General features: G+C 40.4%; 1 protein-coding gene and 1 long non-coding RNA gene across 14 annotated transcripts; one reads left to right on the top strand and one right to left on the bottom strand.

Moving 5' to 3' along the window:
• Window positions 1–103,105: 103,105 nt before the first annotated feature.
• LOC131273662 (uncharacterized) lies at window positions 103,106–118,174 on the bottom strand. The gene is made up of 3 exons (XR_009180930.2): window positions 117,864–118,174; window positions 117,491–117,592; window positions 103,106–105,778 (listed from the first exon to the last, which is right to left on the bottom strand). It is a non-coding gene; the product is annotated as an uncharacterized lncRNA (long non-coding RNA).
• Window positions 118,175–161,643: 43,469 nt separating this feature from the next.
• On the top strand, window positions 161,644–287,165 carry SEMA6A (semaphorin 6A). Of its 13 annotated transcripts, XM_058277391.2 has the most exons (22): window positions 161,862–162,574; window positions 202,554–202,604; window positions 225,848–225,923; window positions 226,300–226,437; window positions 228,528–228,645; window positions 232,775–232,835; window positions 233,796–233,858; window positions 235,206–235,307; window positions 240,880–240,970; window positions 244,358–244,477; window positions 245,161–245,249; window positions 246,157–246,374; window positions 248,156–248,287; window positions 250,401–250,556; window positions 251,965–252,141; window positions 252,598–252,738; window positions 252,826–252,906; window positions 255,153–255,211; window positions 258,466–258,486; window positions 258,626–258,676; window positions 263,796–263,960; window positions 282,939–287,165. In XM_058277391.2, exons 4-22 carry the CDS (start codon window positions 226,338–226,340, stop codon window positions 284,135–284,137), a joined length of 3,144 nt encoding a protein of 1,047 aa, XP_058133374.1. In that variant the 5' UTR covers window positions 161,862–162,574; window positions 202,554–202,604; window positions 225,848–225,923; window positions 226,300–226,337; the 3' UTR covers window positions 284,138–287,165. The 13 variants fall into 13 exon arrangements, with proteins under 13 accessions (XP_004467325.2, XP_004467320.2, XP_004467322.2 ...); XM_058277432.2 differs by lacking the exon at window positions 258,626–258,676 and having other exon boundaries at window positions 161,696–162,574; XM_004467264.5 differs by lacking the exon at window positions 202,554–202,604 and having other exon boundaries at window positions 161,906–162,574.
• The last annotated feature ends 1,193 nt before the right edge of the window (window positions 287,166–288,358 follow it).

The following is a 288,358-nucleotide window of genomic DNA, read 5'->3' as shown; positions in this document are numbered from 1 at the left end:
TGGAAGGACGGATGGAAGGACAGACGGAAGGAAGGAGCTGTTGCCCATTTATTTAAAATGATTACATAACAGACTCTATATCCTTCATTGTGAAAAAGTCTTAAGTCTAATTTTTAATAGCTAATTTAAATCCCACCAGATGTATGGAAATCATCATTGCCTTTCCTCATTAAAAGAGAAAAGAGCTATTCTCCCCAGTTGATGTAATGTTTCCTTAAGGTCATGAACTTCTCTGTTTCCCCAAAATTCTCTATTTTCTCCCAACAGTTTAATTACTGCCATTTTCCCAAATGCTGGAGTATGGGTCCAGAGCAGGGCCTCTTGCAAATATTTAATACGTCATCAATAGCCATGATAATTGGAGTGGGAAGAGGGAGTAGATTTTCCAGTGTGTTAATTACATAAGCCCTTTGTTTTTGCTTCTGCTCCTCTTGCTTTGCACTAGCTCCAAATAAATACCCCAACAACATATTGTGTCTTGGTGAATTTAATACTCATTAATCTTCACCATATACGCATATCCTTGCACCACTTTAAAGAATCTCCCCCACCGTCACTGGGTAATGAAAATGAAATGGCTATACCACCACAGGTTCATCTCAGGTCTTATTCACTTTATTTCCCTAGGATGTACTTGCTGGGAAGTTATGTATTTTTATCTGTTAATAAAATTAGGAAAACCTAACGATGTCATATAGGTCATTTATATCACAATCCTATGACAGTATCAGTGTGTTATGTATAAGCAGATCTTCCATCTTTCATCTCTAGCCATCAGAACCTCTAATGATGTTGGTAGACTGCCTAAGCATTTTTAATGGTGTGCATCTGATACATCACTGGTTGCCAACATCCATATGCTTTTGCAAAATGTCCTGCTGATGGGTACTGAAAAGCTAATGGAAAAATCACTCTTTGATAAGAAAACATCAATGCTTGACTTTCTGGCTTAGTAAAGGTTTATGCCATTAGGGATGGCAAATGTGGACCTGTCATGATGTCATTCAAAGAGATACACATGCTTGAAATTGTCCTTCAACAGTTTCTGATGACGGTAACTTAAATTTGGAAAACTATGCAGATACTTAGCATGGCAATGCTTTGAGTAGGTGTTGCGTGTTTTTTTTGTATTCACATTTTTTTCTATAATCTGTGGCAAAGAAAGCCTTTTCATTCTCTGAATAATAGGAAAGCATTGTGACATTCATTCCTTCAACTTATCTAACCCCTACTATGTGTCAGCACTAGTAGCTGGAGAGTAAAAAGATGAATAAGGCTCATCTGTAGTCTTCAAGCTTTACACTCCAGTGAGAGGTGAGGGATGGCTTATAAACACTTACAATATAATCATAAATAATAAAATACCTTACTGTAATGGGGTTTGCAAAAAGTGCAATGTGACCAGCTGTTTGGGAAGTTGAGGGAAGTCTGCCTAGAAAAGGTGACATTTGTGCTGAATATCAAAGTAAAGGTAAAAGAATCAACAGAGAAGATGAGGAGAGAAGTCATTCAATAGAGAGAATGGCACATGTAAATCAAAAAGAGAATTAAAGAACATGGCATGCTTGGGCTTCAGAATTACTTCAGGGAAGCCGAAACCCCAATGCATGTGCAGGAATGTCAGGAAAGGGTGATATAAATATAGCCAGAGGTAGATTCTGATGGGCCTTATAACATTCAAACCTTATATTCTAAGGGGTTTAAATGTTACCTTGCAGACAAGAGGGAGGTATTTATTAAAGGATTTAGGCTCAAATGGATGATATTATGTCAGCGTTACCTCATCTCCACTGAGGTAAAAACAAAAAGAACATTGGTTACTCTGTGGCATGAGATGTTGTGTTGAAATACAAAGAAGTATTTATTGATGGTACCATTTGCTAAATATTGGAATGTGTTCCTGAGAGAGGATGGAAAAATTCACCTCTGGAGGCCTTTTAAGAATAGACCAAATTATAATTTTTCTTAGTAGCTTCAGAGGTGATTACCCATTAGGATGAAGGGATAGACTCCAAGGCTCTTCCAGATTTACAGATCTATTGTTCACGGCGTATTTTAATGAGCAGTGTCCTGAATTTGGTTAACAGTTTGTACTTGATCCTGGGGGTTGCACACTGATTACAAGATAACTGAAGCAGAATGTTCATTTTAGAAGTATGCATAGAATGAACACCATATGAAGTACAGCAACCTGGCTTACAAGAGATGAGATTTCCCCTTGCTTTGGGATAGACCTATGATATGACCTTGATTTAACTCCATTTACTACAGGCTATCTGAGCACAAAAGCAGGTAGCATAAGGGATGAAAAGACACTATAAGGAGCTATAGTAAAAATAAAGGAACTCATCGTAGATAAACTGACTTGTGGGGGGGTGCCTTGCATCACTGGTCAGGAAATTAGCTAAAACTAGCTATTATTCAAGGTGCTCTCTTGCGGTCACCCCTCGGGCTGAAGTGGGGTTTGCTGCCCTGGCGGGGGAGTGGCCGCGGTAGGCCTAATTCCAAGCCGCTGCCCCCATAATAGGGTGGCTGGTCGGACTCACCGCCACCCCTGAAGGGAGCTCGGCATGGGCGCAGAGTGCCCTCGGGTCTCCCCTTCTCGGCAGCCATGCTTCCGCGGCCGCCCCTCCTCCCGGATAGCGCCGCACGATGCCTTATGAGGCAATACCCTTCTTCTTCTTTCTCCCTGCGCAGGCGCAGGGCGGAAAATTCCAGCCTGCCTTCCCCCCCCCCAACAGCAACAGCCAGGCACAAGGCGGGAAACTCAAGTCTGCCCTCTACCCCAGCAACAGCAGCCACCAATCACTAAACCCTGCCACTTCCCCCAGCAACAGCAATGGCCAATCCCTAATCACCACCCCTCCCCCGTCCAGTACCTCCCACTGACCTTTCTCCAGCAACCAATCAGAACAGGGCATGGCTTTGACCAATCAGCCTTCCCCAGCCCCTATAAAACTGTTGCCTCTCCCTCAATAAAGTTGGACCTGCGTGTTTACTTTGTCTCTGCGGTAGTTCTTCTGCCGTGCACCCTCCAGTCCTGAGAGCCCCTGACAAGGGCTTGGCCTCCCTTGTCCCCAGTTCGTCGCCTGCTTCTCCGGGCGACCCCCTCGTCGCCGGCTTCACCGGGCGACCCCGTCAGCCAAACCGTGCAACCCCTGTGAGACTGACCCCTCGTCTGCTGTCGGACCGACCCCTCGTCCCAAGTGGGACCGACCCCTCGTCCCAAGCGGGACCGACCCCTCGTCCGCAGCCAGACCCCACCTCTACTGACCGAGCAAACCGTCGCACTCTCTGAGACTATTAATAATTCCCAGAAATTTTATAGCTTTAGAGTTTAGAATGTACATCCATATACATTACCTTAGCTGCTCTTCCTCCAAACGCTGAGGTAAACAAGGCTTTTACAAATGAGGACATCAAGGCTGAGAGAGTGGCAATAGCCTGCCTAAGTTTATAGTGGCGTAGCTGCTCTCAGGAACACTCCCTCAGAAACACTTTATCTGATTCTAAGTACCTGTAACCTTTCCAAGCAAGGAAACAACAGTGTGGAGGGGTAGAGAAAAGAGGGAAAAGGAAGCAACTATCTAAAGAAAATGATACCAAAGAAAATGATACCTAGAAATCAGAATTTAGTTTCATTTCAAGGTCATGAATAATAGCAAAGCAGACTATCGATTTGCAAATATCTACTCTTGGTAATAATTAATAGTAGCCTTCAAACTAAGAAAAAATTTCCTAAAACACTGAGGAGATAACATTAAGGAGAGGTTAAAAAAATAAACCCTAGAATAACTTAAGAGCAAGAGCTCTGATGTAGTTCCTAGTAATACACACTTCATTAGCAATATAAAATAAAACTAGATTGGTATTGCCAACATGTTAACATGTCAAAACATACATGTTCAACTGTATGTTAAAACATACATACATTAAACTGTATATATGTATAAATTTTATTGAAACTAAGTTGCCATTGATTATAAGATGCACCATTACCTATGATCCAACTAAGAAAGAAAAAATTCTGTCAATTAAACTGCAACATGCCATCAATTTTGAGTCTCAAGATGGTCTGTTTTGGGCTGGCTTTGATGCAATAGAGAAGCTCTGATACAATAATGGAGGCCACAGTCCAGGGGCTTAGTTTTATGTTAGAAACTTCATCCTTAGAGGTAGAAGGCAAAGGATTTTGTTCCAAGAAATTATATACAAGGGAGTAATAGGGAGTAACAGTGGGAGTGAGGGAACATTTTTGCTAATGGAAAATGTTTAAGAAATATGAACTGGTGTCTAGGGAGGTATGGGGGCTAATTTCATCCAAAGGGAAGTCTGGCAGAGATCTGACCTGTGGAAGCCAGAAAAAAGAAAGTGATCCACCCAATAGATTGTTTCTGGGGTATACAGAATTAAAGGACTAGAAGAAGCAGGTAACCAAAACATCCATGTGGTTTATGTACTCAACCAGCTCATTTATTAGTAGAGAAGCTTCAATATAAAAATAGGATTTTTCTATCAAAGGGTAGATGCATTTTAAAGTGTGATGGATACCATCATATTGCCTTTCAAAATGCTGTAATACTTTATAAGCACTAAAGTGCATGGACATTTCTATTTTCTCATAATCCTACCAACTGTAGGTACTGTCAGTTATTAAATGATTACAGATACAATGGAACATGAAACATTATAAATCTTTTTGATTCAAATTTTAACATTATTAATCTGCATTTCCTCTTCCAGATTACCTATTCATGCATTTGTGCAGTTTCCTGTTAGATTTTTGTGACTTGTAAAATATTCTTTATATATCATTGATATGGTACTTCTGTTTTTTATATCTATTGTTCAGGTTTGTTCCCACTCTGTCATTTATTCCTTAATGTTATTTGCAGTGTTTATCATCATGCCAAAAATTTTTAAATTTTATGTATTAACATATGTTCCTCTTTTCCTTTATGGTTTCTGAGGTTTGTATCATACCTAAAAGACCTTAGATACCTGAATGGGCTAAAGTATTGTCCTTAGTATTTTAATTGTTAGATTTTTTCTGTTCAGGTCTTTAATTCAATGTAACTCACTTTGATATTTAATGCAAAGTATATATTTAACACTTTATTTCCAAAGAGAAATCGAATTATCCTAACAACATTTATCATAAAATGCATTCCTGCGTCATAGGTTACAAATACAATTCTTTTCCATTTCTTAATAGACTCTCTTTACTGTTTTGTTGATTTACCTATTCTGTGCCAATGCCACAGTGCATTATCATATTACTATAGAACTTAATGTCTGGTAAATTAAATCTCCCTACAATAAAATTCTTTCAAAAATTTTGAATCATCTTGCACATATAGTCTTCCTGATAATCTTTTAAAATAACTTGGCAAGTCCCCTTCCACAAGCCTCCTCCCAAAACAGCAGTGAGGTGATGAAAGGACTTTCAGAAAACTGATAAATTAATTTAAGTAAGATAATATCTTAAATACTACATTTATTCAGGTCTGTTTCTCTCTGGGCAAAATGTCATCACTGTCTCACTAAGACTTATACATTTCTTGTGACATTTAGTCTGAAATTTTTCATGGTTGTTACTGTGATTGTTAATGAGATTTTAAGACTTAATGCTAACTATTTGTTGCTAATATAAATACAATCTGTTGTCTGTAGCTCACTTTGCTTTTAGACACCTTTTTTAGTTTGAATACTATTTCATTGATATCTTCTAGGTTTCCTAGGCATGTGGTCATGCTTTCTGAACTTAACAATAACTGTGTCTTCTTTAATACAGTTGCCATTTATTGTCTTATTGCATTAACTAGAAAGAATCTTCAAAACAATGTGAAATAAAACTGACAATAGCAACTTATCTGTTTTTTTCCCCCTAAATTTAATAGGAATACATTTAGTATCTAATGTGATGGTTATTATTTATGTCTAATAATACTATTTTTCAAATTTAAGAATTTTCCATATCTATTTTTTTAAGTCCCACCAAACATAGCAGCTAAATTATAGCGATAATTTATTTTGTTCTTTAATGTATAATAATGTTCACACTTTTACTCCATTAACTTATTAATAATATTGACAGATTTGCTAATGTTGTACTAGCCTTGCATTCCTTGAATCAATCCCATTTGATTATACTCTGTTAAAATACAGTATGTCATCCTTGTACTCATAGAAGACATCCTTTCGAGTATTAGGAGTTTCTTTATATAATTTAAAATGTGCCATTTAAGATTTTAGCACCTATAGGCATAAGTAAGACTAATTGCAGTTTGGTTGTTACTTTTGTTGCTGAGCACAAATGTCTCTGGGAATTGTCCAGTTTATAACTCTTCAATCATTCTTTGTTTGACTTTGTGGAGTTTCACTGTATGCCTGCTCAGCAAAGCCTCAAGGAAAGAAGCTTTTTTTTCCATGTAGGTTCCCATTTCTGGAATTCTGCCTTGCAGCTTCCAGCAGTTCCTACTGCCCCAAACTCCAATCTCCTTCCCCCAATTCAGCATATTGCCTCTAAGCATTAAGCCAAGGATATCCTAGTGTTCACTTCACTCATTTTCTTCTCTCAGGAATGATGGTGTGGGCAACCTGTTGTGCAGTATCTAAAAATAGTTGTTTCATATATTTTGTCCAGTTTTCTGGTTATTTACTAGGTGTATTCTGGTCCTCGTTATACCACCCAGGACAAGAGTGTAATCCATAGTGCCTTTTTAGAGCTAGAGATTTAACACCTTTTAAAAATCTTTAATTCTTAGTTCTTTTTGCAGTTTTATTTTTGACTTCTCATGAAGCAATTTGTATAATTTTTATTTTCTTAAAAAAATAAATTTATGGAAAGTGCATGTGGCTCAACAGATAGAGCATCTGCCCACCATACAGGAGGTCCAAGGGTTCAATATCCAGGGTCTCCTGGCTCGTGTGGTGAGCTGGCGCACGTGCAGTGCTCCTGCGCGCAAGGAATGCCAGCCCATGCAGGGATGCCCTGGCGTAAGGGAGCCCCCTGTGCAAGGAGTGGCCCCTGTGCAAGGAGAGCCACCCCACACAAAACCACAGCCCGCCCAGGAGTGGTGCCACACACATGGAGAGCTGATGCAGCAAGATGACGCAACAAAAAGAGACACAGATCCCCAGTGCTGCCTGATGAGAATACGAGCGGACACAGAGGAACACATAGCAAACAGACAGAGAGCGCAGACAACGCGGGGGAGGGGGGGGCCCATGGGGTGGGGGGGAGAGAAATGAATAAATCTTAAAAAAAAACAAAAAATAACTTCAAAACAAAAATCAATTTATCTTCATTTTCCAACTTTTGAATAATATTCTCCTCCATTAATAGAATTGCAAGATTTAGCAAATAAAAATACAGGAACCCAGGTAAATTCATATTTCATATTAAAAATGAATAAGTTTTAGTATAAATATGTTGCAAATATGGGATCTACAAGACATATACTAAAAATTTTTTAATCTGAAATTCAAATGAACTAGGTATATGGTATTTTATCTGACAAGCCTGCTCACTGAGTGTCTTCATAAAGAAGTCAGTTTGGGTTTTTTCATTAAAGCTAGTGCTTTTGTTGGGTTTTTGGTAATTTTTAAAAAAATATAGTAATTTCTGTCTTATCTTTATTATTTTCTTGCTATTGCTTATGGTTTATTTTGTTCTTAATTTTATAGTTTCCTAAGTTGAGTATTTGGCTCATTTGTTTTAAAATAAATAAAAGAGTTTGAAGTCATGAATTTTGTTCTGTGTACAACACTATTCACATCATGGGGATTGCTATATGGAGAGAGCTCGTTTGTATTAATTGCTATAGTATTTGTAATTTAAGGTCATTTAGAAGAGATATTTTTAAAATTCTAAGTGGATTTTTATTAACTTTTGCCATTAAAATCTAATATTTGGAGGTTGGTCAGAGAACATATCCTAAAAGAGTTCTAAGTTGGAGGAAAAATTGTTAAAGCTTTTTTGTGGGCCAAATATTTTATTAAATTTTGTACATGCTCTATAAGGAAAAAATATTTACTTGGTACCAATAGAGACATAGCAAAATTGGTTGATTGTATTATTCAAACCCTGTAAATTTGTGTTTGTTTTTGATCCAGTTCACTTTGAACACCATCATGACAAAAAAACTCTGCATTAAATTTTTGCCCAATCACTGCAAATGTAACAAGTTTTTTTGCTATCTATGATTTATGAAGCATTTTTAAACATGGTTGACTTTCTATGATAATGTGTCCTTTTTATAGGGATTTATTAGATAATTTATCATTGAAGACAAATTACGCCCTTGTTCAGAAGAAAGTAAAGGCCAAAAACACGAATGCAATTATGAGGACAAAGTGCCTCATGCAATTCACCAAAGCCCAATTTGCCCATTCTTCCACATAAAAAACATGGAATCACTGTTTTCATCAATGGATTGCTGGAAGAGATATAGAAGAGGTATAGAGAGATTTTGTAAAATGTTGCTAGCCTCCAAAGTTCCAAAAACTTTGAAAAGGCAAAACCAGAATATTTTTCCTCCCTTAACAAGTTGTGATTATATATAACATTTAAAGAGGATTAAGTGAAACATGCAACCTGAGATTGCATTTGCTTACTGCAAACTAGTTAATCACAATGAAAGCAAGTGTTAGAGCCACATCCATGTGTAAACTTGCAGATGGAGTTGTTTTCAGTTTTCAGATGTATCAATCACAGATTTCTGTGCAATAAATAAATTGAAATTTCAAAATATGAAGATTTTTTTCCAGTTTTTGACACCCATCTTTTGTGCTATGGAGTGATATTACAAATGTAAAAATACAAAGAGACAGGAACTCCCAGCTATGCATTGATGTAGCTTGTTGTCTGTTAACTTTTCCAAATTTCTTAAGGGAACCAAAGCCACAAAGAATTGCTAACATTCCTCTAGTTGAGATTCAAGTATCTTTCACTGTGAGGAAGGACAGCGTAGTAGTTAAAGGAAAAGGAATTAGACATCTTAGATTTAAGATGTCTTCTAGCTCTGAAACATCCTGGAAATATTATTTAATCTTTCTAAGGTTAATTTCGTCAATTGCAAATGGGAGAATATGTTGATAATGCCTACCTCCAAGAATTATCTGAGATAGTTCTTAGAAAGCATCTACCACAAGCCTGACATGCAAAAAAGATTACTTATGGTTATGTGATATTGATGCATCATACCTCGATTTAGCAGAAACTCTAAAAAGAAATGGTTTTCACACAGTTTAAGGTCCTTTAATATCAAGGTCCTCACTTTTTTCAAAAACAATGCCATGCTTTTTACAATGGGCAACCGTAATAAATTATGAGGACAACCAGTGGTGCCATAGTGCAATGATTGCAATTACATATCCTTTTAGAAAAATTAATGAAAGGGCTTCACATGATCCACTGATAAGGCAACTCATGGACCTCAGTATGTAGTACAAATGACATTCTCCAGTGAGACTGCTCACCAAAAGTCACCCTCCAAGTGACCCAAGAAGTATGACATCTAGTAATCTACCCTACACTGAAAAGTTCTGTAACTAGATTTCAGATAGTATGAGAGTCAAGATGCTGTCTTTTTTTTTTCCATGTTATATTCAGAACCCAGAACACCTGGTTCATATTTAATATACATGCATACTTTTGAACAAATCTTTGGAAAAGATACTGATAGAGAAATTAAAGAAAGTACATTTTTAATTCTTTAAAATTTGTAAAGAAATAACTCTTTCAAATAATCTTACCAAAGCCAGTTTAGCAGTCACAAAGAGGGAACATCAGGTCTGATTTTCAGAAACAGGAACAGGCTAAAAATGGAAGCAAATATACCTAGAAAGGCAGTGGGGCATGATGGAATGTTTAAATGGTTGGGAATCAGAACACTTCGGCTTCAGAACCAACTTAAGCACTGAGCAAGTCACTTAAACTCTTCATGCCTCAGTTTTCTGGTTTGTAGGGTCGCAATTGCCAAGCCCATGTGAGAGAAAGGTTCAAAGGAAACAAAGGATTAAAAAGGCTTTGGAAACTAGAGAGTACTACCCAGAGCAATTATTTCTTAAAAATCTGAAGTACAGGGAAGCAGCTGTGGCTCAATCAGTTGGGTTCCCATCAACCATATGGGAGGTCCTGGGTTCAAATCCCAGGGCTGCCTTGTGAAGGCAGGCTTGCCCACTCGCTGCAGAGAGCCACCCAGCCCACAGGTGCCACAGAGCACTGACTCAGCAAGGTGACACAACAACAAAAAAAAGGAAGACAAGCAAAAACAAAGAAGAGCGGGTAGTGAATGGACATGGAGAGCAGAGAGCAAGCAAAGCCACAAGGGGGGAGGGAAAATAAAATAAAGTAAATGCAGACACAGAAGAACATACAGTGGATGGACACAGAGAGCAAACAGCATGCAAAAAGCCACAAGGGGGGGAATGTTAAAAAAAAAATCTGAAGTACAATAACTAGATTCATTTTACCAAGAACATAAAGCATAAGATTAATCATAAATGGAAAATTGAAAGAAATATAAACATTTAACAACTTTTTTTTTAAGGAAAATAAAATTCCAAAAGTGTGAAGATAGCAGATGTTCATTGTGTGATTTTTGAAATGAGCATCTAATCATATATGCTTTACTCACTGCTGGAAAAAGGCATTTTGCTTTTGTATACTTTTCTCTCTCCATTTTTATACAAAATTAGCTTATTAATTGTCTTTTTTTATAGAACAAGAAATAGCCCTGCTGCTTAAATTGTTCCTTTCCTATCTTGTCAACAGAGTCCAGAAAATATATGAAAACTGCTGATAGAAGAATTTAAGAACCTCAAAAACACATCTCTCATTCTATGCACAAACACAAAATATTGCAGAAGTACAGAGAAAGAAAAAGAATACATTCACACACAAACACACAACTTCCTTTTAGTATGCCTCTGAAAAAAACAAACAGCTAGAAAAGAATTTTAGTAGACGCTCACAGTTGTTTAAACTGCTGTGATAATTAGCCAGTGATAAAATTCCTTTGTGAAGAAATTGGGATAACAATTGAAATGCTAGTTGAAACTGCTTTCTTTCATTGGTTTGTTTGATGGAATATTCTTTTTAGTTACTCTGCTACTTGCAAAATTGTTGGTTTCATAGGTGACTATTGAGAAAATAAACCACAGTATAAGTAAATGTTTATACCAGGGATAGAATCTATTGACCATGTATTCTTAAATGTGGGATACTTCTACACGTACAAACATGGCCATTAAGAAAACACAAGATCCATAGTTTATGCTTTGGGAAATGATATTTCTGAGGACAGGAAAAATGCATTTTCTTAATGTCAAACAGCAAAGTTTCGTGTGGCATTTCCTTTTGGCTAATGTCCATTGTAGATGAATAAAATTTCTTAGTTCAATTTCCTTTAAAAGCTGTGTTTTGTTTCCTTTCATTATCTTTCCTGGAGTTATCATCTTCTCCCTCACTATAACATTTCCATCAGCAGACAGACATTGTTATTTCCCCTTTTTAAAAAGTGCATAGACCCCACGAGCCCATCTAGCTATTACCTCGTATCTCAGCCTCTTCATACGTAAACTTCATGAAAGAATGACCTATGCTTAGAGTCACCACTTCCTCATCTCACATTATCTTCTCAGCCTTCTCCAATAAAGATTTGATCTCGCCACACCACTGAAACTTCTGTGAATGTCATCAAAGGCCTCCATCATGTTCAATATTCAGACCTCATTTTGCTTGACCTTTTATTAACATTTGAGGAGTTCGTGTGCTTCCTTCTTTTTTAAGAATAATACTTCACTTGGCTCCAGAAATAATTCCTGTGTTCTTCCAGTTTGATGGGCTGCTATATTTTAGTCTCTCTTGCTGGCATTTCCTCCACATCCAAACCTCTAATTATTGGAGTGCTCCAAAGTTCAGTCCTTGGTTTGCTCACCTCTCTTCTCCTCTCCTCTTTTCCCTCCACACTGACGCATGGGTGCTTTTACCCAACTCCATGACTTTGATTTAATTAGAAATGATTTCCACATTTACTCCTTAGCTCTGACTTCCCTCCTGCCCTCCAGAATCATAGAGATAGATAAATAGATATAGATATAGATATGTCGATATAGATATCAGGCCACACAGCATTTCTACTTTGGTGTCTAATAGGCACCTCAAAGCTAGTATGTTCAAAAGAAAACTCTTAAGTCTACCCTCCCAGCCAGCCCTTCACCTTCCCTGGTTTCCCCATGTCTGTCAATGACAGTCCCAGTCGCCCGCTTGCCCAGGCTAAAAACACACAAATCACCTCTCAGTTCCTCTCTGTTTCCTTCAAACCTGTCATCCCACCCCTCAGCAAGTATCTTGATGATATATTCAAAATGTGGCTGCTTTCACCACGTGCGTAGCTGCCGCCCAAGGCCAAGCCACCATCACCACTCTACTTTCATTCCTCCTGAGTGGACACCTTGCTTTTCCTCTTATTCCCTATTCTTTGCTCCGCAGCCAGAAGCACCTTTAAAACTATGTCTTCCCACATTACTTACCTAATCATCACTCTCTAATCTCATCCTATCACACACAGAATAAAATCCAAGCTAATTCATTTTCACTTGGTCAATTCTTTCACTATATTCAAATCTCTGTTCAAATAATCTCCTCATGGGGACTTTTGGAGAAAATGTATCTAAAATATCCCACATTGCACTCTGTTTTCTCAATCAGCCAGTTTATTTTTCATTATAACACCATAAGAAAAGAAAAAAAAAAAAAACGACCTTCTTTGGACAAGTAGGAGCTTTGAAAATGAGGCATGTGGAGTAGCCACTTAATGTTATCAACACTATGTCATCTTTTCTTAAACTATGTCTTCTGCTATCTGTTAATCATCTACTTATAAGATGGCTATAGAAGAGTAAGTTTAGCAAAATTTTCACATGTCTATGTTTGCACGGACAAAAGCATGGTGGAAAGTTAACTGATTCATGAAGTAAAATTGACTCCAACCACCAAAAAAGTTCTGAATAAAAATATTTTCAATATCCATATGAACCACAAATCTATGAAAGGGCACAACCTTGGTCATAATTGGGGAAATGCAAATGAAAATTATGACTAGATAATACTATTCAGCCAGAATGATTTAAATTAAAAAGCCTAACAATACCAAGTGTTTGTCAGCATGGAAAATAATAGGACCTTTCATACTCTCCTGGTACAATTAATAGGAGAAACTGCTTAGCAGTATCTGCTAAAATTAAAATTACAACTATCCTAAGACCAACAATTCTACTCCAAGTTGAATAACCAAGAGAAATGCAGGCATGTGTATACCAAAGGAAAGCTCATGAAATGTCATAATAGCGATATTCACAATAACCAAAAGCCAGAAATAACCTAACCAGCCATCAACAGTAGAAGAGGTAAATGAACCGTGGTATATTCATATAATACTATTTAATATATATATACTATTATATACAAACCTGGAAGTTGACTCAAAATAAGAGAGTACATGATTCATTTTTTATATTAACAAAATTTTAAAAACAGTCAAAATTAATGTAGCATGTTGGTGATCAGGAGAGGAGGGGGAAGGATCATGTGAGGGGCTTCTGTGGTGACAGTAATATTCCATTTCTTATCTCACTGGTAGTTACACAGATGTGTTTACATCATGACACTCTATTGAGCTGTACACTGAAGATTTATGTGCTTTTCTATATGTGTTTATTCACATTAGAAATTTTGTTCCAAAAACCCTATACACCTGAGCCATCTTCTCATTTTATTAGCCTGTGTAAAGCTCAGCATACCCATTTTCTGGAATCAATGAGCAACAGCTGACTCCAAACCAATATTCAGAAAACCATGACCATAGAGTTAGAATTTACAAATGGCAGCAGGTGAGCAATATGAGGCGGGGGTGGGGAGAAAGCATCTTTAAACTACACCCACAGAAAATCTCATTCAATGTGAGAAATATGTTTCTAAATAAAAGCATACCTTGACTAGTCATCAAGATATAATTTGTAAATTTTATCTGTGAATGACATTTCTCAATCAAATAATGTTACTTGTTAGTAGGTCATTTCAGTGTTGTTTGAAGCATACCTGTGATAAATTAGTATCTTTACAGCTTTCTCCCCAAGGCAAATAGTTGTTTGGGGTGTTATTTTGCTATTTATATGTTTTGCTATTTTCAACATATATTAGACATTCCACATACCTTCTATATAAAGGTAACATTCATAGGAAAAATGAGGGACTTAGAAATGGAACACAGCTTATGTGAAGTAGCCACCAAGAAGCAGACTCACAATGGGACTTTTATATAATGGCAGCCTAAGTCCTCTATATCTTTTCTTCAATACTATCAAGTCAAACATGAAAGAAAAACGCTTTTTGAAAGAATTCCCTGCCCAATCTAAGATATTCTGCCACAGTATACAACATACAATGTATAGGTTCTCAGCTGCTAAAATAAATACCATACAATGGGGGGTAGAATTTATTGGCTCTGGTTTCAGACTTCTTAGAAGGCTTGCTTCTCCCCAGGGTCAGCATCTTCTGGTGGCTAGCAATCTTTAGGATTCTTTGGCTTTTCCATCACCTGGCAATGCATGTGGTGGCGTCCCTTTTTCTTCTAGGTTCTATTGACTTCCAGCTTCTGATTGCTCCCCATGGCTTCTTCTCCACAAGATTTCCATTTTGCTTAAAAGGCCTCCAGTAATTCAGATTAAAGTCCAACCTGATTCATCCACACTTTAATTAAAATAACTTCATCAAAAGGTCCTATTTGCAATGGGTTCATACCCACAGGCATGGATTAAGAATACCTTTTTCTGGGGTACAGACATCCAACCCATTACAATCCATTTTAAAATTTGACATAAAATCGACCTTACCATATTTTGATTGATATGGAAATTATTTTAAGTATTTAAGTTAAATGTCATTATAATCTACACACATGCTTAGATAAACAAGGAAAAGGTATGGATATGTGTATGTGTGCATGTGTAAAGCAAATTGTGGTGAATTCATACAGTAGAATACTATTCAGCAGTGTTAATGAATGAACTACAGCTACATCTGAAACCTGGCTGAATTTCAGACAAATGTTAAGCAAAAGAAGATGGTACAAAGTAATACACAGTACATGATTCCATTTTACAAAATCTTAAAATCAGGCAAAAATATTTTATGGTGTTAGAAATCAAGAGAGGAGGAGGAAAACAGAATATGATTCCTTCATCAAAGTGGTGAAAACCACACAGGAATGTGTATTTTTCTATTCAAAGCGGCAAAAGCCACTAAATCCAATGATTTTTCTTCACCCAAATTTTTATTCCTCTTTATAACTAAAACTGCCTCCTGGCTTCGGTTGCAAAAGAAGCTCGATGAATGTGGAACAAAAGAGAGTGGGAGTAAAGCATGAACTATGGTCCAGAGCAGAATGGTTCACATCCGGAGTACTTATTTGCATTCAGCTTGAAGACCAGGCAGCTGGCATTTCCAATGTAAAACAGTTCTGGGGTCCTTCCAGTCTTGTCTCATCTCAGAGCTCTTTGAATTCCTCCCTTTTCTTTCTGCTTCCCATGCTCTACTCCAGAGAGAGCTGCACGATTGAGATTGGACAACTGATTTCAAAACTATATTTAGATTGTAAATAATTACACTATATTTGAGGATTAAAAGCACTTTGCAAGTATATGTGATTATTGTTGCATTAGAAGTAAACCCAGGATAAGGAAAAATCCATTAACAAGTATTTCTGTTAAATGCTTTCTCAGGTAGCTATTCAGAGATACATTTGAAGACACAAAACATAGGAGATCCAATTATATCTTCCTGATAAGAAATACTTTAAATGTCCAACAAGTGCTAATCACAGAGAGCCATCAGAGAACTGCAATTGCTAGTACAAGCAAAAAGCAAATCCCTCTCTCAGGAGCAGCAGCCTGAAGACTGGCTTAAATAATGCTATTTTAGACACTTATAAAATAAGTTGCCTATATTTACACAAGATCATAATAACAACTTGATCTCACAATTGGTCCCCAGCCTAAGGAATGTGAAAAGACTGGAGTTTCCTATTACTCTCTTCAAAACCTGTGCTTTAGGAAGCAGACATGGCTCAAACGGTTGAGTTCCCACCTCCCACATGCAAGGTCCTAGGTATGGTTCCCGGTGCCTCCTGAAAAAACAAAAACAAACAATAAGCAAAACAAATGAAAAAACCAACTCAGGGAAGCCGATGTGGCTCAGCCGTTGAATCTTTCAGTTTGTGTCTGGTATGTGTGGTCATTATGGAAGTCTCCACACACTAAACGCTCTCTGTTTTGTGCAACTCTTCTATGGGGTAGACTGTATTATTACCCTCATTTTATATATAAAGTTAAGAAAAATGACCACAATTTAGATAGTAAGTTATAAAAGGAGGATCACCTCCTCTCCTAGCTAATGAAAAGGGAATATCCAGAGATTCCTTCTGACACACTGTAATGGATCTGCAAGACTGAAGATTGCTGGCTTTAAATTGCAAACTCTTTATATGCTTTACACAAGACATGAAAAAATCAACTTGTTAAAGGAGAGCAGTTAGCTCTTTTCCTGTTCACAAAATTAATCTTTCAGGAGTCTGTGCTTGTGGCAGATAACCAGACACATAGAGTTCGGGTCTGGAAGTTTTCTTGTTGATTTCAGAGCAAATTGCTTATTTTACTTTCTTAAGGGCAAACGTGTAGGCTCAATTTCTGTAAGCCCTTGTATGGAGTCCTATAAATAAGCGCCATATGCCTTGGGTAGCAGAATACTCAGGCTGTTGTTGAGGCCAAGTGGAATCTTATCAAGAAGTCCTTCAGAGTTCAGCTCTTCTCGTCTTTGAAAATGAGTTTAAATTGCCTTCTTAGTGAATACTGCTATGATTCCTGATCATACTGCCATGTAGTGATTACGTGGTATATCATTAATTACTTCTAGCTATCTATTAAATTTTCAAGACGATTTTCTTCGTAGGATCATTTTTCATAATGAAAGAATATGTCAGTCTCCAAAATAAGTCACATTCCCTATAGATTGTGACCTGATTGACAACGCCACACCTCAAGCTATTTCAAGTCTAATCATTACTCAAGGTCTGATCAGATTTTGCATCCGCAGCTTTAAGTGACCTCTGTCTCTCTATTGCTTTCTTTTTTTTAAAAAAAAGATTTATTTATTTATTTATTTATTTCTCTCCCCTTCCCCCCACCCCCCGTCCCGGTTGTCTGTTTCTGTGTCTATTTGCTGCATCTTCTTCTTTGTCCACTTCTATTGTTGTCAGTGGCACCAGAATCTGTGTTTCTTTTTGTTGCATCATCTTGTTGTGTCAGCTCTCCATGTGGGGAGCACCTTTCTTAGGCAGGCTGGGCAGCTCTCTTTATGGGGCGCACTCCTTGCGCGTGGGGCTCCCCTGCACAGGGCACACCCCTGCGTGGCACAGCACTCCTTGCGCGCACCAGCACTGCACATGGGCCAGCTGCACGTGGGTCAAGGAGGCCTGGGGTTTGAACCGCAGACCTCCCATGTGGTAGATGGACGCCCTAACCACTGGGCCAAGTCCGCTTCCCTCTATTGCTTTCTTTATTATATAACCTTTCCTTCCCTCTCTTGGATCCCCTCAAGGCCTTAACGGCACTCAAAACATATTGTTGATGACAGGTCATTTGTGGTCTTTACTACACCGTTTAGCACTTAGTCATTTGTTGGTTTACACTGTTCGCCTTTGAGCTGTAAGTTTGTCTGGCATAGCTAACTGAATTATATGTTCCTTAAGGGCAGAAACCAAGTGTTTCTACCTCTTTATTATCCAGCGCTACAACTAGCACAGAACTAAGAATATACTCAGTCTGGGTGATTAGAGCCTTACAGTTGCTCAATGTGCCTCACATGTTGGACATGGTGAGAAAGGACTAGAGTTGCATACGTATGTGATTCTGGGAAAGGCACTGGTCCTAAGTCTCCTTGTCTCTCAGATGCAAATGCCCATCCCAGCCAGCACACACACTTGCAAAATGTTGTAAGACCACAATAAGGCCCTTCATGTGAAAGTTTGTTCCATAAAAAGATCTTAGCAGAAAAGCTAACCAAAGACTGCCATCTTCATTTGAAACACACATCAAGGTGGCAAAAATGCATAGTGCTAATCAGATTCAATGTTTGAGAGAATACAGGGAAACGGCACTTTCAAAAACTACTCATAAAAAACAAATACAATCTTTTTGGTGGGAAATTTGCCAGTCAAAAGGAAACTATAATCTTTTCTTAGGTCTTTCCATTTTTTAAATCTTTTCCCCATAATAAATAGACCCATAGTGTTTTTTAACTACTTTTCGCATTTATTGAGAATGATGAAGTTAATGATTAGTGATAAACAATCTAAAAAATAAGCACAGAACAAACTGTTATTCTTTGTTCTTATTCATTCTTTTTAAGTTATTCATTACTATTATACTAATGAAAAAAACCTATGGACAAGATAAAAATGGCAGTTACCATACTTTTGTTCTAGGGTGCCTATTGGTGTATATTAAAGTTCTTGTATTAAAAATAGTAACATTGCTGCAGTGATTAAGAGCACAGATGCTAGAGTCAGACTTCTCATGTTCAAATCCAAGTTCTGCCACTTCCTAGCTGTATGACCTTGGTCAGATGACTCAACCATCTCCATGCCTCAGTTTCTTTATCTACAACATGAGGATAATAGTAATACCTACATATGGAACTGTAGAGAAGATTAAAAGTGTTAATAGATAGAGTACTAGGCCAGTATTATGGAGGGCTCTATAAGGGTTTGTCTTATTATTATCATCACTATTTATTGAGTACCTTTTATGCACTAGAGGCCAAGTGTGAAATAATGGCAAAAAGTTCATGAAGCTTACATTCTAATGGAAGGGATTATAAAAATTGTTGATTAAATAAAATGCATATATTCTTAAAATTATGATAAATATTTTCATAGGAAAACAGTGGTTAATATGAGAACTAATAAAGGAGGTACCAAATGTACTTTAAGGATGGGGGGGGGTGTTGAAGGATGATCCAGGGATTAGTGGGGAGAAGAATATTCCAGTCAAAGCAAGAAGCATATGCAAAGGCACACCTGATAAATGGAAGGCCAGACCATTTATTTTTGTGATGAACAAAAGGTCACAAGATGAAGTAGGAGGGGTAGTCAGGGGAAAGCCATTTGGGTCAGACATTTAGAATATTATCTAAGTTAAACTGAAAGTCAATGGACAGATTTAGGAAGGAAAGTGATGTGATCAAATTTAGACCTTCATAAAATCATCTACCTGGAAAATCATGTGACTACCTTGAGTCCTTGCACAAGTGCAAAAAGACATATGGGAATCGGATTGGCTCAATGAATAGAGCATCTCCCTACCACATGGGAGGTTCAGGGTTCAAACCCAGGGCCTCCTGACCCATGTGATGAGCTGGTCCATGCACAGTGCTGATGTGTGCAAGGAATGCCCTGTCACGCAGGGGTGTCCCCTGCATAGTGAAGCCCCACGCACAAGGAGTGCACGTCATAAGGAGAGTTGCCCAGCACAAAAAATGTTAGCCTGCCCAGGAGTGGCGCCGCACACATGGAGAGCTGACACAGCAAGATAATGCAACAAAAAGAGACACAGTTTCCTGGTGCTGCTTACAAGAATACAAGCAGACACAGAAGAACACACAGCAAGTGGACACAGAGCAGACAAGTGGGGCAGGGGGGCAGTGGGCAGGGAAGGGGAGAGAAATAAAATTTTTAAATATGATAAAGAAGTCTGTTAAAAAAAGACATGTACAATAAAAACTTCACATTGAGGGAATTCAATCACACATTTTCTATCTTACATAATTAAAACACTGTAAATTATATTTTCTATATGAATTTATTATGGACTATACCTTACTGTAGGCATTATACTTTCACACAAACATATGAATGTGTAACTTTGTACTATGTATGCTATACCAAATACTGTTTTATGAATTTACAAATTAATTTTGTTCTAAAGATTATTGCTTTGCATGTTGAATTAAGTGCAACTGCGCTGTTATATGATTTTCACTGTAGCCTTGTTTGTAAAATTATATACATATATAACAATATATATGGGATTGGTAAAATAAATTTTGTTATCTACATATATTGGACTACTAAGCAGCCATAAAATGATGTAGATGTGTATGTATTGAACTATATATAAAGTGTTAAATAAATATTGTTGAAGGTAAAAAAGCAAGTTCTAAGAACATGGATCAGTATAAGAGTTTTGTGAAAATAAAAAAGTACATATGCAAAAGAGATAAAATGTAAATGTTTGTTTATCCAGATCTAAAAGTATACACATCAAATTGTTAACATTGATTATTCCCTGGGTTGTGGGGTTAGGAGAGGAGTGAACATCTACTTTTTACTTTAGATGTTTATGGTTGCTTGATTTCTTTATAATGAGTGTGTCAATTTGTAACCAAAAGCAAGCAATAAAGATCTGAGAACTAATAAAATAAAATACAAGCTTCACTTTGAATCTTTTTAACAGAAACAATTTTCAGCATAGTAAAGAATTTATATGAAGACGTAAGTAGTGGGTGAAATAAAAAGAAGATTGATCTATGCTTTTTATAATTTTTAAAATAGTGCCATGTAATTAAGGTAGTCCCAGGTAATTACTGGCAGACAGACTTAAGAGAACTCCATCAGTCATTATTGACCAGGAAATACAACCTGATGTCAGACTAATAGATTACCTGTGCGGGGAGTGTGCAGGAGGGAACTGTTTTTGCTTTATTCTAGAATGGCTTCCTCTTCCTTCTCTCAGCAATCTCCTATCTGCTCTGATTGATCTTTTTGAGAATAAATGGATATTGACAGACTTTGATCAGAGTGGATGTAGAAATGTCAGGTCTACAATACAATGTTACCAAGTCATGTGTCCTATACTTGCCCACAGATTCCTGAAGAAAATCATGGAACATCTTCAACATCATTCATAATTAAAGGGACTAGCTGATCAAATTATAGTAGTGTGATGTAGCCAAAATAGACTTGAGAAGTTAAAGCCTAATTCAGCATGATTCATTTCTAAGACTCAGCTGAATGATAGGTTCCAAAATACCAGTCTTGTTATTCAATAGTATTAAGATGGCTGCTAGGAAATTGTACCAACAAAAGATTTCGGTATTATCTTGAAGAATCCACCATATAATAGTCTATTATTTAAGATGTGCTGTCCAGAACACTAATTCTGAGGGTGTTTGATAAGTGTTACATGTTTCTAAAGGGGGTGGGGTGGATTACTGGTTAAATAAATTTCAAAAAGACTGAGCAAAATGAAATAAGCAGGTTTTATATTGGACTTCTCAGAGTCATTACTATGCTAATGTAATTAGGAAACGTCAAATTATTGATAATCTTGTTTGCTTTTTCCAGATTCCAATTTTATTTTCCTCTGTTGTCCTTTTGTTGATAATGCATAAAGGGACTCTTGCTATTTAGGAGCCATTGACACAGATCCATCATCAATCCTAAGTGTAATGTTTTATGCCGTGAAACCAATTGTAGTTGCCTCCTTGCTTCACTCATTTTTAAACCTTGTACAACTCTCTCCCAAACAAAAGTTTGTCATTTTATTGCTCCCTCTAAAGAATATTTCTCTCTCTTCATCCTATTAGAAAGTTATAGAGTATATTCAAGGCTAAACTTCAGAGAAAGCTAAGGTATTCTGAGTTCTTCATTTGTCTCCCTTCAGCCTTCCACCCTCAAATTTAGCCATTCTCTGGTATGAAACATACATGAATAAAACTTGGTTTTGGCTGAAGCATATTTGAATTGATAGATTCGAATACATAAAAATGAACTTGGAATTGATGGGTTATGAGGTGAATAGAGAGAGTCAAAGAAGAGAGTAATATTTTAAGTTGGGAGAATAAGAAGAAAATGGGTACCTTTAATTAAAATAGTTACTGCAAAAAAGAGAAGCAAGCTTAAAATGGAAATAATAGGCACCCATGGGAAATTTTTTAGAAAGCAATTAGAAATGAGACTGGTGGAATCAAGACATGTTAGGGGGAAGTAGATATGGTTTAAGAGTTTGGGCTTCTGTCTACCATATGGGAGGTCCTGGTTCAGTTCCCAGTGCTTCCTAAAGAAACAAGAAAGATGATCAGACATGGCAAATGCAAACAACAAGGAGGTGGGGAGAAATAAATAAATTAAATAAATCCTTAAAAAATAAAAGACAAGTTAGGGCTGGATTTATAAATTTGAAGAGTCATCAACATAAAAATGATTGGTACAGCTATTAGATTCCATTTTTCTAGAAGACAAGAAAAAAAAAGTGGGAAACACTGCAACTAGGGAGCAAGTGAAGCCAAAGAAAAGAAAGAGGAAAGTAACAAAGATGTGGAATCAGTAGGGCAGAGAGACAGGTTATAGATATTCATAGAAATGGTAGTTAACAGCATGCAATGATACAGAAAGATCAAGGAGATAGGGACTAAGAAAAGGACACTGGGTTGGCACTCAAGATTACATGATTCCCTGGTGAAGAAATTGAAGAGACTGCTGGGGACAGAAGCCAGGTGATGAAGGACAAAGGAATGTATAGATAGAAAGAAAACGTAGGCAATGAATATAGGGTGTTCTTTCCAAAAGCTTGACATAAATGGAAAGGAAAAGGAAAGAAGGCAGTGGCATGAATGTGCAAAGTACACCATGATCAGAGAGAGTTGTGATACAATTGGGAAAAATAAAGGCACTAAATATTTTTAAGTAATCAGATGTGCTTCAATGGTAACTCTCACAAAACCAATATAAAATACACATTTGGGAAAATAAAAGACAGGCCTGATCTTCCAGTTGAAAGTGGTTTAGTGTTCCTCAACATTCGCTTCATCACTAGCAACTTTCTTAGCTAAGATTTTCTCCACTAGCAAAATATAAATTTACACTAGTGTCTGGGTACCTATATTCACTTCCTAGGTCTGCTATAACAAATGACCACCAACTGGGTGGCTGAAAACTATAGAAACGTATTCTCTCTTAGCTCTGGAGGCTGGAAGAATGAAATCCAGGTGGTATCAGGACCACACCACCTCTGAAAGCCTTGAAGAGGAATCTCCCTTTCTTCTTCCTAACTTTTGGCAGCTACCAGCAATCCTTCAGACTCCTTGGCTTGTGGGAGCATAATTCCAGTCTCTGCCTCCATCTTCAGCGGCCATCTTCCCTTATGTGTCTCTGTCTTCACAAGGTGTTCTCCTACTTGAGTCTGTTCTCTTCTTATAAAGTCACCAGGTATTTTGGTTAAAGGACCACCTACTCAAGTTCAACCTCATCTTAACTAATTACATCTGCAACAGCTCTTTCCAAGTAAGGTCACATCCATAGGCACTGCAGTTAGGACTTCAACATATCTTTTGGAGGACACAGTACTTTATGTCAAATTCATGATATAAAATGCAAGAAAAAACATTCTGTAAAACAATTTTGCAATACATATTTAAAGACAATAAAATATTTTCCTTTTCATTAATGCACATTTGGATTTCACTTTTAGGGACTGATTTTATATATCTATATGTATATATGTATAAAAATGTATATATATGAATGGTTATAGACCATAGTCACTACAAAAAATATACACGCATACAATAGAGCCTTATTTAGACCTTCAAAATGATGCTGTGAAAATACATTTATTAACATGGGGAAATACGTATGTCCATATACATGCATTAAAAACACACATATATATGTAGATATATACATACTGGTATAAACTTTTATTTGCATAGATTATCTAGAATATTAGGTAAGAAACCAAAAATGGTAGTTACATTGGGAATGGGGAACTGGGAAACTGAGGGACTGGGAGCAAGTGAGGCTTTTCCCTCTATACTGCTTTGTACCGTTTGAATCATTTACATAAATAAAATCATGATGACGATGATGATAGATGATAGAAAGAAATAAAGAAGAGGGAAGGAAGGAAGGGAGGGAGGAAAAACGGAAGGAAGAAAGGAAGAAATGGAGGGAGGGAGGGACTTGGTGATGGTATAAAGAAATTATCAAACAAAATATGGCTTTCCCCCATATGTAACACAAGAAACCAGTTCATGATCTTGATGGTTCTCAAGCACATCAAGTTGATAATTTTTATTCAAATTCTCTATAGTTTTATTTAAAATTTTGTTTACTTAAACTGTCAGTTTATAAAACAAGTATGTAAATTCACCTTTTGTAATCCAAAGGTACAGTTTTCTTATATATTTTTAATGATTTCTGCCTTTGGTAATTTGAAACCATCGTACTCTCAAAGGACCCTGCACTTCTTGTTGCTTTAAACTTTTCAATAATATGAAATATATTGTTTTTTCTCTTTAAACACTTTTAGCCTGGAATTCTGTTTTGCCTAGCACTAATATTAGAGTAGCTTTTATTATCACTATTATTGTTATAAGTATTTGCTTAGAGTATCTTTACCTACTCATATATTTTCATCTTTCTTGCATCTTATTGTTCTGTTATCTCATAAAAAATATATAGCTGGATATTCATTTTACCTACTCATTCATGTTTTGTAACAATCATTTAACCCATACGCATTTATTTCTTATACTTTGTACTTATAAAATATTTTTTGTGTGTATTATACTTACTATGCTTTATTGTTGATTATTTTATTCTTTTTATAAATTTATTGGATTGATTCTATTTGTTTTACATATTGTTTCACTCCATATTTTTCCTTTAATTGGTTGATAGGTATGTATTTTAGTTTGCTAAGCTGCCAAAAGCAGATACCATGAAATGGGTTGGCTTTTAACAGTGGGAATTAACAAACTTATAGTTTTGAAGCTCAGAAAATGTCCAAATCAAGGCATAATCAGGATGATGCTTTCTCCCTGAAGACTGGCTGCTGGAGATCCTGAGCTCCTTGGTCACATGGCAAGGCACATGGCAGTATCGGTTGGTCTCTCTCTTCTCTGCTTCCATGGCATTCTCTCTTTCTCTCAGTATTCAGCCTGTTTATAAAGAATTACGGTAAGAGGATTAAGACCTACTGTGGGCCGTGCCTTAACTGAAACAACCTTATTGAATGTCCCTACTTACAATAAGTTCACAATAAGTAAAGGAATGAATTAGCTTTAAGAACATGATTTTCTGGGTCCATACAGTTCCAAACCACCACACTATGCATCCTGTTTCTGCTAATCTAGTAGTTATACTCAAAATTCCAACACATATGTTTAAACTTGTGTTAAATTTATGTAAACTCCATTAAAGCCTAGATTTACTTATATCCTCCTATTCTTTCCTCTTTCCCCAGAGCACCCAAGTTATGAATATATATGGGATTTTAGTTCTAAATTTCATTATATTTTTAATAAGTAATATTTAGTTACAAAGTTTGCTTAGTTCTTTGCTCAGTACCACTTCTCATTTCTCATATCTTCCTCTTGAGTTCATTTTTTACATTGCTAAATTATAGTCTATTAATTATTACACTTAAGGTTTAAAGTGGTATGTTTTAACTGTTTTGTTATTTTAAAATGTTCTATTTGCCTTCATTCTTTTTTCTATAATTTAATTTACTTGCATAAATACAATATAATCACATATATAAACATATAATTTAATTATGAGGATCCAGTCTAATAAAACTTGTAATTGCACCATACAGCCATCACACAGCTCTTTAAAGTGCAATCTTCTATTGCTAATTTAATGAAATACCATTGTATTTGCAAGGAATTGAGTTCAATTCAGTGCTACCCAACAGGTTTTATAACCTATCACCAATCCATCTGATAAATCCATAATTTATTCATACTGACCTTAAAAGTCCTATCAATGCTTGAAATGTGATTTTGGTCATTCTCTAGGTTGTTGCTAATTGAATAGTTCTTTTCTTTTCGTCATTTGAGAAGTTGTGATTTTACAGAACAGTCATGGATACCATACAGGACTCCCACACATGGCTCTACCACCAACGTTTGTTACAATTGTTACAATTGGTGAAAGAACATCATCATAATGTTACTGCTATCTATAGTCCATAGCTTATATTTGGTGCATTTTCCCCATAAACCATCCAATTATTAACAGCATGTACTAGTATTGTATATTTGTTATAGTTCATGAGAGACCGTTCTCATATTTGTACTGTTAACCATAGTTTGTCATTCACCACGAAAGAGACAGAAAGAGAAGGAGGGAGAACGTGAGTCTGCTCAGCTCAACCCTGTTGCTGAATCTCCAGGCTTCCAGGGGTTACTTAAACACACACAAGCAGACATGCAAATCTTAATGCTAAATCTAAATAATTAGATCTGCATTGTTTACTATCACAAATAGTAAACCACAACTATTTCAGTGACTTGCTTGGATTTGACAGACTTTCCTAATATTCTTTCTACCCAAGAAATAGCTCCCTGAATTTATTTTTATCTGTCTTTTAGAAAGGAGATTTCGATTGCCTGATAAGGATTCTCTGCTTCTTGTTTGGTGGTCCTCTGTCACTTTTGCATACTGCATTGCCTGCTTCCTCTCTCCCTCCCTCCCGCTCCCTAGGCTTGCCTTATCGAGCCCTCGTGGTCTGCATAGACTATCGTGGGATTTTGAGTTCAGTATGTTTTAAGACGCCTTTCTTTTCTCAAAATCCAAACATTGGAATTTGCATTTAGATTAAGTTCTATAGAGCTTGTGTCAGAGGCCACGACTACACATCTAGGGCCAAATAGGCTGGACTTTAAAAATGTGGCCCACTTTATTTGCCCCCACACAAATCCTATCAGCCAGGAGAATGCACATCACATCAGTCATCCTTTCAGGGACAATGTCCAAGAAGCACTAGTAGATGGAGGAGTTCTGTGCAGAGATGGGCATGCTTATGCCAAGGGCTGAGCCCTTTTTTTTACTCTCTAATATAAACTTACTTGTAACTGCTAAATATCACAGCATATTTTCCCCACTGTAATATGAGCTAACATATAAAATGAAAGGCAATCTATTATAGTCATTAAGAGCCCTGACTGTAGCTGAATTCAGATCCTTCTATTTATCAAATATGTGAACTTTGACAAATTACCTAACCTCTCTGTGCCTCGGTTTCTACATCTATAAAATGGGGACAACAATAGTACCTACCTCCAAGAACTGTCAGAAAGACTAAATATTTTAGCTTGTGCACAGTAAGCCCCATAAAGTATTTGCTAAAAGATTACCAATATTGCTAACTATTGCTGGTTCTATTTTTAATAGAATAGAATTGATCTGTGACTCTATTTTGGGAAGGAGTGTGTCTTTCGGTATTTCTATGACTTCCCGTACAGAGATTATGGGAATGGGAATCTCCAAAGAGCAGGCCATGAAAAGGGTCTGGAGACGACAAGTCACTGTCAACCTATTGGGCTGTAAAACAGGAGAAGTGTGTAATAACTTGAGACCTCTTAGGAAAATCCAGAAAAACTCCCTACAGCTCCTTGACCTCATTAATCGGCATCTGCTTTGGGAACAAAGTGGCCAATGAATGCAGAAGGGCTGTGTCTCACATACTTTCCAGGCAGCACTCAAAGAATTCGGCCCCACAGCTCAGGCAGCTAGCGTCTGCCTAAGTCACATGCTCAGGTGCTGCAGTTTTAGGCTCTAAAATGGAAAATGGTCAAAGTGTCTGTTCAAGCCATTGTCGGTTTCTAAACAGTCAGCATCTCCTTCTCAGTCCTGGGGGTCCAGGCAGATGAGGATTGATCGTGAAGGCACCCTTAAGGCCAGGGCTCCCCCTCCTTTCAGGCCCTTGTCTTTACTTAGCCAGTGTCTACTGCTGCAGGATAACATGCGACAGGCTGGGGAGGACCTATTACAAAAGGATAATGTGATGATGTTGTTCTCAGGTTGTAGAAAAAATAGGACCTGCTCGTGGTTCCTGGGGCAGGGGTGGAGGTAAAAAGGAGGCAGGGACTGGTGAAAGGTCCTTTTACCTTCTTCTCCTTCTTTCCATATTCACCGGATGGATTATAGTTGGAGCAAATATTTCGCCAGCCTTCTTTGTACTCCTCCATCTTACTTTGATCTCACCTCATCTTTTGAGGATCCATTTGTTGGCATATCTCATTAATGCAACAGGTCTATTTACAAAATCCTAGAAATCAGTAGTCCAGGGTGAAGCGGCTCCTGCCTTGCTTTCCTGGAGATGGTCTCTTAAATCATGGAAATGTATGGTGCATATGTACAGCTCTGTCATTTCTTGGAAAGTCAACTAACAAAGACACAATCCTAACGAAACAAGATGAGACAGTGAAAGCAGCTATCAGGAAAGTTCTCATCAGAGCATTCCAGAGCCTGACAGTTGGGTGACCCAGAGGCTGATTCTCTGCTTTCTCAATGTTCATAAAAATATTGACAGGAGGACACAGGTTAGATGAATGAAGAGAAAAGTTGAGTTCCAGGGCAGCTTTCCGCTTCTCTGTTGCCTGAGCAGCTCACCACTTGCCTCAAAATTGCATAATCAACTCAACAGAACCAAAGCCCTGCAACTAACCAAATCCATGCTCTTTAGAAGGCAATTTAGTACCCACTAAAGAACTTCCATTGGCCCTTGGGGTCCTTACACCCCGCCACACATAGTGCTATTCCAACATTTTGACAAAAACAGTTCTTACCCAGAAAAGAATGTTAGTAAATATAGATTTCCATATCTCATCATATTTTCAGTGAGGCTTTTGTGCTTTTTATATATCAGTGCCCCAGACAGCATACAGCCTGGGCAGTATAAAAGGGGCAGAGGACAGTGTGCGCTCAGCCTCAGGGCAGGTCTTAAGTGAGATAGGCAGCCCAGGGGCAAGGAGGGTCTGCCCTGTGAGCATGGGGCCATTTTCTTAAAAACAAACAAAACAAAGCAAAATCTTCCAGAGTATGGGGTACAAAAGGCACAGAGGAGAGTAAGGAGTCACGGTTTTATTGCCAGCTTCGGTCATGTGGAATGTCATTCAGAGAATTTACAGGGATTTTCTTTCTCGTCTTCTCTCTGCAAAGCTCCTATTTAATAGAACACTTGAGTTATTCTTGGAGAAAAGGCATGGCCTCTGCCTTCTAGAGCAAACACTGTCCAATAGAAACTAATAAGAACCACATCATAGAATTATACATTTTCTAATAGCCACATTTTAAGAAGTAAAAAGAGCCAGTTGAAATTAATTTTAATATGTTTTTCAAGCTAATATATTTAAAATATTATCATTTCAATGGTAAACAATATTAAAAATTATTAATCAGCTATTTTACATCTTTTTACTTACTCTGTACTAGACAGTCCAGTTACGGAAGCTCTTAGTCTCATGGTGAGAGCAGTTCTTGTCCCTGCAGTTTTCAGTCTGAAATTGAGGACCATCTGCCTGTCAGTTTGAGTTGTTTGAAGGCCAATTCCAGAAAGAAGAGGTAGTACAGTTTAGTGATTCAAGACCAAGGCTCTGAAGTTAGAACCTCAAGTCTGCCTCTTACCAGCTGTGCCACCTGGGCAATTTATTCCATCTCTCTAAATTTCAGTTTCTTTATCTCATAGAGTTGTGTAGAGGATTAGCTGAAATTATATAAACATATAACTTAACTTCAAAGCCTGGTCATATGTTGGAAACTGAGGCACAGTAGCCTCACTAGGAGAGAGACGTGCTGTCTCCATGGCTATGCTTGCAATCTAAGGAATGCGATAATTAAGAGTTCCCGACAAATGGGATGAAGCTGTTAAAGGCTGAAAGAAAAGATGAGCACGAACCTTTTGTAGTGTATAGAACACTTAGACTTTGTACCTTGAGATAAGATTTTTTTAAATTCCTTAGACTATGGGTAATGCTGATAGTTAACCACATGTTGCTGCTTATTGTCACATAGGCTACGTGTTCCTGCTTGTTGTCACATAGACTCGGGTATATAGAGAGCCCCTTGTAAACAATAAAGTTGTCTGATGAGTCTCTACTCGCAGACCCTCTGATCCCAGCTCTCTCATTCTTCCTTTCTTTTTCTTTCTTTCTTTCTCTTTCTTTCATTCCCGATACCCTTCGGGTCCAAATTTCTAACAGTCATAATAACCAAGAGAGAAATATTAGCTTTCATTAAGTAAATTATAATAATATTTATTATCACTGATATAGTTATTAAGAATATGGCCTATTACCTCCAGATTCCTGAAAAGGAAGATTTGTAATTTCTCAATGACTGAATGCATGATTTTCTTTCCTCCCAGTATTGAGATTTCACAAAGTCTTATGATGAGAGAGAAAGAGAGAAAGCGATGGCCAGCCAGCTAGCAAGCTAGTTAGTTAGATGAGTCACAGAAAGGTGGAGATGAGAAATAGTATGCCAACACAAAGCCAGGGATTCCGGTAGACAGAGACCAAGACACCAGATTTATCCTGTTTTATGTCTGAAAACACTGCTGACATATAGGGAACAGAAAAGCCGTGCACCTTTTCCACATTAGCCCACAAGGTAATCACACAGTTTATGGAGAAGGAAGGAGATGAGCAAGGAGAGAAGAGGTCTGCAGTTACCCTAGAGGATCCTTAACCCAAACTCCTTCTCCCTGGGCAACCAAGTTGTCCTTATTATCCATTCTGTCTTCCCTTTCAAGATTTCTTGGTCTCAGTATCTCTTCTCAACACCATGTTTGTGATAAAAAGATGACACAAATGAGGGCATCAGTGGAGGGCACCAGAAAATCTCTGAGGTTGCAGAAACTTAGTCCAACCTCCCATCTAACGCCAGAAACCCCCTTCTATAAGTCCCAACAGGATCCTTCAATATCTACCTGGATGCTTATCCAGGTGAGTTCTCTGGTTGACAAGGCAGATGTTGCATTTTGGATAACTCTACATGTTGTTAAGATACCCCTGTACTGAGCCACAGTGTGCTTTGCTTTAATATCCAGCTCTTCTTGGCCTAACTTTTGCCCCATGGGCATGCATATCTCTTCTATACAACAATCTTCAACTATGTGAAGGAAGCCATCACATCTCTCCTTGTTTTGGGGTTGTTGTTTTTGTTTTTTGTTGTTTTTTTTTTGTGGTACCAAACTAAACAACCGTGGTTTCTTCAATCCACTTCTCACAGGTCAATGTTTCCAGGCCCATTCTTTGTCCTTCACAGAATCTGCAACATTTTTTGAATACTCCTTTTAAATTGCAATTCAGATTGTGGAACACACTACTCTTCGTTTATGCTGAGTAATGTCTAGTACAGTGCACTATTGTTTGGGACACTCAGCTTGGCAGCTCCAGCTCATGTCTGCCTTACCATTCTCCCAGGCTGATCGTCAATCCTGACAGGAAATGCTGTCTATTCTGTTTCCACAATGTCTCTCATATCTTCCCCAGCCACCCCCAAACCAACCCTCACCCACCCCCCATTCCTGCTTCAGCCCAGGGCCTTATCATCATTCACCTGGATTATTACCATGGTCTCCAACTGGCTTTACTCCCTCCAGTCTCTCACCTCTTCCATCAGTCTTTCATCCTGTTTGGTTCTTGATGATCCATAATCAGTTCACATCAAGCTTTCATTCAAAAGCAATCACTCCCTATGATCTCCAAAATCTTCAAGTCTTTCAGTGATCTTTCAGTGCTCATTTATTCCCCTTCAGCCATGAGGGACCCTTTGCCATTCCCTTCAGATATTTCACACAAAAGACTGGTGGTAGACAGTCTTTTTGCTCTCCTTGAAAGCCCAGATTAAATGCCACTTCTCCTGAATGCTTTCAATGATCTTCTCCTTGGAAATCCTACAGCAAATTAATCATATCTCCTTACTGGATCATTCATTTATAATTTATTTTTCTCTCTTTTCCCCTTTCAACCAGGCTACCAGGCACTGTGTTAGCTATTATAGATGCAAAGATGAGTAAGACTCTGTCCTTGTACTCAAGAAGGTTCCAATCTAATGAGAGAACTACACAAGCAAAGAGACATCAGCAGCATCCTAACTGCCCTGAAGGCAATGTCAGAAGGAACCTGAAGTGTGAAAGTTTTGTGCCTAACAAAACATACATGGGAGTCAGGAGAAATTTCACAGAGAACAAGTCATCAAAGCTGAATCCTGACGGGAGTGGGAGCTCTAGGCAGAGGGAGTCATGTGTGCAAAGCCAGATGACAAGTGAGATCCTGGCCAACTTAGAGAAATGTATATATATAGAGAGAGAGATTTGTGGCCAAATTGTGGCATGGAAGATGGGGCATGGTGGGACATAGTGGAGATGAAACCAGAGAGCCAGATCAGGCAGTTCCTTGCAGGCTGTGCTTCACATTGTGGTCCTTGTCTTGAGGGTGGTGGGGCTTCATTGAAGATTAAGCAGGGAAGTGACTTATTGAGATCTTGACCTTAGAAATACCTTTTTTTTAAAAAATATGAAGAATAGATGACAGCCAGTTGGGAATGAAGGCAGGGAGACCAGTTATAAGACTGGAGCAAAAAATGCAGGTGCAGCAATAGGTACAGATATTAGTGAACAGATTACAAATACTAAGGGAGTAGACGTGTAACTTGGTGAACATGAATGTGAACAGAGGGAAAGAAAGAGTTGAGGAAAAATGCTAGGTTCTGGGGTCTGTCTCTCTTTATTCTCTATTTCATTTTGTTGCTGTTTTTTTACAAACTGTCCCTAAGGAGGTCCCTAAAGTGTATACGTCAATGAAGTTTAACTCTTTATAATGGGCACAATCTCTCAGATAGCTGTCAAATCCTTATCATACCTTCAATGGTATTTTCCACAAGTAGGGTCTTGACGAATATTTGACAATTTTGTTAGAACTTCTAATTTTTAGCTGGCTATTTTAATTTATGATACTGTCAGGTTAGAGAGGACACACTTTTTTCAAAGGAATATTTCTGGAGGATGTTCATGTTGATAAAAGTCTTTCCACACTCATTCATCCATTCTTCCTTCAACAATTCTTCGCTGAGTGCCTCCCTCAAGCCATGCAATGTTTGAGATGTTGGTAAAGAAGACAACAATCTTCCTGCCTGAACAAAGCTTATTCTAAAGGGGAGATAGAAAAAATCAAGTAAACAAATAAAATAAAAGCATAAATTGACATAGGTATAATTGCAAAGGAAAGATGGGGTAAGAAGTGAAAACAACTGTCCAAGGAGGTATTAAACAAATAAAAAATGGGATGATAAGAAAGAAGCAAAGATATGGGGGGAAAGTATTACAGGCAGAGGAAGCAGCAAAGTATAGTTCCTTGTGTGGCTAGAACTAAAGAGCAGGAGAGAAAAGTGCTAAGGGATGAGATCGGAAAGGGGGCAGTTCGTTTTGGGCCTCATAGATCATGTAAACGATTCGGGTGTTTAGCAGGAAAGGGACATGATCTGACTGACCATGAGGATATTTTCCTTTGCTCAGAGGTTGTCATAAACCTGTACTTCATATCCTTGGTTTGCGTGGGATATGTTTCCATGACTTTGCCTTTCCTTGGAATGTTCCACAGGGAGCCAGCCAAACCACGTTTGTGACCTTCACTCAGTGAAATTTCACTTGGGCTTTGTTCCAGCATCTTTAGCATTATTTATTATATATCGAGGTACAGGAATTTACACAGCATTTGATGCAAAGGGGTGGGAGTTGGGGAGGTGGAGCTAAGCCATTCAAAGAACAAAGCCTCTCTTGTGTGTTTGATGTACATGGGGCCCCTACCTGTGCTCCCTATCTCTCCTTGGAGCATGAGCACTAGTGAAAGGCAGTGAACCAGGGCAGAGTCAGCAAGGCCTGTTGTGACGGGAGCGTTTGGCGGAGATGGCAGAGAAGGGAAAGAGGCTGGCTCGTTGTCAATGCCAGATGGTGGTACGAGTGCACAAGTAATTGGTAAGTGGTGAGTTTGAGGTTGAAGGAATGGCAAAATGAAGGCTGAGAAGAGAATTTGGCTTTGAGTCTCTAACAACGAGATTGTAGCTTAGCATCAAAATCACAGCTGTGGGACATTTGTCTCTTCTGGTTTCCCCAAGCATGAGCAGAGGTAATTATTTCTGAAGCTCCAGAGAGAAAAATGGAATAAATGAAGAAAGAGTTAAACTATAAAACGAAGCTAGCTCCAACTAACCCCTATTTTCTCCCACCCCATTTTCTCATAGGCTTTCTTTATGTCCTGAAGAGCCAAGACAATTTTTAGAATAGTGAAAAAGAGGCTCAGAACTGAGAGTCCTATAAAGAGGAAAAGTATCCATGGCAAATGGACCTCTGGTTAGCAAGTTCTGTTTAATCTTCTCTTATTAATATTAAAAAAATACAAGGGCTTGTTATGATGTTTCTGCCACTGCTGTTCTCCCTCTGTCCTAACCCTCTCCCTGCAAACAAAATATTCCCCACCTTGAGAAGAAGCCTGTTTCCAATTATCTCTAGATTCAGAGATGATTGTTCCTTTTACTTGTTATAAATGTGGTTGGGACCCTACCATAAAGTCTCTGGTCTTGGACTTGTTTGCCCAGTCACTAGAATTTCGTCAATGCCTTCACAGTCGAATGGTGCCCATGTGTCAGTGATCTCACAGATACACCATTGTAATACTTCATTATGGTTTTCCTTGGAGGGGGTGGGTAGAGGGGGCTCCTGCCTGCCTAGGTTCCAGCATGTACAAAACACTGCTGTTAGAATTTTACCCATAGTAGCCTGAGCATGTCATTCTAACCCCAAAGGGAACTATATTGGCTTCTTGTCAGATGTTGGATTGACTTTAAAATTGCTTTGATGAGTTATATATTCAGTGTGCAGTTTGGGGCCTCTGTTTATCTCTCCATATGAGCCTAGTCACAGCTTGAGAGCATTTGAGCTTGTTGTAGTGGCCATTTGAAAATACAGGTTTAAGTCACATGGCGCATGTGCTTGTAGTTGCTGCTGCAGAGTCCCACATTTGGAGTTCATTCCTGGCTGGCCTCCAAAGTCCTGAATGAATAGATCTATTTAAGATGGAATTTCAGTTTTATCTTTACACAGAATGCTTTTGAATTAAACATATACATAAGTTGTGTGTGATTTTATTTTGGGTTACATGGCACATGAGAGCTTGAAAGGAGTGAGGAGGAGAGAAAAAGAAAAACATCACCCAGCCTACTGGTTAAATTGGTCGCACGTCACCTATTTTACCTTCCAAGTTCAGCCAGGTGTTCCATACAGCAGGAGCTTTGACTTTTGCTCAAATCACCCACCAGGATAGATAAGAAAATCTTGCCAACATAGAGTGAAAATTCAGAATTAGGCTAGAAAGATTAGACTTTTGTTCACCCAGGAATTGATTAATGAAAGGAAGGGGGAGGGACCTGAAATAAAAAACCAGGAGGAAATCTGAACTGCCGATCTGGGGGAATGGCTAAGCTTTTGTGCCATGTGTTAGATTAGTAAGGATGATAATTAGCTGAAATTAGGAAAATGAAAAGCGAGACAGCAATGTGATAGCTTGAAAAGCCAGAGTCCCCAGAGCTCTACTTGTCCTGTCATGACTGGCTGTTGAGGCTCCTGATCCTCACACAATTTTCACACAAAGTAGGTGCAAAACAAAATTCCTTATGCTTATGGACACGTTTGATGGATTAAACTAAAATCTAACCTGGAACATCCATTACTTTGCAAGATGCATGCTTAATGCTTGTGGACCTGGTAGAAAATATTTATGATGTTAGGGTTGGAGCCTCGGGAAGGAAAGATGAGGCAAACCCACTTTTTAAAATTCATAGGGCCAACACTTATGTTACCCAAGGTCTGGAGAGCTAATGATTTCACTCTCTGATCATGCTTAGTTCCTGTCTACACTGGAAAGAAGCCAATTGTTTCAAAACATCCCCAAAGAATAAAAGTATTCTTAAGTCATCTCCATGGGTGCAAAACGATAACAAGCAAAGCTTGGAATTAGCATTCCTTGCCCCCTGTCAGGGTTGAATGTCCCTTGGAGAAGAAACAAAAAGAAAGAAAATGACAGGGAAACGGACTTCGGCCCAGTGGTTAGGGCACCCGTCTACCATATGGGAGGTCCGCGGTTCAAACCCCGGGCCTCCTTGACCCGTGTGGAGCTGGCCATGCGCAGTGCTGATGCGCGCAAGGAGTGCCGTGCCACGCAAGGGTGTCCCCCGCGTGGGGGAGCCCCACGCTCAAGGAGTGCGCCCAGTAAGGAGAGCCGCCCAGCGTGAAAAGAAAGAGCAGCCTGCCCAGGAATGGCGCCGCCCACACTTCCCGTGCTGCTGACGACAACAGAAGAGGACAAAGAAACAAGACGCAGCAAATAGACACCAAGAACAGACAACCAGGGGAGGGGGGAAATTAAATAAATAAATAAATCTTTAAAAAAAAAAAAAGAAAGAAAATGACATTACAGCCAATTTTGCCCATGCCCTATCAATACCCTAATTTCATTTTCCAGAGCACAGGGCCCGAACACTGAATTCAACCAAGAAAAGTATATTGGATCTGGGTCAGCTGACTGAGCATGTAAAGACAGCTGAACTTTTCACTGCAGTTGCCAGCGCAGGTCTTAAAGGGTTAAGGCCTAAGGTCAGTATAAAATGTGATCAGTCTGTCTGGGCCAGTTCACATGCTTCAGAATAATGGTTCTAAGTCCAGGAGCAGAGGTGGATTTCCAGTGAAACTCCTAAGCTTCAGGGTCCCTCACTTTGCACAGACCATGGAAGGGGTCCTAGGTATGTGCTGTCAGTGTCACGTATTTTTTGCAAATTTTGTAAAAGGAAGATATTTTAACCACAAGTGATAGAGAATGCTATCTCTTTCCACTTGGATTTGCCCTTCACTCACGTTGAGAGGTGCCAGAACCGTTGGAATTTTGAGTATCTTTCCAGGGCAATCTTGGGTTTAGTGAGATCCATCTATGTGGTTTGCAGGAATTTGTATGTAGAGTGAGTTATTGTTGGAGATTTGGACCGGAAGGGTATCAGGAATGAAAGAAAGAGAAAAGGGGAAAGGAACGAGCAAGAGAGCTGGGATCAGGGGGTCTGCAAATAATAACTCCTCAGACAACTTTATTGTTTACAAGGGACTCTCTATATACCCCAGTGTACTTGACAACGAGCAGGTACATGTAGCCTATGTAACATCAAGCACCATTACCCATAGTCTAAGGAATTTTAAAAAAATCTTATCTCAAGGTACAAAGTCTAAGTGTTCTATTCACTACAAAAGGTATGTGCTCTTCTTTTCTTTCAGCCTTGAACAGCTTCATCCCATTTGCCGGGAACTCTTAATTACCACATAGGTTGCAAGCATAGCCATGGAGGCAGCACTAGCATGGAGACAGTACATCTCTCCTTGTGAGGCCACTGTGCCTCAGTTTCCAACAAGTTATTGCTAGTCATCCCAGAGTAGCAGTGATTTCCAGGGACGTTTCTATTACCCATGGTGGCAATTCACCTGGTATTGAGTCATGAAGGGACAAGGCCTGAGGTTGTATTCTGACATGAATTTTTCCCTTGGTGCTGAGCACCAAAAGTTTGTGGGTAGTAAAATAGAAAAAAAATATGAAATGTATGGAGCTTGAAGTTATCCTGTTTTGGTTTTTTTTTTCGGTTTTGTCATGTTTGTGGTGTTTGCCAGCCTTTTCAAATTTATAATTTATAGTGAATTTCTCATTTTAAAGAAATATTCATTTTCATACCAAATTTTTATGTTTAATTATGTATTCTTTTACTAACAGGGGCCCCCAACCTGCATTGAACCCTTGTCAAGGGTTCAAAGTGGCATCTAATCAACCAGATAACATCAAAGACCAGAGAGAGGCAAAAGGTTGGTATAGTAAAACTTTCTGGAACCTGGCATTCTAAAAACTTGAGAGAGCCCACTGATCAACCTTGCCAGAGAGTCTGGAAATGCCTCCCTGATAGCCCTGCTCTGACGACATTTGCCTGATGAGTCCCTGTCTGGATTGGGAACAAGATCTTTCACTGCGAATGACCTTGTCTTCACAGGGAGAATGGCGTACTCTTGGAAGAAGAGCTATTTTGCTCTAGGGATGTAAATCATGCCCCAATCACCCTCTCCACCACTACTGTGATCCTGCTAGTGCTGGACAGAGTACCCTGTTGAAGATTCTGTAATAATCTGCCACATACCCTCCGTTAAACTCATTTTATCACTGAACCTCCAGCATGAGGTATCAAGTCGGGGAGTTCCTCTCTATCACGTCAGATACTCATTTGTGTTTCTCCAGGATGCCAAGCTCCTAATGCCTTCAAGGGTAGAATAAGGAAATGAGAATCAAGCTCAATATGATTTGCTTAATCACTATATCACGTTTCTTCTTCCATTTCTTAAAACTCATGAGTATTCTATTGCATAAATACAGGGCTTTGTTTAGTATCCTAACTTGATTTCATTATTTCTCAACCTCTCTACTTTTTTCACAGCCATACTCCGAAGGATGTTAATTAACAAAAGAAAGTAGCTAATGGAATGCAGTGTGGTGTCAGGACCTATTATCACATATACTTCCTTCTGCCATATGAAGTCTAATTGGGACACCAGGGTCTCATGCAGTTTAAGTCCATCAAATGAGTTAAAGTAAAGTATTTTCAGTAGTGGCAGGCTATTTGCATATTTAATCTTTCACAGAATTACGGCAAACCAGAGACAATTCAGGAGAACAAAAATTGAATAACTTTGAAGGTAAAGAATAGACAATTCTAAATCCTATATATTAAAAGGGACAAAACATTCTGAGTGTATTAAACTGATTTTAAGTATATACTTAACAGTTATACTGATACTTCACACTACTGATGTTATTACACTCATCAGCAACTTCTGAGATGCAGTATTTGTCCACTATTAGTTTCAGATGACTTAATCCTATGGTCAAAAGCATAATAAAACTAGTTCCATTATCTCAAATGTCCACAAGTAAGGACAACAGTATATGTGAACACCCCTGAATATCCTACTGTTACTCTATCCTTTACCAACCTAACATGAACAGGAAAGTTGCACCAAATAGTTGTCCAAACCATAAAAACAGTATCCTGTGGTAGCAGACCTTCCAGATGGCCAATGATCCTACCTTGTGTCAGTCACAACTTTGTGTAGTCTCTTCCTCCTACACTGCATCAGATTTGGTCAGTGAGGTCAGTAGAATGTGGCAGAAATGATGATAGGTCACTTCTGAGACTAGGTTATAAAAGAGTGCTTCTAGGGAGCTGATGTGCCTCAAGTAGTTGAGCTCCTTCCTCCCACGTGGAACATCCTGGGTTCAGTTCCCAGTGTCTCCTGAAAAAACAAAAATAATCAACAAGCAAAACAAACGATAAAACCAACTCAGGGAAGCCGATGTGGCTCAGTGGTGGAGTGCCGGCTTCCCACATACAAGGTCCCAGGTTCAATAGATAGTCCCCAGGACAAAAAAAAAAAAAAAAAAAAAAGATTCTAACTTCTGTCTTGGGCACTCTCTCACTCTTGGCTCAGTCTCGCTCTCTCTCTCTCTGATCATTTGCTCTGAGGGAATTAAAGCTGCCTTGTTGTGGGCTACCCAATGGAGAGGTCTTTGTGGTGAGAGAACTGAAGCCTCCAGTCAACAGCAAGAAGTAACAAGGCTGCCAACATCTGTGTTAGTGGAGATGGAGGTGAGTGGAGCTGAGTGGGGGTAGACAAAGGGGATTTGACTGGTTCATCCCTCACCACCAATCTGAACTTCAGCAACCTATCAGTAAAAGGTATATTTCCATGAAGTCATAGAAAAGAGGAAAGCCTGTGTGCATATTCAAAATTGGGAAGATAGTATGTGGATAATCACGTCCTTTGTTCAACCAAAACACAAACAGGTGCACTTAGAGGCCACAAAAGCAGGTAGAGTGCAAAAAGAAATATCAGAGGTTTTGTTCTCTATCAGCTGCAAGTACATCATGTCTTGACACATGGTGAAAATTCAGTAGAAAACCACAGGTTCGAGCTCCACATTTTAGAGGCACGTCTAAGTCACTGCACTAAATGTCTTGCAGCAGAATTCTTTGACTATGATTTTGCATTTGCTGTGCATTCAGAGAATGTTTCTGCTCAGTCAATTACTGCTTTTCAGAAACTGTTAACTTATGCAATATGTCAAGTAAGAAAAGCATTTTTTAAGTTACCAAGGGAATAAAATATGAAACATTCGATTCTGAAATTTTGCAAGGTAAAGGTCAATAGTGGCTAATTCACTGATATTTCTGGTGCTGATTCCATAGACAAGAAGTCAATATTTCAAACTCAAAACTTTGGAGAGAGGCAGAATAGATTTCCAAGTGACTATGCATATTTTAAGATGCCTTCTTTTTCTTTCTTTCTTCCTCCTTCCCATGAAGGACTGTCACTGGTGATGTTTCTGTGATCATATTCTGGGGGGAACCAACCATGTTTAGTTCATTCATCAGGCCCCCTTGCAGTGCCTATCACAGCGCAGGCATGCACCGGCTACCCCCAAAGGTTTGATTTTAATCAAGCTCTGTCTTCCTAGGCAAAACCTAATGAAAGCCTATGGAAGAGAACAATAGACAGTAAAAGAAAATGTGTATAACATTTTAGGAAAGCAAGAGAGGCAATGCATAGGCACATTGTAATATCCTCCTAATGAATTCTTGCCTGATTCAAAGATGAAATACATTCAGTATACTCAAGTAGAACAAGAGTTGATATGTAACCCAGCAATGTTTAGATGTACAACACATAAGTTGTTTTACTTACTAATCTCCCAGAACAAAGTAGGAATTTTTCTGATACCATATGATCTTTGTACATTTTAGACAAGTAAAACAAGAAAACTGCTATACTTTCGTGCGTAATAATGGGTAAAAATGAGTAATTCCTCCCATATTATGTTCCCACTGAAAATGCTTTTCCGTGAAGAAATATTTGCTACCCAAGATTCTTTGAATTTGTCTCATAAAAAAGCACACAGAAATCCCTTCAGTCTTCAAGGAGCTAGTATATGTCATGAATTTCTCCTCCTAGGAACCAGGAAATTGAACTTTATTTACAAAATTAAAATAAGAGCTCTAATAAATAATTACTGCCAGAAACCTAAAAATAATTTTACACCTAATTACTAACAAAAAATGCCGGGAAATGTTGGAGCTCTCTTTTTCACCACTTCTTGGCTATGCCAATGTCAGTGTCACTTGGCAGCACTTGGACAAACAACATAGTTTTGTGTCAACCAAAACAATGCAATTGGCAATCCTTTCAGTGGGGGTGGACAGTGGGATCTACAGCTCCTTTATGAACAGAATTGTTATCTATACCCCACCCCAACCCTTGTTTTTTTTTTTTCAGTCTCCCCAAAGGCCACTTGTTAATTTCCCATTAAGAGGAAACATTCTCAAGTATTCAATAAGCATCTGGCTATAATATAAAACAACTGTGTCAGTGAATCAGCACCTTTCTAAAATTGAATTTGACCAATGAAGCAAACAGTCTAAAAGAACTTTTGTGCTCAACAACATCTGTCACTAATGGAGATACTTCCAACTGCTCTAAATTTCCTATCTGCTAAATAGTTCCCACATCACTAATAAGTTCAATCTGACTTTGCTAAAATAATACTCTTCTGTGGAATTCAACACTAAGTGCTTATGCCTAGCAGAATGGACTGCCTGGATTTGAATCTCAGCCATACCAATGGCTAGCTGTGTGTCCTTGGACAAGTTACCTGGTCTAAGTGGGCCTAACTTCAGCACTGATAAATCAGTAATAATGATAGAACCAATCTCAAAGGTGGCTCCGAGTATTAGAAGAAGCAGCAGGCATTTAACACACTTGGCACAGTGCTCAGCATAATGTAAGTGCTCAATAAGCATTGGCCATCATTGTCCTTGACATTGTTTTTTAATAGACTTATTTCTATTGCTTATTACTACTGCAAAACTTTGAGGTCTGGGTTCCTAGAATGAATGCCTAGTGGCATATGCACATGAAAACGTTTATCATCCATGCATTATAAGGCTCGTGGTTACAAAGCATATTTATTAAACCAATATAAGCAAATAGACCTTTGATAAGAACATAAGGGATAGTGTATGGGCTTCATCCTCTCAAAAACAATCATATGTACTCTCTTGCCCCATTTGAGTAACCGAATTGTTTTCCTATATTCTTTGTAATGATTATTTTACATCTGCTAGCAAAACATACTCTCTTCTAAAGCCCAGACCCCTAAACAATGTACAGTAATTCTCAACTTTTTCAGTATAGCATTCACAGTATAAGTGATGAAAAGAATTTTGAGAAAATCATCTCCACTCCAAAGAACAAAATCATAGCCAAGAGGGATTCTATAATTTACTCATATCCTTATTCAAATTAAGATATGGAGATGTCAATAAGAAAAACCTTGGAAAGCTGTAGGCTAAATAATTGTTCCAGAAGAAAAAAAAAATGGAGTTTGAAATGAAGTCTTGTTCATAAAAGCAAAATTCCTACAGGGTAAGTCAGCTGATTGGTTTTTAATGGAGTGCAGAGTTTAATCCAGTTGCAAACTAAACACACCTAAATCAAATCAGGATCCCTCTAGCTGACTATAAAAAGAATCTGAGAGGATGGCATCCTAAAGATCTTACTCCTATAATCATCATTTAATAAAATACAGAAAATATTTACTGGTAACTCTTTGAGTCAGGGTTTGTATTTAGCCAATTGCCTTTTTGAAAAGACAAGGTCAAGAAATAATTCAAGTTTTAAAAAAAAATAATGTAAGAGACAGCATACTTAAAGAATATTGAGAGAATACAAAAGTCAATTTTCATCTGTTTTGAATTTAGCGAAAATAAACCAAATAATTAATTAATGTGTTTGAAGTTCTTACATAACAGAGTACTACTGTTTATGTCATTGGGTGGGACACATCTGGTCATGGTTTAAGAAAAAGCAGGCAGGAGGGGAAGGAAGGGAGAGTGGGAGAAAAGGAGGGAGGGAGGGAGGAAAGAAGGAAAGAAAGAGGGAAGGAAGGAGGAAGGCAGGGAAGGAGAGAGGGCAGGTGTGAATTACAATTCATTGAGGGTCTACTATTTTTCAAGTGTTGGTGATTTAAATAAATTTATTCTCTTAACAGTCCTATGATGAGAGTTATTGTCCTTATTTTAGAGATAATGAAAGAAACTGATGTTCAAAGACCTTATGTGACTTGCCCAGAGTCCCACAGCTGCTAAGTGATTCAGCCACCAGAGTTCAAAACCCATTCATGTTCTTTGCACTGCACCTGAAAACTACAAATGGACGGTTTTTTCCAAGCATTCACACATACACACACACTTATACCTACATACACACATGCACACAAGTGCATAAACAGATGAAATTTTAAGTAAGTTTTAAAAGTTAGCTTAGGTGTTGGGATATCAAATTGCATATTGGTATAAAAATAATGATATAAATAATGGTTAGATTTGCCAACCAGTTTGCAAACAAGCAAGGAAACCATAATTCACAAAATTAATTGTAATTACAATTTTGTGAATTGTTGTTTATTTTGTTTTTTATTTTCTTGGATTAGGTGTTTGGGTTTCTGGGGGAATGAAGGTGAAACATCCCAGTTCATGACTCCAGATATCAGTTGAGACTATCTGGTTGCAAGGAACAAAAATTCATTGAAATTTTTAAGTAAAAAAGGTGGAACACAGAGACTGAAGTCTGGACTGGAGACTTGGCAGGAGCTGATATTTTATCCTCCAGCTCTGAGGATTCACTTCTTGACTTTGCTCTGTTGTTTGAGGTCACATCTTTCTTCCTTCTCAGAGAATAATTTTCTCTGCCTCTCCACACTCAGGACAGAAAATACCTCACTTTATAACAGGTTCCAGTTAAAGCACAAACCAGAAAAAAAACAAAACAAAAGCAAAACAAAAAACCCTGAGCGAGTGGAGCACATATTCCTTAGACTAACTGATTCCCCAATATCTATATTTTCTCTCTGCTCCGGAGGGCCCTCCAAATGCCCAGAGTTTAGACCTGAATTGCAGTGGCCCTTGCTCTCAGGTGTCCCCAACCAGAGTCCCCAAAGGATCCCTGCTTCCACCTTTCCTACCCCATATCTTTCTTCTAATCCATTCCAATCTTTCTTCTGTTCCGGGCACCCTTTTTTTTTTTTTTTGCTTCACCTACTGTATTAGTCAGCCAAAGTGGTGCTGATGCAATATACCAGAAATTGGTTGGTTTTTATAATGGGCATTTATTTGGGGTAGGAGCTTACAGATACCAGGTCATAAAGCATATGTTACTTCCCTCACCACAGTCTACATTCATGGTTAGAGCAAGATGGCTGCCAAGGGCTGCGAGGGTTCAGGCTTCCTGGGTTCCTCCCTTCCAGGGTCTTGCTTCTCTCTGGGTTCAAGGTTCCTTGCTTCCCAGGGCTTGCGTCTTCCTGATCTTAGGGTTCCTTTTATCCTGGGGCTTGCTTCTGTTTCCTCTGTGAGCTTACTTCCTGGTGCTCCCACTTAAGGCTTCAGCATCAAACTCCAACATCAAAACTCCAACATCAAAAACCCTCGGCTCTGTCCTTTGCCATGCCTAATGATGTGACCCAATCAAAGCCCTAATCCTAATTTAATCACACCCAGGTACAGACCAGATTACAAGCATAATCCAATATCTATTTCTGGAATTCATAACCATATCAAACTGCTACAACTGTCAAAACCTCTGGAAGAGGAGTTGTTGGCAAAAAGACTCTGAAGCAAGGGTTGTTTGGCTTTCAAAGCCCTGAATCTGCAGATCTCCTCAAAGGATCCTATTGGATGTGTTTCCAAATGTAGTAGACCCAAGGTCAGATTTAGAGAAAGCCCATTCTGGATTTTATTCCAAGTTCTACCACCATGGAGCAGTCTGATATTACTGATGAATTTCAAAAAGAAATATTGGATTATGTTTGTAAACTGATGGATTCAGAGGTTTACTTGATTAAGTAATTAGGTAAACCTCTTGTGCCAGTACGGCCCTTGAAAGGTGGGGGTTCACAGATAAAAGACATGGCTAACGACAGAGTTGAAGGGTTTTTGATGTTGGAGTTTGATGCTGAAACCTCAAGCTGGAGCCCCGGGAAGTAAGCACACAGAGGAAAGAGAAGCCAGCCCCAGGAAAGGAGGAACCCAGGAATCGTGAACCCTCGCAGCCCTTGGCAGCCATCTTGCTCCAATACATGAAAATAGACTGTGGTGAGGGAAGTAACATATGCTTTATGGCCTGGTATCTGTAAGCTCTACCCCAAATAAATACCCATTATAAAAACCAACCAATTTCTGGTATATTGCATTAGCACCCCTTTGGCTGACTAATAGACACCAGGTATGTCATCTTGGACAAAACCACTTTTTTCCTGTAAACCTCAGATAAAAACTGAGAGACTTGGAGTAGATGATCCCTAAAGTCTACAGTTCTTTGACCAGAGAACTTATGCCAGATTTCACTTTCCTCCATTCACTGGAACCTGACATCTATAAAATAACTATGCTTGGTATTTAAACTAGATTTAACCTCATATTACAAATTACCTTATCTGCATACTTGTGAATACATTTATTTGTAGTTCTTCAAAAATCACAATCAATCAAAAATATTGTGCTATTTTTATGAGCTCTTCACTGCTATAACTGCTGTGGAAGACTCATTGATTCATTTGTTCAACCACTGTTGAGTGAACACCTCTGCCAGACAAAAAGAAAAGTACAAGACATGAAAAGTACAACTTCCTTCTCTCAAAGGAAGCTTGACTAGGTTGGGCAGAGAAAGTTTGATTATTGTGAATCAACAGCAGAGAACATTAAAGGCTTCTGAAAGGGTTATAGCAGGCTAAAAATACCTTTAAATTTCAGAGAAAGCAGAAGAAATGTCAGTGCCAATGTTGAGAAAGCTGAGAGTCCTTACCAGAGTCCTTACAGCTTCATGAAGCTGTCTTTTGGAGAGTTAGCAATTCCAGAATGGTACAGATACTGTAAAATCCCTGCATAACAGGAATTGGGTTTTTTTGTTTTTTTGTTTTTTTGATAATTTGCTCCACTCTCCATCTAGCCCCACTTATTTTCTTGGTGAGAATGGGAAGGGGTGTGACGGAGAGGGTAGCGATGTTAGATAACTTTTATTCATTATGCCAAACTGCACCTGTAACCAGGACAATCTGCTGTAATCTCAGGCCAGCAGGCCAACTGGCAGGGTCTTTCCAGCCATTTCATCAATACCCACCACCATCTTCATGACCACACAACTTTATTCAGAATCTTGTGTTCTGCATGGTTGAACTTGGACCCCATTCATCATGCTGTGTTATGGTTGTTGCTCTATGTGAATAGTTTATAAGGAGGGGTAAAATGAGATGGGGGCCAGGGTAATTAGAGAAATATGGAATTAAACAACTACAGGGCTCCCACAGGCAAGAAAGAAGAAAAGGTGCTGGAACTTTAACCTAGTAACAAAACGGATGGTCCTTAGACTCAGCTTTTTTTCCCCAAATATCTGCATGTCTATGTGTTCTGCTCCATTCCCACTTCTGCCATTTTGAGTGATTCTCAGTGGGCTTCCCAAGGCTAAACTCCCTTTCCTTCAATCCTATTTGTGAAACTTGATCAGACTGCTTTTCTCCTAACTGATTCCATCACATCATTCCTTTCACATGTTTCAGTCTGCACCAAATGCCTGGACATAGTGCTCAAATCTTCCGTACTCCATTCCAGTTAAACTGGTCTTGCCGTCCCACACATGGCATGTTCATTCCTGCCTCTCTGCCATATTCCTCTTCTTGAATACATGACTCCCTCCCCATCACTACTTAGAATCTTTCAGTCCCTCAAGGTCAGCCAGGTTCAACTCTCTTTAGCAAAATGCACTGTGACCATTCCAACCCTCCCCAGTGGTTGGTCCCTTCACTGAATGCCTACAATGTTGCATGATGTATTTTAATTTTTTAAAAATGTTGTCCCCAATTAGAGTGCAGCACTCAGCACAGTTCTTAGCATACTACCTGTCAGATGGGCTCTGTAGGTTTTTAATTAATAAATGAATGAATGACCATACTAGCCATACTGTCATAGTCCTTATCTTTCATATAACTAGTCATCCAAGTCAAATTCACTCTATGCCAGTATTTTACCCAGAAGCATTTATTAAATGGTTCCCAAATTTAGTACCTGGAAGAGTTTTGGAGTGCTAATAATGTAGGTAAGGCAATGATGTTGTAGAAGTCGAGAGAGGTTCAATTATTTGCATATAGAAAGGCCAGGACTCAGGAATGATTTTGAGAAGGAAAAATGATTTATTGACAGCCAGCCAGATTCAGGAGTTTCCTGTTTCAAACCTGAGACCCGAACAAGAATTTTGAGTTCCTTTTATACAGAGGGGAAGGGCCAAATCGTTCCTTGTTTCAGTGCTCAATAGGCTTGAATTAGCATATATTTTCCACATCCTAGGTAAGCTTTTAGCATGGACTTCATACATTCTAGATGAGCTTTTAGCACAATTGGTTTGCATTTTCCTTGAATATTTAAAGTTTATGGAGTCTGCATTGCTAAACTGTTTTTCCGGGACTGGAGTTGTTGCCATGATCACCAAGGGCAAGACTGCAGCCTTTTACCGTCCCACACTCACAAGTCAGGACACAGACAGCTTAGGTTATTTACGAAGGGACAAACAGCCTCCCACCCATAGCCCACATCAACATCACTGAGCAGGAAGAGTGAGTAAGAAAGATAGCACCAGAAGTATAAATGGTTGATTGAAAATTATGAGTATGTAAAAGATGATAAGACAATTGTGTCATGTACTGGCCAAGGACTCATCTAAGAGAATGCATTTTAAGGCAGTGAGGTGGTAGGCAGAGAGCAAGAAGTACAATTGAATCAATCCTGAAGATCATTCGAGCCTGGGTAAGAGAAGGGATATAGGCATGCAGGAGAGGAAACTGACACAGATTCTACAATCTCGTACCCATTTAGATCTGTCCTCAAAATATGAGTATGTGCCTATCAGAGATGAAGGAAGGGGCAGAGGGGCTTGTTTGTTGATTTGTTGATTACAGACCCAAGTGGCAGAATGTATAGTATCTATTCATTGATTCCAGGTGTCATGTGTGGGTTGGATTGGAGATTCATATGTTCAACTACTATTTAATTAGATATTTAATATTTGTCAGATTTCCTTCCAGCTGATATTAAAGAGCACAAGTTGTGGGAAGGACCTTCAAGCGAAAATAAGACTGAAAAAAGAAAGAAAAATGATAATGCAAGAAAAGTAAGCAAAGCTCCTGTGGTGTACAAAGAGCAACTCTTTTAACTATTCAAAGAAAGAAGATCCAATTCTGAAGGTAGCTAGTGTTGTGGACATTGTTCTAAGAGTTATTTGAGGCAGCTTTTAGAATACTGAGTCAGAACAGTTTATAGTGTGCGTTTTTCTTCTTTTTAACATTTTACTCTCTATGACAGCAGGGTAATAATAATAACAAACCGCACATTTATATAACACTTACTGTGTGCCAGGGTATATTCTAAATACTTTACAAATATCAATTCATTAATTTTTGCAACTTCACAAGTAGATACTATCATTGGCCCCATTTTCTAGATTAGGAATCTAAGGCACAGTGAAGTTAAGGTGTGTGCCCAAGGAAACAGAGCTTACAAGTAGTAGAACCAGACTTCAGACCAGGAAGCTGGGCTCCAGAATCTGTGCTGGTCACCACTAAAATTTAAGGTAATCCATACACACATATGTTGAATATATTTTGCCCTCCCCCTAACAGTTGTTAAATTAAAGATGCATCTTACAAATAAGGGCTCCTTAAAATTTAAGGGAGCTATAGTACTTCTGACTCTGACATATTGCATTGAATTAGGGGTGGAAAATCAATTGATTTAGTGAATATTTATGCAGCTGTAGAGGATTAAGAGATGAATAAGATTCAGTCACTCTCCTTAAGGAGGTCAATATGTAGTGGAAAACACAGAGAAGTAAATAGCTCCTTACAGGGCACTGTGGTGAGTGCTACAGTATTGCTTCTGTTTTGTCAACAAAACTTGTGGGCTGCTGGAGACATAGGGATTAATTCTCCCTGGGAGGTTTAGAGCAGCCTCACAAAGGTGGTAGCAGTTGAGTTGGTCCTTGACAAAAGATAAGTTTCACTTAGGCTATGCAAATGTTGTGGACTGGAGGAAAGGACTTTCCAGGGAATAGTTAAACAGAGGGTTTATAAGGGGTGACATTAAAATGGAGTTATAACAGTACCTAATTCTGCCTTGATGTCTCTAGTCATTTTCTTCAAAGGTCCCTGAGGGGGATATGGCTCAAAAAAAGACAAAGCAAGATCAACTAACATTTCTTTCAGATCATTGCCCCTACCCCACCCCAAAACCTAGTGTAAACTCTGAGAAGCTAGACTAGATCCTTGGAGAATTGCCTTTACCTTACCTAGTATAGTTTAAATGGCTTAGAACCCCAAGAACATAGAAGGCCTGCTCTATTTCACCCAAACTCCAAACCCAAACCACTCTCATATGAGGAAAAGCTAGTTCAAAGCATAACATATAGCACCAGAGTAAAAGGAACCAGTCAAGGCAGGCCTAACAAGGTGAGAAAGGTGGGAGAGACTCCACAGAGAGGAGAGATGGCCTGAGCTTCTCCTGAGGAAGAAGGTCACAGATCCTTGGGCAACTATGGGCATAAATGTGAAGAGAAAGCTGAGGGAAAGAGCAAGAGAGATAATCAGGCTGCTCTCAGGGAATGGTCTTAGCTTTCATTTCCACTCCACCTTGTGGGATCCTTTGAAACTTTTACTCTATTTTTTATAGAGAGTATAATGAAATCTTCAGCTACTGACAATCCTTATAAGTGAGTGATTCAGGACATCCACTCTACCTTTGGAATAGCATGAGAATGGTGGCCAGAGACTCACCAGAATGGTGAGGAGCAAAGGACTTTCTTCCCCCCAACATACAGGGAGGCATAAATTCCACAGCATATTCGGGGAAATGGGATCTAAGATAGCAATGCAGAGCAAATGGTTAACAGGGAAGAGATTTTTTGAGATGTTACAAGGCAGCATTTCTGAAATTTTTATTATTTTCTTTTTTTTTTTTTTAAAGATTTATTTTTATTTATTTAATTCCCCTCCCCTCCCCCGGTTGTCTGTTTTCTGTGTCTTTTTGCTGCGTCTTGTTTCTTTGTCCGCTTCTGTTGTCGTCAGCAGCACGGGAAGTGTGGGCGGCGCCATTCCTCAGCAGGCTGCTCCCTCCTTCGTGCTGGGCGGCTCTCCTTATGGGTGCATTCCTTGTGCGTGGGGCTCCCCTACACGGGGGACACCCCTGTGTGGCACGGCACTCCTTGCACGCATCAGCACTGTGCATGGGCCAGCTCCACACGGGTCAAAGAGGCCCGGGGCTTGAACCGCGGGCCTCCCATGTGGTAGACGGACGCCCTAACCACTGGGCCAAAGTCCGTTTCCCATTATTTTCTTATTCCTAGGGTGATAAAGAAGGCTTAAAGAAGAAACAAGATTTCACTTCTAAGTTCTGTGCCTTAGGAAAGCTACTGACCTCCCTATAAAGCCACACTTTATAGTTGAGGACCTCTATAAAATGGTTGTGATGCCTACCTCCTAGGGTAATTGGTATGATTCCGTGAAAAAAAAAAAAACATATATAAAGTGCCTCACGTCATGCGTGGCACATAAAATTCTTCATTCATTTTGAGTCCCTACTATATGCCAATTTTAACAGTGGGAAAGACAGCTCCTGCCCTCAAATTCCCTGGGCCCAAAAAGTTTGAATATCTTTTGCAATAGGGTCAGTGTAGGAACCAGAACTTACTTCACATATTTTAAGCAAGAATGGATTTAATACACGAATTGAAAGGCCTTACAAAATCATTGTAAAGGTTGAGGATGGGACTCTTAGAATGACTCCCAGAACAACCCAGAATCTGCCTATTAGGGAGTTGCCAACTCAGAGACATAACTAGAGCCATGGTCTGGTCTGAGTTCCCAGCTGCAGCCAGAAGCTTGAGAAATTGGGTTAAGAGATTTGAGAGCCAATCAAGACATGGCCACTACCATCACTGCTTCTTGACAACCAGGGAACCACTTAACATTGGAAGCTAATGCAGGAAATCCACAATCTTGCTGGTGAGCAAAGACAACCAGAATACAAAACAAGTCCCTGTCTTACTTTCTTCTTCTAAATCTCCTGTGAGAGCTTCTATTGGTGGAACCTAATTTATCTTCAGATTCTCAGCTGCAAGAGTGTCTAGGAGGTATTGGGGATTGAATCGTGCCCCCCACAAAAGGCATGTATAGGTCCCAACCCCTGGTCCTGTGAGTGTGAACCATTTGTAAATAAGACCTTGGAAGGTGTTCTTAGTTAAGGTGTGCCCAAACTGAGTGATGATGGGCCTTTAAATCCAATATGCTTGAAGTCCTTACAAGCTAATAAAAGTGGACACAGAAAAGAGGAGCCACAGGGAGCAGACAGGAACTGGAAGTCAATGGAACCCAGAAGAGAAAGGAGAAGTCTCTACTGTGTACACTGCCATATGACAGAAAAGCCAAGGAACCACAAAGAGCCAGAAGATACCAACCCTGAGAGGAAGCAAGCCTTCTAGCTTCTGAAACTATGAGCCAATAAATTCCTGTTTTCAGCCAACCCATTATAGAGCATTTCTTTTAGCAGCTGGGAAAATAAAACAGTGGGCAACCATGTGCCAAGCAGAGACTCTCTTCCTGTAGAAGAGGAGAAAATAATTCTGAAAACAACTAAATGTCTGTTTCTTTCAATAAACGATGGGAGAAGAAGGCGTTGGGGTGCAAGGAACAATACCACCAAAGACCCAGAGTATGGAAATAGGAGTCAGCATCAACAACTGGGTAACTGCAGTGGAGGAGCATGAAAAGGACCCTTTGAAGGAAGCTAGACACTAGATATTTATCATTGTCTAATTGTTAAAATATAGACCATTTCTGACTGTCCATCTTTTCTCCCATTAGAAGACTGAAAACTTATGATCCTGTCTTGAGTGTCTTCTTCCTTAGGAGCCCCCAGGTCTGAATTAACTTGTCACTATTACATAGAGTATCACTACCTGGGTTTGGAAAGAATCTGAGGTCTCTTCCTCAAAGGCATTAATGTGGCCCCATGAAGCTGTATACTATGTTCAATTCATGCATGAAGGGGCTGTTACTAGTTACTTGCCACTAGGTTGCCTAAATTTTTCTCTAAAATTCCATGCATTATAATCGTTGTTGTTCTTATTTATTAAACAAGGTATGCTCTTTGAACTAAGAAAAACTGGAAGAAAGGAAAGCAGACAGCAGATGAAACAATTAGATGTTTTCAAGGAAACTGCTATTTTACATCCCAAAGTGCAGGCCCTAATGACTAAAGTAATTTTTCTTTGTTCATGCCCATGGTGCAGGGAAGGGCTGTAGTTATTTACTGGTGAAAGTGGGGTTGCAGCAGAAAGAATAAGACAGCATTGTTTTCATTTTCACTCATGTCCCTAGATAGAAGCATGCGTTTCTCACATTCACTTTCTCAAGGCCTTTATTGTCCTAGCTTCCTGTTAAAAATCAAGCTAGTGATGGGAGACCCATGCAATCTCATTAGAATACTGAAAGCAGTGTATTACAGTACCAGGCAGGAGAGTTAGGGTTGAACAATAAGTATAATAGGAATGTATTATCCCCTGTTGGGGAGTGAATCATGTCCCCCATGAAAGGCATATTTAGGTTCCAACTCCTGATCCTGTGGGTGTGGAATCCTTTGTAAATAAGGACCTTAAGGTATGGCCAAGCTGAATTAGGGTGGTCCTTAATCCATTATGATCAAAGTCCTTAAAAGCTAAGGAAATTGGACACAGAAAGAGAAGCCACAGGGAGCAGCCAGAAGCTAGAGGTCAACAGAACTTGAAAGAAAAAGGAAAAGACATCGTGACAAGTGAAGGACCAAGGATCAAAAGCAAACAACCCTAGAACATCAGAGTCTTCCAGGATTTAACATTGCCCTGCTCACGCCTAAATTTTGGACTTCTTGCCCTCAAACAGTGAATCAATAAATTCTCATTGTTTAAGCTGACCCACGACATTGTATTTGTTTTTAATAGCTAAGAAACTAATAAAATCCCAAATGAAATACATAGTGAGCTGCAAAACATTACCATTGCAATGCCCAGGTTGTGGCTCAAAAATGACACCCCAAAAATCACTGATGAAGCTTTATATGCAAGCAAAAGTAGAAAGTTGGAGGCCAAATGGAGAGAAGATAAAGAGCTCAAGGAAATCAAGCTTTGTCCCTGCCAGCTCACCCAAGGAATGCACACTGGTGTCTCTAATTTGAATCAAGTCTTCACCACCAGACACAAGCTTACAAGCTTAGCTTGGATATTGAAAGCATGGTTTTGAATAAAGCTGTTTGAACAAAGACTCCTGGATCCATCAAACAGATAAATCTGTTTGGGAGTCTTTGATCTCTTTTTGGGCATACACTTGTGTGCTATTAACAGCCATAACATCTAATGATAACTCCCTACTTTGCCTGGGCAGGAGGGGAAAGAAGAATGGTGTTCAAAAGCAAAGAAGATGAACTTTGGGTTGGTCCTTAGGGACTTATGGCTACACTCCCCTGGCCCTTCAATGAATCTAAGACATAGTTGGCAAGAGAAAGATCAGCAAGCAGATAAACACGCAAGGATAAAGATGAGTGATTTTTCAGCTGGGCTTTGAATATGTACAAGTAAAGGAATTTGAAGATGTAGATATACAGCCATAGACACATATCCCCTGCCCACATTGAAACTTGGAGGAGTTTATGCTATGGAAGGCAGGCTATCACTGGAAAAGAGAGATTGATTTGAAATTCTCTAGAAAGGCATTTATTCCAAGAAAAGAAAAATTTGCCTTCCCCACATCCTCATGCCTGGAAAAAATGCCAAATCTTTTGAAGACAGAAGGCACATCTTAATTATTTGGAGCATACAAACTTCTCAAAATTATCAGCCTATATACTGTGAACAGAGCGCATGGATCTACATATAGAAGTCAAATGATGTCAAGAAGTAGGAAATTATATGATAATTCAAGTAAAACAAAATACCTTTGTCTTAAGACATATATGAATCAGATCATAAAACTTTACCGAAGGACAAGGAAGAATACTTGAATAAATGAAAAGACATACTGTGTCACTAGATATAAAGACTCAATGTTGTAAAAAGTGACAATTCTTCCCAAATTAATCTATAAACTCAGCACAATCTTGAGTAAAATCCCAACAGTTACTTTTATATGATTGGCAATCTGATTCTCTGGATTTCTTTGGAAGAGAAAATGTATGAGAATAAAAACTACTTTCAAATATATATTCTATAAAGCAATGCTAATTTTAAAAGTGCAAAGTTATCACATGAAAAGCCAAATAGAACAACGAACTAGAATAATGTCCCAAATAACAGCCGTGTGTGCTATATGTGTGTGTGGTGAGATTTATTTCAAATCAGAGGGGAAAAGATAATAAATGGCATGAGTAGAACTGTTTATCTATCTAGAAAATATAAGAACAATCTACTGTATACCCAAAATTAAATCCTAAATGAATTTTTAAAAAAAGTAACATTATTATCAAAGAATTAGAGTAGGAGATACAATATTCAAATGACAGAAAGGAATATATTGACAAATATAACTACATAAAATAAATTCTTGATTAAAAGACAAGGAATAGACCAAACGAAACTATTTGGAACACATAAAAGGAAAAGTGATAATATCCACAATATATAAATAAGTCCTGCAAGTCAATAAGGGAAGTACATAGCACTACAATAAAATGGGCAAAAGGTTTGAAAGGAAACCACGGAAGAAAGTAGGCAAGCAGAATCTCCCCTGAATGCGACACTCACCTTTCACATACAATTTATCACTGTGTTCTTGTCTCACCATCTCCCTAGTTCACACTCCGTCTCCTCTCCCTTCTATTTCAATGGACTCCCATTTAATCCCCCCCATATCTATTTCTGTTACTCTCAGTTGGTCCTCTGCCCTGAATTCAGAGTGAACTTGATGAAACACTGTCATCCCCATGCCTGAGACAGTGGGTTTCATTTCGTTTAGCAGTGAAACCTAAGTTCTCAGCAGGGTGCACAAGACCCTACAAGGTGGTTCTCTACCCACCACTCTCGGTCTGTCTCCCACTGTGACAAATTTATTCTCTGGACATTAGCTTTCCTTCATTTTCTCAAATGCACGTTCTCCCTCCTTTCACTAAGTCTTATTCAAGCAGCTCTGAAATCCTCCTTTTCCCTCATACTCATCTTTTTCTGGGTAATGTCTTCCCTCTGACTCCTTGAAATCTAAACTCAGTATCATCACTGCTTCAAAGAAGCCTTCCCTGACATTGCAGAATAGGTCAATTCCCCTTAATGTAAGATCTTATCTGTGCACCTCTCCTTCATAGCACTTGCCACATTTGTACTACTACGTTCAGTTAGTTTCATGATTATTTAATATATCTCTCTCTAGCTGCCATCTGTCGAGCTCCACAAGGGCAGGTCACCATTTCTATTTATCCCATTACCTAAAACATAGTAGATGCTCAGTAAATAATTGTTAAATAAGTGGGTTTTTATTAAAATGTATGTATAAACATTTTTATCTGCTATTTAAATTTATGTGTCATATGTATGCTGGAAATATGGACAATAAATTTGAGCAGACTTTTCATTGGGGATTTGGGGGAATTTTACTTTATTTGCATTTCTAATAACAAGCATCCATTACATTCATAGGCTGAAAGGAAACAACAAAGTTCATTCCATTTGGAAAAAAATATATACCAAAAGGCAAAAATTAAAGCTCTAAAATTCCTTAGTAGCTGGGAAATTTAAAAGTATACCCCACTTGGGAGAATCATGTTTCTGTGTGGCTTTACTTTTTATTTTATATTAGATGCCCAAAGAACCACTGCTCAGGCAACTTGCTTAACAGCAATTGTGGAATTTTCAGATCATCTCACAACATAGCCAACTTAGTTTAATTTCAAGGTCATGTCAAATTTTCAACCTTACTTTTTGTTCCTATTGTTTTATTATTGTTATTATTGGTCTTTTTAAAAATTCAGAAAAGCACATTTTAATTGCTTGTTGCAGATACCACCCACTTACCTGACAAAAGAGATTCTCCCCGCCCTGTTTGAAATAGCATGCTGCTTTAGATTCCTAATTAGCAACAATGCTACCAAGAAACTAGAAGAAAATGAGGGTGGAAGAGGCCTTGAAAGGTATAACAGGAAGGAATTATTTTAGACAGTTTAGGGCATTGGCTCTGAGAAGGAAAAGGCAGCCCTGAATTTTGAGTTTTGAGGGACTGTCAGGCTTCTCAAAGGTGATGCTTCTCCAGGAATTATTACAGTGAGCCAGAAAGAGTGTTAATGGACTTCCATGACTTAGCGTTATTTCACCTTTGCGTAATCACTCTTGGAAATACAAGAGTGATAGGCTCTCCTATTATGAGTCCATCTCTACTAACCCGGGAAGGAGATGGGGACTCTGAGAACCACAGTTAATAAAATGAGGCTTTTAGACTAAAAGTTTCAGGTTTTGTCAGTGTCTTATTTTTGCCATTACTCAACCATGTCTTCACCATTTGTAGAAATTCATTCCTGTAAAAACACTGAAAACTGTCAGTCAGGCAAACCATACCACATTTTAGCAAAATTAAATCCATGTACCAATTTTAATCCTTGGGGACCCTTAGAAATCCATACATTTGCTCTGATTTTTATAACTATTATGAATATTATGACCAATCTCACCTTAAAAATTAATGTGACACTCCATGAGCATAATTATATTGCTCAACTTTCCATAATCCATAATTCCTCTGCATATAATAACATGTGATCAGTGCTTCTTGTAACCCAGCTGCTTCAAATAATTGCTTGCTGCCCAATTGAGAAAAACTTTTAATAAATGATATATTAAGCAAAATAGTGCAACCCTGTCCTGATCCGTGATTTCTCCCCCTCTTTTTACAATAGCATTGAGTGGGTTGGAGAAGAGGGAGGATTAGACAATTTCAAGGAGAACACCCAACATTCTTTAAGAATACTACCAGGATTTTGCCACTAATTGAAGAAATAGATAACACGTATTTTTTTAGCAGCTCTTATTTCCTTAATAGACATTTTTTCAGCAACTTTAAGTAATGTTTCCCTTTGAAATACAACATCACATAATGGGTCCCATCTGGAATGGCAACTCTGCACACAAACTAAGAAATTGGAAAAAGAAAACTCAGTTTTCTATTTTGTCTTCGTCTAGGACAAATAATCATAATTAATTACCACAATATCCATATATGTTACCAAGATAGAAAATGAGCAAAGGTTTTCAGTGACAAGGCACTAAAAATCCCTTAAATACTGAATTGCAAAAAAGAATCTGGAATGCATTTTTTTTCTTATTCAGTTCCATGTTACCTTCATTTCTGATGGTTTGGTCTTTTTCTTTTCCCATCCATTTGGAATAACATCTGATCTTTCTAATCCCTTCTTCAAATGTGGACGAATTCTTTAACTTAAAGGTGAGAGTTTTTATTTAAGTCAGAAAACATGGGGAATGTCCAGAAAAAGGTGGCCACTGAAACCCTGTATTCTAGTAGTGGGGCAAATGAAGACTAGGGTAATGAGAAGAATCCAAGACCAATGGGCAAGAAAATGGTTAAATTAGAAAGCTGAATCTCTGCATTCAGTAACAATTTTCCAGATCTGCTCTGAAAGAAATATGGGAAGTACAGGTATAGTTTAAAACACTGAAGACTTTATAATGCATGAAAACTAAGACCTTCTAAGGTAAGGCTATAGATGGAAGATGGGGTTAGAAGGAAGCAACAGATCAATATATGATGAAGTGATCATTAAATTGAAAACCAAACCTGAAAGTGAGTTGTTCTTCTATGTAGAAGAGAGTCTTAAGTTTCAATTATGTCATGAGATAAAATATTAGGTGCATTAAAGAAATCCTACATCCCCACTTTGGCAGCTATTTACTGTTAGGAATGTATTCCTTGCCACCTTAACAATTCCAAGTTTGTTTTGCCTTTTTCTGCCATCAAGAGCACAATCTGGGATCAACCAAGGAGACCTGTTTCAGTCTGAAGCTGTCACTTCAAGCCTTGTGTCCCTTTTTTGTTTTGTTTGTTTTCATCCTGGAGTCAGTTTCACTTAACTATTTGGCTTTAATTCTAGTTTATAACATGTTTCCAAAACAACAGTTTTTAACCCAAATTTTGGCAAGATCACACCCCCCAACCCCGAAGTTAAGAAAAGGTATGTTATTTGGTGAATAAAAAAGTGAGAGGATGGGAAATGGATTTAGCCCAGTGGTTAGGACGTCCGTCTACCATATGGGAGGTCCGCGGTTCAAACCCCGGGCCTCCTTGACCCGTGTGGAGCTGGCCCATGCGCAGTATGATGCGAGCAAGGAGTGCCCTGCCATGCAGGGGTGTCCCCCGCATAGGGGAGCCCACGCGCAAGGAGTGCGCCCCGTAAGAAGCCGCCCAGCGTGAAAGAAAGTGTAGCCTGCCCAGGGATGGCACCGGGGTGGGGGTGGGTAGTTAAATAAATAAATAAATCTTTAAAAAAAAAAGGTGAGAAGAGTGTGGATTCTAATTAAAGGAATAACATGAAACTGACTGGAAAGCATTAGTCAGGAATTCTCCCTGTTATTTATCCAAAGTCCTTTATGAACCTAATCATCATCTATGACATATAAGAGCCAGAATCAGAAGTCTTCTCACTCTTCTCCAGCCTTTCTATCAAATAATCTCCAGGACTGCTGATGGCTGAAATGTAAATCCTATTACAATATGGTGCATGGAAATAGCAAGTGTCTCTGAAGATAAAACAATGAGTGCTAAGTGCAGGGAGCATTAAAAGAAAACTATCGGCATTTTCAGACCTCAAAGGACTATATATCTTTTGAAGATAATGACATTTTGGACACAAAAGTCACTACTTTACAATAGAAATATCTGATATTCAATCTGCCTCCATAAACATATGTTTAGAGCCTATGGATGCTGCTTATTTCATTAAATCACTATGAATCTGGGATTGAAATCATTATGCTATTACATTGCAAAGCCTTCTTCTGAAGCATAATGTTTCCCATAAGTGTTTACTGTCATTCTTTATTCTAGCCCTCTGTCCTATTTTCCTTCTCTATGCAATTATCCATGAAAATAAGAATTGCCTGGTAGTGTCATTTTGTAATCCAGGAATACAAGAGATCATACAAAAGTTTTACAATTAACTTTGGGAGATGAGATCAAAGACTCAACCATAGCACTCCACAATTGAACATCTATCACTACAGAAATAAGATAATAGGTACGTTGGTAAAGTGAAAGCCTTGACTAGTAGAAACTCCTATATTTTCTGTATACTTGGGACCCTCCTAAGCTGTTGTCCAGCAGACAGAATCCTCTGCCCAAAATAACTCTTCCCCCCAGACACCTCACAACTGGCAGCTCCCAGGGATCCCTCCAGAGGCAAAGACAGGATAACAGGGTGACCTTGATACTCAAGGCCCCAGGGCAAGAGAGGTGACCCAAAGAAAAAGAAATGTTCCAGAGCTCATTTGTTAGCAGAAGTAAAGTTAGAAGCTGTATACTTAATATTTTAAAAATATTCCCTAGGAGAAGGAAAACAGAGTTGATCAACATTCCATACATTTTCCATAACAAAAAAAAAATGGTAAACTTCAGATTTCTACCTACGCACTGCATAAACAACTGACAGACAGGGTCAAGTTAGGCCTGATTAAAGGTACTCTGCAATTTTTCTAAGAGCTCCATGTTTTATGCACTCGCTGGCAAACCCTGAGCCCTGTCATTACTCTCCTTCATTCAAAAGTAGTCAGAAACCTCAGGCTCTAGGGATGTTGTCATGTTGCGTAAAGCCCACATTGTGTCTCTAATTCCTACTCTGTTCTTGGTTCATTTTATATGCTCTGCACGTACATGTTTGATTTTCAGGACATGACTCATGCCTTTTAAGTTCCTCCACAAACCTATAAACGGGGAGAAGGAGTGATGGGTAGCCTTATTGGAAGTGAAAGAAGGTGTCCTTCTTTCATGGGGCAGTATGACTTCTTAAAGAATACCCTAAGTATTCTTTCCCTTACATTATTTTTGGACAGCTCATCACTTTTTTCCCGACAGATATAAAAGCCCCCTCCTTTTCTTCCTATTCTCAAGAGAATAGACAGAGCAAACTAGAATGTTAGATGTCAGTGTAATCATTTCTTAGGGCTGTGGTGACAAAGGACCACAAACTGAGTAGCTTAAAACAAAGGAGGTTTATCATCTCACAGTTTTGGAGGCTAGAAGTCTGAAATGAAGATGTTGGCAGGGCCATGCTCCCCCCTTGGTCTCTAGAGAAGAATCCTTATGTGCCAGTTTGATTCTGGATGTCCCAGAAAATCATGTCTTTAGAACAATCCATTCCTGTGCATGTGTATCTATTGTAGGCAGGACCTTTTGATTAGATCATTTCACTTATGTGCTTCTTGATTAGATTCAATGAGGGGTGGCTATGAGTAGGTCCTAATCTTCTTACTGGAGTCCTTTATAAATGGGATGAATATGCAGAGAGAGAAAGACACAGGAGCTCAGAGAGAAACCCACAGAAGATGAAAGAAGCAACCAAGGACACCAGAAAGCTGAAAGCAAGGAGACCCATAAGAGAAGAGAGATGTAGCCATGTGCCTTCCCATTTATCAGAGAAGTCCAGAATCACTGGCAGCCAGTTTTCAGAGAAAGCATCACCTGTTGATGCCTTGATTTGGACACTTTTCTCAGCCTCAGAACTCTAAGCATGCAATCCAATAAACCCTCATTGCAAAAGCTAACCCATTTCTGGTATATTGCTTTTGGCAGCTTTTAGCACACCAAAACACCTTTGTTGCCTCTTCTGGCTTTTAGTAGCCCATGTTGCTTGGCTTGTGGCAGCATAACTTTAATCTCTGTCTCCATCTTCACATGGTTGTCTTTCCCTTTGTGTTTGTGTCTCTGTGTCCAGATTCCCTCCTCTTAAAAGGACACCAGCCATATCAGATGTAGGGCCTACCTACTCAGTAAAACCTCATCTTAATTAATAATATTGCAAAAACCCTATTTCTAAATAAAGTCACATTCTGAGGTTCCAGGTGAACATGAATTTGAGGGACACTATTTAACCCAGTGCACTCAGCTAGCTCTTTAAGACAATTTGATCTAACCCAGGGGTTCTTAACCTTTTTTGTTCCACAGACCCCTTTGCCAGTCAGGTGAAAACCATGGACCCCTAACTAAGCCCACGCTATACTGTGTATTATTAATAAATATATCACACTGGTACCAACATGTCTCCACAAGGATAGATAATATTGATTGTTGAGATCAGAGAAGGACTGAGTTTTCCTGTGTGATCTAAGTTATACAAGGAAGAGTCAACCTGTAAGAGAGGAAAACCCAAGAACAGAAACTATGAGATTATAAATCCTGGGGAAACTGCAGAAATCTTGCAGGGGACTTGATGCTACTCCTGCCAGGGAATTGAGGACTCCAATCTACAAGACCAGAGAAGTTCCAGCTACATCAGGATTACATTTATCCCCCTCTCTAACATTTATAAACATTTACACATTTCTTAGGTCTTGGTCTGTGTGCACAGGAGGGGAGACGAGTGTGCATGTGAGTGAGAGAGAAAGAGGGATTTAGGGATCACCTGGCTCAGAATATGAGGACACTGCTCTTTTACATTCTTCTCACCCTCTGGCTAAGTGGGTGTTGCATTTTAAACAAATCTATGTAAAATTTGGGTAAAAACGCTGAGGGCTAGGAAGAGAGCTTGTCCTGTCTTTGAGAGCTCTGCCTGTCCTGGCTGGAACTCTCTGACACCATCATAATCATAGAGCTCTTTGTTCTTTTATTATTTTGACTTATGCTTTTATATTTTTCAAAGGACTTTTACATCCTTTATGTCATCTCATACTAATGACACTCCTGTAATGTGGACAGACAGGTATTATTATAACTCAGGCACGGTACTGAGCCAGAACTGAAGCCCTGGGGCCCACAGGCAGAAAGACAGCAGTAGCTTTATGAGCTTGGCTGAATGGTCCTCGAAGGTTGACAGTCTGACCAGGCTTTGCAGTGGATGAAGTAAAGCGTCCACAAGAGGGGCAGCCTTCCCAGAAGGACAGATGCCAACAGCTCTGTCCAGCTGGAATGGAGTGGGGGGGGGGGGGGCGGGGGGGAGAGCAGCTCTTCCATAGGATTGTAGAATTGCTTTTCTTCTTTTTGAGCCTATTAGGGTGTAGAGGGTTTGAGGCATTAGTGAGGCTGCAATGGGTCTTTACTCTCCTCATGCACCCTGGGAGATGATGATACAACACAGTTGGACAGGAAATAGCTATATTTCTTGTTTTGAGCTCTGTTAAAGTGGCAAGAAAGCAAAAATCTTACAATTTCATAGAAAGATGTATAATATTACACATTATCTTCTTTCTCAGGAAGTAGTGGCCAAATTTATATGTGCCAAATGACTGAATTATTTCCTCCCCAGATGATCTTCCTCAATAATCTCTCTGCTCATTGCACTGAGTTTGAAAAAACAAACAAACAAAACTGTATATATATTGACCACCACAGTACCTGGTACCCAGTACAAGTTCATTTAATGCCATCTATTACTATAAAATATGCATATGATCTGCAATAAAAAATATGTCAATTGGAATGTCTCAGGAAATGACTAGATCTGCCTTATAGTACTTCAGGTTCTTAAGGCTGTACAGATAAGGCTAATCATTTTAAATTAGCAAGATAACCATCCTGCCCAGGAAATTGAGTGAGCCAAGCTTGAATGGAGAGGCAACTGGGAGAGAGTGTAAACTACAATGTAAACTATAATCTATGCTATGTAGCAGTGCTCCAAAATGTATTCCTCAAATGCAATTAATGTGTCACACTGATGAAAGAGTTCAGTCATGTGAGAGGAGTATGGGGGCGGGGGGAAGTGGGGATATATGGGATCCTCTTATATTTTTTTAATGTAACTTTTTTTATGATCTATGTATCTTTAAAAAAAAATAAATTTAGACACTGAGGAAGAGATGAAGGAAATTGCCTTGCCACTGTAAATACAGGGTAACACCTATTATGGTGATGAAAGGCAAAATACTAAAAACAAAGTTTTATGATATTTTTCATTTTCAGTACCCCAATTTATTTTTTACTTTATTTTAGTTTTTCTGAATTAGTATGTATTCTATTTCTAATCTTTAAACCTATCATTACTATTAAATTTTCCTACTAATTGAATTTAGCACTATATTAGGCTCCATTTTTGAAGAAGTTTTGGACCACAGAAGGGTTCAACTATGGCAGGAGAGGAACACTGGTGTGGGATGTTATTGATGGGGGACACATGGTTGGGAAGGAGTTCTCCAGGGCATGTATATAGAGTATATAAAAATGTTCGGATATTCGTTGGGTATTCTCATAGTAGTTAGAGTTACAAATGACAACTGAGGGAGTGCTGAGTTCCAAGCCAGGGGAGCTCTGTCACATTCCTCAATGGAACAGCAGCAATCCCCCAAGTGCAAGAGCAAAGACCAGTGAAGAAGGATGGTCCAATGATGAGCACTTGATACTGTTGAATATGCTTATGAGCCTGGGTGCCTGAAATTTGAACTAGGCCTAGAGCTGCAGGGTGCCTAAGAATTATCTTCTGAGAACCTCCATGATGCTCAAATGTGGCCATTCTCTAACCAAACTCACATGTAAATGCATTACCTTCCCCCCAGCACGGGACATGACTCCTGAGGATAAGCCTCCCTGGCGCTGAGGGATTACTACCAATCTCTAACTGGCGATTCAATTGGAAAAAGACCTTGAATAAAAGAGGGAAATGGTATAGACAAATGAGTTTATATGGCTAAGAGTCTTCAAAAAAGATCAAGAGGTCTTCAGAGGGATCACGCTTATGCATGCCTCAGCAGGATCCCAGAGACAGCCAAAGTAGATGCAACCCCAGATACTGGTGCTCCTGAGGGCTGCAGAGACCCTCAGGTTCTACAGTCATGGCAGATGGCTCTGGAGTTCAGTGTCTTGCCAGTGGGCCCTACTTTGGAATTTGTTCTCCTAAGTGTGATGGAGTTGGATTCAGATGTGACCTTTCTACACATGCCTCTTCTGTCATTTTTACTGAACCTGTGGTTGGTGCTGGGGTTGGTGTCTACTTAAGAGACTTGAATCACTGGACTGTCCATTTGCCCAGCTGGGCCCTGAGCCTCAGCAGAGTTGCAACTCCCACTCCCCAGGTCAGCTAACAGGGAGGTAAAGATGGCCAACCCATCACAACAGGGAACTGAGAGTGCCTACAACTGAAAGCAGGAAATCTCATCCATTAACCATGTGGGATCTAAGGTCTGTCTTGATTTAGAGGTGGAGTGAACATCACCATCCCAGGGTCCACAGGATGGAGGAATAAAATATGGATTAGAGTGGACTTACTGGTATTCTGCTATAGAACTATTGTGGCTCTAGCAATCGAAGAAATTGTATCTTTGATGTGGAGCCAGAGGCCACGGTAGTTGCTGAAAGCCAGGAGAGGGAATAAGAGGTGTGTTGTGGGGGCATTTTCAGGACTTGGAGTTGTCCTAAATGATATTGCAGGGACAGATGTTGGACATTATATATCCTGCCAAAACCCACTGAATGGACTGGGGGAGAGTGTAAACTACAATGTAAACTATAATCCATGTGGTGCAGCATTGCTCCAAAATGTATTCACCAAATGCAATGAATGTGATACAATGATGACAGAGGTTGCTGATGTGGGAAGAGGGGGAGTGGGGGCTGGGGTACCTGGGAACTTCTTATATTTTTTATTGTAACATTTTTTGTGATCTATGTATCTTTTTATAAAAAGAAATTTTAAAATAATTTTAAAAATTAAAAAAATCTATTAAAATGAGAATAAAAGAATACTATCAGCCTTTCTTGACCAATCAGTAACTAAAAGTTTTTCTGCCAGCAGAAGTTCACCATTACCTGGCACTAACACAAGTGAAATAGCTCTTTAGACTGAGGAAAGCAGTGTTACCGAGTCCCACATGCCTGTTGACATTTGTTTGATGATCCCCTGAACACACACAATTCTGACGGCAAGAGCTTAAAATGATTTTATAATGTGTCCAATTCACAGCTACGTGAAAATATTTCTGTACCAAGAATAATCTTACATTAAACTTTTTTTCAGGCAGCCGTAATTTAACCAGCTGGAATTCTTTTTTTAGATGCTATTTTATTCAACCTTTAAAAACGAAGGATCTGATTTTAATGTGAAATCTGCATTTCATAAAAAATGGGACACAGTGTCCTTGGCTTAATTATTCTTGGTGGAAACTGAACACCTTTACTACTGCATGCTTAACAGATAGTAAGAACACAAGTATAAAAAATGAGATACAAGTCTGAAGGACTGAATCCACCAATTGTATCCATACAGATAGCAAAGAACAAGGAATCCACCTTGCACTGCTCACATGCTGAATTGGAACATGGTATAATAGTCAATGAAAATATAATAAGTGCCTACATCTACGAAGGAGAATTAGAGCATGAATACATAAAGTAATGGTTCACAATTGCATGACACTTTACTTTATGATCCCCCTGCGACATCTTTGATGTCACTTTATGTTCTTTTCAGCCCTGGAAGGGAAATAGAGCCAAGAGGACTCAGTAAGTGATGACTGTTCCATCAGCTTTTCTGAGGGAAAGTCAAGACTTGAAACTCACCTTTTCAGAGCCCTTTTCTTTATGCCATACAGCTTCCTAATAAATGTTGAGATTTTGTGGATGAGAGAAGGAGATGCAATAATTTTATGTAGGATACTGTTTTGTTAAAAGAGCTGACAGATAAAAGCCAAACTCCGTTTAAAAACTTAAATGCATTTAAGACTTTCAGGTGACCTGGGAGAGGCACTGTAAATGCCCAGTATCTTCTGTTCTCACCTCACAAAAGGGAATATTAATCACTCACTTCATCAAGTTTTTAAGTAAATAAGGAGCTAATGAATATGAAGCTGGTTTAAAAGATAACTACTTCAAAATGTAGGTAGGAATGATGATGATTTTTAAAGTAAGGTATATTGCTAGTTAACAGACACATTTGGATTGAATGAATGTATTAAAAACCTAAAAGTCCAATCTGCTAGATGAATCCAGGAGCCAGCAGCAGAGTCCTGGACATCTGTTGTTTACAAAGCCTAATTTCCATTCTCCTGATGGTAAAAAGAACAGACTTTACTTTGGAAAACTCCTCCCACTTCATACAAACCTGAAAGGAGCATCATCAAGGAATCAGCCCTCCCTGGGCTGAGTCACACTTCGGAGGAATCTGAGCTGGGTGCAGAATGCCAGGGAGACTGAGCTCTCATTCACCTCAAGGGAAGGGCTTGGAAGAGGCTTTCCCTACCTTCTGCTTTCCAGGAGCCACTCTGGTCCTCCACCTGCCTAAGCCTAGTTCTTCAGTCTTTCCTTTGGTTCTAAAGCCTCTTCCATATCTTTGCAGTAGATTCCATCAATGCCCTCTTTTTGTTGTTGTTGTGTCCTTGAGATAGCTAGTGTTGGTTCCAGCAACTTGCAAACAAAATATCCTAACCATATAAGCAGCACTGCAACACTGGCAGTTCTGTGTAGCCAGGGGAAGGCAGACAGAAGAGAGGAAATCAAGAAAGCCAATTGTTTGATTACCTATTAATCAACTGCACAAAAAAGTAAGGAGGTGGGGAAGTGGATGTGGCTCAACCAATTGGGCTCCCATCTACCATATGGGAGGCCCTGCATTCACTTCCCAGGGCTTCCTTGTGAAGGCAAGTTGGCCCACACCTGCAGAGAGTTGACAGCCCATGGCCGCAGAGAGCTGGTGCAGGAAGATGACACAACAAAGGGAGACAAGCAGACACAGAAGAATGCGCAACGAATGGATGCAGAGAGCAGATAGCAAGCAAGCGGCGGGGGAGGGGGGATAAACAAAATAAATCTTAAAAAAAAAAGTAAGGAGGCATAGAAAGGTAAATGAGGAGTAGTAAGTCTACAGCCACCTTACTTAAAGTTCTTTCTTTTTCTTCTTGTAGGTCAGCAAAGTTTAAAAGATTAAAAAGAAAAATAAAGGCATTAATTGACAAAATGGGGTTGTAAAATAAAAATTAGTTACAAAAAATTATATAAATTCTATATATCTATATATATACACATACCTATAAATATAATCTACATAGTTTTTTACATAACCATGTAAATAAGACATTAGTTTTAATAAGAAATGTATTAGTGACTATTAATGAAGTTGTCAACGTCTTGCCTAAAAGTTACTCTCTTCAAGATGTAGCTTCTGCAATATATTTGAGAGTGCTAAATGTCATCACAGAATCAAGTCACACGGAAGAACTATATTCCTAAATCTTTGCAAGTGTTCTGGAATCAAGTAGTTTTCCAGGGATATTTCTACAAAAAGAACACTCAACAGCAAGAACATCATATATGAAAGGACAATTCAAAAAGCTTCCTACATAATTAGGAATAAAATCATTCAGTGTCAGATAGTATCAGATTTTCTTCACATTCAAAACATTTGCTTAGCCCAAATATTACTTTTTTAAAAAACCTTCTGTTCTAGGGTTACGACAGTGGGAAGGAAGGATTACTGGTGCAGGTTGTCAGTGATGGGGGATACATGGAAAAGCGTGCACCTAGGCCATGACTCTAAGGCATATGAATATGTTAAAGAGTTCATGAGGGCACTGTCTCCATGTGTGGAGACCTATACAATAATCAAAAGAATACTGAATTCCCATCCTGGAGAGTTCTGCAACATTCTCTACTAGGACAGCAAGAATCCTATGAGTGCAAGACAGTGCCTAGTGAAGGAAGACAAACCATTACACCAGGCCCTTGATATTGATGATTGTACTTAGGAAATTTTTCTTGTGAAATTGAAACTTAGCCTGTTATTATATACTGCCCAAGAATTATCTCCTGAAAGCCTCCTTGTTGCTCAAATGTGGCCTCTCTCTAAGCCAAACTCAGCATTTAACATGCTACCTTCCCCTCAGCATGGGACATGACTCCCAGAGATGAGCCTCCCTGGCACTGAGGGATTATTACAAGGGCCAACTAGCAATGCATCTGGAAAAAGACCTTGATCAAAAGGGGGAAATGGTAAATACAAATGAGTTTTTATGGCTAAGAGATTTCAAAGTGAGTCAGGAGGTCATTCCAGAGGTTATGCTTATGCAAGTCTCAGCAGGATCTCACTGACTGCCTGAGTAAACAGTGCCTCAAATAGCAGGGCTCCTGAGGGCTCTAGAGACATCCAGAAACTATAAGCAGGACAGACAGCTCAGGAATTTGACACCATATCAGTGGACCTGACTTTGGAATTTATGCTCCCCAGAGTAACATAGTTAGCCTCATTATAGTTTCTCTACACATGACCCTTCTGCCCCTTTTATTTGAACCTATAATTAGCATTATACTTGATAAATATATGTACCAGAGATTTAAATCTTTGGTCCATCCATGTGCCAGTTGGGCCCTGAATTTAAGCAGAGTTGCAACACCTACTCTCTAGTTCACTGGACTCACCTAGAACAACTAACAAGGACATGATAATGGACAACATCCATCCCAAGGAACAAGCAAGCAAGATAGTTCCATCCATTTGCCCATGAGAGCTAAGCTCCCTCTCAATTAGAAGCAGAGTGGGCATTGCCATCCCCAAATCCTCAAGACTGAGGAATGAACAGTGGACTGAAGTAGACTTATTATTATTCTACTATAGACTTATTATTATTCTAGCAATGGAAGAACTCTTATCATTAAAATAAAGGCAGTGGCCGCCAGAAGTTCTGAAGGGCGGCGGACTTGGCCCAATGGTTAGGGCATCCGTCTACCACATGGGAGGTCCCCAGTTCAAACCCCAGGTCTCCTTGCCCCGTGTGCAGCTGGCCCATGCGCACGTGCTGATGAGCACAAGGAGTGCCCTGCCACACAGGGGTGTCCCCCGCATAGGGGAGCCCCACGTGCAAGGAGTGCGCCCTGTAATGAGAGCCACCCAGCGCGAAAGAAAGTGCAGCCTGCCCAGGAATGGCACTGCACACACGGAGAGCTGACACAACAAGATGACACAACAAAAAGAAACACAGAGTCCTGTGCTGCTGACAACAACAGAAGTGGACAAAGAAGACGCAGCTAAAAGACACAGAGAACAGAAAATTGGGGTGGGGGGTGGGGAGAAGGGGAGAGAAATAAATAAATAAATCTTAAAAAAAAAAAGTTCTGAGGGATGGGAGAGGGATGAATAAGTCTAATATGGGGACATTATCTGGGTATTGGAGTTTTCTTGCATGACATTGCAGTGACAGATACAGGCCACTGTCTGTTTTTTCATAACCTACAAAATTCCATGGGGCAGAGTGTAAACTACAATGTCAACTATAATCCATGTTTTAGCAGCAATATGTGTTCATCAATTGTAATAAATGTACCACACTAATGAGGGATGTTGTTGTTGTGAGAATGTGTGGGAGGGGGAGGGAGGGGCATATGAGAATCCCTTATTTTTTTAATGTAACATTTATGAAATCTAAAGCCTCTTTTAAAAAAAATAATTAAAAGAACACTTCTGTTCTGATTGCTATTGCTACCTGAAAAACCAACTCCAAAACTTAGTGGTATAAAATACATCATTTTATCTTTTTATTTTTTTAAAGATTTATTTATTTCTCTCCCCTTCCCTCCCCGCCCCCTGAGGGCGCACGGCGGACAGCGGGCGGTGTCAAGGGCGGATGCACAGCGGCGCGAAGAATGCTGCGGAGACGGAGAGTGGTGGCAACGCGTCTGCTTTATTGAGGAAGACAAGCGTTTATATAGGCTAGGGCGCTGGCGGTAGCAAGGCTAAGCCAAATAAGGCAATGTATGTGAGGGGAGGCCGCTAATTGGCTGGGGGACGGTTGGGGGTGAGGTACGAGGGTAAGGGGCGATGTGTGGGGTGCAGATTGGCTTAAGCTGAAGGCGACCTCCGATTGGTTGTTGGAGGCTGTTGCTAGGTAAAGGGGCAGAGGTGAGATTATCATTCTGGTGGGGGGTATATGGGGGCTGGGGCAGGAGATAAGGGGAAGTTGTGGGTTGGGTTCTGGTGAGGCGCGGGAGAGGCAGGCCGATTACCCTAGGGCGGCCCCTATGGAGACCGGATGCTGGGTGGAGATAGAGGAGGCAGCCGTTAAGGGCAAGAGTAGCAGGGGAGCGACAATCTACCCGCGCCAAGCACTCACCCAGCAGGAGACGAGGCCTCATCTCAACGTGCTGGGCCTGCCCAACGATGGTAGCATGCTTGTTACCTCAGCCCCCCGCCCCCCTTCCGCCGCCGGTTGTCTGTTCTCTGTGTCTATTTGCTGTGTCTTCTTTGTCAGCTTCTGTTATTGTCAGCGGCACAAGAATTTGTGCTTCTTTTTGTTGCATCATCTTGTTGTGTCAGCTCTCCGTGTGTGCAGCACCATTCCTGGGAAGGCTGCACTTTCTTTCACACTGGGCAGCTCTCCTTACAGGGTGCACTTCTTGCGTGTGGGGCTCCCCTATGCAGGGACACCCCTGCGTGGCATGGCACACCTTGCTCATCAGCACTGCGCATGGGCCAGCACCACATGGGTGAAGGAGGCCCAGGGTTTGAACCATGGACCTCCCATATGGTAGAGAGACACCCTAACCACTGGGCCCAGTCCGCTGCCCAAAAATAAATCATTTTATTGTGTGATTCAGTGTGTCAGGATTTCAGACAATGTGCAGCAGGATGGCTTGACTCTGATCCATGATGTCTGGGAAATAAGATGGGGTCTACACGTGGCAGTGCCTTTATTCACATTTCTGCTTGTTGATTCTGATCATCAGTTATGACCACAGCTGGGACTGTCACCCAGAGCACCTACAAGGAGCCTCTCCATGTGCACTGGGCTTCCTCACAACATGGCATCCTCAGGAGATCTGGACTTCTCACATGGAGGCTCAGGACTTTTTACATGGGCTTCCAACAAATAAAGTGGGAGCTGAGTCATCTTTTCTGACCTTGTCCTACAAGTTATGTAGTGTCACTTATGCTTTGTACTATTTGTTACGAATGAGTCACAAGACTACCCAGGTTCAAAGGAAGGAGACATTGACCCTACCTCTAATGGGAGGAATATCAACATCACATCACAGAAGAGCATATTGGGATGGGAGATATTGCTGTGACCATCCTTTAGAAATACAGTCCATTACATTTTCCCTGAGCTCTAATTCTAGCTAGAAATAAGGTTTTTCTTCTCTGAATACTTACAATGTTCTATCTCTAAACGGTTACTAATTTCTATCTTACATTGTAATTATTATTGACATGCTTCATCTTCACCACTCTTCTATGTACCCTACAGTTTTCTTTTCATTTTTCTATCTTCCATTGTACTTAACAGAGCTCCTGGCACTTAGTAAACACAGAATAAATATTTGTTGAAGAAGTATGGATTGATTTAAACTAGTTTTGGATATGATTGTTATATACGTAGGAGACAATCCCAAGAGTTTTTGGAAGGAGGAAAAGAGGGAGGAAGAGAAGGAAGGAAGGAAGGAAGGAAGGAAGGAAGGAAGGGAGGGAGGGAAGGAGGGAGGGAGGGAGGGAGGGAGGGAGGAAGAAAGGAGGGCATAATTGTTGGAGATTATTCTTTCATTCTCAAAACATTTAAACTGTTGTGTTTTAAAAGTTGCCAAAAGAGAATAGATCCAATTTTCCTCCGTCTTTCATGTCCAACGTTTGTGCAAAGATGTCTGGGAAAAAACACTCAATCATATTGATGGGTTTATTTTAAATCCATGACCATGAACCTCAAATAGACCCTTAATGCTGCCTGGCAATGGCACTCTAGTTTCCTAATCCATTCATGCTTTCACTTTTCCAGATATCTATCTCATTTCTTTTCCTCTTTCCTCAACCTTCATCATCTTCAGCTACGCCTTCATTTTCAGTTGATGATCTTGTTACTTCTCTGACAGACTAAAGCAACTCAAAGAGAATCCCCATAGATACCTAGCCATCCCATCTCCAAGTCACCAGTCTCTGCATTCAGGCCCTCACCTGCCCACTGCAGTCTTAGATGGACCATCCGTGCTGCATTCTAAAGCCAGTCCCTCTGCTGTAACATGGACTTCAGTCCCTCTCAGCAAAACACTCCAGCAGGCCACCCCTCTGTTCCCTACATCAATTCCATGAGCATATTAATATGCTGTTACTTCCCCCATCTTATAAAAGATTTATCTTGACTGTACTTTTTTAACCCACTCTTTTGTTTTTTCTCCTTTAAAATAAAAAACAAATTACTTGACAGAGTTGTTGATATTCCCTGATTCCTATCCTTCTCTTTAACACTCTCTCTTAAACTTATCCCAGAAAGGTTTTCACTGTTCCATGGAAACTGTTCTTGTCAAGATCACCTCCAGCTGTCTTGGGATATATCCAATTTCTAATTCTTGGTCCTCATCTTCCTTAACCTAGCAGAAGCAGTTAATGTGGTTGATACTCTTTCCTCCTTCATATGCTTTCTTCACTTGGTTTCCTAAGCATGATACTTTTTTCCCCACTTCCTCACTGAAACTCCTTTCATGTCTCCTTCCCTGGTTCCCCCTCCTATTCTCCCCTACCTCTCAACGTTGGGTACTCCAAGCTCAGCGTGTAACTTGAATTCTTTCTCTTTTCTATCGACTTCCACTACTTTTGTGAAGCTTTAAGTCTCATAGCTTAAATACCATCCATGTGCTGACAATTTCCACATTATATCTCTATCTAGAACTCTCTTCCAAACACCAGACTCAATGTCTCTACTTCCTATTTCTTATAGATACCTCATACTTAGCATGTCCAAAATTGAGCTTCAAGTCCATCTCATCCAATTTCTCCTACAGTCTTTCCCATCTCAGTCAATGGCAACTGTATTTTTCAACCAAACACCTTGAAGTCAATCATGACTTTTCTTTCTCTTTTATGTCATATCCATTACATCAAGAAATTCTGTATTCAGGCTAAGACCCCTTTTATCCACTGTTCCAAGATGCCACTATCTCCTGCCTTATTTATTGAAATTGCCTCCTTACTGATCTACCAGTTTCTACCACTGCCCTCCAACTGTCAGTTTGCAACAACACAAGAAAAATAATCAGTAAAATATAAGTCACGTTATGTCTCCTCTGTTTAAAGCCCTACGTTCACTCCTCATTTCAACCCAAGGGAAACTTAGAGTCCTAACAACAATCAATAAGCCATTACATGATTTGACTCCTGGTTACCTCTCTGACTTCATTTTTTATTGTTCTCGTCCTTCCTCTCTAATCTTGTGCTGTTTTTTTAAAACTTTTCAGGCTGCTCTTGCATTCAGGCCTTTGCTCTGGCTTGTCATTCTTCATGGTCTAATATTCCTCCAGATATCTAAATGGCTTATTGCCTTATTTCTCTCAATCCTTTATTCAAATGCTACCTTCCCCATGAGTCTACCCTGAGCACTCTACAAAACCTGCCATTACCATCCTTCCCCAGCATTGCTATACTTTTTAGCCTACTGTATAGTTTTCCATTTCATTTATCATTTTCTAACAGACAAATTGGCCATTTGTCATTTAAAATATCTACTGATTGTTCTCTATATCTCCTTGCTAGCATCTAGCATCACAAGCTCAGGGGCCTTTGTCTATTTTGTTCGCTGATGCATTCCAACCCCTAAAGAAATGCCTGGCACAATGAATAATTTCTGAATGACTAAATAGTGTGAAGACAAGATCGATGGAGGAATGTCATAGATCACACTTACTTGGAGTGACTTAAGAGACACCATGTGCCTCTCTTGTTCCCAAATACCTTTCCCACGAAGACCAAGGTACCATTGTTCCCTCTTACTTGGCCTACAGGTCCAGCCTGTAGACTTCGCCATTATTGTACCAGAATAATGGAGTGAAACAGCTAATACACACTTATTCTGAGATGTTAATAGGAGCTCTGGAAAGAGTTGGGTTGGCATCATTGAGGAGGTGGGAGAGGCAAGAGGCAAAATAGTGAAGCAGAAAGGGCATTGGGCTTTGGAAAAATCATGTAACTCTTCATTTTCTCATCTGAAAAGTTAAAGGGTGGGATTGTGATCATTCTGTTTCATCCATGCAGTGAAGCATGGTGAAAATGAGTGGGTTGGAAATGAGACAGTTGGATTCAAATTCTAACTTTTTAACTCAGTAGCTTGAGATAATTACCTAACTTCTCCTCCAACTCAAATTCTGGGCAGCAACAGAGCAAAAGAATACCCCAGACACTGAAAAAGAAAGTTCAGGTTGTGCCCTTGGAAAGAGGATTTAGAGGATTTAGAGGACTTGGGGAGGCACCGAAGGACAAACAGTGTTGCCTCCATAACTTAGCCTCTCAGATAGGGAACATGGCTATGACAAACATAGGCATTCCTCTTTACAATATCCTGGTGTTCTAAAAAGAACAGGTAATGAAAGAGCTAAGATAGTCTTACCTTCTCATTCATTATCATGACGATGATGAAAACCTAGCTGGGACTTGTTTTAGACTCTGGGAAGATGGCTGGGGTACAAGACCATAACTTTAAGGCAAAGGAGACTCAGAGGCAAGACAATAAAAGCTGGCCAGGCCTGTTCACTGCAGTCCTCTTAAGGGCCACAAGCAACAACAACCGCCAAAATGTTTCCATATTCCTACTGCACAGGCAAGACAGTTAGCAATGCTTCATCTCAAATCTAATTCACTTTCTGGTGAAAATAAGAACTCGGGTAGTCTGTGGCTGGATAATATGGCTGTTTATATTCTCCCCAATTTTTCATGAGCTGCATCATTTTCAGAGTAGCTACAGACAAATGACACCCACAAACCTTCTGCTGTCTCTTTCTCTCACCTTCTCTTCTTGTTCCTGAACCCTCTCCTTTCCTTTCCAAGGTGGGTTTAGAACCCATTACAGCATACCTTACAGAATCTAGAGACCACAGTGATGCTCATTAAAAGAACTCAGACACCAAAAAGTGATATTGTATGATTACATTTATATGAAGCACAAAAACCGGCGAAACTAACCTGTGGTATGACAGGTCAGAACAGCAGTTAATTTGGTGGGGATGGAGACCAGCTGGGGATATCAGGGAACCTCTGGAGTGCTGTTCCCACCTATAATGTACTTTTCTGTGTGTTTGTTATACTTCCATTTTTTTTAAAAACTGGCAACAACTGTGCAATAATTTTGATGAAACAGGCTCATTCACATCATCAGTAGGCCGGAAGTTCAATCACACTAAAATGAATATTGTGTTAATTCCATTTCAAAATTGAGTGTATAGCCTAAAGGAGAAAAAAAAAATCCAGTGACAAAAAACACAAATGAACTCTCTATTACACCATCGCATTTTCAAAAATCAGCATGAATGCTTACAATACTTTAAAAATCAAACTAAATATTTCAAATACCAAGTCTCAAACGTTCACATTAATACGGTAGCTATTATCTACTAAAGTACTGAATACATCTAACTTGTGTTTAGCATTTTACATCTTTGGCAATACCAAAACATGGTCAGAGAGCAAAGGGAAAATTGAATTCTAATAGATCTGAGATACAGCACTCAGAAAAAGCTCATTTTGTAACACTGCAATGTAATGTGTGACATAGAACCTGCTCTCCCCTTGGCCAGATTCTAACCAGAAAGTATTGACTGGGGGAGGGGCTTCCTCTGGGGCAGGAGAGAGACCCAGTACTCAATGCTGGTGACTCACCCAGAAGAGAAAGAAGAAAGACCAACTAGGTCACTCTATCCCCTCCAGCTCCACCCAGGGAAGGTATAAATGAGGAGGGAGAGAAGCCATGATGTCAAAACTAGTGGAGTTCCACCCTCTTAGAAAAGCCCATCAGGAGTGTGGTCTCCGTTTCCCCCACTCTCCACTGACACATACCAAAATTTAATTATTTAATTAAAAGGCGCCTTTTCATGAGGTTGTTATTGCTGAAAGGACATTTTCAAGGCAGAGAAAACTGAATTAGCTCCCACCATAGGCCCAGCCTGACACAGAAGTTGACATGGGCTGCAGTGCTGTTCTTTCATATCCTTTTCCAGGTGCCTTGTGTCCCCCTGGGCTTTGCGTGCAGGAGCTCGTGAAGCCACACAACCACCTCACAGTTAGTATTCTTTTTCCCATGCTAAAAAGGAAAATAGCTGAATTGCAGAAAAAGTAGGTAACCTGCTCATGAGCACTAATGGGTGCTGTCCATCTGTGTGACAGAGTAAACACTCTGCCTTAGCTCCCCCAGTGCTCCTATTTAGGGAGAGTGGAAATGAAGCCGAGGCACAGAGGGGAGTTCAGTGCAGGGGCAGGCTGGAGAGAGCAGGTGTGTGGAGATGGCGAAATTAGGACGCCTCCTGAGAAAGCCAGTGAATTCATCAAGGACAGTTGCCTTGCCAGGAGACGGACACTGGAAGTGAGTAAGACTCACGCTGCCTGCTGGAGGGCCTACCTTCTACAGCCTGACCCTAGTGGGAGAAACTTCTACAATGACTTTAGAATCATCCTAGAAAGATATAGGCGGACTCCCCAAAGATCAGCTTATATGCAGGGGGAGAGCCGGTTGGCCTAGCATGACAGTAACTCAGGGGCCAAACGAGTGGCAGCATGATGTGAGGGTTACCGCCAACAGCTTCGCCAACCCAGGCAAGTACTGAAACGCCACGTGTTTCAGGATCCTCATTCTCAAAATGGGATAAGCTTACCTATCCCATAGGGTTATCATAAAAAGTAAATTACTAAATAGATTAAAAAATCATTTAAAAACACCTGGCAAATACAAAATGTTAAATGCGTTTTAGCTTGTATTACCCTAGCAGATATCATAAATAATAGGTAATACAAAGTGATAGGTAAAGGAAACCTGAAAACAGAGATACTTCGTTTGTTTTGATTTGTTTTCCTAATTGTTCAAAGGAGGAAGTGAAGAGAGTATTAGTTGAGCCCTATGAAATTGCAATTTGGCTTTTATTTTTTTGACTACAAAAATAGCAATTTCTTGTGATTCAAGCTAATACTGGCAGGGGACTCAGAGGTCTGCTTTTCTGATTGTTGAATTGCCTTGAACTTAGGAAAAAGAATTGCAGGTGGGTACATGGACACTGGCCTCATCCTTCACATAATCTTTACCCTCATGTGGTCCACAGGCATTCACTGGGAAGTATGTGCAACTGGCCAAGGGTGCATTGGGAGAGATTTTCTTCTAACCTGAGTCTCCAAGAATGCAGGAGTGACCTTGAATGCCCTGAGGCATCAGTGGTGTTACCCAAACTAACTGATGGGGCTTTGTTTTTTAATGTTAAAATTTAAATGTATAGACTCTTTAAACTGAAAGGAACATGATATGTCTCCCTTCTAGCATAAATCTCCACCCATCACAGGGAGTGCCACTACAGTTTCTTGAAAGGTGTAAGTCCAGCCTTGGTTTAAATGTGCAGTTATTTCTTAAAAATCCATCCATAAAGGTATAAACAAAAACTAACACTTCCTCCCCTATCCTCAGTAAGTAACTCCCCTCCCCAAGGTAAACACTCTTCTGGGTTCCTTAGGTATGGAGCCAGAGAAAAAGTTATGCTTTCATGGATTGTAATGTTTTACTATATTTATGTCTATGCTTTTTTAAATGTACACAACTGGGATCTAATCATGCCCACTGCTTTTTTGCTTTTTTAAAGATCTACTTGTTAATCTTCCCATTATGTACACCCAGGGAACTCTCATGGAGTGCATAAGAAATGCCCATGAGGAGTCACAAAGACCATTCGTCTGCTGAGGAAATAATTGGGTTTATGAGAGAGTAGATACAAGCCTATCACAAAAGTAGCTCAAGGACTAGAAGGAAAGAAATCCACCTATGGAGATTCCATTGCACAGATGTGTCATCATTTTTTTTAAAACAGTCCCTTATATTCCTCCCAGTACTGCTATTACAAATGATGATATGGTAAATATCCTTGGTGTAGGAATGCACAATTTTTTAAATAAATCAATTTCATCAATGCATGTTAATAAAGCATAAATCCGGGAAGCGGGCATGGCTTAACTGATAGAGCGTCCGCCTACCATATGGAGGGTCCAGGGTTCGAACCCCAGGGCCTCCTGACCCGTGTGGTGCACGCAGTGCTGCTGTGCACAACAAGGCCCTGCCACATGGGGTGTCCCCGTGTAGGGGTGCCCCACATGCAAGGAGTGCACCCCGCAAGGAGAGCCGCCCTGTGTGAGAAATGCACAGCCCGCCCAGGAATGGCGCCGTACACACAGAGAGCTGACACAGCAAGATGGCACAATGAAAAAGAGATGCAGATTCCCAGTGCTGTCTAATAAGCAAGTGGACACAGAAGAACACACAGCAAATGGACAGAGGGAGCAGACAATGGGGGAAACAGGGAGAGAAATAAATAAAATAAATCTTAAAAAAATAAAAAATAAATGAAGCATGAATCCATCCAATGTGATTATTTGGTATAATCACATGGATGTGCATTATCAGTTCAATCATTATTAGAGCATTTTCATTATTTCAATAATAATGATAATAAACAGAAAGGAGACAAAAAACAAACAAAACTCATTACCTCTCTATCCGTCTGTGCTTCCCCTGCTATACATAGCTGCTAGTCTAGTTCCATCTCTCTAGTTTGTGTTTATATTTTATAAAACTAGTCATTTTTGCAATATTACCCATATTTGTATCTCACTATGTTATACAGTCCCACGTTACATTTTTTAGCTTTCCTTCTGGTAATATACATGTCCTTAGACTTTCCCTTTCAACCATACAATAGTTCTGCTAATCACAAACACCTTGATAAACTTTCACCATTTCTGTTCATTTCCAAAGATTTATAGCCTTGTTACCAATTCTGCCCAATTCACCCTCAGTTTCCATTCTCTACCCTCATTCTATTTTCCGGTGTCCTGTATTCTAATTATTAACTCCATGAGGTTATTCAATATAAATAGTTCATAATACATTAATTGTCCTTTTTGTCTGGCTTGCTTTATTCAACACAATGTCCTCCAGATTATATCCATGTTTTCATATGCTTCATGATGTAATTTCTTCTTACAGCTGCATCATATTGCACCATGTATATACACCACAGTTTGTTATCCATTCATCAGTTGCTGGACATCTGGTTTGATTTTATCTTTTGGCAATTGTGACTAACGCCACTAAGAACATCGATGTGCAGGTGCCTGTTCATGTCACCGCTCTCAGTTCTTCTGGGTATATAACTAGCAATGGTATTACCAGGTCACATGGCAAGTCTATATTCAACTTCTTTAGGAACTTCCAAATGGTCCTCCGCAGTGGCTGTACCATTCTACAATCCCACCAACAGTGAATAAACATTCCTATCTCTCCACATGTTCTCCAACACTTAGAGTTTTCTGACTTTTTAACAGGAGCAATTCTAATAGGCGTGAAGTATCTCATAGCTTTGATTTGTGTTTCCCTAAATCACTAGTGATATTGAATACTTTTTCATTTGTTTTTCCACCATTTGTATATATTCTTTGGACAATTGTCTATTCAAGTCTTTAGCCCATTTTATAGTTGGGTATTTGTCTTTTTATTGTTGAGTTAAAGTATCTCTTTATGTATCATGGATATTAAACCTTTATCAGATATGTGATTTCCAAATATTTTCTCCCTTTGAGTTGACTGCCTTTTCACCCTTTTGACAAAGTCTTTTGAAGAACAAAAGTGATTAATTTTGAGACAGTGGCATTTATCCTTTCTTTTGTTGCTCATGCTTTGGGCATAAGGTTTAAGAAACTACCGTCTTACCACAAGATCTTGAAGATGTTTTCCTGTGTTTTCTTCTTGGAGTTTTATGGTTAATGCTTTTATATGTAGGTCCTTGATTGATTTTGAGCTAATTGTTATATAAGGTGTGAGATAGCGGTCCTCTTTCTTTCTTTTGGATATGGCTATCCAGATCTCCCAATACCATTTGTTTAATAGTCTGTTCTGGCCCAGCTGGGAGGGCTTGACAGTTTTGTCAAAATTCACTTGACCATAGATGTGAGAGTCTATTTCTGTGTTCTTGATTTGGTTCCACTGGTCAATCTGTCTGTCTTTATGCCAGTACCATGCTGTTTTTACCTCTGTAGCTAAGCAATGTGTTTTAAAGTCAGGAAGTGAGAGGCCTCCAACTTTGTTCTTTTTAAAGACATTTTGGCTTAAAATAAATCTGATAATTGGATTTTCCATATATATACTTTACCATATTGAGAAAGTTTCCTTCTATTCTTATTTTTTTGGAGTGTTTTTGTCAAGAATGGATGCTGTATTTTGTTAAATGCCTTTTCTGCATCAATCGAGAGGATCGTGAGATTTTTCTTTTTCACTTATCAGTGTGGTTTATTACACTAATTGATTTTCTTGTGTTGAACCACACTTGCATATCTAGGATAAAACCCACTTAATCATGGTATATATTTCTTTAGAGTGCTTTGGACTCAGTTTGCAAATATTTGCTTGAGGATTTTTGTATCTATATTCATTACAGATATTAGCCTGTAATTTTCTTTTTCTCTTTTTTTTTTTTTTTTTTTTTTTTTGTAGTTTCTTTACCTTGTTTTGGTATTAGGGTGATGTTATTTCATATAATGAGTTTGGTACCATTCTTTCCTGTTCAATATTTTGGCAGAGCTTAAGCAAGACTGATATTAGGTCATCTTTGGAATGATTGGTAGAATTCACCTGTGAAGCCAACTGGTCCTTGACTTTTCATCTTTTGGCGATTTTTGATGACTCTTTCAATCTCTTTATTTGTGATTGGTTTGTTGAGATATTCTATTTCTTCTAGGGTCAGTGTAGGTTATTCATTTATTTCTAGGAATTTGCGCATCTCATCTACATTATCTGGTTTTTTGTCATACAGTTGTTCATAGTATCCTCTTATGATCTCTCTTATTTCTGCAGGATCTGAGGTAATATCCCCCCTCTTATTTCTGATTTTATTTATTTGCATCTTCCTTCTTTCATTCTTTGTCAGTCTAACTAAGGGTTCATCAATTTTGTTGATCTTCTCAAAGAACCAACTTTTGGTTTTGTCGAATCTCTTTATCAGTTCTTTGTTCTCAATTTCATTTATTTCTGCTCTGATCTTTACTATGTCTTTCCTTTGAGTTGGTTTGGGATTAGTTTGCTGTTCTTTTTCTAGTTCCTAGAGGTGTACAGTTAGATGTTCAATTTTAGCTCTTCCTTTTTATATAAGCATTGAGGCCTATAAATTTCCCTCTCAGCACTGCTTTGTGGTATCCCACAGGTTTTGATATATTGGGGTTTTTTTTAAGATTTTTTTTTTTATATTTCTCTCCCCTTCCTCCTCTTCCTCCTCAGCTGTCTGCTCCTGTGTCCATTCGCCGTGTGTTCTTCTGTGACCACTTCTATCCTTATCAGTGGCACTTGGAATCTGTGTTTCTTTTTGTTGCGTCATCTTGCTGTGTCAGCTCTCCGTGTGTGCAGTGCCACTCTTGGGCAGGCTGCACTTTCATTTGCACTGGGTGACTCTCCTTACAGGGAACACTCCTTGTGTGTGGGACTCCCCTACGCCGGGGACAACCCTGTGTAGCATGGCACTCCTTGTGTGCATCAGCACTGCTGGTGGGCCAGCACCACGCGGGTCGAGGAGGCCTGGGTTTGAACCGCGGACCTCCCATATGGTAGGTGGATGCCCTATCCATTGGGCCAAGGCCACTTCCCTATTGTTTTCTCATCTACTTTCATCTCAAGATATTTGCTGAATTCTCTTGCAATTTCTTCTTTGACCCATTGATTGTGTGAGTGTATTGTTTAATCGCCATATATTTATAAATTTTTACTTTTATTGATTTCCAGCTTCATTCCATTATGACCAGAGAAAGTGTTTTGTATAATTTCAATCTTTTAAAATTTATTGAGACTTGTTTTGTGACCCAAGATATGGTCTTTCCTGGAGAAGCATTCATGAGCACTTGAAAAGAATGTATATCCTGTCGTTGCAGGGTATAGTGCTCTATAATTGTTAGGTATAGTTCATTTATCATGTTATTCAAGCTTTCAGTTTCTTTATTTATCCTCTGCCCAGATGTTCTATCCACTACTAGAGTGGTGTCTTGAAATCTCCAAACTATTATTATAAGACATTTATTTCTACTTTCTACCTTTTGCCAGTGTATGCCATGTGTATATTGGGGCACCCAGGTTAGGTGCATCAATATTTATCATAGCTATTACTTTTAGTGAGTTGTCCATTTTATTACTATATAATGTTCTTCTTCATCCCTTATAACAGTTTTGCATTTAAAATCTATTTTGTCCAATATTGGTATCACTACTCCAGGTCTTTTTTGGTTATTATTTGCATGCAATATTTTTTTCCAAACTTTCATTTTCAACTTGGTTGTGTCCTTATGTCTGGGGTGAATCTCTTCAAGATAGCATATAGATGGCTTGTATTTTTTAATCCATTCCACCAATCTATGTCTTTGATTGGGGAGTTCAAGTCATTAACATTCAATGTTATTATTGTAAAGGCATTACTTACTTTATATATTTTGTCCTTTAGCTTTCCATGGTCATATCCTACTGCTGTCTGTCTTTTTACTCTTAAAAATTTACCCTTCCTAATAATCTGCATTTCTACTCTCCTTTCCAAGTCTCACCCCTGTGATATCTAGGCATCTGAATATGTTGGTGAATTTACTCTGATGGTCATTTTCTCTCTCTTGCCTAGTATTTTTTTCACAGCTCTTCTTTGATTTTTGGTTCAACTTATTCTAAGTCTTTAAAATTGCCCATCATAAGTTGTCAAAATCATGCCAGGGATTCACTAATGGGGCACATATTTTCTCCCAGGGTTGGAATAAAGAGAAACTTAAAAGCAATTTTTCTCCTTGCAATTTCCTGGCCAGGCAGCAGATGGTGCTTGTTGGCAATCTTTTACTTGAAAGTGTTTCTTTCAAACCCTGCTCTCCCAAGCTTCTTGTCTGGCCAGAGCTGCAATTCAAAGTCAGCTCTGCTGGTCAAATTCACTGAAGAGAAGCCATCCAGCTCATCCTCCCTCTTCCCTTTTAACATCTGACAGCAAGAAAGGCATCTGTTCCCTCTCAGATGGCTGCAGTGGTCCAGGGGTATTATCCTGGCTTAATGTCTTGAGGCTGGGGATGGAGGCCTTTCCCAGCCACCTCAGGGTTTTAGTAATTCACATTTGTTATTTCAGATGCTTCAATCTCTCTGCCCCTCACCCCCTGGGAGTTATGTAGTGCTGTCCTGGTCTGCTGACCCCCCAAATTGGGTCCCTTGGACAGCTTTTGGCCCTTTCTCCTTTTTTTTTTTTTTTTTGGTGAGAGAGTTGAGCCCTGCCTACCCTCTCTAAAGCCATCTTCCTGGAACTCTGTAAGATGCACTAAGTTTGAAGCAAACTGTTCCATTTTGGAGTACTCTAATGATTAGAAAAGTTGTCCTTGAATTGATCTCATATATACCACTCTTTGAGTTCCAATTATTGGTCATCGTTTATAATTCTGGAGTCATATTAACCACCAACCATAAACCAATAATTTGATGAGGTTACAAAAAATAATATAAAAGTGAATTCAAGTATAGGTTGAATAATAAAAGCATAGTTTTTATATCAAAGAAAGTAACAGTAGCATTACTTTAATGCTACCTAAAGCAAGTAAGTTATTTGCATTGAGGAATTTTAGTCTAATGACTTACAAAGAAATAATGACCAAAAGAAGTGAGATAGCAAAGCAAGATTCTCAAATTTATAAGACACTTCAAGTTAAGTATTTTTGCATGTCTCCTGGGTATGGTTGATAGATCTGGACAAATAAAAGTACAGGGAATCCTACTAAACTTGAAATTCAGGTAAATAATTAATTCCTTTTAGCATAAATTTGTCCCATGCTATATTGGGGGCATATTTGTGCTTAAAAAGTATTCACTGTTTATCAGAAGTTCACATTTAACTCGGTCTCCTATATTTGGTTATACTACTCCTGGCTTTTCTCTTCTAGCTAAAAATGCTCAGTTCCTGTGACCATTTCCCATATGATTCTATTCCTTGACTGTCTAGTTTTGGGATCATCCTTAACCAAGGTACAGGCCTTTAGAGAGGCCCACAGATGTCTTTCCTAACATTATGCCATCCACCTCCCACTGTCAGTCATTTCTATCCACCCCATCCTGATTGTGCCCCAAACACAGACCTGTGAGCAAAATAGCCCACATTCGGATCTTATTGTACCAGGGAGAGATTAGATCATTCCCAAAGCAAAGGAGAGTAAACATCTTTACTTTCTACCGAATGTGTTGCCAGAAAAGAATTGAATTGGACCCCTGTTTTTCTATCATCTTTGTATCATCTTGGATACAAATGGAAGTCATTACACTAAAATTCTCCCATTCAAATAACCTGCATGCTCACTGCAGCACTAAATGCAATGCTACCATTATTTTCTTTGATGCTAACACTAGACTTGTACTATTTAACTGAAGCTTTTTAGTTTTTATTATCTGTAACTTCCTCAAATTGTTGGTTTCTCTTTGAGTCTTTTACAGTAACACAATCAGGCAGGTTTCCACATAACAGATCATACTGCTGCTCTATCAATTATTCATCAACTTGGGGAAGCGGACTTGGCCCAATGGATAGGGCATCCATCTACCACATGGGAGGTCCGCGGTTCAAACCCCGGGCCTCCTAGACCCATGTGGAGATGGCCCATGCGCAGTGCTGATGCACGCAAGGAGTGCCCTGCCACGCAGGGGTGTCCCCCACAAAGGGGAGTCCCACGCACAAGGAGTGCACCCCGTGGGGAGAACTGCCCAGCGTAAAGGAAAGTGCAGCCTGCCCAAGAATGGTGCCACACACACGGAGATATGACACAACAAGATGACGCAACAAAAAGAAACACAGATTCCTGGTGCTGGTGATAAGGATAGAAGTGGTCACAGAAGGACATGCAGCGAATGGACACAGAGAGTAGACAACAGGGGAGGAGGGGCAGTAAGAGGAGAAAAATAAATAAATAAATCTTTTAAAAAAATTATTCATCAACTTGATCATGTGAGCCAGGTGCAGCCAATGGATCCATTTTATTTTGAAAAATTTAATTACCAGCTTGGATTGGCCATATTGTTAATCAACTGAGTTCAACTGGTTGCTAATGAGAGTAAATAAAGACAATTCATAGTATACAGATTTGGCTCCAGTTTTCACCCATGAAAAGCAGTGATTAAGAAAGGGAAGAGGGAAGCAGACTTGGCCCAGTGGTTAGGGTGTCCATCTACTACATGGGAGGTCTGCGGTTCAAACCCCGGGCCTCTTTGACCCGTGTGGAGCTGGCCCACACACAGTGCTGATGCGTGCAAGGAGTGCCCTGCCACGCAGGGGTGCCCCGTGTAGGGGAGCCCCACGCGCAAGGAGTGCACCCCATAAGGAGAACCACCTAGCACGTAAGAAAGTGCAGCCTGCCCAGGAATGGCGCCACACACACGGAGACCTGACACAGCAAGATGATGCAACAAAAAGAAACACAGATTCCCGTGCCGTTGACAACTACAGAAGCGGACAAAAAAGAACACGCAGCAAAATGGACACAGAGAACAGACAACTTGGGGTGGGGGGGAGAAAGTAAAAGAAAAAAAAAAGAGAAGAAAGTGGAGTGAATGTGGAGTGAAAGGAGAGAGAAAAATGATGGAGCAAAAAGGAAGAGATGCCTTTAGGAGGCATTGATCACTCTCCCTTCTCCTGCTCCTCTAGCCACACCTCAGGTCATTTCTATTAGGTCATCATTTTCCTAAATAGTGCAGATAAAATTAAGTGATCTTGCATTTATCATTATAAAATCTCCTTTTTCATTCAACAATATTTCCTAAAGACCTTTTCCTGTTAGCACATACTGATCAACCTCATTTGTCACTACTGCATACAAAGTCATTGTAAAAATACACCACAATTCATTTAGTCTCTATAAATTACTTTTATTGCTATTATAAACAATGCTGCATTAAATATCCTTGTTCATTCCTTCTTATGCACATTTAAGAGGTTTCTTAAGTGTACTTTTTGGAAAAACAAACACTAAAATTTCCAGCTCAAAAAAATGCAGAACTTATTTAAATAGAAACTTCTAATTTGGAAAAGGTTTGGAGGCAGTAGTTTTTCCTCTGGGGAAGGGACTGATACCGCAGCCTAAAGGAATTTTAGTCTTATCTGCAATGCTCTAATTTTTTTTATGAAGAGAATGAATTCACTTAATTATGTAATGAAAAATTTTTTTAATAAAAGAGATTTTATTTTTTTTTTAAGATTTATTTATTTCTCTCCCCTTCCCCGATTGTCTGTTCTCTGTATCTATTTGCTGTGTCTTCTTTGTCCGCTTCTGTTGTTGTCAGTGGCATGGGAATCTGTGTTTCTTTTTGTTGCGTCATCTTGTGTCAGCTCTCCGTGTGTGCAGCGCCATTCTTGGGCAGGCTGCAGTTTCTTTCGAGCTGGGCGGCTCTTCTTACCGGGCGCACTCCTTGTGCATGGGGCTCCCCTACACGGGGACATCCCTGCATGGCAGGGCACTTCTTGCCCGCATCAGCACTGCACATGGGCCAACTGCACACAGGTCAAGGAGGCCCGGGGTTTGAACCGCGGACCTCCCATGTGGTAGACGGATGCCCTAACCACTGGGCCAAGTCCGCCGCCCATAAAAGAGATTTTAGACACTGCATACATCACTAGCTAAACCCTGAGAATTAAAGGGATCCAGTCAATCTTCGCATCTCACCACGGGTAACAATAGCTATTCTAGTGAGAAGAGATTGAGCTTGCTAGATGCCCCTATGCATGCGCGCGTACACACACAGTTGTCTGTGCCCTTGAACAGGCCAAAACACTGGACTGTTCCATCCAAATCCAGTGCCAGAGTTGTCAATGGTGTTGGGGTTTCTAAAGGAGCCACCGAAGAATAGCTTCCTCATTTAGGTTCTGAATAATTTAATAAATAAAGCACAATTAAGATATAGGCCAAAATATCTTTATTGAGCTGATTTTGTCGAGGTGTTCTGAATAATTTAGATATCTTTATTAAGCTGGTTTTGTTGAGGTTTGAATACGCAGAGTCTATTCCTGAGCAGGGTGTCCTCCTAAGGCTGAACCTTAGAATGGGACAGATCTACCCCCCATATGAATCACTGGTCTGGAGCAGGCCTCTCTCATACCCCTGCCCCTCAGTCAGGGTGCTAGCATGGTTCAGACTACACACTCAGCTTGGGATAATTCAAGGAAAGTCTATCAAGGGGTTCAGTCAAAAAGTTGCCAGGAAACAAGAAACTTACATGGGAAGTAGCAAACTCTGAGGTGACTAACACCACATGCCTTAGGTCAGTTCACCAGGAAATAGGCTCTAACACAGATGTTTGCATTCAGGATACTTACTGAGGAAGATTCCTGAGGAGGACACTCAGGCCCCACACCTGTGGGGCAGTGAGAAGAGTATGATTGGGCAAAGGGAGGTATTGAGCAGTGAGGAAGTTATAACAAAGGCCTTGGGGGAGCCCACTTTCCTACTAGTCCTGTTGAGTAAGGGAATTAAACCTTTCTATCCTCACCCTGACCAATCATTGAGGTGGGCTGACCTTGGGAAGTGGAGTATAACCTGAGAGCTGTGGTCTCTTCAGCCAAAGGCAACTCTTGGAGAGGGACTTAGCTGAGTCCTAAGTCACTAACATCCCCAGCAATGGGAGAATGATCTCAGTCCTGAAATGGGGTCTGAGTGGCACCCCATAGCCTTCACCATGGATCACCCCTGGGCCACTTGGATCATTTTCTCCATATAGTAAAATCTGGGGACAGCAGCTCCAGGATTCTGGGGGATGTATTTTCCTAGGTTATTACCGTATCTAAGAGGAGAGTTAGTGACATGAATTATAGCTCCCATTTCTGCAGATGGGCTCAAGGTAACTGATATTCATCAGTTCCCACCTCTGCTACACATCGGAGATTCCCTTCACCTGTGGCTAGCATAGCACCTCTAGAGCCTCTGCTGATGCAAGTGGCTTACCTGGTGGGGCAGCACTGACCTTCATTAATAAGGGGATCTGAGGTCCTGGTTCCAGGCTCTTGTCAGGCCATGACTACTGCATATCTCCATTTATTGTTAAAATTGGGAAAGGTACTTCCAAGAGACATCCCAAGATGTAGCAGCAGCCTTACCTCATCCTGTTTGTCAGAGTCAATTACTCCTACTGAGATGGAGATTGTTTTCTTTGCCAGACTTTGGCTCAGGGAACCTAAAGTGACCAGTCAGCAGCATAACTTAAAGCTTAATGGACTCTTACCAAGTCTCCTGGCAGAAATGTTCTCCCACTGGAAACTGAGACCTCTGCATCCAAAAAACCTAGAACTGGAGAAACGGGTGGCACAAATTCCTTTAGTGGGCACTGACCATGATATAAGCAGGGCCACACCTACTTTCACTCCTTGGTTCTCAGATTTTTATTTGCTACCTTGGGGACATAGCCCCATATAGTGCTTGTTGATTTAGGGTATATACTGTGGACCAGAGGTTGGTGCCCATCCTCACAATTTTCCTTCTCTCAGCTGGAAAAGAAAAAGAAGAACCTCACTGGTTCTGCTGAAAAGTGGTTTCATCTCTCCATCAGGCCAGCAGCATCTACACTATACAGTATGTGACAAGGTCAGTGGACCCCATAGTTCTGTGTTCACTACCACACCTCCTTGTCTTGTTCCGTGGTCCAATAGGAGGTTATGTAGGATCCTGTGTCAGTTAATCAAGTGCTCTGGAAGCCCTTAGGAGTCATACTGGCAGATGTCTTTGGGCAGAAAAGGTCATTTCATATCTGGTGTACATGTTGATTCAGTCAATATGAATTGCTGCTTTTTCCAGGATTGAAAGGGTCCAATTTAATCAACTTGCCACCAAATGGCTGGTTGGTCTTCACAGAGGATGATGCCAGATCTGAGACTGAGAACTTTTCTCTGTTCCTAGAAGGTTGGACATTCTACACAGAAGTCACTAAATCTGGGTCATTAGTAGGATCCCTTGCTGTTGGCCCCATATTCAGCCACCATCTCAGCCATCATGGCACGAAGCACATTTTGATGATATTACAGTGTCCAGTGACTGAGGTCACCTGGCTGAGTCATTTTGCCTACTTGGTTGTTTAGTGCCTTTTCCATGGAGGATATTCTCTGGTGAGTATTCATATTTGATGCAAAGTCCTTCACACATCTCCTCTTGCCCATCTATTCTTCCACATGCCCCTTCCACAGACCTCCCTATCTCTAATTCTCCAGTCTTTCTTATTCCAGGCCACTGATCAACCAGACAGCCATTTAGTATTGGCCATGAACCCATATTTATCCTTACCATGAGCTGCTGTTCTTTCCATACAAAGTGAGTAACCATGAGAAACTTTCAAATCTCTGCTTATTGAGAGGATTTCTCTTCATTCTCTATGTCAGGGACACTTCTGGATGGGGCTGTTGTACAGCAGCCTATTTTTAGCTTATGTCCTCATAAAGAGCCAACCCATCTGTGAAACTAGTTCAGCCTATTACTCCTTCATCAGCTGGTCATAAGGGACCTCCACTGAACCCCTTTGCAGCCACAAGTGTGGATTAAGGTAGAGATACCAGCACAAGAATGACAAATGGAATGGGGTCTAGATCATCTGTTCATGTGGCTTTCTTGTATCCCCTGGCTCTGCTTCTGTCCAATCTCAGGTGTAGCTCTTTTATCTTACAATGACTTGCTATTGAGACTATGTGATCTCCTGATTTGATGGATATGTTCATGGTCAAAGGAGTTCACTGATGTAGGCCATTCAAGTCAGCCTCCAGAGCAGGGTGGAAAACAATGGAGAGCAGATTTAAAGGCAAACAGAAGATATCCAGCACCCCCATAAACCCTGCCCTTTCCAAGCAAAGTCCTGGAAGAACAGCAGAACTTCTGTCCCCAGCAGGCAGCTCATTCCCAATTATTCCCAAATTGATCAATCAAGTGTCTCACTTCCTGTATTAGCCTGCCAATGGGCTGCCATTGAAAAGTACCAGAAATCTGTTGGCTTTACAAAGGGTACTTATTTGGGTAAAAGCTTACACTTACATAAAAAGTCCAATCAAGGTTGTTTTCTCACAAAGTCCATTGCCACGTGGTGAAACAAGATGGTCGCTGATCTCTGGCTGGTCTCTGCTTTCCCCTCTGGGCTTCCTCTTCTTCTTGAAGCTCCATGGGTCCAGAATTGGTGCAAAGATTGTTTGTAAATCTTTGGAAATGAACAGAAATGGTGAAACCACCTAATTGGCATTTGTAACTGGTAGAGCTATTATATGGATATGACAGTAGTTGAAAGGATAATCTAAGGCCATGTATATTACTAGAAGGAAAGCTAAAAGATGTAACATGGGACCATGTAACAGTGAATGTAAAATATGAATATGGGTGATGTTTCATATTTAAGACTTTTTACAAAATATAACTACAAATAAACTACAGAGATGAAAACAGAATAGCAGCTACATATGGCAGGGGAAGCACAGAGATTGAGAGATGACGAGTTTTTGTTTATTATTATTATTATTATTATTGGAATAATGAAAATGCTCTAAAAAGGATTGAAGCAATGAATGCACAACCATGTGATTATACCAAATACCACTGATTGTACATTTTGGATGGATTTATGCTTTATAAGTATATATTAATAAAACTGATTTGTTAAAAAAAAAAAAAGGCCCTAATCTTAACAGGTAATCTAATCAAAGACATCTCAGCTGAATTTAATGCAATCAATGAATATCAGACTCAGAGGAATAGTTTACAAAAATAATCTTTCTCTTTTTGGGATTCATAAAATAATTTCAAACTGCCACATCCCAAGAGTGGAATGAATAAAGGAATAGAGATCAAAAATATGGTGAGGGAAAATTTCTCCCCAGAGAAACCTAGAATGGGACAAAGCATTTCCTCTCTAATAAGCAGAAGAGCTGGATTCTCCAGGCACAAAAGAACTAAGCACAGCCTAAAAGGGGGAGTGCCACTAACAACTAGAATGTTCCATCTCCAGTGCTGTCCAATGATGCTTTCCGTAAAGATGTAGTTGTTCTATAAATCTGTGTTGACCAAAAAGAGAGCCACTAGCCTCATTTGGTTACTGAACATTCAATAGGTCACTAGTAGAATGGAAGAACTGAGTTTTTTATTTCATTTTAATTCATTTAAATTTATATAGCCACATGTAACTGCAGCTACTGCATTGGACAGCACACAGCACACACACTAGAGAATATGTACGACTCCACTCTAGGGATAAACACTTAGAGATTTAGTCACACAAGCTCCCATGGAGCTAATCAAGGCACAGGATGCTTTCACCTAAATTCTCTTGAACTTGATGGAGCAGAGCCCTTGAACTGGCATATGGAACTGGCTTTGGAGTTATACAGGCCGCAGGGCCACTGCTAACCAGTTGTATGACTCCAGGAGAGTGGTTTTACCTTTCTAAGATCTATTTTCCTCACCTGTATAATTAGAAAAATACTTACCTTATGTGACTGTTGTAGATATGAGATGAAAGGACATATGTGAGGTGCCTGGGTCACAGAAGTCATTTCATCAATATTTCTGCTCTTTCTGTGATACCAGCCACCAGCCTCCCTAAACTCAACTCCCTAAACTCCACTCCCTCCTACTTCTCATGCTCTTTCTTAACTAAATCCCAGAACATCCACTTGGCTTTTCTTAGTCTGAGCTCCCTATTCCAGTGCAGAAGAAGAATAAAGTAAGTAGGACTTCCTGCTTTGTATATTCACATTTATTGACCTCAGAGAATTGGGGCATGGATTACTTAGTGTTTTAGTTTGCCAAAGGGCTGCTGATGCAAAGTATCAGATATGGTTGACTTTTATAGAGAATTTATTTGGGGTAAAAGCTTACAGTTCCAGGTCCATGAAAAGTCCAACTCAAGGCACCATAAGAGGTGCTTTCTCACCTAAGTCAGCTGCCACATGTTGAAGCAAGATGACCGCCAATCTCTGCAGAGGTTTGAGCTCAGCTGAGGACAACAAGGCAAGTAGCAGGGCTTGTCTCTTCTTGAGCTGCTTTGTGGGTCCAGCCTCTTGGGGCTTCATATGTAAATGATCCTCCAGTCCTCTCTCTTACTTGGCAAGATCGAACAGGGGAACTTCCTTTTCCTCTGTCATGCTGTTTATATCCCCAGCAAAAGGGCGGAAACTCACCGAGTCTTGCCTCACTGATGTAGTCCCATCCAAAAACCCTAAAGAGAGCTTATCAAGTAATCCATTCAAAGGACCCTCAACCAAATTTGATGCAATCGAAGAGTATTAGACCAAAGGAATAGATTAGTTTAAAAACATAATCTTTCTCTTTTTGGGATTCATAAAATGATCTCAAACTGCCATGCTTAGAGCATAAGACAGAGTAATTTAGTTACTTTTGTAGGGGCAGAGCAAAATCCATGAACATAGCATTTCCTTCCACACTAGCCCCAACTACACTAACAACAAAATTGCCTAATAAAAATCAGCAGTCCCATTGCATCAGTGGAAGTGAGATTCTCACCTATTTTTGCTGCCAGTACTTGGGAGTAAAAGTCTAAGATGAGAGGCTGAAATTCTCAGTCGAGAACCCTTGTTGAGGAATTACGTAATTCCCACAGGGCAAAGAGCCAGAAGCCAAATTTGGCAACTCACCAGGGCCTGCTCAGTGCTGATTTCGCCTCTGTTTGTCGATTTGGCTCGTTGCTTTGTTTTGGTTTGGGATGTTGTGAGTGATGGTTTGCGCTCTCCAAATATTCTCAGGTCTGCTTTCTTGCCTGTTGTTGGGGAAGAAGAGGGAGCTTCCTTTGTTAGTGCAGCTCAGTAATGATCTTGTTATTTCTGTGGCAGGAAGAGCCGGGGTTCAAATTTTAATTTAGCTCCACAACAGGTCCTTCTGATGAATTTACATTTTAATTTTTTATCCGTGTCTTGGCACCAGTCATCATATAAATAAATGAATACATAAATAAAACTCATGAACCAGCCAGGGGATTAGAAGCTGAGCAGACTTGCTGAGTTTCAGGGCTGAGTTTTAACAGCACAGCCTCCTCCTCATCTTGTCATTATTACCTATTCAAAACCCTGTAACGAAGGAACAAAGTAGGTCAGTCCCAGCTGTACCAAAACAGAATGCAGAGAAGGAATTATCAAAGAAATGAAAAAGCCTGTCATGTCCATCCGTAAAAGCACTTTCTTACAGGCCTCTTTCAGTGATAATCCTGCAAGTCAAACTCATGACAATGAAGTGACTTCCACTCATGTCAAAGCAGCAGTAATGAGTCAGCATTCCTAACAAGTTTCATGTGGAAAAGGGCAGTGAGTATTCATGATAATTAAAAGCAATGGGAAACTAGAGAAACTTTTATTCCCAGTCTGTTATTCTTTATGGCATTTTCTGCTCTTTCTTGGGGTTTGTTTTCCTGTGAAAAGTAATAACTTTAGTTAGTTTCCCATGAGCTTCTAAAAGTCACTTTGTACTCTTTTGGGGGGAAAAAAAAGCCCTGCTTGAATAGAACACACCAGCATTGCTTCAGGTTATCTACATTTAAACAGCTCTACTGGTGTGCAAGCCTCTGGAAAGATGAGAAAAAGCTTTGGCAATTTGCCATCTTAAAATAAGCTAAAGTCAAATCTCTAGATAAAAGGAAAAAGTGGGAATAATTACAGGACCGATGTCTTAAAAGACAAATGTAATGAATGAAGGCACAGAGCAGGCAAAAATGAAAGGAAGGAATTATGTTCTAACAAGATTAGGGGTTTTCCTCTTCAGAACTTCTCCTGTAAGAGAAGTTCCATGTTAGAAAACATTTATCTCACAAAACTATACACTTAGAAGACTAGTGTAGAGGGTCCAGCTCAGCACTTCTAGGTGGAGAGGAAGAAAGCATTGCATCCTCTTGCGCTAGCTGCACCTGGCGGTAGATGTGCTGCACCTGGCCAATAATTGTAAATTCCCTTCCGCTTAACTCCTTTCCCATCTACATTCAGAGAGTTCCCATTTCCATGCAGAGGACCACCCGTGGGGAAACCAGCTCTTTTTCTGGAAGCCCAGAAAATAATTGAATGAAAGTACTTCCCCAAGAACACTATCTTGTTTATTATTTGCCCAGCAGGCAGGGTGATCTGAGAGCTTCATCCCTGTAAATTTGCATTGTTCCTTCCTTTCTTTTCCTTCCTCCCCCAATAGCATCTCTGGAATCAGGCAGCCTATGTGGCATCATTACACTTAGTATCAGCGTTCTTAACACCTTTGCAAGATCTCCACAAGTGAAAAGAGAGAAGTAGGGCAGGTGGTTTATCAGCAAGTGGCCTGGCTGTACGCAGAATATCCCCTCTTGCCCTGAGACTGTCCTTCAGGGACTGCTCTACATATAGCCCCTCCCCTTGGTCAAGCATCAGGGGCAATGCACTTCCTCTGAGGGCATGGACCACCCTCACCCCCCACCCCCACCCCATGTGCAGCTTCCTATCTCCAGCGCAGTGCTCTGCACAGGGCCCCAGAGACATGATATAACAGAACCCTCATGGGCTAAGTCAGACAGATGTGGATTCTGATTCCAGCTCCTTCCAGGTGGGCAATCTTAAGGAAATTACTTAACCTCTTTGATCCTTTATGGCTCATCTGATACAGAAGATAATGCCTCTTTCACAGAGTTGATATGAGGCTCAAATGAGATCATATATAAAAAGCATCTAGCTTGGCACACATTAGGAGTTAAATAAATGTCAGTGCTTTCTCTTTCTCTCTCTTTACCTGCATAAAATATTCAATTAATTTCATAATGAATAAATGCTCTTTCTCTATCTCTTTCTTGCATAAACACACACACACTCAAACACACACATATATACTAAAGTCAAGACAAGACAAAAGGGTCCGAGGAAGTAAGCCTCAATGAGAACAGATCTAGTCATTCATACAAGTCACTCAAGCTCCCTAAGCTGCAGCATCCTCATGTGCGAAATAAGGAGGTTGGGTTGCATAATTTTGAAGGTCCTATGAAAAACTGAACTGATCCATTATTGAGGTAGAGATAAGAAGTAAATGAGTAAAGAAAATGACAGACTTCAAAGCAGAATGGCCAGTAGGATCTCAGTCTATAGAATTCCTAGAAGACAGAGAAGACTGCCTTGGAGGGGCTCACAGGGATTCCTTCTGATTCACTCAGAGCCCACAATCTACTTACCAAATGGTTATGTAGGTAACAAGTTCACCAACACATGCACAAAATGTTTCATTATGGTTGGAAATGCTTCTTTTCCTGTGGTTCCTTTTATACTTACTGTTGAGCCAAACTGAAGACGGATGGGCAAGCATCTGAGGGGCATGGAGAAGAGGTCCAAGCAGACCCCATTCACAAAGACACCTTCCTCCAGCCTTGCTCCCCAGCCAAGAATTCTTAAAGAGGCTACCTTATTAGGAATTTTAAAAATATAGCTAAATGTAGACTGTGAAGGCCCCAGGGAGCATCATTTTCAATATAATGATTCTCAAGAGATGCTGAGTACATCTTGAGTGATGAGCAGATTCTAGCCTCCCCTTCCATTTCTGCAAACATTTTCTCAACCTCATTCTCTCTTTATGAAGAATTTGCCCTTTCTTTGGTCGTTGACACTGGTAAAACAAAGAAATAAAGAGTTGAGCCAAAGTTTTCATTATGAGATATATGAGAGAGTGAAAAAATACTAGGCATTGACCAGAATGAACATACCTACCTTACTCCAACTGGGTTCCCATGAACCCAGTTTAATATGGAAGAGATAAGCCTTCCTCCACCCACCCACCCTCCAAGTGTTTAGGTGTCCTGTGGTCCAGAATTTATGTCACTTTCTTCCTTGGATTTTAATGAAGACCCTGAATATGACTCTAGCTACCCTTAAGACAGCTAACTCATCTGTGGTTACTGGTGGATGGAGAAAAGGACCCAGGAAAGAAAATAAAAGAAGAAAATATGCAAGATGCCTTTTAGAAGAGGTGTCTCTCTCTCTTATCTCAAGTTGGAGACCAAAAGATACCTGGGTGGTAATCAGAATCTGGGTGGTCCTGGAGAACTGCCAGAGACCCACCCATTCAGTGCCAAGCAGATGTTCTAAGCAAGCAATTTTTATTTTTTGGATAGGTTGTTTGCTTTCCATTCAAATTCCAATTAACTCAACATTCTTTCCCAGGTTTTGGATTGTCCTTGAGAGAGTTGAAGGTTGTCTGTCCCTGACAGAGTTGAAGGTTGTCTGTCTTTGAGGGAGTTAAAAGTTGTCCCTGGTGCCTTTAGTTGGAAACTCTGAAGTGGGGAAATTTGTATCTCTCCCTCCAGGCATTGTAGGTGTTTGTGCTTGGACATGGAAGAGCCAAGGCAACTGCTTTCTACTCATTTGAGCTGAAGACAGAAGCCCTGCAGATTCCCTGATGAACTCTTGGTCTTTATCCAGACAATATCAGATAGAAGGAAGCCAAACATTTTTCGCTTATACAAAACAACACAACACAACACATGCACACACACACAGAGAAGAGTTCAATTCATTCTAAAATGCGTTTCCTTCACTTTTCCTTTGTTTTTTTTTTTATTAGATGAAATAGCCACACTCTCATTACAAAATCAAAACCAGGGGAAAGTGGAAAAAATAAAGATTTCTGGTGAAATGGGTATTATGGAGGACTTTTCCTGTGTAGCTTGGATTTAAGAATCAAAAAACAATTTTCTCAAATTCTAAATCTGAGGAAGCTCACTCAGCCCACTCAGATCTGTACCCTATTTAGTGCACCCCACATTCAGACTTGAAACAAACCAGATTAGCTCACAGTGTCCCAGTTCTCGGACTTGAACGCTGTGACCTTGTGGAACGCTCAGTGGCGTGGTTTTGCTCTGTACTCTCTGCTTTTTATTGTGTAGCAAATGAGAAAACAGGTCCTTTTTACGAAGGAGGCTTGCAGAGATATGATAGGGCCTGAACGAAGAAGTGGGGTCAAGTACCAAAAACTCCCTGGCAATTTCCGCCATCTCAAGGTGTATAACAAACCTGCATTTTTACCATTCTTTGTTTTTGCCGGTGAGTTAACAGCAAACTCCCCAAGTAGATCAGGCCACTGTTACAGTGAACGTTGATTGGAACAGGAAAGCCCAGAATTTCACTTTTTGCTGAAGGAGAACAAACTTGCAGGCTTTGCAGGGTTGCAAGGCACAAGTCTCTGGAGCTAGATGAACTTGCTTGATTTAGTGGCAGCACCAATCTGATCCTTTAAATTGTTTCCAGGCACAATGTAACCAGCTCTTTTAAAAGTCAGTCTGACTGTAATTTGCTACTAATTGTAGTTTAAAGTGAGCTACTCAGGGCCTGGCTGATAGCAAAGCATAAATTCATGTGACTGTTTTTAGGATGTCCTTGGATTAAGGTGAGCATTACTGTTCTCACTATCTGGGCTGCTAGAAATTGAACCATTTCTCTAAGTACCACATATATCACCATACTCATCAAATTAAGGCAAGCCCCCAGATGATGGGAAAGATAAGAATTACTTTGGTAGTGTTATAAATTCCATTGAATATCAGAATCATGCTGGCTAATTGGGATTTGCTTCCATCATGTTTTTCTTTGGTTGTCTATCTTCTGAGTTTCTCATGCTCCTTTGGCCACTCTTTGGAGTATATTAGCAAACTGTGAGCCACAGACCCTCTCAGGCCCTTGCAAAATTGCAGATTCCCCAGGCCCCAAACCTATTCTACTGAATCAGAATTTAGTGAGAGTCGGAAGTGAGGGAGTTGAGAAGAGAGCCAAAGCAGGACCAGGTCCCAGGAATCAGCATTTTAAATGAAATCCCTGAAGAATTCTGATGCACACCCAAGTTTAAGGACCACTATCTTGTAGAGATTTAGGCTGGTTCATCAATAGGAGACCTTTGTATGTCAAAATCTGGGCACTTTGAGTAGAGGTGCATCCCTCTCTAATCTCCACTACTGCCCAAATTATTGTCTCTGCCACTGCAAGCACAAAAGTTTTAACTTGTTCTAGCAGTTTGATATTATTGATGAATTCCTAAAAGAAAGATTGGATTATGTTTGTAAACTGATCTGCACTTGGGCATGATTAAATAATGATTGGGATTTGATAGAGCCATGTCAATAGGACATTAAAACTACATGGCAAAGCAGAGGAATTAGTTGGAATTTTGATGTTGGAGTTTTGATGCTGGAGTTTTGAGCTAGAGCTTGGGAAGTAAGTATACAGAGGAGCAGAGCCACTGAGCCCTGAGAGAATCAAACCCCAGAGAGAGAGACAGGACCAATTGCCTGATAGTCTAAAGCTGCCTTGTGGAGAGAGGCAATGCCTAGAGAGACTCATAGTCTACAGCTGACCTTGTGGAGAAAACAGAGGAACTGATCCCAAAAAGAAATGAGCCCTGGGAAGAAAAGAACCCAAGAAGCCTGAATCCTGGCAGACTTTGGCAGCCATCTTTCTCCATCAAGTGGCACAGACTTTGGTAAGGGAAGTAACTTATGCTTTATGGACTGGTAACTGTAAGCTTCTACCCCAAATAAATACTCTGTATAGAAACAAACAGATTTCTGGTATTTTGTATCAGCACCCCTTTGACTGACTAATACACCTGTCTAGGCCGTATTGAGGGGTGACATCAAGACCACAAACCTCTTTTCAGCATTCTCCATAATTTGGCCTTGCTCTCATCCTCTCTCTCAAGTACAGGTAAGTCACCCTTCTTCTTACCATAAGCCATGCCTCTGTCAGCACCGAGTCTTTGTGCATGTGGCCCCCCATGTAGATGACTTTCCTAATGCTATCTCCTCTATATAAGAAGTCTTGCCTCTGTCCCTTGATGTAGCTCAATCTTACACATCTTTCCTGCTCAAGCCCTGTTCTGAGGATAATGAGGAGCTATATAAGATGTAAGCTTCCACCTGAACTGAGAGAGATGCATCAGGCCAGAGAACAATTTGGACAAGTCCAGTTTGACAAGTAAATGAGCATTTATTAGGAGGCTTATATAGGGTCCTGATCCTCTGTGGCAGGAAGAGAGATGACAGTTCCAACCTCAATTATCATGCTTACTGAGAAGTTGGTGGTCTTCTATTGTGGCATAAGTAAAAAAGATCGCAGCACTGTGCTCAAGATTAAAGGCACAAACATGTTTGAAGATATTTATGAGGGCATGCAGGGCTACACGTGACTTCTACAGAATGCTTCTTTGATTATAATAAAAAATCAGATGTTTGTATCTTATACCAGAAGGGAAAGGTCAGATACAGTTTTACTGACTTTAATATCTACTTATTCCCAGGTAATTGTTTCCTGAGGCATATCTTTTGACTTGCTGAATCTAGGTTACAGTTTAATTTAAGGAAAGGACAGTGTATTAGTCAGGGTTCTCTAGGAAAACAGAATCAACAAGAGTTATCTGTCAATAGTAAGTGATTTTATCAGAGTCTCTCACATGACCATGGGGATGCCCACAAGTCAAAGGTCCGCAGGCAGGCTGCAACCAGGGGCTCCAATGAAAGTCCAATGAAGGTTCTTGATGAGTTCTGGGAGATGTTGGCTGTCCAAAGATGAGCTGGGAAATTCTCACTCAATGCTGGAATCACTTCCCCTTTTAAGGCATTCAACTGATTGGGTTAAGTGTCACTCGTTGCTGATGGCAATCTCCCTGATTGATGTAATTGTAATCAACTACCTATGATTTACCACTGCAGTAAAGTCAATGATGACTAAAGTTCATAAATGCCCTTGTATTACAGTTAGCCCAGTGCTTGCTTGACCAAACAATTGGGCACAATTACCTGGCTGAGTTGACACAATAGCCTGACCATCACAGTCCACCCCTTGTCAACTCAGCAACCATACACATTACCTTAAACCATACTTAGTCTCTAAGTAAAAACAATAACAGACATGCATATATATATATATTTCTGCCTAACAATGTTCAACTCTACTGTGTACAACTGGAAACACATTAATTCCATACAGAATAGGGTGCAAGTACTTGGGTAATATTCACTCTCAAACTTGACATCCTCAAATATTATGACATGAAACTGATATAACTTGTTTTATGATAAGGGAAAAGTTTGGGGCAGAAGACAAAGAAATACATTTTATGTACATATACAATGATCATTATAATGGAATAAGGAAGAAAGATTCTTGACAATTACAGTCCTTGTTTCTGTAACTGGTCACATGGTCAAAACTCATATTTACCACTACCTTCTTCCACTATCCATTCCCTGTTTCCATTACCGTCAGCAAGCACTTCAGCTGGCCGTGGTTCATGGCCTGGTGGGGCGACCCAAACTTTCATTCCTGAAGATTCTGGTCCATTGTTAGTCCTGGTTGGATTGGGTTGTTGCAATTTTCCATTGACTTTAATCATAGGACATAGCAGTACTAAGAGATGCCCTAGAGGATCTCTTGTATTCCAGGCATACTCTTCTTTACCCCCATTGTGTAGATGCAGTCCTATTTCCCCTTGATAGTCAGGATCAATCACCTCAGCCTGTAGAGTAATTCCCTTCTTTGACTGTTGATTCAGAGGTAAGAGGAGCCCGAAGTGGCTAGGTGGCAGTTTTAACTTCTATTTCAATGGAACCATTCTCACGTTCCCTGGTGACAGCACTCCCCCTTTTGGGATTAAACCTGTAGACCAGCAGAGTTTGGGGTTGCAGGGACAGGAAGAAAAAATTTTCCTAGTGGGTCACAAGGGGTATTAGTGAGTGGTACTACTCCCATGTCCACCCCTTGATTCCTGAACCCATGGATCCTGGTTATGAGAGAAAGAGCATCATAGAGTGGATGCTGATTTAGAGCATATACAGCCTCCTGGAGAACATTGCCCCAGCCCTGCAAGGTATTGCCACCTAGTTGACACCATAACTGAGTCTTCAAAAGGTCATTCCACCGTTCTATTAATCTAGCTGCTTCAGGGTGATGGGGAACATGGTAAGACCAGTGGATTCCATGGGCATGTGCCCATTCCCACACATCATTTGTTGTGAAATGGGTTCCTTGATTGGAAGCAATGCCGTGTGGAATGCCATGGAAGTAGATAAGACATTTGGTAAATCCACAGATGGTAATTTTGGAAGAAGCATTGCATGCAGGAAATGCAAACCCATATCCAGGGTATGTATCTATTCCAGTTAAAACAAATCACTGCCCCTTCCATGGTGGAAGTGGTAAAATGTAGTCAACCTGCCACCAGGTAGCAGGCTGGTCACCTCAAGGAATAGTGCCATATTGGGCCCGAGTGTGGGTCACTGCTGCTGGCAGATTGGGCACTCAGCAGTGGCTGTAGCCAAGTCAGCCTTGGTAAGGGGAAGTCTGTGTTGCTGAGCCCATGCATAACCTCCATCCCTACCTCCATGGCCACTTTGTTCATGAGCCCATTGGGCAATGACAGGAGTAGCTGGGGAAAGAGACTGAGCATTAGTCACAGAGCAGGTAATAATACACTTGATTATTAAAATCTTCCTCTGCTGAAGTCACCCACTGGTGAGCATTCACATGGGACACAAATATTTTCATGTTTTTTGCCCACTCAAAAAGGTCTATCTGCATACCTCTTCCCCATACTTCTTTGTCACCAATTTTCCAATCATGTTCCTTCCAAGTCTCTGACCATCCAGCCAAACCATTGGCAATAGTACATGAATCAGTGTATAAATGCACCTCTGGCCATTTCTTCTTTCAAGAAAAATGAACAACCAGGTGCACTGCTCAAAGTTCTGCCCACTGGGAGGATTTGCCCTCACCACTGTCCTTCAGTGATGTCCCAGGAAGGGTCTGTAGTACTGCAACTGTCCACTTTAGGGTGGTACCTACATATCTTGCAGAACCATCTGTAACCAGGCCTGAGTTTTCTCTTCCTCAGTCAACTGATTGTAAGGGACTCCCCAGGAGGCCAAAGCTGTGGGTTTGGAAAGAGAAAGGAACATGGCACGGGTGGTGACCATAGGCATTTCGGCTACTTCCTCACGTAACTTACTCATGCCTTCAGGACCTGCTCGAACCCTATCTCATATATACCACTTCCATTTTACATGCTGATGTGCACACCCAACTTTATGGTTTGTTGGGTCAAACAATACCCAACTCATGATAGGCAACTCAGGTCTCATGGTAACTTGATGGCCCATGGTTAAACTTTCAGTCTCTAGTAAGGCCCAGTAGCAGGCCAAAAGCTGTTTCTCAAAAGGCAAGTAGCTATCTGCAGAGGATGGCAGGGCTTTGTTTCAAAATCCTAATGGTCTGCATTGTGATTCTCCCGTAGGGACCTGCCAAAGGCCCCAGACAGCATCTCTATTTGCCACTGAAACTTCCAGCACTATATGATCTGCTGGATCATACGGCCCAAGTGGTAGTGCAGCTTGCACAGAAGCCTGGACCTGATGGAGAGCCTCTTCTTGTTCCAGTCCCCAACTAAAACTAGCAGCTTTTCTAGTCACCCAGTAAATGGGCCTGAGTAGCATACCCAAATGTGGAATGTGTTGTCTCCAAAATCCAAGAGACCAACTAAGAATTGTACCTCTTTTTTGGTCATAGGGGGGGCCAGATGCAACAGCTTATCCTTCACTTTAGAAGAAATATCTTGACATGCCCCACACCACTGGACACCTAGAAATTTAACTGAGGTGGAAAGATCTTGTATTTTTTTTTGTTGTTGTTGTTGCCTGTTGAAAGTTTTATTTTTTATTTTTATTTATTTATTTATTTATTTATTTATTTTATCGACTTTGTAATAATATTACATTAAAAATATATATGTGAGGTCCCATTCAACCCCACCCCCCCGCCCCCCCTCTCCCCCCCCCAACAACACTCGTTCCCATCATCATGACACATCCATTGGATTTGGTAAGTACATCTTTGGGCACCTCTGCACCTCATAGACAATGGTTTACATCATGGCCCATACTCTCCTCCATTCCATCCAGTGGGCCCTGTGAGGATTTACAATGTCCGGTGATTACCTCTGAAGCACCATCCAGGGCAGCTCCATGTCCCAAAGACGCCTCCACCTCTCATCTCTTCCTGCCTTTCCCCCTACCCATCGTCCACCATGTCCACTTTTCCCAATCCAATGCCACCTCTTCTATGTGGACATTAAGACCTTGTATTTTAGTTGGATTTATCTCACTTCCTCTCTCACACAAATGCCTTCCTAATTCTAGAGTCTTCACTACTTCTTCCTCACTAGGTCCCGTCAACATGATATCAACTATATAATGGACCAGTGTGATGTCTTGTGGGAGGGAGAGATGACCAAGATCCCTGCAGACAATATTATGACATAGGGCTGGAGAATTAATATACCCCTAAGGCAGGACAGTGAAGGTATACTGCTGGCCTTGCCAGCTGGAAGCAAACTGTTTCTGGTGGTCCTTACTAATGGCAATTGAGAAAAAAGCATTTGCCAAATCAACAACTTCATACCAGGTACCAGGGGATGTGCTGATTTCCTTAAGCAATGATACCACATCTAGGACAGCAGCTGCAATTGGAGTCACCACCTGGTTAAGTTTATGATAATCTACTGTCATCCTCCAAGATCCATCTGTTTTCTGTATAGGTCAGATAGGAGAGTTGAATGGGGATGTGGTGGGAATCACCACCTCTACATCCTTCAAATCCTTGATGGTGGCACAAATTTCTGCAATCCCTCCAGGAATCTGGTACTGTTTTTGGTTTACTATTTTGCTAGGAAGGGGCAATTTTAATGGCTTCCACTTGGTCTTTCCAACCGTAATAGCCCTCGCTCCACAAGTCACAGATTCAATGTGGGATTCTGCAAATTACTGAGTATATCTATTCCAAATATGTATTCTGGAACTGGAGAAATAACCACAGAATGGGTCTGGGACCCACTGGACCAACTGTGAGATGGGCCTGAACTTAATCACTTGATCTCTATAAGCTCCTACTCTGATTGGGGACCACAGTGACATTTTGGATCTCCTGGAATTAATGTCACTTCTGAGCCAGTGTCTAATAACCCCTGCAATGTCTGATCATTTCCTTTTCCCCGGTGCACAGTTACTCTGGTAAAAAGCCATAGATCTCCTTGGGGAAAGGGAGATTAACAGTAAAAATTTTGGACAGTTTAACACGATCCTTCCCCAAGAAGACCTGGCCTTTTCATTCAAGGGGCTCTGGGTCTGTAAGTTATCTCAAGTCTGAGAATTGATTAAAGGGCTGTGATTCTCTGAGTCTGTAACTTGAGTTAGGGTTTTGTTCACTCAACCTAGAACTCTTCTGTTTACACAGATCCAGGAGAAATTTAATAGAATGCCCATCTATATAACTGCTAGGTACCCCATGCTGTATTAGCCAACGCTGTAACTCTAGGCAACTCAGACTATTTTTAAGTGCTTTTTTGAATCTGCCTTTCATTGCAGTAGCCACGCCCACCTTGACTTTGGCAACTAACTGCCAATACGAGCCTTTTACCAGATTGAGATCTGGATCATCCCCATAAAGTTTAAGAATTCTAATTCCATCACAGCCCTCCCTACAGTAATATCTGGACTACAGAGAAGAGCAACCACAGACCTCTTCAGGGAAGATGGAGTTAGTCTTACAAATTTATTTCTCACAGTCCTGGTTAAAGGTGTGTCCTCTGGACATTCCTGGGGTGGGTGGGCAGCTCTCACATGGTAAATGCATTCTAGCATTCCAATCTCCCTTAGCCTTTGAATTCCCTCTTCTACTGTATACCAGGGCAAATTGGGCATCTCAATCTCAGACATGCTAGTCCATCTTTTGGTCAGTGTTTCAATCAGCCACCCAAACAAACTGTTACAGCCCTTTCTAACCCCTTGATCTACAGCATTGAATTCAGAATTTCTGCTTAGTGGGCCCATATCAATAAATTCAGCCTGATCCAACTTTATATTCCTTCCACCACTATCTCATACCCTCAGTATCCATTCCCACACATATTCCCCTGATTTCTGTCTATATAAATTGGAAAACTCATGCAGTTCTTTCTGAATATACCTTACTTCCTCAAGGGTCTTACTTTGTATTTCACCTTTGGGGGCTTGTTGTGATTTTAGTCTAGTAATAGGTCTAGAAGACAAGAGAGGTGGTGGGGTGGGTAAGGAGAAGGATTAGAAATGCCTTGCAGGCTACTGACCTCAAGGCATTCCATTGCATTTTCTTCTGGTGAGACAGGATTAATCTCTTCAGGCAGGGGTTGGAAGGCAGTTTCCTCAGGGCTAACTGGAGGCTGGGCAGTGCATGCTGGAGTTTGGCTGGTACGTGCCTCAGGGCTGGGAGGAGGTCCAGACTCCCTGGTGCAGGCTGGAGGCTGGACTAGATAAGGTTGACAAGGTGTGGTCTGGACAGGGCAGGCCATCACAGGCTTACCTGGTAAAGTCTCAGCAGAATTCAGGGTTCCAATGTCTCCACCAACATTATCATCATCCCATGTCTCCATCTCAATTCTCTGGATTCCACTCTTTTCCAATCAATGCCTTTACTTTAACTGCAGAAACCCTGCAGGGTTGAGATTTTAGTTTCCTTTTTAACTCTGCTACTCAAGCAATGAGGGTGAGTTTGATTCTCAGATATTTCGAGCCTGGAGACAAGATTTTCTTTCAGAGCATACACAGAAACTTTCCCATCATTCATGCAGTGTTTAAGAATTTGAAGCCTTTAACTCATCTCTTTCTTTTGTAACAGTATCCAGAGTATCTAGGAGGAGCCATCCAACATCATTATACCGTTTGACTCCACAAAATTCTCTTAGGGTATTGAAAACACACTTACCCAGATCCTTGCTTCTTATAAGCATGGAAGTAGGGGAATCCAGTGATAATATTTTGTGTATCTCGACTGCCAACTCACTCCATAGACAATTAGCAGTCTCTTCGTTATTGGAAAGGGCATCGTCAGTGCCCTTGAGTCCAATTAGTATAGAGAGACAATTGCAAAACTCCCAGAACCACCTTAGACACCCCATGTTTAAGACTCTGTTCCTCAAGAACCACTCCCGGTACCAACCTGTATTAGTCAGGGTTCTCTAGGGAAACAGAATCAACAAGAGATATCTGTAAATAGTATGTGATTTTATCAGAGTCTATCACTTGATCGTGGGGACAAGTCAAGGTTCCGCAGGCAGGCTGCAACCAGGGACTCCAATGAAGTCCGATGAAGGTTCTTGACAAGTTCTGGGAGATGTTGGCTGTCTGAAGATGAGCTGGGAAATTCTCACCCAATGTTGGAACCACTTCCCCTTTTAAGGCATTCCGCCAATTGGGTTAAGCATCACTCATTGCTGATGGCAATCTCCCTGACTTGTAATTGTAATCAGCTATCTATGATTTACCACTGCAGTAAAGTCAATGGTGACTGAAGTCCATAAATGCCCTTGTATTACAGTTAGCCCAGTGCTTGCTTGACCAAACAACTGGGCACAATTACCTAGCTGAGTTGACACAACAGCCTAACCATCACAGACATTTAAGACTTGGGGGATGCTAATTTACCCATGCCACAAGTCCTAATTCCCATATAAAAATTTACCATCCATTCCCAAATCCTTTATTTCTCCATTCTCTGAAATTTTACTTCCCTTAGAATCAGTCTCCATTTGTTTCAAGCATTTACTGAGGACATTTGTGTAAGACTCATCTTACCAGCTGGATTTTGAAGTTCCCTAAGCAAAGGGGTTTTATATTTTCCAATATCTCCCTCAATTTTTAGCACTGAGTCAAAGTGAGTATATGGTGTAAATCTAATAAATTCATTTTAAATGATTGATTGATAGAACACCTCCATGTCTGTCCAAAAGAATTATCTAGTAACTTCAGCTATCGCTCCGCTGTCTGGTCCCAAATAGAACCAATAATTGAGAGTCGTGTTCTTACAGAGAACACTAAGAATTGGCAAAAGAAACATGCACAAAGGGGAGTACTCAACCAGCATATTATTTATTAAGCCCCAGCTGTATGCCAGGCACTGGGTTAAGTGCTAAGAATACAGTGGTGAGTAAAACACTCTCCCTGCATTTGTGGAGTCCCTGCCTACATGGAGGAAGACAGAGATTATTCAGGTGATAATAAAATAAATATAAGATTACAAATCTGGGGGAAATGGACTTTGGCCCAGTGGTTAGGGCGTCCGTCTACCATATGGGAGGTCCGCGGTTCAAACCCCGGGCCTCCTTGACCTGTGTGGAGCTGGCCATGCGCAGCGCTGATGCGCGCAAGGAGTGCCGTGCCATGCCAAGGGTGTCCCCCGCGTGGGGGAGCCCCACGCGCAAGGAGTGCGCCCGTGAGGAAAGCCGCCCAGCGTGAAAAGAAAGAGCAGCCTGCCCAGGAATGGCGCCGCCCACACTTCCCGTGCCGCTGACGACAACAGAAGCGGACAAAGAAACAAGACGCAGCAAATAGACACCAAGAACAGACACCAGGGAAGGGGGGAAATTAAATAAATAAATAAATCTTTTAAAAAAAAAATCAAAGGAGGAACAGGAAGAAAAAAAAGATTATAAATCTGATGCGTGTCTCATGGGAATGGTATTGCAGGCTCTGAAAGCAAGAAACAGGAGGATCTGACCTTAGCTATGAGATCAGAGAAGAAGGGGAATGATGATGGAAACATAACTCTGAACCACCAGGTTGACTGTGTAAGCCTTCTTGCTTATACCCACCACTCCCAGAAATTCAAGTGGTGTGACTTCTTTTCGAGGGCTCCTAAAAAATTAGAGAGATCCGAGTCCACATGGCTGAATTGTGACTGGCAGGTGATTAATATGGCTTATACCATGATTGGCCAAATCCCTGGAATTTTCCTTGAACTTTCTGGCAATAAAATGGATATGATAGCAGAGCCCTTCTAAATACATTGTACAAATTAAGAAGCAATTGTAATGCATTTTGAACTTCTGGAAAAGTAAGGCAATAACAGTTCCAGATCAGGAGAGATTTAGCTCCAATTTGTTTTCCCAAGAAAAATGTACAGGAATAAGGGAAGAGGACAGTCTTGGGGTATGAGTGTGTGTGTGTGTGTGTGTGTGTGTGTGTGTGTGTGTAAGCAAGAAAGTAGTTGTCCTTTTCCCAGTGGGTTCTTACTAAAACTCGAACTTACACAGTTCAGCTGCTCTCTTGTGACTTTCTGTGGATTGCAACAAAGGGACATTTTAGGGGGCTCTAAAAGAATCCTCTTAGGAAAAGTTGGCAGCTTATCAAATGCTGGAGTATATTGTGTATCCCTGAATAGCTTTGTCAGCCATACGCAAATTTAACAAGATAGTTAACCCTGAAAACTCAGTGTGTAGAAGAAGCAATACCATATGGAGACAAAAGCGTGTTTTCATTATTTTTCTTTTCTGTAGAGCTTGTGTAAAATGTATTATATGTCCCTCCTGAGAGTGTGCGGGAAGGTGGTGAGGAAGGGACACCGGAGCTGGAGAGGTTGACCACTTTAAATAGCCCTGTTCAGTCAGATGTGTGTTCGTATGCAAACTTACACATTGAAGGCATTTCTCTTTACCCTTTAAGATATGAGCTTCAAAATCACACTTCCTTAAAAACCCTAGAGAGTTAAACAGTTAATGCACCTGATTATATTTAACAAAAAACAAAACACTTTCTGGGACTCAATCTATGAACATCTTTTTGTTAGATCTGATCTGCTTCTAATAACTATTTTTATACCTAAATCAAACCATAAAAGCCAAAGATAGCTGGCTTTAAAAGTATATACTTTCCTGATCCATCTATATGTCTCCCTCCTCCAGGTTTTCAAATACAATATATTTAGAAGACAATTTAATAAGAAGAGAACATATTTACTTTCTGCCTTCTATGTGTCAGACACCCTGCTAATTCATGTGTTTGTATATCTTAATTAGTTTACCAATTGCAACAACCCTGTGAAGAAGAGATTAGCATTAATCTTCTTTACAGATGAGGAAACTGAGGCACAGAGCACTCCAGTAGCTTGCCTGAGGTCACAGAGTTTTAAGTAGTAAAGCCAGGATTTGAATCCAGGCGTTTAGATACAAGAGTCCACATTTCAACCTTCCAGACATATTCTCTCTCTCAGGGTTGGGAAGAGAGATGACTGATAGAAATTTTAATTGCCTTTGAGTAGGTTGGAGAAATATAGTGTTTCCCTAGGCTTTCCATGGGCTAATTTTAAAAACTCTTCTTTAGCTAGATGGTTAATGATGGGGTACTGACAAAGTTAACTTACAGCAAACTAAATGTCATAAATAAATCACAGGCAGCTAATTTGTACAACCTAAGTCAGAATTTCTAATGAAAGCAAGGGGGAGAAAATGTTTGAGAAAACCATCTTCATAGGAAAACGCAATAAGTTGAAATTGACTCCCTGAGGTAAAAAGACTCCACTCTTTGTAATTTACCCAAGAGCTGGGAAGTGACTTACAATTCCCAGCCTACGCTCAGATCTGAGTTTAAAAGTGCTTCTTTTAGCAGCTCTTGCAGGATAAATTATGACTTCAAAGCAGAAATGTCTCCATTCACAAAATGGGTCGCTGACAAGAGCTCTAGGGTGCAAGGAAACTATAACAAGCAAAGAAATATGGCAACAAGAAAAATGAATTTTTACCCTAGGTTCTGTTTCCTCTTGTCTATTTCACACTGTGTTATATGCGAGCCTCATTCTTCCCCTCATCACAGTGGGAGGAGAGAGGAAGAAGGGAAGCAGGCTCAATTAAACCCCATGGGTCTGGTCCACGGAGGATTAAACTGGGAACGGGAGAGGACTCAGGCACTTCTGTGAAGACCAGTGCAGCCTTTGCCGTGAGAGCTGCTGTGCAGAGCCCCTCTCTTAGTGAGTTGACCAACACTGGAGGGACTTCCTTGGGACTGGAATCCAGGGCCCAGTGTGATGTTGAAACACCCTCAGAGGCAGAAATTCCAGTGAAATCTCTCTAAGCATCAAAGACCGCAGGGTCAGCCAGGGATTCATGTAGACCTGCAGACACTTGTTGCTGTAAAATATGTCCATCTCTACCTCAACGTAGAGTTGCTACCTAACAGAGGACAGGAGTCTCCAGGGTTGACACTTTTAAATTGCCACATACAGGAGTGTTTTGGGGGGAATGCCAATGTTTATAGTCCAGGGGTAAAAGGAAGACACTAATTTAGAACACGTGAAGACTTTCTGCATATTTAAAGAACATCTGGAGAAAAGGGTAAGGGGCTCATTTGCTGGAGTGGCAATGTATGCATGTGAAGGGAGAGTACATGGAGATGGCATGAAGGCACACTCACCAGCCAGGCTGGAGAAGGAATTTTGAAGCCAGACAACCTGGAGGGATCAGCTCAACTCAGAACCAGCCCTTGGTAGAAGTCAGCTCAGAACCTCCAGCCAGTGAGCAGCAGAATTAGATGTGTTGCTGGAGAAAGTCACGGCATCCCTAGAATCTACCTGTCAAGCCATGGACTTGCTTTTGTTTCCCATTTCTCTGGACTTTGCCTCAGTTTCCAGCCTGGCCCTGCAGTTCCTTCTAAGGATTAGGGTATATCCAGATGCAGACCACTTGACTGAGTTCCTGAAGTCTTATCTGGACCTGACCAGCTGCCTCCTCCACCATCCCAGGAGGCTGACTTCTTTCTCCTATCCCAAATGCCAAGAAAGAAATTTTGTATATGGGGTCGGGGGGATCAGTTGGAGAGGGAAGAGAGGTGGGTGCCAGAGCTCTCTTTCATGGCTTCTTGATTCAGAGAGAATTTGTGTGAGTGCTTCCAAGAAACTATATCCTACCTGTTGGCACCACTTAATAAAAATAACTAACCCCAAGCCAAACTTGGTGCTAAGTACTTTAGTTAACCCTCATATCAACCTTGCAAGGTAGGTATTTTTATCCCTGTTTTGAAGATGAGGAAAAAAAACAAAAATGAAGCCAGGTGACTTATCCAAGGACCCACACTAGGAAGTGGAAGAGCCAGAGTTCAAACCTTAGAAGCTTGTTCATAACTCTTTATTACATTTCTTATAAGATAGGCTGGATATATTCCCCACTACTTGCAGTGTCTTCCTCCTGTTTCCCTCCAGCAGAGATGCCAACCTCAGTGTATTGTCACTGGGAGAAGTGGTGGAAAGAGTGATCTGATTCAGGAGTTAGTACCGCAAAGGAACTGGTGTGATGGGGTGTGATGATTAGCCCATTGTGTCAACTCAGCCAGGTAATTGTGCCCAGTTGTTTGGTCAAGCAAGCACTGGACTAACTGTAATACAAGGGCATTTATGAACTTTAGTCACCATTGACTTTACTGCAGTGGTAAATCATAGATAGCTGATTATATATCTACATCAATCAGGGAGATTGCCATCAGCAATGAGTGATGCTTAACCCAATCAATTGAATGCCTTAAAAGGGGAAGTGATTCCAGCATTGAGAGAGAATTTCCCAGCTGGTCTTTGGACAGCCAACATCTCCCAGAACTCATCAAGAACTGCACTGGACTTTCATCGGAGCCCCTGGTTGCAGCCTGCCTGCAGAACCTGGACTTGTGCATCCCCACGGTCACATGAGAGACTCTGATAAAATAGCATACTATTGACAGATATCTCTTGTTGATTCTGTTTCCCTAGACTAATACATGGGGAAACCCCTCTAGTAAAAGGGAGTGGACAATGTCTCACTCTGATTTACCATTCCCCTCCCCAATACCCACCTTCCTTTGCTTTTGTGGTAAAATAAGGAATAAGACAAAGTCAGCACTTCAACTCTTCCTGCTATCTCGATTCATCCAGGAAAACAGAAAACAGATCCAGACTCCCAGGAAGAGAGGTTAATACAACCAAAAGGAGTGGAAAGAGTTAACTGGCAGCCCAGTGGGGTGGGAGGTAGGGGGATGGGATTAGGTGTCTTAAAAGAAATTGAGGGAAACGGACTTGGCCCAGTGGTCAGGGCATCTGTCTACCACATCGGAGGTCTGTGGTTCAAACCCCGGGCCTCCTTGACCCGTGTGGAGCTGGCCCATGCGCAGTGCTGATGCGCCCAAGGAGTGCCCTGCCACGCAGGGGTGTCCCCCGTGTAGGGGAGCCCCACGCGCAAGGAGTGCACTCACACTTCCCGTGCCGCTGACGACAACAGAAGCAGACAAAGAAACAAGACGCAGCAAATAGACACAGAAAACAGACAACTGGGGGAGGGGGGGAATTAAATAAATAAATAAATAAAAAGAAATTGAAATGAAAAGTTCTTTCATTGTTGTTAATATATACAGTACCAAGATACAGCTGGAGGTACGCATGTGAGAAAAAAAGAAATAAGAAAGGCAAAGGAAATGCAGAAATTGTTGCAACTGTGTCGCTTTCTCTAGTAGAAAGCCACCCCAACCGGCAGAGCTCTGGGTCTAGTCAAAACCACAGCTACCACGCGTCCAGACGCTGTGCGTTTCTGACCCTCGGTTCCGTGTTTTGGTCCCGCCACAGTCAGAAAAAGCACACTCAACCAATTACTCAATCCCCTGGCACTTGGCTGTTGTGACTTATCCCTGAATCTTTACACCCACAACATGCAGAGACACAAAGGGGGAGGAAGAGAACAGTAACACAAAACCACCTCCTTTCTTGTAGGAAGATTGTTTCATTTCAATATCCTTATGAAATAATTTAAAAATCATCTTTACATATTGATACACATACACAAATGCTCTCTGTGAATTTTTTTAAACCAACTTTTGTTGGATATACTGTGAAATTAACATTGACACGTTTAGGTTTTATGGTCACCTGGTCAGACAGGATTCAACTATAGCTGACTAAGCCTGTGGACTTGTAGAAAATAAGGTATATTTCACATCCAAGAGGAACTTAGTTCATTTCTTGCAGATGAAACAATGACTTGAGAACTTTTCAGGCCCTTTTTATTCTTTCTAGAAGTTATTAATAAATGTAGGCACAATCATAAAATCTGGCATTCTATTTTCAGAATACTTTCTGTCTTAGCTATTGAGACTATCACCCACATTTTAAAATATTGACTACATACAGTGTAAAGGAGACAGGCATAACTGTAGCATCCTGTATTAAAAGCAGTCCTTCTATAATAACTGAGAACCCCCAAAATTCTTCAAGAATATGATTTTTTTTAGAAATAGAAAACTTGAAAATGGTAGCTTATGTGTGAAGGAAAGAGACTTACAGAATGGGTATATCATCTACTCTCAACCACAAGATTCTTATAACCTTTTCAATGACATGTTCTTTATTTAATGCACTCAGCTACTTATTAATATGCCAATATAAATCTTAAAAACAGTGTGCAAATTCAGTAGAGGGTTGGAGTCCTGGTGTTATTTTTCCCTTCAGTGCATAAATGATTTCTACCATCACCAAACTTGTATGCTCATCTTCATTGGTATGTATGAAATGAGTGAAATAATCATTGGGAGATTTATACTGTACTAGATCCAATTTCATTAATAAGAAAGGGAACCATTTTCTAGAAGAGGGAGTAGATGTTCACAGGTTCCTACATACCTTCATTTAATTAATATAAATCCATCATAAGGAGGAAAACTTTAAAAGTGCTCCCCTCATTTTCTCTACCCATTATAACTATTAACTAAAATTTTCAATAAACTACAGATATTAAGGGACTGTGATCTTTAGGTAGCATCTGCAATTTAACTATAACTTTAAACCCTCTACCCAACACCCAACTCAGTCATTATATTTATCTTAAATGAATGTCAATTTTTGGCAGACTGCTTGGTGCAGAAAAAACACAGATTAAAAAAAAAATAGAATACCATTTTCAAATAACTTACAGTTTACTAGAGAAGACAAGGATATAAACAAATGTGATTCAGGGAGAGAATTCCTGAAGGGCAGATGTAGGTATAACTTGCCAGGAGAGGCTTGCGTGATGGTAATGGGGGAAAATAGGGAATAGGGCATCCTGTGAGGGAAAGCAGTCAGAGAAGTGTTCACAAAAAAGCTGGTAACTGAATAAAGATTTAAAGGACAAGTGCCCATCTACCCACTGGACTGTTAATTTCACAAAGTCATGGATTAAGTCTTGTTCACCAATGCAGCTAGTGCAAAGTAAATGCTCAATAAAATTTTCTGAGTGGATTAACTGAGGGAGTGAGCAGGTCTAAAAAGACATGGCAGCATTTCAGGAAGGAATATACGGGCAAGAGTCAAAAGGTCTTGGTCTGTTCTGAGAATCACAAATAACTTATTAGAGTTGGAGAATGTGACTTGTCTCAGGAAGTGGGGAAAGGTGGGGCTGCAAAGGACTTATTTAAAAAAAACAGTCTATGTAACTGGGTAAAATAAATGCCTATCTTTCAAGAATTTTTACTTCACAAAATCCTAGCAAAATATGAGTGCATATTTAGTCAACTTCTTATATAAACATAATGTAATATGAGAGGTGCCTTGATAATCATCCTATATTGTGTCTTGACTCACTTACATAGCAAAAAAGTAAACAGAGCTAGGAATTTCAACAATAAAAATATATATATATCTCTTGAGTGCCTACCCTGTACAGGGCACCCAGAGTTTAGCTTAAAGAATCTTGATAATGACTGATATCAAGTTCACTGCACTTTATTATTTTTTTTATCAAGGTGTAAGTTACAAGTTTAATTGCACAAAGCTTAAGTATACAGTGCGATGAATGTCCACATATGACCACTGCTGTGCAAGCACCCAGATCAAGATGCAGGACATTTCCAGAACTCTGTCAGGTTCCCTCATGCCCCCACTAAGTAGGTCACATGATACAAAGGTAACTGCAATTCTGATTTATTTTCAAACTATGTGCTCATCCTCATTTGTCCTGGTTTTATGCAGTAGAATCTTCTGACAGTTGTTAATACTGCCATGTTAGCTTTCTACTGTTACATATGGAATAACCCCAAACCTAGTGACTTAAAACAATACGTATTTATTCTTTATCAGGTCTCAATGGCCAGAGGTCCAGGCACAACACAACATAGTCACAGGAGTGATATGACATTGCACCCTCAACCGCACCCACACTCAAAGGTAAGGAACGACTTAAGGCACGTGCACTAGACTCTTGGGCACTCTTGGGGCTGTCTTGGACTTCTGCCTACCACAACTGCTTTGCAGTGCTTCACCTAACACAAGTGCGATAAGATCATTATTTTTCTGTTGAAGACATTTATTATAGAAAATACAGATCAAAGCAAAAAGAAAAGAAAAAATAGCACATCATTCACTATTTTACCTAGAGAGAACCACTGTTGGCATTTTAGTGAATCTGCTTCCAGTTTTTTTCATAAGCATTACAAAGAGACATGTATTTATAGAAATGGGATTGCACTATGTAGACTAATGTTAGATAGCTATTTTTAAAAAATTTATTCTAGGAACATGTCTATGACCTAAAATTTCCCTCTTTTAATCACATTCAAATATGTAATTCAGCGTTATCGCATTCACAATGTTGTACTACCATCACAACCATCCATTACCAGAACTTTTCCATCACCTCTACACAGTTCTTTTAGTTGAGTTTTCAGTCAGGTCCTTCATTGTGTTCTTGGAGGACTATTTTCATCTTTTGGCTTTGAATGTATATTATAGTCCCAGTGTTTATCCATACAATATGCTAGAATATATGTATATATATGCATATGTATAAAATATTAAAATCTGCTACACCAGAATTTGGCAATATATATCAGCAGAATATCTAAAATGTCCTTCTTTCTAGGTATCAATCATAGAGAAAATGGTCCAGCAAGAAATCTCATCAGTTTAAGGGGTTTCACCACTGAGCTTTTATTGGGGACTAGAAGGGGCAATTAATAGGCAGAGCAGTGAGGCATTCCACAGCTCATTTTTTACTGAGAATTTTTCTCTTTCTGAATCCATAAGGATCATTATGGCTTTCATAAATATTCCATTTTTCCTACTCCAAGCATATGGTAGTATTGCTTTCCCTGTTCCCACAAAGCATGGCCCATATGACTTAACTTGGTGATAAAATATGAACAAAAGTGATATGTACCATTTTGGGCAAAAACCTTGAGAACTAGTATGTGATTCACGCGTTGCCTTCCCCCAGCTCTGTGACTGCGAGGGGGCTTCCAGAGGGTGTCACTGCCAGCCTGGGTGCCTACGATTGGCAGAACACCCCCTCCACTGTCAACTCTTATAGAATAAGAAACAAACTTGGCCTGTTAAACCATAAGGAACTGTTTCTTATTGCAGCAAAATGTAGGCTGAGCTGACCAATGCAAACACTAATGGTTTTATAAATTAGAGCAGATTCAAATCCAAACTGATAAAAATACATCTCTCCCTCACTTGCACCCTGCTGTGTTTTCTTGAGTGAAAGAGAAAAGTAAAGAAAATGTGGTTGTACTGATAAGTGCACATGGGAGCCTGTCCTCAGGGTGAACATCTTCCTTCACATGTGACTTGGAAAAACTGTTACAAACAGCAGATTATCATGCCAGGGCCCCTAAACCAGAGGGCTTCAAGTACCAACCCCTCAACAATATGTATTTTCCAAGGCTGGTAGGCAAGTTCATTAGAAACTGAAATTGAATATATTAAACATACTCAAGCTGTTAACCTCTAATTCCACTAAAATTCTCTTTTGAGAGTAGGGCACAATAATTGCCTTTAAAGTATATGAATAAGCTCTTACAGCCACTTAACCCTTTAGAGTCAAGTCTAGTACCAGCTGGCTAAGAGTGGAGCCTTCTGATTCAATATAGTGCCAGTTATAATTCCAGAACACATATGAATAGCTGATCATGTTGTCTGCTGTCAAAACAAAAACAGAAAGAGTCAGCCTTGTTGAGTATGATGAGCTGAAATGAGATTTTTTTTTTAAGCAGAGAGCATCTTGGCAAGCTAAAACCTAGCCTCTAGTCAGATGGCACAGTTACTGTATTAGACATTAAAATTGCCTTGCTTGCATCCATTTCCCCTTCTGGGTAACTGTCCTTATATTTTTTCATGTAGCCACACCTCCCTCCTTTCTGATTTAGAAATAATCTACTACCAATACTGGGCATTCCCTGAGAACACTTTGTTTATAGCTTCTTTTGAAACCAAGAAGAAATACCTAGGATTCACTCAGATGAAGCAAGATGTTCAGATTGGGGTATACCTGGCAGAGCCTAAATGGACACTGCTTGCGAATGAATTCTGCCAAGGAATACCTTTGGAAAGCAGAGGGAGTTCTCCAGGCTGTGACTTGCACAGACCTCACCGCCACCTACTTACCTACTGATGTCATGGAGAGCCGAAGCTTCTTCTCTGTAAACAGCTCCTACATTTCTTCATCTCTCTGAAAGGGATGTTAAATGAGGACGAAAGACGGCAACTCTGGAAGAGGACAGCAGTTTACTTAAATGGTAAAAATGCTGGTCAAACCTAATCCAGCTGTTAAAGTAAATGTACCAAAAGAAAAAATGTGTTTTAAAGAGCTGATGGTAGAATTAGAAGTTCTTATTGTTTCCATTGCAAATGTAAATAAAGAGATCAGTGAGTTAAATAAGTCTTTACTGAACTCTTTCTGATTTGTCTCTGATGTTGTGTAAGGTACTACCGGAAATAACAAAAAATGTGTGGATGCTTACTATTTTAAGATACTCACTTTTTCTTTTCCTCTGTGCACTTTTTTCACTTTTCTTCCCTACCCAAAAAAATCTCCACTCCGCTGGCATTCCAGTAATTGTCTCAAGACAGTCACAAGATTGGAAGGAAAAGAGAGAAAACCACAAGCTTTTGCGCCTTTGTTTTATAAAAACCTAAACCCTTGGGGAAAGCAGATTCTCTTTTCAGGTCCTGAAGAAACAGGCGTGGAGAAGAAGTTCTTCCAAACTATATCCCAATTCCCTGGCCTTGGGGAAGTATGGAAGAGGCAGAGGTCTGGGACGAGTCAAAGCACAGAGAGGAATTGAGCCCTGCCTTTGGCAGCCCCTGTAAAGACTGCCAGACCTGAGAGCCACACTTACATTGTGCACTTTGGACAAAAATATAAGCGGCCCTCACAAAGATTCCTGGGCTCCCAGCATGTCACGATAGAGGAGCAGAAAACATTAGAACTGAGGCCAGAGACGAGCAATTCCCAGGCCTCCCCCGTATGGATCAATGACAGAGCACCTAGCTTCTCGTGCCTCCCTAACACTTGGCTCTGTGGAAGATCAAAGAACTGTGGCACAGCTCCAGGGAGGTGGTTAGAGCTGAAGTTTAATTGTGTTTCACTTGTTTGCTATTTTTTCCACAGTCCCAGCAGAATGGGAAAAATCTAAGTTGAGACCTAGAACGTAGAAAGATGAAATAGTTCTTGCATACCAGAGTTCAGGGTGTGGGAATGAAGGCTGCCGGAAAGTTTATAATCTGCTATTAAATGGGATACTGAGACAAAACGACTCTAAGAAAACAGGACAGAAAAGGGGCAAATCACAAAATATGTGGTAGAAAGGAGAGAGCGTTTTGAGCTTGGAACCTGAATGGAGCTCCATGGAGAAAATGGAATTTGATGTGATGCCTGAGCAAACAATGTAAGAATAGTGTATTTGGGGGAGGGAGCGGGCGGGTAGAATATGGGCTTTCCAGACCACGGGACAGCATGAACTCAAAGATGTGTGTGAGCACAGTATTTATTCAAAGGTGATGATGAGAAGGAAACACATTGGCCAGACTGAGTTGGAGGAACAGTAGACAACCAGATGAACAAGAACGGGTCACCCTGTAAAGGGTTTTGAGTGGGTGGCTCTGAAGTTTGTATGGTTGCCATAAGCCCCAGAACACCAAAAGGGAGCCTCACACTGGGCTGTGAAGTGATTTTTAAAAATTGTACTCTAAAAAGTTTGTATGATAGATCACTGATAGCTGGTGAGACTGGAGCAAGGCGGAGCTTGTGGGAGGTCATTTCAATAATCTAGGCAAAAAGGAGGTGAAGGCCTGCATTAGGGGTGGACGAATGGAGAAAGGAATGCAAGAAAGAATGTGAAGAAAATGTTGTGAAGAGTGGAATTCGTTTGGGCAAGTTGAAACTATAACTAGCATTCTATCTAGCTGAGCTCGCAGAAAACTGATCATATTGGACCTTTCAATCTAAATAATGTTACAGGCAACAATCACGTATTGTATTTTAGTTTGCTGTTTTAAGGTGTTATTCATCTTATCCTTTGGTTTGGGTTGGAAAATAGTCACTGAAGTGAAGAGAAAACAACATGGTTTCCTTCATGAGAATGACTTCATTCTTGTAATCTTTGGAGATACTGCTGTTTAATGTCTTCTAATACTTTGCCATATTGATGGAAAAGTTTTAGTAACAGATGGTAGTGACGGTAACAGCATTGCGAATGAAATTAGTGGCATTGAATTACAATATTTGAATGTGGTTTTAAAGGGGAAATTTCAGGTTGTATATATGTTCCTAGAATAAATATATACATATATATTTTTTAATTCATGGAACTACACAACACAAACAGTGAACCTTAAGTTAAACCATGTACTATAGCTAATAGTACAATTATAAAAATGTGCTTTCATCAATTGTAACAAACATACCACACCAATGCAAGATGTTAGTAATAGGGTGGTATATGGAAATTTTGTATTTTAGATGGTTGTTCTATAAACCTACAACTTCTCTAACAAAAAACACACAAACAAACAAAAAGGTGGCCAGGCGAACAAACATATCTAGGTACAGGAACAGAGTCACCTTAAGATACTTGAATCTGTTAATCCTGGAGAAATAAGAGAGAATTTATTAAAAAACAAACAAGAATTTGTGCAGAAACCTACTCTGAGACATAAGTAACTCACAGGGCAAAGAGCTTCAGCAGCTTAGTTGAGTCTTGGAGTCAGTACTGTGGGTTCAAATCCCAGCCATGCCACTTAGTGGCCATGGAGTCTTGGACAAGGTCCTCACAAGACTAGCCTGTAGGACCTCTGCGAAATTAGAACCAGGTGTCCTCTAGGCAGATGAAGTCTCTAGAAGGATGGAGGATTTGACTGTGACCCCTACTCACTCCCTCTTCTGGGCACCCACATGTAATAAGCAACTATACACAATGACCTGTTCTTGAAATCTCTTCATTTTTGTTTCCTCTTTGTATACTGAAGGAAATAAGAGCACCTACCTCATGGGGTTATTTTGAGGATTTAATTGCTATAGAATATGTAAAGTGATTTAGTGTAGTGTTTGGCACATTTACTATTATTACTGCATAATTATTAGTCTAAATTGCTCATGTTTTAGAACAGAGATTGAAAAATCATGGCCCACAGGCCAAATATAGCCCATTGCCTTTTTTCATACAGCCTGAAAGCTAAGAATTTTTTTTTAAATGTTCTGTATTAGAGAAGTTGTGGTTTACAGAACTGTCATGCATACAGTACAGGATACCTATTTACCACCCTATAATTAACACCTTGTTTTAGTGTAGAGAATTTATTACAATTGATAAAAGCATATTTTCTTAATTGTAATACTAGCTATAGCCCACGGTTTAGCTTAGGGTTCACTATCTATATAGTATACGTCAGTGGATTTTAAAAAAAATTTTATTCTGTTACTATATATACAATTTAACATTGCCCATTTTAAACACATTCAGATATATATTTTAGTGTTCTTAACTGCATTCGCAATGTTGTTCTACCATCACCACCAGAACATTTTCAGAACATTTACATCCATTACCAGAACATTTTCACTGTTCCAGAGAAGAACACAGTACATTTTAAGCTTTAACTTGCCATTCCCTATCCCCACGCCATCCCCTGGTAACCTATATTCCAGATTCTGGCTCTATGAGTTTGCTTATTATAATTATTTCAATTCAGTAAGGTCATACAATATTTGCCCTTTTGTGACTGGTTTATTTCACACCACATGATATCTTCAGGGTTCATCCATGTTGTCACATGCATCACAGCTTTATTCCTTTTAAGGACTGAACAATATTCCATTATAGGTCTATACCACATTTTGTTTATCTATTTATCGGTTGATGGACCAATAAATAGAAGCAACTTGGGTTGCTTCCTTCTTTTGGCAATTGTGAATAATGCCACTATGAACATCAGTGTGCAAATATCTGTACCAGTCCTGCTTTCAATCCCATGGGTATATACCTAGTAGCAGGATTGCCAATGAATGAGTGTTCCTATTGCTCCACATCTTCTCCAAGACTTGTAATTTTCCATGTTTTTAATAGCAGCCATTCTAATGTGTGAAATGGTTTCTCATTGGGGTTTTGATTTGCATTTCCTTGATGGCTAATGATATTGAGCATCTTTTCATGTGCTTTTTGACCATTTGTATATTTTCTTTGGAGACATGTCTGTTTAAATCTTTTGCCCATTTTTAATTGGGTTGTCTTTTCGTTTTTAAGTTAAAGGATTTCTTTATATGTTCTGGATATTAGACACTTATTGGGTATGAGACTTCCAAATATTTTTTCCCATTGTGCAGGCTGTCATTTTATTTTCATGATAAAATCCTTTGATACACAACAGTTTTCATTTTGATGAGGCCCCATTTTTCTACTTTTTCTTTTGTTGCTTGTGCTTTGGGTATAAATCTTAAGAAGCCATTGCCTAACACAAGGTCCTAAAGATGCTTCCCTAGGTTGTTTGATAGTAACGGCTCTTGTAATTGGGTCTTTGATTCATTTTGAGTTGATTTTTGTATAAGATGTGAGGCATGGGTCCTTCTTTTTTGCAAATGGAGATCCAGTTTTCCCAGCATCACTTGATGAAGAGACTATTTATTCCCAATTGAGTGGTCTTTTCCCCTCCTGTCAAAAATCAGTTGACCATAAATGTGAGGGTTGATTTCTGAGCTCTCAATTCTATTCCATTGGTCTATATGTCTGTCCTTGTGAAAAATGGCTTTTATATTTATTAAGTGTATGGGAAATTTCAAAAGAAGAGCATCTTGTGACACATGAAAATTACAGGAAATTCAAATTTTAGTGTCCATAAATCAAGTTTTATTGGAACACAACCATGCTCATTCATTGTCTCTGTCTGCTTTCATGATACAAAGGCAGAGTTGAGTAGTTGTGTCAGGGGCAGTAGGCCCCCCCAAAGTCTAAACTATCTTCTATTTGGCCCTTTACAGAAAGAGTCAACCAACCCCTCTTTTAAGGTGATTTTCACCAACTCCTGGATGTGCTCTTCAAGCTATCCCAAAGATTATAATTCAATCAAAATGATTTTTTAAATTCTTGCACATCAAGCTGTTGAAAGGGAGGCATTCTTACCCTTTGCAAATATTTTATCTTTCAAAACACCGTTACCTCTTTTCATGGGTGATGACAATAAGCTTAACATTCACTTCCCTGATACACAAAGATAGTGGCAGCATAGCACTGTGTTGGAGCCAGAACAAGCACTCGCCTATAGAAACTACCCTTAACTATAAGTTAAGTAGGCCCAGAGTTAGAAACACACTTTACATGGATTAATCATTGGCTGTCACATGATATTAACATATACAGATGCAAAGCAAAAAATTCAGTCAGTTATTTAGATGGTTTTTTTAAATCTATTTGCTGCCAAAAATCCATATATTTGGAAACATCTGGAAATTGCTTACATATTTTACTTTTCATCTGGATTTGGCACTCAGCCCTTTTCAGCAAGTGAATAGCAGTGTTCTAAATACTAACATGGGAAAACACCATTTCTCCACAGCCTTTTGCAGATAAGCTTTCTGGCGCTACTCCCTCCTTTCCAGCATGTTCACTGCTTTCTTCTGTTCTCCCTGCTATTTCTTACCTCCTTTTCTTTTTTGGTTTTGCCTGTTCTCTCTAAAACAATCTTTACTTTCAGAAATGTTAAAGAGCGTCCTCTTCTTTCTAATCTCTTTTGTCTAAAGAAGAAAAATGATTGGCTTCATCATAATTGAAATATTCCATTAAAACCCAATGTTCAAGTCTCTAATGGCATAAATAGCTTCTCAATTGTTAGGGAGCCTGCTTTGTGTAAAATTTACCCTACCATGTCCAAAAGAGAACTCAAGAGAAACGTCACAGGGAGATAGCTTTTGATCAATTTCAATTGATTTTTAAAAATCTGTTCAGTGTTATAACTCCATGTCAAAAGCCCTGTGCTATAGTACTGACTTTTCCAAGCCACTTATTTATGGTTATGGCAATGATAACTATTTTGGGAGGGATGGTTAGGGTCCACACGAGTCCACGGTCCTCTGTTTTAATAACATCAACCTTGCCAAGACAAACACAGCCCTCTCTCCCTGCCCGCCTAAATTCATGATTGATGCTCAGCCTTCACGAAGTCTTGCTGTGAACTCAGGGTTCCGTCCATGATGCTCCGTCAGGAAATCTTGCATTCTCCCAGTGAGGTCTTTTGCTTCTCTAAACAACACTCTGAGGTTAGCTGTAGCTCCAGATCATACAAAACTGTGAATTTTATTGTCTTTGGTCCTAAACTGCTGACTTCATGTAAAAAAAGAAAGCTAAAAAAATCTTGATTTAAAAATAATTATTGCATGATCTTTGGAGGTAGGCAGGTTATGTTCGTACAAACTCTTGGTTTTCCTTTTATTTAAAGATTATTTCAAATGATGCCTTTTCCTGAAATCTTAAATATTTAAAAAAGGAAAAAATTATTCTTGCAGTACTAGAATTGGTGAGCATAATTTTTAAAAAATTATTAGAGAAGTTGTGGGTTTACAGAACAATCATGCATAAAACACAGGATTCCTATTACCCCACCCTATTTTTCAACAACTTGCATTGGTTGGAACATTTGTTACAATCAATGAAAACTCATTTTTGTAATTGTAATATTAACTATAGCTCACGGTTTAACTTAGGGCTCATTGTTCGTGTAGTAGTTCAAAGCCAGCCATGATCATCGAAATATTCATTACAAAAATCCTAGAAGAGTTAAGAAATGATGATGAAATAGTGACCTATTTGGTTGTGTGTTTGACAGAAAAATCATTAGATATCAATTTAATTTATGAGTAAAATTACATTATATTATACACCGTTACAAAAATATTTCTGTGTAGTTAAATTCCTTACTTTCTTGTTGAATAACCAGAATGACAGTGATTTTAATAAGATTAAGCACAACTCTCCACAACAAACTATTTTATAGAATAAACACTTTATCAGGTCTTTTCCAGGAAGCTTTTATTCCCAATACTTAACCATCAGTGCTCTTTTTGTCCTTTACCCATGTTGGTTAAAAAAAAAACAAAGGAAACGATACAAGGTCATTGCAGCTCTTCTACTAGAGTACTTATTAAGAATGTTTTGGTAGAGGATTCATGTTTAAATGATATAAAGATAATAATAATAATGGGGGGGTTGAGAGAAAATACTTTGGTTAGTAGTGATATTTTGACAATGCTCTTTAATCTCTAGAATAAAATTTTAACAACAATGCAAGGTATTAGTGGTAGGGTGAGGTGCGAGACTCCTGAATGATGTTATATATGTTTGTTTTGTATGTTCACAACTATTACTGTACACTTATTGTTTATGTATGTTTATGTATGAGTGATATACTTCAATAAATTTTTTAAAAATTAAAAAAAAAAAGATCGTATTAGAGTAACCAAAAAAAAGAGATGGCCTAATTATCACATAAAACAGAATTTAAAAGCAAAGCTTTTTGCACTCCACCCCACACAATTTTGTGTGTTGTGACAAAATGTATAATGGCCTATATCTGTCATTGCAATGTCATGAAGAATGTAAACTATAATACAGACTATAGTACATCATTCTTAGCAGTGCTTCAATATGTGTTCACTTGTAACAAATGTACCACACTAATGAAAGATGTTGTTAATATGGGCAAGTTTGGGAGGGGGAGGGTGTGGGGAATATGGGAATCCCCTATATTTTTGATGTAATATTTATGTAATCTAAAGCTTCTTTAAAAATAAAAAAATTTAAAATGCAAAGCTGTTATACGAGGAAAAGAAGGACACTCTCTATTAACAAAAGGAACAATCGACCAAGAAGAAATAACAATTATAAATATTTGTGTACCTAACCATGGTCCCCCCAAATACATGAAGCAAATACTGGAAAAACTAAAAAGAGGGAAGTGGACTTGGTCCAGTGGTTAGGGCGTCCGTCTACCACACGGAAGGTCCGTGGTTCAAACCCGGGGCCTCCTTGACCCGTGTGGAGCTGGCCCATGCGCAGTGCTGATGTGCACAAGGAGTGCCGTGCCACACAGGGGTGTCCCCATGCGCAAGGAGTGCACCCCATAAGGGGAGCCGCCCAGCACGAAAGAAAGTTCAGCCTGCCCAAGAATGGCACCGCACACACGGAGAGCTGACACACAAGATGGCGCAACAAAAAGAAACACAGATTCCCTTGCCGCTGACAACAACAGAAGCGGACAAAGAGGATGCAGCAAATAGACACAGAACAGACAACCGGGGTGGGGAGGAGGGGAGAGAAATAAATAAATAAATAAATCTTTAAAAAACAAACAAAAAAAACTAAAGAGAGAAATAGACACCTCTACAATAATAGTTGTAGATTTTAATCCACCACTCTCATCAATGGATAGAGTAGTCAGATAATAATACAATTTTAATAATCTTTTATCAACTCTAACAGAGGTAACTACTGCTTTAAAAAAAAGTACAATTATTTAAAAAGTGCTGTCATCAATTGTAACAAACATTTCACACCAATGCAAAGTGTTGGTGATAAGGTGGTGTGTGGGAATCCTATATTTTATTAATGACTGTTTTGTAAACCTACAACTTCTCTAATAAAAAAAAAGTCAGTTTAAAAAAAAAAGAAGGTATTGGGAGTGGATGTACTTAAGCAGTTGAGCACCGGCCTCCCACATCGGAGGTGTGGGATTTGGTTCCAGGAGCCTCCTAAAGAAAACAAGCAAACAGACAAGGGAGCCAACACAGGGGAGCCAATGTGACTCGGCGTTTGAGTGTTGGCCTCCTGCATTTGAGATACTAGGTTCAATCCCCGGTCCCATTACCTAAAAAAAAAGGTATCACTTTCAACTGTCCTTCCCATCTCACACTTTCAAGGCTCAACCACATTCCCTACAACAGGATTCAGACATCAGAGGAGGGAGAAAGACACTTAACATCCGACTGTTTTCCTTTCCTGTTTACTACTCATTAGCGTCTTCATTGGCTAATGGACGGAAGAGGCTGGGAAGAAGTTTGTTTGCTTTTAAAACCTCTGCTAAGATGGAAATTCTAGAAGTACACTGGTGTCTAGAAATACATAAGATCATACCTGACCCCTCTCAGAAACGTCCAGTAAACTCCCCAGCCCGCTCAGAGTCAAACCCCAGATCCTCTGGGGAGACCTCTCCACACGCAGCTCTGGCCTCCTCAGCCCCTGCCTCTTCCCGCCCTCCTAGCCCACTCTGGCCAGCCTCCTTGGCCTTGTCTCAGTTCCCACACATGCGCCAAGCCTGTGCTGCCAAAGGGCTTCTACACTCTTCTCTCCTTTGCTGGGAAGGGTCTTCCGCCATCCTGCCAGAGCTTAAAGATCAAATTCCCTCAGACCTTCCCTGCTCACCCTGGGGTGGGCAGAATAATGACCCCCTGAGATGTCCACATCCTAGTCCCTAGAACCTGTGAAGATGTGAACTCATATGGCTAAAGGCACTTGGAGGTGTGATTAAGCTAAGGGTTTTGTTTTTTATTCCCCCTCCACACCTCGTTTGCACTTGCTCTCTGCTCTCTGTGCCTGCTCATCTTCTCTTTAGGAAGCACTGGGAACCGAATCTGGGACCTCCCATGTGGGAGAGAGGCACTCCAACGCTTAAGTTACCTCTGCTCCCTGCTTTGTTGTGTCTCTCATTGTGTTTCCTCTTTGTGTCTCCTTGTTGCATTACCTTCTGCATCAGTCCATCATGTCAGCTTATTGTCTTGCTCATCTTTTCCAAAAGGCACTGAAACTCAAACCCGGGACCTCCCATATTGTAGGCAGGAGCTCAACTGCTCGAACCTCATCTGTTTCCCAAGCTAAGGATCTTGAGATAGGGAGATTGTCCTCAACTTGAGTGGGCCCCATGTAATCATAAGGTCCTTATAAGAGGGAGGAGGGAGGGTTGGGGTCAGAGAGAGACTGGAAGATGAAGGAAGGGGTCACAAGCCAAGGAATGCAGGCTACTTCTAAAAGCTGAGAAAGCCAAGGGAACAAATTCCCCCTTCGAGCCTCCTGGAGGAACACAGCCCTGCTGACAGCTTGAGTTAGGCCTCATGAGCTCCCTTTCAGACTTCTGACATCTAGAACTAAAAGAGAATAAATTCTGATTGCTTTAAGTCATTAAGTTTGTTACAGCAGCAATAGAAAGCTAATATACACTGGATCTAAAATGACTTCCCCTCCCCAGTCTCTATTAGATCCCTTTCAACTCCCTTACCCTGCTTTATTTTTCTTTATAGCTCTTATAAATATTGGCAACTCTATTATTTTCTCATCTGTTTGCTTATCTATCTCCTGCAATAGAATGTAAACCTTGTGAGGGCAGAGAATTTACTTTGTTCACCTCTGGACATCTCACACCTAAAAAATTACCTGGACAGAGCAGAGACTAGATGAATCTTTGTTGAATGAATGTGTGAATGGATGAATGAATAAATGAATGCATAAATGAAAACTTATTACAACCAGACCCAACTCCAACAGAATTTGGAGTTGTGTGTGTATGTGCAGGTGTGGGTAGGGGTGCATGGGGTGTGGGTGCTCATGAGTATAGTAGTCATGGTGGAGTAGAAGAAATAGTAGGTAGGAGTAGTGGAGGTAGCTATAGGGGCAGTCGTGGAATTTGGCCTATTTCTGTGATACCCTAATTGGTGATACTTAAAACACATCAGTGTTGCAAGGAGGCTTGTCATTTGACCCCATATGAAAATGTCCTCAGTATTAAAGTTCAGAATTGTTCTGGACTATGTTGTTACTACTATTTAGGTAAAACCTGTAAAAAAGTTATTACCCACAGAGTAATTTTCAATAGTTCAGTGTCTGTATATAAGGAGTGCGTCCTTTGAATAATTTCTCCAAAATTAACCAGTCTAGTAACCAAGTCTGTAAAGAAAACCTATTCCCAAGAAAAATGTAAGCCATTATTTAAAAACCTCAATTTTTAAACTAAAGATAGTTGACATATGAAGAAAGAATACAGAAAAGGGGGAATGCAAATGTTGAGAATTTAAATTGGTGCCCAAAATCGATTTTAAAAGTTATTGGCCCAATTAGTAAACTGGACCTCAGTTGACATTTCTATTTCTAGTGAAATGGTGTATTTATTTAACTAACTTCGGGATTCTTTGGACTTTGAAAACAATTTTCTTTAAAACACTAATTATCCTTCAAAAGAAATAAAGGGATAATCTGTAACTTCCTTACACTCTATGTGCACCATTTCACTGTTCTGGCCACCTCAACTGAATCCTAGCACCACCAGTTAAATTCATTCTGCTTCATTCATTCGTTATTCAGTGTGCTGGGAAGTATGCTCAGTGCTAGAATCTCACACATAAAACAGACAATAATTTTTTTTATTTTTAAAGAAGCTTTAGATTACATAAATGTTACATAAAAAATATAAGGGATTCCCATATACCCCACTCCCTCCTGCTCCCACACTTTCCCACATTAACAGCATCTGTCATTAGTGTGATATAACTGGTATTAATACATTCAGAAAGACATCTGGTTGTTATTACTTCAAAACCCATGTTTATGTTCTATCATTTTTTCTTTAGATGATTTTAAAGTAGAAAAAATATATAATTTGACAGGAAATTTTGTAGTCTACTTTGTCCCCAATCTCTCTCCATTCTTCTCCCCTTTGCCCCACTCTCACTCTGTCAAGAATTTGCTCTTGTAGCCCTTCCATCAAGTATGCTTTTCTATATGTAAGAGGCATCTTATATAGATTCTGCATAGATTACCCTTCAACTTGCATTCTTCAATGAATATTAGAGTAAAACTCTACCCTACTGCCTCCTGCATACCACAGGTTTGCAAATAATAGGATTGGCTATTGGCTCCCATCTTCTCTTCCACTCAGCACTGGTTCTTAAAATTACCTTAGGCCTAAAGTTCTTATGTTCTTGGTGTGTGGGTGGTGGGTGCAAGGACATGAAAGGAGAAGTGAGACCAGTGAGGAAATGAAAGGTGGAGGATGGGTTCTGTATCCTCAAAAATCTTCTGCCCATTGTCCTGGGATCAGGTCAACAAAGGTGTCAGATATTAATAGTTGGAGATTCCTGGAACCACCATATCTGTCCTGGAGGGCCCAGCTGGTTTCAGGGCTCGGAAGTAGCTCATCAGTGTTGAAACCATAGTGGACAACAACCACCAGAGGCACTAAATTACACCCAGGAACTAGACTGGTGTGAATGGTACAGGTGAACACAGAACTGTGCAACTTACACTTTAGGTTTTTGTTGTTGTTTTTTTACTCTGCTTATGATATTATATGAGCTATATTGTATTGTTTTAAGATCTATCTATGTTAATATGTAATTTGTATACTTTAACAGTTGTTAGTATTTCAGCATCTCATTAGGCTGTATTTTACAATTTTCTCTATTTTCAGACATCTAAGCAGCTTCATTTTGACCTGTTTTATTTTGTTCTGTTTTGCTAGTGCTGCTCTAAATGCTCTTGACATGTCCCTTACCTATGTGTGAGATATTTTATAGGGCATATACCTAGAAGTAGAAATGTTGGATTTTAGGGTAAGTATAAATTCAACTTTACTAGAAATTTCCAGAAGGTTCTCCAAAATGATTGTGTGAATTCCTACTCCTTCCATTGTTAAATGAGAGTCCTATTTGACTACATCTTTAATAGTTGATATGTTTTTATTCTGATGGGTGATAATTGGCATCTCATAATTATTGGTTTGTATGTATTCAGTCACTGGTAAAACTGGACTTTTTTCACATACTTATTGCTTCTTTGGACTTTTGAAAATTGTATTAATAGAGTTTGCTTTTTTAATCTTTTTCTTATTGATTTACGGAAAATTTTAAGAACTATGTTCTGGATATCAATTCATTCTTTTTTATGTGTGCTACAAACACCTTCTCCTAGTTTGTTTTATTTATTTGTTTGTTTATTTTTTATTTGTCTCCCCTTCCCCCCACCCTGGTTGTCTGTTCTCTGTGTCTATTTGCTACGTCTTCTTTTGTCCGCTTCTGTTGTCATCAGCAGCATGGAAATCTGTGTTTCTTCTTGTTGCATCATCTTGTTGTGTCAGCTCTCCATGTGGGCAGCACCATTCTTAGGCAGGCTGCACTTTCTTTCGCACTGGACGACTCTCCTTATGGGGTACACTCCTTGCACGTGGGGCTCGCCTACGTGGGGGACACCCTGCGTGGCACAGCACTCCTTGCATGCATCAGCACGCACTGCGCACGAGCCAGCTCCACACGGGTCAAGGAGGCCTGGGGTTTGAACTGCGGACCTCCCATGTGGTAGACGGACGCCCTAACCACTGGGCCAAGTCCGCCACCCTCCTAGTTTGTTTTAATATTAAAATTACTTTATTTTTATTTGTATATTTTCCTTTAGACTCCTTTGAATTGAGCCTGCTTGATAAATCATATATCCACTAAAGATCGCTCGCTGGTGGATACCCTTGTTGTCAGTGATGTGATTGAGGTCTACGGTGCTAGAATGTCAGGGGAATAGGATAAGGGGTAGGGCTGGACTCTCTATGGAACTAGAGGGAGAGATAGAGGAAGGAACAGGTGTAATCTGGGGATTTGAGGTCTGTGGTTAAAACTACAATGGTGGGAATGTTCTTTTGGCAAATATGGCAGGGGAGGGTTCCAGGGGCCGGGCATCGGGAGTGGGGGTTTACGGGATAGGGTGCACCTGGGGCAGGCCTCTATGGAATATGAAATTGTTCATCTTGTCATAGTGTGTGATCTAAGTGGGTGAAGACCCACACAATAAACAAGAAAATATTAAATTCCCATCCTGGGAAGTCCTGCTATATTCTGAGTTATAGGGACAAGATTTTCTCAAGAACATACATAGTGCCTAAAAAAAGAAAATAGACCAATATGTCAAGTCATCAGTATTATTGCATGTAACTATGAACCTTATTCTAAAAAATTGAAAATTGGTGGTTACCATAAGTTCCAAGGGAAGTGGGAGGGAAAAATACAAAAGATGGAACATAGGGCATTTTTAGGGCATTGGAATTGTTCTGCATAATCTTGCATTGTCAGATACAGGCCATTTTACATTTTGTCAAAACTACAAAAGTATACAGTGCAAAATGTAAACCATAATGTAAACCATTGACCATGGTTAGTGGCAATGCTTCAATATTTGTATATCAGTTGTAACAAATGTACCATCTACATATAAAATGTTATTGCCTGTATTTCCTATGTTACTTTTGTGTAACCTAAAGCTTCTTTGAAGATAAAGCAAAAAAAAATAAGACACTAGGGGAACAGATGGAAGAAAATGTAACTGTACATAAAAGATAACAGATCTTAGGTGATGAAAAACACAATGAAAAATTTTTAATTTTTATATTTTTGTTATTATTTTACTTTATTGTTATTATTGTTTATTTTTTGGCTTTGTTTTAGGAGAGGTTTTGGATCACAGAAGAGTAACAACTATGGCAGGGGAGAATCACACATGTGGGGTATTGGTGATGGGGGTGTGTTGGGGTACACCTGGAGTATGCCTCTATGACATATGAATATATTCAAGTGCTCATTGGGTGTTGTCCCAGTGGGTGGAGACCCACACGATAATCAAAAGACTATGTGAATTCCCATCCTGGGAAGTCCTGTTACATTCCCTAATAGAGTGGCAAGAATCCCCCAAGTGCATGGTCAGTGCCTAGCAAAGATGGACAGACCATTATGCCAGTCCCTTGATATTGATGTTTGTACTTATGAACCTCATTCTTGTGAAATTGGAACTTAGCCTAGTATTATATATTGCCTAAGAGTTACCTCTGGAAAGCCTCCTTGATTGCTCAAATGTTTGCCAAACTCAGCATATAAATGCACTACTTCCCCCCACCTCCTGGCATGGGACATGACTCCTGGGAATGAGCCTCCCTGACACTGAGAGATTATTACCAAGCACACTAGTGATGCACTTTGAAAAAGACCTTGACCAAAAGGGGAAATGGTAAATACAAATGAAGGGTTTTTTTAAACTTTATTATTTATTATTTTTTTTACTTTAAAAAAAAAAATTCTTTCCCCTCCCCCCCCCCCAGTTGTCTGTTCTCTGTGTCTATTTTGCTGCATGTTCTTTTTGTCCACTTTCTGTGTTGTCAGCGGCATGGGAATCTGTGTCTCTTTTTAGTTGCATCATCTTGTGTCAGCTCTCCGTGTATGCAGTGCCATTCCTGGGCAGGCTGAACTTCTTTCATGCTGGGCGGCTCTCCTTACGGGGTGTACTCCTTGCGTGTGGGGCTCCCCTACGTGGGGGACACCCCTGCGTGGCACGGCACTCCTTGAGCACATCAGCACTGTGCATGGGTCAGCTCCACACAGGTCGAGGAGGCCCGGGATTTGAACCACGGACCTCCCATGTGGTAGACAGATGCCTTATCCACTGGGCCAAGTCTGTTTCCACAAATAAGTTTTTATGGTTAAAAGATTTCAAAGTGATTCCAGAGGTTACACTAATGCATGTCTCAGGACAATCACATTGACTGCCACAGTAAACAGTGCCTCAAACAGGAGGGATCCTGAGGGCTCTAGAGACATCTAGACACTATAGGTAGGACAGACAATCTCAGGAATCCAACTCCTTATCAGTGGGCTTACTTTGCAATATATGCTCCGCAATGTAACAGAGTTAACTCTATTATAATTTCCCCACATATGGCTTTTCTGCCCCTTTTATTTGAACCTATGATTAGCACTACACTCATTAAATATATGTCCAGAGATTTAAATATTTGGTCTATTCATATGCAGATTGAGAGCTGAATCCTGGCAGAGTTGCAACACCTATTCTCCAGGTCATTGGATTTGCCCATGACAACTAACAAAGGATAATGATGGACAATGCCCATCCCAAAAAACAGAAAGTATCTACAACTGTAAGCAAGATAGTTCCATCCATCTGCCCCATGGGATCTGGGCCCCTCTCAATCAGAAATGGAGTGGGCATCACCACTCCCAAATCCTCAAGACTGAGGAATGAACAAACATAGGGGGGAATGTAAATATGGACTAAAGCAGACATTATTCTAGCAATGGAAGAACTTTTAACATTGATATAAAGACACTGGCCACCAGAGTTTTCTGAGGGGAGGGAGAGGGAAGAACAGTTGTAACATGGTGCATTTTGGGGACATTGGAATTGTCCTGCATGACATTGCAATGATGAATAGAGGCCATTATACATGTTGTCAAAACCTATAAAATTGTGTGGTGCAAAATGCAAACTATAATATAAACTATAGACTATGGTTATTAGCTATGCTTCAATATGTGTTCATCAATTGTAACAAATGTACCACACTAACAAAAGATGTTAACGGGGAAAAGTTTGAGAGGGGGAGAGGGTGGGGTATATGGGATACCCCGTATATTTTCAATGTAACATTTGTGTAATCTTAAGCTTCTTTAAAAATAATAATAATAAAAATAAATAAAAAAGGAGAAAGAGGACCTTGGCATAATTAAGTTGTAAGTTTACACCAGTTCAAATCAAGAAACATTAATCAAGGTTCTCATTTGTTTCTTGCATATGTCTTCCTCCTTGATATCTAAGTGCCTGCAACCTGTAGACTTTTTGTGTCATAAGCATTAATTATGTAATTTTTGATAGGCAGCAATGATATAATGCTCTCACCCTTCCACTCAGCTTGATCAGATTATGCTATACAAAAGCATTATGTTATATTTGCTTCTGATTTTTTAAATAAAAAAGACATTATAGAATCATTTCAGATCTCCAGTGCATACATCCCAATCCCATCCTCTGCCCTTCCTTCTCCAGGGGCTAGGCACTCCCAAGAATTTGGTGTTTATCATTTTGCGGTATGTTTTCATAGTGTTACTAAGCAATGTATCAATAAAAATATATAATGTTGTTTTGCATGCTTTAAACTATGGAATAAATGGTATCATTCAAGAAGTGTAAGGGGAAAAAATGGATTTTTAAGGTTCAAATTACTCTTAGCATAACTAAACATATTAAGCATAAAACGCCCTTCTTAAAAGCTCTCTACTTGGATCATGGATAAAGAACTCCAAAACGTTATTTTTCTTTATGCCCAATGACTAGATTTTCAAAATAGAGTTAAAAGTGCCTATTTATTTGCAACAATTTTCAAGAAATCTTAATATTCTTTCCACATAACTACATTAATTTCCATCAGTTTAATGACAACTTCATGACAACAAATATACAATAGTTATATTTTCTTAGACTGTAATGAATTTTACTTTGTGAATTAAAAAGGAACAAGTTCCCGTACTAAAGTAATGCTTTAATTTAGCATTATAGTGATTCTCTTAAAATGGAACATAGTGGGATTGAATGCATCTTATTATTATTTAATCAGTATATAGACATGAAAGAACCAAAGTTATAATCATTAAACAAAACAAAATAAAATGCTATAGATTTCGTAAGTACTAGTCAGCCAAAGGGTGCTGATGCAAGGAACCAGAACTCTGTTGGCTTTTGTAAAGGGTATTTATTTGGGGTAGAAGCTTATAGTTACAAGGCCCTACAGAGTCCAACTCAAGGTACCATAAGACGTACTTTCTCACCCAAAGTCTGTTGCCACATGTTGATGCAAGATGGCAGGTGATACCTGCCAGGTTTCAGCCTCCTCCTCCCTCTTAAGTCTCCTCTGTGTCCAGCTTCTTCCTGTCTCAGCTCTAGGCTGGCATAAGGCTCATCTCTTTCCCTGGGACCCATTTCTTTCTGGGCTCAGCTGCTCAGTTCTCTTCACAAGGTCACCTGTAGACTATCAAGTTCATCTCTCTTCCCAGGGCCTCTGCCACGTCTAATGAGCTGTCTCTCTTCTTCTGTGTTCTTCTTCTTTCTGTATCTACTTCCACATGAGGGTCTGTTTTATCAGCCCACCAAGAGGACTGGGACTCAACGCTGAGTTGCACTCTAATGACATAGTTGAATCAAAGCCCTAATCTTAACATAAATTAATCAGACATCTCAGCTGTATCCAATACAATCAAAGGGTTATCATGCCAGAGGAACAGACCAGTTTACAAATATAATCTCTCTTTTCGGAATTCATAAATAATCTCAAACTGCCACAAATATATCTTAAAATTTTCCCAGAACTGTTTAAAGAATGTTTTTTTTAAAAACTACCTACAATAATACTACATCAGAAGTTTCTATACACCCTTCTCAAAGAAGTAAACACAAATTTAAGTCATATAGAATAATTGAAGTGAAATATCATCTACAAATTTGGTAGAATTGGTAAATAGATTTATATTATGTTATATTATATTACATTAGGATATATTGACATATTATATTACATTACACTATACTGTACTGAGAACCAAGAAAATCCACAGAGAAGTTTGATTTCAGACATAATTTCAGATCTCTTTATACACTAAATTTTTTGCAAAAACTATTTAGAGAGTTGCAAACCTATATGGATAGCTGGATGGAAGGAATGAGGTTTGCTTTATCTTCCTTACCATACCAACTACTTCTGAAAGTTCTTTTCAAGGACAAAACAACCAAAAGAAAGGAGTGAACTGGGGAAAGAGAGGCAAAGTCTGCACATTTGACAAGTAAAATAATGAGCTCCTGACCCATCACATTTTGAGGGTCAAATGATGCAGTACTAAATAACTTAACATGAGTCTAAAATTGAAGAATGAGTAAATAACTTGTGTGAGAAGGTTTCAACGTGCAGGTATGACCATGTTCTGGTTCACTCAATTGCATTTTGTATTTAAAACACAAAATAGACATTGTCTGTGGTGCGGTAAAGCTGAAGAAAGAGAGGGAAAAGATGTGCCCTGCAAGAAACGTCTTAAAATGACAGGTTAGACTAAGGGCTGGCTTTCTCAACTTCTCATCAGCATTTCCTATTGGGAAATGAATCTTTGATGGCTTATGATGACCTTTCCTCTGCCATCTTCTAGCAGTTTATTCTCTAAACACCTTTCTCTGTTCTTCAGTATGCCTTTCCTCAAAATATCTAGGCACTGCAGGGGCACAAGTCACTGTAAAAATACACACACTATTTCATTCTACTTTGAGGAACTCTCAGGTTGCAAACTATATATAGAAAAGGAGTTAATGGAAGGTGTCTGCCACAAGCCCTCAATTGTAGAGACTGCACTGTTGATATTGGATAGCTTCTTAGCAGTCCACTTCATGCCAACACTTGAGCTGAAGCAGCCAGTTCAGCATGTTCAGAGAGTGTTCTGAAGAGGATAGAGTACCAGCTCTGGGGTTAGAGGGCCACAGATTTAAATCTTAGCTCCACCCAGGGCTAGTTGTATGTCCTGTGAAGGTAGTTAATCTCTCTGAACCTCAATTTTTTCCATCTCTGAATCCAGTGCACAAATGCCTGCCTTCAGTGTGGAGATAAATAATAAAGACGATGTACCCGTATTGCAGAAAGAGTGCTCTTAGAATATCCAGGGGCTCCTATGGCAAGCTCCAGTCAATGGAGTAGGAGACAAAGTGACCCAATCCACAGGTAGCTGAGGCAATTCAATGTCTCTTCCATCCCCATCTTGCTGGGTTGCAGCGACCTTGGAGGCTGTGTACAAAGTGGCTTAGCTACAAGGTGGAAAAGGGCTGCGCATCCACATAGCACTTTGTGAGAGCATGAAACAACCCTTTGTTATGCCAAGCTACGGAGGTGAGGTTTTGGAGTTTATTTCCTATTGCAGCACAGGGTAGACCAGTGGTTCTCAATGTAGTACCTGTATCAGTTTCACCTGGGCACTTGTTAGTAATGCAAATTTTCATATCTCACCTCTGACCTGCTAACTTAGAAATTCTGGAGAGTAGGTTTTACAATCTGTTTTAACAAGCACGTCAGGTGATTCCGATGTATGCTCAAGTTTCAGAACCATGATTTAGACCATCTTGACTAATCCAACCGACCACAGAATGAGTGTTCAAAAATGGTAGTTTTGGTTATTTAATCAAACAAACTACTTGTGACAGAGTTATTGCCACTATGCAAAAACATAACTTGTGGTTATGTTCCTCATTATGGAATGTGTTAGTCATATTTTATAAGTGGAATCTGAACCCAAGCAAATACCTGCTCCTTACTCTATTTGGAAATGAAGATACTGAACTGCTAAGATGCTCAAGGAACATAGGTTATGGTATTCCAGATGTTAAAGTCAAGTTTATGGTTGCAATTAAATTGATATGTGAGATTCACTGGTGAAGTTTGGAACTCAAATCCCCCAAATTTATAAATATTTTATGATCAATTATGCTACCCAGCTGCAGTTACCAAATGGTACACCTAATAATAAAAGTTGTAATTGTACAGTTGTATAATGTTTACAGAATTCATTAATCTGACTGAAGCTATACCACGAAGTGTGTGTATGTATATATGTGTGTGTGTAGCAAGGTTGACCCTCTTTGATAAAATATTTACATTTAATTCTAATGAGATTTGTTGCAATTTTGTCTTCTTTCCTCTTCTTTAGTCATCAGTGTCAGTGAAGATTTTTAAATTTTGCTTTGGCCCTCAGTGCTTTCCAAGCTGTTGTCATGAAATTTTGGTACCCAAACCGAATAGTACAGGTTCCTTAGGCTAAACCATAAACATATCCTATGATGATTTTGGAAAAATTTACAATGGCCAAAAATCTTTAAATTAAGTTATACAGAACCTAAGGTTTTGATTCTAAGACAACAGCCCCCCTCTTCTCAAGTCTAGCCTCATTAATTTAATGTGATTACCCATTTTTCTCCCCAAAGTGCTGCATGATGTATATGTATTTGTTCAAACTGAAGTGAGTTGAAATACATTTTTGTTTTGAGAATCTGGTGACATGCTTGAACCTTTCTTGGAGATCAGATCTGGAAATCACCTTTCTAAGGATATTTTTATTTATTATTTTTCACTAGTATGGACAAGGTGAAAAAATAACAGTGGACTTTTTCCCTCATAGGTTTTTACTTTAAGAAGTAGTAGACAACTCTATATTATCATTTGGAAATGTTGATGCCAGTAGGAATCAGAATTTTCCTACTTTGTCTCTATTGAGAGATTTTGTATTTTATATAGTATCAGGCCATTACAGTCCTATTTTCATCTTCATTCTCAAAACCTAGATGGAATCCTCCACTAACAAATGAATTTTTAAAATAAACTCCTCACTTCTCTGTTTTACTAGTCCTTAAACATTCATTCACACTCACTTTGGAGTTCATACCACCTGCAGAATCCACTCATCATTCATTTAACAAATATTTCTCCCCTTTCTTTATTTTTTCTATTTTATCTTAGTTCCCATTCTTGTTGCCTCCTTTCTATAAGCAAATTTTCTGATATGTTTAACAGGTAGCTTTTTGTTTGTCTTCTTGCCAAATGTGTTCTGCTGTTATTCATGTATGCATTTTTAGTTTTTGTAAATGGCGTTGTGTTACATATCTTATTTTCCTCCACACTTTTTTTTCACTGAGCACTATGTTTTTAGATAAAATGATATTGCCATATATACAGTCAATCCATTATTTCCAACTCTTGCACACTTTTTGTGGACACTTTTCCTACTACTGGGTATAAAGTGTCAAACAAAATAATTCATGGTTCCTGTTTCCACAGAGTTTATTTTCTAGTTAGGAAAACACACATTAAATTATCCACATTAGGGGAAATTCCATCCATTTATTCAGCTATTTATTTAGTGCTTTCTATGTGCCAAATATGATGCTAAGTACTGGAGATAAAATAGAGAACAAGATAGAACAGATAATTGCCCTCATGAAACTTATACTCTGGATTATTGTCCAGGCCTTAGAGTTCATGGTAAGGGTTTAAAGTCAGTGGAAAATGATTAAATGGTTTTATGCTTCAGGGTGTGGTGATGAAGTTTGGAATTTCATTCTTGATATAGTGTGGATAGTAGATAGAAGGGAGCAAGAATGGATCCGGGTAAACCAGGTAGGAAGCTGTCGCCCTCAAACAGTTGAGAAATGTGAGTGGCTTCCATGGAGTGGTGGTAGTGGAACAGAAAAGAAAGACGGTTGGCATGACTTATTTTGGAGATAGAACTAACAGGATTTGCTGGTGGAATAAATGTGAGGAATAAGGAGGAATCAAGAAGTATCCCTTGGATTCTAGACTAGAAATGAAGATGGAAAAGATAGGGTGGGGTCTGTTTTGGGGAGAAAAGGATAAGTTCTATTTCACTCATGATGCCTATGAGATATCTAAATGGAAGTGTCAGGAAAATTAGCCTATGAATCTGACTCTAAGAGAAGAGCTGGGGGCTGAAGTTTCAAATTTCAGAGTCATAGCATATAGATCTTTTAAAATCATGAAAATTAATAAGAATGTAGAGAGAGGCAAAATGGGGACCCATTACAGAGACCACATGAACCCAACACAGAAACTAGATGGAGGAGGAGTCAGCAGGGAAATTATAAGATATTATTCAGAGAGATTCTACTGTATTTGTGCCAGTGAGTGTCTATATGTTTCCCTAATACCCTTAGTCAAAGCTGTTTTTCTGACGAGATGGGGAAGGAAGGTTAATTAGAAGGATACAAAGAGTAAATGATGATGAGAAAGATGAGAAAGTAGACATGGTACATGCAGACAAATCCTTAGTGAATTTAGGGGTGAGTGGGAGGAACAAGATAGTGCAATATTTGGAGGGACATTTAGGATTAAGAAGAAGAGAGTGAGCCTTAAACATGATTAAAATGTGATAAATAGAAGCATCAAGGTAATGGATGGTGGAAGGTTTCTGAAAGGCTGGACAAGATGGAATCCAAAGCCCGAGGCAGCCTCTGGCTGGTGGTGGGAAGCAGGGCAGCCCCCATTTGGCAGCATCTACAGTATGCCTTTCTCTGGAGGCTGTTTCATCAGCAAAATGAGATAGCAGGAGAAACTACTTTGAGAGCTCTGTTTAAATGGATTTCACAATGCACAGAAGGAAAGGGGCCTGCCTCCTTAAAAACTAATTTGTTCACAGGTCGCTGTCAAAGAAACTAGGCCTCAAAACAGGATGTCATCTATAGACTTGAGCAGACAATCTGATTCTATATTGTTGCAGGACAAATAGGGATTGAGAGAAGGTTCTCTGGAGGAAGAAAATAACTCTCTACTGTCTGAGAAGAAACCTTAACAGGCTTTGACAGAAACCCAGAGAAATTTTGCAGCCTTTCATTTGTATTCATCAAAAAGCTGAAGGCTCCCTCATTTTTTTTTTTTTTTTTTCTCAGCTTAGGCAGGCATAGAGAGCAAAAGACAGTTTCTCCAGGATAAATAAAATTCAGGGGTATCAAAATAAGTGGAGGACATTGATTAGCTAAGTGGGGAGTGACCAGAAGACTTTATAATGCCTTTTCAGCATCTACTTGGTCACAGGTCAGCGTTACACTTTCTTTAAGACCTTATCTAGGCGGCAGACTTGGCCCAGTGGTTAGGGCATCCGTCTGCCATATAGGAGGTCCCCGGTTCAAACCCCGGGCCTCTTTGACCCGTGTGGAACTGGCCCACGCGCAGTGCTGATGCGCACAAGGAGTGCCCTGCCATGCAGGGCTGTCCCCTGCACAGGGGGTGTCCCCCATGTAGGGGTGTCCCCCGCGTAGGGGAGCCCCATGCACAAGGAGTGCACCCAAAAGGAGAGCCGCCCAGCCCGAAAGAAAGTGCAGCCTGCCCAAGAATGGCACCGCACACACAGAGAGCTGACACAAGATGACGCAACAAAAAGAAACACAGATTCCCGTCCCACTGACAATAACAGAAGCGGACAAAGAAGACGCAGCAAACAGACACAGAGAACAGACAACCGGGATGGGGGGAAGGCGAGAAAAATAAATAAATAAATAAATCTTTAAAAATAAAAAGACCTTATCTATAAGTCTTAGAAGACATGTGGTGAATTTTCTTCTTAGGCCTAGGAAAATATCCATGCACAAGTTAAACAGTATTTAATAAAAACTAAGAGCTACATGTAAATATATCTGAATATATTTATTTCCTTAATTCCTAAGCAAAAGAGGTTAAATGCTTAATTTTCCTAATCATAGTCATCACTGATTAATAGTACTGTTTTGACACTTTCTGAGTTGACATTTTCTACATAATAATAAACTTACCAAACTACATTTTTTGCTTTATTTTTCAGATCTTTATGCCATGAATAAGTGTACGTAATTGGATCACAAAGTCATATGCAATAGGCCAACATTTACTTGGGGGCAGGCAGCTACATGGTAGATAGAGTAGCTCAGAGGAGAGAAACTATTTCTGCAGACTTGAACTCTCAAAATTAAGTTTATAAAATGGTATCAGAGGTCATAAATATAGGGGCAGCATATTAAGTTGCAAAGAATGATAATTTGGGAATCAGGTAAGCTGGAATTCAGTCCTGGTTCCACTACTAATATAGTGCTATGTTCAGGGAGTGCTAAACTCTCTAACTTCATTTGTAAAATGAGTAGTACTCAGAATTGTTAAGGCCTCTCCCAAATTGAAAATTCCATGATCCAATATATTAATCAGTATTATTTGGGTTCCCAGGGGCAGAGATAGATCTCAAACTGACTTAAATAAAAAAGGGGATTTATTGGTTCATATAAGTACAAAGGCACTTGCCTCCTACACAGCACCTTCTGAGAAATAGAAAAAGAGTTTCTTGAGTGAGCACATGGCTTGGAAAGCCAACAGGACTTTTGTGTGAATAAATCTTGTCTCTTCCCCTAGGTAGATGCAGCCCTGCTTGCAGATGTATAGAACGCATTTCAGACTCCATTTACCCTTTGGCAGGTATGGTGGTTTGAAACAGTATGTACTCCAGATAATCATATTCTTAAATCTAATCCATTCCTGTGAGTGTAAACCTTTTGATGAGGTTACTTTAGTTAAGGTGTGACCCAAGATGGGTCTTAATCTTCTTACTAGTGTCCTTTAACAGAGAATGAATTAAAAGAAAGAGAAAGCCACTGAAGAAAGAAGCTGAAAGCAATGAAACCCAGAAGAGAATAGAGAGACCAGCAGATGCCATCATGTGCCTTGCCATGTGACGAAGGAGTCCAAGATTGTAAGTAGCCAGTCTTTAGGAAGAAAACATCATCCTTATGATGCCTTCATTTGAATATTTTCACAGCCTCAACACTGTCAGCTTGTGAGCTAATAGGTTTCCATTTCTAAAGGTCAATCCATTTCATGGTATATTTGTTTCAGCAGCCTAGCAAACTAAAACAAATTTTGGTAACATAAGAGTGGGGTTCTGCTATTGCAAATATCAAATATGTGAAAATGGTTTTTTAATTGGGTAATAAATAGAGGTGGGAAGAATTGTGAGGTGCTTGATAAAAAAGACCTAGAATGTTTTGAAGAGACTGTTGGTAGAAATACAGATGTTGAAGGTACTTCCAATGAGACCTTAAACCAAGGGTGTTTAATCAGGGGCCCACAGATCCCTTAGGGGTCCATGGAAAGATTTCAGATGGTCTGTGAGTGTGAATTGAAAAAAAACCAACTTATTATCTTTATTTCCTCTGACCTCTAACTGAAATCTAGCATTACCTTCACTTATGAATGTATGCAATAAATTACAGTAGTTTTCATTTCCTATCACATAACAGGTGTTGCATATCTCAAAAAATCACTTATGCTCATCCATACTTCGAAATTATTGTAGTTGTTCGATCTGATGCTAGTTGAATGTCATAAAATCATCTGCCAGTACATTCTGAGAAGGGGACCATGGTTTTCAGCTGACTGGCAAATGGATCCATGGAATAAAAATGGTTAAAAACCTCTGCCTTAAACAGAAATGATGAATGTTTCATTTAAACTGGAAGGAAGGTGACCCTTGTTTTAAAGTGGCAGACTACATGTAATATCAGGTGTTAAAAAATTCTTTTTGACCTTGAATAACAGGGGAAAATGGAAAGAACAAATGAGTTTATATGGCTATGAGTCTCCAAAAAAGAGCCAGGAGGTCATCAGAGGGATTGTGCTTATGTACGCCTCAGCAGGGTCCCAGAGACAGTCAAAGTAGATATAACCCCAGGTACTGGTTCTCCTGAGGGCAATAGAGACCCACAGGTTCTATGGTCATGGCAGATGGCTCTGGAGTTCAGTGCCATATCAGTTGGTGCTCTTTGGAGTCTGTGTTCCTGAGTGTGATGGAGTTGGACTCAGATGTCACCTTTCCACACATGCCTCTTCTGTCACTTTTACTGGACCTGTGGTTGGTGCTGGGGTTGGTGACCTGAATATCTGACTGTCCATGTGACAGCCAGGCCCTGAGCCTCAGCAGACTTGCAACTCCTACCCTCTGGTTTATTGGACTTACCCCAGCCAGCGAACAGGGAAGTGAAGAAGGTCAACCACCACACCAGGGAGCCAAGAGTGCCTACAACTGCAGGCAGGAGAACTGCATCCATCATCCATGTGGAATCTAAGCCCCTTCTTGATATAGATGTGGAGTGGACATAACCATCCCAGGGTCCACAAGATGGAGGAATAGAGTATAGATTAGAGTGGACTTACTGATATTCTATTCTGGAACTATTGTGATTAGTAATGGAAGAAATTGTAGCATTCATGTGGAAAAAGTGGCCATGGTAGCTGCTTAGGGTAGGGAGAGGGAAGAAGAAATATGATGTGGGGGCATTTTTGGGACTTGGAGTTGTCCTGGGTGGTACTGCAGGGATAGATGCTGGACATTGTATGTCCTACCATGGCCCACTTGTTGGACTGGGGGAGAATGTAAACCACAATGTAAACCACTATCCATGTGGTGCAGCAGTGCTCCAAAATGTATTCACCAAATGCAATGAATGTCCCATGATGATGAAAGAGGTTGTTGATGTGGGAGGAGTGGGGTGAGGGAAGTGGGGCGTATATGAGGACCTCTTATATTTTTTTAATGTAACATTAAAAAATAAATAAATAAAGAGAAATAAATAAATAATTCAATTATTAAAAAAATAAAGTGGCAGAGAACTTGGCAAAATGGAGTCCTGATGTTGGGTGAAAGGCAGAATTTGAAAGTGAAGAGCATGGATATTTAGCTGAGGAGATTACCAAACTAACTGTGGAAAGTGTTTCCTGGTTTCTCCTTGCAGTTTATAAAAATGTAAAAGGAAAGGGATAAGCTGAAAACTGGTCTGTTGAGCACAAAGAAACCAGAAATTGATTGGTTTGGAAATTCTGAGCTTCCAGAAAGTGAATGTCCAGAAAATATGACTGCTTAACTGAACATGGATACAGTCAGTCATCTCAGTGCAAGTCAGGATTGGAAATGCAGTTATCCAGAAAGGATTGATGGAAAGTTCTTTGTCTGATGGTTTAGACCCCTGTGTATTATATGCAAAACCGGTAAGTTTTTTATGAGATCTGTATAAATGGAACCACTGCTTGGACTAAAAGGCCAGAAAAGGAACAACAGATTGAAGGAAAAAGCACTTTGAAGGCAGGACCATGGAAGCTGAGGACTAGATCATAGACGTCTTCTCTGGCCAAAAGGGTGGACCTACTCATTTGTGTGGAAAGGGTGAGTATGCCCCTGTATTTGGAGAAGGTGTACCTTCCACCCTATTGTTCAGAAAAAAGTGTTACCACCACAGGATTATCAGATGCCTCAGGGATTGTGGAGAGTCTTGATGAGGGTGAAGTCAAAAGCCTGGCCTTCACTCCAATGCTTGAAGATGTTGGAGCCTTCACCCCAGTGTTTGGAGAGAGCATGGCTGCTGCATAAGCACTTGGAAATGGTGGGACTGCCACTCCATCAAGCCTGGAGGACAAAACATCATTCTACATATGACTCTCAGAGCTTGAATTCTAATGGAATATGCCCTGCAGAGTTTCAGAATTGTTTTCTTCCAATTTATCCCTATGGGAATGGGAATGTTAATCCGATGCCTGTCCCTTCATTGCATACTGAAAGCAAATAACTTATTTTCTGAGTTTCACAAGTCCTCAGAAGGAGAGGTATTATGCCCCAAAACACACCAAAACTATAACTGATTTTGATGAGATTTTGTGCTCAGTATTCTTTGAAAAGACTTTTGGGATACTGTGATGGAAAGAATGTATTTGTATATGGCGAAAACATGTCCTTTAGAGGTCCAGAGGGTGGAGTGTTGTGGTTTGAAAAGGTATGTATCCCAGAAAATCATGTTCCTAAAGCTAGACCATTTCTGCAGGTGTAAACCTATTATAAGTAGAACCTGATGATGAAGTTACCTCAGTTAAGGCATGGCCCAGGTTGTGTCTTAATCCTCTTACTGGAGTCCTTTATAAGGGAATGAAATTCAGAGGAGAAAGAGAAAACTATGGAAGCAAGAAGCTGGAAACAATGAAACCCAGAAGAGAAGGGAAAGACAGTAGATGCTGCCATATGCTTTGCCATGTGATAGAGGAGATCAGGATTGCCAATAGCTGGTCTTCAGGAAAAAAGCATCATCTTGATGATGCCTTGATTTAAACATTTTCACTGCCTAAAAACCGTAAGCTTGTAAGCTAATAAATTCCCATTGTTAAAAACCAGCCCATGAGAAACAGACTTGGCCCAATGGATAGGGCGACCGCCTACTGCATGGGAGGTCTGCGGTTCAAACCCCAGGCCTCCTTGACCCGTGTGGAGCTGGCCCATGCGCAGTGCTGATGCACTCAAAGAGTGCCATGCCATGCAGGGGTGTCCCCCATGTAGGGGACCCCCACACGCAAGGAGTGCGCCCCATAAGGAGAGTCACCCAGCGCGAAAGAAAGTGCAGCCTGCCCAGGAATGGTGCCGTACACAGAGAGAGCTGACACAACAAGATGATGCAACAAAAAGAAGCACAGATTCCCGGTGCTACTGATAAGGATAGAAGCGGTCACAGAAGAACACACAGTGAATGGACACAGAGAGCAGACAATGGGGGCAGGGGCGGGGAGAAGGGGAGAGAAATTTAAAAAAATAAATCTTTAAAAAAAAACACAAAACAGCCCATTTCATGGTATATTGCTTTAGGCAGCCTAGCAAACTGAAACAGTTGGAAACTTTTTACAGTTCATAAACTACTTAATCTTCCATAGTGGCTCTAGATCAAAAGATAGACACAGCTAGATCTGGGGACTCAACTATCACCCAAACTTACTCTCTCAATTCTTCCCCTTTTCAATGCTTCCCTTTGGTTGAATCATTTCCCGTGTGTGCATGTATGTGTGCGTGAAAGATAAAGAGAGAGAGAGAGATTGACCAATGATCATATGCTGACCATTAGGATCTAAGCATGGGGATGGGATCCCCTCAAACCACAATAGAGAGAAGAGGAATTCATGATGATGTTCCTAGAGGAAGGGAATGGATGCTGGCCTGAGAAGAACAATCCATGTCCTTTGATGTATCTCTGGTTGTCAATCTGCGCATCAAGGAATCTGAGGAGATCCGAGGAACCCTCCTCTGAAGCCTTTATATTAGCAGACACCTTGAAATTATACCTACCAATGCTGACAACACTGTGGTGAACTGTATATTTTCATCTTGCAGGTAGCATCATTAATTGGCACGAGGTTTGATCAATAGACGTAAAAGTTGTATGTGTCATGAAGCCCTTAGTAATACCCCTAAGAACTTGTCTTAGGGAAATCATTCACATTTAAAAGCTTTATATGCATCAAAACGTTTATTCAACATTATTTGTGATAACAAAAAAATTGGAAATAGCCTAGATGTCAATCATAGGAGACTGGATAAGCAAATTATAACATAACAACTTAAAGAAACACTGAATAGCCATTATAGTGGTAATTATGTAGCATATATAACAGATGTGGTAGGCAAAAAAAGGTACATACAAAATTACACAAACCTTTTGATGACAACAGGAAATATGTAAGCATATAGATAAACTCAGAAAGGAGGACCTAAAAATGGAAATAATTTGCATGTTTAGAGTGCAAGAATAGTGAGAAAATTGTTTTCTCTTATGTCTTTAGATTTCTCAGAATTGGTGTAATACTGTTTTATAATAAATAAAATTTAGTGAGAAAATGAGATGATGTATGATTGATTGCTACAGTTTCCTCATGGGGGCTTGAGATGATTCAATTTTATTAAATGAGAACATATATAAAATGTTTAGGGAGTGCTTGCCACATAGCGAAGGCATAGTAAACTTCAGTCATCAATATTAAGGTGACACATTTAAAACTTTGTGTGCACATTATGTAGCCTTAGAAGATGAAAGTGACTTTTCACTTGAGCCTTCTCCTCTAATGCCAAGAGAAAGTGATTTTGTCTTACTCTAAATCCCCCTACCAAAAGCTATTGCTGCAAAACTATATTGATTTAACCTCATGTGTCTCCTATGACTTTTCCTCATGGTACAAAGATTTATTTTCAGGGACCCTGACCTAAGGGAGGTCCTCTTGGAAAGCTTTGTCAAGAGGCTCTGGATGTAAATACCTGGCACAGGTCTTCATTAATAAAACTGAGGGGAAAGTAGGCAGAAAGATAGTTGTGGGAGATGAGGAAAGAGGATGTAGAATTTAAAAAGTTAGTTTTAATCACAGAAGTAATACACAAAGGCATTCTCCTTCTAAAATATTGGGACATTACAGTTAGTATTTTAGCTAAGGCTCAAGTCCTCTTTGTTAACTCTCAGCCCAGCACCTAGACATTTCCCCACTCTGCCCCTCCAGTTATAACCTCTATTATCAATTCTCAGGTACTAAGATGTATCCTGGCTTTTTTTTTTCTTTCTATGTGCCCATAGATTTTATGAGGTTATTTTTATTCTGTGCAGTTGGACTTCTTCAACTTGGTTTTTGTAAAATATGTTTTTGTGAATTATCAAATAGTACATAGGAATCTACTTCATAATTTTTAACTGTTGCATAATATTCTAAAATATGATTATTATATCCTATTAACTATTTTAAATAACCTCCACCATATTGGTGAACATTTAAGTTATTTCTAAATTTTTTCCCAGTTATGAACAATTCTGCAATGAAAATTTTTATACGTGCCTCTTTGTCTACATAGCTGAAGGATTCTCTGGTAGATACCCAGAAGCTAAATTGCTGGGTCACAGAATGTGCAGATTATAAATTTTAATACATGCTGTCAAGTTGCAATGCTAGGGTGGTTATACCAATTTACATTCACACTAATAATTTATGATGCTGCCATTAAACATCCTTGCCAACTCTTGATATTATATTTTAATATTCTTTGCCAATCTAATGAGTACCAAAAAATGTATTTTATTGTTTAAATTTGTATTTCCTTTATTGGTGTTTAGGTTGAGCACCTTCTGCATTCTCTCCTAAGTTTTGCCTCTTTATATATTTTGCCCAATTTTTCCTATCAGATTGTTTATTATTTTCTTAATCAATGCATATGACTTTTATATAGTCTATGTCCTAATCCTTTGTCTGTTAATTAGGCTGGGCTGCAAAGACTTTTTCCCAATCTGCCATCTATCTGCCTTTTACTTTATTTGTGGTATATTTTGTCTTGCAAAAGTTTTTTATTTTCTTTTAGGGTATTTCCTTTTAGGGTGTTAAAGAGGTCTTCCTGGTACCAAGATTATAATCATGTTCTCTTAATACTCATTTAGCTCTTTTCTATTTTGTCTTTATCTTTTACTTTTAGATCTTTAATTCATCTGGTATTTATTTGTGAAAGGGATGTGTGGCAAGAACTAACTTCACTGTTTTCCAAATGGATAGCCAGTTGTCCCAGGGCAGGGAGTTGACTCTTTTTGGTAGAAGCTCAAGCTCTAAGAAGAGGAAGCATTTTTGCTTTTCACTGTTTCTGGACACAGCTCCAGAGGAAAATCAACTGGTGCGCACAACTATGCCCAGCACTCTTGGAAAGAATAGGACCACACACTTGGAAGCACAGAAGCCAGTGTGTGTTCACCCTCACGCAACAGCTCCGTTTCTCATGGAAGCGAAGCGCTGTTTTAGTAAACGTAAACATTTACAACTGAACAGAGAGCTTGCTTCACTATCGATTCCTTTCAGAAGCAAATAATCTTTTCTATAAATCAAATGATCAATCCCTGCTTCATCTCTTTTGTAATTAAGATTTTCCTATCATTTGGTCTTTGATTGAGTGAGCACACATTTAAATTTAAACAATTTGCTGGAATCGTGTTAGGGGAAGATTCACCATAACATTATGTACATTTTGAACCAAATCACATCTTTTTAATTAGTAGCAACATTAAATTCCACACGCTTCAATATATTCTGGACTTCACGTATTTTTCAAAAGCACTGAAACAAGGGTCTAACTGTATGTAACATGAAACCTTCCTTTGCCAGGCCGTGAGTGCAGTAGATGGGTGAGGGCCGACTGCCTGCCTTTGAATGGTGTCTCAGCCACTTCACTACATGAAACTCAGACCAAGTTTTCTTAATGTCTGTTTACCTCTTTTGCCTCATTTGTTGAATGGGGATAATAAAATATGTATGTATAAAAATTATTGTAAGGTCTATATGTGCTAATACCCTTAAAGGCTCTTTGAAAATCACCCGGCTGGACCAGTGCTCAGTAAATGCTGCCCACTGATTTCAGTTCTTTGAGGTGCTGTGTTGCGAATGCCCTACATTTGTCCTTTTGAAAACTGTGCATCTGTTTTTGGATTATCTCCTCTTTTCCATTATCACAACTTTCTTTCTTGTGTAATTTTAAGACTGGAATCTTTGTCCCAAATTCATAGTATAATCGAAGCAAGTTGGGAAATGTCTTTGTGGCCACATCCCAGCTTGATTCTGAAGAAATGTGTGTCTTCATCACAGTCTCTTTCATCGTTATCCTGGAAGGGCAGCTCCAGGTCCGAATCACGCTGATTCAGAAGGCTCCAGGACCCTCGAAGGGGAGGTTAAGTGGTTTTCAGATCTCTGAGCAGATATACACTATGCGTATGGATGAGGCCCTATTTTTGAATGGTACTATAGTAAGGAGATTTCACATATGTAAACTAAGATTTAAAAAAGAAAACAAAAAAAACTAAGCTCAGGATTGCCCAGGGTCAGTGAGATTTTCTGGGTCCCAAGCCTGTGCCCTTCCACCCACCTTGCTGCTTCCCCATGCACCAAACTACATCTGGCCAAAGCCCCTCATTTTACAGAACTCAGGGCTCAGGCCCCATTTTGGGGCCTCAACTGAGAACACCACCCCAAAGGAAGACGATCAGTTTGGGGGAAACTTTGCATGTTTTTGCCTCTATCCTGACAACTGATGAAGACTTCTTCACTCAAGAATGGCTATAAAGTACGCGGGGTCCTCTTGTCTACCACACTAAGGGTGAATGAAGAGATGGAAAGACTGTTAGTGAAGGAGTTGAGAATATGGGGACTTTATGCTTTCTGAAGAAACCCCAGAGGGGCAAGAATGAAAAAAGGGAGATGTGCTGGTTTGAGTCTTTTGTGGACTCCAGATAATCCTGTTCTTTAAGTGAACCCATTCTAGGTAGGAACTTTTGATTAGATTCATTTATAGGGCTTGTGATTAGCTCATCTTTGATTAGATCATTGTGATGATGGGCCTTTGATTAGATTGTGGGACCCAAGATGGGTCTCAATCCTCTTACTGGAACCCTTTATAAATGGAGGAGTAAAAAGCCACAGTGACAGAGAGAAGCCTCCAGATACTGACGAATCCAGGAAAGAGAAAAACCACAGACAGAGTAGCCTCAAGCTGAGGCAACAGGGTCCAGAAGAGAGGGGAGAGACAAGCAGACCCTGCCATGTGCCTGATTGCCCACAGCTGAGCTCAGGGAGAAAGTGAACCTGGAGGAGAAGGCAGAGACTGGCAGAGTCTCCACTGTACCTTGCCATGTGGCAGGAGTCCAGGATCACCAATAGCCAACTTCTGATGAGACAGCATTTCTGATGATGCCTTGATTTGGACATTTTCAGAGCCTCAGAACTGTAAGCTTTTAACCTAATAAATTCCCATTGTAAGAGCCAACCCATTTCTGGTATATTGCCTTGGCAGCCTTCAGCAAACTAAAACAGGAGGCCTGGAAATGAGGAGAGGAGGGGGAGACTCAGTCAGAGGAAGAACAGCACAGAACTGTATGGAAAAGTAAACCCAGGAAAGAATCACTGGTAGAAGAGGCCAACGTGTTGGATGACAATCAAGAATAATAAGGTTGGCAAGCATGGTGGACATAGCTCCCCAACTCCAGAAGACAGGGACTCCTTGACGTTGAGAGAGGCTGGACAGTCCATTACACTGCAAAATAGGAAGTGCTGAAACAGAGGTAAAAACACTGTGTAAACACTTATTTTATACAAATACAGTGGTTATGCATATATATATATATATATACACACACACACATATTTTTGGTATATATACATAAATACTTTATATACACATATGCATATAGTATATATGTATGTATAGAGGTATAGTTTGTGTGTGTGGGTAAGAAAGAGTGAGAGAGAGAGAGAACATTATTTGTAGAGAAGGTCAGAATCATTTATTTGAGAATGTTCTTGAATGTGAACTGGCCCTGTAGGTCCCCACTCTATGCAGGTCTCGCTGGAGGAAAGTGATCATGGGTTTCACAGGATTCACCTAAATCTGGAAGGGAAGCTTGGACAGTGGTTGTAAAGTGAGGTCAGCTCTCCTTTTCCTCCTGGTCTAGGAAGTGACCAGCTGAGGTAACTGAAAAGTAGGAAAAGATATCCTCATTGTCCCTACCAGGCACTTCTCATTCTGAATCTCCTACTAAATGGTAGACACTGCCAAATATAAGTTGTATTTAAAGAAAAAGAAAGAAAGAAAACCACTTCATGCTGCTTACTGTAACTTTAGTCAAATGAAGTGTTTTAGAGTACTCTATATTTGGGAGCACTCATTGACAGAGCTCTATTTACTTGGCTTTAAATGGTACATTAGTATATGCACCTAGTGGTCCCAAAGTGGATGGTAATAAATGTGACTGACAATAAATGTGGTAAGTTGTAATTATTTATTCATTCACTCAATAAATATGTATTGCATACCTAGGACGGCTGGGCACTGCTCTAAGGTCTGGGATACAGAGATGAATGAAAGAGTCAGACTAGCTTACAGTTTAGTGGTAGAAGACAGACATTAAACAAAGAAACAAGTCAATATATACAAGGTCAGATGGCAATAAGTGCTAAGAGGGAAAACCTAATCTTTGAGCAAAGACCTGAAGGGGTGTGGGAGTGAGTCCTGTGGCTACACAGGTAGCCTCTGTTTCAGGAAGAGCCTGAGGTGGGAAAAAGCAGGAGGCCAGGCTGGCCCAGGGTGAGGGGCTCACGCTGTGGAGAGGCCATAGAGATGCGAAGAGACCAGGTGAGATGGACTTTGGCTTTTGCTCTCAGGGAAGTGGGAAATAAACACTTGGATGATTTTTGAGCAGAGGTGTGACGTGGTGTTAATGAACTAGTAACAGGATCATTCTGACTGCTCTTTTGAGACTAAATGGTAGTGAAGCAAGATCACCAGTAGGGAGACCAGTATGAGGCTACTGCAAAACTCCAGAAGAAAAAGACGATGGCTTGGACCAGTGTGATCCTGGTGGAGACAATAAATGGTCTGATTCTGGATAGAGTTTGAAGGTAGAGCCAACAGCATTTGCTTGTAAGTTGGATGTGACAAATGGGAAAAAGACAGGGGAAAACGATGATGCTGAGTTGTCGGTCTGAGCAGCTGGAAGGCTGGGGTTCCCACATGAGCAAGAGAAGCAATGTTGGTAAGTAAAGACCACTGCATCTGGGGTCACCTTCACCCAACACAACATTCTCATCTAGTTTATATGGTGTGTGTGTTTGCAGGAAACATAACAAAACACTTTGTAACACAAAGAACCCCCCCAAAAAAGTTATGTGTTTACTGAGGAATTAGCAAAAAGTGAAAATCCCCAAAGGCAAGAGAATCCAGGGGAAGAAAAGAAGAAAAAGTCAAACACTGATGTATGACAACTCAAAACTCCATTTTCGCAATCTGGTTACAGAGGGGTTACAATCTGGTTAGAAGGGTAAAGCAATGGTGAGGGGGAGGAAGGGTTCGGGACTTTGAAAAGTTTGCTTAAACAGAAAAGTTTAAAAGGCTATTGGAGAAAGGAAATGACTCAATTGCTTTGAGGCATGGAAAGAAAGAGAGAGGAACTATGAAGAAATCGAAGTGTGTGTTTTTCTAAGAGTCTTAATAATACACAGTTCACCATACAACATTTCTTAAGAAAACAGGTATGCAATCCAGTGTCCACATAGAAGAGGTGGCATTGGATTGGGAAAAGGGGACATAATGGACAAAGGGTATGGGGAAAGGCAGGAAGAGATGAGAGGTGGAGGCGTCTTCGGGACATGGAGCTGCCCTGGATGGTGCTTCAGAGGTAATCACCGGACGTTGTAAATCCTCACAGGGCCTACTTGATGGAATAGAGGAGAGTATGGGCCATGATGTGAACCAATGTATATGAGGTGCAGAGGTGCCCAAAGATGTACTTACCAAATCCAATGGATATGTCATGATGATGGGAACGAGTGTTGTTGGGGGGGGGGAGAGGGGGGGTGGGGGGGTGAGGTTGAATGGGACCTCACATATATATTTTTAATGTAATATTATTACAAAGTCAATAAAAAATAAAAAAATTTAAAAAAAAAAAAAAAAAAAAGAAAACAGGTATGTTTTCAGTTCAAATGTTAAAATGTAATATTCTAGTTAATATTATTAACTACCTGCCTATAAATAAAGGTGCATTTGAGAGTTTTCACAAAGAAACTGACATCATTTGTTCCATGTCTTAAATTTTGGTGACATATTGATTGAACCATCTCAAACTTTTGGGAAGTACCAAACTATAGGTTATTTATTTAAAATGTAATATTTAAGCTCATTTGAACTTAAAAGTTAAATCTGAAAATGCTCAACCTTAACTGGCTAAGTGTCATCAGTGTTATTATAGGGCAGTTAACAAGAGACTTGTCCCAGGTACAAAATCCAAAGTCAGGTTAAGACATTAGGGGACCTCCCCACTGTGGGAGACTCATTTTTCATGATACATTCTTTTAAATACTTGAAGTTTTTGCTATGTGCAAGTATTACTTTTAATGTGATAAAATAAAATTTAAAATAAAAAGTGAAAAAAAAAAAGACATTAGGGAACCATCATTATATTTTATAATTATATAGAGTGAAGTTTTCAAAGGATAATTTTCTATTCAACAATGCTATTTTTTAGACTTCATTAAAATATCTACCTTCTTTAGCTCCAAGTATATTATTTTTAGTTAAAATATATTCATTGTACACAATTATTCAGCCTAAGTTTAGATTTTTAAAGCAACTGTCTTGTTTTATATTTTTTGATGTTAAAGTAAACAAAATACCCTTAGTAGTCTCCATTTCTCTGGTTATAAAATTACCGTTAAACACACATTCATTATAAGCAGCCTGGAAAAAGTCTTTCGGTTGATATCAGTATAGTGTTTTCTCACATAATATCAAAACTAGAATTGGGATGAATTTAAACATAATTTTATATTTAAGCTCACATGCCAGAACAATTCCCACTTGTAGCAGGCCTTCCACTACCTGCAAGCAAAAGTCTTGAAAACAGTTATCAAAAACAAGGATATTTTAATGTTCATTACTCTTTTGGCCAAATAGTAAATTCCAAGGTTGTATTTAATTATCTGGTTTATCTGGTTATGAAAAGTATAAATTACCTTTAAGTAACTACATTTTTTACACATTCATACCCAAGAATGTATTAGGTATAAATATTAGTAAGAGGGGCAATTAAAAGAAATTATGTTGAAACAGAAAGATGAAAATAAGGTTAAAGACCATCTTTGCTCTGTATTATGTAACTAAAGTCTTCAACTAAGTGTAAAGACTTTTTGTGGAGGAAAAAAAAAATGGGGTTCTGGTTTACTTAACATCTATTGTTCATTCATTACCTTATTTCTAATCTACCATTCTCTTAATTTCCCAAACAATAACTTGATATCAGAAGTGAATGGAGCCAACTTCACTGTGGTACAGTAGAATGATTGTTACACATTGGGGGTGGGGGGTGGGGGTAGATACCACCCATGAGCTATTCATGGAAGGGCAGACAGTAAATCACTGTTAGCAAACTCCAGCTTGCTGGGAGAGCCAGTCCCCGGAGAGCTTTTGCATTGTTCCCAGTGGATTCAAATTGCAGTTTTATCTCCTTCCACGGGTATTTTAGAGCTATATTTATATGCTTATTGCAGCTTATTTTCAAGCATCTTGTTTTTGTAATTGTGGTACTTTACTCATCACTTACATCTGTAAATCCTTTTTTTCCTCATTCACAAAGCAAATTAGACACTGTACGTTGAAGTTCTGTGTTGGAGGAAGCCTAGATTTTGTTCATCTTTAGAACTGGTACCTCAAAATAAGAAGGGTATAATATTTTTATAGTGTTTTTCCTTTTCATTTTAAGTGACTCTAACCCATCCAACAATGCATTTCTTTTCCTACTGAATCCTTGAAATAGAATTCATTGCATTCATTAATTCATCCCTTCATTTATTTACCAAGCCCTTATTCTGTGTCAGGTTCTGGACTAGGGTCTGGAGATACAAAAGAAACAGAGAGACCTCGCTTTAGGACTCAAGAAACTTCTCATCTAACAGGAATGAAAAGCATTCAACGAATAATTATGCAAAAAATGATTTAATTCTAGCTGATACCTGATATATACTATGAAGTAAATTTGCAGTGTTCTTCAAGAACACATAATGGGGGATTATGACCTATCCTGGAGTATCAGGAAGTCTTTCTTGAAGAAGGGACATTTAGGCTGAAACCTGAAGGATGAGTAGGAGTTAGCTAAGTAAAGATGGAGAAGGGAGAAAGGACAGTGCTCCAGACAGCATCATGGGAGCAGGTATGTAGTTTCAAAGGAGTGTGGAGCTTTCCAGGAACTGAAAACGCAGGCAATATGGCAGGAGAGAAATGGTAGGAGCATGACAGAGAGGTGAGACCAGAGAGGTACGCAAGGACCAAATCATGCACAGCCTTGAAGACCATATCAAAACGTGGGGATGCCAAGGGATACCTCTGAACTGCTTTAAGCAGGGAAGTGATGTGATCAGATATGCACCTTTTAAAGATCACTTTGGCGATAATTTGGGGAATGAACTGGAGAACAAGAGTTTAGAGAATATTATTTATGCTAATTTGGGGGGAAAACAATAAAAAATGCTGCTGTATATTGGTTCCAGATATACACACACACAAAAACATAGAGAAAATGATCTGTAAGGGTGCGCAGAAAACTCAGGGTAATTTTACCTATATAGAAATGGGGGGAATGGGAAAGACGGTGCTGATTGCAAGAGGTTAAGCTTTATCCACTATGTTTGAGTTCTTGAAACAAAGAAAGGAAAAAAAGATGACAAAATATTAACAGTTTTTAATTTTGGGTGGTAAAAACATGGCTGCTCACTATATTATTCTTTGAAAAAAAATTTTCATTTCCTCAAAAGGAAAAAAAGAAGTTAAGCAAAGGAGAGAAAGGTGGAAGGAGAACCAGGGGAGAATAGTATGTCTTAGAAGTCAAGAGCAGAGAGTATTTCACAAAGGAAGCCATGCTCACTGTTACTGAAAATGTGGATAAAATGAACACTTAAAAATGTCTCCTGGATTTAGTATCATGGACGCCATTGAAGACTTTAGCCCAAAGCTTGTCAGTGGATTGCTAGAAACAGAAATCAGACTGAGGAATGAGTTCGTGAGAGAGGAGGAAGTGGCAAGAGTGATTGTCAACAACTCTAGTGAAATTTGGCCTTGGAAGAAAGAAGAGAAAGGGGATAGCTTGAAAGAACTAGAGTGTTCAAGGAGGGCTTGTCTCCAAGATGAGGCAGGCTAAACCTTTTGTACATGCTGTCAAGAAAATACAGAAGGACAAGGGACCATAAGGCAGCTTTTGAAAATGTGTGAATGATCCAAAATACATGTGGGGAGCAGATGTAGCTCAAATGGTTGAGCACCTGCTTCCCATGTATGAGGTCCCAGGTTTGAATATGGGTACCTTCCTTGCATTTAAAAGAAAAGGAAAAAAAAAAGATGCTGCCTCCATCCTAAGAGGATAAGAGGATACTTAGGAAATGATGGATACAGAAGCAAAAAAGTTCCCCTCTTTTGGACTTATTTTTCAGAGAAGTAGGTGGCAAACTATGGAGGGTCAAAAATCTAGTTAGGGGAGAAAGTTAAAGGATGAGAGAAAGGGAAAATGATTGTGAGACAGTGTTGAGGGTCCAATTGAAACTGATAACTCTGAAAGTACAACTTGCCCTGATGTGTGACTGAATTTTTTTCTAGCAGATTTCAGTTGCCCAGTGAAAGATCAGAGAAGGCTGTTTGTATCCTTTAAGGCTGGCATCTAGTCAGATGAGCACGAGCAAAAGACAGAGGAACAAAGGAAATGAAGATTTTTGCAAGATAGAGATTGTCATTGTGAAGCAATGATTGTTAGAGGTTAGAGAAGGAAATGAGAGGAGGAAGTTGATAGAGAGTAGAGGGACCTATGGCCTAGAGGTCTTCATGAAATCAGACAGTGGGATCAGGGGGTGCATGAGCAAGCAAGAATGGAATGTCAAAATTAGAAGATGGAACCTTTTCTGATAATGATAAGGCCCAGCAGGAATCCTGAGAGTGGGTGACAGAGGGGAGTAGAAGAAAAAGGTAATGACAATGAAGACAAGAAATGGAGAATCCAGAGGGTTAGCCCGGCTTTCCTACAGACCATGGTACTCCCACAAATGGTGACAGCTGGTGGGACAGATAGGTAGATGGTATGCCTGGAGCTAAGTCTTTGAAAAGTGGGGTAAGGTGAGGTCTGTGAATGATTTCACCTATGTGTTTGGGAAGCACAAGCCTCCCAAGGTCTGAGAGGTTTCAAGAGGGTGAGAAATGATCTGAAAGCAGTATGAGAAGCAAGGAGGACACTAGCCTCACTTCTCAACACTGGTATAAAGAGGGAGAATAAACAGCCTGCACCAGGAAAGCCGGGGAAAAGCAGTGTGTTAGGGTGCAGCCAGGATTCAGTGTGACAGTGATTCTCACCTCCCGGTTGGACATACATATTTTTAAAATGCCCATGCCCAGGTTCCACTGCAGCCTAATAAATCAGAATCTCTGGAGCCCCAAGATTAGTGTTACTTAAAAGTTCCCCAGGTGATACGAACATGCAAATAGAGTTTACAACCACTGATTTAAGGCAAGGAGTTGGAGAGAACTTTGGAGCAGGGATGGAGGGCACAGATTCAGTTCATGATTATGATTAGTAAGTTCCCAGATGAACAAACTGCGTTCCCCAAGCATCCCCCCATGAATTCACACCCACAGGGAGCTGCGTGGCTGCACCAGCAGATCCTTCGGTGGTCTCTCCTTGTCTCCCAAGTTTGCTTCTCCTCTTTGTCTTAAAGCAGAGATTCTGATCAAATAGAAGTGAACTCTAAAAGGATCCTGGGTGAATTTCCCTTTCTCTTTATTTTAACCTTCCACACTTTTCCAGATGATTTGGGGAAAGTGGGTGTTGTCAGATAAGCCTTTCTTGGAAGGGAGTCATTAATGGGCAGTTCTGGGGCCAGACCCAATCTCTGACACAAGGCAAGCCACTTCTTTCCTCCAGTGCCTCAATCTGACCCCTGTAAAATGTGGTGACAGGAGTCATGAGGAGGATGACAGGGTGATATCAACACTAGTTAACACTTCCAGAGCAGTCAGTGCCAGGCTGTAGCCTCTCCCTTTACCCAAAGCATCTCACTTAATCCACATAAACCCTGGGAAGTGGGTAATATATGAATCTGCTTTCACGGGTGAGTACACTGGGGCTCCAGAGAGATAAGAGACTTGCCCAAGGTCACCAACTGGTAAGTAACCTAACCACAGAGAGTCCAGACGCCAATGTCTTAATCACTCTACTCCGTGCCACTTAACTACAAAAACCTTTAACAACTTTCCTTTTGGTTCTAACACTCTGTGATTCTTTAACTCCCATTGGCTTTCTTTCCCTGAAGGGATGAGGTAAATCGCAGACTTCAAAGGCTCTGGAGGGACAGCGGTTTTACTGAAAAGTTGAGGCAGAAGTCTGGGAGTAAGTAGGCGAAACACATAAGTGGAAATGACTTCATGAAGTTTCATTGGGCAGCCTCCCCACAGGTGCTCCCCGGAGGGCTTCGGGAGAGACACAATAGCTGCCTTTTCTTCCAGCTCCGGGAGCATCTCTTGCTGGCAGGTGGAAATGTAATCTCACGTGGTCAGAATGGTGGGCGCCTATTTGGATGGTCAGATTTCAGTATCAAGTAATTGCCAGGAAGATTCTGGGTGGTATTTCTTCGCTGGGGAAAGTAAATTCAAATTCTTTTCTTCTTGTACTCTATAATTTTTAATTAGGTAAATTTAATCTCTCACTTCTCGGCTCAGCGTTCCTGCAAATTAAACACCCAAGTACAAATAATGAAAATAATTTCCCTTTAAAAAATATCCCATAACTCGATGTGGGGCATTGCCAATATATCCATAAAGCAAACAAGACAGCTTAATTGTTTGTTTCTCCAAGGGAAGGAGCTAAACCCGGAATTAATTTGGTTCAGCCTGTGAAACAATTCGTTTGCTCTGCCTAATTCTGCCAATTAAAGAACTTTTCCCAGACACAATTAGCATGTAAATCAGCGGCGGAGAGAGAAAGGCCGGGGCGACCCGGCGGGGCGGAGGTGTGGGACACAAAACCCAGGTTGACCCCCGGCTCGTACGGGACCTGCCGTCCCCAGCGGAAGGCTGGGTGTTAAAGAGCGCAGCAGAGGATGGAGCCGTCGGGGCCCGCCAGCGCCCTTTCCCCGGACCCCGAGGGAATCGGGGGGAAAGCCTGGAGCTGGCCCCCACCCAGCCCGCCGCGGCGCGCAGCCAAGCCCACCGCCCCTGAGGCTGCTCTCCCCGCGAGTTCTACGGGGCCGCAGGGGCTGCGCGCGCACCTAGGGCCGCGCCCCCCGCCACCTTCTGCCTGGTGCGGCTTCAGCGCGAGAAAGGTGGGGATAGCGGCCCCTGCTGGCAGCTCTGGCGAACAACCTCCCTGGTGACTTTCCTCCTTAACCATTCTCTACCTTTTCCAGGGGGGTTGTGGAAAATAAAAGGGGGAGGGAGTGGCGGGATGTTGTCGCGTGTGCAGTATTCTTCGTGAGCACTCTTGAGCAGACTTCGTACTTATCTGTACGTAACCTGGGGGATCGTGGACTTAATAGTGCCACTAGCCCCAATCAGGGAACAGGCACAGTTCTAATGTATCCATCTGAGGACACTGGTCTAAGTGGGAATGAAACCCCAATCTCTCTCCGCGCTTGTTTTTCTCGCCGTAAAAACTGCTCCGAGAACCGCTTGGCCGCCGGTGTTACTTTCTTTAAAGGCTGTCTCTCCCGCAGCCGCCGTCCGCGAAGTCCACTTGGGGAGCCGCTGCTGCGACGAGCAGTTGATTTTTACGCGGTGCCGAGGGCGCGGTGGGGAGCACGAGCAAACCCAGGAGAGGGGCATGGCGTGGCCTGACGAGTTGGCACAAGCCTGTAACTGCAAGCCTTCTTGGCTATTGAAAGTTCCTGCGCTGGAGGAAGGCGATGTTTGCCATTCGTGTAATCCGAACAATAGAGCCTGGGAAATAGTTGCGATTTTCTTCTTCCACCAAGATGATGGGCTCTCATTGGAATTGTTTGCGTCTTGTTTTCGGAGTTATCTGTCTCTTAGAACAATCTACACACTCTTGGCTTTAAAACAGGCCGTCACCGCTGTTGTCAATAACACCGTTCCTGTGCTGTAGGTTGCTTACTTAATACGCCTTATTACCGTGTGTACATGGTTAACTAAAATCTGTGTTCTTAGCTTCGAAGTGTATTTTGAACCGTACCAGCTTCTACCCAATTCATCTGGGTGCGTAGAGCGTCCATCACTCTGGAATCTACCTCTTGATACAGTAATCAGAATTTGAAAGGCTCACCATTCACTTGCCCTCATCCTTTAAAACTTTTCCATTTAAGAAAATCGATGAAAAAATTCTTTCTTGTAATTCGCTCCTGCACTACGTCTATTTTTATTTATTTATTTTTATTTGGCAGGGCTCAGCAATGCTGTCCGGGATCCCCGCCCTCCCCCCCTCCTTGCTAGAGCAGATGCAGGGGTGGGGGTGGGGGGGCAAGGGCCGGGCTCCAGCCGGAATCGCCCCCGCAGGGACCTCGGCGGAGCGCTGCGCGGGCCGGGGAATCCTGGTGGAGGGAAGCAGCGCCGGCCAGTCCGTCCAAGGCTTCACCTGCAGTCACACGGCGTAGGTTCTCCCTCCCTTTCGCCTCGCTCACTTGCACTCACACACACACACACACACTACTGCTATCGTTTGGGTCGGAGGAGACGCCAGCCAAAGGAGGCGGGGTTGCAGGAAGAGAGTCCGCTTTGCGTAATCCAGTCCGGGACTTGACTCCGCCCGGGAGCGGCGGCCTCTCGGGTGACAGAAGAGTAGTGAGCTGCACGGGGTGAGGCTGCAGCCAAGTCCGCTCCCCGCGCACTCGGCTGCCCAGGCGCTCGGGAAGCAGCAGCGGCGATTCTCCGCGGGGCCGACAGTCCGCGATGCCTGCTTAGGAGCGTGCGGCAGCGGCCAGCATCACCACACCCGCGGCACCGCGCTCCTGGCTGCAGAGCGCGGCCAGAGCCGCGCACCCCTGCTAGAGCCCCCACCCTGTCCCTAGCTCTGAAATGACTTGTTAATCGGCGGAGAACCACCTAGGGGACTCACCGGAGTGGATTTCAAGTGGAATTTGGATTTGGGGAAGAGTTTCTTGAACATTTACCCCCTTTCTTGTTGGTTTTCTTCTTTTCTTTTCTTTTTTTTTTTTTAATTTTTCTTCTTCTTTCTTTCTTTCGGCTTCTTCTTTGCTTTTCCCTACTCTTCCTGTCCTTGGAGATGAGCACAGCGCATTTGCATCCTGGAAAGTAGTCGTCGCCACTATTGCCCCCAAAGAGACAAGCACACATGTAGGAATGACAAAGGCTTGCGAAGGAGAGCACAACTCGCGGCCCGGAGAAATCCCCTCGATAATGGATTACTAAATGGGATACACGCTGTATCAGCCCGCTCCGAGCCCCGGTCGCTTCCCTGTCGATGCACCGAAAAGGTACGACCCGGGCGCCCCGGCGCGCCCCACCTCCCAAGCGATTCGGCTTCAGCGTGCGGGTCGCGGGCCGCGAGCTGTAGTCTTTGTGGTGCCTGCATTTTATTTTGTCTCGTGTCCCTGTCTTCTGAGCGTTGCTCGGCTCTGGGGAAGCCAGTCGTGTTCCCTGTCCGCCGCTCCTCTCCTCCCTGCGCAGCAGAGACGGCTGGGCTGCCTGTCGCTAGCTTCCCCACCCGCGTCGCGCCGCGCACACACCCGGCGCCGCCCGGGACCGCGACGGCACGAATGGCCGCCGGGCCCGGGTTTGTGCGCGCAGGTTGAGGATTGGGGGACTGGTCCTCACTCTTGGGCCAGCAGAGAGCCAGCAGAGCTGCCCCGAGAGGTTAGGATTCTCGGAAGCGCCCTGTCCCGGTGCCGAAGGCAGAGTATGGGGTTCTGCCATCTGAAGCTGGAGGGGGTTGGGTGGAACCGCTCTTTAGTCGCCCAACGCCGGATTGGGTTCTAGGGTGGGGAGAAGGGGTCCCACGGAGACCATGGGGAGGCAAGAGAATCTTTTGTTTTCCTCGCTGGCTCTGGGTTGACCTTCGTGGAGTGAGGGAAACTTCTAATGGCACTGGCACTCACGCGCCCTGCCTCTTGATGATATTCAGGCTCTTGTGACCACTGGCACCAGAGGCTCCGGGCTTTGTTTACTCGACTGAGAGTACCCAAGAACGGCCGCCGGTGTGGCTGGCGCCCCCGCCCAGGATCCTGTATGCCGTCGCAGCTCCATTTCGGGCAGCGAGGGCTCTGGTCGGCACCGCTGCGTCCCCTTCAAGCACACCACCCACCACGCCGGGGCAGGCTCCCGCTGTGCCCTCCTCCGGGATCTGCAAGGTCTCTTTCTGCAAAGAAGATGTCCCGGGAGGGGGAAGGGTGGGAAGACTAGGTAAGAGAGTGCCCGTGGTTTGCCACCCAGACGGGTTCTTTCCTGGCTCCAGGATCTGGATGTCCCGACTCATGGTTGCGTCAGGAGCACTGGCTCCCGGGCAGGTGGGCGCACGGGAAGCAAGCCCGGTAATGTCCACCCACCCTGCCTGACCCTGCTGGAGTGGAAAGTGTCTCTTCCCCAGGTTCTCCGCTCTTTTCTCAGCTCCCAAGTGTGGCACTCGGTACAAAGTAGGATCTTCGGGCTCGCGTCTTCTCCCAAGACCCGGTCAGCTCTAGGAGCGGTCCGGGATATGCGGGTATCGGGAAAGGAAACTGGACTCCACTGTCTTTCCCGCTACCTCTCCGCCCCTCAATCCAGCACACTCCGCCCCCCTCCCCCGCCCCACCACCCAGGTCACCCGCTCAGGCGCTTCTGGAAAGTTTCTCTGAAAGCCCGGGGCAGCGGGCAACACCCGGAGTGGGGCTCGACAAGTGCATCCTGCAGGAAATTCGACCCGGAGGGAAGCTGGCTGGCAGTCTAGGAGGAGGCGAGAAGCGAGGTGCCGGTTCGTTGGAGAGTGGCGTCCCTTATCCCGCGGTCTGCTCGGTGGGGGTCGCAGCGAAACACTTGGGAAACCAGTCTCCCAAGCATTTGGGGAAGGGAGGGGGCGTGGGACATGTAGGGGCAGGACTGGGAATGTTGGTGCGGCCACTGTGGAAGGAGGCTGGCGTACCGGTGCGTGTGTACACAGGCCGGGGCTCGCTGGTTTGCAAGTAATGAGCTCCAAGTGTAACATCCGGAGCCTTCTGCAGCCCGAGCGCTGTTTTCCAGCCGGCCAGTGTCCAGGGAGGTGCCCAGAAGGGCCAGGTCTGCGTGAAGCTGGGAGGCAGCCAGAGACTGGTGGCGCTGTCTTCCCAGCCTGGGCAAGCACCCCCAGTGGCGGCCTCCGGCCCATATCACAGAGGGCAGCCTGCCCGCTTCTCCTGGTGTACGGAAGAAAGGTGGAGTTGCGGCGGCCAGGCGTAGGCACAATGGGGTCCCTCTCTGCTTATGCTTGATGGAAATAAAGTTGCTACAGAATGCGATCCGTGGAAAGATTTAAGATATAGCGCTAACTCACTCCCACTTGTATGCACAACTTTTCTTTCCCTCAAATCAGAATAGCCATTTAACCCAGTGGCAATACTTAACCAGCAGGTCTCAGAAAAGCTATTTAATCCCCCCAGGGCTGTTTTTTAAGTCTTTCACCGTAGGAAACCCAAGTACCTTTGCCTTGCCTTCCTTTAATCCTAATAATTGTTGTTCTTTCCGTTAGACACACATTTTGGACATCAAACCCATGGTCTGTCAGGCTGATAGCAGGGGACCTTGGTTCTTCCAGATAAATGAATTCTAGAATCAGATTATTTTCTAAAAGTAAAGGCGCCTGTGCCCAATTCTGAATGAAAATACCTTACTTTTTTACATCTTATCCAAATGGTTACCAGAGGTCAAGATAGCAAATATTTTGTATGGTTCTTTATTACCATGCATGGAACAATTTTATGATTTACAGTAGCTTTGATTAAACTACTAGAGGCACCAAAGTTAATTATTAACATAACCTTAAATACAGTGGCAGAACCGTGTCTCCACCTATTAACCTAAACTATCTGTTAAAAATAATTGCACTAGCTATTTGAGTTTGGTTGAGCCATGCTTATTTATATGGTAACTTTAATTTGAATCTTGAGAAAAGCCCCACTCCCTGTTGTTTTCCTGGTTATGGGGCATTTTTGAATGAAGCACTTTGAGAAACAATCTGAAAGCAGAAAAGAGTGAATATCAGATTAATTTTATTGCTTTTGGGTAATATGTCTTTTTCAACTTCCTGTAAAGAAGCATTCTAGTACACATTTCTTATTTACAGTTTTTGGAGGGTGACAGTCTTCCCAAAGTATTATGCTTTCTAGTCATGTGTTATAGAAGTATAGCCACATTCTCAATAATATGAGTGTTAAGTAGGCACCCAAAATTAATATCTCAGGAGCTATCTGCAGAATATATTTTTTCATTAGGATAAAACACATAGGTTTAAATAAGTTGAAAATTTATTAGAACCAGTGTTAAATGGTTAAATAAGTTCACATTTGTGCACTTAGAGTGGATGTGTTTCTTTTTCCTATGGTAAAAAATCTATGCCTTCCATTAAGTGCTTATTATAAACTGGCAATGAGTACAACTTTTACATATATAACATACACACACACACACACACCTCAAGTTCTTTTAAAAGCTAGTGTGTATTTTCCCCATCATTGAAAAATACATTATTTGCATTTTGATGAGGTGGGTAACATTGAGACTAGTGAAGATGAGTGGTTTGAATCAGAAAGATAGCAACAATTAAGAATACTAACATCATTGAATAAAAGTAAAGCACCCAAGTCATGAACGTGTCTTAAATTCAAAATAAATACTCAGGTTTAAAAAGTAAACGAGTGATTGTGAACTTCCATGTGAAAAGTAGGTAAAATATTGTTTTGAACAGGGAGATTGGTAAGTCAAATATTTTACTATGTATATGTAAGTGGTTCAACTCTTTTCAGAGCAGAAGAATGGCGATGGGAGAAAAAGTTTTTTAGGAACTAGATTGCCAAGAGCTAATATATTCTCCCATCTTATTTGTTTGCAGGAAGGAATCACAGAACAAGCCAAACTAATTGCAAAAGCTTTAATTAGGCATCTGCCATTTGCAGCAGTGTAATGTTTAGGAAAGTCTGTGTATATCCCTGCGTGTATCTCTGAGCTGCCCGCCTCCACCCATCCCCACACACCCTCCTTTAGGTTTAGATAATTTATTGTCCTACCCAAAGAGTGGGTGTTCTTTACCATATTTACTTAGGAGCTCTGTATTTTGGCAGCCATATAAGTAGGCCTGGCCCCAAGAAGGTGAAATCTCTGGGCCCCCCAACATTATTGCCTCCCATTCTCTTGGGGTGCACTGGAGCCAAATTGTCCCTGAAACAGTTCTATTCCAGTATGAAGGCTTTTCTCATCTGCCTTAAAATGTGGCTTCAAGAACAACTAAGCTATTCTCTGCTGGCAACCACATGGTTGCCTCTTGGGGATACGGTACGTAGGGAAGAGAGGGAGGCATTTAATCCCTTTGAAATGGGCAAAGAAGATGTCATACCACACAAACCTCAAGGGGAGAAGGGAGTTCAGGACTAGTTCTTAGCATGGGACTATTACAGTATAATATACACAGGGGTATCTTGCTTTGTGAAACAGATGAAGTCCTGGAAAACTACTGTTTTGTTAGAATGATTCTAATTGCACTGATGAAGAGTATCATAAAAAATACTGCCAATATGCTGATGATTCCCAAGTAACCTCTCTTAGACATCCTAAATATCCAAATGTCTCCTGGGGTAGGTAGCTCCTTTTGGATCCTACAGACATCTCACACTTAACATGGTCAATGCCTATTTCTGGATCTTTATCCCAAAATCTGTGCATTTTATAATCACAGCCATCTTGGTAAATGGTAGGTCTGTCCTTTGAGTTGCTTGTGCCTCAAAACTTGAGTTATCCCAGACTTTACTCTTTTCGATGCCCACAGGCTTGCTGGGTAAAATGGTTGCTGGCCCCACCCTCAGAATGCAGGCTGACTTCCTCCAGAACTCACCACCTCACCTTGTCCCAGCCACAGTCCTCCCTTGCTGAGTTGTTAAGCCGCCAACCCTGCTTCTGCTCTTGGCCCCCTGCAGTCTTTTCTTAGCACTGCATCCCAAGTGATCTTTAAAGCTAAGGCAGACCAGATAATCCTTGCCACGGTTTATGCCCCCACATGACCTGCGCCTCTCTGATGTCCACTCCTTCTTGGGCTTTCTTGGCTATGATTTACTCAGGGTCCTTTGCGCTTGCTCTTTCATGGCTTGGGAGAGTCTTTCCCCAGCTATCTGCATGTTCTGCTCCCCACTCTCTTTAGGGCTTTGCACAAATGCCACTTTCTCAGTGAAGCTTTTTCTGATCAGTCTATCTGCTTCACACTTTCCCCCCTGCACTCTCTACCTGCTTGACCTGTCTCATTTTTCCCCTTAAAGCTTACCACAGTCTGACATACTATATGTTTTCCTTGTTTATGTTCTCTCTTCTCCCACTAGAACTTGAGGCCATGAGGCTAGGTATTTTTATGTTTTCTTCACTGCTTTATCTTCAACACCTAAAATCATGCCTAGGACAGCAAAGACTTATATAACGAATATTTGTTGAGTGAATGAAGGAAGGGAGGAAAAAAAGGAAAAGTGGATCTTTTTGCAAACAACTAGTCACTATTTTGTGTTTTTTGTCTGCCCTTGTTTTTTGTCTACCCTTGTTTTTCTGTTATGTTTTTGTTCAATGAACTACTCCTCTGTGTGCAGGAGTATGTGTGTGTACTCTCCTCCATGCACAAAGGAGTATGCCTCATGCACCATTAGTGGAGCATTCACTGTGGGTTGTTTTCTCAGTCTTGGTGATAGATTTCAGCCTGTTCATTCCCACACTCTCACCCAGTCCCCTTCTGTGGCCAAGAGCACACATCTGTGAGACACCTGGTTGAAACTGGAGGAAGTCTGAGTTAGGTAAAATCAACTTGCCAAGAAACAGTGCTAGGAAAACAGCCAGCATTTATGGGGTTTGAGCTTTTGACCCTGTCCTCATTTGTTCTGCATCCTAACTGCTGGCCACAGATCCTTCTTGCTTTTTGGAGTTTGCTATTAGTAATCTTTAAAATTCAACTTTCCATGAGGAGAAAACAGTATGCGTGTTAACTCATGCTTCTGCCCTATACCAGCACAATGGTAGCTGCTATTCAAGGGCCTGCACTTGAAGTCCAATACCTGGACAAGCCTCTTAACCTCTCTGAGGCTGCATTATTTGATATAAACATTGTGAACAGCAATAACTTTCCTGCCTTGTAGGATTGTTGGAAGAATAATATGAAACCATGGATGTGTATATATTTGGCAAAATATAAAATGCACTCTGGAAATTTGAAAAGTTCTGAAGCTAACTCCCTCTCTCCTCCCTATCCCAGTTCCCGGGTGTGCCAGAGACCCTACTTCAGAGCCTTCTAAAACATGAAAGAAAGATTATATTCTTCTGATATAGTTTGAATGTAAACCATATCATGAAATTAAAATAAGATCCTCAAAGTCATTGAACATGCACAATCAATGTAGAGCATGGATGGTAGCTTTATCAATCAGAATGCCAACCATGTCAACCATGGGTTTGCAGTAAAGCCATTAAATAGGGCAGGGGCACAGAAGTGGTACCGTGCCAGGCATTATTTAACACATAAGAGAATTGTTCTTGTTCAATTAGGTTTTGAAATTGTTCACGTCAATATAAAACATTAATGCAGAAGATCACACATGTTAATGTGAACTGGAAGGAGTAGGGGAGAAGTTTTGATTTTTGCTAAGACAAAGGCAAACACACGGATTGTGTGGAATAGGGTTTATCAATATAGAAGGATTGTCAGAGCATGTTATGTGCTGAAGACAGTGCTGGGGTCACGCTTATTAGGCGGACATACTTGAATTGACACCCTTTTTTTTTTGCCATTTACAAAGAATCTGACTTTTTGCCAGTTATTTAACTTCTCTGCCTCATTTTCCATTTGTAAAATGGTAGTATGATAATAATGTTTTGGTTGTTAGGAAGATTAAATGTGATACTGTATGTAAAATGCATAGCACAATGCCTGGCACACAACAATATAAGGCATTGTTTTTATTTGGGTGACAATAGTCATGGAAACAATTTTGAAGAAGCAGACAGTGCTTTTGTGGGAGAGTACAAAAGGAAATGGCAATAAATCTGTAGTTTAACCAGGTGATGCAAAACAATCTTTGGACTGGAAATGAACATTCACACCAAAAACTGGTCATAGTGTCATGGGTTTTAAGCTGAGAAGCGTGTGAACGAGTCATTCATATGGGGAGAGGAGTGATGTTCTTTTCCTGATCTCGGAGGTTGACATGTCACAGCATGGAAGTAGAAAACACTATACAAATGAAGCAATGCATCAAAGAAGAGACCAAAGGATATTTGTTTTTAAAAAGTGATAATCACTTTTTAACATTTTAAAAGTAAAATACAGTCTGCACCCACTAAGGCTAACATTTAGGATATGAAACAGGGCATAATGACAGATCAAGGATGGGTTAAATTGATCCCAAGGAGCACACATGTTGGAGTTGAGAAGTTTGACTGCTGAACACGTCATCCAGGAGGCTGTGACTGGGATGTCTGCAGGAGAGTGCTTATGGTGGCCATGGACCTCCCCGTCACTCTTCCCTGGCCAAAGCCTGAAATCAACCTGGGGGAGCATGACTATCCACACAGAGAAGCAAGCCACTACTTTTGCCACCAAAGGTAGCAAATACTTGGCTGACCCCAGTGGAGATGGCATTTACTCCACTGACAGGTACACTGCTTACAAACCTTGAAATTTGATTCAAATGATGGTCATGCTGGTTCTTATCAGCGATAAAAAGCTAACTTCTAAAAGGCACAACAGAAGGGGAAATAAATTGATGTTATGGCCTGAAGTAACTCCACTGCAATTGTGTCTTCTAAGAGTCCTTCTATGGTTTAGAATTAGTTATTTTTATCTAAGGAAAAAAAGTTTTCTCTTAAATATTAAAGTAGAAAGGGGATGTAAAGGCAGCTGAATACATCAGCAATAACGTGTCCCCAAAACTGAAGGGCAGTGGTCCTTCGGAGCAGATGGCATGACTTTTGCTATGAAAGTCCACACAGCATTTAGTTCTGAGGCTTTTGTTTAATATAACTAGGCACTTTCTAGTGGTTTCCAACTAACCTACAATTGCCAGCTATAAAAAATTTAATTCCAAGAATCCATGCCAATCTGAAAATTTAGTAAAAGATTCTCTAAAATTGATGCTTTTCCATAGCGCTTTACCTCTCTCTTAGCCACTGTGCTCTCCCACATCTTTAAGACCAGTATTTGGACATAATTTGATTTGAAGCTTTTATACAACAAGACAGGATCTGGGATTAAACACAAGGGAAGCATGCCATTGGAAATTAACCTTTTAAGGAATGGGAAGAAATAAAGAATATATGAATTATTGCTCAATGTTGTGAGTTTCATAGACCAGCTTTTGGTGATGAATCCATTCTTCTTACCTTTTCCTATTCAAGATTCTTTCTTTAAGGAGAGTGTTCAGTCTTTTCATTAATATTGCAGCTCCTCCAGCACTGCCCCACCCCTCCCCCAGACTCCTGCTGTCCTTGAATGAGGAAACTGAGAGAATACTGATTGAGCTGATGAATGGCAATGTTCCATTCCTGAAAATGAAATGCTTTATGAAAAATTACATTCCACGAAAAAAAAAAAAAACAATCCAACAACTGTCCATCCTTTTTTCTACCCCAGAGGGTCACCTGACTCCATTCACATGTTTGGTTTTGTATGCATTTCTTCTTAGGCCTCAAATACCCAGTTGGAAAATCATTCCATTACACCTTTCACAGTTCTAAAAACGTGAGCATCTGAGTTCCTAAGAACATTCTCTGCCCTGCATAGTGAGAGATAAATAGAAACTAAATTGTTTACAGCATTCTAAACTCCAGTACATGTAGTAGAAGGGCAGTTGGGTTGATTTTTATGAGAAGAATACTTTTTAATGGTTTCCGCAATGGATTCCGTGCTAATTCTTCTTGCATTCATGAATGATGGCCCTAGCTAGACACTGTCGCTGGGATCTTCATCTATTAATCATGGAAGCTGCTTTCTTATTCGGTTGCCATAGTTTCAGTGCCTCAGATAGTGTTGGGGTGTCTTGGGAAAGGTTTGAGATATACTAGGGCTTGCAAGCCTTGCAGTTATTTTGGCAGTTGTGGTGCTCTGAAAGAACTGAAAACTGCTTCTCGTATAATTCAGTGCTGGATTAAAAGAGGCAACTTCTGAGAGTGTCTCCCTGGACCTTGTTATGTGCACATCCAGCTGATATTTACTCCAGGATTTGCTTCCTGCTCAGTCTTGCTGGTAAAAATACAGTCCAGGGGCTGATGTCATTTTCATCTTTCCACAAGAAAGCCAGGCGGTGCAAACTCTTCATTAAGGCTGTTCATAAATGTGTAGGTAAATGAGGGCATTCATGACTTGCTCAAAATTCAGTTTCATAATTTATTGTTGGCTCTGCAGATTCCGAAATAAAGAAAATGACATCACAGGTGTTGTGTGTGGTTTGTTTTTGGCAATGTAAACATTTAGAGCTTTACTTCAGATTCAGATCTTTAATTTTTTTTAGATTTGAGATACATTCCTGAGAAGCTAGAAACCAATTTACTCTCATTTGCAACAAAAGGATGACACTTTTTGGACCACAGTTCTACTGCTTTGCAGCTCTCGATTATGAGCATTTTTCCCCTTTCTTTGATAATTTTAATATTTTTGCTATTTTTTTTTTAGTTTTGTGACTGCAGGATTGATTAAGAAAAGCTTTCCAGTTGGGGATATATTATGTGATCCAGTCAAGAAAAGATTTGAGGGAGTAAATTGCTGCAAGAGGGAGATGCACACACTCCCATGATTTATGTGCTTCGTGTGTAATGCAGAACACAGCTTTCTTTTGTTAGGTAAATTTGGCGCTGTGTAACAGATACTGGTATACTTCTTAATGTTTGAATTCCCATTTCTCAAGTGGACTTTCAAGGACTCCTACCAGTCTAAGCCAAGCAATTTGACTCCTTTGTAGATTAAAACATAAAATAAAATATAATTTCACACTTGAAGCAAACAGTGCTAAATTCAGGATATGTAAGGTATCAAATGAAAATCGAGGCAGATTCAGAAAGAGAAAACCTTGAGTTTATTATAAATGTTACTAATCTAGAAAATTAGTCACTTTTTTTTTTTTTACTAGAAAATGACTAGTTTTTATTTCAGGGTGAGCTTCAAAGCAGCTGTTTTAAGTTTCTCCATATCTCGCCTGCCAAGTTTTTCATGTAAGATCAACAAGCATTTTTAATGCACGTGCCTATTATATCTGCCCCTCCCTTACCCAGCCACACTAAATGATTGATTTTAGAGGCCAATACTTTAAAGTAAATTAAAAGGATAACATGGCTTTAATTGCTACTGGCTTCACCAGGCTTCTGGGCACCGGAATTCCTTGTGGAGAAACACTTTTAAGTGTCACAGCAGTTTTTGATCATGTGGTCTGCCTTACCCAGAGGCTGCAATTATCCCCCCAGCCCTTCTCCACCTCCCCCTTAAATCTACCCATGAAGCAAAGAAAACATGCATTAGTAAATTCATCATTATGGACCACTGATTATTTGGCAGAATAAGAAAATAAGTCTTGCTCATTTTATAGTGTTATCATAAGTTAATTGTTTTTTTTTTTAAAGAGGCATAGAATGGGGAGGACAGTGGGACTATTATTTCAGATCAAAAGCTTCTTTTTTGGGGGGAAAAGTTTGTGTGGATTCAGTTTTCTTAACCTCCATAATAACAAGATTGGGATTATCCTTGGGTGTCTGGTTAGACACAGTTTTGTGCACATATCCTTAAGAAAAGTAAGCAGTACTGTTGTCTGGATATCGGTCAAACACAATGGACATTAATTAGCTATAATGAATGGTATCTGAGTACAGATTTTCTTTTGTGCCTCCAAGACATCAATGAATTGGAGGTTGTATTTTGGTGGAACATTTTCAGACAACAGTGATGTGAACACGCTTCCTTTATCTTGGCATGCAAACCAAACTAAGTTCTTGTTATACAGAAAATTAGCATTTGTTATTTTCAGAATGGTCATGATGAATGAAATATCACTGAGGAACAACTAAAATCTAAAAGTGATATGGAATATTTTCAATCTCTAGTTACTCAATCATGAGTCATTTTCTGTATTAAAGGAATTTACCTATCAAAATTGCTGGTATTTATTAGCTCCTAACTGGATGTAAGACCCAGTTCTTCCCAAAGGTGGAATGGGATGTGACTGGTACTCCCATTCTTTCCATTGAAAGCATATCATGTTCTGGGGCACTGCATCTGTCCTAGAGTACCCTTTTCCAAGTGCTAAATATACTATCAGGCACCAGAGAGAATTAGGTCTTACTTTTGGTTAAATGTACTTTTTCCTTGTATCATGAGTTTTAGAATAGATATCAAGATGTTGAATTACAATGTTAATGCACTATTTCCATTCAACTTTTAACTAGAGAGTCTAATAAAAATTAGGCATAATATATTAATGCCAACTAGCAAATTAAATTTGTGTGAACAATCATCTTGCAGTTTATATGAGGCTCTGATAGCATACAGCCCATCTAGTTTAGCATAATTTGTTTGAATTTGTATGAATTTTATAAAATGCTTAGCTTTTACAATTAGACTTACTGATCTGTAAGCACCTTAACGAGAAATTGCCTAAATTACATCGATTTGTAATATTTGCTATTATGTGTTTTAGGGTAGTGTTGATCTAAAATAAGTTTTCAGAATTGCTTCCCACAACATGCAATAGGGTTTTTATTTTTAACAGAAAGAAAAGTAACCCTGTGGCATGATTCCGTATTTGCCCAGGGAGAAGGAGCTACTACTGGTGTCAAAAGTAGAAAGAGCAGTAGTGAAGGGGAAAGGTAACATCATTTGGATCCTTTTTTTTTTTTTCTTTGAAAGGGATGTTCAGAATACAGAGAAAAGTTTTCTGTTAAATAGCCAACTTCTATCTGCAAGGTGTTTCCTCTCATTTTTGATGAGGGGAAGTTCAACATGTTGAATATGCTGATTAATTAATTCTCCAGGGATATCTCAGAGGGTGGAGCTTTCATTTTTATATTTTGTCATGTCCAGAACACAAGACCTGTTAATATTGCCAAAACACATCCGTTCCCAAGAATAAAAAAGACAGCATAATTGCCTTTGCTGTTAGAAAACAGTCACATCCAGCTTCCCAGCAGATCCTCTCACATGCCAGAAGGTGTGCAAGAAAAGGCTTTGAAATGTTGTGAATAACTTGACATTATCACATTGTTATTGAAATGCAAATTTTTCTGAGCATGACTTGAAAGGTTTTAGATGTAGGACTAGGACAGTGTATTTTCTGGTGCATTGTCAACCATACCTAGTCTTAACTTGAGGGCTCATTATATTAAAAAGCTATCATGATGTATTTGCATCTTTTATTGTTTTGCATTTCATATCTTGTGTTTAAAGTACACAGCACATCTTCCGGCATGTTGTCCAGGGAAGAGAATAGATAATTCTCTGCAGTGAGGTATTTGGACAGGGCTATTCTTCTGAGGAAGATGTTTCCCAAGATGAACCTTGTTCAGTCACATTGGATTTAGAAGTCAGGCTGACAGCTGATGATCAACACCAACAATAGTTAATAGTGTTATTATTGATAATAAAGACTTCGTTTACATAGTGCTTATATTTTTCAAAGGGCATTTATAAACATTGCCTCATTTAATCTCATTACAACCCCCTGGGTTATGCAGGGCAGGTATTATCATGTCCAATTTCGAGGTGAAATAACTGAGTTTCGAAGAGCTCAAACACTTTGCCTAAGAACCTAACCTGCCTTGCCTCTGGTAAGGGAAAGGCCTGGGACAAAGTCCCCAGCCTTCTGCATCCTAGTTGAGTGCTCCTCTGTGTCAGGCTGCTTCCTCAACACTTAAACAATTAAGCCATCACCATCTTCCAAACCCTGAAGTTCTCACATTCTGCCTCTTTTGCAGACTGAACACTCACACAGAACAAAGTTAGAAGTAGCTTTCCAAGGTCTCCACCTGAGCCTTCCGCGCAATTGGGACTTCAAGTCCAGCTTCTCGGCAGAACACCACTTCTGGAGGGGACAGTGCCTCTGGAGACTCCTGGGAATGGAGTCAAAGTCATCCTAAAGAAGAATGTTGGGCAAATGTAGGATGTTTTTATTTGGGATTCTAGTCCTGTTTTATGACTAGGATAAAAATAAATAGCAACATAGGGTGGAAACTTTGACTCTGACCCAGGGTGGAACTGGAGGGACAGAAGTTGAAGCAGATATTCTGGCAGGAGTATCCTCCCCTGGCTCACAATGTATACCCATAAAACAGAAATATGTTTTTCTCGCTGGATAAAGTTGAGCATATGGCACCGCATAATGTGATCTTCCCTGACAAAGATCATCTTACTCTCTGGTTGAGGCTGCTAGGTCCGACCAGTGGAAAGCAACAGTTCAATTTAATTCAGCAGCTATATATTTAGCAGCTACGCTATACAGGGAAAAGATATTGCAGAGAGGCAAAGATGAACTAGTTCAGTATTTAGTGATTTTCTATGTGCCTACTATAGCCTGGACATTGAGGCCACATGCGAGGTAAAGGTAGGTAGATGGAAAATCACCATAGAGCATGTAATGTCTGACTGTGCTCTATGTCAAAAGCAGAGGGTTGAGGATGTTTAGAAGGAATGGAAGGAGTGGTTCTGTCCAGCTTGGGGGTCAGGCAGGTGTTTGGGAAGGAGGACACATTTGAGTTATATCTAAAGAATGAATGATATTTCCATTAGGTGGGAGACAAGGGGAGGAAGAGCATTCAGCTTAAGAGAAAAGCAGAAGCAAAGGCCCAGAGGCAGAGAAATGGGGGAGGGGGAGTGGGGGATTGGCCCAGAGAGTCACATGGTGATGTGGGGATAGAAGCCCTGAGGACAGAAGGGTGGATTGAGAGGAGCCTGTGGAAGACTGTGCCCTGCAAAGGAGTTGGGATTTTGTTCTGTAAGCAGCTAAAGCTTTTCAGCAGGAAGATGATGTGGCCAGCTATGCATTTTAGAATCTGCTAACTCGGAGTAGAGAAAAAAGAAACACATTCTGAGTGGAAAAAAAAAGAAACACATCCTGGGTGTTTGCAAAGTATAGCCAGCAAGGCTTGGGAACCATTGGATGTATGGGGTGAGGAAGTGTAAGGAGCAAAAAACACTTTCAAGGTGTCACATCTGGGAAACTGAGTGGAGAGTGGTGGTGTTGGCCAAGGCAGGAACCCAGCTTTACAGACAAAATATTTAATTAACAGCTGTCATAAACCGTATTTAAATAACACATAATAGGCTGAACACCAAAGCCTTGGACCTCGTCCTATTGCGCTCACACCCAGCTCTTTAAAAGGAGTGTTAAAGATTTTTAAATTAAAGGCGTTTAAACTGCCACATTTGGTCTAGCAGCTGGAACCGCTTTCTCCAACATTAGTGAGGTTAATACCATAACATGAGGTGGATAATATGAGGAAGACTGAAGCACTATCCAGCTCACCTATAAAAATCAGCATTGCGAAAGTGCAGGAAGAACAAGTGCTATTCGCTCACGTGAAAGGGAATATATTGAGTCACTCGTTTCTCAGTTTTTTTCATTCTGAAAATTTGCTACTTTATTTAAGTTTTTGAATTCTGAAATTAGATCTACATTTGTTTGTTGCCCCCCACCCCCAGCCCATTTCCATTCCCTCACCACTACATTGGTCACATTTATTTGAATGTTTATCTTTTAAGTCACCTTGAGCAGTTGAAATGTTGCAGATGATGTAATTCACAAAACACAAATAACACCTGAACTGTTGTTTATTTAATTAGACACTGTTATTCGGATAGCTAGGCCTTTTTTGCTACTTCGTGCTCAAATTAAATACCACTTATACGGTGGAAGGGAAAAATGTGGTGTTCTATAATGTTTTATTTAGGAAGAAATAAATCTTCATTACATGGATGATTGAAGCATAGCAGATTTCATTTTATAGTTTCAACCTTTAAATGAGTATTGATATAGTAGTATAGTTTCCAAAGAATTCCCTGATGCTTCTAAACATTGAAAGTAACTACTATTTATACTATAAAAAAAAAGAATCATTAAATGGTGGGCATTCCATATTTATTCATCACAATTGCATTTCTCTTTCAAGTGTTTCTAAGTAAAACTTGTAATGGGAATGTTTTATTCTTGTTTTATATGGTTAAAAAGAATTGAATACCAGAAGTGGGGAGAAAAGCAGGATTAGAAATATCAAGTATTTTGAGGAGGTTTTAATAAGTAAATTTCTTGAAGGGAGAATCTTTGTGAAACTATTTGCTTTGTCCTGTTTTAAAGTCATTTTTGACCATTAGGAATAATTTTAATGTCTTATGATGAGCCACCATGTTTGATTTGGTATCATAAGGGATCACAATGTTCAGAAATTTGAACTATAAATTGCTTACATCAGTTGTGATATGTAAAATTATTGCGTAGAGGCAGTGTTGCTCATTTCTAACTTTACTTGTAGACTGCCCTCTAGTGTTACTCTCAGCACAGAGACTTTTGTTTAGATCCTATGAAAGGTGAAAAAACATGCAGAAAATGTTAACCATCTAGTTAGCAGCAATAGCGATAGTCTTTAAATACAGCCTTAAGAAGTTTCTGATACATAGTTTGAAAGGTTGTGAATGAATTAAAATGTACCCATTACCAATGCTTTTAATGGCACAGAGGACGGTACTTCATAGAAAAACAGACTTTGATGACCATGAATTGAAGTTGAATTCTGAATATGAAGAGTTAAACTCTGAGTAAGAAATTTTAGAAATACCTTATCCAATTAATTCCTTTGTATTTTCTTTCCTGTGTGTGCAAAGCAATATATCTAAGTAGAAAAGGACTTATTTAATAAATTTAAAGAAAGATTACAAATATCAAGAAACAAAATTTAGGAGCCATGTGGCTCAGTGGTTGAGTGCCAGCTTCCCACATCTGAGGTTCAGGGTTCAATCCCTGGTCCAGGTACTTAAAAAAGAGAAAGAAAGAGAGAGACAGAGAGGGAAAAAAAAGAGAAACAAAATTCTAATCTAATCTAATTGGATACAAAATGTTTGACCAGCAAGCTTCCAGGTTGATGATATAAGTAGCCCTCAGAGAAGAGTTCTCAAACTTCAACACACTTTACTATATCAAACCTTCATACAGTAAATTCAAGCACTTTAAAGATTATTCCCTGAAGAGATTAAGAAGAGAAGCAAGCATCACTGCCTAAACCATGGTATTAAGTACTTTCCGACAGTAGTGCCAACTCTGCTTTTTTTTGGATGAAGAGTAAGCATACTCCAGAGTCTGCAATAAGTGGAAGAGTAAATTCCAGACTTGGTAGCTATTTTTTGCATGTATAATGTTTGCATACTCAGTGGGTCATGAAGATATCATAATATTCCATGTATATCCAGCTCATAGCAGAGTAATTGAAATGCGTTCAATAAAAATGTTTACTGATGATGATAGCCCTGATGTTTTAAGACTCAGATCAGGAAGAACAACTAAGACCATATTAGTGGCACACCTGAAATGAAGCTGGAAACCAAAATTATACTTGGGAGTCAGCTTGATTTCTTTTTAGATGGTGTGGTAGAATGGTTGAAGTATGAGCACTGCAGTTTACTTTTATATGGGCTATGAAACCTTGGGAAAGTCACTTAACCTCTCAGTACCTCATTTTCCTCATCTGTAAAATGGGAATAATAAAAGTTCCTATCTCATAAAGCTATCATGACAATTAAAGGAAATCATATGTCCTGGAAAATAGCTGGGACAGAGTAAACACTCCATAAAAATTAGCTATTATTATTTGACACCAGTCCCTCCTCAGAGAATTAGCTAAATTCGGTGTTTATATCACCAGCAGCGTTTGGGTTCTTAACATGTAAATTAAAATGAAAATGACAAGATGATGATGACATGATAATAGTGTCCAGATGAGTCTTTCTGCCTGCTTCTGTCTGTCTTTCTCTGTTCTTTTGTGTCTTTAGGCATGATCTAAAATAACTGATTGAATAATCATTATTCCACTTTATTTTGAAACACTTAACACATGCCTACTATGTGCAAGGGGCTAGATTAGGTTAGAGCCTATTGTATATCATCAAAATATTAAGTAAAATGTTAGAGATGAGGTGACTAAGTTTTGCTCCAGTTTTTATTTGCCTTTGTTGGTTCCAGTGCCCAGTTAAAGCCTGTGGTTTTCGGGCTCAGGTTGTGTTCCCTGAGTTACAATCTTCCTGTACTCTGGGAATAGAGGAGGTAGAAACTCCAAGGTAATAATACCGAGGATTTGTTTACTAGGGGAACTTTCTATAGGCAGTGTTTAGAATGTACATAATGTTATATTTGGAATCACAATACTCAGGAGTTTTCACTAACAAAGAGAGCCCAAAGATTTCTGTTAACAACTGACTCAAAACCCATGTATAAATACAAACAAGTTTATTTTATACAACAAAACTTCCAGTTATGTGTGGCATTGCCACTTATACCAAGAAAGTGAAACTGCCAATTAAGTCATTGGCTTTAAATACTTATTTTTTGCAAAATTAAATAACTGAACCACTAAACAGTGAAGTGCGCACATTTGAAAGGAAAGCGCTGTTCTGACTCACCTCTCACTCCTACTTCACGGAGGTGTAATAAGACAAGAAAAGAAGTTGTGTGGTTGAGAGGAACAACATGGACCAAACAGACAAGCAAACACAAGTAATTCTGGCTTTATCCATTTTGATTACTTGGTCGAGCAAAGCCTAATTCACAAAATAAATTGGTTCCTGGTCTAGGGTTAGGGAATGTGCTAACAAGTGAGAGCTTGGGGAACTGGGTGTCTCTGGAGATTGATAACAGGGACAGGGGTCCTTTCTTTCTAGTGGCAGAAAAAATTGAGCTCATTTGGTATTCGCCCAGAGTCAGGATTATCTGACAGCTGTTTGGTGTTTCTTGTGAAATGGACTTGGGCCCTGGCCAGATGCTAGTGGACAGATGTTCACAACACAAAACCATCATCAAAATAGGCGCTAATTGGCACCCTCCCAGGGATCCCAATGCATAAGGCAGGAATGGGCTGGATCTGGTGGTGACCATCTCAACACCCAAGCTGCGCCCGCAGGCCTAGAGAGAAGGCCTTGTTGGGAAACTGAGCCTTCTCCAGTCAGGGATTTTTTGATTCTGGTCTTCTTGGGATAAAACCTCCAGAAGGCATATTTAGTGTTTGTTTTTATATTTAACATTGTAACACAAAGTAACAATGTAAATGTATTTAACATTGTAAACCTTTAGAGAAGATGGGTAAATCAGGGGGGTTGGGACTTCTTGGCCCACCTCCCACCAAGGCAAGTTTAAAAATGCAGAATTTTCTCCATAAACTGGGGTTTCTGTGCTGTACTTTTTTGTACTTGCTATAAACAAGTTATAACAAGTTATAAAGCTAGCTTTATAAAAATCGTTCTGTTTTACCTTCATGTGAATCCCTCAAACAATTGTGTGTATGTACTCCATTTCATACCTTTGATTGTAATTGATTGGTAACAGCTGCAATGTATTTTAGTTCACATATTTTGGTTGAAAAACATTTTTAAAAACCTAAATTAGTTGAAAATGGGGATTTTGGGGCCAAACTGGTTTGACAATTATTCAATGGGCTTGCTCCTACTTGCAAAGGCTACAATTACCTGTCTTTGATTTCAGCAGGTAAATAGACTTTTCAGTGCCTGGGACACTTTTGAAGTAGGAATTCTCCCCTTTTTCTCTCCCTTTTGCAAGTTAGGAAACAAACTCTTTACTGCTGCCTGATTGCTAGTGGACTCTGTTGCCCAGCTATAAACTGATAAATTATAATTTTTTTCTTATAGTTTTGTAATATAATGTAATTTCATAATACGTGATTTTAAATACTTTTACCGATGTTATTGTTCATAGGCTTAGACCACATACAATTTAGAACACAGAATAGAGGCTCCCCGTGACTCTACAGCCTCTCTGCTTCACTGCCACCCACACCCCCTGCCCTCTACCCCATCCATTGAAGCCTCATTTTCCTCAGAAAGACCTAAGAAAAAATCCATCCTTCACCCAGCTCTTGCCAAAACATGATTTATATAAACCTAGCTAAGAGGCTGGATACATTGTCCATTCATTTCTACAGTTATTTATTTTTTAAGTTGTAGACTTGGTTGGAGTTGTATCGAGTGCAAAAAGATACTTATTTTGTGGTATTCGTCCTGGTTGAAAATCTGTTTTCTTTTTTCCTAACATCTTTCTCTCAGGATTTCTCTGGATTGGTAACACCCACCCTCCTCTCATTTCTATTCTCTAGTGAGGCTCCTGCTCCCTTGAATGAAAGGCAGCTCTGACTGAAGGAGCTAGAATATGACCAGCAACCAGTGCTGAATGCTATTGAGTCCATTGTTTGGTCTAACCACTGTGGAGCCAAATCTCATTTTATAGCACAGTGTGTTCTAGGAATTCCACTTCATCAGAACAACAGACCTTCTTTAATGCCTTCCTATTTTCCCCCATTTGCTGCTGTCACAGGCAGCGCCACACAGTCCTGCGGCAGGCAATTAGAGTTCACTTCTCTCCAAGGCTCCGCTTTCCCCTATTTGCAAGGGACCACAAGGCATCAGCTGCCATACTAAATAGACGGTAATGACACCAAGTGTAATCAGCCAACGCAGAGGACGTGATGGTGTGTTTAAGACTTAATTCCATTGAGGGACTGAACTTGGAGTTTCAGAGGTGGTCTCGCCACAGTGGTTACATTAAGATTTATAAAACATTCTGCTAAAATTAGACTTGGTGGATTTCAAAGTGCTTAAAAGTAAAAGAGGGGACTGTACTTAAAGTGAACATATTAAAAATTTCCCAACACAGTTGCAAAAAGTAGGTCTGATTCAAAGTTATAATGCATTATTTGAATGTGCTATAAGCACTTTTTTTTTCTCTACAGTTTCCAAAGCAGTTTGCAAGCTAGTAACACTGTCCCTGTTCTGCAAATGGAGAAATGTCATTTGGTGACTCAAAATTTCTTGGGAATGAATGAAAATCCTCTGGAGTGCCACCAGCTCCTCTCCTCCTAGACCCTTTTTACAAAGGGAGATGCTTTTCTCCTGGAGACAGGATCTCCATCCTTCTAATTTATCTGTACCCCCAATTTACATAAAATTGTGCTTTCTTTATTTCCCAGATATTTGGGCAATGGTTGAATGGTTGTCACATCTGGCAACATTTGGCACCACTTATGAAATAATTTTCTAGTGTGGATTTGTAAAATTGCTACCATTAGTAACACTTCCTGTTAGTAAGTATAAGTGTAAATAAGCCTTCCCATAGCTGTCCCCTCACTGATTTAAATAGGTATTGAGAGAGAATGGGGTGTGCCCTTAGTTGCATCCCAGTGCTCTCTGTCTATGATGAAGGAGGCTGACACCTCCAAATTCCACGGGCTCTTAGGTTGCTCCAGGGCCTTGCCCAGCTGTGCTGAGAAATGGAGAAAAGCATTATCCAAAGGAGCCTGACCTTGGAGGATTTCATTTAGTCCCAAATCATTAAATGACCCTGGGGGTGATCATGTGGTACGTGCAAAGTTTAATTTCAAAGCTCTTTTACACACACTATTTTATTTAGTCCTCACAGCACACTATGACACCTGTATTCACCCTGATTGGGATAGATAGAAGGAGCCCTCTCTTACTGATTAAAAAAAGAGTCAATGTAAAGCTATGTGCTTTTTTATCATTTTGCCCAAACGTACTTACTCATCAGCTTGGCAGGCTAAAATAACATGGTGAAAAGGATTATCGCCTGCAACACCCCCCCCCTCTTTAAAAAAATTTTGAACAACAGAGAAAGTCTCAGGCCACAGATACAATTATTGCACGAACGCTGGGAAATTTTAAACAGCAGGAACAAAGACCACAGCTCACCTTGCAGCGCTCTCTGTTTAGTCAGGAATTTTTCAGCTGGTGTCAGTGATATTTGGTGGGTAGTGATTGCCTGGCCTAATTTTTGTCTTCCAACTTTTTGTTTAATTTTAATGCCTACTTTTTTGTTGTTGTTACCGTGACCTCAGGTTAATGTAAATAACTGCAGATAGAGTAAGACTGACTCCCAGGAGATCTGGTGCCAAACATCAGGCAGATATTTTTTAAAACTCTGCCCTGTCAGAAAGTTGATGGCTCCTGATACTTCAGGTTGTCAGTCCAGACATAACTGATTCCCTGGTGGGATTACTGATGTCCTCGTTGTTGTGGCATGTCTGCATTTAATTGCAGACAGTAGGCTGATAGGACAAACTTGTTATGATAAGAACCTCTGAGATACCTATTATATCAGAATTCGATAATCAGGTCAAAATTTGGTGGAGGTGGGAGATAAGCCATTTCAGCAAATGGTATGCACAAAGAAGAGAGGCAGTGTGCACTGGTTATGTGCCCAGAGGCAGGATCCAAATCCACATTTCACCACTCCCTAGCTGTCATAAGCCTGGGGCAAATTACTTAACCTCCCTGGGCCTCAGTTTCCTCCTCTGTAAAAATGGAATATTAATAGCATTTGCCTCATAGAGTTGCTGTGAGGGTTAGAGTCAATATATGTAAAGTGCTTGCACTGTGCCTGTTACATAATAAGCCCTGGGTCAGTGTTTCCTGGTGTTTTTTTTTTTTCTCCCAAATCTTCTGCTCATGTAAACATTCTAAGGGGGATGAGCTGCAAAGAGAATGTGTGCAGCTGTATGCTAGAGAATATCATGCAGAATCGATTCTACCCTTGACTGTGACATTCACTTAGTTGGCCTTTGTTGCCTACCTTATCCCTTATCCCTCCATTCAGAGCCCCCCTCTATTCTGTTCCTTCTTCTCCACCTTCCTGCTTTGATCTTCTAGATACATTCACTTGGGTCACAGCCTGTACATCATCTAAGCCATGCTTTATTAATTCCATAAAACCACTTGTCTGTCAGGTCCCCAAGGAGGAGGTTAGACCTTCATCACCTTTGTGTTCAGTGCTACTGTTTGCAAATGGGGCTAAACCCGGACCTCTTTTACAATGTTGGATTCCTTTCCTTAAGGGTGACATTTTAGGAAAGGGGGCTACATGGGGGACTGGATTGCCAAAGAACTACATGACCAGAATCTCTGTGTTTGAGCCCTGGGAAACTACAGGATTCAAATATCCCTCAGGTGATTATGGTGATCTGTCAGTTTGGGGATCCTCTGATATAATTAATCTCCCTGAGACTAAACTCCTCATGTGTGAGATGATTAAAGAGAGTCATGCCTTCCTCCTAAGGTTTTGGCATGGACCAGATGATGTCATATCTATTTTTAATGCAGCCTAGTGCCCCAGGTAGACCTAAGGTATCGTTATTATCGCTGTTAGATGAGAGCATCTGTGTGCTGTGCCTGGTTCTCGGACCAGGCTCAGGGCACAGAGACATCCACCAGAAGCTGGTCTTGGAAAGGAGGATTAGGTCAACTTTCCTAGGGAAAATCTGTCCTTCTCTGACTCCTTTGCTTTCTCTGTGGTTCAGTAAAGCCAGTTCAAGGCAAAGCTTCAGGCCTGCGGAGCCTGCTCCGGGGTTCTCAGTATCATTAGATAGTGTTAGCGTTAGCACTTCGCGGGTTATTATTGCACAGACCTGGTTTCAAGTTCGAGAGCTAAAAGGTAGAACAATGGTGTCAGATAACCTCACAGAGCAGCCTTCTCTTGGTAATCTTTCCTTTCTTAAAATAATCCAGACACTGCTGACAGTGTGAAATTTGTGAGTAACCTTCAGGAGATATGTTTATTTTGCTTTGAAAATAAAAACCGAGGAGATTTAGAAGTGGTCATAAAAGGAAATATAATGGAAATTTATGACCTTAAGAAATGGGGGGATACATATAATAGTTATATTTTTTAAATGACAATGAAAAGACAATAGATTAAAATGCCTTTTTAAAAATGAACTCTTTAACCACCAACTCTTTTCTACTCAAATCCTAAGGGGATGCAATTCTTATTTTCTACTTGTACAAGATTAGAACCCATTGCTGACTTAAACATCATGCTACAATGTCCATGCAGAAGTCCCATGAGCCATGGCACCAGTATTTCTGGGCTATGGATAATTGAATTGAATGTGTGCTGTGACCAGTCCACCAGTAGCTCTGCAGAGAGGTGGTTATGATTATAAATATTGGCATAAATATTGGCTGAGCATTCTGACCATTGTTTGTATACTATTAAATGCTCTGAAAAGTGTTGTAATTTTTGCATGGCATGAATGATATGGGGGAAATCTTTCTCAAGAATTTAGCATAAACGGTATGCTGCCTTCTTACTCTTACTAGAAAAGTACTCACATGGCATGTTCTGTTAACAATAATTGGGTATTTATGCCTCATTAGAAAAGGAGAGTATAATTTCCCACTTATTATAAATATAATCATTTTTATTTCACATCCCCAGTTTCCACCTCTATTTATATTTTATTTCTCTGGGCAGTGTCGGCAGACGTGAAAAGAAAACGAGCCCTCTTAACCCCCAGATCAGAAGTTGGGCAGCCAGGGGCCACTGGTGGTTTATCTGCACGTGGGCTCCCCATCCTTTCCCATCTCTTCTAATGTCACTGGGGTTTTATGGGTATCTAGTCTTCTACAGATAGATAAATGGAATTGTCAGGATCCTTCTGCTTTTATCTCTCTTCAGGTCCCAGTGCTTCTGTGCCAGTATCTGAGCTCTCCATACACTATGGGGTGATAAAAAATCAAACATATCCCATTATTAAGGCTAGCTCCTCAGACTCCAAGAAAAGTTTTTATTTTTAAATCCAGTCCCTCAAATCCAGTCCCTCAAATGACAGAGGTTTGTAAAGGCTGATAAAATAACTACTTGGCAATATTAAGGGTCTTTCTCCTATGTGATTGTTTTTTCTTTTTTTTTTTTAATTTCTAGAGACACCTAAGAGATGATTTATCAAGTCCATTTTGCAGTTTTCTTATGATGATTTTTATTTTTATTTTTAGTTGATTCATCTGTGAGCCTGAAAAGTGCTTATTTGGTCTTCTTATCAGCTAGCTCCGAGTACCTTTAAATTAATGGTTTACAGTGCTACAGCTACAAGATCATTATTTTACCCTTCGCTTATTGTACCCTTCTTTCTAGAGGTAGAAATTGTAGACAGGAAAGGCTGGGCTTGTCTCATTATTCCTTTCATTTCCAAGGCAGCATTCATGTACAAATAGAGTTGTAAATGTTGGATAATGAAAATGGGGTTGTTGGCTATCCATTTGGTTTACAGAATGGAATTGTGGAGCATAATATACTGTTTTAAGGAGGATTGAAGCCTTATAGGAACAGAGAGTCAGGTTTTCTTCTTCTGTCTTCCCTTGACTTGGTATAATCTGTGGATTAGGCTGTTTGTTCTCTTGCCTCAATTTGCCCATTGAAAAGGGAATTTTTGGAAATCTTTCAGCTGAAGAAACTGTATCAATGAAAAATGTATTATTTAAGCCACAGTGATAGCTTTTGCCATGGCAAAAACATTGTATTTTATAGGCTATGAATTGGAAAGAGTTTTGAATGGAACACAATACTGGGAGGCCTGTTTTATAATTCCTGACTATCAAAAACTCTGAGGTGTGTTGGCAGCCCATTGCGACCTTCCAGAACCCATTTTAAAAGTTGTCTTCAGAGAATGACATGCACAGTTTCTGTTCTTCTCAGCAGGAGCTTGTATCCACATACCACCCCAAAGCGAGTTTTTTGCTTGCTTGACAAGAAATGTGACATTCATTGAAATGCGCCATGAGTCTTGAGAACCATTGGTTCGGCTGACTAGGCTGTGGCAGCTAAATGGACAGCATCAGGAGTTTGCCAGTCTTCCTGGAAACAAAAGGTCCATAAATCCAATCTCAAGTTAGGAAAAAAGGCTGTCGAGGAGGGTGAAGGCCTTATAAACTGGCCCTAGCCAATCTGAAGTGTGGACACTCATAGAGCTTTGGAACCAGTTCAAGACCCATCAATCATCTTCCCCAAACTGGACGTCTAAGAGGCAGCCAGACTTCCCTGTTTGTGAATGTGAGTGATGGGGTTAGGTGTTCTTACATGACAGCCTTAATAGCTATGGTGTCAGAGTGTCCCAGCACAAAAGGTGTGTCCAGAGAAAAGGTGCAGCACTTTGGGAGACGGCATCAACATCTGAAAGCACTTTTAGGTCCTCTCAAAAGAATAGCTTATACATTGTAAGGTTCTGGATCTAATATACCTTAATTAATAGCTCTGATCATGCTTCCTCCTTATTTGCAGAATGCTTAACATTCACGGGTGTTGACTCAGGGGATCATTTGGCTTCTCTTATTAAGTATCAGATGTCTAGCAGTTTCCATCACTGGATTTTCTCCTCTTGTTTAGAACCAAAGAAAATAGTCAGTCTTAATGCTGGCTTCTTAGTAATACGGTTACAAAATAAAAGCTTCTGTGGTAGACGCTTCCTTCATGGATATAGCAAAGCCTTTTTCTTAATCAGTACATTACTTAAGAGAATATTAATCAGATAGTTAAGTAGAGAGAAAAAAACCTGATGGATGCTTTTTAGAAAAGCTCTTTTCACCTTAAAATATATGAAAATCATTAATTTCTAATAATATACACCTCCAATTTGATGGCATTGCAAATTCGTAGAAGTTCATTTCAAATATTTGAATATTGAAAAATAAACAGATACAAATACTGTGTAAATACACTTGGAGGGTTTAGCACAAGCCTCGGCTAGCAATCCAATTAGAATGACGTGGAAGTAAAGAATCGGAGCAAAAATTTCCATCAAATTGAGTGTAAGGCTTTCCAGCAACATCAATGCCTGTACCTCTTCAGGCCACTTGGTGCATTTGCCCAAGTTGTTACCCACCTTTGCGTGAATGCCATTAGAATAAAAAGGATACATTTTTAAACAGGCTAATGGATTTTTAAAAATCCTTTTAAAACCCCTGGAGTAGCAGGAAAAACCGACGCCGAGGCAAAGAGCAAACAGGATGACTTAATGGAAATCAGACAACAAGTCTCAGGGAAAAAAATAGGTTGGGAACCTAAAATAAATTGAACATATAACACCTTTCCATTCCGTACCCTTTTCTTTTTGTTTTTCATGAAAATCTTTATTTACGGAAAAGTCAGTTGGTTGCTTATCAGGCTGAAGCTTGTGTTTATGCAGACTAGCCATAATGAGCAATAAAAAGAGGTGGGAATGGCTAAAGAGCAAGAGGATGGAATCAGGAAAAGTGGGTGGGCTCCAGATAGTTTGTGGGCTCAAAATAGGTTTTTGAAAGCTCTGTAAATCTCCCTCGTTACTTTAATGGCATGGGGTTTAGAAGAAGAATCTGTGAAATGAGTGTGGGAGCTGCCAGCTCCAGGGAAGAGCTCCAAGTAATTACCTAGTTCTATCCCTATGGTCAGGTGGGCAAGTGATTTAAAACCTGGCTACTCAAAGTGTGGTCCAGGGACCAGCATCATCAGCATCACCTGCAAGAGTATTCGAAATGCAGCTGCTCAGGCCCCACACCAGACACACTGGATCTGAATCTGCATCTTGACAAGACAATCAGATGACTGGCAAACTCATTGATATTTGAGAAGCAAAGCTCTAAAGGACACATGGACACCAGATGTGGAGACACCTTCAGTGTCGGGGTACAAAAACGGTCTCTAAATCTTTTAAAAGAGGCACAGAACATGGTCAGCTGTTGGCTGTCCTATTTTTAGTCTGTTAACTACGCCGTAGGGATGTGACTGTGTTTGTTAGGAGATTATCTTTGAATATGTAAAACAATCAGAGTGTGTCTGGGAAGTAATTGCCTGGACCTTGACAAGTTTGTGCCTGTAGCTCATGATGAGCCCAGTGTTCCCCTAATAGCCTCAAGGTCACGTGGGCAAATGGAGCTGAGGTACGAGAGCTGGGGTGATAAAGAATAGTGATCCTAATCTTAATGACCTTTAGGATTATGGTTATCACCAGGTTATAGAATATGAACTCCAGCAAACCAAGACTGCCCACGTATGCACGTGCTCATACTTATTATTAAAATTATTTATCATTTCATTAAAGTGTCATGCTTCTAAAAAGTTTTACGGCCCTTTAAGGACAATTTTAGTCATCATAACAGGCTTCCTGAGAGTCTAAAAGCCAGTGGTGATTTCTGCAGACTTTCCTCCTCAGAGCTGGCCATCTTCAGAGCAGGTCATCATCGCATCTGGCTGGCATCTCTGAGCCCACTCGGTGAGATTGGACCCTTTCTCACGTCTACTTTTGCACTCCAGTTTGTCATTATTTTAGAGAACAAAATGATTTCGATGGCATGTGAGTAATCTGCTCTCCTCAGATATTTTCCCTTAACAATGAAGGGTGAGGCTGCTGCTAAATTCTTTGCCACTTCACCTTTCATGCCAAAGTCTGAAAGCAATACATACCAAGCTAGAGAAACATTGACTAGAAATGGTGATATCACAGTAATTACAAATCTGCCTTTGTCCTCGCAACTTCTTGATATAACGACAGCAGTCATGGTTGGCAGACCGAACCCATTCTCAGAATCGCAGGAGGCCTCTCCCAAGGAGAAGTACAGGAGGAAGCTGCCAACTGTATGGGTGCCCTGGACTGTGACCAACCCCAGCCTGGGGAAAGAGGATTGGGAAGGAAATTCCTTAGTGATTCCAGGAACTAGCTTTAACCAGGAAGGACCCCATCGTGACTGCTGTTGGAAGGTGTGCCTTCAACTTCCTGAAAAGAGTAATGAAGTAAATGTGGATTGCTGAAAGAAGGACTAGAGTATTTCCAGTTTTTTCAGTACCCAAGTTATTTCTTGGAAGCATTACAGACCAGAGAGAATTCTTTTTTCCTATCTCTAGCAGGGTGCATTTAATCTTCTTGAGAAATGCAGCAGAGAACATTGACTGCCATGTTATTAAAGACCTTCCAAATATATTTGAAGAGTTGCCCAAAAGATTAAAAAACTTAATGGAAAAGTAAAGGACACAAGAGAACCTGCAAATTCTACTATAAAAGTGAAAAGGGCTAGTTTTGGAATGAATTTAAACACACGGGGGTCTTGATCAGGAACATTGAAGCTAGTCTACATTATCCCATTATCCAAACACATCTGCTTACCTTGTCATAATGTTCCATCCACTGTTCTTTTTCTTCTGCCGCATAATCTTATGTCAGCAGGCTAACTAATCTGAATGAACAGCCTTGTCAGGTCAGGAAACTAGTTGGATTATAAACCTTTGGAGAAGATTAAGTAGTCACCATGCGTTGACCAGTCTTGACCACATTGTGCATTCAAAAAAATGAAATTATTGTCCTTCTTTAAGGAGATAAGTCTAAAAAACAACAAAAAAGTAAGTAGTCTAGATGTTAAGGATAAACTTTTGTTTTTATATTACTGAGAATTTCTGTGTTTCAAGAGCAGTCACTATAGTTCCAGGAAGAATAGTTTTAAGCAGATATTTGAATGAGAAAAACAAAAGGTTAAAACAGTTTTGCACTGTGAACTTAAAAAATGGTGAGAATAAAGAGGTTTCAAGTGGGAGAAAATTCTCCTGAACTGTTCACATGGCTATACAGGGGATTCACTGAACCAAGGTGCCTTGTGAAAGATTTCCAAAAACATTAAGTAAAATTTAGTTAGTTATGAAAAAGAAAAACAGGACTTCCATCACTGAAAGAAATCCAGTTAGAGTTTTAACATAGAAAAATCAGTCATCTCTTTCATAGTAGTTGAAAAATGAAATTGACATCATCTGGAAAGGGAAAAGTTAGTATTTTCTGGCTTAGGGGGAAAAAACCTTCAACTTTATGACATGCTGCTTGGGCAATGTGGGTATTCACATAAGCCTACCTTCATAGCATCTCAGTATTATAAATGGGAACTAATGATGCTATTTCCAAAATGGCATAAATAAAAAGAACAGGAAAAGTGTTCGAGTAGTGCTGAAACCTCTGGAAATAAAAGAAATGGTTTCTAGCTCCCTTTTCTTCTAGGAAATGAAGTTATGAAGAACGGAATAAAGCAGTGCTGAATAGAAGGGACTTAAAGCCCTCATTTCCTTTGCTCATTTGTGCCATTCAGCGACAGACACTTGTTGTCTCTCCAAGCATGAAGCAGGGACCGGCTTTATTCACCATTACAATAATGATGACTCCCACGCTTTGCTCTCCCAGTCTCTCCTGGTGGTAACTACTAGTTGCAAATGATTGAACCTCACCTCCAAAGAAATCCAAAGTCTTTTTTGAATCTTAGTGTGATGTTTGACTTTTTTTTTTTTAAAACTTAGCTTCTTTGATGCAGTGGATGTATGGACCCATATTGCTTTAAAAATCCCTGAAGTCTAAGGTAAATGAGAGGGGAGGAAACAAATGTTTCCTGGACCTGCTAATGAAACATAAAGGGACAATTAGGGGTCTTTAAACGAGGTTATTGAAATTATATGTGTATGTAAAGAGGTAGGGGAGGGATCCAATGGAGAGAAATAAAACATGATAGAGTGATGAAGAGGAAAAAGGCAAATGCTGAGTGTCCTTTAGAAGATACTTTATTTCTCAAAGATCCCAGCTTTCTGACTGCCATAAACACCAGAATAGTAGCCAGATACGGTCGCAGGCAAACATGCTATCCAGGGCCATACAGGATGTACAGAGTTGTAAAGGATATAAGAAATGGTTATCTCAAAGTCAAAAAGTCTTCAAAAATTTCATACCAATTCCTGTATCTCAGATGAAGAGGGGCTAAATAGGATTTCAATCCCTGGTAGTTCTCCTGGATACCATCCAGTGTCAGGGAGAGAAATCCTCAAAAAAAAGGAGAAGAAAATGAATGGGCAACCACCAATGCCTATGCCATGAAGTGCCGTGGCATATGCACATGAGACTTCTTAACTGGATAAAGAATCTTAAAGAACCTAAGGTTTTCTCCTGCCCCAGATACCCATTCATGTGTAAGAACCTACCAAGCTCACTCTAACTATTAATTAGCTTTTGAACTTGTAATGACAATAATGCAAGCTTAGTACTGACAGAATGAATGTGTGTGGGTGGCCTCTTAGTTTAGGAACATGCACAGTAATTAACCCTTTATTCAGTCAAGCTTGTCTGGTGTTTCTGCCTTTCCAGAATATTGTTTTCAAATGTCACTGAATGCTAGTAATCGTTAAAAATAATAATAATAATAATCGTTTTGGTGGCTCTACCCACTCCTTTCCCCAAGTAGACATTATAGTACTTCTGAAGACAACAGGTATAGATAAAAGACCCATGGCGTTAATTTGAATTCTGCCAGCTTTAGAACATTTGGAATGCACCGGACACATCGATTATCACCAATTAGCAGTCTGTGTGAGCCAGGCCAGCATGCTATTCAACTGTTTTCATGTTCATCCTCCACCCCTGCCCCCCATCACTGCTGACTTACATGAAAGTTATCAAATGTTTGCAGCCTGAGAAAGGCATTATACAAAACTGGTTCCTGTGTCTTGCCCCAAATGGTACTGAGCAGGGCAAAACAATCTCCAACATAAGTCATTTTTGTTGCCATCGCACTATTATCATGATTGTGAATTTTATAGTCTTAGGATGTAACAACAGCTTTGACATCAGTTCATTGTTGCTAATGGAAAATAGTATTTACACAGGACTTGTTCTGTCTGCATTCAGCCATGTAGAAATATACTGTTATTCTAAGTGCTAAAAGAAGCTGATCTGAAGTAGAAGTTGTTGGATGGTATTGGTGCCAGTCACATGAGCATAAACTGCTAAGGAAGACACTGGAGTGAAAAATGATAGTTTGGGCCAAGTTGGGTTTTGTATTTTTGTGTTTTTTTTAATTCTCTCATGCTGTTAACATTATGCATCTAACACATGTATATACATACATCAGTCTATATGGAATATGAGGGGTGCATGATTACAAGCAAAAAGGGAATCAGGAAACTTTGGGCAAAACTGTGGAGCAACTTCATGTCCCACACCCTTATCTTGCCTTATCATGGGTTCTGCTAGTGAGAGACTAAGGAGACATGTGGGAATGAGGGGGAATTTATTCTGTCTAAGTCTCTGAGGATCACAGGGGTCCAGTCCCTCCCAGGAGAAATGACTGAAACAGAAACTATAGTTAGATGTTAGAGGATCTTTGAATTACCTGGAGCTTTTATCTAAGAGTAGAGCTCTTCAGCAAGGTGGATAATAATACACACGCATGGGCAGAAAACGGCTCCTGTGCTGCTAAGCTTAGTTGGTAATGACGGCCAAAGTCCAGTTTGGTCTACACTTAACATAATAATTTTTGCTTACCTATTTTTAAAGTGCTATTTGAAGTGATTGTGAATCAAAGGATGAGAATGGATACTTTTCCCAAATAAAAAGAATATATATCTTAATGCTCCAATAACTGAATGCCCTAAAAACAATGAGTACTTGAATCCTGATTATCTGAAGAAAACATCAGACAAAATGAGTCTATAAGGAAGTTCACTTGATCATTTAAAGAACCAAGAGTTTGCAGATATAAGAAAAGGAGTTCTATAAAAATTATTCAGTTTAGCAAAAAAAGTGAATGAGAAGAAATAAATTTATAATGGAAAGGAAGACTAACAAAAACAGATCAGAACATTCTCAAGGAAACTTACTCAACAATCTAAAAATTAACAAGACAAAAGAAATGTAATCTGTTTTACGTCTAATGTGAATCTAAGGTACTTTGGGAAGAATAACTGACATGACTGATTACCTAAATAAAATTATACATAAAAATCAAGAGGTTAAAAAAGTCCAGGACGGAAGTAAAAAACACCCAAAATACAAAGTATCTGGATGTCAAAGGCCCTGTAAATCAGTTAATCTGATCATCTGAGCATATACCACTCACTGATGGAAGAGGCATTTCAATTCTAATGGTGCAAATCAAATTATTGAAGGAAAGCTGTCAGTTATTTTATGTTTCTGCATGTATTTGAGGAAATTAATCAGGCACAAATTTGAAAAAGGCAGCACACATCTGTTACAGGATTTATTAAACTAAATGGCAATGAGAGATCAAGGTTACTGTACTGGAATAGTGGAAGTCATTTCTTTGGGTAATACCCTCCGAGCGTGGGTGGCAGCTCCTCACACCACCCAGTACAGAGCAGTTCTCACAAGTAATGACTATCAGGGATTTTTTTTTTGTTCTCTGAGACTGTCAATTCCAGTGCCTGCTCAAGAGTCTGCAGATCTTTACCAGCCCTAGAGTTAGTAATATGCAGCATACATTTCCAGGAAGAAAAAACAGAACATACCCAGTAGCTGTGGACTTTAGGAAGAAGAACCCTTGTATAAGCTGCCCCAGATCACCCACTTAAAACCCCAGATGTACAAAATTGTCTCATTTACGACTGAAGAAAGAAGGACTGTTTGTTTTAACTTCCACAGGTGGGGATGTTGCATTGTGGTACATAAGGATATGGCATAGATGTTTACAATTTTACCTTACATATAATGAAGAAAAATTTGCTAGATTCCAAAGAAATTTATGTCTGGCTCCAAGAATATATTTACAAAAATGATCAGGGTTGGGGAGCAGATGTAGCTCATGTTAACAGAGCGCCTGCTTCCCATGTATGAGGTCCAGGGTTCGATTCCTGGTACCTTCTAAAAACAAAAATGATAAGTGTTTAATAAAGAAATACAAAAGAAAAAGAAGGAGAAAGAAAACCCCAGAGAATATACCGGCCACAACCTGGTAGTCGGGTGCCTCGGAGGTGTGCGAGGTTGGGGGTGCTGGCAGCGAGGAGTTGGAGGGGGATCCCGATGGTCAAGTGGGACTTTAGTTTTATCTATAATGTTTATTATGTTTTGCCACAAGAAGGCCATCATTGATTATTTATATAATTAATATAAATAGATGAAAAACAGCTATTAAGAAGTATATTCTGACACATGAATAACATTTGTGAAATACCAGACAAAAATATTACAAAATGTGTTGTAAAAAAAAACAAAGACAAAAACCATGTAACAACATTTACTGAGATTCTGTTTCTCTGAACAGAATTATCCTAAGAATACGTGTCAAGTGATAGTGCCGGAAGGGCATTGGATGCAAAGGACCTGAAAATACTTTATTATCTCAGTAACCTAAGGTGACTCCACCTGTGTATGCCAGACAGCTTGGGAGAGTAAGCAGCCAACCAAGTTAGTACATCAGGACGTCACAGGTCATCAGGGAAAACAATTATAAAACAAATAATTTTTAGCAGAACAAAATGTTAAAGGATCAACAAACACCTATTGCTAATACTGGAAAAAAACAAACCATTGAGCCCATATGGGTAGCTAATATTCACAATACTTGTGTGAAGGCAACAGATTGTTATTTTCACAAAGCATTTGGGCAAAGCTTTTAAGAATAGATAAAGCAATAAAACTTTGTACTTTGCGTGTGCCCTGCCTACATTTATGCCCCATAGGTTTACTCATATGCCTTAGCGGTCATTGCCTATGTCCTTGGTGTGACTTTTTTTTAATGTATTGAAATTCCAAAGAAGATGAAAATATCACTGCTACTCCTAATAGTGACCCTCGTGACTTGCATGCTTGGTATTTGTTCATTTAATCTTTGTAGTAACCATCAACTGTTATCCCCACTTTTGAGGTGTCAGTTGAGATTCTGAAGAGTAATCTTCCCAATGTTGCATAACTGACAAATGGTCGTGCTGGGGGGTGCAAGTCCAGATTGGCCTGATACCGAAGCGGGTGATCCTAATCACTGGTCTTGCCTGGACCCTAAACACAGCCTCAGGCATAGGGCGGGATGGAAGTAGCAGGGCATCCTTTCTACAGGTGTTAACATCTTGTTTATTTCTGAATTATTTGTGTGTCGTTGTGCAAGTGACTTATCCTCTCTGGAAACAGACTTCATTACAGGCTGAGGTTTTGGTTTAGTGCTGTCCAGTCCCACCTAGCTCTAACTTTTCTGTGATTCTATTTTTTCTTACTGCCCCACTCTCAAGAAAAGTATTTATTGTGAATAAATACTGTAATTTCCTATTGCTAGGTCTGTGTGTTTGAGTGTGCACGTATTTGTGTGTGATTATTGCCAAATCATTTGCATAAAAAACGCACGAGTCAAAATACTTATCTTCTAATAGCCATAGTTGCTGCTTCTGGCTAGGTAGGTGTTCCAAATTCTGGCCTGCTCTTATTATGGGCTTGATTTGAAGTAACGCCTATTCTTTCTTTCACACATGCTAATACATTGTCCATCTTGCCTCTCCTAATAGCCCATGAGTCTTGAACTTGAAGGCAGCAAAGTACTGCCTTTGTAAAGCACAAAAGAACACCAGTATTTTTTAAATCACACGAGGCCTGAATAAAAAGCCCTTCCACGGTTCAGAGGCCGCTTGCATTGCGCAGCTGTTCCTTGACTGCTGAGAACCTCTTGCTGCTGACAATGCAGTACCTGAAGGAAACTGCACATGGAACTAGTCAGAAGTTGCAGGACTGGGACTTTTGCCAGCGTCCTCAGTGGAAGATTGGGGGCCTTTTTTCTTGGTCAAATCCTGATAAGCACATTGCAGTTTTGTTGGTGTTTTAGTTGTTGGCCGGCCAGCATTCGTTTCACAATTTTATTGCAATGATGTCTTCCCACCACCCATGTGGCACTTAAGGGCCACTCCCCACCCTCACCTCCTTGAAATGTGCAGTGGGACTTTGGTCATAGTTCCCTCCCAATTAGCAGTCTGTCACCAGATGAAATGGGTTTCTAGGACTCTAGCTTCCTAGGACAATGTCTCTTTCTTCCCCAACCTGATGGTAAATATCTGGTCAGCCTCATCTGTATAAAACCAGTGGAGCAGGAATCCCAGAGCTGGGGAGAGGATTCCTTTGTTTGTTTGCAAATAAACAATGGACTCAGCTCTTCCTAACTAAAGTTAAATTCCAACCCCTCCTAAAATAATACCAAAGGCCTAATCTAATTCCACACGTGGAGTGGGGTTGGGGGTGGGATAAAGGCAAATTCACTGGTGCTGGCTGCTGTTCCACCACTGAGCCCAACATCTGTTTTCCTAACTGGTTTTTCCAGAAACCTTTCCTATGGAAAGGAATTTATCATGTTCCTTTGCAGGTAGACGGAGGTGGATGAATTAATAGCCAGGTGGGAAATCATTTCCCTTTTAAGTAAATATGATTGAGTTGATTGAGTTATTTTGGGGCTGGTTATTTCATTTTTAAAATGTTTTTAAAATTAAAACATGCAAAATTACATATAAGAGATTTAGCTTATAATATATAATATGTTAAATATATATTTTGTATTTGAGCTTTCTGTAATTTATAATAATTTATTTATAGGAGATTTCTCATTTGTAGGAGAAATCTCTAGAACGGAAGGTCTTCTCCTGTAGTTGCACATGACCTTTTTAAAAGCTGAACATTTGTTGGAAACTGCTATGTATTTCCAACTGCCCTTTTAGCTCAGCCCCAGCCAGGTTTTTCAGGGTGGGTAGGACCTCCCTGGAAGGGGTCCGTATAAATGGTGATGCATTATGGCTCTGGTTCAGCTTTAGCTGACTGACTTATTCCTTATCTCCCTCAAGTCAAATCAGCCTTTGCTGCTATCAACCCAGTTACCCTGTATTTCTGACTGGAAACAAAATCAGGACAACTACAGTGCTACTATGATCACAATTTCTAATATTTCCAAATCCACAAGTCAGGCGCCTACCAGCAACTCACGTTGCTTACCCACAAATGTGCGCAGCAACCTCCTTATAGCCACACACATTTTTTTTAAGGTCCTGGGGGCTAGGGATTGAACCTGGGACCTTGTATGTGGGAAGACGGTGTTCAACCACTGAGCCACATCAGCCGCTCTGAGTTGTTTTTTTTTTTCATTTGTTTGCTTGTTGTTGTTTTGTTATTGGTTTTTTAAGGAGGCACGGGGGTGGGGAGCTCCGAACCTGGCACTTCCCATGTGGGAGGCAGGTGCTCATCCATTTAAGCCACAACTGCTCCCCTTCCCCATGCACTTTTTTTTTGAGAGCAAAGTTTTTTTATTTGTTCATTTCTTGCATTTGAAATATTCTTCGATGACATCCTTGGCCTGAGATTCTTTGCTACAGTCCTTAACAACCACACAACTGCAGCCAACCACTTTACCGGGTTTGCCCTCTCTGTGGATTTTACAGAGGTCTGCCCGTTCGCCGAGTTTCTTGACGTCAAACTTAATTAGGTTGATTTGGTGCTCAGCACGAAGGGTCTCCACCAGCCTGACATACATGGGTTCCTCACAGTTGGAGGCAAGCACACAAAGATGGGCTTGGCGCTAGTCTAAGGCTTTGGCAACTCTGCGGATCCCACGTGCTAGGCCGTTTTCAGCACCTCTTGAAATGCAGGGTTGACTCCAGCAGCAACGCCTTCCTCGGCCTGGGCGGTGGGTTGTGGGTGGAGGCCAATCTTGAAATCCCCCAAGCCTCCGCCTCCGCGTAGCTCCGCGGCGGCAGGGAACGGGCACTTTTTAAACCATCGGTACAGTTTCTATTTCTCTCCACCCAAATCCGTCCTGTCCTCTTCCCCGAACCAGCTGTGAAGCCAGTGTTGTGATCGAGCAGGCCCTGCAGTTCTGGTCCCACTTTCAACTCAGCTTCCCCGTTTTCCTGACCAGGTCAATGACGTTATTATTTGGTCTGACTTGTCTCCCCTATCTGGGTAAAACTAACCTGCTTCCTTCCTCAGCCGATTACCTCCTCCTTTCAGGTTTTTAAGTCCAGTGCTCCTTTTCCCGTGGAAGCAGCAGTTGTAGTCACCACACTGCCCGCCTTCCTCTTTCAGGCCATTCTTGTCACCACTCCCAACACAATGTGGATGCCTTTCTTTAGAACCACATTTGCTCACAAAATGATGTATGTTAGGCTGAATGCATTTCTCCAGGCAGAGTGGCCTGATATAAGTATATATAAGGATGAGTAAGGCATTTCAAATGCAAAAATGCAAGGAAACCTAAAATTTGAGTATCTTCAGTTACTCTTTATTGAGTTATTTCTCTGGTCAGGTTTCTAGAAAGGTGTTCTATAGAAAAAGTATAAAGCCTTCATCTGTTCATTTATTCATTCAGTAACCATGTGCCAGTCACTGGATGTGTCATGGTGAACAAACAGGACATACCCCAAGGACGCATGGAGCGCACGGCCTATTAAGGTCAAAAGATAATTCATTCGTAAGCATCCAGGTGCATTAGCTACTAGTGCGTGAGGCCTCTACTGTGAAGGGCATTGACGAGTTGCCATGATACAGAATGTTGGTGAGGAGTGACTGTTAGGAACCCACATCAATGGGTCACCGAAGGTCTCTCTGAGGACATAACATTTGCGCTAAGGATGATGAATGCCCAGCTTTCTGGACAGAGGGAACAGCACAAGAAAAAAACCCTCCAAGCTAGAACAAGCCCTAGGGTGTCTGAGGACCCTGAGACTGTTTGGCTGGAGTATGGCAAACCAGGCGGCCTCCACAGAGCTGCTCCTGAAGGGCTGCAGGCCATGTTAGGAGACCTCAGGTTCTACCTGCAGTGAGGAGCATAGGAGGGGAGGGATAAGATCTGATTTACTCTGTACACACGTGAGGTTCAGCAAATAATAATGGTGGCTGCAAAGATGAAGAGAAAGGAGGAATTCTAGCTGTGTTTAGAAAAAATCAACGAGATTGGCTGAGTCAAAGCCATTGGCTTCCATAAGAAGCTAGTCATTGACAAGGACCTTTGCAAAAGCAGGTTTGGTGGAGCTGAAGGAGGAGGGAGACAGCTGATGATTTCTGAATGAATGAAAGGTTAGGAAATCAATGCATGTCCTGCCAACCCTTGCAAGGTATAAGGAAAGGATTTAACCTTGAAGGGAAGGAAAGGAGGCGAGAACGGTTTGCTTGGAAGGGGGAGGGGGGCCTGTTGATGGGAATGTCAGTGAAGTCGCAGAGACTGAAACTACCATAGAATGGGCAAAGGAATGGGCCAGCCTCCCTGGGAAGGCTGGAGAGAATGAACCAAGAGCTCAGGTGAAGGAGAGCTTAGCCCTGACATGGGTGGAGAGTGGAGAGAGTGAAGAAGGATGGCTGAAAGCCTGGAGGTGTGAGGAAGGAAAGGTGCGGGCCTTTGTTTCATTCCCCTGGTGGGTTGGAAGGTCTCCATCTAGAGAGGGGAGAAGGGGTTTTGAAGACAGTAGCAATGGTTCAGAATACCAGCTGCCGCAGGAAACTAGAGAGGGGCTGCTTTGCAAAAAGATGGATGAGGAGTTAGCAGCTTTGCTAAATTTGTATCGCAGCCCTTCCCGTGATACACAATATTTCTCCAGCAGTGCTGCCTAACTCCAGAGGAAAGCGGGCTGATATATTTTGGAAAGATTTTCAATAACAAGGGCTTTCTAAATAACTTTCAGTTTAACCAGGAAATCACTCAACCAGAAATCCTTTCCCCCTCATATTCCAGTTAGTCAAAGTTTTACTGAAACATGTCAGCATTGCAAAATGCAGAAAGCAGCTAAATAGGTCTGACTACAAGGGCATCAGAATCCCCACATCTGTGCATAGAGTCACAATGGTGGGTCTCTTCAACAGCCAGCCATTTCAACTCGTCCATCTCAACTGCACAGGAGAAATACTGAAGAAAAGAAGAAAAGACAAAAAAGGATTCCACAGCACAGAGTAGAAAAACAGTCCATTCAGAGTGTTCCAAGGCACGTGTGTTTATTTAGCGGTCCAGGGCATTTGGGAACATTAACTTAGAAATTAACCAACAGCTTTGGTAGTTTGAATTAACATTTAAAGAGACGCAAGTGGCCAAAACACATTACCAAAATAGGTGCATTATAGAAGTTATTTTTAACCATCCAGTAAGAATCTGTGAATACACAGGGCCAAGCCAAGGTGCGTTTGTGAGCCGTTGGCAGGAGTGGGGAAACCTGATCCTACACTTTGTAAATTATAAACTGTTTACACCTGTCATCTCTGTCTGCGGCTCCTGCTAATAATACTTAAACAATTGGTTTATGTGTGACAGAATGGTAAGAGCCAGCACCTTCAGAGTAACCACATCCAAAGGCAATGTTGCTGATGTCTTCTGGAGGTTGACGGGGGAAATAACGGCACCGTGACATCCACGAGAACTTTTCCTACCGGATTTTGGGTGCTTTTAGAGTGGTGGCTATTAGAATAGTCTCCAGTCAAACAGGAGGACTTTACACAGTAGATTGGGCCTGCACAAGCAGGTTAGACCATTCAGAACGACCCAGGTACCTGAGATATTACCTCTGGGTTTCACAGTCCCCAAACTTGAAGGACCAATCAGAAAACGACAGTTTTTGCTACATCCTATTATACTCATTGAGTCATGCATCTGGCTCACAAAATAAAATGGTGGCAGGAATGTGTTTGTTTTTCTTTTCTACTTTCATTTCCTCTTTCCTTCATTCCATATCCTTCTTCCTCCTTGCCCCCTAACCTCTAGTACAGTGTCTTCCATATAGACAAGGTGATGCTTAATAAACATTTAGTGAATCTGAGGTTAGGGCAATGACTGTGATTAGAGGGGCAATGTACATAGTGACTAAGAATGCATGTTTCATAACACTGTGATGTGTTGGTGAGGGGGTGTTGCATGGGAGCTCCACATGTGCATGATTGCTTTGTAAATTCACAACTTCTGTAGTAAATATATATTTTAAGATTTATTTTACTTTATTTATTTCTCTCCCCTCCGCCCCCGCCCCCCCCAATCTGCTCTTTTGTGTCCATTCGCGTGTGTTCTTCTGTGTCCGCTTGCATTCTCGGTGACATGGGAATCTGTGTCTCTTTTTTATTGCATCATCTTGCAGTGTCAGCTCTCTGTGTGTGCGGCGCCACTCCTGGGCAGGCTGCACTTTTCACGCGGGGTGGCTCTCTTTGCGGGGTGCACGCCTTGCCTGTGGGGATCCCCTACGCAGAGGACACCCCTGCGTGACATGGCACTTCTTGCACATGGCAGCACTGGGCGTGGGCCAGCTCACCACACAAACCAGAAGGCCCGGGATTTGAATCCTGGACCTCCCATACGGTAGGCAGACGCTCTATCAGTTGAGCCACATCCACTTCCCAATATATATTTTTAAAAATATGTTTACAAGCTTAAAGAATATTCATCAAAAAGTTAATAATGGTTACCTATGATTGTGAAATTAACATTTAAAAAATTTTACTCTTTCTGTTTTCTAGGTTTTATAAAGTAACATGTGATACTTTTAAAAGGAGAACCATAACAGGGAGGTATGGAAGCCCTGGATGATGTTATGTATGTTTGTTTTGTGAGTTCATAACTTTTATTATACTCTTGTTTATGAATGATATACTACAATAAAGTATTGTTAAAAAAATGAAAGGGAAGGAAGGAAGGAAGGGAGGGAGGAATGGCAGATGGGAAGGAGGGAGGGAGAATGTGGGCTTTGGAGCCAGCTGGCCCAGTGTTCAAATCCCTGCTCCACTACTTCCTGGTATGTGCCTTTGGGAAACTTACTGAACCCTTCCATCCTCTGTTTCCTCATCTGTAAAATGCGGATGATAATAGCATGTGTCTCAAGGTGTTGTGAGGGCTCCATGAGTTATTGCATACAGAGATCTACATCTGAGCATGATGCATGGTAAACATGTGATAAAGCATTACTATTTTGCAAAAATAAATTCCTCTTCGGCAGAGAGAAAGCCTTTCTGAAAACATCACCAAAAATAAAGGCAGGCGGGTATTTTTGGTCACTGATTTAGGAAGATTGAACAACCTGCTTTTCTATAACTTACTTCTAAAGCTAACAATTTTAGATACATGTGGGAATTTACTCCTCAAAAGTCCAAAGGGTTCAGTATAAACTTCCAAGTCATGTATACAATTTTATTGTTTTTTTAAAAGAAAATGTTTGAGTCTTTTTTAAAAAATGAGTTAAGATTCTTAAAAAATAAAGCTTACCAGATTCTGTTTCCTTTTGGAAACAAATTCACATCTGGGATGCCAAATTTCAGTCTTAATACAGAGTGCAGCAGCTGAGTTATAATTTTTAACCTCCCAGAGAACACAGATTTCTGATGGGAACATGAGAAAGGGCACTTATCTTTTCGACCACATGAAAATGATATCATAATATTTCAGTGAACAAAAACAAAAATGCATATTAAAAATTAAGGCCCTGTGTAGCAGGGAGTGTCTATATAGTTACAACATTGAAATTTGTAATGATACAGATTCACTTTAGTAGAGGCATGAGTGCCTTTTATATAAGAATGAAAGTAATGTAAACATGGTTATTTTCATTCTAAGATATTTGAGATTTACAACATTTAGTTCAAATGGGTGTATCTGCAACCATATTGAATTACAGCCACCTTCTGATTGGGAGAACTTCTACTAAAAGGAAAATAAAAGACAGCACTCAAAGAAAAGATGATTGCTGAAGGGCTAGAGAACCACAGTTCTCTTATAGCTGTGTCTCAAGGTAACTAAAATAACTGGTTGCAGTATAAAATAGTTGGTTAATCATTATTCACAGTAAACAACTGGCCAAATTCCTTGTTGCTGTTGTTGTTTTGTGTTAAAGCTGGAGGCGAACACTACTTCGGGGACTGTCTAAATGTGGGTCCAGTACTGCCAGAGCCTTGGCTTTTATGATGCCTGTGTCATGAGTAGAATCCATTAGTTAATTTAACACAGTTGGGGAAAAAAACCTCATTTGTCTCCTTCAGTGTGTTTCACAGCCAAAATGACACAGGGTCAGGCATTATCTGGTGGAGGGGGACAGTGAAATTAAAGCCCCTGGGTACCAGCCATTCACAGCGATAGAATGAAGGATTATCAGGCTGGACATAATTAAAGAGCCATAGCAGTCCCCCACAACACACAGTACACTGGCTATCTGTGTCGCACAGAGGTTTAGATTCTTAATTTGTTGCAGGCTAAAATATCTGTGAAGTAGCCATGTATTCTCGTGAATCATCAATCACAACTTAGCTAGGCAGTTGCTGTTGTTTGCATTTGGGGAGCTTGACAGCTGTTAAGCTTAAGCCTGGTTTTCAGACAGAAAGATGGGATCCAGGGCTGGGGAAAGGCTTTTAGTGGTAGAATGACGACCCTTCTACCAGGGTTGATCGCAGACTCATTTAGCCAAGTGGACATTTGAGCCTAGTCAGTTTCAAAGGCATACATACGTACAAAGTCATCTGTTTCATTAAGTTAATTTATCTGAGCTCGGTTTCCTGATAATCAACTGCTTCTTCAGTATCAGCTCGATAATGTAAAGGCAAATAAGAGTTTGGGGTCAGGCAAGAAGCATTAGTCAGCAAGGTACTGGAGTGTGGGGTTTCCCTTAATTGGGCCTTTCAGAAATCCACATAAAAGTTGCAAGCGAGAGAAAAATGTCAGGGAGTTTACTACAGCTTGTTATTAACTCATTTTTGGTTTCAAACAATGAAGCTGGAAAGGGAGAAAGAAATTGTGTGCCATGTTAATCACTTAATAATATTAAGATTATTACCCAATTGTTAAGAAAGGAAAAAGAAGTGAAGTAAAAGGAAGGGCCTACAAATGTGCTGATTAGGTGTCTCTAGAATCTCTAGTGATCCTGTAGAGTTGTAATTGCTTTTCAACTAGATTCACTTAAATAATATGACCTAATGGAAATTGTATCTGCAATTGATATCTGCAAGACATTGTTAATTAAAGAAAAAAACCTGTAATGTTGCCCCCATTTTTTGGTCATCTAAGTTGCATCTGTTTTCCTCTTTTAATCAGCTTTCATGGTATTTAGACTTGAGTGTTAAGAATTAATACACCTAGTTTGGACTTCAACCTGTTGGACTAGCCGAGCGCTGTTTGGATGTTAACATTTAATCTTATCTAAGGTTTTGTGTGTCATCAGGGTTGGCTTTTAACTGAAATTTGTTACTGAGGTTCGCGCCGTGCTATTAACTCTGACTACCTAAGACTAATAATTAGACTTCGTTAGACCCGACTGGTTTGACAAGAGAAATTAAACAGTTGTTGAGCCATAAAGGACGTGTTATAAAAGCATTTCCATTAGAGACCAGCAGTACGCGTTACCTATCCCCTTTCTCCTAACACATTGCGAGAATGTCTGTTCTCAGGAGAAGATAGGTAAGAATTTCTCCTCCAACCTCATTTATACTTTCACTTTTTCATAACCTATTGTGTATAAAAGGCCACTTTCTGAAAGTACTTAGATGAGAAATACTTATTTACATGTAGAAAAAAAAGCACCCACCTATTTCATTGCATTGAAATACTAGAAACAGATTCTTTTACTTTATTTAGCAAGCACAAAATCTATTTGTTTAATTTGGCAATAATGATCTTTTGGCCATGTTTAACTTTCTCTATCCAGCATTTTGGAAGATCCAACTACACTCCACCCAGCTTTAGGACAGAAATCTTAAATTATCTTTTTAATTTTTTTTTTTAGTTCTGCTGAAAACTATTAGATGCCAAGTATGACTGTGACGAATTAACCTCTACTTGAAAGGATATTTTGCTGGTACAAGATTTAAGTGAAAATTTAAACTTCATTGTCAGGAGTAGATAAAAGAAATCTCATCATCCTTTCACACCCAGGGGACTCTGGGCCAGCTACATCTTTCTCAGTTCTTATTTCATTGTCTATGTAATTGAATAAAATATCTACTCTGATGCAATATTAAGGCCACAGATTTAATAATATAGAACTTGGGGAATGCAAAATTTACTTTTCTCAAGGTAACAATTTCTTCTTTGTGCCGGGCATTATATGAATGTAAGCCTTCAGCAATGTAACTAGGTCAGGGATTTATTTCATAGAATGTAGCTGTTGCTAGTGTTTCTGTAATAATACCAGTGTCTTTCATTTCATGTACATTTCACAAACCTGTGTTTACAGGTAGAGGGGAAACCGGCTGTGTGACAGTCTGAAATGTGCTACCAGAGCATTTATACAATAGGTTTTCCGAGGCCAGCTAGCAGTAAGGTCTTTAAAAAAAACAAGTCTGGAACAATCTGTAGTAATTGCTTCAAGGACACCAATCCATTGTGAAGTGAGCTAAGTAAGTAAATCTTAGCTTTTCCGGAAAAAAAAAGGTAAAACTTAAAATGCATAGCATTTTTCTTTCTAATAGTACACATGTATTTGCACTTTATTTTACAATTTGTTGTTGAGAAGTCTGTCTCCCCCATAAACTATAAATCCTCTGAGGACAGGGGGTGTGTATTAGATTCTTCAGTCATTGATCTGCCTATTTGTCCATCGTTTATTTGTTAGCACTTGCCAGCTTCTCTATCTAGTGGTGTGGATGGATTAGTAAACAAATAATGTTAATTTGGTTGCTATACTGGGGCTGTTTCAGGCGCAATCAAAGGAAGGACAGAGGCATTAGTGATTAACTGTCAGTAAGAGTCAGGAAAGACTTCATAGAGTTGATGATGTTTGAAGAGTATCTTAAGGGAAGGAGAGAAATTCACAAGTCAGTTGAGCAAATAGTATAAGCTAGTGGGATAAGGAAATGGCAATGGGGAAAGCGTTGGAAAAATCCCTGGTAGGGAGAAGAGTAGTGCAAGATACAAAGGATTGAAAGGAGGAAACAAAACAAAACAAAACAAAACAAAATCTAATAAGGGCCATCCTTCCAAAACCTTCCAAGTCCATGAAATTGGGAGAAATTCTTAAAACCTTATCCCTACAGTTCTTTGAAATGCTGGTGTATGTTCTGAACACTGCACAGCACTCACCCAGGACTCCTAGGTGAGAAGAGTCCAGATAGGGTCTTAAGTGCTGCTCAAGGTATGTCTCCCTAGTTCTTGTACATCAGCCATCCATCATCTTTTTATGGACCACAATGCTTAAGACAGTGACCACAAACAGAGACAATCAATAGCGGCAATAAATGCTCAAAATTTTAATTTCCTAAAAAAAGTAGAAGTAAAAGCTCCCTTCTCTTTGAGGTGTTTGTACTGCAACTGGAAAATAAGAGATTTATGAGCTAAACAGACAATGACCACAGGCTGTTCCTCCTTTTGATATGGGCATGGTCCTGAAAAATGCATTGGAAAAAGTACGGCCCTCCATATTCCCCAAAAAGAGTAACTTAAATTTCCGTGGCATTTTGGTTAAGTGCCAATCTGCAGTAGCTGTCTTCTGAGAATGGCAGCTATGCTTAAGTGAAACAGAATGTGGGCAGCTCCATTTCAAGACACAGAGGGTATGTTTGGGAGCTTTTCAGGCAAGGGGGAAATTGATAAAGAAATCACAGTGAGGGTATGCTTTTAGGCAACAGATGATAAAAAAAGTTACACAAAATTCATAATGCTAACTGAGAGATATTTAGTTTCCAAATGTCAACCCCAAGCAGAAAGGGGACGGAGAATGAATTGGAAACATATGTTTATTAAGCACCTCTTTATGGGCCAGGAGTTTTAATTGGAATAACAGCCCTATGAAGGGAAGCATTATTATCCCACTTAAGTGATGAGAAATATGAGGTTTAGAGAGATTGACTAACTAACTCAATGCTACTCAGCCGCTAGTGGAAGGAATGGGATGGAAACCCACTAGAATATAAACTCCAAAAGAGCAGAGACCTCTTTTGTTCATTAAGGAAATCCCCAGTGCCTAGAACAAACCTGGCATGCAGTAGGTGCTCAATAAACATTTTTATGAATCAACCTAGACTTCAAAACCTGTGTTTACAAAGTGATCTGAGTGAGTTAGTCACAGAGAAGATAAAACTTCTCTCCTTCTTCCTGGCATAATTACCTAGTTAGGTAAATGGGCAAGCATTCAGTTGGAATAAATGCCAAACAGCAGTTAAATACAAACAAGAGAAGGAAGATGAGGGTTAACTGAAAGCAATGCCCAGCTCTTTACCCAAAATATTTTGTTTCTCGTACTAGTAGAAAAAGTTTTTCCTTGTCTTTGAAATAATAGCTAAGACAAAGCATAGAACATCTAACCCCTAAATAACTTATAAAAATTAAGTGTGTATGTGTGTGTTACACGCTGGCAACCACACACATATTCTACGTGAGGTTAGGAACCTGCGAAAATAAATGGTTATGTTGAAAGATGTCTTTACCCTTAACTGTAGCATTTGCTAGTGGAAACTCTGTAATTACTGTTGTGTTTTTGGTGGTGACAGTTCATGATATTTTTAAAGGTCTGACAGCTGCCCTCCTGATATTTATGTTTCTTGCTAGGGAGCCCAAGATTCACAACTCTGAGCTTGTAATGAGGAAAAGAAGACAATACAAATATCATGAAAAGGAGTATGAATTGGGCATTGCCAGAGAGACAAATCAAATATTCTATGCTGCTTTAATTGGAAAACATTTCTTTCATGGGGTTACTCTCCCTTCAGCTCAGATAATTAGCTCTAGGCTGACACCGGTGACCATCCACTGATGATATATAGTTGGTTACTAACAATGCAGCAATCGGTAATCAAAATTTATATTTCTCAGGTTACCAGGGCACTGCTGAAGGGAAAAGAAGTTTTGATAAAGCTGGGAGATAGACTTCCTAGCCCAGTATTCACACGGCCTGCACTCCATAGCATCTGGGTGCGTTAATTAGGTCTGCTTTATTTCAACCCAGTCATAAAAGAGAACATACCTATTGTCCGTGTTTATGTAAGAAATACTTTGCAAGCCACATGCTGGAAAGGAGTTTCTGTGTGGATCCCTGTACTTTTTAATGGATTAAATTATATTTTAAGTGGTTTGGCATGAGGGAAGGTGGGCACAAAATAAACCAAGATATTTTTAAAACCACTTCATGCAATTGGCATCAGTACAGGCTTCTGAATCATGATTAATTATCCCTGGCTGTGCTGAAGGCATTGAAATGAAAGGGATGAGGATTGTAAATTGGGTGTCATTTATGTTCATGCTAGCTATTCCTGAACTCATCTTTACATTAGAATCACCTGGGAACTACTAAAAATTCCAAAGCCCAGGCCACACCCCAAGGCCAGATAAATCATAATCTCTGGCTGTGGGACATGGGCATCCTTACTTTTTGAAGCTCTCCAGGCAATTCCAAAGTGCAGATAAGTTTAGGAATGACTGGTTTATACTCGCGGTATTACGTATTTTTGCATATAGTTATTGTCTGAGGTGCATATTCTGGTGGAGTCAGAAAAAGAGAGCATGCCTTTTCTTGTGGGCAGCACTTGCCTCCAAGGTTCAAGTTGCAGTTGAAATTAGAATCAGAAATAAGTGTCTCCCACCACAGCAAGAGAAGTTAAACCCCAAGAGAAGGAAGATAATGCCATCTACCAGGTAAAAGAAACAACTTCAAAGCAGTTGAAATGGACAATGCTCTGGAAGGAAACGATACCAGGGCAGGAAGAAATCAACCTTTGTGCCTTTCTGAGCACCTCTCAGCATTTGTTGAATGAAAAGTGGAAAGAAAAGAAAGAAGGAGGTAGTCATTTGTGGCTTCTCTTCCAGAAGTGGGCACTGGGATAGGATGAAGGATATTTTTCATTTATCATATCCCCATAAAGTCGGTACCTCTCCAATTGCCCTCTCCACTCTTCTGATGACGTCTTGATTTCTGTCTCTCAAGTTTAGCTCATCTGCCCTCTTAGTCTGAGACAAAAATCCCAGAGAAAAAGGGTTGCTTCAGAAGCAGTGTTTCCACGGCCTTGTGTTGCCGTGGAAGGTGAATGTGAAGAAACGGCAGTGAAGCCAGAGAACACAGATGAGGACAGGAGCCTGCCCAGAAATGAACATGCAAATAAAGAAAAGAAAAATGTTTCCATATGCAGAATTAGAATCTAGTCTATGGAAAGCAAAATAAAAAATATGAAGAGTATTTGTTTTGAGTTCATCTTACTCCTAGTATTTGACTTCACTGTGTCCTGCCTTCCTGAGTTTGCTACATTTTTATATGTAAGCTAATAAATTAGGCAGCTATTCACAAGGTAAGCAGACAGGTTTATGGTGCCATGGAAGCTACCGGCCTCCATATGCACACATGTACGTCACAGATGAACTAGGGTTGTCACCACCAACATCACAATGGCTATAAACGTCCCCTGCCTTGCCCCATATTCCACATTACTATTGGCTGAACATATTGGGAGGGTTCGGGATCCTGGGAAAAACTGTGGGAACTGGCAGGTATCAGTAGGCCTCAGTTCCAGGTTTGCTGCTGGAGGCACAGACTTAAAAAAAATAACTGGTTTTGTTTTGTTCTAAATAAGAAACAGATGCACAAGAGAAAAATTTCAAAAAAACCTAAGAGAAGTGCACCATAAAAAATGAGTTTCCCACATCTGACCCCCTCTCCCAGGAACAATAATTATTATTAGTTGCTTATATATTAGAACTGAAATATTCACCACACTTTGTAAAAATCAGTCAATCCTGGCCTAATTTCCATTTTCATTAATGAAAATAGCCCTTTTTACAATCAGCTTAGGACTCAATGAGCTGATATTTAAAAATACTCCAAGCTCCTTGAATCAAAATCAACAAATATTTAACAAGTACTGCCAGTGTTCAAGATGTTGCCTAAGTAAGCCGTTTTTAATGAGGATTTTACACAAATATTTCACATTTTTTCTGGTATGTAATCAATTTATCTCAATTTATGTTACTGGATGGCCCATAAGTCTCTGTTTTAAATCATTTTCTCAGAAACAAAGATCATCTCATCCTTGCCCACTCTACTCCTGGCGCTACATTAAGGTCTCTCAGCCTTTCACACGTTCTCTAATTTGAGGTCCGTTTTAAGCCTAGACATCTGGGTGGGTGGTGCGCTCTGACCAGAGTACTGTCTCCCATCCCTTCTCCAGATGGATTGGCTCAAGGACCTAACATCCCCAAAGAGATCAAACCTCTCCAAGTTGCAAATGAAGAGGCCCTTCAGTGCTGTCAGCCCAAAGACAGATAGATTTTGGAAGATGAGAGAGGGTCATGGCCGAGTCCTGTCCCCACCCACCCCTTGTCTGCAGAGGGGGAAACAGCACCCTGTGTAGCCACCGAGGGATTCTGGGATGAGTGTGCAGACAAGAGCCCCACAGCCCATCTGAACTGCAGCCAGCAAACATCTGTATGTCTTCTCTCCAGCTGACTGGCCCAGCTGTTCTGGTGTCAGGAGAAAGTTATGAGTCACTGGGAAGGGATTTGAGACAAGAGGGGAGTTAAGTCATCCATTGGGATCTGTTTGTCATTGGCAATTGAGCCAGTGGATAATGTTCATCCTCAGGAAGGCCACAGAGCCAGAGCTTAGCCTTCCCCTGAGCTTTGCAGAGGTGAGAAGCAGGGGAGGGGCTGTATGAATGCTGTCCCCAGCCCCAAAAGGCCCCTGCTTATTGCCTGTGGTGCTCATTAGGTTGCAACCATTTCAGGTCGAGCTAGGAACCTGCCAAAGCCCAAGAATTTTCTCTCTGGTCCAGCCACATTATTTCATCAACAGACCTATATGGGCAGCTGCCAGCAAGAGCTGTGTCCACAGCAAGATTTTGCAGGACCATATGTAGCTTTCTGCTCCAAGCCATGCTTCCTCAGAACATGGGAGGAAGAACTTGTCAGACGATCCAAGAATCCTATGAAATCAGTCTATCCATTGGGACCTTAAAAGCTGTCTAGTCTAGCCCCACATCGGATGACTGAATCACCTGGACAATATTCCTTCCAGTCCAGCTTGCATCTGGCCTCCCTGTCCCCTTAGTTAGGCTGGTCCATGTTTATGTTTTGGGGACTGCTAGAAAGTTCACTCTTATGTGAGCAGAAATCATCTTAAAATGACTACCCATTGATCTTAGTTATGCCCACTCATCTGTCTCCTAGGTTTCTCTTCAGATACCTGAAAATGCCTATTCTCACCTCCTCTTTTCCTTATTTTAACACTGATTTGCCAGAAGTTGTCCTGATGCTCCTTCATTCACTAGTCCATTATTTTTTAATTACTGTGCACAAGTCTTTGTTCTGGAATTTAAGATTATAGTGTTCAATGGACAGGCTTGCTTCTATGGAGCCATGAGGAACAGACAAAAGCAAATAAGAATATCAGAATATAAATGTGAAAGTACCAACTAGGGATATACCCAATGCAGAGATTTAGAATAAAGTGGTGTAAAAAAAGAACACTGGGTTATTTTGGGGGTCGGGGAAGTCCTGTCTGAGGAAGTGACATTTTAGCTGAGTTCTGCATGAAAACAGGGAGCCAGCTATATGAAGAACGGGCAGGGAGAAGGAGCTCGTGCCAAGCTGAAAGTGCGGCAAGTCCAGAAGAGAAAAGCGAGAACTTGCATTTTGAGGGAGGTGAGGCGAGGGCTTGGAGCACAGTAAGTAATGGCAGATGAGGGGTCAGAGTAGCAGCTCGCGCCTATTATGTCCAGGAATGGAAGTTTCGATTTTGCAGATGTAATGGGAAGTGACTGGAGGGCTTTATGCAGTGGAGTACATGATCTGACCTATGTGGAGATTAAAGTGGGGGCAAACAGAGTGGAGGTAGAGAGACTAACTAGGAAGCTACTGTGGTAATCCAGGCAGAATTGGATGGTGGATTAAAATAAGATGATCACTGGGTAAAAGAGAGAGATGAACTATTTTGCATGTGCTTTGGTAGTAGAATTAATATCTGGATATTGTCTCTCAGTTCTCTGAACTAATAGCATTTTTTGGTTTTGTTTTGATATTTACATAGCTTTCTGTTTTGTTCTTGCCAGTTATGGATTATCTCCTGAGTGTCCTGGACACTCCCTGAGGGCCCAACCCATGACCTTGTACTCCCCACTGTCTCAGGACAGTGCCTTCCACATATTAGAAACTCATCTCTAGAATGAACGACTGGAGGAATGAAAGCAAACCCCTAACACAGTTTCTGTATTTTATTGAAAATTGGAAATAAATTCTCTGGCAATGCCTACACATCTGTACAGTATTTCTCATGTTCTCTCCAGTAACTCATGAAACATTAGAGAAGTGGTCCATGATGTCCAGAAGCAGTGCTCCCTTGGGATAAAACTACTTTTAAAAAATGGAATAAATTACTGATAATGACTCCCATTAATCCTTCAAATACACCTTTTGCATGTGGGAAGAGACGACATCCTGAGTTCCCCACTTTTCAGATGGTAAGCAGTACTCCAGCTGGGATAATCTTGCCCAGGTTCCATTTGGCATCTTGTATCCTCATTGAAGATTCTGGAGGAAACAGCCTTTCCTCCATGCCTTAGTGATGCTGGCAAGGGCTGGTTAAAGAGATATGAGAAGAACATATCTGCCTATTCTTGCATAATGCTTCAGAATGACTTTTCTTTTTACTCTTTGGAGACATAACACTGTTAACTGAATGAGAAGAAGATAGGTTTGAGAAGCCAATTATTCTGCCCTAGTCTTTTAGTTATTCAAAGTGAACCTGGGGAATCTCCTGTTCACAAAGAAGTTCATGCATTATTCCTTCTCCATGTGTTCCATAGCTATGTCTCTTCCGTCTCACTGCTCAGACCTTCTGGTCCTTACCAGTAAAACTAGTGACCCAGGTGGACCTCTGGACTTCCCAGTACCCAGGGCTGAGGAGCTTTTGGGGCCATTTATCCAAATCCTGCACCTCCAGTTCCTCCCAAAGCAAAGCAAGCACATATGTGCAGGGACCTCTGTGCTAACCCGGTGTGTCCAGTTGCCTGGGCAGGTCTGCCAGGCTGGACATGGGCTCCCACCATCTATGTCTCTGATTTATCGTCTCTCTTTAGTCTGACCCTCAGCACTTTAATTCAGTTTCTGCTTGTCACACTTAAACTTATTGGATAATTTCACTTTCCCTTCTGATTCCAGTCACTCTGATAGAGATTGTAATTATAATGATTGTGTGCTCTGCTATTAATTACAGGAATTGAGATTTTTTTTTTAGAAAAGACTCAGGGTAAACTGATGATATCCATGTGTTCCTTTCTCTCAGATAATTTGAATTGCAGTAATTAACCTTGTGTCCAGGTTATCAGAGATGAATCATCTGCCTCCCTTTTATCTCAGAGTTAGAACTGGTTACCATTGTGCTGATGCCCAATGTCTATTCTGTGAGAAGGAAACCAGGGGACAGAAAGTGGAGAGGACTCTCTGAGAGGAAGGACAGCCTGTCTTCCTTCTCTGCCACCCTCATCTGTTGCCCAAAATAACAGTTATCTTCCCAAAATATTGGTGAAATTCAGATCCTTTATTTTATTTATTAATCTCTAAACCTCTTAGTGTTATTCACACAAAGAAAGTTGCAGATATTCGGAAATGAAAATGAAAGGCAGCTACATATAACAAAGGGGAGGGCAGATATGATCTGTTGACAATTCCCTCTGATTAAATGGATTGGAAAAGCCATTACCAGGGTCATTCCATTGGGGGATAGAAAGATTACATTAAGGACAGTCCCTTGGAGAAAACACCACCAACTACGCACACCAAAAAAATCCCGTGAAGTCTACCCATTTAAGACAGACAGAGAGAGAGGAATACTGAATTGCCTGCAGTTGGCTGTCAGATGGGAGGATAAATGAGGCTCTCCCAGGCAGGGGGGTTGCTAAGCCTGGCGGGGTAGTCACTTCTGCTGTGCCGGATGTCGCTGCTTACCCAGGCGGGGCTCTGAGACCCTCTCTGCCAAGATTGCATCTGCTTTGAGAGCATCACTCATTTTGCAAAGCCTGTTCTTGTCAGTCCCTCACTGAGAAGAGCCTGGACACCTGTCATTATGAGCCCACAACAGAGGAAACTAACAATAGGTAACTCACTCAGCAGTTCCTCCTCTCCGAGTTGTTTTTGCGAGTATACTTGGGCATATTTTAAAAAAAATAAATGAAATCAGATTTAAAAAAAAAAATTCTATGAGAATTTTACAACACAGCATGTAATAATTAGAGAGCCCCTGGATTTAACAAAATCAGTGTTGGGAATTTGTCTGTAAAGAAATTCTTTCTTACTCTCTTTTTATCCACTTTTGTTCTCTTCAGGGATAAAGGCATATAGTTCCACAATCTCTTTTTTGAATCCCTTGGACTGGATGTGTTTTAGAATTTAAAATTTTCGGATATTAGGTTAGTGACATGATATATATATTCCGTGGGGTGTGGGGCAGCACCTTTAATCAACCCACTAATATTTTTGCAGCGGAATATAAATATTCACCCTAACAGAGACAAAGACTATAAATGATCTTATGTCAGTGCAGGTCAAGTTTTGGCACCAAATAAGTAGGAAAAGGCTTTTGGTTTTAAGAGTATTTTTGGATTTTGCAATTGCAAATGAAGATTGTGTACCTGTATTTCTAAAGCCAGTTTGCCTTATCCAGATCTGGAAGAATGGGGAAAAGCAATTCCTGTTTTTCTCCAACTAAAGGAGGGTTAAGACAAATTTAATACAACTTCAGTCACCAAAATAGTTAATGCAGATGCTAGCCACTTCCATATGCTCAATTGCTTTCTGATGAACAGGACTTTAAATCCTGTTTCTGTGCAGTGACCTTTAAAGGCACCTTTGTAAAGAATCAAGCCATTAAATGATAGAGACATGTAAACAAACCCATAATTTCCTGGAACTTTCCTCATTGGCCTTAAGGAAGAGTATCTTTCAGGATATTTGGAGAAATCATTATTCATTTCAAGGAGGAGATTTTGAATTTAAAAACATGCACATTTTTTGGAGTGGAGTGGTGTCGCTGGATTTTACTTTGATTTACGAAGAGGCAGCTGGTGAATGGTGTCTTCCTCTCCCCTCTGCCCCAACTGAAATTGATAACTGCCTTAGAAACCACCTAAGTAAATCAAGCCAGCTTAATAAGTCACTTTCTATGAGTAAAGAACATGAGCAAAGTCAATAAAGACAATTTCTCTGATAAGTTTAAATTTTAAATGTGTGGGTTTCCAATTTCACCTGGCTTGTTGGGACAGAAAAGTGACCTTTTTTAAACTTTTGATAAATGAAAATTTCCTGAAGAGTAAAAGAAAACTATAAAAATTCAAGATATAATGCTTCCATCTCATTTCTGTTGTGGATATGTCTAGACATACATAAATGTGTGTACAAGTATATGTATGTGCGTTTTGTGGGTATTTTGCTGATGATAAGCAGCAGTCAGCAATATCATGCGTTATTATGGGCATACCCTTAAATGATATCTATTTTTTTCTTCTTGACTACTGTATAATTAGAAATTTTTAGTCAAATGTTAACTCTAATTTTGACTTTCACAGCACTGGGAAAGCATCCGAGCTCACTGAAAGGGAGAATACAGTGAAAGGTGACATTCAGTGAGTGCATAAGGAGAACCTGATTTGAAAAATTTTAATTCAAGGGAATGTCTTTTTACTTTCTTTCTGGTCTTGAGATGGTTTTACTCAAAACTTTCACAGGGTTTTTTTTTCCCCGTTCTTTTGGGCTGCTTTTCCCGGCTCAGAGAAGACTTGCATGTTATATGTGATATCTGCATGTGCCATGTGTGCTGTTGATTTCCCCTCCGCTCTGGGGGAGGAGCACATCCCTGAGCCTGAGGAATCCCAGGCAGTGAGAGTCAGGACAGTTAGTACTGTGGCTGGGAATGCTGTTTTGTGTAACTGAACTGAGGGGACACAGAGGAGAGAGAAGAATTATTAGAGAGAGTCATCCCCATCAAAGGGAAGCTATTGCTTCAATTTATTTTAAATCAATTTAGGATTTTGAGAAAGGTTTGTGGAAAACGCTAGCCATTAATATCTCTAGTTTGCTCCCTTTAAAGACATTCTGCAGATATCTGAGGGCTGAAAACAAGTACCTTCAATTTAAACATGTTATTTTTGCCCCATTTCATTTTAAATGAAATTACAAGTGTCCAGACAACTAGAGATAATAATGTAAAAATAACCCACATACTGACCACCTAGAACAAATAAGTACACCAATAATCTGAGCTTTTACGTCACAACTTCTTCTCTTCCTCCACTTCTCCTTCTGTCATGTTCTTAGAAGAACAAAGTAATTCTCAGTTATAATTCCTTGAACTGAACTTTGAGCAAAGTGAAAAAATTTATCAATTACTGAGACAAATCTTTGAATTTCCTTAAGCAGAGAGTGAAGTAGTCTCATTTGAGTGCCCAACAGTGCAATCAGCATAGAATTGTCCATTTAAACACCCCATCCTCTTGACCTGGTCCTTCCCCCTGAAATGTCCTGGCTCCACCTGCCCCCTCCCCACCCCCCGCTACCCCGCTAACGCCACAACAATCCAACGCAAATGGCCATGCACTTATCCAAGGTTTTCTCCAATGGAAAGTCTTTGGTTACTATCCCACCCCACATACCTCTGCAACACCTTCACCTTCCAAAAATATTCTTTAAAATAGAGTTTTATTTTCTTTTTGAGAAATAATTGCTGTTTATATGTTCTATTTTGGGACAATGGACAGGAGATTTTGGGCTTAGCCACTGAACAGAGGTTCTTGGGAAAAGACCTTTTTTTTTCCATTTCTGTTCAAGTCAGCATCTAGGACAGGGCCTGGCTACCAGTAGAGATCAGGGAGTCAGTAAGATGGAAATCAGGCAATGGAAGTAATGAACATCAGGCAGCAAGCCAAGGAGAAATGAGTGAATCTTGGCTTCTTTCTGAATGCAGCATAATACAGGGAAAGAACTCGGTGGAGAAGTCAGGAGTCCTCAGTTGCAGCTCAGCTCTTCTACTCTTGGGCTGTACACTACTTAGCAAGTGACCTCATTTCTGGGGGGCCTCAGTTTCCTTAAATGAAGGAGGCATTTGTTCCTGCCACTGGGGCAGTAATACTATAACAAGCTTTAAAAGATGGTAAAAAAGCTGGTGTGACATGGGTAAACATGGTTGGGATCACTGCAGCTTTTTGAGATTAAGATGAATTTTGTCAAAATGCTTTCAGGCCTGCTAAAGTCATGACTCTAGCTGCAGAGTCCTAAAGAGTCATTAGACTGTATCAGAAACATCCAAGCAAAAGGTGCTGAAGGCATTGGCTTAGGTTGTGTGTGTGTGTGTGTGAGGGAGAGAGAGAGAAAGTGCAGTAGAAAGAAAGAAAAATACCTTAACAAAGAACTACCTGAAAGACGATTTGCCTTCTCACCTCAAAAGATGAGTATAAACCAACCCTTATTTTTCCAAAGAAAAAAAATGTTTCAGAAGGACTTCCAAACTCACTGCTGCTTGTCTGCTCCTTTGTGACAGTGGTTCCAGATCTAAAATGGAACATCTATTATACAATCAATATTTATTATTATACTTCATTGAATGCCATCACCATTCTCAAAAACGTGTTGAAGTTCGGTCTGTGTCATTGCCCTCCGAAATGGGTACTTCTATGTTTATTAAGAGGCTAGAGCTATTTTCTCATTTGGGTGAACTTTACGCCTAATGCAAATTATCACCAAACAGGAGGCTGATGTGGCTCCTGAAGACTGGGACAGCAAAGCTTACAACTAGGATCATTTGGGAAATATTCTATTTGGGAAATATTCTCCTTTGGTCTAGCTGTGCAGTCTATAGACAGTAGCATCCTCTTACTGCTGCAGGCCTCGAAACAGGATGTCCAGGCAGTGAAGGGCACGTGCTATTTAGACACGAGTTAAATCTTTAAATTTTCTCTTATGCAAGAAACATCAGCATTTCAGATCTATGTAGGGCAGGTCTCCACCATCTAGCAAGCTGGATTCTCCACACAAACACCTGCTTCCCTCCTTTCTCCAGGCTGAGGTCCCTCACTCAGACCCAGAGGGATGTCCACATCTGTTTATCTTCCCAAGCAGGCAGCCTGGTTCTTACCCTTTATGATCGACACTGTCTTTATGATGCATTGACTTTAAAACATCACTATTGAGGAGGCTGCAAGCAGGCAATCAGTTCCATTTAACACAGGGGTGTCACGGGATAATCAATTCCTTCTAAAATTGTGCTGGGGAGGCATTTGCATCTATCACCTTAATCCTGCAAATACAGGGCCAGAAAGTGGAATGAGCCTTTGCATGCCCACATGTTTGGAAGCAACTGTGCACTTCTTTTGTGGACTTTTATTCCTAAAGTCAGTAGGGACTTTCAGCCATTCTGTCCATTAAAGGAAAGATGCAGCAACCTATAGTCAACTATTATCTTAAGACTTAAGAGCAATTTCCATTTACGCCAGCATCTCTCTTTTTCCATCCTCCCTTCTGTTCCCCTTTCATTGATGTATGGGTCAGGGCATAAGCTTTGATGTCATACAGACCCGAGTTTGAATCAAAATGTGCTGCCTAGACATGTTCCTTATCCTCCTTGAGCCTCAATTTCCTCATGTATACAATGGAAATATTAAGTCCTACCTCCCTCAGTTGCTGTGATGATTGAGGAAAAGAATACCAAATGTATAGAAGGTGCTCAGTAAACATTCACTCCCATCCCATGCTTTCCCCATTTCCACATTATTATTTTCCTCTTCACTAGGGTGAGTGTTGTGATTTACATTTTAAAAATCACACAATGTGAATTACCAGTGTCCTGAGATAATGCAGCCTCGCCCATGTGGACCCCATCAGAGACTGGAAGCTTAGTGACTTGGAGGGGGTCGGACATGGGCTTCTCTTCCCCCTGAGCAATAGGCACCCAGAGCTCATTTGAGGGCCACCTGAGAATTTCTTACAGAATTCTAAGGAAAGCTCTTGAAAGGCATATTTTACTCTCTCAATGGAGGAATGAACAAACGTTTAGTGAGGGCAACAATTTTTATGTACATCTCACAACAGATCTGAGACATTTTACTCCCTGTAACGATGGGGAAACTGAGGTTTAGAGGGCTTAAGCGTTTTGCCAAAGGTCACAGCTAGTTGGTGGGACAGAAATCTTTCAAACCCCATGTTTTGACCCTCTGCTTTCAGCTCCCCCATCTTACTGGCAATGGTTTGACATCAAGTAGGAGCTTTTTAACCAATTTCAAGTCAGGTTTTTAAAGACGGTCACTTTGTAAAGAGAAAGATGATGGGGTGAGAAATCTCAAGTAATAAAAATGGAACTATTACATTTAGTGTAAATCCAACTAAAGACCGATTGTGATTAAATGGTAACCAGAGCATTCCCTTTGGCCTGTTTAGGACTACTTCTCAGACTTGAACTTTGTTCTGATGTTAAGACTAGACAGTGGAAGATGCTGTGATTTTTTTGCTCTAGCTTGATGAACTTTTCGCAACTTTTCAGGCTGTGCCCACCGCAATCCACTGATAGTTTGTTCCACCCTCATGTTTGTCACAAAGAGAACCACACAGGGACACACTGATGACTCCTAGAGTTTCCAAACCACATGCAGTTTGAGGATAACCAGGAAAGAAAAAATGAGCTTGCCCCCATTCACTTGGGAGTGTGCACTTGTGCAGATGCAGGGCACAGAATTTTTCTGCCGGCGCTCTGTGGCAATCCTAGATGCCTGACCTCCCAACAGCCAGGATCCAGCTGCACTCCCCACTGCCTTTTAGGACAAAGAAACCAGATCGAGGGATGGTGCCTGGAGCTCCAGGTCCCACCCTGCCTCAGCTCTGGCCGCTCACTCCTCTGGCCCCAACCCCACACCTCCAGACGGTGTCCTTGGCCTTGGGAATGTGTTACTATGGAATGGTCTGGCTCAGTCACTCCATGTACTGTCCTCCCCAACCACTATCACATATCCACGCCCTTCTCCGTTGGGGCAGTACCCTCTACAGTAGCACAATCGCCCAGCCCAGAGGAGTTTTATAGACCACTGGATTCCATATCCTTTCATTTCATAAGTAAATAAACTGGGAGCCAGAGAGACTCTGTGACTTGCCCAGGGTCAGAGAGTGATCCTGCCTTTCCTTCTACTAATAGTGTGAATTATTGGTTACCTTTCAAACTTCCGTTGATGTAGGTAGGAAATGTGCTTTTCAAAAGAATGACTGGCACCTGATAGTAAAATAATTTTCCTTATGGAAAAAAAAGTGGTGCTACTGTAATTTCTTCTTTATCTCAAGGCCACACTTTAAGTTAACAAGAACGTTTTGCATTTGCAAGTTTCCATTTACATTTTTCTCAACATTGCTACTTATTATTAAAACGTTCGTTAGATGACAAGGTTCCGGATGATGCTGTCCTGGGTACCAAATGAGGCACAAGTTATAAAGATACAGCCAAAACCACTGGGCCGCGCATCCCAGCGCTGTCTGCTGTGGCTGCACATGCCGGCATTCTGTGGAGCAGCCCTAGGAGTCTTTAAAACAAATGGCGTTGGTTCATTGGTGTGTAGTTATCGAGTCACTTGTTAAAATGGTTACACAGAAACTTGCAGATGATGATAAAAAGAGCGGACTACTCATGCTGCAGCAGCAGTGTTCTTTACCTGGATGGCAGAGAGGATTCCCTCAGAGCCTGCAGGGATCAGCCAGGAAAGACTGATGGGTGAGGTGGGAAAGTTAACTGATGAGGGCTAGACAGCCACCTCTCAGCTCCAGAGTGCTGCTGTGTGGAATGTGGGCCAGCAAAGTGGGATCTCTCTCTTTTTTTTTTTCAAGAAGCCAGAAATCTGGAATTGGATGTTGAATCTCTTTTTTTCCCCTAGATGTTGGCATCTAAGTCAGGTTCTTTTTCTTCAGCTTTTTCTTGTCTGTGAGCCAGCTTTGGCCCAAGTACTACCAGCTTGTGAACCCCCACAGAGTTTCTCAGGGCAGGGTATGAGAAACTAGCCAGCAGAGGATTAGAACCTGTTTCAGGGGTAGGCATGAGTGGTACTCTGCATGGGCTTGTCATGATTTCCTAACCCTCAGGCTCTTATAAAATCAACCCGGTTGATCCAAAAGTAAGATGTGGCAAGTTATGACCTCATTCTTTGACTTCATAATCAGTTCCAGTTCCACTAATGTCCCCTTTGCTCCATGTTTTGCAGACACAATGACCTACTGTGCGACAAGGGCATGGAAGGTAGGGGTTGGGATAGGTGGAAGCTCCAGTTACTGAAAAAATTTGAATTACTAAAAAAATTATCAGCCTGAATGCATTCATAAGATTTTCAGACAGACCTCTTTTAAACAAACTCTATTATTTGGTCCTCAGTCTGGAATACCTGAAGCCTGTTCCCCTGGCCACAATGTGAATTATCAGTGTCCTGAGATAATGCAGCCTCTTCCCTGTGGACCCCATCAGAGACTGGAAGCTTAGTGACTTGGAGGGGGTTGGACATGGGCTTCTCTTCCCCCTAAGCAATAGGCACCCAGAGCTCATGTGAGGGCCACCTGAGAATTTCTTACAGAATTCCAAGGAAAGTTCTTGGAAGGCATATTTTACTCTCTCAATGGAGGAATGAACAAACGTTTAGTGAGGGCAACAATTTTTATGTACATTATCTCACAAATGCTAATTTGGCACAGTTCATTTCATGGCAGTCTATAGTCACACCACTATTTGTGCATTACAGTTCTTGTATTCAATTTTTAAAAAGATTTATTTATTTATTTATTTATTTCTCTCCCCACCCACCCCGGTTGTCTGTTCTCTGTGTCTATTTGCTGCGTCGTCTTTGTCCTCTTCTGTTGTCAGCAGCATGGGAATCTGTGCTTCTTTTTGTTGCGTCATCTTGCTGTGTCAGCTCTCCGTGTGTGCAGCACCATTCCTGGGCAGGCTGCACTTTCTTTCGCGCTGGGCGGCTCTCCTTACGGGGAGCACTCCTTGAGCATGGGGCTCCCCTACGCAGGGGACACCCCTGCGTGGCAGGGCACTCCTTGCGTGCATCAGCACTGCACATGGGCCAGCTCCACACGGGTCAAGGAGGCCCGGGGTCTGAACCGCGGACTTCCCATGTGGTAGACGGACGCCCTAACCACTGAGCCAAGTCTGCCGCCTTGTATTCAATTTTGTCTAGAACTTTAGGGGGAAATTATAGCAAAAAGCATTTTTATCTGGACTCAGAGTGTGTGAAATTTCAGCACAAACCTTGCCCACCTGACTCAAACTCAAGTTGCATAATTTTTGAAGAACCTAAATAAACCTAATAAATTCACCAAGCACAGGCATATTAAAATTAAGAATGTTCCTGATGTTTTCCATGCATTTTGTGGTTTGGGACTTAGAATAAGATTATAAATTTGTAGAAATCAAGTATTTTCCAAAAGCCATTTCTATTCATACTAAGAAAGGTAGGAGGCTGAGACCATTTTTATGAAAAATTCAAGCATAATAAGCTCACTTTTGAAGTAAATGTTTTTGTTCAGAATCCTTCATATTGACAGTCTTCCCTTATCTAATTTTCTGGGTAGCTACTTAAGTTTAAGTCACATTTAGCCTATGTAAGCACAGCCACAGACAGGGAAATCAACAACTGTGGGCAGCTCCCTATAAATATGCTGTTATGTGGGTAGCACTTTTCAAAGTTTTGAAATTTTCTTAAACAACCTCTTTAATTGCAGCAGTTAGCTAGCTCAAGGATTTGAAACTTATGTTTTAGAAAGTTCTTGTTTGTTTCTGCTCTCCCAGGCTAGTGCATGTCTGTATTGTTGTGTATATACACACACACACACATATGTACATAGGTTAGGACCCAAGATTGAATAGGAAGGGAATAATGCATCAAAATCTCAGCTAAAGAAAATGTTAATGTGTTCATGTGGACTAGCCAAGATTAATCAGTACAGCCAGAACATTTTCACCTATAGGGTATCCATGTTGACTACCTGATGATATGATGATAGAAAGACACATAAAACAGCTATTTTTCCTTGCAGCCCTATTGTAAACTTGGAGCTATTGAAATGGCCCATGTCTGCCATGATCTTTGCTGTGGATGGGATTTAAGAAGCCCCTGAACTGCATAATACATTTCTTCTACATTCATTGTCCTCCCTGCTGGCTTCTGGGCTTCATCCATATGTGTCTGACCCATGCAATCTTAAGACAAACAGAATTAAAACTGGAGATATAATAAAGTATCAGGAGTTTGTCTCCTCTTAGTTTGTAAGACATTTGTACCGATGAATGCTGTTGTAGAAGGATAGAGACTCATTGGTCAATGATGTCAAGAAAAATTAATCTTTAAAAGTACACTTTTTCCCAAATATTTCTAAAGGAATGAGAATCAACCTTTTGCTTATGCTTCCATTACATGTTGCAAACTCTGCTATAATATGCTTCTGTTTCACACGATAATGCTGCCCTGGAGACCATGGTGCATGCTACCTCTTCTTCCCCATATGCTTTCTCATCTAAAATGTAACAGCTGGCTGGTGTCTGGTTTATGTATTACTTACTCTTGTTATTGATTCTTGCCCTTCAATGTGATACTGAACAGTTACCATGAGAAGCAAATGGGAGCACCTCAGAGCTCCTTTCCTTTGGGTTCAGGTTCTCCACAATATGGAGAACTGGCAAATAAATGAATAAACAGAGTACTGCTTTTAACCTGTCTATAATACATGCTCATATCTCTTGGTAATGGAGTACCCTTGTGAAAAAGCAATCATTTAAAGTTTAATTTTAATCTGCACATCAGAGATGGAGATACGGAATTGGTTAGGGCTTTTCTCTCAACCTCTCCCCCTCTTTGATTTTTGAGATAAAGCAAATTAATTAATGTGTACTTTTTAGTTGAAGAAATGATTAAGCTCCAACTGTGTCTGTGAAATAATAATTTGCAATGCAACACTCGGGACTTGTTAATGCTTTTTTTGGCATGCAGAAGAGAGACATAGGTATCCGATATTAAATGGTGTTCTAAAAAGCACAGGTTAGAAGCTTCTTTGCCAAACTAACTTTTAAAGATGTCTAGGTTACTAAGTTTGACTTCTACACACAAATCTTAAATGATTGATGGACTACTGTGAAATAGCTTTGTTCAAAAAAGATAATTTTTGGCAGGCTACTTCAAAAGCATTACTACTCTGGGAAGATGAAAAGACATCCCCATTTTACATTAATTTCTCTGATAGATCAACACTTACTTGAAATATGCCTGAAAATTATGTGATATTTACTGTATCATGAGTCTTCTTTCACTGTTTCCAACAGCCCCACATGGGACTGTTTTTATTTCCAAGATTTAGGAGAATTTTTCCACACCCAAAGAGCATTTTAAGAAAATGTGGATGGGTGTGAAACTATATTCTGGCATTTTTATTCACTACTGTTTCAGAGTACAGAGAGAGAATTTTTTAAATCAAAAATACCATTTCAGGATTTAGTTTCATATCCTCCCTATAGTATTCTTCATAGGGTTTCCGAAAGGGCCTGTCTTATTTCTTTTAAACATAGAGATTGTGTGACTTTATTTGTCTAAGGTCACTATAGAATTAAAGCCAGAGTCGGAATCTCAACTAAGAGGGGGGATTAAAGCAGGTAAATGAAAATGAAAATGAGTAAACAGAGCCAGTACTAGATGTGTGTGGTGTTTTGGGGTTTTTGCATGGTGCCCGAGGAAAACTGTCATTTTGGTCAGTGTAACAGATCTTTTGATTTTTAAAAGAAGCTAAAAATCTAAATTATAATCAGCAATCTCCTAATTTTGTAACATTGACAACTACTTCAATTTTTTTAAAGATACTGAACTGGCCAAACAAAACATGTCTGGAGGATGGCAATGTTTGATCTCTGTAAACCTGCAAAAAAAAGAAAGGTATTATCCCTAAAATGATTTTTTAAAAAAACATGCTTCTCAGTTGTCCACTTTATTTGGAAAGTAGAGTTTCTGAGTTAGTCATAATGGCCTCAGACAAGCTCAGAAGAAAAGAACTAAATCTCGATGTGTGTGTTTGGAAGAAACTTGAGAGACACTTTCCAAAAGGGCTCAGATTCATAGGGGAGGGAGAGTGCAGTAGGCCATGGATATAGGTTCCTTACGTAAAACACAATAATCAGTGAATGAACAATGGAAAAGATGGGAAGCAGAGGCCCTTTTTCTCTTGAATTTATCTTCTAGGCCATTTCATTTTATGAAGTTGAATAAAGCTGACTTGAAGAAAAAAAAATATCCCTTCTCTGCTCTTTGGCAGGGTGAAGTAGAGAAATAAAGTCTCTCCGCTGAACTACTATGAGGTCAGAAGCCTTGCTGCTATATTTCACACTGCTACACTTTGCTGGGGCTGGTTTCCCAGAAGATTCTGAGCCAATCAGTATTTCGCATGGCAACTGTGAGTATCCACAATTTCACTTTCACTCCCTTTATGGACACGTTAGCCTGCGTCAGCCTGCGTCAGCCATCAAAGAATAAAAATAGAGATTATTTTTAAAACAGGAGACTTGTTAGTCAATTTAACTCATGTGGATGGCAAAGCTGGATAATTAAAGTCAAATTGGTGTGATGACTTACAGAACATCATCAAATGTTACTGTGGAGATGTGTATGTAAGTATTCAAACTTTCCTCAGTACCTCTGGCCAAGTCTCAAGTACTATATGGAGGCCATGATTGTGACTTAAAACTAGCTGTTTGAGAGAATATCACTATCATTTGGGTATTGCCAGTCTTACACATTTTCATATATAATTAATATACAGATGTTTCAAGATAAGAACTAAAAATAATAAGGCTATTTTGGAGTAATTTAAAAACTAAGATGTTCTGTCATTGCCAGATTAAGAATTCACTTGTCACCTCAAGAGAGGAAAGTCCTACCTGTGTATTGGACAGATCAGCCAATATATAACTTTTTTTCCTTACCTCTGAAGCCAGAATTTTATCATAGTAAAAGTGAAAGAGAACATTTCCTCCAAATATCAATTTTCCCAGTAATTATCCCAAAACGAACACTGAGTAACCTGACAAAGGGTGTTTAACATTCATTTGGGAAACTAACAAACTCAATCACGCCCAGCTCACTGCTGGATGCTCTGGATTGAAAAAGAAGATAATTCTACTTGAAGGGGAGGAGACAAGACTGAAATACAAAACAGAGAATAAAAGGCCAAACACATGGTTAAAGACCAAATTGTGTGGTTCAGGGCCAGCACTCTCAAAGTGGCAGCATCCACCTAACTCAAGGTACAAAAACTTAATAAGCATTTCTTTATCTCAAGTCAAGATAGGTTTTTCTGTCTTTGGTGCCACAGTACAGAAGGGTCCCTGGCCCAAATGTAGTGCTGAGAGTCATACTTAAACAATCACCCAAATCCATGATAGGAGAGAGATGTGAATTGCTTCAGCAAGGTCTTTGGTGAGTAAATGGGTAAATGAAATTTCAGAACAGTGGATACCAAGCCTGATTGTGAGTAAAATATACCGGAATTTTCTAAAAAGATACTCATTGTGAATAGTGCTCAGTTACTAAAAGGTTTTAAAGTGTAGGGGTCTGAGCATAAATCTGTGAATGGTTTCTATTCGTTATTTACCCCCCTGGAAAACAATTGCCTTTTAAATGTGACTCATCTTTCTTTCCTCCTCAGTTTCTTTGGAGGATTGCCAATGCTTTGGGGATTGTAGGTTTAAAGTCAGAGAGATGTTGAGATGTAGGTATTTCTAAAGGTCAGATATTATTACAAATTGCCTTCTTAGCCAAAGAGAACTATAGGAAAAGAGAAATATACTCATTGACTCACCAAGTCAAGGAAAATTCCAGATCACCCAACTGGCTACACTCAGTTTGACCCTATCCTGTCAAAAACCCCCATTTCTGTGAGATTAGCCAATTGCTTAACTCAAGGGTGAACTTCCCACAGTTCCTAGAATGCCAACCAACCTAGCGGAGCTGCCGTCAATAGTAGATTATTCCAACTGGGCGCCTGTGGAGACTGTATTTTTATTCTGGCTCCTGGACGCGGGCTCTTGCCTCCAGACCACATTGCCTTTGTGGTGATTGATGGGAAGGCTGCTTTGAAATAGTTTTGTCCTGAGACAAGATCTTTGGCAGACTGCCCCTTGGGCTTAGCACTCTATAGAAGATGAAAAGAAAACTGTGGAAGAAAAGAGCACCTTCATGCAAAGGGTTCACTGGCAAGTTTAACCCCCAGAAGGAGGGACAAGTCAGAAATTGTGGTACTTAGAAATCTAAGTCCAGGCTGATTATCCTCTGGAAATGAAACTCTAACTAGATTAGCCTGAAAAAGTCCTTTTCTATCATAATATTTCCTAGAATAACAGACTCATTTGGGGGCAGAAAATGGTGGCAGGGTCTGACTTAAACCTGGTTTTGTTTTGTGGCTCACTCCCCTCCCCTCCTTTCCCTGCCATTTCTTGGCTTGATTTCTTCCCCCCGCCCCTCTTGCCCTATCTTCTCTTTGCATAGATACAAAACAGTATCCGGTGTTTGTGGGCCACAAGCCAGGACGGAATACCACACAGAGGCACAGACTGGACATCCAGATGATTATGATCATGAATAGAACCCTCTACATTGCTGCTAGGTGAGTGGCCTGTTCCTTGCATCTGCCTTCCGAGCATCTGAAGGTCCAAAGTCCTAAATGCAACAGCTCTGCATCATTTTAAATATCTAGAGGTTCCCAGGTAAAGTGTTATTTCATTTAAAAGCTACTTTAGTTTGTCAAGCAATCTTCTTGCAAGATTTTCTGCATGTTAACTTTGTGTGGATTTAGATAGAAATAATTGCATATTTTAGAGCTTACACCCAAATAACCCACTGTTTATCTTGAATATATATGCAAATATTTACTAAAGCACCCAGTAGAGTGCTTCATTCTTTGAATCCTATTGATTAAATGGAGTTGAATGTGTAAACATGTATTATATAGTGTGAATGTAGGTGTGTGTATATTAAACTTATCTGTATTTTCACAATGAATATATAGCATATACCATTTTTTAAAACTGAAAAGCAATGGCATCCAATGAAAGCATAAATAGAATATGTTTTGGAAGGGTTTTTTCTTGGCTCTACTAAGAGAATACTCTTCTATTAGGGAAATGTCATTAGGCCAGATCATATCTTAGGGCTGAATGACATGGTAAGAATACCATGACATGGTAAAGGATCACATGGATTTAACCTTTTACTGGAATTCTGCTCTCAATTTAGCTGAAAGACAACTTCTATGGTCACAAGTGCCCTCTGTCAAACGAGGGATTGGATTAGATTATCTTAATGAAATCTTTTGGGATTCCAACAATATATGATCCTCCCATTTCTTAAGTGTGTAGCACAATCAGAATAGTTATCAGTGAATAACAACAAGGGCCACTACCTGTCTTGTGGAGTTCCTCTGTGAGCTTACCTGGGTCTGGAGTGGTTAATCATTTCACACAGAAGATGAAACAGAGATTTTGTTTGTGATACTTGCCCTGTGAGCATAAGGAAAGTACAGCTAAATAGCAACAGCCCTTGATACTTTTTAAGCACTTAGATGTTCTGAGGTGACCAGTTCTGCAACCTAAAGCAAAAAAATCACTGGCTACTTTAAAACATCCTGAGGGTACCCCACATTTGGCCACAGAGAACAATTCCAAAACAATTTAAAAATTTTACTTCCCAGATACATATATAACATGTGCCAGTTGTATGTGCTATATAAATTGCAAAAATAGTTGTAAGACCTTTATAAATGTTCACCCATTCAATCCTCAAACTAACCCTAGGAGAAGGAGCTATTGTTATCCCCATGTCTTTGGTGAGGTAACCAAGGTACAGAGAACTCAAATGACTGTGCCAAGATGGTGGAGGCAGGATTTGAGCCGTGATTTTCTTGTTCTAGAATCTGTGCTATTACTCCCTACTTTACGTGCCTACTTAACAGTAGAGGTGGTACTGTTTTTCTTGGTAATAAACTTCTAATAGCTGTTGCCCAAGAAAATAACCATTGTGTATTCATTAAAAAGCATTCCAATAAGATCCTCAGTTACCAGCCCTCCAGTAGAATACCAGCTCTTTGTTAAATATCATTCTTAGCTTCCTAAATGTAGCAGAGCTAGGAGATTACACTTGTACCTGATGATCTAAAGGCTTGTCAAAACGAATGATTAACCACAGGATCTGTGAGAAGTTGGTTGAGTCAAGAATCTGTGAATTGTTAACTTCGCAAGTGCTTCCCTGGGAAGGAAATGGTATAACAGACAGCGCTTGTGCCCAATGTTTATGCATTGGTGTGGACTGCAGGGCAAGCGGGAATGACCATTATCCCAGCTCATTAAAACCAAGACTGTTTTAGCCTACATCTTACCCCACCTCAAGAAAATGAAGAAGAAATAGAAGGTAGAGGAAAAAAAGAAGAAAACACGTATTCATTTTTTAAGATGATGAAGCAGAATTGTCCAGCTAGAGGTCAAGTGTGTAACAACCTCTCAGTGACATGTTGGTTGTTGCTCCACACTCAGCCCCTTCCCCTCAAAACGCACCCTTGCGAAAATCGCTGAAGGAGCCCCGCTCCACCAATGCCCTGAAAGGTCTAGGTTCCCAAGCAGCAAGTAACACAATTTGAAGTTAAGTCCTTCCCCCAAGCTCAAACCATGGCAACACAATTCAGTGCTGCTCACTGGAGGGGGTAGCAGGAAGTCCTAGGATTAAGTCAGTTTGTGTTCAAATGACTTAATTCAGGAAGAGCAGTATATGACTTCTGGGACACACACACAGGTGGCTGGGAATAAGCCCCGACTCTGGTCTGTGGTTTACTCCATAAAGTGCTGTTTCTGTTTGCTGGGGCAAAGTGACCTTTGGATATTGAAAAAGATTGACATTTTCCAGAAGGAGATTTCATTCATGGAATTCTATTTGTAAACGGCTTCCCAGTTCTTCTAGACAATTGGTGTCAGACATCGGAAGCCAGGTCCCATCCAGAACCCCAGGCTTGTGTGAGGCTTGGTGGCAAGAACCCCTTTCAGTTCTGCTTTATTATTATCCACTTTGTATATTCTTCTTTTTTTTTTTTAATCTCTTAACTGCTAATTAACATAAACAGGCTATGCCAGAAGAGGACAAACCAAGAGTTTTTTGAGGAGTTGCCAATGCATATTAATCAGTTGTTAATTTACAATTCATATATTCAGCTCCCACTTAAATTTGGAGGGACGGCAGGGCAAGGAAAAGCCTAGAGTCATCTTTGATACCAAAGTAAAATAGGCAATTCCATTCCAATAATGAGCCCCACCACAGCACCACCAATAAAGTCAAACAAGTAATAGACGAATGCAATTAAATGGCCTTGAAATTAAAGGGCAGGGCAGTTCTGGCACCCTACTGAAGTCTGAAGAAACTTCCCAATTCAGCAATTTACAAAACAGGCTTCCATTCTCCCTCTCACCTCCCTTAAACACACACACTCACAGTCACTGTTCAGTAACAGGCAGGGAATTTTCTAAGCCAACTGCCCTGCCCCCTCCTTTATTTTTCACGTGAGAGAGCCTCTTTTTATTTCTTTTTTACTCTGCTGTGCTTTCCTTAAAAGTAGCAGCAAACAGATTTCCCAAGATCTGGAAATAGAAGAAAAAAAAAAAAAAAAGAAAGAAAGGAACAAGAAGTGAATCCTGATAGATAATTTCTTCTCTCCTCCTTCTTTCCCTCCTTTCTTCTTACTTTCTGTTCTGTTTTCTTTCCTTTCTTTCCTTCTTTCTTTCTTTCTTTCTTTCTTCCTTCCTTTCCTTTCTTCTTTTCTTTTTCTTCTCTTTAAATAATGAGGGAGGCTTGAAAGTCTGCATCAGAGGTTTGAGGTCCTGGTTGAAAGCTAATTTTCCAACCCCAGGACTTCCTGCATTTTAGAAAAAGTCAATGTTATTTCAAGGGAAAATGAGCTGTTTTGCTTTCCCTCACTAGCTCCCCATCTCCCCAGTTGAGTGTCGGTCTTTTCTTTCTTCAGAATACCAGACAAAAACGCCCTTGTACTCAGCTCACACAGAAGAGGATGTTAAATATAGCCCCACACCTGAGCTGCCGGTTCTATTTCTCCCCTTCCAAGGGGAGATTGGCAGCAAATTGTAAAGAGAACCAAATTCTCAGCAAAACATGAAGGTGAACAGAAGCAAGAAATGTAAACTTAAGCTTGAGTACATTTTAGACCTTAATTGATCATTATCATGTGAAGAAAAGAATAGCTTCTGGAAATAATTTTACCTCTATCATATTTTTTCCCTTCCATCTTTTCGATCAAATCATCAAAGCTAAGCTGGAAATATATTTTCTAAAGAGAGATGGAGACAGAGATTAACTTTTTGTTAACTCCCTTACTGAGCAAATGTGGCATGTTGAATACCAAGTGTTTGTTCCATGCATTAGAAGATACTTAAAGGGCATGGGAACCATCTGCGGTCCAGTCTGTGGGCCCATTCAACTTTCAGGACCCTTTTCCCTAACTACATATATGCACAGAGCGTAGGGTTGCAATGTATCAGAAGGTGCTGAATGTGATCCAGGGGCGTCTCTTGTAGGCTGAGCCCTTTCCATTTCCTTGCATGTGGATGTCTTGTTTTTTACATGTATATAGCTTTATCTGCCCTGCATGAGCTATAACTCATTCAACAGAAAATGAACTGTCTTGACTGTCGTGTTTGTCAATTGTGTTTGACTTTGTATTAATTATTCTTTGTTTATAGGGACCATATTTATACTGTTGACATAGACACATCACACACAGAAGAAGTTTATTGTAGCAAAGTAAGTAGCTTTAAAACCATTTTTCTGAAACAAAGGGCCTTTCTTGAAGAATTGAAATGCATTCATTGAGATGATGTGGCTAATAATAATTTAGAAATGTCAGTGAACATTTTGTGAAATCCTAATTTGGGGTAAGTTAGGGTTTAATAAGTGTTCAGAACAGTTATATACTCCATGTGTTATTCATCAAATACGTGTGCATTTGCATTTTTGGAGTTAGGTTATTTCTAAATTCCTTCAGCAAAATGTTGCCATGTTTGTGCCAAAAAAATGCCAGTTTTCACATGTAAAATTTTAGCCCACACATGTATTCCTCAAAGGTTTCGATGTTACTTTTTCATGTCTTGCAATGTTGAGTTTGACTCTGTTGGTTCTGAAATTTGATTATTATCCATTTTGTGCATAGAAAGAATAACCTAAACTTTCCTTACGTGTCCACATGAAGGTATTTAGTTAATGAAATCTGTGTCATAGAAGTAGAACCCTCAGTCCACTCATTTACATGAAGGAGTATAGCCTGAATTAAATCTTTGTCTACCTAAAGTGAACATCCCTTTTATGTTTAAGAAAATGATTTCCCTATTTTAAGGGAAAAAGCAACTCTACACAAATTGATTTATCAACTGAAAGAAAAGGGCAAGATCATGTATTTTATCAAAATGAGTATGATTTACCATGTTTGAACATTTCATGTGGCCTTTCCACACTTATTATTCTTTCCTTTATCTCAAAGAGAAGAAGATCATTTTGTAGTTTAATTAATAGATAGGAGTTCAAAATTAAATGAACACTTCCATCTCTAATCTTGTATTGTTATGGTGAATTAATCATGGAGAAAGGGTGCAGAAAGCTTTCAATAAATATATGTTCAGCCTCTAGTCTCCCCAAGGGAACTCTTACTTCTAAAATCAAATCCAACAATCTCTGGGCTCTAATTGATTTTTGTCTTGATCCCGGCAGAAACTGACGTGGAAATCTAGGCAGGCTGATGTAGACACATGCAGAATGAAGGGAAAACATAAGGTAGGCAATTTTCATTTTTCCTGCAGCTGCCACTTTGGGTTAAGTTTTTGACTGTTATCTCCAGCCGATGACTATGAAGTGGAATGGATCATGCCATTCACTTTTTCCCCAGTAATTGCTTTTTCCATCAACTTATTGAAGGCTTTAATTTGCAAAAATAGTTTGCTTTTAATGTGATGAAACATTACAACAGCTGCTAGCCTTGCATTGTGAATTACGTAGGTGCACCAGGGATTATGGGCACAAAGCTGGCTGCCCCCCACTCTTCTAAGTGCACTTTCCCCCAGCCCTACCTCGCAGTCCAATGCCCCCAGGGAGTCTGTGAAAGAGCTCATAAAAGGCTTCTGCAGACATACAGGGGTTTGTGCCTTTGGTCATGCAACAACATAAAAACACACTTCAGCTGGGAGCCATGTACATCTGGGGACACTGGAGCATCTGGCATTAAAAATAATATGATACAACATTGGCACTTCCAACCTGGTCTCCTTTTTGTGACATAAAAGCACATTTCTCCATTCTACACCATTTTAAAATTTACTTTTGCAAAGCAGTTGTTGTCAATGTCCTCTTTTGGTTAACTTTGGGAGGAACTCTAACTTTTTCTTTAACAAATCAATGTTATTGATACATATTAATACAGCATAAATCCATCCAAAGTATACAATAGTGGTATTTGGTATAATCATATAGTTGTGCATTCATCACTTCAATCATTATTAGAGAATTTTCATTATTCTAGTAATAATAATAATAATAAACAAAACAGACCAAAAAAACTTCATCACCTCTCAATCTCTCTATGCCTCCCCTGCTGAACATAACTGCTATTCTGTTTCCATCTCTCTAGTTTATTTGTATTTATATCTTGTAAAAACAGCCTTATACATGCAATATTACCCATATTTGTATTTCACATGAGGTTTCACTATATTATACAGTCCCATGTTACATTTTAGCTTTCCTTCTAGTAATATACATGACCTTGAACTTTCTCTTTCAACCACAGTCATACCCATATAATAACTCTGCTAGTTACAAAGCATTATGATGTGTTTTAACCATTTCTAGTCATTTCCAAAGATTTACAAACAACCTTTTTACCAGTTCTGCACAGATTAATCCTCAGCTTTCCATTGTCTACCCTAATTCTATTTTCTGATTACCTATATTCTAGTTATTAACTCCACGAGTTTACACAACATATTTAGGAACTCTAACTTTTAATGGAGGAACTCTTAAGTCAGTTTCATTTTAACCTTACTCTGGGCATATCATGGCATCCCATGAAAGATGGGTTTCTGCATTGACTGGACTGGACAACAAAAAGTTTGAATTCTTTTTCAGGATGAGTGCCACAACTTCATTAAAGTTCTTCTAAAGAAAAATGATGATACATTGTTTGTCTGTGGAACTAATGCCTTCAATCCTGCCTGCAGAAACTTTAAGGTAAATGCTATTTTGCCCATCTGGAATCACACAGCCAGGAGGTATTTCATAATTTACTGTGATCGTACCTGCAGCAACCCAAGAGGGGTAATTCAACACCACCGAGGTTCCTCTCACTTGTTCAACTTAATGTGTTGCTCCACATGAGTGATCCTGAGCAGGCTTCTAAGCTTCTTGTTTGTTCAGAATTGATGGACATATCTTTATGTCTGACCCAGCAAAGTTCGTTTCTGTGAGACTCCATTCTTCATTTTTCCAAAGACCGATGTCCTTACCATATACCATGTGGATTTTCCCTCTCTTTCTTTCTCTTTCTCCCTCCCACCCCCATCATCTTTCCTCTGAGCACAAAAGCACACTTATATCATGAGTGATTCCTAATTTAAAAGACATCTCAAAAGCATGCCATTCGAAGCTGTAGTTTTTCCTGTAGGTAAGATTTTAAGGAACTCAGGAATTTAATTCATTTAGCACTCAGATAAGAGTGTCTTCCTTGACCTTACCCTTTATGTAAGGGAAAAAATGAAGGACTAACTCTCAAAGAGTTAGTAAACCTAGTTAGACCTGATGCAACTGATGGGGATGTTGCCAAAGAAGCAGGGAGCTCACCACCTGGCGGAAACAGAGGTGATAGTGATCTAAGGTCTTGGTTTTCCATCTCTTACTTTTCCTTGTCCTTTCTTTCTGCTAGACTTTTACTCAGCAAATGTGTATTGAGTTTCTAGCATGTTCAGTTTGTAAAGGGAGGTAGGAGGCCCCACCCTTACAAAAGACAGACAAGGACCAGAAGCTAATTCCATGGTGTCACTATCATGGGGAAAGTACACAGGATATTTTTGGGAGCATGGCACAAAAGTGCTTAGCTTAGCCTGCAGTGAAAGGTCAGGGAAGGCTTCCAGAGGAGGTAGATAACCCCTCTCCTTTCAAATGTTTCTACCTGCTGTTCTCACAGGTATAACACCCCTGCCCCCAAACCATAAGAGACCCATAAGCTCTGAGTGCAAGGACCACATCTGTGCTTGTCCAGAACCTGGCATAGTGCCTTCCAGGCAGGTGCCCAATAAACTTGTGTGGAATAAATGAATGCATGAGATCATACTTGATCTTTGTCTTACAGGATAAGTAGAAAGTAGCCAAATGAAGTATTCCAGGCTAGGGGAGTAGCAGGAACAGAGGTAGGGGATTGGAAACAGCCTGTTGAGCTGGAGAAACTCCATTTGGTTCTGAACTGCTGGTCTGAGAAGTAAGGAGTGATAGCAAGAAAGAGGCCAAAGAGGCACATGGGTGTGGTTGCCCCAAGGAATAGAGAAAAGAGAACAGACCCCGGAGTTACCATCGGTGAACTGCAGTGGAGCTGGGTAGAGACGGTGGAAGTTAGGGAGTTCCCTGTTGTACATGATGAGTATGCCTGGCCCTGCGGATGGCGAAGCCTGCAGGACATGAATAGAGATATCTAACTAGAAGATGGATGGGTAAGCCTTGACTTAGGGAAAGGCAGGGTAGAAATGTAGTGTGCATTTCATCACCCTTAAAGGTATTAGTGAACCCTGCGATTGTGGAGAATGAGAAAAACCGTGATAGACTGGAATCGAAACCAGAGGGCACACCAGTCTTTGCATGGGCAGTTTTTGTTTTTGTTTTTTTAAAAACCCTATGTATTACTGAAGGGACGGTTTCTTTTACCCTTATATGTTCATATTATGTTTGGAAATGGGCACCAGCAGGGCAAGGATTAGAGTGAGGCAAGAGAGGTACAAAATTTAAGGGACATCCTAAAATTCAGTTATCAGGATAAATGATATTTTAATGCAGTATTTTAAAAAATCGAAGTATAATAAAAAAAATCCATCATGAACCAATATCAAAATTTTAAATAAAAGACAGGATCCATCAGCTTATTAAAAAGGCAGCTGGTCCTATCCAGAATTTACCCTAACCAGTGACAGCATGCAGCTTAAGTGTCAACTTCCAATGTACCACTTAATATTCCATCCCTGTTTGTCATCGCTTAAAACTCATTAAGATTAATGCTTCTAACAAATCCCAAGGAGTTCCCTAGCCAGAAAGCTATCTTTTGTGACAAATTACAGGTTTTCTTAACACGGTGACCCACAGGCTGTTGTATGGTCCAGCTCATTCTTCCTCCACATGTTCCCCTCCCCATGATGCCTCACCTCTGGTGACACCTTTGCCCCTTGCTTGTTCGGACCACACCTGCTGAGACACGATCCTTTCCAGGAGGCTGGGCCTCTTAGAAGCTTCAGACAGGAATGTTCTTGACACTCAGTCCCTGTCTAGATGCCTAGCACTATGGAGGGCAATGGAAACCTTTGGTGTGCCTCAGGAAAGGGCACAGAAGGACTTTGTGATGATATAGGACATAATGTATGTCTGGCTGCAGGGAGAATGGAAAGCCTCTCTCTTAAGTGCTTTGGTTCTCATAGAAAACACTACTGATTGTTATCAACACATCAGAACCAAAGGTTGAAAGCAAAAGCAATGACCAGTCACTGGAAAACCCGGAGCCTCATAGCATGAGAGCATCAAGTTGATTAGGGTAACTTGAGAAAGGTGACAAGCTTTCAGTCTCTGTCTCTGCACTGTGCTTTGATTTATACCATTTGTACAACGGAAGTAAGCTGAATGTGTTAGAAAGATTATAGTCCCCAATAAGATTATCGGGGGAGGAATTTTAAAGGCTTCCCGCTATAAATCTAAAACCACGTTCCATACCTTTTCCTCTTGTTCTCTAAACCTCTTGAACTTCTGCAAATGTCCGGCTGGTTCTTCATATAATTATCTGTACCCTATGGTGATTTAATTTCCCAGACACTGCTCTTAAGTCTCAGATTTGCTGACTACCACAAGGATTTGTTCTTATTTCATGGAAAGAGGATTTCACCATGGCATATTTTTGTCTCTGGATCCTTCCAAACTTACAAACCAATACTTCATTCTTCATGCTTCCTACCTCTGGCTAGCTATAGCAGTAGCCACATAAAGTAGGTACATAAAAACACAAATCCCCCTTGTATTTTGTTTCCCATTGCCAGGATTAGAGTGTGCACTGCTTGGGAAAAAGGCATTTCTGTTGCATCATTGTGTGCTAAGCATCACTTTTGAGTACTTGCCAGACCCACAGACCACAAAGTCTGTCACAGTTCAACAGGAAGCTCTTGTTGGGATAAAATATCACGAAAAAGACTTTAATAAAAATGCGCTGAGGGGATGAGTACTTTACTTTAAAGGATCTCTGGTTTGAACATCTTTTCCGCCCTAAAAAAATATGTTTTTAACCTAAATGATTTATGTGAATCTCAGCAACAGTTAAAAATTATAAGACGACTTCAATAGGGACATTTCAAAGTATGTAATGGATGGAAAAGGCCGGTCACACCCTGAAACCATTTTTTGGGGCTTAGAAGAAAAGACGCAATTGATTGGACAACACTAACTGCTGCTAGTGGGAACCTCACTCCTTCTTCCTGGGCAATGACCCCAAGTACTTTAAAGGTAAAGGCCCTTCTGTGAGTCCTTCCTCAATGCCAGTGTAGTCTTAGGTTTATCTTCTTTTAGTTATTACTGTGGTAAAACCATCCAACTTCCAGATGTGCAAACAAAACACCCTAAGATTATATGAAGGACTGTAGAAAATCTTAATGATTACAGAGGAGATCATTTGATGGACTTGGTGGTATTGACATTTTAGATACGGGGAAGATTTCATGGAGCAAGGAAAGAGACAGTGTGGTGTAAAGCAGAAACCACTGTAATTATTGACCAATATAGGCCACCCTCTGACTAGTATTAATTAGTGGTGAAACAATAGAATTTTACTTCTTGCTTACATCTTGATTCAGGCCTTTGAGGTTATTTAAAGGGCTGGGCTCCATCTTTCTCATACTTCTGACATCTCCCAAGGTCTCAGAATCCTCCACTGGATTCCTTCTATCTGGTGAGTGATTGTGGGAATAGAGCATGAGTGGTGGACCCAGGGAGGCTTTCAGGAGCAAGACCCAGGAGTGGTGCTTATCACTTCCACTCACATTCACTGGTCAGAGCTCAGTTACGTGGCCACACTGGACTGCAAGGGGGAATGGGAAATGTAGTTTAGTGAGATGTGGAGGAAAGGGAAATGGAGTTTGGAGAACATCTAGCAAGGCTTGGCCACACCCACAAATACCTGTGGGGCCAGGAAGGTAACTTGTAGGAGTGAATCAAGGAGTAAAGGGAAGTGGACTTGGCCTAGTGGTTAGGGTATCTGTCTACCACATAGGAGGTCCACGGTTCAAACCCCGGGCCTCCTTAACCCATGTGGAGCTGGCCCACGTGCAGTGCTGATGCACTCAAGGAGTGCCCTGCCATGCAGAGGTGTCCCCCACGCAGGGGAGCCCCATGCAAGGAGTGCATCATGTAAGGAGAGCCCCCCAGTGCGAAAGAAGGTGCAACCTGCCTAGGAATGGTGCCGCATGCACGGAGAGCTGACATAGCAAGATGGTGCGACAAAAAGAAACACAGATTCCCGTGCCGCTGACAACAACAGAAGGGACAAAGAACACGCAGCAAATAGACACAGAGAACAGACAACAGGGGCGGGGGGGAGAGGGGAGAGAAATAAATAAATCTTTAAAAAAAAAAGAAGGGAGTAAATATATTCTGTGGGTGAAAGGGCCTTGGTGCTGAAAGTCCATGGCAGGGGGCATGTACTATTCAGATGTGGCTCATCGTTGCCCCTTGGGTAAGAAGAACCTAAATTGAATTTTCTACTTTTTCAAGAAGCAGGAGACCTGGATTTTTGTGTGAAATGTCCCTATTTTAAAACTTGGACTCAGTTTCTTTAAAAGAATACCAAGATGGCCAAACAAAACTCTCCTGCAGGCCAGTTACAATCTCTAGCATAAAAGAACAAGGCCTGGGCTGGACACTGGGACATGTGAAATCACACACTGACCTCACTCCTTACTGCTTTTGACCTGTGTGAGTCCCTCAGCTTCTGGGCCTCCATTTCCAATCTGCACAATTTGAGGGTGGGACATGTTTCTAAAGTCACTTTCAGAGCTAATGTTCCATGATCCTGAGTTAGGTGCAGGAGGCCACCTGAGCTCTGCTTGCATCCATGTTCCAAGCCCTTTGCCGATGCCATGTTATTATGACAGCTAGCATGTCATAACCTCCACTGTCCGTTTACTGGGGGTTAACCCACAAAGGCAGAATAAAACCAAAAACTGAGGTCACTGTAGAATTCATGCTCAACAGATAATTCAGGTGAGTGGGGAGTAGGTTTTCTAGGTGATTGCCTCAAAAACTCCATTTCCAAGGGAAAAGATGCTCATTTCTAAACCATTCCAGACAGATATTGTGAATCAATTTATTGTAATGGTTAAGAGGCATGCAATCATGACCAAATTTCAGTCTCTGAACTGCAGAATCTTGGTCAAGTAGTGATCTCTCTAAGCCTCAGTTTCCTCATCTGAAACTAAAAGATTGATCCCAGAAGTGCTTTATACATTGTAATTACTATTACTACTGTTAGTTGTGGTTATTCCTAATTAAATCCTATTATTTCATTCAGATGGACACTTTGGAGCCTTTTGGGGATGAATTTAGTGGAATGGCCAGATGCCCTTATGATGCCAAACACGCCAACATTGCACTGTTTGCAGGTAAGAGACTCGATTTCTTCTCATTGCATTTGCTTCCGTATGTTTAAACCTGTTGCTGCAAATCTGCTCTAGAGGATTCATGGAGTCACGGTTGTACTTTGATTCTCTGGTGAATACTGTAATTAAGAATGCCTTTTCCACTTGCAATTAGTATGGAAATTGTACTTTTGCTTCTCGAAAGAAATCTTTGCCACACTTAGCCGTGCCTTTGTGCCTTCAGAAAATAGCAGCAGCATGGCACGCTGAATTTGTGATGCATCGGAGCACATTTCAGCTCAAGTAGCAGAAAATCTTACCTCAAGCCACTAATGTGGATTTTTTGTTTAAAGCTGAGTAGACTTCGGTATTGGCTGAATTCAACAAACCAACAATTTCATCCAGGACGGAGCTTCTTTTCATCTTTCTGCTCTGCATCAACTTCACCATGAGATGGGCTGCTCTCCTGGTCAAAGGATAATGGCTGCCCCAACTAGGGCAACATGTCCTCTTGTCCACATATAGAAGGGAAAAAGAAACAGAGGAAGCTTCTGGAAGTTTTCTTAGAGCAGTGACAACGGGCCCATCAGCTTCCAGCGAGCATCTTCTCAAATCTCATTGACCTGATTAGAGTACATGCCTAGCTCCATCTCTGCCCTAAAGATGGTGGTGAGGAGCAGAGATGCAGTTTCCTATTCCCACCCCTTCCTTCCATTGCAAGGGATCTCAAGTGATAATAAAAAAGCCATCACAGTTTCAGATATGATGGGATTTTGCATGTGCTTCTATGTGTGTCTTAATTAGGAATTTATTTAGGAATTCATTGCCATCTGAATATGTGGAGCTGGGTGTAGAGAAATGTGTATGTATAATAAATGAGAGCTATAGCATGTAATACAGCAGTTAGTTGCAATTTCCATGAATGGAGAAGAGCTGGCACATTCCTAGCGAGGTGACGGACTTTAGGCCCTTGATTATGGAACAAGATCAGTTCCTGGCTCCTCAGACCTCATCCTTTGCCACCTATTTGTTAGCCTGATTCTGCAGTCACAGATTATAGAAATGACTTGTGCCAAGTTAAAAAGGGAAGATTCCTCAGGTTCTCCCTGCAGTGGGAGCAATGGTACTAGGATGCAGCATGGTAAGAAACAGTTGTATAGACCCATTCCTAAGCACAGGCAGGAGCAAGGCCAGAGCTAGAGTGCTGGATCATATCCTCAATAGCATAACTACCCGGGTAGCAGCTTACACTTGTAACCTGAGTCAGTCAATAGCGTGCAGGATGTGGGCTGCAGCAGAGAATTTACTGTTAATTATAATCTGAAAAGAGAGCATGTTGTAGCCTGGGGCAGGAGAGATGGACAGAGTATTTACCAGCACCGCCACCCTATATACAGGGGCTACATGTGGCAGGCATGTAAGAGAATTCGATGACCGCTCTCTCCCCGCCCCCCACCCCCCAACAGGTATATTTAAAGAGTTTCTCTTTGGAATGTTGGCTATCTCCTGAAAGCTCAGCCTTTATTAGAGGCCTTTGTTGCAACTGAATGGTCTACAGATTACCACAAGTAGCAGAATAGTGCTCTGTGGTGCAAATAAAAGTTATGGTGGGATACACAGTGTTGAAATGGAAACAGATCAAGAGTCCTGGAGAGGGGTTAGGAGGACTCCCACCCTACTCCTCAATGCCCCCCACTATCCAGGTGGTTCTATACAACCTGGGATTATGATTCCATTAGAAAAGTTGTGATTCGTACGTATGTGTTTATCAATGGAAAGATTAGCTATCTGCAGTTCTAATCTAACCAAAGCAGTCAACTTTCATTGATATATGGCTTTTGATAATGCAGTATTGAGGGAGCGCTAACTTGAACCAGAGAAATTTTTTTTTGGTTTATTTTTTTATTTTTTAAATTTTTTTGAAGAGCAAATGTCAGCTATTTTAAGACTAAAGGTAGGCGGCGGACTTGGCCCAGTGGTTAGGGCGTCCATCTACCACATGGGAGGTCCGTGGTTCAACCCCGGGCCTCCTTGACCCGTGTGGAGATGGCCCAGGTGCAGTGCTGATGCGCGCAAGGAGTGCGGTGCCACGCAGGGGTGTCCTCCATGTAGGGGAGCCCCACGCGCAAGGAGTGCACCCGTAAGGAGAGCCACCCAGCGTGAAAGAAAGTGCAGCCTGCCCAAGAATGGTGCTGACACACCAAGATGACGCAATAAAAAGAAACACAGATTCCCCCTGCCGCTGACAACAACAGAAGCAGACAAAGACGACGACGCAGCAAATAGGGGTGGGGTGTGAAGGGGAGAGAAATAAATAAATAAATAAATCTTTAAAAAAAAAAAAGACTAAACATAGACATCTAGAACTTTGCTTACATGTTTGAATAAGCTTTTTTTTTTAAAGTAAGCAATCATTATGCCTACCCCACAAGTGGAAGAGGCTAAAGAGTATTATGTTATACCTGTTGCTTCTACATACAATTAATAAAGACAGGTAATCCATTAAAAATGAATCAAGGAAATAATTTTTAATTTTGAATATAATTGCTACTACTTAATCTAGATGATTTTGACACGCTAGAGCATCCTTATTTGATTATTTGTGTGAAGAATATTTGCTAATCCAGGAAAGAACCAAAAATGTAGGGGATATTGATCTTCAATCTTTTCCTTCTCTTTTGCCTTCAGAGTCCCCTTGAGCATATCTCCCCGAAAGCATGAATTATTAAAGAAAAGCCAATTTTTACCCTGCATCATCACTTCCCCATTTCTTCTTGGCCTTGACATCTTGTGTACCAGGATGCTTTCAGTTTGTGACTTCGGAAATACTCAAGCAAATATTGCTTATTTAAGCTAATGATAACATGGGTCAACAGGGTTTAGTGAACTTTCATGACTCTCAAGGTGTAAGTAGTTTAGAGAACTGGAACAAAATCTTGTCAAATCCTTTTCTGCTTCTGGACTCCTTTTTTCCACTCCCCACTTGCTCAAGCTGAGTGAGAACTTCATTACTTCTGCTTGTTCCTTAAAATTTCTGGTGATACAATCAGCTTCTGTCATTTCCTAGACCCCCCCAATCCAGTTTACCACCATGTGGTGGCAATGGCAGCCTCCAAGGGGCCTTGGCCTTGAGAATCAGTCAAGGTCCATCTACTCAAGTGAAGCAAACATTTATCATTTGCTCTGTTCCCCTACCTGCTGCTGCTTGGAAATTGCCATGCAATTGAAAATTGAAAAATGTTTCTTCTCTCATGACCACAATTTAAAATGGTTAGGAATGTGGGTCAAGTATTTTCCCAACCACTCTTGGATTTTTCCCAGTTGTCCTCTCTTATTTGCCTGATGCAGGAAAGCATTTCCCAACCTCCACTGCCTTGCTCCCATCTCATTCACCTCTTTTCTTCTTCTAAGATGGAAAACTGTATTCAGCCACAGTGACCGACTTCCTCGCCATAGATGCAGTCATTTACCGCAGTCTTGGAGACAGCCCAACCCTACGGACTGTCAAACACGATTCAAAATGGTTGAAAGGTAAGCAAACAATTAATAGAAGACAAGAGGACTGGTGGGGGAAATACATATCTTGTGGGAGATTTAGAGTGTGGATGGGTCAGACTGTAGTTTCATTTTAGTAATGGCTTCTGACAGACAGAAAAGTCTAAATTGCATCTTTTGCCTCAATTGATTTATTTACCTCTCTTTCTCCCTTCCCATGAGTTTCTGGAGTATTAACAAAACTTCCAATGCCACCAATAGAATACATTACATTTATCTTTCCCTGCCTCAAACTATCATTTCAGGGTCCCACATGAAAAGAACTGAACGGTTCGTTCATGGAAGGGGACAGGGCATTGGAGGCAGGCAGGGGAGAAGAAATAAAGCCCTTCACAATCTTGTATGAGTCAGGGTTGACAAGGACCCTTTCTGTAATATGGGCATTCTAATGTGGGAAATAGAATTACTGAAATATGCAAAATTCATTTATTTTTTATAGTTATTGCAACTGCTTCCAAAAGAGATAATTTGTAGGCTCAAATGCCTTATAAAATCACCAGCACTTGCATGTGTGAAGTCATTAGAAATGTTTATGTTAGCCAAATAGCTAATGGCCCTACACTTTTAATCAATCAGATGGCTTTGGTTACAATTGGTTTGAGGTTCTTCTTTTAATGCTTTGTGACTTGTCCCCAGTTAAAGTTCCCATTTGTCCACAGAGCCATACTTTGTACAAGCAGTGGATTATGGAGACTATATCTACTTCTTCTTTAGGGAAATAGCGGTGGAGTACAACACAATTGGAAAGGTAAGAGGGGAGGATAACCCTGGCTTCCTTTATAACATTTTCAGAAACCCTCTTTGAATCAATGTTGTTATGAATGACCTTGAGATGAGACCCATAAATCTTAATGACAGAATCATCATTTTAAAAAGATCCAGCCAAAGATTGGTAGCAGTGAAACATTGTGCTGTCTTGAAACCTTATATACTCATTGAGAACAGTAACGGGTAACTGGAAACCTCTTAAATGTTTCTATTGAAAATTTAATTGACAGATGTTTGATTTCATCAAGCTTCATGTACCTTAAGGTTTGGTTTCCAGGAATACTAAACAACTTTTACCTTTTTAATTGTTTTGCTTCACAGAGAGTGGATAATATCCAGCATCTTTAAGCAAATCAAGTCTTAATTTTTGTCTTTATTGCAAGAAGCACTAGAACACATAGCAGATGTCCTTTTCAGATATTTTTACTAGAGAGAACAGGTCCAGGCTGTGAAGGCGGAGGGCACAAATAGAATTTCAAGGTGGCTTGCACAGTTAGAGGAGCTTAAACCCAGAGTATGAAACTGGGGCCTAAACGCAGCCAGTGAGAATGGCAGAGATAATGTATACCAAGTGTGCTTTTGTTTGAAAAAATAAAAGCTAAACAGTCTGTATGGAAATGAGTTTATGTGACTGGGAGCTGATCCCCTGAAGGATTTATGGCACTGTATTAAATGCCACAGCCTTATCTTTTAAAACATGCTGTTCCAATGCTGAGTTTTCCTCAGGGTTTTTTTAGGTTTGGGTTTTTTTTAACTACTGATTTTAGAAACACGGAATTAAATTAAGCACCTTGTTGTATTTCTATTTTCAAGGAAAGACAAATTCTACGAACATCTTCTTGTAACATGAATGCATTTCCTTTTCCCTGGGTGATTTTCCTCTGCAGGTAGTTTTCCCAAGAGTGGCTCAGGTTTGCAAGAATGACATGGGAGGGTCACAACGTGTCCTGGAAAAACAGTGGACATCTTTTCTTAAGGCTCGCCTGAACTGCTCAGTTCCTGGAGACTCTCATTTTTATTTCAACATACTTCAGGCGGTTACAGATGTGATTCGTATTAATGGCCGTGATGTTGTCCTGGCAACCTTTTCCACACCTTATAACAGGTAACCATGCCCTGGCGTGGTGACCTCATCGGTTCTTCCTGTCTTTCTTTCCCTAGGGGGTTTCTTCTAAAACACAGTATTTGCAATTGAAGGAAAAATTGCCAACCACTATCTGTAGCTCAGAAGCACTTAACACAAAATAATTTATAAGCCTTATTAGATTAGGATTTTAGGGGAAGTCATTTGATAAATTATAACAATACTATCTATTTATATACCTGGCATATAAACACTCCTCGTGTTATTTCTAAATCCTTCCAGTAATCCTGGAAACTGGATGCTATTGTCCTCTTTTTACACTTGAGTTAACAGACTTCAAAATGTTATTCTACCTGTTCCAAGTAGCCAGTAGATGGAAGATGCAGTTTTGGAACTCAGGAATTTATTTCCTGTCTCTTTCACTTGTCTAACATTCTCGTGTTCACTATTTTCATGACCTGAGTGGTAGATTTTGAATTAAAAACACTGGAAATTCATTAAAATTCTACAGGGTGAGATTCAGGATTCAGATGACTCCATCTTGCACCTGCCAAAAGGACCCTGGTTATTTATTGACCTGTCAGAGGACACCCACCTGGGGCCGCCTCCCTCAATGCATTGGACCAATTCTATCCTATATTGTAGATACTTTTAAAAAAGATAATCTTTTACATTTTCTCCATTTCTCTTGCCAACTTGTTTTAAATAACCTTCCCAGTCCTCTCTCTACTCCTTGCTTTATTAGTAATACTTCAATTGTTGCATCATGAAATGAAAGATGGCATAAAATTCTCCTAATCATTAATGAAGCGATTGCCATATCCTCTCGGCATATGCAAAATCAAGACTAAATCGTTTTCATTGGCCGGTAGCATGTTCCCATGCTGCAAAGGCCCCGGATGTTCCCACATCTCTGGCCCTGGGCGCCCCTGCAGTGGAGTGGCCCTTGACCTCGAAGCCTCATTAACACTCTTGGCCAGCTGGTGCCTGCAATGGATTTGATCAAGATCAAGGAGCAACCATAGTCAAAACCAACATGGGTTCAAATGTAAACACTGTGCCCAGATGAATGAATAATTCATGTCTTCCCACCACTGATGAAAAAAAAATCCCCAAGTCCTTCCAGGAGTGCCAATCAAGAATGTAATTATACATGGAGATTACCATCATTATTATTATTTAGCACTTTATAGAGCACTTTATTTGCAAAGTGCTGATGCTTTAGAGCCTTAAATTACTTAGTCGTATGCAAATGAACAGGAAGTAAAAATTTAAGCATACAGTGACTAATATATGTGTACATTCCCAATACACGCATTCTCATACTCTGACTCCTCAACTTGAAGAACCAAATTTCAAGAGGCAATATGTGGACAGTGAAGGCACCCTTACCTCAGATCTTCAACAATATTAGAGATGTAGGGTGTTCTCCAGAGATTTTGTCCTTAGGTTATTGATGGTTCAGTAGTATTAGGAATTTATGAAACTTCTAAATCTCCAGCTCAAGAATTCTTGCTTTATAAACAAAAGCAGTTTCCAGAGTTGGTGAAAACATAAAGGTTTTTTTTTTTTTCACTCTTCAGTGAGTTCACTGTAGTTAGCTCTTTCTTTAAAGCCATTGATGCAAATTTCATTGACAAAAGCATTCTCTTTTTACATTAAGATCCCTTATATATATAGTTTTCAGAGTAAAAATTTTATTGCGACCATCTGTAACAAGAAAACTTCTTTGGAATATGTTTTCTAAGCTGTGTGCATAACTGTTGAGTGGGTAACGTGTCTTGTGAAATGTCCTTCTGCAGCATCCCTGGGTCTGCTGTCTGTGCCTATGACATGCTCGACATTGCCAATGTTTTTACTGGAAGATTCAAAGAACAGAAGTCTCCCGATGCCACATGGACACCAGTTCCTGATGAACGAGTGCCTAAGCCCAGGTACGTGCCAACATGTATGTGGCTATTTTAAATTTCTAGAAATGGTGAACCTCTCTCCTGGTAGTGACCACGTGAATCCTTTCCATGCCGTCCTTTGAGATACAAATGCCCAAATAGTCATTTGCCTTCATCCCCTTAGCCAAACCCAGAGTCACCTGTAGCTCTATACAAAGCAGTGTCTCTCCAGTCCTTTGCTTCACCTCTGTATCTGCAGTTTATCCAGTGTAATCTTAGAATGATTGGTCTCTAGGGGAAAAGAAACCTGAGGCCCAGAGATGTGAGGTATATTTTGCAAGTTAATATAGCTCGGGAGATTTTTCCACTGTTCCTGTCTGCTTCCGTTCAGTTTTACAGAGATCCATGTCTTACCCTAGTAAAGTGTGAACTGTAAATCTTGTTCCCTGGATTTTGTGATAAACTGAGTCCTTGTCTAGCCCAGGAGTCCAGGCCAAGGGCAAGAAAAGTCCAGGATACAAAGGAGCATGAAGCTATCTCTGATCTGCTAGGTTCTGATCTGTTTTAGATCCAACTGTAGGGCAGAGTCTTTCCTCCTCAAATTGTGCCTTAGAATTGCTTTCATAGGGACTGCATGGTTCAGAGACAACCTCTTGGTCCTCTGTCATCTCTTTTATCTCTCAAACTAAACCAGCTCCTACTTTCTTGAGAATGGGACAGAAGTGGAAGTCTCCTCCTCCCCCAACCCCATGCCTACCTTCTCTATGAAGTGCACACTCTGTGCCTTCATTTATAATCTAAGGTATATAAAAACATCTGCATGTGCCTGCCTTCCTGCCCATGAATTTATGAATTTCAAAAATTCACAATTTCATTGTGACATTAAATGCCCAATGACACTAATTTTTTTGGTTTCTAGTGTCCTCCTCCATCCTCCACCCCCGCCCCCATCAGAAAGTACCTAGTCCAGTGCATTTACTTGAATTAGCCTAATTAAGGTGAAACACTGTATGCAGGGGAGAACCCGTGTGGTTCATTCATCTCCATCACCTGAATTAGCTGGGATGTTCATACTGCTTTCCTTATGGATTGCAGACTAGGTGCAAAAATCACACCCGGGCAACCTCAGATAGATTCTCTAAGTAATTGCCCAACCTTCTGTAAGCTACCTACTAAAACTGGAAGGGGAATTAAGCCTGAGGCGTCAGATATAACATGCTCTCTTGGGCATGTGAAGATGCTGTTACTAAGCCATTGTCCTCAGGTCACATCCTTTAAGTGACTTTCTAACTGTGGCAGTGGGTTTATCCTGATTCTTCCCACATGCTTGCTTCATCCCTCCTGCAGACACTAGTATGCTGTCACAGTGCTGGCTGAGTTAGAGCTGTGAAACAGGGTGGAACTGAGAAGCAGTGTGTGCCTGGAAGGGGGTTGTGCCTGGTTGTGGGGCCCAGTCTTCATTCTGGTTCTCGCAGGTGAGCCAGGTGTCTGCAGACAGGACTGGCTTAGGCATTTCCCTGGTCTGGCTTTGCTAGGATGTCCTGAAACTAGAGTTTCTTGTAGAAGCCAATTTTCATTGTCACTGTTCAGTAACAAGGAAACAACCTTTCAGGAAAGAATCTTCAGTATAATTGGCTTTCCATACCTGCCAAAGTCAAAGACAAAGCCAAACAACAACCAAAACTTAGAGAACTCTCATGTTTTCTGAGCCTAGGTAATAAGATTACTTTGATTCTTGCTGGTATGTATCTGAGCAGCTTTTGGAAAGACTTTGCTTTCTACACTTGTGAAAACATCAACTTAATTCTCTCCCTTTGTAGAACAAATTCTTGAAGAACCTCTGCTAAGATTTTAGGATGAGTAGTGCAGTGCCTTAAATATGTGCCAACTAGCATTCATTCCTTGGGAGGAAGTAGAGCTACCCCTAGCTGAAGCTGAACTAAACCCTGGCTGAGTCTCCCTCTATGGAATGAAGAGGTGGCCCAGAGGAAATCTAAGCATATTTTATTTGGGGGCATTCAGCATTGTTCTACTTCTTCCCTGCCTGTGGTGCATTCTTCCTCTTGCCAGATGCTTTGTGAAGCAGTTCATTCAAAGAATTTGCCATAAGGCGTGAAATAAGCTCCCTCCCTCCCACCTTTTTTTTTTTTCATTTTAGGCCAGGTTGCTGTGCTGGCTCCTCCTCCTTAGAAAAATATGCAACTTCCAATGAGTTTCCCGATGATACGTTGAACTTCATCAAGACGCACCCACTCATGGATGAGGCAGTGCCTTCCATTATCAATAGGCCGTGGTTCTTGAGGACAATGGTCAGGTGGGTGTCAAGCAGATCATATCCTTAATAGATTTCCTTGCCTCCTTCTCATGATCATGGAACCAATCATGGATCATCCTTTGTAAATGCCACAAACATCTTCTGTTATCCTGGGCACCGGTTCAGCTATAAAATGCTGGTGGGCTGGGTAGATGCCACCAAACCCCCTCAGCCACATTCCCAGTGGGAAGAGTTCCGATGTTTTCAGGCCAGTTGGACACATGCCAGCTCTGAGAGGAAACAAAGATATTTCCTTCCAGGTTAGCCCATCAAACCAATCTGTACAAAAATTGAGGCGCAGCAAAGGAGAATCAGTCAGTGGATATGGATACCTCTTTGGTTGGATATGGTTGCTAAATATGTTAGAGATTCCATCCAAGCTTGGTCCCTGGGTTGTTAGCTGTCAAACAGAGCATGGACTCATGTTTGCTCAAGTACTCCAGCATGAAGGATTTGTATCTCAATATTTGCTATCTGAAGTTTTGGCCAACAGAAAAGGCAAACCTGATTAGAGACCAGTGATAATATTAAAGACTCTTCCTTATATTTATTTGGAACTTATTTTCAAACAACACACAAGACTTGGCCAAGTACCATCCACCTCTGGAAGTCATCAACAAAATGCCAGTTCCCTTTACACCATTTTTGGCTTTACCACCATGACTTTATTGAGATACTGAAGTATGATGATGGCTCTTGCCCTTGAGCTAGAAGCTAGGGTATATAATTGCAAAAGGTCCATTTTTTGGCTCCCACTCTGGTGCTTAGGATCAGTTGGTTTCCATGAATATTAAATTATCAGAAGATTTCAGAAAAGAGGGCTTATCCTAGGCATGTGGCAGGACCTATGTCCTTCCCCTTGGCTCTTGTTTGGCTTGCACTCTCTTATATTTATTAAAAATATCATAGCACTCCACCTTCCCATCCTTCAGAACTCTCTTAGCCCCTTTACATAGAATCAGAACATTTTCCAAACTGACATATTGTTGACAAAGCCTTTATACCTCAGAGAATTATGGAAATGGCAGCTATTGCTTTTCTTTTCAATGCTAAATGAAATGTTGAATGAGTTTACTTAATATTCTTTCCCTTCTTCATAGGAGATGTTAGCCATTCCTTGTTGTTCATGGAAGGGATAATTGCTGAGTGGTTTCAGATGGTTATGGCTCTCTATGTAGTATGGAACTTGGCCTCCACACAAACATACCTCCTTCTCCCCCTTTGGAGCCATACTAATACTCTGCATATGGAAAGAAAGAGCCAGAGCAGCTTGAGAGCATTATTCAAATGCATATATTTTTCTTGAGGTTATTACTAGAAAGCCATGTCACAATCATTTGAAGTGGAGAAGGGGACACTTTAATGATAGGCCAACAAAGAGATAAAATATGTGATCCTGTCATTTTAGATACCGCCTGACCAAAATTGCAGTGGACACTGCTGCTGGGCCCTATCAGAATCACACTGTGGTTTTCCTGGGATCAGAGAAGGGAATCATCTTGAAATTCTTGGCCAGGATAGGAAACGGTGGTTTTCTAAATGACAGCCTTTTCCTGGAGGAGATGAGCGTTTACAACCCTGAAAAGTATGTGGAATGTTTGGTTCTTTGTTAATAGTTATTTGTTATGCTATTTTGACCCCTTTACTCTGAGAGAAATCATGGCAGATTTGGGTTTATACATGTTTAGATGTTTTTAATGTTACTTTAAAAAATCTTTTGACATGCTAGAAGTGTTTTTTCCTTGCCAAAACATGTGTGTAGATAGACATATGTATGTATGTGTTATGTACATACTTCTATATATAGGTTATGTGTATATGTGTGTGTGTGTATATATATATGTGATGCGTACACACCCCTGTATGTTGTGTGTGTGGGGGTGTGTGCCCACACACTTAAGGTTCTGCCCTACCTTAAGTTAGATTTGATTAAGAAGCTACTCTGTGGGTTAAGAGGTAGGGTGTGAGGATGCTGGCAGTAGAAAGAGGACCTGGCCCAACAGAATCTGTTAATGGTATTGTTCCTCCTTGTTCAAATTAGGTGCAGCTATGATGGAGTAGAAGACAAGAGGATTATGGGCATGCAGCTGGACAAAGCAAGCAGCTCTCTGTATGTTGCATTCTCCACCTGTGTAATAAAGGTTCCCCTTGGCCGGTGCGAACGTCATGGGAAGTGTAAAAAGTATGTATTTTGCCTCGTTGGCTCTTAGAAAGCCCACAGGGTTTAGAAAGGCTGCCTACATAGCTCATGGTCATCCTCTTCCTGCAGAACCTGTATCGCCTCCAGAGACCCCTACTGCGGGTGGGTGAAGGAAGGCGGTTCCTGTGCCCATCTGTCACCCAGCAGCAGGTAAGGAGGCCAAGGTGGGCCAGAGAGCCGATATGCAGTCTAGATACATGGTTAGCTGAACTCAGGCACACACCACCACCCAGCCTCTGTGCACAGACCACGGGACTGTCGATCGTTCTCCTGCCTTTACCCTTTCACAGAACCCCACAACATCACGTGGCCAATTTCCAGATGATTAATCATCAGACTGATTAAAAAAACATAGAGAATGGAAACACAGTGGGCTTCTATGTGTTCCCTGGGGAGAGGGACAAGAAGGGGCATGCCTTAATCATCACAGCCCAAGAACAGCAGAGAAAAGGAGCAGTAGAATCCCAATTAGATTAGTGATGTGGTTCATCCAGCCATAACAAAACTGGCTCTTCTAATTGACCACGCAGAGCATTTGTTAAACATTTATACTGTGAACATGCTATATACCTCTAATATGCCTTTTTTCCTGTACTGAAGAACAATTGACCCTATTACTCCAAAGGCAGTCCATCAATTCTTGGCAATTCGCCAGTAGATCTGCTAGACCAGGCCAGTCCACCAGGCCTGTGCTTTGGTATTTAAATTTGTTGCCCTGGCTTTAAATGTCTGGATGGTATTGGGTAAGAGGTATCATTTTATGTTTTTACTTTAGTGACATGAAATCTAAAATAACATTTGGAAAAATACTTAGTGCAGGTCCTTGACAGCATGTGGCAACTCACGGAAGGTGCCATCTGGCAGCAAAAACCTTTCTTAGCCATTCCTTCAACCTCCCCAGATCCAAAGGCGGGAGCAGAACCAGCATCACATTGCTCTAAGCCTCTTCTCCCATTTGAGAATAGCTAGACAAACAGATAGAAGGGTATAGCTGATGAACACCACCTGGATAATTTTAGGAAACATATTCCCTCAACCAGCTAGTGATAACTAAAAAATAGGACCTGGAAATTTGACTAACACAAAGGATTGACTCATGATAGGCTATTATCGCAGCTTTACAAATAATGATTCTGACATACTGTAATGGTTGAGCTTTATGTCTTTTCATGGGAGCCCTTGGCATTGAGGAGGAAGGGATCACAAAGCAAGTGACGGAAGCTAAGAAATAACCTGTCTCCTTTCTATAATCAAGGTGTGACTAAAGGGATGGGCTTAATGAAATTTATTTTAAGTCAACACCAGAACTCCAAAATAGTTCCTGTAAGGGTATACACATATATTTTAATGATGCCAGCATTGCTCAAAAAGTGCGGAATTCCCCCTGGGGAATGGGCTTCCAGGCCTGAGGCATCTTGACTTTCATTAACACTGGAAATCTTCATCCTTTAAGATGCATTTGATTTTTAACACAGCAAAAGACACAGAAAACTAAACACAGTGGATTATTCGATCAAGGTGTGACTTTAAAAAGAAATCTTTTTCTTCTTCTGTTTGACACATAAACAGACTCTAAAGGCAGTTGCAAAATAGGAGGCCGAATTATGTTGTTGGAATTAGCACAATGTTTCCCCAAAGAAGGATAATATTCCTTTGGGGGTGGTTCTGGTATGTTTGTTTAAAAAATCAAAATAAATGTTAAGATTGGTCCTGTTAATTTTCTATGGCTTGTACAGCCCAATGGTGACCTAGTAAACTTGTTGGAAGAATGAGCCTGTAGAGGAGCATGAGAATACTACTCCTGAGGTTTGGATGAAGATCTGGAATAAACAAAGTGCCTAAGATATCTCAGCAAAACACACCACCAGGTTCTGCCCCTCACACACACACGTATCCTCTGGCCCTTAATAGGCGCCACAGAGCTTTTCCTCTGAACACTTGGTTATGCAAGCTCTTGGTAAGCAAAGAAATAGATACAGGTCAAGCATGGGGTAAAAGAGAGGAAAAGACTTATTTGTAGTTTATAGATTTCTATATTGCTTAAACATAAGGCGAGTATTTTAACATTTGAACCTTTTCAATGTTTAAAAAATGTTCAGGAAATCAGAATAAAAGAAGGATATAAATAATCCACACACTAATTAACTCCCTGAATAATATCTGAATTAACTGCTTAAACCCTGGATTCTCTTTGGAGAGTCATAGACGACTCATTTCTATAACCTACAGAGATGAAGATTCAAGCTGTTCTCTATTTCTTTTTTGCACCTGCCACTCAATTTATCAAACTACGTGTCTTTCTGCAGTGAAACGTCATACTCCTTCCTGAATAATGACTCACATTATTGTATTTGTTTCTGTCTTCCTCCCCCCACTCCCCACCCCTTTTTTTAAAGACTGGCTTTTGAACAGGACATAGAACGTGGCAATACAGATGGCCTAGGAGATTGTCATAGTAAGTAAAGTTTTTTGTTTATGTTTATCTTTGGGCAAATATATGTTATAGAATGCCCTGGAAACACTAGCCCACATGTGGAACTGAGTGCATTTGGTCGTAAAATATGCATAAATAACAGAAATCATCTTTCAAATATCACGTTTAAATAAAAAGCAGTACATTTAAAGCCAGAGCCACCAATGCTGTTGCTAAAAGTGCTGGCATGTATTTTGTTATTATAATGCTGTGGAACAAATTCAGCTCTAGAGGATATTAATTATAGTGGCGCAGTATTGCAGCATTTCCAGTTCAAAACCACAGTTTTGTTTGTTTATTAAATGTACTATTACACTGTAATTTTTAACCAAATAATAAAAAGATTGATTGCTGTATTCTGGCCTATTCTGAGTAGGACTGTTTTATTCTTCTTAAACATACTACCAAAAATAATTGTTTTTTAAAGTTAGATTCATGTCTATTACCATTTGAAATAGAAAAAAAATTCAGAAATACCCCATTAAGTGCAAGGTGATGCAAAATCACCTTTTTTAAAAAAACAAATCAATTTTATTGATACATATTAATAAAGCACACAATTTATCCAAAGTCTACAATCCATGGTATTTGGTATAATCACATAGTTGTGCATTTATCACTTCAATCATTATTAAGGCATTTTAGCTATTTAAATAATGGTATTAATAAATAAAAACCAACCAAACAAGAAAATTCCTCACCTTCAATCTGTTTTCTCTACCATACATAGCTGCTATTTCTGGCTCTTCTTGAACAATTATTTATTTATTAAGCAGTTTTATTGAGATATATTCACATAGCATATGATCTATCCAACATGTATAATCAATGGCTTTTTTTAGCTGTTAAAAAGTCATTTACTGTAAAACCATAAAATAAATATAAAAATAGATGGAAAGAAATTACAAATTTTAAGAGAGTGCAAGGCCAGGTTAGATTTAATATAATCAATTATAAAAAATAGCATAGAAACAAACCTTTATAAATGTAAATAATAATTCAAATATAATAGAAATTAATTATAACATAATTCTAATTTTTGTGTTATAGCTCTAACTATTAGACATAGTAAGAATCAACCTGCTATACTAATCTCAGAGTTTATTTCAAAAGTGTTAAATGGCAACATTCTAGTTAGAATTCCTTATATAAAGGATCCTGGTCAAAATTCTGTCCAGACATCCTGTGCCCTGATTAATATCAATATATCCTGAAATGCTTTATTTAGTGCTAATTCAAAGAATAATGTCATACTCTTAGAAAGTGTCTATATATCCTGAATTTCAAGAAGTGCTTGTATTCAAAATAGCACCAAATATAGCTCTTAAGGGAATGAAGGTATATTACTTCTGATATTTGGTTCTAAAATGAAAATCATGGATAGAACTCAGTAAATCTTTGAACACCGAGTAATAAAAACTCAGACTCTGGGATGCCACTCAACTTTCTACATTATCTTTTTTTAGAGGTCAGATATAATTAAATAGTATGGGCTATAGGCAGCCTTTCCTTTACTATATATGTTTTTTATTTATTTGACAGTATTGCACAGTGACCAAAAAAGTCATTTTAATTATGTCTTCACACACAAAATTTAGGAATTAACAAGTTGGATAGGAGGCCGTGTCCAAGCCAAAAGATCTATGTTAAAGCTGTACACATTTATCTGGGCCAGTTACACAACTTGGTATTTGATCAGAGGACCTTAGTCCATTTGGTGCCTTATAGCTCCATTTTTAGGGAAAAAGTTTTTGGTTTGCGTGGGTGTATGTTTGAGTGGACTTAATTAGTTGACTTTCGTGAATCATTTTCACTGTATCTTTATTATCTGAGCTTTTGCAAACAAATGGTTTGTACGTATGGATTGCCTGGGTTAATATGTTAGACTTATGAAGGTGGCTGTCACTGTCTCCACAAAGCATCCACTACCCTTGGATGCTCACATCCTGTCTGCATCCTCAGGCGAGGAGCCTAAGGAAGCCTCTCTATCCTACCACAGAGGTGACCCTCAGGTCCCAAACCAGCGATTTACTCCATATTTCCAGGATAACCTGAGCAGCCAAGCCCCTAGACATACCCGAGCTCTGCAGTCAGACCCTAACTTGAGGCACAGGGGGCAGGAGATCACTCCTAAGTGATTTTCTTTTTTTTTTTTTTTTAAAGATTTTATTTTTATTTATTTAATTCCCCTCCCCTCCCCTCCCCCGGTTGTCTGTTTTCTGTGTCTATTTGCTGCGTCTTGTTTCTTTGTCCGCTTCTGTTGTCGTCAGCGGCACGGTAAGTGTGGGCGGCGCCATTCCTCGGCAGGCTGCTCCCTCCTTCGCGCTGGGCGGCTCTCCTTAGGGGTGCACTCCTTGCGCGTGGGGCTCCCCTACGCGGGGGACACCCCTGTGTGGCACAGCACTCCTTGCGCGCATCAGCACTGCGCATGAGCCAGCTCCACACGGGTCAAGGAGGCCCGGGGCTTGAACCATGGGCCTCCCATGTGGTAGACGGACGCCCTAACCACTGGGCCAAAGTCCGTTTCCCCTAAGTGATTTTCCACACTCTGTGCTCCTGCTGGAATGTGGAATACATCTATTAGAGAGACCTGTTCACATTTAAATACTCAGAGAGCATTTAGATCACTTGTGCACAATGAGTTTTTAACAGGATGTTAGAGGAAAACAAGTCATCAAGAGCCAGTGTCAGAAGTTTATTGATCTGACCAAGACACACAGTGCAGACAGACACAGAAATATGTTGCATTATGTGGGTGTGCAGTTGTTTTCTGTTTGTTTGTTTTTAAATTTCCCAAGAAAAATTTGTGTTGAGTTCAAAACATTGCCAACTGGACAGTTCCTCAAAGCAAGTTATGAGGATGAAATGAGAACGAATGTTGAGAAAAGTGCTTTGTAAGCAGGGTCTAGATGTCCCTTATTTTATCCACATACATGTCCCTATGTATAGACTATCTTCACAGTTACCATCCATCCTGCTAACTGCTTTTTTTCTGCCTCTTGGCAAAGGCACTGACTTTGAGGAAACTCATTTGGTACAAGAGATATGGAGGTGTGAAAGCAGAAATGAAAAGTTGTTAAAGCATCTCATATTACAAGCAGGAATTTAAAAAGCACTTAGTATGGATGATCATATGTTAGCATAGTTCTATATTAGCTCACTCCCACTTATTATATAAGTAACACTAAGTCGGGTGTGAAACAGTAAATCACCTTCTTCTCCCTTTTGTCTTTCAGATTCCTTTGTGGCACTGAATGGTAAGGAAGATATTACTCTCATAATTTAATATCAGTGAAAATCTATTTGGGAAATCCTATTCCACTAATCCTCTTGAGTATTTTCAAACCTTGGCTTTCTTTTTAAATTAATTTCTTATCCTCATTATTTTTTTTATAGACATTTCAACTCCTCTACCAGATCATGAAATGTCTTTCAACACAGTGTATGGTCAGTTTATGGATTTCTTTCTTTTTTTTCTTTTTAATTTTTCATGTCACTCATCCTGTGATAGTTTATAGTTTCCATCCTTAAACATCATGGACCAGATTCTGTGTTGCTTTGGGGACCCAATTCACTAAAATTATTTATATGTTTCACTATGCTTCAAAAATTACTCTTCCTATATGAGACAATTGATGTGTGGGACTGAGGCCTAAATTTTTAATCCACATAGCATGAAATATGGCAACCTTAGAGAATTTGGTGAATATATTTAATGAGTTCTTGAGGGAGAAGAAATGGCTTTTGGATGTATGTCCAAGAGAAAAGTATAGCCTATAACTAATAAGCTCTAGCCCCTCAGCTGCTGGAGAGCACCAGCCCCCAAGAGCCTGGCTTTCAGAACAGCATCCCATTCACCTAGGAAAATCTGTGCAGCATGCACAGACTAGGCAAAACTTTCCGATACAGCAGGGAGCTAGCCATCAGCATGTATGCGCACAAAGAATATGGCATATTTTCGGTATGATTTCTTCAGAATGTGTACAAGGAAGAGTGACACAGTGGAAATGGTCTGCCAATAGGAATTATCCCATTGTTCTTGTTCTGAAATACACAGTGCATTAAAAAAGGCTATTAAGTCCATACACAGAAGATTCTTAGCTCTTTCTAAGGAAGATGAAACATAACCTAGCCATTTACATTTCTCAAAGTACCCACAAATATTGATTAGGGTAAACTATTCATGTATTTTGTAATATAACATGAAAAACTTGTGTGTTGGCAAATTTAAGCTTCTGCATTATAATGGAGACTAAGAGTTTCATTAATTCACAGACATTTTATAGTTTGTGTGTATAAGGTATGTACCAGAGTATCAGTTCCAGGACAGTCTTTGACTATAGGGATAAGACTATAAAGGAGGGGAAAAAATAAGCAAAGGAAAGTAAGATGGAATTAGGGTCCAAAGAAATAGTTCAAACTGACTATAAATGCATTTAAAAACTCTATGCAAACTCTCATTCCCTGTGTGTAATTAACACAAATAAAGAAGCCTCTTTGAAAGTCCTGAAGACTCATTCATAAACTGGAGCTGTGCAGATACAGCAAATGATGCCCGGGTTTTCCCGACTGGGCCACTAGTGAAGTAGGCAGTGTGGAGTAGAGGCACCTGCAGAGTGTCGTGTGCCCCGCCCTCCAACTCGTGTTCTCCAGTCTATGATTCAAGCCAGAAGACTGACTACCAAGGACTAGAAGAGAAATTGCTCAGGAGGCAAATGAAATCTCACTTGGCCTGCCCTCCAGGAGAACCCACTTAGCATCTGCTCTTCTCCAATATCATACTTTATCAGTCCCTGTAATTGAATATCTTTATCAGATATTGAGAAATTCAGATCTTAAATGTGATGGAAGAAGTCAGCTCCCTAGCATCCATCAATCATACTAAGACCAGTTTCAATTCCCTGGTGATTTCTCAAATAGATAATTAAACCATTGGATTCTCTTTATGAACAAAAGTCACTCTTCAAGCTCTGGATCTCTTACTTCCTTTGCCAAAGAAACGGAACTTATTAATTCTTCCCTAGTAACACTTTAAATAAAGAACAATGCTCATTTGTCCTCAGCTCTTGATCAGTGGTTTCTGTGATGAAACTAAAGAAGACCTGGAATTCTCCCTTCAGCTCCTGATCCTGTTCATCTTGGGCCAAACCCATCCAGTGCGAAGTGGCTACAAGACTGAGCAACAAAACGAGGGCTGTCCCAGACAGTCCTTACAAAGCCCATAGGAGATTTCTTCCCATACACTAGTGCAAGAGGTGCTTATTTTGGAGTTTCTAGATGCAGAATGGGTTTAATTAATTCAGCAAATATTTATTTAGTGCCAACCATGTGCCACACACTGTACTTGGTGCTGTCTTTGAAGCATCAGAGGAAAGACCAAATTGCTGTTTTTATGAGCCTGGATGTAGACTAAGAAGCTAACCCCAGGTTTAATATGCCCCTGGACTGTTCCTTTGCATATTCAGAGAAAGCTCAGTGACCCCATGCAGGTCCATATCACAAACCACACAACTAGAACTGCCCAACTCAGGAAAAGGGGTCATTTCAACGAATCGTGCCAACTTTCTGCTTGGCAAAATCTCTGTGCCAGGTTACATACGCAAGAACTGTGCAGTGCCAGTTACACATGCAAGGACACCTTTTTAGTGAATTGGACCCTGATTATTTTCCTCTTTCTTCCTCTCTCGTATTGATTTTACATCTCTTCTTCTGTGTCTAATTGGGCTACAATCATTGTTAATTGGTTAGAGTAGCTTGAAGTGCTTCTAACCTCTGGACTCAAAATGACCTGTAGATGTAGAGAAACGATACAATGCATATTAAAACTACCTTTTAAAATATAACTATTTCTTTGTAAAGCACGAGCTCCTCTGATTAAAATATGACCTTTCTTACTGGACTGGCAAAACAAAATTACAGATTTGGGCCTATAGGTTCAAATCTATTGACATGTCATGCCATATCCACAAATGATTGCCTATTTTTGTAGCATTATTTTAGTTACAAAGTCTTTTAAGAGGATGTGTAAAAATAATATAGCTTCTGATATCAGATTATAATAAGGAATATAAGTGCTTTCCTTTTAACTGTTTTTTAAGCTTGGAGAGATAATAATGTACACCTTTGACTGATTTCAAACCAAGGACTGCTGCTTCTTGGTACCTTTACATGGTGGTCCTAAAAGTTTGAGAATCAAGTATTGCCTTCTCCAATTAATTCACCACTGTGATGTTCCCTATGTGTTCCTTATTCTCAAGCATCAGTTTAAAAGATTCCAAGCCTCATGCTGCCCTGTCTTTCTTTTCCCTTTGAGTAAATCAGATGCACAGTTTCTCTGGATTTACATATAGAAAATCGAGATGTGGTGGGTATTAGACTAACACTTAAGTGATAGGAAGAAGAGGCTGATTTCTCACATTTGTGTAAAACATTTTCCTACCTAACTACCATCTGGTCCACATTAATTTCCTCTCATTGCCATAGCTTTCCATTACCAATGAGTTTTCCATGTATGTGCAGCATATGGTCCAGGAAATCTTTCTAGAGAGAATGTGTCCCTTAGGCATATATTTCCCCTAGATTACCATATTAAGAAATGTTCTCCCTAAACCATACTTAAAGCATTACCATAAAATTGCCCCTTGAACACAGTTAAATTGAAAGTGCTCAAAATGCATATCAATCCAGGTAAAAGAAATTCTTGCCACTTGCAGGGAAGGTTTTTATTTGCTTTGTTTCTAGTTTTGTTTTGTTTCCTTTTTCTAATTGCCTGCAAAGCTATTGCTAATTGTCTGCTTCTCCTGGGTGCTGAAATTTTTCTTTATCTGACCACATATTTCATTAGCACAGTCTTGATTCCAGGAGTGGAAAAGAGAGACTATGTTTTAGACCTCAATATAAACCAAAGGAAATAAAGGAAATTCTGAACATCTATTTCTCAGGCGAATTTTCCTGCTCTTCCTCTTATCAGTATTTTGAGATGAGCTGTGAAATCCAGAAATGTAAAAACAAAAAGTCTAGCTGCAAGCATTTCCTTTGAGTTTTAATGAATGTGTTTTTAGCAGTTGGATATGAATCAGAGTATTTGCAACAGAGTGGGGTGTTTGAAGCTGTGTGGGGACCAAACAAGCACCACATAGAGAGGGTCCTCTTAAATGCTACCAAACCTTTGTGGTAACTTTATGGGCTGTGGTTCCATAGAAAAATATATAGCTTAGATGAACCACTTGGCTTGCTTTTCCCTGCGAAGCAAAATTTTGAGAAGACAAAAAGCTGTCTTTATTTTTTACATGTCTTTAATTTGCAATGTTGAAGTGCCCTGGGAATCCAACTTCCAATAATAATTTTAAAAAAGAAGAATGCAGTGCATTTATCTTTATAACCTCTCCTTCTGGTCACCAGGATTTTATCACTCACATACATGGTCATCACCCCTGAGGCTGGAGCCAGTGTGGTGTTACTGTGAATCTGTCCTACTTTCCACCAAAGGCACCAGTTACAAATCACAATGGGTACCCTGATCTCTTTTTTTAAGTGGTGCTAGAAGTTGCTATAAGTTAGTTTAGTGATCCACAGATTCTACTTTAAAATCACAGAGCAGTTATATTTCATTTCTATCAGAGAGAAGAGGTGGTAGGGGCTTCCTTAAATCATTGTGACAGAATGCATCAAAGCTCCTGATACAATCTGCGTTTAGCCTTGTGAGGTGTCGGAGGGGCAGCTTAGGAACGTTTTCACAGGAATTGTCCAGAATTTCTGCCATCACTCCCAGTCCAGCCATTCTTCTAGAGTCATCCACTGGTAGGCTGTGCTGAATCTCAGAAATCTATCCCTTTCTAATAGGAATCATATCGACCAATGATGCAAGGGGAGACCTCTCATAAAGTGAGAGATGAGTCATAAAACAATGAAATTAACTTTATTGGAATAAGACCCAAAAGGCACAGTCACACCAGCACGCAGAGTTAAGGCCTCGGTGGCAGGGAAGAGGAAGTGGGAGCAGACCCCTTGAGAAAGCTATAACTTCTCCCGGAAAATGAAAGGCCTGTGAAGTTAGTCGAATTGAAGCTGAATACTAGAAACACTGGAGCATCCAGGAGAAGGCCTCAGGACAGCGGGACTGTTTGTGACGGGGAGGAGACGCCTCCCCCACTAGAAACCTGCCCCATCAATCACAAACATGTCCCTAGAGTGGACACGTACATGGGAATACCTAAGGATAATAGTATGTTGAGCACCCACTCACTATATGCCAGACACTGTACTGGTGTTTTCACCGTGATGTCATTTTATCCTACCAATAACACTGGGAGATAAGCGTCATTAGCCCGCTTTCTACACAAAGAAAATTGAGGCCCAGAGAGGTTAAACAATTCCCTGAGGCTGGCCCAGCAAATGACAGAGCTAAGGTCTGGTCCTTCATCCTTCCACTAAACCCATCCTGCAAGCCTTCCTATCTCTAGGGCCATCTATCAGCTTTTGGGTCAGGCTGGGTGCCCCGCTCCTGGCCTGTGAACATGGGCCTCTCTGGCAATGTTTTCCCTAACTGTATTTGTGATGAAAACAGGGCACTCCAGTTCCCTCTTGCCCAGCACCACCACGTCAGATTCGACGGCCCAAGAGGGGTTTGAGTCTAGGGGAGGAATACTGGACTGGAAGGATCTGCTCGATTCACCTGACAGCTCAGACTCTTTGGGGGCAGTGTCTTCCCATAATCACCAAGACAAGAAGGGTAAGGCCTTGGAAAATGACTCTTCCTCTGGGGAAAAGGGAGGGAAAAGTGGGGAGGACTGTGTAACTGCTTCCAGCTGAATCGTGGATGCATTTAAGGAACTTCCAGTGCACTGAGATTGAAAACTTATCAAAAAGGACGGAAACACACAACTCTTCTCTAGGATTGATCCAAAATTTCTCCCTCACCAAGGAGAAACCACACAAAACAAATAACAAATCCTCTAAGCTTCTTCCACCCAAAAGAGAGGTGTGGCTTGGCTCAAAGCCAGAGCTGGCTCCCATGGACCCTTTCCACTCCTGCCAGCCCCACTCCATGATTTTTTTTTTTTTTGGACCCTTTTTCCTGCCATAATGCAAAGGAACACACAGCAGGATTTGGCAAGTGAATGTGATCTAAGTAAAGGCCCGTTAACCAGTGAATTGAGAAATAGCAGGACAAAGTCTCTTCTGGCTAGTAGCATCTCTCAGTCCCGCGTGGCACTGAATTTGAATAGAGCCATGGTCCTCAGACATTTAATTGCCCTTAAAGGACAATGGCTAAAACAAAAATATGTTATTTAATCAAGCGGCATTGCTATGCATTTAAAATGGAAAGGAAGGCACACTAAATGAAAGGGACTGTAGTGTGAACTGCCCTGAATTCTCTCTGGCTTTCTTTGCTAAACTGGAGACAGGAAATGTCATCTCTTTCCTTGCCATTTGCTGCTTCTGGTAACACATCCTACTTTAGTTGCAGCTGCAACTAAAGAGGCCTTTACTTGTCCAAAAAAACAGCCTTGTAAATCAGAGCCTGAAAAGACCAGTTATGTTGCCGAGCTGTTTCCCCCCATTCAGAATTGTTAACTTCTATATGTTTTCAAGAGTTTCATCCAGGCGGGGGTTTGAGTCTCAAGGGCAGAGCAGGCCCCGTGACCTTTAGAATCCAGTCCCTAGCAGCCCACCCCCAGTGTTTTCTGCACACACGCTCTGTCTTGACTTTCCTAGAAGGTTTTCTAGGCAGTCTTTCGTGCTACATTTCCGTCCCCCCCGCTTTTTTCCTCCTCATCCCAACAGTGCAGTGTGCCTGCTGCTCTACTTGCGAAGGCAAAATATAAAGATCTAGCCCTTTTTATCTTGTTCTTGAGCATGCCCCCTTAATCAATCTATTCTGTTATTCTTCTGTGGACTTCCTCTTATTTGAATGCCCTCCTCAGTCTTAAAAAAACAAAACAAAACCTGGGTTTCGGCTCATCAGCCTCTAATTTGGAGGGAGCCCTCCAACATAAGCCCTCCGTAGGGGCAGCAGCTGGTTTGTGATGGGGCAGAGTCTCCAGGCCCAAGCATGTGCCATTATTTGTTATGTGTGGCTCCAGAACTCAGATACTAAGTCTTGGCTGTGTTCTCAGTAAGAAACAACTTAGTATAATCACTCTGTGGTTACCCACTGTGACTTTCTGGGGGAAAAAAAAAAATCTTTCCAGAAAAGCATTAAATATGGCAACCAAATATCCAGCCTTTGGTTGTAATAATTTTCTCTTCTTTCACTGATAAGGGTGGTGTGAATATTCTCCAATCATTAACACCCCTCAAGGAATGGAGGTTATCAGAGAGTCCAATTAACACTTAGACAGAATCATTTTAAAATTCGGTGTTGTTCATTCTCTTGGGTCTTACTATGAATATTGACAAAGCTGGAAGCAGTCTACACATCGTCAAACAATGGTGGCAGAGGTGATTGCATGGGTGTTTGACATAATCACTGTTCTTGTGCTGTTAACTCCTTGCCTTGCCCTGTCAAACTGGCGTTTGATTTTTGACTATTGATTGTGTGCACTGATGGGGCAATGCCAATGAGCTGTTATGCAGAAATTTCCTAAAAAATGATGTAGCTTAATGTTCCTTTTACCATGATTTTTATGATTTTAATTTCCTTTTTGCTATGAATGGTTGTTTGTTGTTTTTTTTAAATGTTCATGATTTATTTTCAGCTTCTCTTTTGCTTTGCCAAGCACTGTGTGGTATGAATTGGTGATTGCGTTTTTCCCTTGGAAAAGTCTTGTTTCTTTCTTGACTCATTCTGATGTCCCTTAACTAGAACCAATCTGTGATCCCCTTGCTTTTTTTCATTCCCTGATGTTGGTGCCTCGATGATGTCACATCCGTGTGTGCAGCATCTCCTGGGAGGCAAGAGTTACATGGGTTTTCTGAGGGCCTCCCACAGGTGTCTTTCACTGGGTCGATTGTCTCATGGGAATGTGACATTTGCGTGCCCCAGCTTTCAGAGCTAAATATACTCTGGAATTGTTTCTAAAATACCTCACATTTCTCCACTAAGCAGAAAATGTGTCTGCTGACCAGCTGAGGAGAAGCCAAGTGCCTCATGTCCTTTTTATTTTGGCCACTGGGTAAAAAAAAAGGGCCAGTGGACAAATGAGCCCACAGCTCTGCTCTGCAGATGACTGAATGCCATTGCACAAGTCCCATCCTCTGTCCCACTCCACCCCAGCTCCCCCAAATAAGTGCACATTTCCAGAGTATGTTTGCTTTCTTTTCCTTTCTTTTCCTTGCTGTGTCTTTCCTATTGATTTAATCCTGTGTGTCCTTCACATTCTGTCAAATCACCGTTTCACGCCTTGCAGTCTAACCCCTTCTGCTACCATTGTTCTTAGCCTCCCCCTTTCAAAATAATAGACCCAAGCTCTCTGCCCCTCAGTGGAATGTTCCAAGGCTTTTCTCTATATACCGTGAGTAGAGTTATGACGCTGTAGTAGATATAGTCATACTAACCAAGTGTGAGCCGAGACCTGCGAAGCACACAGAACCATTATCACAGCAAATGAAGTAATTTTCTTTCTCAGTAACTAGCCTTGCCCTTCATTACCCTACTGGCCTTGTCTAATGTCTCTTGTCCTTGCTGCTTTTCTCTAAAACCGCCTGCTATCTTTTAAACCCTAGATTCATTAGTAAAAACACAGCCAACTGCTCTGTTTTATCTCTTGGTCCCTAGATGTCTGGAGCCTCTCGAGCCAGTCCTTTAATCACCAAGTTGATAAATTAGATGCAACCCTGGCTACTTCTTTGTTGGTTTTGCCACATTTAAAAATACATATTATTTATTCATCTTATAGTTATTGAGGTGGTAATGGGTAGTTACAAAGGGTTTTAATTACATATGAATAAGAAAGAAAATCCAATTTATTTTTAGATCTGGTTTGTTTCTCCCCTTCTCTACCCCCCCCCCCCCCCCCACTCCACAGCAAAAGAAATAAGCACTTTTCTTTTTTTTAGGTTAAGCAACCCTGAGAACTGAGGCCACTCTTGTGCCTCTTATTTCTTTCCAAAAGTAACAATGCTATGAAACCTAGTTTCCAAGAAGACTGCAAGATATGTGAGAAAATTAGCCATGTTCAGATTTGCCAAGAGAACTGTGTGGCTTAATATAAAAGCTGACTGCTCCCATTAGATCACAAGAACAAATCGTGGACATAAGAAAATCCCTTATTTCAGACTCTGTTTTATAGCATTCTTGTGAGCACTCAGAAAAGGCATGAAATAATCAATATATGGAAAGATGCCTTCTTCAAAATGTTCCCATTTGATTGGAAACGCCCAAATTGTAAAATGTTTATGTATTTTGGGAACTCTTTAAAATGAGGTACCATCATATTATTATGTTACACTTAGTTAAGGAGACATAATCATTGCAGACAAGAAAAACATGTAGAAATAATTTAAATTAGAGGTCAAATGAATAACTTAAACTAAAAAATACCAGTACAGTAAATGTCAAATGTATTTTAATCTATGTACAAACTACTTATAAGAGCCACTTTTAGTTTGGGAAACATTATTCCAGTAAGATTCATAAAGCCTACAAGGAATGATGAATAGATCATCTGCATTTCATAACAATCCTGGGAGGGGTTTATGAATTATAGAGTCTATCAGCAATCCTCTTTATAGCCAATCAGTTGGGCCACAGGTGCATTGTAGCCAACAGCACTTTTGCCATCAAATGGGACATATACCACCTTACATAGGATAATCTCATTGGCTCAGGGACATCATAACCTTCAAGAATATTGAGTCTTACAGTGGAAAGTTAGGCCCTTTTCTTTTTCAGTCTTCTGGACTATGTCAAGGAAAAAGAGTTTTAATTTGGTGCTTGGTCATTAACAACTCACTTGGCTTGCTATTATCCCATTTTGACAGAGAGACCAGGTTTTACATTGAGGGTTTTGCTTTGCAGCAGGCTCTAGCTGGAATTTAACATTGTTTTGTTGTCGGTTAATTTTATTTTTATGATTATTTTCTATCTCTGAGAAGTGATACTTTTTTTCATGTATGTTGGTGATATAAAGTTTCTATTTGAAGTACATTTTAAAGGTAATTTCAATAAAATATTAAGCAAATATTCATGCAGGTGGTATAGAGGTATAAAAAGATGAAGTAAACAATTGGTGGATAAGACACATTGATATAACTAAAATGTAGAAGTGGTAGCTTAATGACTAAAGTTTGCAAAACTCTGGCCTAAGGCAATTAATTAAAGGAGTCCTGGGAGAATTAAACTTCTATGAAGAACTTTGCTTAGGGCATTTGGAAGAATGAGATTTAATAATCTCCATGCTCTCTGTTGGCTGGACACTGCAAAACCGTGAATAAATTCATCGCTCCAGTGTTGCATTTAGAACATCTACTGCTCTTCTGGTTCTTCTTCCAACTACTGAACTTTATGATTGGGGATGGGAAGTTTGGTCAAGTAGGAAATTACGGTATAAGGGATTCAGACTTAAAAGAAATTAGTCACTCTAGAATTGTTAAGCATTTGGCAAGTTTTTTCTCCACACCTGCAGTGAGCACCCAAGTGTAGCCTGCAGCTTTTTATTATCTAAATTGTGGCCTGGGGAAAGTTTGCCTTCAGCCCTTGCACTTCCCTTCTACTTTTCCCATACTGTAAGGGCCCTTGTGCTAAGAGTGTTCCCCTGGCCTGGCAATACCTGACACTTGAGCCATTTTCCCCCTTTCTCCCATTCAAACTTTACCTTTTTTGAATCCCAAATGCTCAGAACTATGCTTCCTCTATTGAGAAAAAGACCCAGAAATCCAATTTTAGATGAGGTTAGTGGATAATTAGAGCCTACCTCTGATTACCTTTGCATTTTAACACTCTTCAGGGCTGCAAATCTAACGGACTTGGGACTTTTAAAGCATCCTGGTTCTCCCATTGGGGGAAAGCAATTTCTTGGCTCTGATCAAGTCACATGTTACAGAGAAAATCATTCTTGATGACAAGGAAGTAAAATAGGCCTCACCTCTTCCCTGACTCCTAAACAAGCTAAATTTTCTCTGCCTGTTTCTGCAGTAAAATTACCATAACAAAAATGTTTTTTGAGACATCTCAAGCAAAATTTATTATTGGCATGGTAGCATATTATGGGATGCTAATCAGCAGTTAGAGGCTATACTAGAGATAGACATAGTTTCTAAGAACTCTCAAACCATCAGATGGATGAAGCACATGCAGCCTTGAAAACACACCACAAGCCTTTACAACCATCATTGTCTTCATGAACAGGGTGAAACCATGCACAGTGGACTTTAGAAAAAGAAATCAGGGGTAAAAAGGATAGTCGAAAACTAAAGACACCTTGGCTAAAGACATCAAGGATAGTTTTTAAATGCCATTCTGAAATGAGTTTCCTGCCTTTTTCTTTAGTTCTTTCTTTCAGTACCAATATTATAGCAGTAATGTATTCATTACTAATAATGGGTCCGTATTTTAAATTTGTGTGAAAATGTTGACAAACTCTGGCCTTTTTGAACAATTTGAACTTGATTTCCAAAAAAAAAGTAAGCCCGAAGCATGGCTTTTATGAGTAACATGATAGGCTCACAGCCACCTTGAAGTGCAGTGGTAGAGCTGGAAAGTCTTTGAGGCAGAATGCAGAGAAGGGATTATCTTATGGGGAGTACTCTTAGTGGAAGGGGAAAGGGACTCTGATTGTCCTCCTAACAATAGCAGGCTAACTGGGCAGTTAGAAACGTGTAATAGGCAAAAAGCACTGTGAGATGGAGAATTTATTGTTGTTCTAAGAACCCTTTAATTAGAGTTTTTGAGGTTTATAAGATAGGTATCCTTCAAAGTTCATAAAAATTAGTTATATAAGTTGATCTTGTTGCTGATAATGAAAAATAAAAGTCCTTATATTTAGTCCATTAGTATTTTTTTTTAATGTCTAGATTGTGCTACACTTACCACATAAAGATTTAGTATCATTTTTATTACTCTATTAAACTATTTTTATCTTTAAAAGTTGAGTGGGTCTAAAGACTATTCCTGGGGGTCATTAGAAGCATGCGGTTTGGAGGTTAAAGGGTGAGGCTGCCATAAAAAATACAGGATGCCTATTTAAATTTGAACTTCAGATGAACCATGAATTGTTTTTTAGTGTATGTATGTACCAAATAGCTGACGTGTGCATTTAACTGGGTGTCCTGTATTTTTATTTGCTAAATCTGGCAACCCCGTTGAAGAGGTAGCCCATAAACTTTTCACTGACTGTATATGAAGATAAGATCTAGTCTCTAGGTTACATTTGCCCTTCAGTTCTTACAAGATCTATAATAACAATATAAGAGTTGAAGTAAAAACTTCATTCTGTGAAAAATATTTTTATCATCATATTTAATCTCAGAGAATGATCACTGAAAGTTATATGTGCTAGAAAGGTGATAATACTTTGAAAGATTATCATTGAAAGCAAGATTTTAAATGCTACTTTTAGGTGAAGGAGGTTCAGAAATCAAACTGTTCCAAAACAGGGACATGGTTAAAATCATTAGATCATTTTAATTTTGTTTAACCTCAGGTTTTTCCAGCTGTTACAGTAACCATATGTATTTTTTTGCCTTCTTAAATTTTATGACTGCTTTCTTCCTTCCATTTCTCATTTCCCTGACCTTGGAGGGAGAGAACTGGAATCCAGAGAACACTAGAATAGAACAGGTTAATAATGGTGACAATAATCCTAACCTCAAAGAAAGGCAAATGGGCAACTTTCCTCCATTTTTTCATTCATTCAACAGCTATTAGACAAGCATGTGCCATCTCTAAGCCTTATGCTGAGTGTTACTGGAGATGCCTATTTGAATTTAAGATAAACCTGGAACTCAAAGAGCTTGCCATTTTGTGGAGGTTATATACAGGTACTCCCTGAGCTCGCTGACGGGATGGAATAAAGTCTGAGAGTTAAAGAAGTAAAGTACTGTAGGCAGAGCACTGAGGGAGCAGAAAGGGAGGCTAACAGAAGGCCTTGCAGAGCCTTGAAGGGAAGGTTGGATTTTGGGGGAACAGAGGCAAATAAATGAATAAATGACCAAGAAACAAAGCTATAAAAATTCAATCATAACTTTTGTGATTATAAAAAGGGCAAGTAGTATGCTGTGATTCAAGTTATCAGAATGGGAATTGGGATTGAAAAGTCTGGAACCTTAAATGCCACACTAAGGAGATTTGGGTTTAGGCTGTAGGCAGTGGGAGATAGGAAAGGTACATGGATTGGAGAAAAGATAGAAAGGAGGGAAAGATTAGAGGAAGAGGGAAAAAATTGTTCAAATAATTAAGTTATTAATTACATATGTGCAATAAATTTGGGAAATAGAATGTTGCATCCATTTTGAATAAAAAGTGCCTCTTACATCACTGACATTTTCCTACTAGATACTCCTTGCCAGGCTATGAGCTCTACCAGGGAGAAGCCCCAGGTAGGCTACTCTCCTAACTTGGGCTTTTCTGTCACTTTCATTAGAACCTGGAGTGCATGGCATATGCCAAACTAGTCATCCAGAACAGATTTTAAAATCAAGGGAATGGGAAGAGAAATGAAACTATAATCCAGGGTGCCACCATTTATTTCTACAAATCAATATTTCTTAGGCACCTATCAGAAAAGGAATCTATCTATAGTCTCTGGCTTTTCTTTAAAGGATGAAAGAAAATGGAAAATGGTGTTGTGAGCAGGTCAGGTGCTGGGTTCTCGGATGGGTGAGGTGGAAGTTCCCACGGGTGAGGAGGAGGGGACGAGGACGGAGGTGCCCATGTGGAAGGCTGTAAGTGTTCTTTCAGCAGTGCAGGCACAGATGTAGATTTGATCTGATTAATTTTTACCCTCTTGACAACCTGCTGAATTTATCTAAGGTCTTGATGAGATTATTGTGGAAAGGGTAGAAGGAAAAAAAAAAAAGTTAAATGTCAGCCTTGTAGAAAGCTGTTTCATCTGCCTGCTTGTCTGAATCTGCACACCAATATTTGAATTCTCTTTTCTGGAGAAACCAGTAGAATCTCTATTTTTTAGCTAACATCCATTTTCTTTTTTAAAAAAGAATTAAATTATGATTATTATGAAAGTTTACTTTAAAAATCAGCAACTTAAACCTTAGGATATCCGAAAAAAAAAAAAATCAATTCACCATCCAGAGGTGCTTCTTACCTTTAGGCTATAGCCACCTTTTCAAGTCATATCATCCTTGAGATGAATTCACCTTACCCTTCACCCTTTCTTTATACTCTTTTTTCCCCATTCTCTCCCATCTTTTGCACTAAAACACACACAATGACAAAGTTTTCTGACAGCTTAATGGAACTTTCAAGGACTACAAGGAATATCTTAGACATGATTTTATTAACAGAACATCTGGAGTAAAACTTTTGCTCTTTAATGGATTCTGCTGTACTGCTGTTCACCTAAATTTTGTTTTGGCCTAACAATAAGATAGTGAAGAGTCAATTTTTATTTTGGACCAAATGTGATAATGGGAGAAAAATACAGACTCTGTCTCAAAAATCTCCCCGATAGTCTAGTTTCATGGAATTTTTTAAAAATCAACAAAAGAACAAAACGTGTTACAAGTTTTACTTCACAAACCTCACTGCTACATAGACAAAGTAGCCCAAAAAGGGAAAAGACTGGAGACCAGGGAATTTCCTCAGGATAGCTTCTCTTTTCTTAATAGTACACATGAGAATGGCCTTGAATGCTGCAGAAACTGCCCAGAATACATATTGCCTGCCATTGCCATCGGAGAAAGGGAACGGGAACAAAAAAGCTGCTTTCCCTCTGGTCCCACAGAGATACAGGTCGTGCAAATAAAAGGCAAACTCCTGCAAAGCATACTGGCTGTTATGAAGGCCTCAAAAGATCCACATCCCTAGCACCTTAAATTGTAGAAAAGTCCTGATGTAAACTAGTTAAAAGGAGTTGGATAGAGTCAAATATTTTGGGTGCTTGGTAGATGGGATCTTAATCAGTGTCAGAAAGCCAATCACAGGCAATGTGAAGGTTTGTCATCCTTAATTATTTTTTCTTAAGCTCTTGTAAGTCCACAGCCTGGGAACTCTCTCTGAAAAGAGATTCATTTTAAATGGGTAATAGGAATTTTCCCACTCCAATTATTTTTACATTTTGTATTTTTCAAAAGGATGCATTCCTTTTCAAACATATGTCTGAAATTACATTTCTTCACTAAAGTGAGTGGTAGTCATTATGAACTATACAGAAATAATGGAAGCGCAGAATAGTCAACCACTGACAATGCTTTATTAGGAGGGAAAATGGTGTCAAGAAATTTATAGGGCAGCAAACTGCATTATGCCTAACCTTTTGGACATACTAAAGCATGTCGTTCCTAGTCCTACAGCCTCTCGTTATTCATAAATAATAGATAGTACCGGACACAATCATCTGACATTTGTTAAGGTAATAAATATACCCTAAGTGCTGATGGGTCTTGCACTCCGTGATTTAAAAGCATACAGCAGAAATTTAATGTAACTTAAAATGTCTTATACAATTCTATGGATTTGCAGATTCAGTTCAGCTCAGCAGATCTGTGAGCACCGAGCTCACTGAGTGCCGTGTTGTGCTAGGCATTTTTATTATTCAAAAGCAGAACCTTAATTTGGGGAATGACCTATGAGCTCAGGTCTCACCTTCAATCCAGGAAGAAACTGGAAAAGGATCTGTCTGAGTTTCTTATCCTCTGGTCTGATGGTACAGAGATTGGGAGGGGGTGGGGTTGGCAGATTCCGGCAGCCCCTGCACTACTCTCAAATGTTGTTTGATGCCTGTGAGGTGTGTTTAAGTGGAGAGGAGTTGATTTTGAGGTAAGGTTAGATGCAGCCCTTTGCAGGGGCTCCTCTAGTCAATGTCATGTTCACTGTCATACATTCTGCTTCCTTCTGTCCTTGGGACCCTGCCCTAACTGGGCTGACCTAATCTAGGGCTTACCTGGGCTCTGCAGGGCCAAATGCTATCCTGGTGGCCACTGTGACAGAGATGAAGAGTCCTGGGGGCACATCAGAAATTCTCCTCCATGTGCCAGGGAAAATAAAGAGATCAAAGGCACCTTTCCAGCAGCTTGAGGCTCTAGCAGATCATGTTGATTCTGTTACAGGGATTGTGGCACATTTCAGACCATATGTCACACTTTGTCAGATACCAAGGAACCGTGTTGGGTATTTCTTTCTTTGTCTTTCCAATGAAATAACATCAATTTGTGTTCTTTGTCAAAGTATGGATAACCATAGTGAAGAAATTATATCATGATGAGGCCCACCAAAGACTTATACATTGAACACCAAGAAAGCCTGAACTCATTCATTATTTATCTCATGCCTCACTTTGAAAGCCTGGCTATATGTTGCCCCAATGGTGTCTAAGTTAGACTTTAAAGCAAATCAGCTAGATGTGTTTAATTGACTATTATTTGTGCCATTTAGGGCAGTGCTTCTCAAACTTTAGTGAATATAAGAATCATCTCGAGCCCTTGTTAAAACACAAATTTCTGGACCCCAATCCCAGAGATTCTGATCAGAAGGTCTGGGCAGGACCCAAGAGTGTGTGTTTCTAACAAGTTCCAGGCGATGCTGATTCTGAGTAGCAATGACCTCTGACAAGTTCCAAGTTGTTAATGGACTCTTATTTAAGGTCATTCTTCAAGATTGTCTTTATGTTTTTAAATCCTTATTTTTCCACTCATGGCTTACACAATTGAACCCTAACAAAGTGCTGTATTAGTCTATCCTGGACCCTGTAAAAGGCAGATTACTTGTTGGAAAATCTAGAAACATTCCCCTTATATTATTAATTGAGTTATAAATATGTGTCCTGCATGGTGCCAAGTGCTTTGCATATTTTATTTAATCTTTCCATCATCAGTCATCTCATTGCTGGCACTACTGGAGCTGAGAGTGAAGGAATGAGTTGCCCAAGGTCACACAGCTAGTTAGTTGTGGAGCAAAGACTCAAACCCAGGTCTTCATGACTCAGAGTTCATATACCAATAACACCTGGCCTCATCTATAACCCAGATCCCGAGGACTAGATTTCTAGCAAGTTTAAGTTGGCAGTTTTAAAAGTATCCCAAGGGACCTGTTTCCTCATATTTGTTTTATCTTGCATTTGCAGGGAAAAATCAGAGCACTGCAAATAATTCAAAGAATCACCTTAATTTCACAATTTTGTAAGATCTACGTCTCCATTTTGTAGCTCTGATACCTCATGGGAGAGCAAAGGAAGGAGAGGAGACGGAGAAATTGGAAAATAGAAATACTTTGGTTTCAGAAAGCCCTTGGATGTTGGGTTTTCAGTCTTACTCAGACTGAAAACCTCAAAAGGAAGGAAAATAAATCATGCAGATTTTGCAGAAACTTCACCTATCTGAAAGAACTGATATCTTTACAAGGGCAGTAACAGTTCTAACACATGGAGCTACAGACCAACAATCCAGGGTGTGTCTTTCAAAAACTACCTTACCACAACTCTCCAAGTAGCCATCAATCCATGCTCTGGGTATAGCCTCCCGCTGGCAGTGCCAAGTCGAAAACAGTGAAGTGGAGGGGGAACGTGATCTGTTGGCTCAGATGGAAAAATTAAGCAGTTTCCCCTGTCTATAAAATATGAAATTTAATGAGTTTCATGTGCAATCTCCCTTTTTCTCTTCTTCCTGTGATGGTATCCCAACATCAACAATGACAACAACAAAAAAGCATCAGTGTCAGAGGTGGTAGAAATGGAAGTGGGTACATCCACAGACAACCACAATCAGCATCATTCCAATATGGGAGTTTTAAAATAGCTTCTGAGCTTCAGGATATTAAATAGCCAGGAAGTTGCCTCTGCTTTGGCATGTTCAGTTTATGCATTCTGAAGACCATGGTCCTTCCCAGTATCTTCAGCCTGCTAGGGGAAAAAAAAAATAAAAGGAGGAGGAAAGTTTGAGTTACAAACTCTAAGCCCCTTTCCATGGCTGCTGATGCTTCCGTTTATTCCTACACCATCTGGTCTACATTATGCTGTAAGACAAGAAGAAGGCAGCTTCCTGCCAAGATAACCACAGAGAGCTCCCATTTCACTCTCGGTGTGGTCATCTCGATTGGCTGGGGTGTGGCTTTGAGGATAAATTGCCTCCAGTTAGGGTTTGTCCCCTATTTGTTTTCTTCTCTTCTTAATAAGGATTGGGGGGGGGGGCTCTGTGTGGTTAGAGGCAGTGATGCTTGGCTCATGATCGTGAGCCCAGCATTGCATTACAATAAGATTTTCAAACAGGAAAAATTGGGTTGTTAGATTCCATTCATCCAAGTTGTTACGAGGATTTCAAGGAAATTGGAGGCTTGTCTTACTATAAAGCAGAATCAAGAGTCTATTTTTAGGGAATCCTACTCTGGGGCTTTTCTTGGTGTTTTGCCATCCTTCTTAGTTCTCAGACTCAATGCAAACCCACTGTAGCTCAGCGATGGAGGAACTGTCCATCCTCCTTTTTGCCTTTGCATATTTCTCAAAAGGACACAGAGGGGCTTTGTTGCCTTTGTGGTCACCGAGTCCGCTTTACATAGATGCCTATTAATCACTTCACTATGGAGACAGACACATCCATCATATCACAGCAGCTCAGAACCAGGCAGTCCAATGAACAGTGCTCAGGCAGGCGCACACTTAACCATTTCGAGTGACTGGCTGCTTTGGTCATACACTGGGAGAGGTCATTGGGGCTGGGGTTATTAAGGTTCTTCCTTGGTATTTAGCTTAATAGCTGCAATCGAGTTTATGCATTTTTGTTTTTCTGTTTTGCTTTTTGATAGGATAGAGACATCTCCCAGCTCTCTCCTTAGGTGGAAGGAATGAGTCTAGTTGAAGACTGAAGGTTTTCATTTTAAAACAGTAATAATAAATTCAGGTAATACTAAATGTTGAGGCAAAGACATTGAATCTTTGAAGCCAGTAGTTTTTCAATAATGTATTCCACTTAGGGCAGAGCAAGTTGAAAATCTGCTTTCTCAGGCAGAGATGGCTCTTGATACTTTAGACAAATTAACCAAGAACTTGCCTTACAAAACTGACAGATCTTCTAAACTTCTTTTTCTGTTGTTCACGGTTTTACACAGCTTTCTTCAAATGGTCTCTCTAGCTCTAGGTCTTATTTTTCCTCTACAGGTATTCATCCATCCATCCATTCATTATCTATTTAACAGACATCTGTTGAGCACCTGCTATGTGCCAGGCTCTGGATCACACCTAGGGCACTTAGGAGTGAGTCCCTTTCTCCTAGAGCAGTTGAGGTGAGAAAGACAAACATAAGGCTGCTCTCATGAGTGATGATTTTAGGAGAGAGGAAGTGCAGGCCCCTGGGGACATGATAACAGAGCTATGGAAAAGTCCTTCCCCTTTAAGCTGGGGCTTAAAGGATGTGGTTAGATGGATGAGAATGTGGGGAAAAGATATTCCAGGCAGAGGGAACAGCCTGCATGAAAGCCCGGAAGCAAATGAGAAATGTGTCAGAGTGGCTGGTGCAGAGAGCTGTGAGACAAGGAATCAGACCATCCACTATTATTGAATGTAGCCAACACTTTCCTTCCCTCTGTACCATTGTTCTTGTTGCCCTCTCCACTGCAGCAGAAGTCCTATGGCATCCTTATGCCAAATGTCCAAATGCCATTCTCTCAGGAAAGCCTTTGATCACTCTTGAAGCAGAAGTGCTGCACCTGGAGAAGCTTCCACACTTTGATGTAGGCATGTGTGAGCCTCCTTTCTCCCCTGCTCAACCACAGGGTGCGTGCCTCGTTCACCTTTGCTGCCCCAGCACCTGGCACGGTGCTTTAGATAGTCCGTGCTCAGGAATTGTTTGCTGAAGGCAGCCACGAGGATGCTTGGGGCCAAAACTTTGCTATACCAGAAGAATGATAATAAATACACCAGGAGAATTACAGTCTAACCCTGAGTTAGGAGAGAGTATCATTTTTAAAGCAAATTGACCCAGAACCTGGTGCTGGACTCTCTTTCCATGCCCTGACCTAACAATCCTAGAGGACCCACAAGCAGCACTATCAGAAAGTTCAGTGTTTTTGGTTTGTTTTTTATTGAAGAATTTGCCATTTGATATTTCAAAATTTATTGAGTCATAGGAAAAGCCAGAAATATGTTGGGTGCCCTCTGACAATTGTTCATATTTTGAATTACATATTGCAGGGCCTGGGGGGAAACGGGTCATTCATAATCTTTTCATTGCTTTGGCCTCTAAAGAGCTTCAAATGCCCCTCAGAGTCCCTCCAGAGTCTGAAAACTCACACCTCAGGAAAAAAACAGTGGGGGTTCTATTCTTTCTCTGCTCAGTCAATTTAAGGCATGATTTCAGAGAAACCTCTAAGCCATTGTGTACCTTGCTTCCTGCAATAGGAAGGTGGAAAGAATAACCATTTAGCACCTCATGACTGGTGAGAAAAAGCTGGTGGTTAATGAATCAATGCAAAGGATTTTTCAGATACTGTTTTCATTAGGAATGCCCCATTTTCAATTGGTGAGCACAGAAGGCCCAAGGATTGGTGAAAGAAAGCATTTCAGCACCACAGGATGGAGAGAACCACGTGGGCATGTGGGGGAGGGACTACTGCCCACACAGGCCCTGCCGCTTCCCAAGGGCCTGTGCAGCCTCTGAAAGGATGGAAGTGCATCCCAGCCCGCCCTTTGCAGAGGTGCATTTGTTTGGATTATTCAATTCCATCTGAACAGTCATTCATTGCAAATAATCTATTTTACCCTCATGTGTTGTGGAATTATCCAAGAATCAATTTCTTTTCATTTTTAAAATAGCTCCTCTTATTGTTCTTTGAACAAACACTGAGTGCTTTTATAGATTTCTTTTGATTTGCCTGATAAATGCTAATATTTAAATTCTGTTATGCAATTAGAGAAACAATTCATTTCTGTGACTTCAAAAGCAAGGTTATAGTCACTCCAAAGATTGACCCACCAAGGTTAAAACTCCATTTAAAAGAAAAAAAGGCTTCTCTACAGTGTATTTGCCAACCCCTTGATTCAGCAATCATCGACTGAGGGCCTAAGAACCTTGGAGATGGCTAGGATTATAAATGCAAATAAGACATGATTCCTGCCCTCAGGGAGCTGACTCTAGGATTATTACTCTCCTGGGAGGCAAGTTCTTATATCATCCCTGCACTTTGTTCAACATTGCCCTTTTTAGTTTTACTTACTTCAAAATGTAGGAACTATATATAGGCAGTCATGAGCATTTATTCTGTTAAGTAGGTGTAATGTCACTGCACAGGTATTCTTTCATATGGCCTCAACGGAGCATCTCTGGCTACATTTGATCAGCACAAGGTTTGGAGCTGGGAAGCACAGTTCTGTCTTTCACCCCCTGGGAGACTGGTGTGACCCCCATTCTTGAGTTCTCTGTGACCCCCATTCTTGAGTTCTCTGTTCTCTGTGAGCCACTGGCCCACCACTTCTCCTTTGTGGCTTCTTTTGACCTTTAGATTTGTTCAGCCAACTACATTTCAAATATTTCATTTTATTCTCTTTGACAACCCAATAAGGCAGTAAGATAAAGTGCATTAAACCCACTTTGCAGATGAGAAAAACTGAGGCCCAGAGATGTTAAGTCACTTGCGGACAGATCACCCGGGGGGTAAGTTGGAGTCTAAGACTCCAGGCCTTCTGAGATCTTCTCTGGCATTGCTTATGTGTGCCACTCTTGCACATCTGGTGTGTCCAGTCTTCATAGTGACCACTGTCACAAAGTTGATTTGATCGCTTCCATGACCGCTGCCTTGCCCTTTTTAATAAGAGCAGAAAGCTTTGTATTTGGAAGATGTTTTCCAAAAATAACTATTAACATCTTATCTTCTTGAATTGTGATTTCAGCTTAGTGTCTCATCTGTTTCTAACTAAACATGGGGTTTCTAAATTTGCACAAGCAGATGTGGGACACCTCCTGCCTCCAGGAGAATGTCTAAAAGCTAAAGAGAGAAAGACAAGCTTTAAGGACACTATTTACATAACAAAATGAGACCGGGAGAAAACTGTCTTAAGACACCATTTTCCTCAAAGGTCAGATCTTGCTTGACATGTTAACAACCAAAAAACCTGCACCAAAAGCTATCACTAATAAAGTGGTTTTCCCAGTAAAAAAAAAACAAAACACTGTGATTTCCAAGAGTCTAAGTTAGGGAAGGACTTCTAACCCAGAACCTTTAGACATGCAAAAACAATGATACAAGGGGGCTAAAAGTAGGGACTTGAAGCTGTGGAGATATTTGAAAATTTTGCTGTTTTCTCAATTGAACAATGAATGGAAGAAATGGATTGCAATAGCTTCCCTCACTCTTTCCATGTGTCTCTTAAACTGAGAGGGCGATTTAAATTGTAGAATGCCAGAATCAATTGTAGGTAGTTAGCTAATGATAAGTACACAATTTATTGGGACGACACAGCCCCTATAAATATAGTTGCCTGGAAGGGTTCCATGGTGTACCCTTGCCATGAAAGAAATGTACCTTGTACCCATCATCATTGGGGTCTATCCTGCCTTAGACTCCACTAGAATCACCAAGTCAACAAGGGAAATTACACCTATTTTTTCCACAGGTGTACATTTTTGTGCAGTTATGTGTAGGTAGTTAAAAATGATGTTCAATAGAAGAATTCCATACACAATCAAGATTGAAAGAAAAATCAGTTGCAATTTTAGGATAACAACAAGGAAATGCAAATTTGAGGAATAAATTTTCATTAGCACAATTCTTTGGTGACTAGGTATTTAAACATATTTGAATGCACAACATCCCAGTGTTTGGGGGAGCTCTGAAAGATAAAAGGTGTGAGTTACAGCCAAATCTCCCTGCTCTTTTTTGCTGCTCAATTTCTACCCCTTGAAAGTTCAGGAAGATAATTCTGATAATATTTGAAACATATCACATTTAGAAGTTATTCACTGCCTTGCCATCTTACGCACTCTGTGTCCAGGAGTGAATTACTTCTACTTCCATTCATTACAGAGGGCATTTGTTTAATCACAGAATCTTGGTTTCTGCTTCTATTTATTCGCCACCTGAAGTCACAGTCCTTTGTCACAGAACAGTCATTTCCACAGCAACCAACTGTGATGTCACAATAGAAGGGAGGAGGGCAGTTTAAAAAGGAGAAAGAATAATTTTCAGGCCAAGATTTCTAGGTTTTAAAAGCATCTCTTGAGTAATCAAAATATTTTATCAGAAAAAAAAAGCACGACAAAGCTGTATTTCTTCAAGGTCCTGGCTGTGGCATTTAAAACAGAACATTTCAGCAGCAGTTTAAGGGCCGCCTGTTGTGGGTTTGGGAAGAAGTGGAGATTTTTATTTCATTTTGTTCTAATTCTATGCCACTGATATCTGCCAGTAAAACACATTAAACATATTCCAGAAAGAGTTGATTTAGTAGATAAAAAATGTGTCTCCTGAGACCAGAGAAGGTACATTTTCTGTCTTGCTATCATTTCCATAACAGGAACAATGTTTACATTTCCTCAGCCCGTGGAGTGCCTCTAATGTATTCATGTTCTTTCATTCTCCAGAGGCAGAAATTGAGGTATTTGAGATTTTATTTTTTAGCTACCGCATCAAGCACTTACGACGATCTGACAATTGTGATGTGTATTCTCACTTGATATTAAAAAATATGAGCTTCAGTGTTTGCATTTGATTAGAGCCTCTCAGCTTGGTGACTGATTAAGCAGGAACGGGGGAAGCAACTTTTCTAAAGAAATGCAGCCTCTTGGTTAATGTAGTGTAAGATTATTGACGGGTCTAGTCACATAATTTTTATTAAATTGAAGAGATTATCTCTGCTGAAGGATCTCACCGTGATAGCAAACTCTAGCTCTAAGAATGAGACCTGACACTTCTCAAACCTGGAGCAGGGTCCCAAATGTTTTTGGTTTTTTTTCCTTTTTTCTAAATCCATTTTCAGTTCCAGTCAGGAGAGAGCTTCATACAGATATTCAGCATATTTATCTGAAATTCAATGTGTGTAGGTGTTGGGTTTTGTTTTGTTTTTTGGTTAGGGGGGTGGGTGCAAAATCAGCATAAACATTTGAACCCTGTGAACTTTAGCTGTTTTCTTTCAGTGTAAACGACACCCACCCTCTTTTTTCTAGTTGCTTAAAATGCAAACACAGCTTCTCTTCAGACAGCAGCCTTGGAGCCCCCAAGGAGGTCATCAGAAAAAGCCCCGACAAAGCCTGGAGTGCCACGCAATTTGTTCATTTAACAAGCATAAAATTGCTGCCTCTTTCCCCCAGACTCAAAAAAGCTGGGTTATCCCAGTTTTATGAGGGGAAGACTTCAAAGAGATGGGGAGGGAAAGTTGAATAAATGAGCTTTAAAAATTGAAAACTGCATATTCCGTGGACTGAAGCACAGTAGAAAGAACATGTACTTGAGAGAGTGAAAAGCACTTTTTCAAAATACAAAAGGAGGCAAGAAATGAACTGTTTGGGGAGGATTAATGCGTTAACATTTGGCAAGCTGTGCCTTCAAAACAAACTATGCAGAGGTGCTATTGTCACTTATTACTGTTATTAATTAACAGGATGAATGCCAAGCAAAAATAAGCTTTGTGGTGTGCTTTCCTTGCTTTAACACCATATGTGATGTCTGTTGCAGGAGTGATTCGGGAAAGTTACCTCAAAGGCCACGACCAGCTCGTTCCTGTCACCCTCTTGGCCATTGCGGTCATCCTGGCTTTTGTCATGGGGGCCGTCTTCTCAGGCATCATTGTCTATTGCATCTGTGACCACCGGCGCAAAGACGTGACGGGGGGGCAGCGCAAAGAGAAGGAGCTGGCCCACTCCCGCCGGGGCTCCATGAGCAGCGTGACCAAGCTCAGTGGCCTCTTTGGGGACACCCAGTCCAAAGACCCGAAGCCGGAGGCCATCCTCACGCCGCTCATGCACAACGGCAAGCTCGCCACGCCCAGCAACACGGCCAAGATGCTCATCAAGGCCGACCAGCACCACCTGGACCTGGCCGCCTTGCCCACCCCGGAGTCCACCCCAACGCTGCAGCAGAAGCGGAAGCCCGGCCGGGGCAGCCGCGAGTGGGAAAGGAACCAGAACCTCATCAACGCCTGCACCAAGGACATGCCCCCCATGGCCTCCCCTGTGATCCCCACGGACCTGCCCCTCCGGGCCTCCCCCAGCCACATCCCCAGCGTGGTGGTCCTGCCCATCACGCAGCAGGGCTACCAGCATGAGTATGTGGACCAGCCCACAATGAGCGAGATGGCCCAGATGGCCCTGGAAGACCAGGCCGCCACCCTGGAGTATAAGACCATCAAGGAGCATCTCAGCGGCAAGAGTCCCAACCACGGGGTGAACCTCGTGGAGAACCTGGACAGCCTGCCCCCCAAAGTTCCCCAGCGGGAGGCCTCGCTGGGCCCTCCGGGAGCCTCCCTGTCTCAGAACGGCCTGAGCAAGCGGCTGGAAATGCACCACTCCTCCTCCTACGGGGTTGACTATAAGAGGAGCTACCCCACAAACTCGCTCACGAGAAGCCACCAGGCCACCACTCTCAAAAGAAACAATACTAACTCTTCCAATTCCTCCCACCTCTCCAGGAACCAGAGCTTTGGCAGGGGAGACAACCCGCCCCCCGCCCCACAGAGGGTGGACTCCATCCAGGTGCACAGCTCCCAGCCGTCTGGCCAGACTGTGACTGTGTCGAGGCAGCCCAGCCTCAACGCCTACAACTCACTGACGAGGTCGGGGCTGAAGCGTACGCCCTCGCTAAAGCCGGACGTACCTCCCAAACCGTCCTTTGCTCCCCTTTCCACGTCCATGAAGCCCAATGATGCGTGTACATAATCCCAGGGGGCGGGGGTCAGTGTCGAACCAGCAGGAAAGGCGAGGCACCCGCTCAGCTCCGCAAGGTTGTCGACTGCCTCAGAGGACCCAGCAGACCAGGACGGCCCGCGGCAGAGCAGGACGCCGGGTCCTCCTCCCTGGGACGCAGGGGATACTCTTGTGAATTGGGCCACGTGGTTTGGTGAAGGTTTGCAACTGCGGGACTCACCTCCATTCTCTTCCTTCACTCTCCCACACCCCACAACAGGTCGGACTCACAAAAGACTTAAATTAGCATCACAAACATGAGCCAAAAGCACATGCAAACACACACTCACACACACACAGACGCGAACAGCAACTGCAACATTTTGTCCATGACTGCAAGGGGCGTTGCCAACCTGGGCTAGCGTTCCAACCTGCAAAACACAAATGCATTTTTTTTTTAATCACGAAAATTAAAAAGACAAAAAAATAAAGAATCCATTGATAATTCTAACTCAGACTTAACAATGGCAGAAGTTTACTATGTGCAGATACTGTGAAATGCCCACCAGTGTTACAGCTTTCTGTTATAGCAGATCAAGGTCATGTTGGGCATCTATGCCATAGATTTCTGCTCCTCCTCTCTTTTAATGAATAACGTGACCGTTAACGCAAGTAACTCTATTTATTGTTCACCCTTTTTTTTTTCTTAAGAAAAGGACTCTTCCACATATCATCCTATGAACAGCTCTTCAGAAAGCCCATTGCAAGTTAAACTATTTAACATGAAATCCATTAACTGGAATAATTGAGTTTCTTTATTTTTACAATAAATTCACTGAGTAATAAGTTGGAGCTGGAATTCTGAGCTTTGTGTTTGGACTGTCTGATCTCTAGCTAAAGGAAAAAGTTAAGAGGGGAATATTTATTTAAATCTACCAGTTAATATGCTGGCCAGATCTCTGGCCTATAACACACACACAAAATTAATTAGTTGAACAGTCCTTCCAGATCCTAACTTCTAAAGCAACCAGGAGAAAAACTTTTAGAATGGCACATCCGTGTCCCATTGCTGCCAACGTGGCTTTGTAGGTGTCTCCTACTTTCTTTGAAGGCACCACCAGCTTGTGATAACGCCATCTCATTTCACCTTGCATGTGAGACAGCAACCAAAATCCACAAAAACGGTGTGAACTAATTAATATGCTGGCTGCTACCTTGCATAAGTTAATGGTTTGATCACACGGGGGTTTTGTGGGGGTTCCATCTGTGAATAGCCTGTTTTCCACATGTAAATTTGTGCCTTACACCCTGAGTTGTGTACACTTGTAAACTGTGGTTATGATCAACTTTTCTCCCCTTTTGAAACAGATACAGATATTTATTTTACCCTCCCCAACCCCCACCCCCCGTGCCCAGCCGCCACTCCAGCCCTCTGGAAGATTGGAGTCAAGTGGACGGAAGAAGGCAGTGTGGGAAGCCCGGGCAGCACCACGCCCTCCATAAACGCTTCCTTCTAGTCGTGCCAACTCAAACCGCCCTCTGGCTGTGCTGCCGAGCATGGATCCCAGTGTTGTGGGTGGCAAATCCCCTTTCATCCTCCAGAGCTCCCCACTTTCCTGATATTCTCAGATCATTTCAATATGGTGATATCCTCATTAGCCAGCAGAAAAGGGGACAGATGTCCCGGTCCCCATTGCTGCTGTGTCCACTGGCTGGAGAACATGCTGTTGGCGGCCGGGCACGCTCCTGGGAGGCATCTCCCTGCGTGTGTTCAGCACACGTGCGATGCACACGGAGAAGGGACGCGGAAGTAGACGCAGGCAGGCTGGTCCCTGCTGTGAATAACGAGTAGCTCGAAGTACAAGGCCAGCCACAATGGATGCTGCAAAAATGTTGACTAGGGCAAAAGATTTTTTATTTTTAAAAAATTTCTTTTATCCTTTTGTTATTGCTTGTAGGGGGTTGGGAGGGAGGGGGGTGTGTGTGTGTGTTTTCTCCCCTCGGTTTTTATTTTCTCAAGCCCAGAGAAGAAGGAACTTTTGTTTACTCTACTATGAACAAAAGAATTGTCAACATACTGTAAAACGACCACTGTTTTTGGTTGTTATTGTTTTTTTTAAAACAGCTAAGCAGTATATATTTGGTGGTCTCTTCGTCTCTTTATATTTCCAGTTTGATCTTCTGGGTTTAGTTTTGTCTTTAAAAAAAAAAAAAAGGCTTTCCAAATAAAAAGATTGACAGAGACGATTTTGAGTTGGCGAGTGAGAAAGCAGTGCCTCCATGTCCAGAGTGGTCCCCAAGCCCAGCGTGTACAGCCTCTAGTGCAAACGTCCATTGAGGTTCTGCTCTTGTGCTTCAGGGTAGGTTTTTGTTTGCCTGTTAACGTTTTGATTTTGTTTTATCTTATGTTGGAATCGATATTCACAGCCTATGGATTCTGTGCCCTGACACCATGGAGTCTTTTCCAGAACCCAGACATTGTTTTTTTCCTCTGAATTTTTTTAGAAATGCCCAAGTTAGGAAGTTTATGGATATATGTATGCCACCTGCTACCTTCTCCCCCATGCTTGACCGTGTTGACAGGGCAGCGCCCACAGTCAACTTGAGCCGCTCTCTCAACCCTTGCAGGGGCATCACTGCCTCCGCTGTGTTAAGGAGATCTGTGTCAAAACTTACACCCCACATCCCTGCATCCCACAACCCATCTCTGGTGGTGTTAACCCTAAAATGCCCATATGTATTGAGCGGGTCTTCTACATTTAAGTATTTTCCCCTGTTCTTTTGTCCTTGCTGCGTGTGGGGGGAGGGTCCCTAAACCTGAGTGTGCCTTTGCTTTCCACCCTTGCTAGACACTGGTAGATGCAACAAACTCAGATTTATATTTGTTGTAAAGTTGTGAAAATAATGTGATGTCACCACTTTCCTTTCCATCTTCCACATCCCCTAACATCTGATTCACGACTTAATGTATGTTGTAAAAAAGAAAAAAGAGGCAAAAGAAAAAAAGCAAGGAAAGGCTCTTTATTACTTAAAAGTAATAAAACCAGACTGTTCTACATTATCTTTTGCGTCCTGAATGCTTTTATTTATCTCTTTTTCCTGTTTAAATACCCCCTCATTTTTTAATATGATTCTACACTTTCTTCCATCTCTGTCTGATTTCCAAAGCATAAATAAATATGTAGTTAGATGCATTTGTTTGCAATACACCCCCCCAATCCTGCTCCAAATTATTGATGTGTTTTCTTTGCCTGCACCCAGCCTGGAGCAGGATTTTAGCAGGGGCCACCGATAATTAAAAGGCGGAGCACGCATTGACTCCCTCTATTCATTTTATGCATTTTCTTTTTATGGCCTTGTTCATCATCAAACATTTATGGTAGGCTTGATAGTTTCAGAGATCAAGGCTAGGATTTTAGTATGTAGGGTCCACTAAAAATAGATCCTTGCACAGATGTGACTTCAGCCTTTTTACATATTAATAAGAAGGAGGGTGCCAGATTTTACTCCTTGTTAGCATTTCTCTTACAACCCAGCAGACCTGGTTGGCGGTATATTGGGATACAGCACTTGATTTTTATTTTGCAGAATGGTGTTATGAAATGTCTAGATCAGGTTTTCCCCTCTGGGATATTTTTCAAACAGTTATTTAAATAAGTCCTCAGCTACAGCTTTCCTTTTAACCTTCTGAGTTCCCTCTGAGTGTAGGAAAGCTGTGACTAGGGCTTCAGTTCACACGTACAGTGTTTTCTCAGCCTGACCCAGTCACCTTTTGATAATAAGCCTTATCAACTGTGTTTCTTGAATCCCACAAAGTTGAATCACATACAGTTCCCGCCTCCTCACTGGGGTGGAGTGACTGACTTTGCCCCAGTAATTGCCATACGCAGGTAAGAACAAAGTACTGAGGGAACAGAGCAGAAATTGGGGGCAGGAGGCAATATTCGGGCTGGTTTTGTAGAAAGAGCAGGAGTTGTCTGGGCAACCAGGCCAGGCAAAGGGGATAACTTGATCAAAGGTGTCACGTAAGCTGTATTTGGGCAACAAAATGGTCTAGCAAGCCTTGAGCAAGGTCTGTGAGGAAGCCTGGCAGTGTGAGGCTGGGAAGAGGGGTTGGGGCCAAAGAAGGGAAGGCCTGGTTGCCATGCGTTGGGATTTTCACCAATGGACAGCAAAGCACCTTCAGGGTGTATGAAGCAGCAGGCGTGCGTTTGCTTGAGAGTACTACCTGACAGTAGTGTGGAGAGCGGATTA

This window comes from Dasypus novemcinctus, chromosome 2 (genome assembly GCF_030445035.2).
Source record: "Dasypus novemcinctus isolate mDasNov1 chromosome 2, mDasNov1.1.hap2, whole genome shotgun sequence".
NCBI classification, from domain to species: Eukaryota; Metazoa; Chordata; class Mammalia; order Cingulata; family Dasypodidae; genus Dasypus; species Dasypus novemcinctus.
The sequence above is the reverse complement of the archived record's forward strand: the minus strand, read 5'-3'. Positions and strand labels throughout refer to the sequence as shown.

Coding starts and splice junctions, on each gene's coding strand:
- SEMA6A (XM_004467263.4), top strand. CDS start 226,338: ATGAGGTCAGAAGCCTTGCTGCTATATTTCACACTGCTACACTTTGCT. Junction 232,836..233,795: donor AAGAAGTTTATTGTAGCAAA/GTAAGTAGCTTT, acceptor TGATCCCGGCAG/AAACTGACGTGGAAATCTAG. Junction 252,142..252,597: donor AGCGTTTACAACCCTGAAAA/GTATGTGGAATG, acceptor TGTTCAAATTAG/GTGCAGCTATGATGGAGTAG.